General features: G+C 45.6%; 5 protein-coding genes, 1 long non-coding RNA gene and 6 pseudogenes across 6 annotated transcripts; 1 reads left to right on the top strand and 11 right to left on the bottom strand.

The window, feature by feature from the left end:
- Window positions 1–26,400: 26,400 nt before the first annotated feature.
- LOC109760255 (uncharacterized acetyltransferase At3g50280-like) lies at window positions 26,401–237,225 on the top strand (annotated as a pseudogene).
- Window positions 30,667–32,553, bottom strand: LOC120975977 (uncharacterized). Its single transcript, XM_073510956.1, has 2 exons — window positions 30,954–32,553; window positions 30,667–30,869 (listed from the first exon to the last, which is right to left on the bottom strand). Exon 1 carries the CDS (start codon window positions 32,422–32,424, stop codon window positions 31,150–31,152), a length of 1,275 nt encoding a protein of 424 aa, XP_073367057.1. The 5' UTR covers window positions 32,425–32,553; the 3' UTR covers window positions 30,667–30,869; window positions 30,954–31,149.
- Window positions 35,679–36,460, bottom strand: LOC109769259 (probably inactive leucine-rich repeat receptor-like protein kinase At5g48380; annotated as a pseudogene).
- On the bottom strand, window positions 92,827–93,633 carry LOC109760253 (probably inactive leucine-rich repeat receptor-like protein kinase At5g48380). The gene has a single exon (XM_020319085.1). It carries the CDS (start codon window positions 93,631–93,633, stop codon window positions 92,827–92,829), a length of 807 nt encoding a protein of 268 aa, XP_020174674.1.
- LOC109760261 (probably inactive leucine-rich repeat receptor-like protein kinase At5g48380) lies at window positions 144,694–145,554 on the bottom strand (annotated as a pseudogene).
- Window positions 165,704–166,465, bottom strand: LOC109760262 (uncharacterized; annotated as a pseudogene).
- LOC141042486 (uncharacterized) lies at window positions 210,967–213,284 on the bottom strand. Its single transcript, XR_012205506.1, has 2 exons — window positions 211,149–213,284; window positions 210,967–211,076 (listed from the first exon to the last, which is right to left on the bottom strand). It is a non-coding gene; the product is annotated as an uncharacterized lncRNA (long non-coding RNA).
- LOC109760259 (probably inactive leucine-rich repeat receptor-like protein kinase At5g48380) lies at window positions 213,340–218,103 on the bottom strand. The gene is made up of 2 exons (XM_073510957.1): window positions 217,460–218,103; window positions 213,340–213,715 (listed from the first exon to the last, which is right to left on the bottom strand). Exons 1-2 carry the CDS (start codon window positions 218,008–218,010, stop codon window positions 213,418–213,420), a joined length of 849 nt encoding a protein of 282 aa, XP_073367058.1. The 5' UTR covers window positions 218,011–218,103; the 3' UTR covers window positions 213,340–213,417.
- Window positions 222,069–223,037, bottom strand: LOC109760258 (probably inactive leucine-rich repeat receptor-like protein kinase At5g48380; annotated as a pseudogene).
- On the bottom strand, window positions 224,066–226,211 carry LOC109760251 (probably inactive leucine-rich repeat receptor-like protein kinase At5g48380; annotated as a pseudogene).
- On the bottom strand, window positions 233,403–234,209 carry LOC109760257 (probably inactive leucine-rich repeat receptor-like protein kinase At5g48380). Its single transcript, XM_020319088.1, has one exon. The coding sequence runs from the start codon at window positions 234,207–234,209 to the stop codon at window positions 233,403–233,405; it is 807 nt and encodes a 268-aa protein (XP_020174677.1).
- Window positions 237,226–279,456: 42,231 nt separating the features above from the next.
- On the bottom strand, window positions 279,457–280,348 carry LOC109743026 (uncharacterized). Its single transcript, XM_020302105.2, has one exon. The coding sequence runs from the start codon at window positions 280,300–280,302 to the stop codon at window positions 279,457–279,459; it is 846 nt and encodes a 281-aa protein (XP_020157694.2). The 5' UTR covers window positions 280,303–280,348.
- Between the last annotated feature and the right edge of the window lie 8,010 nt (window positions 280,349–288,358).

Here is a 288,358-nt window from a genome sequence, read left to right on the forward strand (position 1 = left end):
CGTCTCTACCCAGCGGCTGGAAGTCAATAGTTGTCCAGTCGATTCCAGTTAACGCTTGGAACACAGATTCGTCGCTTATAAGGGTGGACGGTTCAATATCAGGGGCATAAGTGTGCTTACAGATTGGAGGGATCAGATTTTGCGCTTCCGGAATTGGTGCAGCAACCCGTCTGTTCTTGTCATCATAACTTGCCTGATAATATGAGAGATCAGCTTCTTCAGCCAATTGACAAGCAAGTGGACGTACTTCCCGGTTTATGGCGCGGAGATCCTCCTGGCCAAATTCTGATCCGTCCTCTTTTAAGCTTGGGAAGCCTTTAGCCACGTCCACCGGATCAAGATCAGGCACCCACGCCTTTGCCCGGGTTAGAGCGGTCAGAGCTCCGGCCCTTGCTGCAGCTTTCTTTAGTTCTTCAACCTGGGCAGGCAGCATGGATAGCCTTTCTAAGGTGTCCTTGATCAATGTTGGAGGAGGTTTATTGTGTGAAGCGGTGCAGATGATCCGCTGCGCACCGGTATACAGTTGCTCTATCAGAGTGTAGGCAGCTTTCAACTTCTTCTGTACATCAGAGCCCAGATGGCTAATGCGAGTTCCTGCACCATTGTACACATTAGTAAACCGACAACACATGGGAGAGATATGTTGAAAGTATTAAGGAAAAGAGTTTTACCGAACACAGCAGCAGTCATGGCATGAATCTGCCGCTTTACGCCGGTCAGTTCATCAACCACCGGTTTAAGAGCGGCTTCTGCTTTTTCAGCCCTTTTTATCAAAGCGCATTTTTCAGTCTCCCAGTCCGCCCGCTCTTTGTTGAAGCCTTCTTTCAGTTTCTCCCTAGCGCCTAGAGCGCCGGTCAATCCTTCCTTCGCTTTGGAGGTTTCAGCTTGCTGGGATTTGAGGTTCTCTTGCAGATCAGCTGTTTGGCTTTCCTTCTTGCTCAGTTCAGCCTATAAAGAGACAGATATATAATGAGTTGACAGTACATATTTGAAGTACCAAGCACATAACAAGTTATGCCCTTAGTACTTGGGGGCTAATGCATATTTGCTCTTTATCAGAAATTTTTACAAGTCCCAAGCACAATACAAGTATTAAGCTTGGCACTTGGGGGCTAATGTGTATTTGCTCATAAAATGCTGATATGGGAATTCTTCTACAAAGTCCCGGTTCATCTTCATAAAGTTAAACCGGCCCTTGGGGGCTACATCAGTGAAGTTAAGATGCATTGTTGCAAACATGAAATTGTTACTAAGTCCCGGTTTAAATTAGTATCTTAAACCGTCACTTGGGGGCTACTTGAGTTGATAAGCTGCAATTAAATATAAGAGAGAAACACTTATGAAGTTACCTCATATCGCTCTTTCATCATGTTTACCAAACCGACTTCATAGTCACGGCTGGTGTATAGACGGTTCAAGAAGCCGGAGTGAAGGTCTTGAGCATTCAGATGGGCATAATTGGACAAATCGGCGTTCCATTTGCCTTTGCCAATTGCAGAGAGCTCATCTTTGGCAGTATGCTTTGACAAAGCGACTGGATTGCCAGGAGTGGTATGGCCAATGCCAGTAATCATAATATCATCATCTTTGTCATTAGCAGCCGTTACTGGGGATGGCGGTTTGTCAGTATTTTTCACTGGACTGACCAGTTTGTCATTAGTCCGAACAGGGTTGGTTGGCTGATCAGCATGGCTTGTGGTGTCAATTTCTGCCTGCTCAGCAACGAAGTTATGATCTTGAGGCGGTGGGTCATTCGGCATGGCATCAATGTTGGTCTCTTCAGGATCTGGAGTTTTCTCCGGTTCAATAGCCACGTCTTCATCAGCCGGTTTATTCAACCGAGCTTTCTTGCTGGGTCTGGGCTTGGCGCTGAGAAAAATAAACATGAGGATCAGTACAGTTTATCAAAATAGCAACATCAAGGATAACAACAAGTGTATAGCTCACCCAAGAACCGTTTTGAGGGGTGGAAGTTTTGTGGCCGACGACTCGCCAAAAGATGAGTGAGAAGTACCCTGATAATTTGAATCAGACGGGTTAAGAGACTGGCGGAAACAACCTGCTTTGGGGCATGAAATATCAATGGGATAAGAGACCTCTGATCGGCGTTTCCGAACCAGACTGTTCGGTAAACTGGCGGAGATAACTACCTGGCCACTGTGTCGGGTTGTGCGGCGAGCCTCGTGCTGATGCGTCTTCAAAAGAAAGTTTGGGTCCAAGTAAGCAAGGGGGTGAGAAAAGTTTACTTTCCGGTTTGCTTGACGGATTTTTGATGTTGGCAGAGGATCTGAATCGGAGGAAAGAATGGTTACCTCTATGTCATCAGCATGACTGCCTTCAGCGTCGTCCTGATAATAATCATTGTCAATGAGATGTACGAAAAATGAACCAAGAGAGTCAAGTTCTACCTCTGATTCCGGATTACCCACATCGTCATCAGTTGGTAGCTCGGAGGATGCAGTGGTCCTTTTCTTGGCAGGTTTTTTGATAACCCTGGTTTTTGGACGAACTGGCTTGACCGATTTATCTTGCGGCTTGACTGGTTTGTCTTGTGGTGGTTTCTTGTTCCAGAATGGATCATCACCCTGTCAGAAAATAATCACACTTTCAGAGAATATTTGGACAAAAGCAACTATAGATAAAAAGGTTATATGATTCTTACAGCTGGCGGTTTGTTGAAAGCGCAGAAAGGGAGTAGTCCGGTTTGGGCACAGACAGCCTCCGGTTCGTTCAGCATTTTCTTTACAGCCTCAGTGACTTCTCCATCTGTAAGCTGAATGTCAATGTGCCGCTGAGCATCCTTCAAACTCCCCGTATACTCACACATCAAACCGGAGCGCCGGCTTAAGGGCAGAATACTCCAGCTTATCCAGCAACGAGCAAGATCAACTCCTGTCAAACAGTTTGCCATGAAGGCTCTAAGCTTTGATAATTGAGGAGCATAGTTGGCCCTTTCTTTTGCAGTCAACCTCTGAGGAAAAGGATGTGTGTTGCTCAGGCGTTCAGGGCGGTAACCCGGCAGGGGGTTTTCATCAGGTGGAGATGTATCCTTGCAATAAAACCAGGACTGGTTCCATCCTTTGGGGTGACTGTGGAGCTTGGGGTGAGGGAAAGTGGTTTCCTTCCTTTTTTGAATCGCCATTCCGCCCAGTTCCGTATTGGGTCCATCCGAGAACTCTGTGCGACGGTTTAAGTGAAAGAAATCCCTAAACAGTTCGACTGTAGGTTCCTCTTGCAGATAAGCCTCACAGAAGACTTGGAAGTGGCAGATGTTGGTCACAGAATTGGGACCGATGTCTTGAGGGCGCAGTTGAAAACTGGCCAGTACATGCCGGAAATTTTTTGAACCGGGAGGGCTAAAACCTCGTCCGAGATGATCAGCAAACATGACTACCTCTCCGTCCTTGGGTGTGGGAGGACTTTCCGGGCCAGGGACCCTCCAGTGGATGACATCTTTTTTGGCTAAAGCGCACGTTTAACAAGATTGTTTAACTGTTCTTTGGTTACTCGAGAAGGAGCCCAGTTGCATTCATAGACTTGCTTGGCCATGGCAATGAAAGATCTGAAACATGATTATTGCCGGTTTAAGATTTACAGTGGACAATTATACAGCGGTATAAGGATAAAAGCATATTGATAAACCGGATTTGGTTATTCGTAAACCAGAGTCTGACAATGGAAACAGTGTAATGCATTGGCGGTTCAACAGGGGACTAATGGTATCTACTGGGTCATCATTTTTTCTGTGAAGTTAAACCGCCTAATCTGGCATTATAGGTATAAGTATAAAGATGTATAAGTAAGGGGAAAAACAAGTTTCACAGTTTCGCATGGGAATTTCAGATCTGCCGTGCGTTGGATAATCAAAATATAATCTGGTCTAATATCAAGCGCTCAAAAAGTTTAGTAAGTTCAGATGAGTTGGATATCAAGCAGGTGCCTTAACAAGAAGAAAGGATTCTAAATTACAAAAGGTGCTAAAATAGTCAGATCTAACCAGCCATTGGTGCTACCGAAGGAAGAATAGCTTCAAGCTATGAAGAACATCGAACCCTAATGGTGGATCTAGGGCGAGAAGAAGAGGGACTTACCGGTCCAGGAGGAACCAGCAGAGGATCAGCGCTTTTCTCTAATACAATTAGGTTGATGCAGCGGCCTTTGTCGAAGCAGAGGTGAAGGACGACGGCGACGGCAGAGCTTGAGGGTCGGTCGGCGCGAGGAAGACGATGACGCGAAGAGGCACGAGGGGGAAAATGGAAAGACCCCCTGGCCCTATTTATAAGGGCAGAAAGATAAGCGTCAAGCATGAAAATCGAGGAGCCTAAATTTTGGATATGAGGCGGAGTTGTTGCCTCGATTGTCGGAGGCTCATTAATGAAGGTGGATTATACACAGTTTTAAATAACAGGTGATGTCACGACGGTTTACCATGGTCCTAGAAGATGATGTCATGGTGGTTTACAAGATTATGTGAAGATGTTGAAGAAGAAATTTTCTTAAGTATTGAGGATTGACATGAACCAGTTCAAATCAATCTGGGGCCTAATGTTGGGGATATTACCACTGGGCGTAAACCGGCCAGGAGAGGCCGGGTTAACTCCATAAGTAGTTCATTCGTATCTGAAGTCCATGAAGACAGACGGTGACGCTTTATGAAGGCCCAAGGCCCAAAGCCGGTTTAAGGCGTGTAGACATAAACCGGCATTGATATGTAAACTTGTGTTGTAAGATAGAAGTAGCAGAGACCGAGCCGGACAGGATTATGAGCCGGCCTCGGGATTCTATAAACCGACGGGCATCAACCCATGTATATAAGGGGATGACCCGGCGGCGGTTCAAGGACGACAGACAACAACTCGAGACTCAGGCAAAGCGTATTCGCTCCCTGGTCATCGAAACCCCAGCAATTCCATCACAACTAGACGTAGGCTTTTACCTTCATCGTAAGGGGCCGAACTAGTATAAAACTCTCTTGCGTCCCTTGTCCGCTTTAACCCCTTTAAGTTAACCCGTAGCGATGGCTCCACGACTAAGTCCTTTCTCTAGGACATCTGCCGTGACAAAACCATGACAGTTTGGTTTAAGCGCGGATGGCATTAATCCTTTCGGGGAGCATAGCAGCAATCACAACACCTGGCCCGTGACTCTATGTATGTATAACCTTCCTCCTTGGATGTGCATGAAGCGAAAGTTCATTATGATGCCAGTTCTCATCCAAGGCCCTAAGCAACCCGGCAACAACATTGATGTGTACTTAAGGCCATTAGTTGAAGAACTTTTGCAGATGTGGAATGAAAAAGGTGTACGTGTGTGGGATGAGAACAAATAGGAGGAATTTGACATGCATGCATTGCTGTTTGTAACCATCAATGATTGGCTTGCTCTCAGTAACCTTTCAGGACAGGCAAACAAGGGATACCACGCATGCACGCACTGTTTAGCTGACACCGAAAGTATATACCTGGACAAATGCAGGAAGAATGTGTACCTGGGCCATCGTGGATTTCTTCCGACCAACTATCAATGTTGAAAGAAAGGCAAGCATTTCAAAGGTGAGGCAGATCACCGGAAGAAGCCTGCCATGCGTACCGGTGATCACGTACTTGCTATGTTCAGTGATTTACACGTAATATTTGGAAAGGGTCCCGGCGGACTATCTGTTCTGAATGACGCTGAGGGACGCGCACCCATGTGGAAGAAGAAATCTATATTTTGGGACCTACCCTACTGGAAAGACCTAGAGGTCCGCTCTTCAATCGACGTGATGCACGTGATGAAGAACCTTTGCGTGAACCTGCTAGGCTTCTTGGGTGTGTATGGGAAGACAAAAGATACACCGGAGGCACGGGAGGACCTGCAATGTTTGCACGAAAAAGACGGCATGCCTACAAAGCAGTATGAAGATCCTGCCAGCTACGCTCTTACCAAAGAAGAGAAGGAAATCTTCTTTGAATGCCTGCTCAGTATGAAGGTCCCATCTGGCTTCTTGTCGAATATAAAGGGAATAATAAATATGCCAGAGAAAAAGTTCCAGAACCTAAAGTCTAATGACTGCCACGTGATTATGACGCAACTGCTTCCGGTTGCATTGAGGGGGCTTCTACCGGAAAACGTCCGATTAGCCATTGTGAAGCTATGTGCATTCCTCAATGCAATCTCTCACAAGGTGATCGATCCAGAAATCATACCAAGGATAAGGAGTGATGTGGCGCAATGTCTTGTCAGTTTCGAGCTGGTGTTCCCACCATCCTTCTTCAATATCATGACGCATGTCCTAGTTCATCTAGTCGACGAGATTGTCGTTCTGGGTCCCGTATTTCTACACAATATGTTCCCCTTTGAGAGGTTCATGGGAGTCCTAAAGAAATATGTCCGTAACCGCGCTAGGCTAGAAGGAAGCATCTCCATGGGCCATCAAACAGAGGATGTCATTGGGTTTTGTGTTGACTTCATTCCTGGCCTTAAGAAGATTGGTCTCCCTAAATCGCGGTATGAGGGGTGACTGACTGGAAAAGGCACGCTAGGAGGGGACTCAATAATATGCAGGGATGGGCATTCTTGGTCTCAAGCACACTACACAGTTCTACAGAACAATACCTTGGTGACCCCGTATGTCGATGAACACAAGAACAGTATGCGCTCCAAACACCCGGAGCAGTGTGACGACTGGATTACTTGTGAACACATCAGGACTTTCGGCAGTTGGTTAGAAACACGTCTCAGAGGTGACAACACTGTTTCTAATGAGCTGTACTCATTGTCCAGGGGACCATCTTCGACTGTATTGACTTACAAGGAATACGAGATAAATGGGAATACATTCTACATGACCGCCCAAGATCAGAAGAGCACCAACTAAAACAGCGGTGTCCTCTTTGATGCAGCAACCAAGAGGGGAAATGACACATATTATGGTTACATAGTGGACATATGGGAACTTGACTACGGACATGATTTTAAGGTCCCTTTGTTTAAGTGAAAATGGGTCAATCTGTCAAGAGGCGGGGTACAGGTAGACCCATAGTACGGAATGACAACAGTGGATCTGAAAAATCTTGGGTACACAAACGAACCATTCGTCCTAGCCAATGATGTGGTGCAGGTTTTCTATGTGAAGGACATGTCTACCAAACCGAGAAAAAGAAAAGATAAGGAAGCGAACACATCATACGATGAGCCAAAGCGCCACATAGTTCGTTCAGGAAAAAGAGACATCGTGGGAGTGGAGGGCAAGACAGACATGTCTGAAAGATTATGAAAAGTTTCATGAAATTTCTCACTTCAAAGTCAAGGCTGACCCAAGCACCCTGTTAAACGATGAAGATTATCCATGGTTATGGCGCAATAAGCAAAGGACACAAGCGAAGAAAAGGTGAATACTTTCTCTCGACAACTATTATGATGATGCCTTTGATCTAGAATATCACTACAGTTACATGTGAAGAAATGAAATGTCTTTTGTAACAGACGAGTTTCCGTATGAAACCCTGATACTTCGAAAGAGATTGTTCGTTTTGTACACGAAGTGCATCCAGTTTTTACCGTAACCCTCTTAACTTTTTAGCACATGCTATGTGGGTGAAATGATGATATCATGCCAACTTTCAACCTTTAGAGTTCATTTGAAGTGCCTTTGAATTTCAGGGTCATATAGCTCAAAAAAATTTAGTAAGTGCATGAAAAATAACAAATGAAGTCAGAAAGGGTTGAAAATTGGTGATGTGGCTTTGAATGGTGCATTTTGAACACACAAAAAGTCTGGAGTTCAAATAAGTTCAAAATAATGAAATCCCTTTGTAACAGATGAGTTTTCGTCCGAAACCCTGATATTTCGAAAGAGATTGTCCATTTTGTACACGAAATGCATCCAATTTTTGCCGTAACCCTCTCAACTTTTTAGCACATGCTATGTGGGTGAAATGATGATACCATGCCAACTTTCAACCTTTTCAGAGTTCGTTTGAAGTGCTTTTGATTTTCAGGGTCATATAGCTCAAAAAATCAATAAATGCATGAAAAACAACAAATGAAGTCAGAAAGGGTTGAAAATTGATGATGTGGCTTTGAATGGTGCATTTTGAACACACAAAAAGTCTGGAGTTCAAATAAGTTCAAAATAATGAAATCCCTTTCTAACAGATGAGTTTTCGTCTGAAACCTACTTCGAAAGAGATTGTCCATTTTGTACACGAAGTGCATCCAGTTTTTGCCGTAACCCTCTCAACTTTTTAGCACATGCTATGTGGGTGAAATGATGATACCATGCCAAGTTTCAACCTTTCCAGAGTTCATTTGAAGTGCTTTTCAATTTCAGGGTCATATAGCTCAAAAATAATCAGTAAATGCATGAAAAATAACAAATGAAGTCAGAAAGGGTTGAAAATTGATGATGTGGCTTTGAATGGTGCATTTTGAACACACAAAAAGTCTGGAGTTCAAATAAGTTCAAAATAACGAAATCCCTTTGTAACAGATGAGTTTTCATCCGAAACCCTCATACTTCGAAAGAGATTGTCCATATAAAAAAGAATGAACTAGAAAACTTTTATGAAACTCTAATAGCAAAAATAATAAACTAAAATTTATGCAACTAAAATTATCAAAGTATTTTCTGTTCAAAACATTAAAAGCAAAAAGAATTTTAATAATAAATTTTTGTTAGAAACTTTAATAGCAAAAAGAATAATCATAAAGATTTTTTTAGAAACTAAAATAACAAAAACTGTTTTTGAATATAATGATAAAACACAGTAATATTAAATAGCAGGAAAAAGAATCACTCCAAAATCTATTTTATAGTAAAGTTAATCACAAACTAGTGATTCACACAAATTTCAAATAATTCAAATTTAAACTATTCAAATTTGAAAACTAATGGCACTAACAGAAAGTTTATATTTTTTCTGACCTAAAAGCAAAATGAATTAAAAATAAAGCAAAAAACAAAAGAAAATAAATAATGCAAAAACAAAAAAAACTGGAAACTTTTTTAAAAAAACTGCCACCTATTGGGCCACCACGGCCTGAATACGACTAGAAACCCAACCATGGGCCAGGATTCAGGCCCGCAGAAGGCCCAGTAGGCCCACAGGCAGCATAGCATGAGATTAGGCCCGTAAGCCTGCATTTGAGAGGAGCTCGAGAGGGTAGCCGCAGTGGGGCTTATAAACCACTCCGAGCCCCTCTCAACTAGCGGGTGGGACTAAACTTTTGGCCGTGGGCAGCGCAAGGCCTTTGGTCTCGGTTGGTGGCAGCAACCAGGACTAAAGGGGGGCATTGGTCCCGGTTGGTGCCACGAACCGGGACGAATGCTCTATCTATATAAGCCAGCACTTGTGAAATTTTTGTTGCAGTTCTTCTTCGCCCCGACGACGCCACCAGGCTGCCCCTCTACCCCGACGACGTCGCACCCCTGCCTCCGACGCCCTCATCGCCGCGCGCGCCCCTACCCTGATGCCGTCGCCGCGCGCCGCCCCTGCCCTGACACCATCGCCGCGCGCCGCCCCTGCCCCGACGTCGTCGCCGCGCTGTCACCACCCCGGTCCGCGCCGCCCCGCGCTACGGTCCGGCCGGACCTCCTCCATTCATATATATATATGCATTTTTTCATATATATGTTGATGATGATATGATGATGTTGATGATATGAGATGATGTCGATGATATGATGATGTTTTTTTCATATATGCATTTTTTTCATATATGTATTAATTGTTTTATTTAAGTTGTTAGTAGATATCGATTTTAGGTTAGTGCATTTTAGGTTACTTGATTTAGTGCATTTTAGGTTTGTTGTACTGTTAGTGCATTTTAGGTTAGTACATTTTAGGTTAGTGGAGAGTAAAAAGTAAAATAATAAAAAGGAAGAAAAGAGGAAGAAGGAAGAAGGAAGAAGAAGAAAAAGAAGGACAGGAAAAAGGAAATAAGAAGAGGAAGAAGGAGAAGAAGAGGAGAGGAATTCCTCTCCTCTTCTTCTCCTTTTCCTTCTCCTTCTTCCTCTTCTTCGAAGAAGAGGAGAAATAAATAAGAAGAGGAAGAACAAGAAAAAAAAACAGGAGAAGACGAAGGAATAGAGGAGAACAAGAAAAAATAGATTTTTCTTCTTCTCCTCTATTCCTTCTTCCCCTTATTTTTTTCTTCTTCCTCCTCTTCTTAATTTTTATCGGGAATGAGGGTGTCGAGAATCGCCCAGCGGTCGAGGTTCGGGAACTAGGGTAGAGGGTCGAGGGTCACCGAGGTGTCGAGAATCACCGAGGGTTCGAGCGGTCGAGGGTCGGGAACTAGGTAGAGGGTCGAGGGTCACCGAGGGGTCGAGGGTCGCCGAGGGTTCGAGGGGCGAGGGTCGTTGAGGGTTCGAGGAACGCCGAGGGGTCGAGGGTCACCGAGGGTTCGAGGGTCGAGGGTCGTCGAGGGGTCGAGGGTCGAGGATCGCCGAGGGGTCCAGTGGTTGCCTTGTGTCAAAGTATTGAAGAAATCCATGGCTTCATCATTAGCCGGAAGTAACCGGGGCATGATGGTACGAAGTTCTCCAAAGTTATTTTGGAACGAAGTCCAGGATAGCATAATTCGCCTTCTGGAACGAATTTCAGCAAAGGCCTTCCAAATAGCGATATTCGAAAGGCTCTTGCTGAACTTTAATTGTACCAAAAAGCGAATTATCCTATCTGGGACTCCGTTCCAAAATAACCTTGGAGAGCTTTGTACCATCATGCGCCTGTTACCTTCGCCTAATGACGAAGACATGGTTTTGTTGAATCCTTTGGCACTAGACAAACGTGACATGAGGGGGTCGAGCGTTAGGAACTAGGGTAGAGGGTCGTGGATCACCGAGCGGTCGAGGGTCGTGAACTAGGGTAGAGGGTCGAGGTTCGCCGAGGGGTCGAGGTTCGTTCAGGGGTCGAGGGTCCAGATTTATCAAGAATGCCCCCATTATGGATGTGCACAAGTTGATCCAATTTTTTTCTAATCTCATCTATATATATATATATATTCTTCTATATGTCACGTTGTCTGTCAAAGTATTGAAGAAAACCATGACTTCATCATTAGCCGGAAGTAACAGGCGTATGATGCTATGAAGCTCTTCAAAGTTGTTTTGGAACGGAGTTCCTGATAGAATAATTCGCCTTTTGGTATGAATTTCAGCAAAGGCCTTCCAAATAGTGATATTCGGAAGGCTCTTGTTGAACTTTGTACCAAAATGCGAATTATTCTATCGGGAACTCTGTTCCAAAACAACTTTGAAGAGCTTCGTACCATTATGCGCCTGTCATTTCCGGCTAATGATGAAGTCATGGTTTTCTTGAATTCTTTGACACTAGACAAAGTGACATATAGAAGGGTAGATGAGATCAGGAAAAATATGGACCATTTTTTGCACATACAGAATGGCGCCATTTTATTAAATCCCTTGTCGGTCCGGACGTCGGACATTCATGAGAGAGGCGGTCCGGCCCAAACCCTAGAAGCGCTGCCAAGGCCACCCAAATTTACCAAGTTAAAAGAGCGTTGTCGTCGAGGCCACCCCAAACCTTAGAAGCGTTGCCGAGGCCACCCCAAACCATAGAAGCATCGAGGCCACTAATATGATTCCTTGTTGTGATTAGCTAGCTAGGTCTACGTTTGCCACTAATATATCCATCTGTCATGTTTGTATATTAATTGCCATGTTGTAATATTTGCAGAAACTATGGAGCACCGAGACTTGGAAGAAGAACAGGTGTTGGGGGACATAATCCTCGCCGGAGGTGATGTCTTGTCGTATCTCAACGACACTGATGGTCTGGAAGGAGAGAGTGAAGCAGGCTACGGTGATCGAACAATGGAGGAGGAAGGACATGATTATGATGGCTCCGGTGACCGAATGCCGGTGGAAGAAGGAGACCGTCATGACGGCTCCGGTGACCGAACGGAGTCCGGACAGGTATATATATTAATTAAGCCTGTGCTGACTAGCTAATTGATGCATTAATTGTTTTGGTGTGTACACATATTAACTCTCTTCTTTCTTCTTTTCTAGCCCTCCGGATCGAGCAAAACTTCGGTAACGAGACGAGGCCCGAAGAAAAAGTTGCGCCAGGATGAAAGGTTCACGATCACAACAATCGCACGTGATGGCCAACCGATTGAACCCATCAGGACCAAGAAAGCATTTTCTGCTCAGTGTGGGGTTCTTGTTAGGGACATGATCCCGATCAGCATCCACCAATGGTATCAGCCTAAGAACGAAGACCCTCAAGTGTCTTATGTCAACGATAGGAAGAAAGATGATCTTTGGACCACGCTGAAGGCAAATTTCACCATACCGCCAGAGGAGGATCCGGAGAAGCCAGCTATAGAGCCATTGGTCAAGGCTCATGCTCTTAAGAAGATGGCAGATCTATTCAGGAGGTGGAAGAATGAGTTGAAAACAACGTTTGTCGACAAAGACAAGACTCCAGAATTCACCGGCCGATTTGAGAAGATAAGAGATCACTGGGATGCATTTGTGGCCCACAAGACATCGAGAAGAGTAAGAAGACGTCAGCGACAAACAAGAAAAATGCTGCAAAGAAGGAGCTTCACCATCGCACGGGGTCAGGTGGCTACCTCAAAGCCCGGCCGTTGTGGGACAAGGCTGAGAATGACCTGCTTGATAAAGGGGTCGAACCGGAGACATTGCACTGGCCAGACCGTTCAAGGACTTGGTTCTTCGGGGTTGGGGAACGTTGGACCCTGAAACACGGAAGTGCGTTTGGACGAACCAGCAACTGGAAATACCCATCACGAAGCTTCAGGAGTATATCGCCGCAGCGCAGCAAGGGACGTTCGTTCCCGACAGAGAGAACGACGAGCTCACACAGGCCCTCGGGAATCCTGAGCACCCTGGACGGACACGAGGCACGCCAGGCTCCGTTTCGTGGAAGGCTGGGTTTCCCGACGTAGGCTGTTACAAAACCTGGGAGAGGAGGAGGAAAGTGGAGCAGACCCAACTGCAGAAGCTGCATGCAAGGGTACAAGCGCTAGAGGAACAAGCAGTTCACAGCAAGCAACCTGTCGAAGCTACCCAGAAGCTACCCCGCCATCTCAGCAGAAAAGCAGCGTGGCTTCCACCGAGCTGCTTCAGGAGACTGTCTTCACGGCTCTTTCTAGCTACCTCGTGGATGCTATCACGGAGGCTCAAGATTGCCACCTTATGATGCAATGGCAGAACTTCAAAGTGAAGGCGGTTGTCGGCTCTGTTCCACCTCTTGAACCCGGCGCAACTTTTCACTGTCGTCCGATTCCAGAAGGATATGTTGTTGTAATGGTGGATGAAATAACGGAGGGATTTGAGGAGCTCGAGCTTGACCACCCTACCGATGAAGGGGAGACTCGGCTGGGTCTTGCTCTGAAGACTCCATGTCTATGGCGGAAGGAGCTCATCAACATTCCGAACTGGACGCCTCTGCCTCCTCCTCCTCCTCTGGCGAGTCAGGGCACTCCGCCTCCTCCTCCGCCTCCTCCTCCGGCGAGTGATCAGGGCACTTCGCCTCCTTCTCTGCCTGCTCTGGCGCGTGGCGGCACTCCGCCTCCTTGTCCGCCTGCGCCGGCGTGTCCGAGCAGCCCGCCACCTCTTTTGCCTCATCAGCAAGGGCGGAAGAGAGCCGCCGCTGCTCCGGCTGCTCCGCCTTCTTCTCCGCCTCGTAAGCAATGAAAGAAGACAGCCGCAGCCGCTCCGGCTACTCTGGCGTCTAGCAGAACAGCCAGAGGCGGGAGGCAATACAGATTCGGTCCATCTCTCAAGCCTCTAGAGAAGTTACCATACGAGATGACCGAACAGGAAAATGCGGAGATCTGTAAAGCCTATGTGAAGGATTTTTTGCAAAGAAACCTCCACCTCCGGAGGAGAAGATAGATAAGGTGAAAGTTCGGCGCACTTTGGATGCCCTGAAGCGACCACCACCGCCTCCGCCGGATGACAACCATGTCCGTGCTCTTAAAAAGGCAGTGGAAGAAGCACGCCAGTCGGGAACTACTTCAAGTGACAAAAGGTTACAAGAACGAAGAAGTGGGAAAAAATTCCCCAGCTCGGCGAACAGGCGAACCAATCGTGCCCCCCGCTGAAGGTGTCTAGCGATATCGTCGTAAATCTTCTGGGGATGCTGCCCGGTACCAATCCTGGTGATTACCTGCCCGACGATGCACATTTTGAATCAATGGAGGTGGACGAACACAAATACCGGTACGGGAAGCCTCTCATCAAACCTGGTCATCCTCCTCTAACAACGATGATGCGAAGATTCCATAAGTGGTACATTGACACCTGCAAGTCTGGGAAGGATATTTTGACGCTGAGAGTTAAGGAGGAGCACAACCTCGTTGGAATTGATCTGTTGTCTGTTTCATTTGAGGAGTTCTTCCATTTTTTCAATCAAAAGGCCCTCGATAAAATAATCGTCACTTGCTACTATCTGTAAGTACTACTTCTATAATTAAGTCTCTATATATAGCTCAGCTCTTTCATTGCATGTATATATAATTATCCTCACTATATTATGCAGATTGAAGATCGTCGAATGCAGAAAAGCACAAATCTATGATATTGGGTTCATTAACACAAATCTCATAGATGAATGGACGGTTAAATTTGATGCCAAAGAAGACGAGGCCAACTTGCTAAAATCGTTGCTTCAAAATCAAAACAAAGATAAAATACTCTTTCCTTACAACTTCAAGTGAGTGTTACTGTCTTGTGCATATTCGGTTTCCCTCTTATTACTCGAGGTTATAGTAATGTAATTGATGAGTTATGCATGCGTGCACAGCTTCCACTTTATTCTCCTAGAGATTAAGCTTGAGCAGGGACTAGTAACCGTCTTAGACTCAAGACGAAAAGATCCCAAGGAGTATGCGGCCATGACTGAAATGCTCCAGAAGTAAGTTCAATCGATCATTATCGCACCATATCGGCAACTTTGTTCATTTCCTGATATCAAGTAATTATTTTCTTTGTCTCGCAGGGTTTGGAAAGTGTTCACCGCAGAAGCTCCGGGACTGTCGGGGGAGCTGCGATTTACACACCCGAAAGTAAGTACTACTAGCTAGTTACGCGCATCTCCCATTGATTCTAGCTAGTTTCATCAATACCATTTATAATGCTTGATTGTCAGTTTGATTGACCTCTATTTCTCTTAAAGTGTTTGTGGCAGGACGGCGGGAATAATTTTTGTGGATACTACATTTGCGAGTACATCTACAACACGACGACCTCTAAGCGGGGCCACTCTAAAGAAGATTATGAAGTGCGTAAGCAATAATATTCACAATTTTATTTTATTACCATCATTTGTGTTGAGTTTCATTCATATATATGTATTGACCCCCTTCTTCAAATTAGCTTTGGCAGCTGCGGGATGAACTCCTACCACAAGATCGCATAAAAACAATTCAAGAGGAATTGGCGGGATTCTTTCTTGACCACGTCATAGATAAAGACAGAGAATACCATGTGGAACTTGACATCAGATGTTAGGGATTGTAAGAGAGCATATATTATATATATGTAGCTAGTAGCGTCGGATAGATATACGAAAACTAGTTGTTCGACCAATCTCTCGGAGAAAGAGAGGTCGATCACTTCTCTTTGTATATGTTCATGACGATCTTGTGTACTTAATGGTTTCCTTCATTTTCTTACTAGCTAGCGTGTCGAGTCCTCTCTATACGTATAGTACGTAGCGTCGACCAAGCATGGAGATAAGAGAGGACAATTCTCTCTATTAGCTAGCTAACACAATATATGAAACCCCTAAATTAACCCTACAAAACCCTTAAAACCCCCAACCCCCCCCCCCCCTTAAAAAAAACCCAGCCCCTGAACTAATGACGCGTGGATGTCTTTTAGTCCCGGTTGGTGCTACCAACCGGGACAAAAGGTCCTCCTGCCTGGGCAAGCCGCGCCGGCCACGTGGAGCCCCATCTGTCCCGGTTCAGGAACCGGGACAAATGGGCCTTTTTCTACTAGTGTTGTCAGCTTAGACTGCCGTGGCTACTTATGAAGACCCAGTAAGGGTGAAAGCAGTGTCTCTCTTCTTCCTGAGAAACTATTCAATTAGGTTATAAATTAACTCATCGCCACTATTAAATTAATACTACTATACTATATTTATATGTCTATTGTTTGCCAGCCCGCCCTGCTTGCATTCCTATCACCCAGCCAAAGTCACTGATCAATTGGTCTTGGAGGTTGGCCCAGTTTTGATCCGTGTTTGAGAGGTTCATCAAGAAATTGTTGTTTGAGAGGTTCGATGATGCTAGATGAAGCAAGCAAATGCTGTGAAATGTTGCATGCCTTGTCACTGCAACACGAACAGTAATTGGAGGCGTTTTTGTAAGGGCGTTTTCTAATACGCCTTAGATTAGCTTACTTAGAGGCGTTCTTAAAAAATGCCTTCAAAAGTCCCATGCTAGCAAGGCACTTACGAAGAATGCCTCCAAACAGTAGAATCTGGGGCGTTCTACAAAGCGCCAATACATATTTAAAGGCATTTTTCCAAAACGCTGGAATATGTTGAACATAGAGGGCGTTTCTGAAAACCGCCGCCACGATCTGAAGGTGTTCCGCAACAAAACGCCTCGTAATCTCAGTCAAAATCGCTAGGCACAGCCTTCCGCACTTGCAACTCACTTAGGTAAATATAAAAATATATTCAGCCAGCTTATGAAACAACGGAACAGAGTGGCGGATTGGTTGGTGAAGTGTGTTGTCGCTGAGATACCAACTTCGTTGTTCGAATCACGGCCGAGGCTATTTAATTTTTTGCCTATTCAGAAATGCTAGTGTCAACTTATTTAGTCCCATACCGATTAGGGAGCTCAAATTTGTTCTGTTTAAAAGGGGAGCCACTTAATACCTGACAAGAATTAAAGGAAGGCTGTCTAATTTGTGCAGGGCCGTACCTTTAAAATTCGGGGCCCCGTGCAAAATGAAAATTGTACCAAACAAGAAAATAATAATGAAGTATCAGAAAGAACAAATATTACAGAGTAGAACCTAGTTAGAGGGGTGAAAGGCTGGAGACAATAAATGGCAGCACATGCAGGGAGGGAGAGAGAGAGATGAGGCTGGCCTTGAAGGGTTTCAGATGTAGTCCTTGGATTTTAGGGTTGCTCTTAAAGGCCCATTAGTACCTAATCTCTTGGCTAGCAGTAATACTAATCTCTGATTTTGGGGCCCCTGGAATTTGGAGGCCCTGTGCAACCGCTCCGGCTGCACATACCAAGATACGGGCCTGAATTTGTGGGTAGATGAAAGTTTGTTCATGCGGGCCTGACGGGTCAAGTTGGCCCAGCAGTACGATTGGCAGCAATTGGACCTTGTGTTTTTCGGCCTTGTTTTCCAAATTCCTGCCAGTCCAGCCTCTGGAGGCATTTTTGAGAAGCGCCTTGAAAGGTCTGAGCATCGAAGGCGTTTTTCAGAAATGCCTTCTTAGACTTTCAAAGGCGTTGTTTCAGCATTCAAAGGCATTTATTAATGCCTCCTAATTACTACCGTAGTGTGTTGTGCTCGCGGTCGCCCTCATTAGCAATCCCAAGCCGGTGATCTCACTACTAGGAAATGGCCTGCTAGTGGCGCACCTGTTTTGCCTATTAATGGCGCACTACAGGTGCGCCACTAGCATCACGCCATTAGAATTTTTACTAATGCCGCATCACAGGTGCGCCATTAGTATCTGGTATACTAATGGCGCACCAGGCAGTGCGCCATTAATACATCACACGGTGCGCTATTACTATCTGACTTAGTAATGGCGTATCACATAGAAGTGTGCCATTAGTAACTTTTTTTCAAAAAAAATTCAGAAATATTTTTTCAATTTTTTTTCGTAATCTTGGGTCACTATGGCTTAATCTCGGGTCAGTATGTTTAATCTCAAGTCAAATCGCACTCCGTGGTCAAACTTCCCAAAAGGTCACCCATCCTCACATTACTCCAACCCAAGCACGCTTAACTTTAGAGTTCTATCCAACCCCAGCACCAGCTCACTTAACAAGCACTTGTTGATATATCTAGCATATCAATCCTATTAAACCTTGTTGATGTCTAGGACTTTGTTCATGTTCATGAGTGTGATAAAATTTTAAAAAAATATTTCAAACTTCCCGGTCATAACCTATCATATTTTGAAAAAAAATTCCAAAAAAACAGTTTTTTTGAAACCAAATTTTTTTCTCTTACTAGTGGCGCACCTAGTAAAATGGTGCGCCACTAGTAAGTTTGAATTTTTTTCATTTTCCCCCCTCTAGATCTTAAAAGCCCCGTATCTTTCGTTCTGTTAGGTTTTTGGGGATTTTGACTTTTCGAGTAGATGATTTTTCATATAAAATTTTTTTTAATCCGAGTTCGTATGCAAAAGTTATGCCCATTTTACAAATTCCAGAGAGATTTTGCAAATAAAGTCAAAATTCATATTTGTAAATTTTCCCAACAACTAGAACACATATCACATGGGAAACTTATTTTTTTGACATTTCCATCATTTTCTTTTATTTTTTCTAAAACTGAAAAGACGATCCACGGGGGGGGGGGGGTGCATTCGGTTGAATTTTTGGGCAAAGTTAGTAATGGCGCACTGTGGGTGTAGTGCGCAATTACTAGTTAGGGTGTGGTGCGCAATTACTAGTTTAACTAGTAATGGCGCACCACACCCACGGTGCGCCATTACTAACTTTGAAAAAAAAATAAAAAAATGTGTTACTAGTGGCGCACCAAGGATGTGGTGCGCCATTACGGTGCGCCATTACTAGTTTTGACAAAAAAATAAAAAAAAATTGTTAGTAGTGGCGCACCGAGGGTGTGGTGCGCCATTACTAGTTAAACTAGTAATGGCGCACTATCCCCTGGTGCGCCATTACTAGTATATAGTAGTAGCGCACCACATATGTGATGCGTCATTAGTGTCCATATTATCTATAGCCCTTTTTCTAGTAGTGTCTCGTTGAACCAGGCATCTGGCACATCGAAGGACTCTTGCGTTTCAACAGTAGGAGTCGTTTTTTCTGTCATTAACACCAAGATAGGGATTATTCGGCCCTACATTCAACATTGCATTGTCTGTGTTACGTTGATGGACACTTGGTTTCGTTAACCAACGAAGGGGCGGGGCGGGGGGGCATGGATCCCCCTAACCCACCTCACGGCACGACATCACATTATATGCCATACTTGTCTGGCACCTGCTTCATAGTTCAGGGCATCACTTAGAGTTGCCAAGGGGTGCGTTTGCTAAAAATTTCTATCCCATCAGCTAATCCCATGCCATTCTGTTGTCTTTTCGCTGTGTTTGCATGACAAGGTGTGTGTAAATGTGTGTTCTTATTGTGCGCACGTCTTTCTGACGTGTGTGGGTTGTATGTTTGTGTGTGTGCATGCCTAAAGTTTGTGTTCATTTCATCTTATAATATTATTTTTTTGGTTTTATTTTTTATTATGACATTGTTTATTGATGCTTAGTCATTTTTAGTCGTATGTTTTTCTGCTATATTTGTGCATGCGACTACGCATTCGATGTTGCAGTGTGATGTTGCTTAATTTTCTGTTAAGAACTTAAAATGAAATTCCTTTTTGTAATTGATATAACTAAATCAATAAAAAAATGTTGTGTCTTTGTACACCCGTGCATAGTCGATTATTTTGGCCGTTGGGGTTTTCCCCTATATATGTGCACGTGATAACCTCTTGATATTGTAATTGTGTGATACTGCTTGATTTTTTTGCTAGAAACCAAAAATGGATGTTTTTCTTCTTTTGATCTATTCGGAGTCATTATTATTATTAAATTTGCACTAGTTTACACTTGCTCTTGCACAATACTGAATTGTGCAAGTTTTGCATATTTTTTGTGCAACTTTTTAATACACTATGATTCCTCTTTATAAGAAAAAGTCTGACAACTAGTCTTTACTATTGTCCATGGTACACATATTTGCATAATACTCCTTTGTTTTCTTTCTACTACCCATGCATTTTGTCTGAAGTCAAACATTTTGAAACTATATCGAACGTATATAAAAGAATATTGACATTCACAATACCAAGTTTTTCTTCCATTTTATTTCTTATTTAGGGTAATACCAATGCACCTAATTCATTCTTCCTTAGAACTTTTTGTTATTGCTAATTTTTTGTAGTTTGTTTAACTAGCAACAAATTTTTTTTAACTAGGTCATTGTGTTCATCTTAATTCCACACCTTAAAGCCCATGGCGTAAGAATATTGTATAAATCTGATATGACCAATGTAATTTATTGTGAGATTTTAATTAAAAATATAGCATAATGGTTGCTGAAATAAAAGACTAGAATCGGTGTTTTAATTCCCAGTATTGTGTGCAAGTTTACACTTGTTCCTGCACTAATTTACACTTGTTCTTGCACAATACCGAGTTGTGCAAGTTTTGCATATTTTGTGTGCAAGTTTGTAATATATTTTGATCCCTCTTTATAAGAAAAATGTTCAACCAGAAGTTTTATGATTGTCCATGTTAGGCATATTTGCATAATGGCACTTCCTTTTCTTTTGACTACTTATATTATTTTTGTCTTAAGTAAAAAAACATCAAGCATATAGAAAAGAATATCGACATTTCGGATGCCAAGTTTTTTTTCTTTCTTCTTTAGGGTAACACCAATGCCCCTAATTCATTCTAACTTAGAAAATTTCAGTTTTTTTATGTAGTTATTTTATATTTTTCTGAGTTTAATTTTTTTATTGCATCGGACTTTGTTTAACTAGGTCGTTGTGTTGATCTTAACTCCACACCTTAAATCCCGTCATATAAGAATATTATGGAAATCCGATATGACCAATATAATTTATTGTGTGTTTTTATTAAAAAATTAGCATAATGTTTGCTACAATAAAAAAACTAGAACCAATGTTTTAATCCCCTCTTTTCTCCTCTCATTAATTTATACAATGTACGTGTGGGCAAGCAAATATAATTGTTAAGAAAATTTATGTACATGACGAATGGTTATACAGGGATACATGCATAGTAAGTTACATACTAGTACGGACTCCCTACAGCCACCGCCTCTTCCTCCTCCTAAAAAAAGGAGCTAGGGTTTCTGCCTCTCGCCGGCTCCGACGCAGGTCCGCCTCGTCTTCGGTGGCCCTAAGGCCATGGAGGCGCGGTGGATCCTGCCAAGGGCCGGCAGGAGGGCTTCGTTTTTAGTCGTTTCTTTCAATTTTGTTAGGGTTTGTGTTCTGCTCAGGAAGATGAAACAGCGGCGGCTTTCTGAAGATGGAATAAAGGTCTCCCCACCTAGCCCCCGTTCCAGTGGTGCGTCTAGCATCGTTGGTGGGCGTGTGGAGGTGTGTCTCCGGCAGATCTATCTTTGGTGGATTTGCTCGGATCTCGTTGGTGTCCGTCTACGTTCGTGTGTATTCGGATTGGATCCTTCCGATCTATATTATTCCTCATCTGCGGCGATTGTTGTTCTGGTGCGCTGGTCCTATGGGGCCTTAGCACGACGACTTCCCGACTGTCTACTACAACAAGTTGTGCCCGACTCCGACGATGGAAGGGCGATGACGGCGGCGCGCCTTCGGCTCACTTCAGTGCTTGTAGTCGTCGCTAGGTGGTCTACGGATCTAGATGTAATTTTTATTATTTTTGGTATTCGTTGTACTGTCATGATTGAAGATGAATAGCTCGGAAGATTTCCCGCAAAAAAAAGATACATGCATAGTGTGTGCGCGCATGCATAAAGGACAAATTTCAGCAAGTTGATTGACAATATATAGTATTAGTTGTATCGGGCCATCGGCTGCTACGTCATGCATAAAACCGTCTGGAAGTAAAAGTACCATTCAGTCAACCCAGCAATTTTGTTTTTCATCCTTTAGATACAAATCCAACGGACAGGGGACAATTTGACTGAAACCAGAAATATTTTCAGGCACCTGTCACATAGGTGCTCTCGAGATATAATGGTCGTTCAGGCCTATTATACCTGGTTTGCACCAGGGCCTTTGAAATGTCAGCCAGGCATATGCCTGAATCACAATGAAATGTTTCCATGTGTGCAGCAAATAGAACAAAGAGGAAGAGGGCATATTGGGGGCTGAGGGTGAAGGTTGATTTGGTATGGGCTGAATTTCAGGGGTGTCAGATAGCCTCGACATATGGGCTCGGTTTGGAGGGTCTGGTTGGGTTGCTTTTTGCCTCGTCGTCGAGGTTAAGCATCGTGAGAGCACCGAGCTATGGTCACCGATAGTTCAACCATGTAATGTTTTAGATCCATATATCCCCATCCGCAAAAAAGGAAATTGTTGTTTGAGAGGTTTAAATATGTTTAACTGCCAGCCAATGTTTGCAGGTTATTGCATGACATGTAGCCTAAATTTCAGCAAGTTTGCAAGAGCACATCCAATAATTTATCAGTTTTGCTAAAGCACATCTAGATGTGCGATAAGTATTGCACATCTAAGTTCTATATCGTTGATTTTACATAGAGATTCATGCGGAGATTTTCTTTTGTCTTTTTTCTTTTCCTTCCTAGTTTCATTGAGCCACTTAGATGTGCAATAACTAGAGCACATCTAGATGTGCTCTAGATAGACCGTCCCTTTTTATCCATTCCACATCATCTATAGATAGTTAGTAAAGAAATACAACTCTTAAAAGTTCGTACATATACAACAAGGTAACTAGGAGAGTGAGAGTGTCGATGTAATAAACAATTAAAAGTTGAGCTCAATAGCTAGCCCACCGGTATATCCACGCGCGGAGAGAACACAAAGTCAGAAACCAATGTATTTCATGGGATAAAGTTTGCAGAACCAAAGATCATGGAGGACTAGGGATACAGGACCTACAATCTCATAACAAAGCATTGCTCATCAAGTTCCTCCACAAGGTTTTCAATAAGACTGATACTCCTTGGGTGAAAATTATTTGGGAAAAGCACTACCAAGACAGATTACCTGGGGATCAAAAGGTGGGATCATTCTGGTGGAGAGCAATACTAAAACTGCTACCAATATTCAAGCAACATGTTGTGTGTAAAGCAGGGAGAGGTGACTCGATTAACTTCTGGTCTGATAACTGGCAGGGATTACCACTCAATGTCAAATATCCAGAGCTGCACTCATTTGCAATTAATCCAGATATTTCTATGCTCAAAGTTTTGTAACACAATGATATCAGTCAGCGATTTCATAGACCACTATCACAGCAGGCATTTGACCAATTCACTACAGTGCAAGACTTCAACAACAGAGCTATTACAATAGAGAATGACACCTGGACTTATACATGGTCAGCCCCCAAGTGTTCATCCATGAAAATGTAAAAGGCCATTAAAGGGGAAAGCACAGCACACAATATCTTCAGACTCCTATTGAAAACTGCATGCAGGCTCAAACATAAGATCTTCTTTGGCTGTTAATCAGTGACATAATAAGCACAAGGAACGTAATTCAAAGGAAAAATATGTATCTAGAGGATTACAACTGCGCACTGTGTTCAGATGCCACTGAGAAAACTGTAACTCACCTCTTTTGGGATTGCCAATTCGCCTTGATGTGCTGGTATTCCATCATTCCTAGTAAACAAAGAGGCATTTCAGTATATGATGAAATTCACCTGACCTTGACCAAACTCCCATCGGCAATTGCTATGGATATTGTAATAATGTGATGCTGGAGCATATGGATGAGTAGAAATGATAAGATCTTCAGAATGGCAACACCAACAGTGGACACATGGAAGCATTATCTCAAAGAGGGACTCCAAGCTACTGAAACAAGAACTAAAGCAACCAAGGCTGAAAAGATCAATTCCAGGATAGAACGGAATCTCTAATTTAATTATGTTGATCCCTAGATCAGGCATTGGTTGATTCAAACTTTTTTTTCCTTTTTAGCTTTGTAGTTGTCCATTTGTTATATAATGAAAATATACCGTAGAACAATTGTTCTACGGTTTCGGTTAAAAAAAGAGAAACCAATGTATAAGAAAACATACTTATTCTTCCATGCAGCCGCTCCCGCGAGCGGCCCGGGCGGAACCCTAGTTCGCCGCCGGCGCTCCCCTTTATCGCCTTCCCTCTCCCTCGCCGCCGCCAGGGGACGTCGCCGGGCAAAGCCTGCGCGTGCGTCGGCGGCGGCGGGGCTCCCTCCCCCCTCGCGAGGCTTCTGGGCGGCGCGGGACGGCCGGCCCTCGCGGCGGCGCTCGGCTCGGCGGCAGGTCGGCCGCCGGCGGATCTGGGCGGGGCTCCCCTGCTTGGTGGCGCTGCAGCGCTGGCGGCGGCGTGATCTGCGCGGGGCGACGAGGCGTGGGCTCCTCCTCCCAATCTGATGGCGTCGCGGTGGCGCCGGCGCTCGGGCGTGCGGCGGGGTTCGCGAGGGTGGCGGCGCGCGACATCTTCCTCCCCGATCTGATGGCTCCACGGTGGCGCCAGTGCTCGGGCGGCGGATGGCTTCGGCAAGCGGTGGCGGGCGCTGGGCTCTCAGCGGCGCTCCGGTGTGTGCAGGCGGCGGTGGTCCCTGTGCGCGGTCGGCGGCTCCGTCTCTGACCCGGACGGCGCAGGGGATGGCGGCGGCCCGGCATGGCCGGCGATCTGGATGCGGTGGTGCCGGCGGCTCGCTGATCTGGTGGTACTCCAGGGTCTGCCTGGTGGTGCTGGTGGTGACGGCGGCCCGTGCACGAGAGTTGGATCCCTTCGAACTGATCTAGGTGAAAACTTGCCTTCGGCTTCTGCTAAGGCCGGCGGTGGCAGCGCTATCTGCGTCGTTCCCTTCTTGAAGGCATCGCCGTGGAGAAGTTCAAGGCCACTCTCTACTACCTTCGGGGAAAACCCTAGATCGGATGATCGGATGACGGCGGCGCTCTGGTGTCGTTCCTCCCTTGGGGGCGTCATTCTTAGAGGTACACACATGATCGAGGGACCAGAGGATGGATTCTTTGGTGGAGCGGTGCTTCATCCTACACACTGATGGCGGCGGATCTTGACGGCGTGACGCAGTGCAGATTCGGAGTTCGCTGTGGGAGGATGGACTCGCGCAGGAGGACGACGATGTCGGGTGTCGTGGTGGCGTCGATGGCAGAGAGACCTGGCACGGTACATGCAACAGTACAGCTCTGAAGATGGATTGGTGGCAGGTGGCTGCGGCGGCATCATACCCGGCGGGCGTCCTGGTTGAGGAGTGCGCCGGACTGGTAGGTGCCCCATACCCGGCAGGCGTCCTGGTTGGGACCTCAGGTCTTAGATGTTTAGGTTTGGCTGCAATGTCTGTTTGGTATTAAGCTCAGACTATCTGCGCCCCTTCATCAATTGGATAGGTGTAGCGACAGTTGTTGCTTAGACAGTGGCTTTAGTCTTGCTGTTGTATGGCTTTGTAAGGTCTTGCGAGAATAATTAATAAAGTGGCCGTATCCATCGCCCAGATGCAGAGGCCTGGGGTCATCCTCCTTTTTAAAAAAAAAAATCTCCCACATGAAAATACTGTTGAGAATTTCAGCACGTTAAGCTCAGTGATATTAAGAGTTTCAGCACGATACATCATTCCTGCACTCAAGCATCGTCTTCTTTTGCTGCCATGTCATCAAGGTGATCCCCTTGCTCCTGACGTAATTCATCCTTCTAACTACTAGTACTTGGTACTAATCATGGTCGTTTATTCCTTTCGCTGAAAGTTCAAAGAGTTTTGCATCAGGTAGTTTGCAGCTAGCTGCGGTGTTTAGGCTGTGATGAACTGATGAAGCGGAGCTCCTAGCATTACGGATTTTCATGTGAGGGAAAAAGAGAAGAATGAAGCTAGCCCCCCTTCTAAAAAAAGTATGCAGCTGGCAAGGGACGAGGCCATGAGCTCAGAACATGCGACGCTGCAAGGCCAAGCAGTGTGGTCTGCATTCGATTTATCCGGGGCCATCTCAGTAGCAGTATTTGTTGGTGCTTGAACACCACAATGTGCATGTGCTGCCATCTGGCCTGTTGTAATATATACTCCCTCCGTTCCTAAATAAGTATTTGTCTTTTTAGAGATTTCAAATGAACAACCACATACAGATGTATATAGACATATTTTAGAGTGTAGATTCACTCATTTTGCTTCGTATATAGTCATTTGTTGAAATGTCTAGAAAGACAAATATTTAGAAACGAAGGGAGTATAATATAAGAGGCAAATAACATCACAATGTGCATGTCCATTTTTTTAAGTTAAACAAAATCAACCAAATCGTGACTTTCATTTTTCTGTAAAATGTAACAGATCAACAGCCAATATACAACCACCTCCAATCCAAGCCAGCAACCGCATGGCAAATGTGGTGATGAGCAACCTAAAAACAAAGAATGTCTAGTCTAGATAAAATGAGTGGAAGCATTAGCATCGAACATATGGAAGCGAGCGCGGTTCGGCAAAGAAATATGGAAGCGAGCTCGGCTGACACCGTCCGGATCGTGTCCCGGCGCATGGTCCGGCCGTCGCACGGTGCCATGCCGGTGCAGCCGTCGGAGGACATCCACCTCACGCCGTGGGACCTCTGCTGCATCGGCATGGAGTATATCCAGAGGGGGGTACTCCTGTCCAAGCCTACCGCCGGAGGTGAGATGAGCTGCCTCGTCGACACACTCGCGTCCTCCCTTGCGCGCGCCCTGGGACGGTACTACCACCTCGCCGGCCGGCTCGCCGTCGAGGAGCACGGCGACAGGACAATCATCGTCCCGCTGCGCTGCACCGGGGAAGGCGCCGAGCTCGTCCACGCGGCGGCGCCCGGCGTGGCCGTCGCAGACATCGTCGGCTCGGTGTACACCCCGTCGCCGGTGGTCTGGGGATTTTTCCCGTTGAACGGGCTCCGTGGCGCGGACGCGGCCATCGTGTCGCTCCCCGTGCTGTGGGCGCAGGTCACCGAGCTCGCCGACGACATCTTTATCGGCATGTCGATGAATCACTCTGTCGGTGATGGCACCTCCTTCTGGGAGTTGTTCAACGCATGGTCGGCGATCAACCGAGGCGACAAACGCATGGTGAGATGGTCTCCACGCCGGCGCGGGTGCACCGAAGGTGGTTCGTCGACACGAGCCCCGTGCCGATACCCTTTCCGTTCAGCAAGCTGCAGGACGTCGTCCAGCGGTTCGAGCTCCCGCCGGTGCGAGAAGGCTTCTTCTCCTTCTCCGCGGCGAGCGTCAAGAAGCTCAAGGCGAGGGCGAACGACGAGATGGCCGCCGGCGCCGCCATCTCCTCGCTCCAGGCCCTGCTCGCGCACCTCTGGCGGGCAGTATCCCGCGCCCGGCGCCTCCCGCCGGTGCAGGAGACGTTATGCGCCGTGACCGTCGGGTGCCGGGGGCGCATGCGCGGCATCCCGGCGGACTACCTGGGAAACGCCATAGAGATCCGCGTAGCCGGCTGCACCGTCGGCGAGATCCTGGACAACGGACTGGGCTGGACGGCGTGGCAGCTGAACAGCGTCGTGGGGTCGTCCGACGAGGCGGGCGTGCAGGAGTTGAAGTAAGTAATTCAGGAGTACTTTCCAACTCATTTCGTGTGAAATTGGCGAAGGATAAGCATCGGTTTGCAGTTTTAAAGATGAATGCATGTGGTGCATTTTAACCAGGTCCAAACCTTCAGAGTTTCAGAGTGTCGCACAAAACTCTACAGCCACGAGCAGGTTACATTACTCACAAATATTAGTTTATGTATCAGTCACCAGTTCACCACCTTTATCCATAAATGCATCACTGGTAAATTTTCACAGGCACCAATCAAACAGCCCCATATAGTGCAAGAACAGCAGCAAGAGAATTTCTTTTGTATCTGCTTCCAAGAAGTTTAATCTATTGCGCACTTCATGTTCCTTATGTTAGTTGTTTCATGAAGCTCATACCACACCAGTAACTAATACTATCTATTAAATCCAGCACAGTACATACAATAGATCTTGAGCAAGCAAGAGGTAACATTACTTGCAGACATGTTTAATTTGATCGTAAATTGGAATTGGGACCAATAAGACATTTGGCTTTGCCTCTATCTCTTGATAGGACCAAAGCTGCAGATTCATGAATGATCACTAAAGATATGATATGACAGATAAAGTTGTATACAAGGCTCTGACAAAAAGAGGCGTGCGTCACACTGATAGTAAACAATGTACTTGCAATATCAGGAATACACTTGGTCTTTTTTTAATCTCCTTTGTGCTTAGGGGTCTTATAGAATCCAGCAATGTGTATAGGATCGTAAATTCCAGTGATTTGGGAGTGCTTCTTCTATTGTTCAGAGTCACACTTGGTACAGGTCAAACAAAAAGGGAAATAACATGTGTGAATGATATAGCACCAATTTGTACAGAATCATAAAATAAGGTCCAAGAGATTGTGGTGCCACATGGACACAGTTGCTGCAACTTTCTTTCTTTAGATTTTGATGCTGAAGTTTCGGAATCACTTTTTTTAAGGCACATTCAGATGTAGTAGTTTAGCATTGAGTTGTTCTGTTTTAGAATTTTCGATTATTTTCTTACACTAACTAGCCCTATAACTTCCAGAACTTGGTTTTTCGTTTGTGGAGTTGGGTTTTCGAAGCATGAACTACTGTAAACTTGGATACGGTACCTGGTTTCATTAATGATAATGTAAAGCAGGGAGGAGGGGGCTTTGGTCTCCTGTTCATGTAAAAAAACATACATGACTTTTTCACTAATGACTCAAAAATAAACCAGCGAATGGATTAGTATATAAAAAAAACAGATTTTGAACAAAAAAGCCCAGTGCTAATGTATAGCACGTGCCAACCCAGGGGATGCAATTGCGCTATTTTTTTACGGTTGTGCCCTCATAGGGGATCTTTTTGCTGCATTATTTTGGTCCGTGCGCATTTATCGGTGCTGGGTCACGGGTTGGGCTCCGTGGCCTCTTTTATTTATTCTCTTTGGCATCTTTCGCAGCTGACAACCGTGCATGATCCCTGTGTTGGCACTGCAGTAGGCGAAGTCTGCTTAATAAACCGGTCACGCTTCAATTAAACTTCCAGTATGGTACTAACGACGCGCGCCGCGAACGGAAACCAGCGCCATCTTTCTCTCTCGCGTGGACACGAAAATAAGCCAGCCCATGCGGCCCAATGTCGGCCGCAAATTCTATAAAAAAAAGAAGCTATTCGGCCGCTTCCCCTCAGAGAAAAAAAAACTATTCGGTCGCTCGCTCTCGCCTCGCTGTAGGGCTCACTCCGCCGCCGGGGAAGAGCAGCCGCTGCTCCGCCGTCAGGGCGCGATACGCCTAGCCGCACCCCGGATCCGAGGAGCAAGATTCGTCGATGTGGCCGAGCTGTCGAGGCCATGTAGCCCACGCGGCTGTCTCCGTCGGGCCGCGACGCGCCTAGCCGTGGAGTCGACGAGCCGGCCGCTGCCCCGCGACGGCCCAGAGCAAGCGTTAACGACGCCGCCGAGGTGTCGACGCCACGAAGCCAACGCCGCCGTCTGCTCAGTTGATTGAATTGCATTGCTCGGTACTGGGGAGATTGGACAATTTGCCCCACTTTACTCGGGCATTAGATGATTTGCCCCAGTTTACATGGGATTAGATCATTTGCCCCACTTTTCATTTTTCTTTTGATGATTTGCCCTTTTTAATTACTGAAATCAGTTTTGAATTTCTATCCCTTTTTTCCCATGCGAAAAGACACAATTGCCCCTGTAGCTAATTTACAATTCTTCTATAATCTTCTCTGCTTTTGGACTGGTCCTAGTTCCATCGACGAGTTCACTATTCTCGGGACCCCACTATTCTCTAGTTCAACGCCTTTCCTCTGTTCTTCATTCCCCAATAATCATACCACAGGAAGCTAATGGAGGAAGCCGACGACGGCACCTTGACCCCCATCTTGGCAGCAGCGGCCCCGCGCAGCAGCTCCCGCTGCAGATCGTCGGCCCGGTGCACGGTGGCTCCAGCAGCAGCTCCTCGGCCCGGCGAGGCGGCTCCCGCTGCAGCTCGGCAGCTCGGCGGCCCGGCGCGGCAGCTCCCACTGCAGGTCGTCGGCCCGGAGCGGCGGCTCCCGCTGCAGCTCCTCGGCCCTGGGAGGCGGCTCCCGTTGCAGCTCGGCGGTCCACCGCGGTGAATCCCGCTGCAGCTCGGCGGACCGGCGGGTACCCGGGGCTCCCGCTGCAACTCGGAGCTGCAGAAGGTGCACTCGTTGCTGGTAAAAACTAAGTTCTTCTAGTGATTCATGGATTTACAATTTTTTTTGTGTCTGAGCTCATTGCGTTGCCGGTAATAGCCATGGTTGGACGACAGTGTTGATAGTACTAATTACCCTAGCAGCTGGTACTACTTCAATCATGGAGCTGGGTACTTTGTATAAAATACTTCGTTCAGTTATCTCCTCCAGATGCTTTAGACTTTAATTGTATCACACTGAAAACATATGCTTCATCTATTGTTGGATCTCCTTTAGTCACAGGTGAGAGATCTATATATATGCTGTGCATCCTGGCATATGCACTTTGTTGGAAATTGGCAGCATATAACAGCTTCATAGATAAAACAAAATAGACCGACAACATATGTTCACTTAGCACATGGAATTGAGAGAATAGATCACCCCGAAATCACAAACTGATGCCACAAAAAGGTTGCTCGGTTCAAATGAAATGATCCGAGTTTACATGAAGCAAAAAATATCTTTGAAATTTGTCTGAAATTGACAAATTTCAACACATCTCAGAATTTAAAATAGCAATTCAATGCACTAAGATTAGAGCTTCTTCCTCTTTGGGGTCAACTTTTTCTTGCATGTTGTAGAGCGTGAAGGGAAGTGAGAAGTAGGTGATGCTACAGAATCAATAGTTGTCCCACATGGTTGTGATGCATCGTCTCCAGCTATGGCCATAGCAAGCCTCCTGCATGTTTACACACCAATGTTATAAAAGTAAGATTTTTCTTTTGCATGAATCAAATGTTCATATGACAGATATAATAGTTACCTCCTTGTGATAGGCCCAGGGCTGTTATGAAGGCTGGGAGGCAGTGTTATTGTTGTTGTGCGTGTAGGTGTCGCAACAACAACTGGAGCGAGCTCATGCGCAGACACGTCACTAGAAAGTTCAATCACACCGGATGTTACCAATGGTATAATATTTCTAATTTGATACTAATATAGACGAGATACTAGTGCATGGGTTACCTCTTTTTAGCTTCATTTTGTTTGCAAGTTGCTTTCATGTGCCCCAATATCCCACAATCTTTGCACCTATTTTTACTGCCAAATCTCTTCTTTTCTTTTTCCTTCTCTTTCTCACCTCCTTCTTGGCTATTTGTTTTGCCATTATCATCTTTTTTCTTCCGTTTGCTGCCACCACCACCACCTTCTTCAAGGCAACTTTTGATTCTCTGCTTCCTCCGTCTCCCAACAGATCTCTTTAAAACCGGTGGCACCATTTCGAAATCTATATTAACATGAGGCCATTGAGACTTGTCTGTGATTGGTTCAATCTCTCCAGCATAGGCAGCCCGGAACCTACTCACGGAGTAGTACTCATGTACATATGGATGAAAATTTACATCTGCCGTCTCTATAAGGAATGCAAGTGCATGCTCACAGGGCTTTCCAGTGTGTTGCCATTCTAGGCAAGTGCACTCACGGCTGCCTATCTTCACAACATGCCTAAGATTATTTTTGCTAGTGTCCTTCACCTCACAACTTTCTCCCGTTGATCTTCCAACAACCAAATGGTCAAGTTGCCTAGTTCTATTATTTATTTGTTGAATGATGGCAGGCAATATCTCTCCCTGAAGCATTTCCCCAATCCTTCTCCTTCTATAAACAAGTATCATAATTTTCTCTCTTATTGCATCGGCTAGCTCATCCATGGGCAGCTCTTTTGTTCCTTTGATCCAGCTATTGAAGCACTCGGCTAGATTATTGTGAATGTAATCACATTTTATTTTTGTGTTGAAGTCGCATCTCATCCACTTTAAGTTATGATAGGTACACAAGTAGACACTCACTGCAGGTTCAGCTTCAAATATCTTGGCCATATGATAGTTAAATGTTTCCAGACGATAAGCCTTGGCTGCTGGCCACATGCGACCAAAAACATCTCCATGAAACTTTTTTTTGAAGTTTGCCATTAGATGCCTAAAGCATTCCCTTTGCTCAGCTTGAGGAAACACAATTTTAACTGCATTCTCTAACCCTTTGCATGCATCAGTACAAATAGCTAGAGTTTGAAGATGTCCTATTGCCCTATGCAGTTGTTGCATAAACCAAATCCAGTTATCCTCGGTCTCCGTAGCAAAGAAACCAAATGCTAAAGGAAACATCCAATTTTGTCCATCTAGTGCTGTACATGCTGCTAATTGACCATTCCACTTTCCAGTCAAAAATGTGGAGTCTACACTGACATATGGTCTACAACCAGCCAAGAAGCCATCAATGCACGGCTTAAGTGCCATAAAAAATCTGCGGAAATGCACTTCACCTCTTTCCCTCTTGACATCAACCTCGACAATGCTACCGGGAGATCTTTTATCAATCTTAGCTTTGAAGTTCAATAACGACTGAAAGCTTTTTCCCCAGGTCCCATATAAACTATTCTTGGCCCTTTCTTTTCCCTTGTTAACAGTATGATACCCAATAGTACATTTGTGCTTGTAGCTTTATTCGGAGCTCGCTGGCACCAATGTTTGGTTCAGTTTGAATATACCCCATTGCCTTTTCTGCCACCCATGCTTGGTCTGCCATGCTTGTTGTCACTGCAGCGGTTGATGAACACTTATGAGGCTTTACTATCTTGTTAACCTGCAGAAAACACAATACAAACCATCAGTTGCAAGTAATTTATAAAAGATATTTTCAACATAAAAAACTATTCATGTTAGATAAGTTTGTACCCTGACTATTTTTCCATCTTCTATTGTCCTAGCAGTTATTCTCCAAGGACATGCATTTCCTTTACAGTGACCCAAAAATCTAGTAGTGTCACTATCCTTGATCTTGATGTCAAACTTGCCTCTAATAGCAAATGTTCTGATGAGCATCCTAAACTCGTTCATTGAACGAAACAAAGATCCTTCCTGTATCACAGGATGTTCCTTATCATACCAAAAGTGATCCTCTTCAGGCATATGGTCAGGCACAGGAAGAGCCGCATCAACAAGTAAATCCTCATCAATATCAGCCACACATGCATCAACATCTGCAATGGAGGCTTTCATGGCTGCTTCAGATACAATTTTCCGATGCTCAGGTTCGTCATTGATGCCAAGCACCGAGCACATGTTCTCTTCTGTTATAGGAACATCAATTTCGTCATCATTCATTGGTGCTATCTCAATCTGGGACCAATCAACACTTCCTACCATAGTTGATACATATGAATCATTACTAGCCACCCGCCGAGACCTACTTGGAAAATAAATAAAGTTTTTTAGTTATGAAGGGGACATAAGGGCATCATCTAATTAGTTACCAACTATTAAAAGTATGCTACATGTATGCAACGCAGGAAGCTAAGGATAAGGAAGTCTATCAAAGTCTGCAATCAGTAAAAAAAGGTCGCTGACATCCTGACTTCCATTCTGTTATGTTAGGAAACAAGTAAGAAATGGTTTAACTTTTCATTTTCCAGTAGAACTAAGATCCTCCTAGAGGTATTCATCCACATGGTTTAAAGATTTGGATAATTTCAGAAGTTTATACTCCTGAATCCTGATAATCATATGTCCATCATTGTCTTGCAGTTGCAGGGGTTACTACAAGTGTAGCAGCGTTAGGGGCTGCCTAGCGAGGACGCATGCCAAGAGGTTCTAACCCTGCTTGTGGCACTGTGTGTGTTTGGGGTGGGGTGGGAGGGAGGGGAAATCATATACTGACCAATCTGGAGTAGATCGTGGTGATCCATGGATGCAAGAGTCGCCTCCCTGTTCGGCAGTAGGTGGAATCGTCTCAGCGGCCATCTGTGTGAAGCTTCGCTGTCCGGGGGTCATTGGAGTTGATGGCTTCGTGGCCGGCGGTGGATCCGCCTCTCCACTAGCCATGAACCATGAACCTGACGTCACAAGCAACAGAATCAATCTATGATTTGTGAGTAGCTGGTTCCGTTGGGTAGAGCCATGTAAAGAAAGTAGATACGATTTGTTCCCTGTTAATTAGTTGCTTCGGTTGGACGTGGCCTTGTAAAGAGAAAAGATCTGTACAGTACCAAATTGTAAATTAGCCACAGGGGCAACTGTGTCTTTTCGCATGGGGAAAAAAGGGATAGAAATTCGAAAATGATTTCAGTAATTGAAAAGGGCAAATCATCAAAAGAAAAATGAAAAGTGGGGCAAATGATCTAATCCCATGTAAACTGGGGCAAATCATCTAATGCCCAAGTAAAGTGGGGCAAATCATCTCGGTACTGTCACTGGATGTTCCCGACTACTTGTCTTGCCTTGCACTACTTGTCTCACTGGATGTTTCAGTTGGAACCAGGAGAGAAGCGACGGCAGAAAAGAAGGAAAATGCCATCTTGAGATGTAATTGATGTGAATCAAGAGTAAAATACAGTGAATGGTGTGACTGAATTTGAGTTTCAGATTGTAATGTGATTTGAGAGTGGAGTTGAGTGAATAGTTTGACTGAATGCAAAATTCAGGGTTGTACACTGATGGAAATTGGGATTGCTAAAAAATATTGAATGTGACCTTGCATACATAACCTGTAGGTGCATTGAACAAAAGCCATGCCAAACCGGACAGTATATCTCTGGAAGGAATGTCAAGAGATTGAGCATTTTTAATTGCTACTCAGAATTGAAGCATAATTGGACTAAACTAAGTGGCAAAAACCTTCAGAGTTTGGTAGAGGAGGAAGTCTACAGTTACTAAAACATAAACTGTTGCCTGCTAGTACTTGCTAGACCAGTAGCTGTATACCAACAAGAATACCCATGGTCCAGATTTCTCGTGCATATGCAAGGTTCTCAGTGTCAATGGAAAGATGATCGGTATGCATCTTTTCATAATTGAAATATGCACTACAGGCAAACCAAAGCGCTGGCACTTGCGACTGGCTAGGTATACATATTTGTTACTTCAATATGTTCCGGAATTGAAATAAACTGAGGTTACTGTTCAGAACAAGTGAATCATCTTTTCCAGAGAAAAAACACATATGCGAACAACGAAGGCAGGGAGCCTCTTGGAGCAGACCAAGGAGTGTAGGATCCAATACTGTAATGATCGTTGATCGTGTGGCATTTACGCGATGGTGTACCGCAACAAAGCCCCCAGTTACCAACAAAGTTCATAGGCGAAACTTCTGTAGCAAAACAGGAATAGTCCCTGATAACATGTTGCCCGCAATACTGAATGTAGTTAACCGATCTAGCTTATCGAATCGCAGAAACGGCTAGTAAATCGTTCTATAAGTTGGTTATGCTGAAGGTTGAAATAATCATTCTAGAAGAGTTTTTTTCCCTAAAGATACAGTTGATGGCTGGCATATATAGATCATAAGCAGGGAGCAGGCGGGGAACAACAAAGTTCTAGAAGAGTTGAAATACACATTACAACCAAAGCAGCCACACTTGCTAAGTTAAATATCTGGTGAACAAAAGCTAAGTAAGTTGTTCATGCAGAAATAGAAACCAACCTAAACTTGTAGTTCAAAGTGCTAATTTGGCCCATGGTTGTTCGTGACAGACAAAAGTTCCAGAACAGGTGGATCATGTGCGGAAGACATAAGGAAGGAGCCTCTCACAGCAGTACAAGTGGAAGTAGAAGGCCACCACGAACCCTAGGACGAACCCGACAGCTGCTCCGATACTGGACTCGCCGTTGATCCTGCGCAGCGTCCATCTTTGACTCCTGGGGCACTCGTCCAATGGTGCACCACAAAGGTCCTGGTTACCAGCAAAGTATAAAGGTGAGAAGACATGTGCAAAAGTAGGAATAGGCCCCGACAAGAAGTTATCTGCGACACTGAACGTGGTTAACCGACTGAGCATGCTGAACCGCTCTGGAATTTGACCGCTGAGTTGGTTATGTTGAAGTTTCAATACATTCAGGTATGCTAAATTTGTGATACTTTGTGGGATTTCACCTGAAAATCTATTGTTCGAGAGAGCCAGATACGTCAGATATGGCATGTGCTTTGCGATGTCATAGGGAATCGGTCCTGAAAATTTGTTATTCGACAGGTCCAGACCACTCATGCTTGTGCAATCTTGAAGACCTTCAGAAAATGGGCCTGTAGTCCTAGATTGCCGAGTCGCAGAGAGAGAACTTTGTTCTCGTCGGGATGCCAGCATTCCACACCAGTAAATCGGCATATGTACCCATCATAGCTAGATCTGTCAAAATCCCAAGAGGAATTGAGTACACCATCGAAATCAATCACTGACTGTTTTATAGACCTCAGGCACTGGATATCAAGCTCAGAACCAAAACACAATGATGAGCTTCTCAAGAGGAGAAACAAAAGGAGGAACTTGGTATCATCAGCCATCACAAACGGGGAATGAAACAAACAGTTGCTCCGCCGAAAGTTGCAGCTTGTCAAATCCAGCTTCACTTGATCAAGACATGTGCAAGAACGCTTAAAAACTCCGATTCAATCAAATAAGAAAATAAGACATGAAGACACTACAAAGCAGACTTCAAAAAGGCAATAGGACATTTTCACTTTCTTCGCTGATCTCATGGACAAGATGAGGTGTTTCAGAAAAACTCACCCGGCGGCCGGCGGCCGGCGCTCGGCCAAAACTTGCAGCTTGCCAAAGCAAAAGCCACCACGTGCAATTATTCAACGGGCGCTTTCGAAACGAAGAATCCCTCCAATAGAGCACATCACATTTTTCCTGTTAATTTATCAAGTCTTGTAGACGGAACATTGCACCAAGGCAACCGAAACGCGGTCGCGGCCGGCCGGCCGGCCAACAGCCGGCAAGACGGTCATGGTCAGTGTTGGGATATCCTCCTCATGTGGGCTGTGAGCAGATGACCATTTGAGGCCTTTTAGGCAGCCCAAAGTGGTGCAGAAGCCCACTACCCATTAGGGTTATGACCTAGGGTCATTTTGGACTTTGCACATCAGTGGATGGGGATGCTTTACCCTTCATCCAGCAGCCACCACCAAGTGTGACGAAAATCAGTTCATCCTCCAAGAGAGAAGAAGAGAGAAAACCAAGAGAGCAAGGGAAGAAGAGGAAGATTGAAGGAAGAAGAAAAGGGAGCTCCTCCCCAAGGTTGTGATGGTCCAGATCCACTACCTTGTCTCCTTCAAGCTTCGGTTCCACCATCTTCGGTGAGATTGTTCCAATCCCTAGTTCTTGAGTCCCAAATCTTGTTGTGTTCATCCAAGATTCAGAAATCTTGATGTATGAGATCCTCTAGTGCTGTCTAGAGAAGAACTTGTTGTATCCCACATTTGATAATAGTGGAAGAGGATTTGGGTGGCTTCGGCCCGTGGTTTTTTCCCTCAAGTTGAGGGGTTTTCCACATAAAAATCTGGTGTCTCTTTGTTGATGCTTGGTGCTGTCCAAAAACTTACTCCTACCACAAGACACTAGGTTGAGGAGTGTCTTGCCTGCTGAGTAACATTTTCTGCCTCCATATATGCTGCTGCATATGTTTCCTTCCGTGCTAAGCAACGATCCTTGAGTTAGTACATGATGTGGTGCTAAGATTACTTGTTTCCGCTACAGTTTCAGTTAACCACAAGTACAATTGTGTGCTAATTTCCCAACAGAGTGGCATCAGAGCCTTGGTTGCTTAGAAGGTTGCAAATCCCAGTTGCTTGATTGTTGCTGGAAGTGCTGCTCACAATGGCTTTGGAAGAAAGCGCTACTACAGTGGCATGATAAAACTTGATTCTTCCAATTACTCGTTATGGAAGCCCATGATGGAAGACATCCTTTATTGCAAGGATTTGTATGAGCCAATTGTGAAAGACAAGATACCCACAGGTGTCACGGAAGTAGAATGGAGAGTGTTGCACAGAAAGGCAGTAGGTATGATTCGGTTGTATATCAACCACAATATTTTCCACCATGTTGCAAATGACACAAATGCTTATGAGATGTGGCAGAAGTTGGAGTCTATGTATGAGAGGAAGACATCAATGAACAAGGCCTCGGTGATAAAAAGACTTGCAAAGCTTGAGTACCGAGATGGCACAAGTGTGATTGAGCACTTGAATGTCTTCCAATGCCATATAAATCAACTTTCAACCATGAAGATCAACTTTGAGGATGAGGTGCAAGCATTGTTGCTGCTGAGTTCCATGCCTGATAGTTGGAACACGCTTGTTGTGTCACTTAGCAATTCAGCTCCGGATGGGAAGCTGACTTTGGAGGTGGTGAAGAACAGTATGCTGAATGAAGAAGCCAGAAAGAAGGAAAAGGGTGATGCCTCTTCTTCTGATACGTATGTGGCCGAAACCCATGGGAAGAATGAAAACCGTGGACATAGCAATACAAGATTTCAACAAGGCAAAAATAAATCCAAGGGGAGATCAAAGTCAAAACAGAGAAAAAATATTACTTGCTTTCATTGTGGCAATCCGGGACACATAAAGAGCGAGTGCAGGAAGTACAAAAGAGAGCTTGCAGAGGGAAAACTCACCAAGAAAACCGAGCAAAAGGCTGAGACCAGTTCAGCCATGACTGCAACAGATGAGGACTATCTAGTCATTGAAGATGAAGATTGCTATAGTGCTGTTCGTGATGAGGCCATGAGTTGGGTTGTGGATTCATGTGCGTCCTTCCACATCACATCACACAAGGAGTATTTCACATCTTACACTAGTGGTGTTACTGGCCAAGTGAGGATGGGAAATAGTGGTTCGTCAGCAATTGTTGGCAAGGGCTCTATATGCATTGAAACAAACACAGGTTGCAGATTGGTGCTCGATGATGTGAGGCATGTTCCCGACATAAGGCTGAATTTGTTTTCAGTGGGCAAGCTTGATGATATCAAACATCCTAGTTATTTTGGTGAAGGAAAATGGAAGCTCACCAAAGGATCTTTGATTGTGGCTCGAGGAAGTAAGCAAGGTAATCTCTATGTGACTAAAACCAAGTTGTGCAATGAGGTGTTGAACATTGCTGAAAAAGACACTTCGGTTGAATTGTGGCACAAGAGGCTTGGGCATATGAGTGAGAAGAGCATGCATGCTCTTGCTCGCATGGAGTACCTCCCTGAGTTGAAAGGTATATCCTTGAAACCCTGTGCACATTGTTTTGCTGGAAAACAACGTAGGGCTGCATTTCGTACACTCCCTCCACATCGTGCAGAAAATGTTCTTGATATTGTGCACACTGATGTTTGCTCCATGACTGAAAAATCTCATGGTGGAGCATTATACTTTGTGACTTTTATTGATGACCATTCCAGAAAGGTTTTTGTGTATGTGCTGAAACACAAATTTCAGACGCTTGAAGCCTTCAAGGAGTTCCATGCCAAAGTTGAAAGAGAAACTGGCAGGAAATTGAAGTGCGTGAGATCAGACAATGGTGGTGAATACAGAGGTCCTTTTGAAAGGTATTGCAGAAAATTTGGTATCAGGCTTGAGAAGAGTCCACCAAAGACACCCCAGCTCAATGGTCTTGTAGAGAGAATGAACAGGACACTCACAGAGAGGGTCACAGCTATGCTCTCTCATGCTCATTTACCTAATTCATTTTGGGCTGAAGCATTGATGAATGCTATGTTGTTGTTAACCTATCTCCTTCAGTTCCTCTTGCAGGTGATATTCCTCAGAGAGTTTGGTCAGGAAAGGAGGTATCATACAAGAACTTGAAGGTCTTTGGTTGCAGGGCATTTGTACATGTTCCAAGGGACGAGAGATCCAAGCTTGATAGCAAGACAAATCAGTGCATCTACCTCAGCCAACCAAGTGAAGAGTTTTTCTACATGTTGTGGGATCCAGTAAATAGGAAGATTGTGAGAAGCCGAGATGTGGTGTTCATTGAAGATGAAACAATAAAAGATATTGGGAAACCAGAGAAGCCAATGACCAACACACCTCAGGTTGATATGGATCCAATCCGTCCTCCTCTCGTGCATGACAATCATGGGGGAGATGATGACACTGAAGACAGTGGAGATGCAACTGATCAAGGCAGTACAAGTCAAAGTGGCGAGCAACCATCAAGTGATGATGATGATGAAGCTGGTAATGATGATACCAACGAAAATCCACCTGATTCACCACCAGTGCAGCAGCAAAGAAGAAGTGAAAGAGGTCACATTCCTTCTTCTAAATATCCACCACATCAATATGTGTTGATGACAGATGCAGGTGAGCGCTCATGCTATGAGGAGGCAATGTCTGATGAGAACTAGGAAGAATGGTCAGAAGCCATGCAGGATGAGATGAATTCCCTGTATGAGAATGATACCTTTGAGTTGGTGAAACTGCCAAAGGTCAAGAAAGCACTCAAGAACAAGTGGGTGTACAGAGTGAAGACTGAAGAAAACACCTCACATCCAAGGTACAAGGCCAGATTGGTTGTGAAAGGATTCAGTCAGAAAAAGGGCATTGATTATGGTGAGATATTCTCTCAAGTGGTCAAGATGTCTTTGATCCGAGTTGTGCTTGGCATGGCTGCCACCATGGACTTGGAAATTGAACAACTTGATGTGAAGACATCATTCTTACATGGTGACCTAGAGGAGGAGATATACATGGAGCAGCCAGAGGGATTCATGGTTGCAGGCAAGGAGCACTTAGTTTGCAAATTGAAGAAGAGCTTGTATGGCTTGAAGCAAGCTCCTCGGCAGTGGTACAAGAAGTTTGAGTCTTTTATGACTGGGCTTGGTTACCATAAAGCACAACCTGATCATTGTGTCTTTATGAAGAGGTACGCCGAGGGTGACTTCATTATTCTCTTGTTGTATGTTGATGATATGCTGATTGTTGGAAATGGCAGAAAGAGGATTGCTCTCCTCAAGAAGGCATTGAGTAAATCATTTGCCATGAAGGATTTAGGACCAGCTAAGCAAATACTTGGCATGAAGATCTCCCGTGATAGATCAAAGAAGCTGCTTTGGCTCTCACAGGAAAGATACATTGAGAAGGTACTTGAAAGGTTCAATATGAAAGATGCAAAATCTGTTATCTCTCCGCTTGCAGGCCATCACAAACTGAATTCTAAACAATGTCCTACAAGCAAGAAGGAGAAAGAAGAAATGAGGAAAGTACCTTACCAATCTGCTGTGGGCAGTTTGATGTATGCCATGGTATGCACTAGGCCTGACATTGCCTATGCAGTTGGAGTTTTTAGCCGGTTCATGAAAAATCCAGGTAAAGCTCACTGGGAAGCAGTGAAGTGGGTTCTCAGGTATCTCAAGGGTACTTCTACATCTTGTCTATGCTTTGGAAATGGTGATCCTATATTGCAGGGCTATACAGATGCAGATTATGCAGGTGACAAGGATCATAGGAAGTCCACATCCGGATACCTGATGACTTATGCGGGGGAGTAGTGTCATGGCAATCAAGATTGCAGAAATGTGTCTCTACATCAACTACAGAAGCTGAGTATATTGCAGCAGTTGATGCTGGCAAGGAGGTTTTGTGGATGAAGAACTTCTTGCAAGAGCTCGGCATGAAGCAAGAGAAGTATGTTCTGTTTTGTGACAGTCAGAGTGCTATTCATCTTGCCAAGAATTCAAGCTATCACTCTTGAACCAAGCACGTTGATGTGAGGTACCATTGGATTTGAGATGTTGTGAGTTCCAAGTTGCTGAAACTTGAGAAGATCCATACCGACGATGCGGACATGATGACCAAGATATTGCCAAATGAGAAGCTACAAGTATGTTGCAAGGTAGCGGGCATGGCGGTGCCCCCCTCATGAGTCGGAGGGGGAGATTTGTTGGGATATCCTCCTCATGCGGGCTGTGAGGAGATGACCATTTGAGGCCTTTTAGGCAGCCCAAAGTGGTGCAGAAACCCACTACCCATTAGGGTTATGACTTAGGGTCATTTTGGACTTTGCACATGAGTGGATGGGGATGCTTTACCCTTCATCCGGCAGCCACCACCAAGTGTGACAAAAATCAGTTCATCCTCCAAGAGAGAAGAAGAGAGAAAACCAAGAGAGTAAGGGAAGAAGAGGAAGATTGAAGGAAGAAGAAAACGGAGCTCCTCCCCAAGGTTGTGATGGTCCAGATCCACTACCTTGTCTCCTTCAAGCTTCGGTTCCACCATCTTTGGTGAGATTGTTCCAATCCCTAGTTCTTGAGCCCCAAATCTTGTATTGTTCATCCAAGATTCAGAAATCTTGATGTATGAGATCCTCTAGTGCTGTCTAGAGAAGAACTTGTTGTATCCCACATTTGATAATAGTGGAAGAGGATTTGGGTGGCTTCGGCCCGTGGTTTTTCCCCTCAAGTTGAGGGGTTTTCCACGTAAAAATCTGGTGTCTCTTTGTTGATGCTTGGTGATGTCCAGAAACTTACTCCTACCACAAGACACTAGGCTGAGGAGTGTCTTGCCTGCTGAGTAACATTTTCTGCCTCCATATATGCTGCTGCATATGTTTCCTTCCGTGCTAAGGAACGATCCTTGAGTTAGTACATGATGTGGTGCTGAGATTACTTGTTTCCGCTGCAGTTTTAGTTAACCACAAGTGTAATTGTGTGCTAATTTCCCAACAGTCAGCATGTAACGTACCAAGGAAAATAGTACTCTATTGCCCAAGAAAGTCAGGTTTATGTTAGGAGTTCCATCATATGGTGTAAGGTGATTTCTGGAAACATTAAAAATGAGGGAAAGCGTCTTTTTGTTTAGGAGTACAATGTAGACACACACACTCATGCAACGCCTACTAAAGTTCAGAATTACGGAGCTTCAGATGAAAAGTCACCATATGCGTCTCGTTGTCGATGGGAACGTCACTCTCGCTAAAACACTATTCTGTCTTAATGAGACATAAAGGTTTTCAAATATGGGGTTTTATTCCTGGTGGGTCGGGGGTAACCTCCTAATCATCCAATCACATGCTGATTCTCAAAAGTTGAGGTATTCTAGAAGAACATAAAAAAATTGGAATCCCTACAAAATGAATTTAGAAGGGAGAATATCATACGAAAACCAACGTTCAAAGAAAACTTCATGGAAAGCATGTTTGAAAGTTTCAAAAAATTCTTAAAAGAATTATCGGATGTTAAGAGGATGATGTTCTATTGTCATGTCAAATTTCAAGATAAAACACATTACGAGATGCGAGCTATGAAAAAGATAAATTCCGCAATGAATAGTGACGTTTCAGTTCGGCACTATTCTGTGTTGATTTTGTTCTTTTCATAGCTCATATCTCGTAATGTGGTTGAACTTGAAATTTCGCAAGGCAATAGAACATCACTCTCTTAACATCCAATGCTTTTTTAGATCTTTTTTGAAACTTCAAAACATCATTTTCGTGTGGTTTTCACCGGTTTCTATCGAATGTTGGTTTCATATGATATTTTCCCATGAATTTATTAGAAGATAAAGAAAGGAAAATGTAGAAATATTTTGGAGGAAGACATAAAGTTTGAGACAACTCACGAAATATTGAGGAATAATCATGGAAATTCAAGAATATGGTGATTTGCGTGAATGGTCATGAATTTTTATCAGTTTTCTTGATTATCCTTTTAGGAGAATGCTTCTGTATTTTTGTATGTTCTAGACTTCTAGTAGACTTCCTAATTTATTTGTTCATATTTCAAATTCCAAGTTGTTTTTGTAAATTTTCTAGGACATTTCTAATGTTTTCTTCATGTCTTTTGTTTTCTCAGACGTCTCCCTAATTTTTCTATAATTGCTTTTGTTTCCGTGATTTGTTAATTTTAAATGATTAATGTGTCAGGCCTTTTTTATTGCGAGAAGGATCAGATCTATTATAAAGATTCATCGGAAGTACAAAACACCTTAACATAATAAAAATTATACCGAGGTCCATGGACCACCGAACGACCACTGCCATCGCCAGAATGAGCCGCCGACGCCGCTGTCGCGGCTCCTATACCGTAGCCGGCTTGACCTTGTCGATGAAAGGACCAGCGCCCTGGAGCCGCAGTCATCGCCGTTGAATCCTTACATCGATCTGAAGAACCTGACACCAAATATCGCTGCTCCATACGCACAACGAGAAACCTTAACCTCGCCTCCCCGAGGAGCTGGCAGGAATCCACGTCGGAGCTTTGTCTAATCCGTCCCAACGGACAAACTTGAGAAGGATCGGAGCCCAGACTGACTCAAAGAAGAAGCGCCGCCATTCGACCAAACGCCGCTCCTGCCAGGATTAAAACCCTACCTATCTACTAGCCGGATCCGAGGCACCAGAAATCCGCTCCCTGCCACCGGCCACCGGAGCGGCGGGCAGAGGGGAGGCTGAAGGAAATATGCCCTAGAGGCAATAATAAAGTTATTATTTATTTCCTTATTTCATGATAAATATTTATTATTCATGCTAGAATTGTATTAACCGAAAACTTAGTACATGTGTGAATACATAGACAAACAGAGTGTCACTAGTATGCCTCTACTTGACTAGCTCATTGAATCAAAGATGGTTAAGTTTCCTAGCCATAGACATGAGTTGTCATTTGGTTAACGGGATCACATCATTAGAGAATGATGTGATTGACATGACCCATTCCGTTGGCTTAGCACTTGATCGTTAGTATGTTGCTATTGCTTTCTTCATGACTTATACATGTTCCTATGACTATGAGATTATGCAACTCCCGAATACCGGAGGAACACTTTGTGTGCTACCAAACGTCACAACGTAACTGGGTGATTATAAAGGTGCTCTACAGGTGTCTCCGATGCTGTTTGTTGAGTTGGCATAGATCGAGATTAGGATTTGCCACTCCGATTGTCGGAGAGGTATCTCTGGGCCCTCTCGGTAATGCACATCACTATAAGCCTTGCAAGCAATGTGACTAATGAGTTAGTTGCGGGATGATGCATTACGGTACGAGTAAAGAGACTTGCCGGTAACGAGATTGAACTAGGTATTGAGATACCGACGATCGAACCTCGGGCAAGTAACATACCGATGACAAAGGGAACAACGTATGTTGTTATGCGGTTTGACCGATAAAGATCTTCGTAGAATATGTGGGAGCCAATATGAGCATCTAGGTTCCACTATTGGTTATTGACCGGAGACGTGTCTCGGTCATATCTACATAGTTCTCGAACCCGTAGGGTCCGCACGCTTAAAGTTCGATGACGATCGGTATTATGAGTTTTTGTGTTTTTGATGTACCGAAGGTAGTTCAGAGTCCCGGATATGATCACGGACATGACGAGGAGTCTCGAAATGGTTGAGACGTAATGATCAGTATATTGGACGACTATGTTTGGACACCGGAAGTGTTTCGGGAGATTTCGGACATATACCGGAGTACCGGGGGGTTACCGGAACCCCCCCGGGGAGTTTATTGGGCCTATTGGGCTTTAGTGGAGAAGACGAGGGGCAGCCAAGGCAGGCCGCGCGCCCCCTCCCCCTCTAGTCCGAATTGGACAAGGAGGGGGGGCGGCGCCCCCCTTTCCTTCCTCCTCTCTCCTTCCCTTCCCCCTTCTCCTACTCCTACTAGGAAAGGAGGAGTCCTACTCCCGGTGGGAGTAGGACTCCCCCCTTGGCGCGCCCTCCTTCTTGGCCGGCCGCCTCCCCCCTAGCTCCTTTATATACGGGGGCAGGGGGCACCCCATAGACACAACAAGTTGATCATTGATCTCTCTTAGCCGTGTGCGGTGCCCCCCTCCACCATAATCCACCTCGGTCATATCGTAGCGGTGCTTAGGCGAAGCCCTGCATAGGTAACTTCATCAACACTGTCATCACTCCGTCGTGCTGACGAAGCTCTCCCTCGAAGCTCTACTGGATCGTGAGTTCGTGGGACGTTGCCGAGCTGAACGTGTGCTGAACACGGAGGTGCCGTACGTTTGGTACTGAGGATCGGTCGGTCGTGAAGACTTACAACTACATCAACCGCGTTGTCATAACGCGTCCGCTTACGGTCTACGAGGGTACGTGGACAACACTCTCCCCTCTCGTTGCTACGCATCACCATGATGTTGCGTGTGGGTAGGATTTTTTTAAAATTACTACGTTCCCCAACAGTGGCATCCGAGCCAGGTTTATGCGTAGATGTTATATGCACGAGTAGAACACAAGTGAGTTCTGGGCGATACAAGTCATACTGCTTACCAGCATGTCATACTTTGGTTCGGTGGTTGTTGGATGAAGCGGCCCGGACCGACATTACGCGTACGCTTACGCGAGACTGGTTCTAACGACGTGCTTTGCACACAGGTGGCTGGCGGGTGTCAGTTTCTCCAACTTTAGTTGAACCGAGTGTGACTACGCCCGGTCCTTGAGAAGGTTAAAACATCATTAACTTGACGAAATATCGTTGTGGTTTTGATGCGTAGGTAAGAACGGTTCTTGCTCAGCCCGTAGCAGCCACGTAAAACTTGCAACAACAAAGTAGAGGATGTCTAACTTGTTTTTGCAGGGCATGTTGTGATGTGATATGGTCAAGACATGATGCTATATTTTATTGTATGAGATGATCATGTTTTGTAACAAAGTTATCGGCAACTGGCAGGAGCCATATGGTTGTCGCTTTATTGTATGCAATGCAATCGCCCTGTAATTGCTTTACTTTATCACTAGGCAGTAGCGATAGTCGTAGAAGCAATAGTTGGCGAGACGACAACGATACCGATACGTCTCCGTCGTATCTATAATTTTTGATTGTTCCATGCCAATATTATTCAACTTTCATATACTTTTGGCAACTTCTTATATTATTTTTGGGACTAACATATTGATCCAGTGCCCAGTGCCAGTTCCTGTTTGTTGCATGTTTTATGTTTCGCAGAAACCCCATATCAAACGGAATCCAAACGGGATAAAAACGGACGGAGAATTATTTTGGAATATTTATGATTTTTGGGAAGTAAAATCAACGCGAGATGGTGCCCGAGGGGGCCACGAGGCAGGGGGCGCGCCCCAGGGGGCAGGCGCACCCTAGACCCTCGTGGGCACCCCGTAAGGCAGTTGACGCTCTTCTTTCGCCGCAAGAAAGCTAATTTTATGAGAAAGATCTGGGCGAAAGATTCACCCCAATCGGAGTTACGGATCTCCGGATATAAAAGAAACGGTGAAAGGGCAGCCAAGGGAGAACGCAGAAACAGAGAGATAGAGAGACAGATCCAATCTCGGAGGGGCTCTCGCCCCTCCCACGCCATGGGAGCCAAGTACCAGAGGGGAAACCCTTCTCCCATCTAGGGAGGAGGTCAAGGAAGAATAAGAAGAAGGGGGGCCCTCTCCCCCTTGCTTCCGGTGGCGCCGGAACGCTGCCGGGGGCCATCATCATCACCGCAATCTTCACCAACAACTTCACCGCCATCATCACCAACTATTCCCCCCTCTATGCAGTGGTGTAACCTCTCTCTTACCCGCTGTAATCTCTACTTAAACATGGTGCTCAACGCTATATATTATTTCCCAATGATGTATGGCTATCCTATGATGTTTGAGTAGATCCGTTTTGTCCTATGGGCTATTTGATGATCAAGATTGGTTTGAGTTGCATGTTTTATTATTGGTGCTATCCTATGGTGCTCTCCGTGTCGCGCAAGCGTGAGGGATTCCCGCTGTAGGGTTGGCAATATGTTCATGATTTGCTTATGGTGGGTGGCGTGAGTGACAGAAGACACAGACCCGAGTAAGTAGGTTGTTTGCGTATGGGATAAAGGGGACTTGATACTTTAATGCTATGGTTGGGTTTTACCTTAATGATCTTTAGTAGTTGCGGATGCTTGCTAGAGTTCCAATAATAAGTGCATATGATCCAAGTAGAGAAAGTATGTTAGCTTATGCCTCTCCCTCAAATAAAATTGCAATAATGATTACCGGTCTAGTTATCGATTGCCTAGGGACAAATAACTTTCTCATAACAAAAAGCTCTTTACTAATTTAGTTGTGTCTTTATCTAAACAGCCCCTAGCTTTTATTTTCGTGCTCTTTAATTTCTTGCAAACCTATCCAAAAACACCTACAAAGTACTTCTAGTTTCATACTTGTTTCCGGTAAAGCGAACGTCAAGTGTGCGTAGAGTTGTATCGGTGGTCAATAGAACTTGAGGGAATATTTGTTCTACCTTTAGATCCTCGTTGGGTTCGACACTCTTACTTATCGAAAGAGGCTACAATTTATCCCCTATAGTTGTGGGTTATCATGACCTTTTTCTGGCGCCGTTGCCGGGGAGCAATAGCGTGGGGTGAATATTCTCGTGTGTGCTTGTTTGCTTTATCACTAAGTAATTTTTATTTGCTGTTCTTAGTTGTTCTCTATCTTTAGTTATGGATATAGAACACGAAATACCAAAAAAATTAGGTGTACTTGCTGCCCATGGAGATGAGGAACCTCCTGAAACCCTCGATGCTCAATATGTGAAAAAATATTATGTACCACTTTGATAATCCTGAGAAAACCTCATTCAATTTGGTAATGGGAGTAACGTTGGATCAACGTGAATACTTTAGGGATTATCGCTTGACACAAAAAGGGAAACTATTATGGGATCAAATTTATATATTGAAGTGGTATGCTCGGCAAGTATGCTTGAGTTACGATTATACTTGTTGCTCTAGGATGAAGGCTCCAAACCTTCCCTTTTCATGCAAATTTAATGATAATGAAACCTTAGCTTCTTATGCTAATGGTATATATGATTACTATGATGTGGAACAAATAGAAGAATTTGTTGCTTTTAAGGGTGCTTATGAAATTGAATCTTTGTTTGAAAAGTATGAAGCTTTTGATGATGATGTTTATAGGCCTGAAAATTTAGCTATCGTAAAATATTGCTATGATAATTATGAATATAATTCCTATATTAATGCAATTACTAAGAAAGTCTCCACTGTCCAAGAAGAGACTAATATTTTGCAGGAGTCTATGGAAGAAGAAATTACTAAAACTGTGAGCTCATTGGATGAAAAAGATGATGAGGAGAGCGAAGAACAAAAGGAGGAAGAGCGGATTAGCTACCCGTGCCCACCTTCTAATGAGAGTAACTCTTCAACTCATACATTGTTTAATTTCCCTTCGTGCTTACCGAAGGATGATTGCTATGATGACTATTATGATCCCGTTGATTCTCTTGAAATATACCTTTTTGATGATGCTTATTATGCTTGTGGCCAAGATGCCAATATGAATTATGCATATGGAAATGAACTTGCTATAGTTCCTTATGTTAAACATGAAATAGTTGCTATTGCACCCACGCATGATAGTCCTATTATCTTTTTAAATTCTCCAAACTACACTATATCGGAGAAGTTTGTGCTTATTAAGGATTATATTGATGGGTTGCCTTTTACCATTACACATGATGATTTTGATGAGTATAATATGCATGTGCTTGCTGCTCCTACTTGCAATTATTATGAGAGAGGAACTATATCTTCACCCCTCTATGTTTCCAACACAATAAAATTGCAAGAAACTGCTTATACTATGCATTGGCCTTTACTATGTGTGCATGAATTGTTCTTTTATGACATGTAGATGCATAGGAAGAGAGTTAGACTTCGTCATTACATGATTTATGTTACTTTGTGCTCACTACTAAATTACAAATCATTGCTAATTAAAATTGGCTTTGATATACCTTGGGATCCGGGTGGATTCACTACTTGAGCACTATATGCCTAGCTTAATGGCTTTAAAGAAATCGCTGCCAGGGAGACACCCGGAAGTTTTAGAGAGTCATTTATTTTTGTTGAGTGCTTTTATATAGTTTAAAAACAACAAAAATAAAGAGGGGAACCCAAAACTTTTCAAAAAGGAAAGTGAAAGTGAGAAAGACACGCATTGTTGAAGTGGGAGAGCTCCTTGAACTTTGTTCATGCTCACGGCAACTTTGTGAATCTTAATTATAGAAAATTTTCAACAAAAATAATTATCCCCTTGTACAATTCCATTGTATTATAAAAATAATGTGCCAAGGTTTGCCTTTAGGATGTTTACAATACTTGTTGGTTTGTACGGTGCAGGACAAAAACTTTGGCTGTAGTGCGTGATTTTTAATTTTTTACTGGAACATCAAATGGTTCTGATTCTTTTTGCACTGTCTTTCCATACAAATTGTTTATTTTTCCTAATTTTGGCAGAAGTTTTGAAGTATCAGAAGTATGGTGAATGTTCAGATTATTACAGACTGTTTTGTTATAGACAGATTCTATTTTTGATGCATAGTTTGCTTGTTTTGATGAAACTACCAATTTATATCAGTGGATTAAGCCATGAAAAAGTTATATTACAGTAGACACAATGCAAAAACAAAATATGAATTGGTTTGCAACAGTACTTAGTGTAGCGACCAGACCTCAAACAGTCCAGTCTCTGTGCATCAGTGTCATCCCTGGATCGGTAATGCTGACACGCACAGTACTTGAAGGATTTATAACAGAGTAGCAATCACACACTTATTACATCGAATAGTCTCAAAAGAGAACTTAATACAATAAATATGGCTTAAGGCCATCTAAATAAGATAACATCGGAAGGCTTGGAAGATAAAGTGAGTCCATCAACTCCAACGGCATCACTGAGTATAAGACCACGACCTAAGGCACCTTACTCGTCGTCTGAAAAGTCTGCAACATGAACGTTGCAGCCCGAAAACGGGTCAGCACATGGAATATGCTGGCAAAGTAACACATAGAGAGTAATGAACATAATAATGCTATGACTACATGCATATTTGGCTGGTGGAAAGCTCTATGGTTAAGTTTTGCGAAAAGCCAATTTTTCCGTACAACAAAGGAATAAATTTTATTTAATTATCATGGTGGTTGTTAAACATTGAGAAGGTACCTCCAACTCAATCCCAATTAAGAACATGATTAACCCAATCAAATTAAATTAAGTAACATGATGATGAGATTCACATGATAATCCAAGAACTAGATACTCAAGATGTCCATAACCGGGGACACGGCTAACCATGATTAGATTGTACACTCTGCAGAGGTTTGCGCACTTTTCCCCACAAGACTCGATCGCCTCTGCTTGATTTCTCGCACTACATGGTGTTTGAGAAACGGATGACCGGGTGGACAGTTACACCTACTTTCCCCTACATCTGCTAGACCACCTCTTCAAGAGGTCATGTAACCTACTCAACTATGCTAGAGCCCATAATAGCTTGTGGCTGCACACGGAAGTTTCTAGCATGAATAATCTCATGATCCCTTTGAGCCTGGGTGGCGGTCCATAGGACGATCACACGGGTACTCCGGGATATCCAAAAATACAGGCAACACTGGGTTCTCCAGGTGCCTCAATCCACCCAGTTGTTTATTTAAGTAGCCACCTTAAGTTGAACCATTAATTAACAATCTCACATCTGTCATGGAAAAATTCACTCAAACCCAATCCACGTCTACGAGCATAGCATAGCAATATAAGCAAACGTAGAAGTAACTCCCAAAGGTTTGATAATAAACAGGGCAATAGGTACTACCTCATCTACTTCCCAAAACCCACATATTAATCAGATCCTAATCATGCAATTGTTTGAGGATTGATCTAATGCATTAAAACTGGGTGGTAAAGAGGTATGCTCAAAGTGTTACTTGCCTTGCTGATGATCCGTGAAACCTAGAGACTCGTAGTAGCACGCTTCGCACTCCGGGTACTCTAATGCAAACAAACAATTCATACATAAGCAATCAAGCAAGGGTGCATGGGTAAAACTCTAAATAAGAGATCCAACCAGAAAGTTCAACTTAAGAACTCCGGTTTGCAAAAAGAATCAAATCGAACGAAGCAACAAAACTCAAACGGCGAAAAAAACAAGCTTCATTTACTAATATGGACCTAAGTCAAATTTTACAGTAGCAAAAACTTGTTTAGGTTGGTTAAACAGAAAGAGGGTTTCGAGATGAAACTCTAGGCGCTTGAATCGCCTAATTCCGATAAACGAGCGAAAAGTTATACTAAAACGAAAATCAGATCAGAAATCGCGATCGAAAATAATCGTGGAAAAATTCGAGAAAAAAAAACTGACGAACAGGCTAACGAACGAACGTTCGCTGTCTGTGGTTAAATGACGAAAACCGTTCGTTAAAACGAACGTACGGACGAACGTCCGCAAAATAAATAAACCGAAAAATAAAACCGATCTATTTAATAAAACGAAAACTAGGGTTTTCTGAAAAGAAAACCAAATTGGTTTTCTCTCAAAAACCGGCGGCAGCGGGGCGTCTACCTCGGCGAGGCTCCGGCGAGATCCGGCGGCTCCGGCGGGGTCCGGTGGGGCGACGGGGTGCTCGGGCGGCGGCAATGGCAGGCGGCGGCACTAGGCGGCGGGGTTTGGCTGGGCGGCTCGGGCGGTGGTGGTGGGGGTCGGTGGCGGCGATATTTAAGAGGAGGGGGGCGGCGGCTGGCTTGGGGGAGGGGCCGTCTGGGGAGGCGTGCTCCTCCCGGACTCGGGCGGCGGCGGCGGCTTCGCTCGGGACTCCGGTCCCGAGCCGGTGCGGGAGACGGCGGCGGCGCGGGCTTGGCTGGGCCTTCGGCCCAGTCGGGCGCGCGAACAGTTTTTTTTTAAATAACGTTCCGCCGAAACTTAAGTAAATCCTAAAAAAATAAATAAAAATCTAAAAATGCCAAAACAAATTTTCTATGTCTAAATAAAATATTTAGAACAAGATGAACATTTATTTGGGCCTAAAATGCTATTGTGAAAAACGCATATTTTTTCCTAATTCAAATAAAATCAAATAAAATCCAAATAAAATCAAATATTTGTTTTTAATATTTTTCCTCCGATATTTCATTATTTTTTAAGAAGTCATATTATCCCCTCTCATATATTTTTGATATGAAATATTTTCGGAGAGAAAAATAATTAAAACAAATGATCCTATTTTCAAAATTTGAGAAAACCCAAATATGAAAATAACGAAATCCCAACTCTCTCCGTGGGTCCTTGAGTTGCGTAGAATTTCTAGGATCACAAGACAAAATGCAATAAAATATGTTATGTATGATGATCTAATGTACAACATTCCAAATTGAAAATTTGGGATGTTACAAACCTACCCCCCTTAAGATGAATCTCACCCTCGAGATTCGGGTTGGCTAGAAAATAGGTGAGAGTGGTCCTTCCGTAGATCTTCCTCTCGCTCCCAGGTGGCTTCATCCTCGGTATGGTGACTCCACTGAACTTTGAAAAACTTGATAACCTTGCTGCGGGTGACTCGGCTGGCATATTCGAGAATCTTGACTGGTTTCTCCTCATATATAGGTCAAATCACTATCCAGTTGAATCGCTTCCAATGGCACTGTATCTCTCAGTGGTATCTCAGCCATCTCTGCGTGGCACTTCTTCAGCTGAGAAACATGGAACACATCGTGAACTCCTGACAATCCTTCAGGCAATTCCAACTTGTAAGCAACTTCTCCCATACGCTCCAAAACTTTGTATGGTCCTACAAAACGTGGCGCTAACTTTCCCTTAACTCCAAAGCGCTTCACTCCTCGAAGTGGTGATACTCGTAGATACACTCTGTCTCCGACTTCGTAAACTGTCTCCTTGCGTTTAGAATCCGCATAACTCTTCTGCCTGGACTGGGCTACCTTGAGCCTATCGCGAATCAACTTCACCTTCTGTTCAGACTCTTCAATCAAATCTGGTCCAAACAACTGGCGGTCTCCAACTTCATCCCACAACAAAGGTGTCCTGCATCTCCTTCCGTACAGAGCTTCGAAAGGGGCCATCTTCAAACTGGATTGATAACTGTTGTTGTAAAAGAACTCTGCATATGGCAAATTGTCGTCCCAACTAGATCCATAATCTAGCGCACAAGCTCTCAGCATGTCCTCCAGAATCTGATTGACTCTCTCGGTCTGTCCGTCTGTCTGTGGATGAAAGGCCGTACTGAACTCTAGCCTGGTACCCAAAGTTTCGTGCAACTGATTCCAAAACTTTGAAGTAAACTGGGTTCCTCTATCTGATACAATGGTCCTCGGAACTCCATGCAGACATACGATCCTGGTCATGTATATCTTTGCCAACTTAGCACTTGTATAAGTGGTCTTTACTGGGATGAAATGAGCTACCTTCGTCAAACGATTGACTACAACCCATATCGAGTCATAGCCTGAACGAGTCCTGGGCAATCCTGTGATAAAAATCCATGCCTAGCTTATCCCACTTCCATTCGGGTATCGACAATGGTTGTAGCAATCCTGCTGGCTTCTGATGCTCTGCCTTCACTCTCTGACATACATCACAAACTGCTACATACTCCGCAATATCCTTCTTCATTCCGGCCCACCAGAAACTGTCCTTTAAATCCAGGTACATCTTGGTATTTCCTGGGTGAATCGAATATGGTGAATCATGGGCCTCTTGCAAAAGCAACTTCCTGATCTCCGGATCATTGGGCACATAAACGCGGTCCTCAAACCATAAGGTATCGTGTTCATCCTCACGAAATCCCTTGGCTTTTCCTTTGCTCATCCTTTCCTTTATCTCAGCAATCTCCTTATCTGTCTTCTGAGCTTCTCTGATCTTATCCATCAAAGTAGACTGAATCTCCAATGCTGCTACAAAGCCTCTTGGAACTATTTCCAAACATAGTTCGCGAAGATCCTCTGCTAACTCCTTGGGTAACTCTCCGGTCATGAGTGTGTTGACATGGCTCTTGCGGCTCAACGCATCAGCTACTACGTTAGCCTTCCCTGGGTGACAATGCAATCTCATATCATAATCCTTAATGAGCTCCAACCATCTCCTTTGCCTGAGATTCAACTCCTTCTGCGTGAAAATGTACTTCAAACTCTTGTGATCCGTGTACACCTCACAATGGTTTCCAATGAGAAAATGTCTCCACGTCTTCAATGCATGCACTACGGCTGCTAACTCCAAATCATGTGTAGCATAATTCAACTCATGGGGTTTAAGCTGTCGTGAGGCATATGAAACAACTCTTCCCTCCTGCATACGTACGGCTCCAAGTCCTCGACGAGAAGCGTTGCAATATACTTCATAATCCTTGCGTTGATCTGGCGGAATCAACACTGGCGCTGTAACTAAATGTTTCTTCCGCTCCTGGAAACTAGCCTCACATTCCTCCGTCCAATTGAACTTGGTGTCTTTCTTCAACAACTCCGTCATTGGCTTTGCAATCTTTGAGAAATTCTCAATGAATCTCCGGTAGTATCCTGCGAGTCCAAGAAAACTCCGGATTTCTCCAACTGTCATGGGTGACTCCCAATTTGTCACAGTGTTAACCTTGGTGGGATCTACTGCTATTCCTTCTTCGGATATAACATGTCCAAGGAATCCAACTTCCTTTAACCAAAACTCGCACTTGCTGAATTTGGCATATAACTGATGTTCTCTGAGCTTTCCAAGTACCAAACGCAAATGTTCCTTATGCTCTTCTTCATTCTTCGAATAGACCAGAATATCATTAATGAACACTACGACGAACATATCCAAAAACTCCATAAACACTTTGTTCATCATGTTCATGAAATAGGCAGGTGCGTTAGTCAGGCCAAATGACATAACGGTGTACTCATATAGCGCATACCTTGTGGTAAAAGCTGTCTTGGGTATATCCTGCTCTCGAATCTTCAACTGGTGGTATCCTGATCGCAAATCAATCTTGGAAAATACTTTAGCTCCTTGTAGTCGGTCAAACAGATCATTGATCATCGGCAGTGGGTACTTGTTCTTGATTGTTACTTCATTCAATCCACGATAATCAACAACCATCCTCAACGATCCATCTTTCATCTCCACTAGAAGTACTGGTGATCCCCAAGGTGACGAACTTGGGCGAATATATCCTTTATCCAATAACTCCTTAATCTGCTTCTTAATTTCTTCCAAATCCTTAGCGGGCATCCTGTACGGTCTCTTAGATATTGGCCCTGTGCCTGGCAAAAGCTCAATCAAAAACTCAATGTCTCTATCTGGTGGCATGCATGGCAACTCCTCTGGAAATACGTCAGGGAAATCCTTCACCACTGGCACTTCCTCCTGTACAACTCCTGATAAGGAATTCACTTGAGTCCTCTTCGAAACATGCAGGGATACATACTTAATCCTTCTTCCTTCTGGGGTAGTAAGCAAGATCGTCTTACTGGCGCAATCGATGTTTCCTCCATACATCGATAGCCAATCCATTCCCAAAATCATATCCAAACCTTGCGACTCCAAAACTATTAGGTCTGAGGGGAAAACATGCCTACCTATGGCCAATGGCATCTGAAAACATCCTTGGCTTGCCATATACTCTGCTCCTGGCGAGGTTACTAACATAGGTGTTCTAAGAACTTTGGTGGGCAACTTAAACTTATCCACAAATCCCCTTGATATGTATGAATGTGATGCACCAGTATCAAAAAGAACGATTGCAGTAAATGACTTAACCAAAAACTTACCTATTACTGCATCAGGCTGGGCTTCTACCTCCTCCACGTTAACGTGGTTCACTTGTCCTCTATTGAAAGGGTTCGGCTTCTTCCCCGAGCTTCCATTGCCATTTCCATTCTTTGCTTCCGGACAATCAGTGGCATAATGTCCAGTCTTCTGGCACTTGAAACAAGTAACGTGGCTTAGATCCCTCTTGGCTGGGGTTGATGGGTTGGTACGATTCTGTCTGTTGCTTCCTCCGTTCCCATTTCCATTTTTGGGGCCACTATGATTGTGCGAGCTCCCTCCATTGTGATTGTGACCTCCATGGTTATGCTGAAGGTGTCCTCCCGAGTTCGGGGTAAAACGAGGCTTCTGATGAGCTCCTGTACTGTACTTTCCTTGTCCATACTTCCTCTTACGGCTCTCAATCTGCTACTGCTTCCCTTCAATCATGAGAGCTCTGTCTACCAACTCCTGGTAGTTGTTAAAGGTTGCCACCATCAACTACATGCTCAACTCATCATTCAGTCCTTCCAGAAACTTCTCCTGCTTAGCTGCATCCGTAGCAACGTCATCTGGGGCATAACGTGCTAACTTACTGAAATCCTCCACGTACTGGCCTACGGCACGTCCTCCTTGGCGTAAGTTGCGAAACTCACGCTTCTTCATGGCCATAACTCCTGCTGAAACATGGGCAGTACGGAAAGCTTGCTGAAACTGGTCCCATGTGACAGTGTCAATGGGGTGAGTGGTTGTGTAATTCTCCCACCATGATGCTGCGGGTCCATCAAGCTGATGTGCGGCAAAACGCACTCTCTCCGCATCTGTGCATCCTGCAGTGGTCAGCTCCCTTCCAACCTTGCGGAGCCAATCATCTGCCACAATCGGCTCGGTGCTACTAGCACCAGCGGATTCAGCCTAAGAAAACGGGCTAAGTGATCAACAGGTGGTGGTGGTGGTGGGTTGTTGTTGTTGTTGCCTTGGTTCTGAACTAGCGCTTGCTTCAGGGTATTCTGCTGCTGAATCAACTGAGTGATCTCCGGTGGGAAAACAAATCTGGTGTCGCGTCTCGGAGGCATCTGATGGGTTTAGAAAAGTTGAGAAATAGGATAGAATGAGATCTAGAGGGAAAACACTACCCATATGCACATGAGACAAACACAATCATATCACTCCAATCAATTCAAACAAGGCATACAATCGATCTAACTATCGTTACAAAGTGCTTGCACTATACTATAAACATGGTGGAATACTACTACTAATTTGGTGGTCTACTAAAAAAATGATCGGTCGAAGACTCCATGATATCTGCTCCGGCTTTATCCTCCCAATCATCATCACTGGGGTCCGAGTCGATGTCGTCGATGATGATGTAGTTCTCCGGGCAAGTAGAATCGTCATCTTCTCCTCCTGGTGCAGGGTCTCCCATGAATACTCCTAGCTTCTGTGTCAGGTCACCATTCTTCTCCACTAGTGCGAAGATTTCCTCCATATAATCCTCGCGTGTAGCCTTGAGTTCTTCCTCCAGCTCCGTGATCCTAGTCTTTGCCTTCTTCAGATCTATCATGTCTGCGCACATCTGATTCTCCTGGCGTCGAATGTGCTGGTTTAACTCCTGAATGAAGGCCGCAATAGATCTATCCTTCCTGGTGCTGATCATCTCCCATTGCTCGTCTCAGCGCCCACAAATCTGATAGATAGTATCCTTGAGATCCTTGTGGTACACTTCTCCAATGCGTCCCATGGTGATGTGGGCTGCCATGCTCTTTCCTAGACTCCAGGTTGGTGCATCAAAGGAAAACTCTATGGGCTCAGTGACTGGCACGAACGTCCTTCCTGGAACTTGAACTTGAATCATCCAGCGCTCCTCTTCTGGTAGTGTGGCGTTGTAGGTCCCGGTGAAGCTTGGTATTTCGATGTTCAGGTACTTAGTAACTTCTTTCAAGTGTCGTCCAAAAGGTGTATCCTCATCCGGTTGCGCGAACTTGTTCCTTGCATCCGCCATCCTAAAAGAGTGGAAGAAAGGAGAGGAGTTAGAAATGAGAAGAGAGTAGTGATCTAGGGCTTTAGCTTAGTGGTCGTGTCCTACAGTCAGCGTGTGCTCTGATACCATCTTTGTAGCGACCAGACCTCAAACAGTCCAGTCTCTGTGCATCAGTGTCATCCCTGGATCGGTAATGCTGACACACATAGTACTTGAAGGATTTATAACAGAGTAGCAATCACAATCTTATTACATCGAATAGTCTCAAAAGAGAACTTAATACAATAAATATGGCTTAAGGCCATCTAAATACGATAACAACGGAAGGCTTGGAAGATAAAGTGAGTCCATCAACTCCAACGGCATCACTGAGTATAAGACCACGACCTAAGGCACCTTACTCGTCGATTGAAAAGTCTGCAACATGAACGTTGCAGCCCGAAAATGGGTCAGCACATGGAATATGCTGACAAAATAACACATAGAGAGTAATGAACAAAATAATGCTATGGCTACATGCATATTTGGCTGGTGGAAAGCTCTATGGTTACAGTTTTGCGAAACGCCAATTTTTCCCTACAACAAAGGAATAAATTTTATTTAACTATCATGGTGGTTGTTAAACAATGAGAAGGTACCTCCAACTCAATCCCAATTAAGAACGTGATTAACCCAATCAAATTAAATTAAGTAACATGATGATGAGATTCACATGATAATCCAAGAACTAGATACTCAAGATGTCCATAACCGGGGACACGGCTAACCATGATTAGATTGTACACTCTGCAGAGGTTTGCGCACTTTTCCCCACAAGACTCGATCGCCTCCACTTGATTTCTCGCACTACATGGTGTTTGAGAAACGGATGACCGAGACACAGTCTTTCAGAAACAATACTCTTTACTCCGGGTGGACAGTTACACCTACTTTCCCCTACATCTGCTAGCCCACCTCTTCAAGAGGTCATGTAACCTACTCAACTATGCTAGAGCCCATAATAGCTTGTGGCTGCACACGGAAGTTTCTAGCATGAATAATCTCATGATCCCTTTGAGCCTGGGTGGCGGTCCATAGGATGATCACATGGGTACTCCGGGATATCCAAAAATACAGGCAACACTGGGTTCTCCAGGTGCCTCAATCCACCCAGTTGTTTATTTAAGTAGCCACCTTAAGTTGAACCATTAATTAACAATCTCACATCTGTCATGGAAAAATTCACTCAAACCCAATCCACGTCTACGAGCATAGCATAGCAATATAAGCAAACGTAGAAGTAACTCCCAAAGGTTTGATAATAAACAGGGCAATAGGTACTACCTCATCTACTTCCCAAAACCCACATATTAATCAGATCCTAATCATGCAATTGTTTGAGGATTGATCTAATGCATTAAAACTGGGTGGTAAAGAGGTATGATCAAAGTGTTACATGCCTTGCTGATGATCCGTGAAACCTAGAGACTCTTAGTAGCACGCTTCGCACTCCGGGTACTCTATCGCAAACAAACAATTCATACATAAGCAATCAAGCAAGGGTGCACGGGTAAAACTCGAAATAAGAGATCCAACCAGAAAGTTCAACTTAAGAACTCCGGTTTGCAAAAAGAATCAAATCGAACGAAGCAACGAAACTCAAACGGCGAAAGAAACAAGCTTCGTTTACTAATCTGGACCTAAGTTAAATTTTACAGTAGCAAAAACTTGTTTAGGTTGGTTAAACAGAAAGAGTTTCGAGATGAAACTCTAGGTGCTTGAATCGCCTGATTCCGATAAACGAGCGAAAAGTTATACTAAAATGAAAACCGGATCAGAAATCGCGATCGAAAATAATCGCGGAATAATCCGAGGAAAAGAAAAACTGACGAACAGGCTAACGAACGAACGTTCGCTGTCTGCGGTTAAACGACGAAAACCGTTCGTTAAAACGAACGTACGGGCGAACGTCCGCAAAATAAATAAACCGAAAAAACCGATCTATTTAAAAAAACGAAAACTAGGGTTTTCTGAAAAAAAACCAAATCGGTTTTCTCTCAAAAACCGGCGGCGGCGGGGCGTCTACCTCGGCGGGGCTCCGGCGAGATCCGGCGGCTCCGGCGGGGTCCGGTGGGGCGGCGGGGTGCTCGGGCGGCGGCGGGGCCGCAACGGCAGGCGGCAGCGGCAGCGGTGGCGGCGCTAGGCGGCGGGGTTTGGCGGGGCGGCTCGGGCGGTGGTGGTGGGGGTCAGTGGCTGCGGTATTTAAGAGGAGGGGGGCGGCGGCTGTCTTGGGGGAGGGGCCGTCTCGGGAGGCGTGCTCCTCCCGGACTCGGGCGGCGGCGGCGGCTTCGCTCGCGGGCTTGGCCCGGCTCGGCTTGGCCTTCGGCCCAGTCGAGCGCGCGAACAGTTTTTTTTAAATAACGTTCCGCCAAAACTTAAATAAATCCTAAATAAATAAATAAAAATCTAAAAATGCGAAACCAAATTTTCTCTGTCTAAATAAAATATTTAGAACAAGATGAACATTTATTTGGGCCTAAAATGCTATTTCGAAAAACACATATTTTTCCTAATTCAAATAAAATCCAAATAAAATCAAATATTTGTTTTTAACATTTTTAGTCCGATATTTCATTATTTTTGGAGAAGTCATATTATCCCCTCTCATATATTTTGATATGAAATATTTTTTGAGAGAAAAATAATTAAAACAAATGATCCTATTTTCAAAATTTGAGAAAACCCAAATATGAAAATAACGAAATCCCCAACTCTCTCCGTGGGTCCTTGAGTTGCGTAGAATTTCTGGGATCGCAAGACAAAATGCAATAAAATATGTTATGCATGATAATCTAATGTATAACATTCCAAATTGAAAATTTGGGATGTTACACTTAGAGTAGTGATTTGCTTTATTATACTAACGGATCTTACCGAGTTTTCTGTTGAAGTTTTGTGTGGATGAAGTGTTCGATGATCGAGAAGGTCTCGATGTGAGAAGAAGGAAGAGAGGCAAGAGCTCAAGCTTGGGGATGCCCGAGGCACCCCAAGTAAATATTCAAGGAGACTCAAGCATCTAAGCTTGGGGATGCCTCGGAAGGCATCCCCTCTTTCTTCAACAAGTATCGGTATGTTTTCGGATTCGTTTCATTCATGTGATATGTGCAAATCTTGGAGTGTCTTTTGCATTTAGTTTTCACTTTTCTTTTATGCACCATGCTGGTATGAGATGGTCCTTGGTTGATTTATAGAATGCTCTTTGCACTTCACTTATATCTTTTGAGTATGGCTTTATAGAATGCTTCGTGTGCTTCACTTATATCATTTGAAGTTTGGATTGCCTGTTTCTCTTCACTTAGACAACCGCCATTTGTAGAATGCTCTTTTGCTTCACTTATATTTGCTAGAGTGTGGGCATATCTTTTTTAGAAAGAATTAAACTCTCTTGCTTCACTTATATCTATTTAGAGAGATGACAGGGATTGGTCATTCACATGGTTAGTCATAAAATCCTACATAAAACTTGTAGATCACTGATGATATGTTTGATTCCTTGCAATAGTTTTGCAATATAAAGATGGTGATATTAGAGTCATGCTAGTGGGTGGTTGTGGATTGTAGAAATACTTGTGTTGAGGTTTGTGATTCCCGTAGCATGCACGTATGGTGAACCATTATGTAACGAAGTTGGAGCATGAGGTATTTATTGATTGTCTTCCTTATGAGTGGCGGTCGGGGACGAGCGATGGTCTTTTCCTACCAATCTATCCCCCTAGGAGCATGCGCGTAGTACTTTGTTTCGACAACTAATAGATTTTTGCAATAAGTATGTGAGTTCTTTATGACTAATGTTGAGTCCACGGATTATATGCACTCTCACCCTTCCACCATTGCTAGCCTCTCTAAGTACCGCACAACTTTCGCCGGTACCATAAACCCACCATATAACTCCCTCAAAACAGCCACCATACCTACCTATCATGGCATTTCCATAGCCATTCCGAGATATATCGCCATGCAACTTCCATCATCATCATATACATGACTTGAGCATTTATTGTCATATTGCTTTGCATGATCGTAAGATAGGTAGCATGATGTTTTCATGGCTTGTCCGTTTTTTGATGTCATTGCTACGCTAGATCATTGCACATCCCGGTACACCGCCAGAGGCATTCATATAGAGTCATATCTTTGTTCTAGTATCGAGTTGTAATATCGAGTTGTAAGTAAATAAAAGTGTGATGATCATCATTATTAGAGCATTGGCCCAGTGAGCAAAGGATGATGGAGACTATGATTCCCCCACAAGTCGGGATGAGACTCCGGACGAAAAAAAAAGAGAAAGGCCAAAAAAAGAGAAGGCCCCCAAAAAAAGAAAACAAAAAAAATGATGAGAGAAAAAGAGAGAAGGGGCAATGTTACTATCCTTTTACCACACTTGTGCTTCAAAGTAGCACCATGTTCTTCATATAGAGTCTCTTGAGTTATCACTTGCATATACTAGTGGGAATTTTCATTATAGAACTTGGCTTGTATATTCCAACGATGGGCTTCCTCAAATGCCCTAGGTCTTCATGAGCAAGCAAGTTGGATGCACACCCACTTAATTTTAGTTTGAGCTTTCATACACTTATAGCTCTTAGTGCATCTGTTGCATGGCAATCCCTACTCACTCACATTGATATCTATTGATGGGCATCTCCATAGCCCGTTGATACGCCTAGTTGATGTGAGACTATCTTCTCCTTTTTGTCTTCTCCACATAACCCACATCGTCATATTCTATTCCACCTATAGTGCTATGTCCATGGCTCACGCTTACGTATTGCGTGAAAGTTGAAAAGGTTTGAGAACGTCAAAAGTATGAAACAATTGCTTGGCTTGTCATCGGGGTTGTGCATGATGTGAACATTTTGTGTGGTGAAGATGGAGCATAGCCAGACTATATGATTTTGTAGGGATAACATTCTTTGGCCATGTTATTTTGAAAAGACATGATTGCTTTATTAGTAGGCTTGAAGTATTATTGTTTTTATGTCAAATGATAGACTATTGCTTTGAATCACTCGTGTCTTAATATTCATGCCATGATTAGATACATGATCAAGATTATGCTAGGTAGCATTCCACATGAAAAATTATCTTTTTATCATTTACCTACTCGAGGACGAGAAGGAATTATGCTTGGGGATGCTGATATGTCTCCATTGTATCTATAATTTTTGATTGTTCCATGCCAATATTATTCAACTTTCATATACTTTTGGCAACTTCTTATATTATTTTTGGGACTAACATATTGATCCAGTGCCCAGTGCCAGTTCCTGTTTGTTGCATGTTTTATGTTTCGCAGAAACCCCATATCAAACGGAGTCCAAACGGGATAAAAACGGACGGAGAATTATTTTGGAATATTTATGATTTTTGGGAAGTAAAATCAACGCGAGACGGTGCCCGAGGGCGCCACGAGGCAGGGGGCGCGCCCCAGGGGGCAGGCGCGCCCTGGACCCTTGTGGGCACCTCGTAAGGCGGTTGACGCTCTTCTTTCGCCGCAAGAAAGCTAATTTTATGAGAAAGATCTGGGTGAAAGATTCACCCCAATCGGAGTTTCGGATCTCCGGATATAAAAGAAACGGTGAAAGGGCAGCCAAGGGAGGACGCAGAAACAGAGAGAGACAGAGAGACAGATCCAATCTCGGAGGGGCTCTCGCCCCTCCCACGCCATGGGAGCCAAGGACCAGAGGGGAAACCCTTCTCCCATCTAGGGAGGAGGTCAAGGAAGAAGAAGAAGAAGAAGAAGGGGGGCCCTCTCCCCCTTGCTTCCGGCGGCGCCGGAACGCTGCCGGGGGCCATCATCATCACCGCAATCTTCACCAACAACTTCACCAACATCATCACCAACTCTTCCCCCCTCTATGCAGTGGTGTAACCTCTCTCTTACCTGCTGTAATCTCTACTTAAACATGGTGCTCAACACTATATATTATTTCCCAATGATGTATGGCTATCCTATGATGTTTGAGTAGATCTGTTTTGTACTATGGGCTATTTGATGATAAAGATTGGTTTGAGTTGCATGTTTTATTATTGGTGCTGTCCTATGGTGCTCTCTGTGTCGCGCAAGCGTGAGGGATTCCCGCTGTACGGTTGGCAATATGTTCATGATTTGCTTATGGTGGGTGGCATGAGTGACAGAAGACACAGACCGGAGTAAGTAGGTTGTTTGCTTATGGGATAAAGGGGACTTCATACTTTAATGCTATGGTTGGGTTTTACCTTAATGATCTTTAGTAGTTGCAGATGCTTGCTAGAGTTCCAATCATAAGTGCATATGATCCAAGTAGATAAAGTATGTTAGCTTATGCCTCTCCCTCAAATAAAATTGCAATAATGATTACCGGTCTAGTTATCGATTTCCTAGGGACAAATAACTTTCTCATAACAAAAAGCTCTTTACTAATTTAGTTGTGTCTTTATCTAAACAGCCCCTAGCTTTTATTTTCATGCTCTTTACTTTCTTGCAAACCTATCCAAAAACACCTACAAAGTACTTCTAGTTTCATACTTGTTTCCGGTAAAGCGAACGTCAAGTGTGCGTAGAGTTGTATCGGTGGTCGATAGAACTTGAGGGAATATTTGTTCTACCTTTAGCTCCATGTTGTGTTCGACACTCTTACTTATCGAAAGAGGCTACAATTGATCCCCTATACTTGTGGGTTATCAGATACTACGATGGAGATGAAGGTGTCACGATGGTGATGGTGGTGATCATGACGATGCTTTGGAGATGGTGATCAAAGGCACAAGATGATGATGGCCATATCATATCACTTATATTGATTGCATGTGATGTTTATCCTTTGTGCATCTTATTCTGCTTTGATTGACGGTAGCATTATAAGATGATCTCCCACTAAAAATTTCAAGGTACAAGTATTCTCCATCTCATGTGATGATCGGACATGGTTTAGTTGATTTGGATCACGTGATCATTTAGATGACTAGAGGGATGTCTATCTAAAAGGGAGTTCTTAAGTAATATGATTAATTGAACTTTAATTTTTCATGAACTTAGTCCTGATAGTATTAGCATATCTATGTTGTAGATCAATAGCTCGCGTTGTTGCTCGTCGTTTATGTTTTGATATGTTCCTAGAGAAAACTAAGTTGAAAGATGTTAGTAGCAATGATGCGGATTGGATCCGTGATCTGAGGATTATCCTCATTGCTGCACAAAAGAATTATGTCCTTAATGCACCTCTAGGTGACAAACCAATTGCAGGAGCAGATGCAGACGTTATGAACGTTTGGCAAGCTCGATATGATGACTACTTGATAGTTTAGTGCACCATGCTTTACGGCTTAGAATTGGGCTTCAAAAACGTTTTGAACGCCACGGAGCATATGAGATATTCCAAGAGTAGAAATTAGTATTTTAGACTCATGCCCATGTCGAAAGGTATGAGACCTTTGACAAGCACTTTTCCTACAAGATGGAGGAGAATTGCTCAGCTAGTGAGCATGTGCTCAGAATGTCTGAGTACTACAATCACTTGAATCAAGTGGGAGTTAATCTTCCAGATAAGATAGTGATTGACAGAGTTCTCTAGTCACTATCACCAAGTTACTAGAACTTCGTGATGAACTATAATATGCAAGGGATAACGGAAACGATTCCCAAGCTCTTCATGATGCTGAAATCGACGAAGGTAGAAATCAAGAAAAGCATCAAGTGTTGATGGTTGACAAGACCACTAGTTTCAAGAAAACGGAAAATGGAAGAAGGGGAACTTCAAGAAGAACGGCAAGCAAGTTGCTGCTCAAATGAAGAAGCCCAAGTCTGGATCTAGGCCTGAGACTAAAGTGCTTCTACTGCAAAGGGACTAGTCACTGGAAGTGGAACTGCCCCTAGATACTTGGCGGATAAGAAGGATGGCAAAGTGAATAAAGGTATACTGGATATACATGTTATTGATGTGTACTTTACTAGTGTCTATAGCAACCCCTCGGCATTTGATACTAGTTCAGTTGCTAAGATTAGTAACTCGAAACGGGAGTTGCAGAATGAACAGAGATTAGTTAAGGGTGAAGTGACGATGTGAGTTGGAAGTGGTTAAAAGATTGATGTGATCATCATCACACACTCCCTATACTTTCGGGATTAGTGTTGAACCTAAATAAGTGTTATTTAGTGTTTGTGTTGAGCATGAATATGATTTGATCATGTTTATTACAATACGGTTATTCATTTAAGTTAGAGAATAATAGTTGTTCTGTTTACATGAATAAAACCTTCTATGGTTATACACCCAATGAAAATGGTTCATTGGATCTCGATCATAGTGATACACATATTCATCATATTGAAGCCAAAAGATGCAGAGTTGATAATGATAGTGCAACTTATTTGTGGCACTGCCGTTTGGGTCATATTGGTGTAAAGCGCATGAAGAAACTCCATACTGATGGAGTTTTGGAATCACTTGATTATGAATCACTTGGTACTTGCGAACCATGCCTCATGGGCAAGATGACTAAAACGCCGTTCTCTGGAACAATGGAGCGAGCAACAGATTTATTGGAAATCATACATACTGATGTATGTGGTCCAATGAATATTGAGGCTCGCGGCGGGTATCATTATTTTCTCACCTTCACAGATGATTTGAGCAGATATGGGTATGTCTACTTAATGAAACATAAGTCTAAAACATTTGAAAAGTTCAAAGAATTTCAGAGTGAAGTGGAAAATCATCGTAACAAGAAAATAAAGTTTCTACGATCTGATCGTGTAGGAGAATATTTGAGTTACGAGTTTGGTCTTCATTTGAAACAATGCGGAATAGTTTCGCTACTCACGCCACCCGGAACACCACAGCGTAATGGTGTGTCCGAACGTCGTAATCGTACTTTACTAGATATGGTGCGATCTATGATGTCTCTTACTGATTTACCGCTATCGTTTTGGGGTTATGCTTTAGAGACGGCTGCATTCATGTTAAATAGGGCACCATCGAAATCCGTTGAGACGACGCCTTATGAACTGTGGTTTGGCAAGAAACCAAAGTTGTCATTTCTTAAATTTTGGGGTTGTGATGCTTACATGAAAAAGTTTCATCCTGATAAGCTCAAACCCAAATCGGAGAATTGTGTCTTCATAGGATACCCAAAGGAAACTATTGGGTACACCTTCTATCACAGATCTGAAGGCAAGATATTTGTTGCTAAGAATGGATCCTTTCTAGAGAAGGAGTTTCTCTTGAAAGAAGTGAGTAGGAGGAAAGTAGAACTTGATGAGGTAACTATACCTGCTCCCTTATTGGAAAGTAGTTCATCACAGAAACCGATTCATGTGACACCTACACCAATTAGTGAGGAAGCTAGTGATAATGATCGTGAAACTTCAGATCAAGTTACTACCGAACCTCGTAGGTCAACCAGAGTAAGATCCGCACCAGAATGGTATGGTAATCCTGTTCTGGAGGTCATGTTACTTGACCATGACGAACCTACGAACTATGAGGAAGTGATGATGAGCCCGGATTCCACGAAATGGCTTAAGGCCATGAAATCTGAGATGGGATCCATGTATGAGAACAAAGTGTGGAATTTTGTTGACTTGCCCGATGATCGGCAAGCCATAGAAAATAAATGGATCTTCAAGAGGAAGACGGACGCTGATAGTAGTGTTACTATCTACAAAGCTAGACTTGTCGAAAAAGGTTTTGACAAAGTTCAAGGTGTTGACTACGATGAGATTTTCTCACTCATAGCGATGCTTAAGTCTGTCCGAATCATGTTAGCAAATTGCCACATTTTATGAAATCTGGCAAATGGATGTCAAAACAACATTCCTTAATGGATTTCTTAAAGAAGAGTTGTATATGATGCAACCAGAAGGTTTTGTCGATCCTAAAGGTGATAACAAAATGTGCAAGCTCCACTGATCCATCTATGGACTGGTGCAAGCATCTCGGAGTTGGAATATATGCTTTGATGAGTTGATCAAAGCATATAGTTTTATATAGACTTGCGGTGAAGCCTGTATTTACAAGAAAGTGAGTAGGAGCACTACATCATTTCTGATAAGTATATGTGAATGACATATTGTTGATCGGAAATAATGTAGAATTTTCTGGAAAGCATAAAGGAGTATTTGAAAGGAGTTTTTTCAAAGAAAGACCTCGGTGAAGATGCTTACATATTGAGCATCAAGATCTATAGAGATAGATCAAGACGCTTGATAAGTGTTTTCAATGAGTACATACCTTGACAAGATTTTGAAGTAGTTCAAAATGGAATAGTCAAAGAAAGAGTTCTTGCCTGTGTTACAAGGTGTGAAATTGAGTAAGACTCAAAGCCCGACCACGGCAGAAGATAGAAAGAGAATGAAAGTCATTCCCTATGCCTTAGCCATAGGTTCTATAAAGTATGCCATGTTGTGTACCAGATCTATTGTATACCCTACACTGAGTTTGGCAAGGGAGTACAATAGTGATCTAGGAGTAGATCACTGAACAGCGGTCAAAATTATCCTTAGTGGAATAAGGATATGTTTCTTGATTATGGAAGTGACAAAAGGTTCGTCGTAAAGGGTTACGTTGATGCAAGTTTTGACACTGATCCAGATGAATCTGCGTCTCAATCTGGATACATATTAAAAGTAGGAGCAATTAGCTAGAGTAGCTCCGTGCAGACCGTTGTAGACATAGAAATTTGCAAAATGCTTACGGATCTGAATGTGACAGACCCGTTGACTAAAATTATCTCACAAGCAAACATGATCACACATAGTACTCTTTGGGTGTTAATCACATAGCGACATGAACTAGATTACTAACTCTAGTAAACCCTTTGGGTGTTGGTCACATGACGATGTGAACTATGGGTGTTAATCACATGGTGATGTGAACTTTCGATGTTAAATCACATGGCGATGTGAACTAGATTATTGACTCTAGTGCAAGTGGGAGACTGAAGGAAATATGCCCTAGAGGCAATAATAAAGTTATTATTTATTTCCTTATTTCATGATAAATATTTATTATTCATGCTAGAATTGTATTAACCGAAAACTTAGTACATGTGTGAATAAATAGACAAACAGAGTGTCACTAGTATGCCTCTACTTGACTAGCTCGTTGAATCAAAGATGGTTAAGTTTCCTAGCCATAGACATGAGTTGTCATTTGATTAACCGGATCACATCATTAGGGAATGATGTGATTGACATGACCCATTCCGTTAGATGAGCACTTGATCGTTTAGTATGTTGCTATTGCTTTCTCCATGACTTATACATGTTCCTACGACTATGAGATTATGCAACTCCCGAATACCGGAGGAACACTTTTTGTGCTACCAAACGTCACAACGTAACTGGGTGATTATAAAGGTGCTCTACAGGTGTCTCTGATGCTGCTTGTTGAGTTGGCATAGATCAAGATTAGGATTTGTCACTCCGATTGTCGGAGACGTATCTCTGGGCCCTCTCGGTAATGCACATCACTATAAGCCTTGCAAGCAATGTGTCTAATGTGTTAGTTGCGGGATGATGCATTACGGTACGAGTAAAGAGACTTGCCGGTAACAAGATTTAACTAGGTATTGAGATACCGACAATCAAATCTCGGGCAAGTAACATACCGATGACAAAGGGAACGACGTATGTTGTTATGCGGTTTGACCGATAAAGATCTTCGTAGAATATGTGGGAGCCAATATGAGCATCCAGGTTCCGCTATTGGTTATTGACCGGAGACGTGTCTCGGTCATGTCTACATAGTTCTCGAACCCGTAGGGTCCGCACGCTTAAAGTTCGGTGACGATCGGTATTATGAGTTTTTGTATTTTTGATGTATCGGAGGTAGTTCGGAGTCCCGGATATGATCACGGACATGACGAGGAGTCTCGAAATGGTCGAGATGAAAAGATCGATATATTGGACCACTATGTTTGTATACCGGAAATGTTTCGGGAGGTTTTGGACATATACCAGAGTACCGGGGGGTTACCGGAACCCCCCGGGGAGTTTATTGGGCCTATTGGGCTTTAGTGGAGAAGAGGAGGGGCAACCAGGGCAGGCTGCGCGCCCCCTCCCCCTCTAGTCCGAATTGCACAAGGAGGGGGGGGCGGCGCCCCCTTTCCTTCCTCCTCTCTCCTTCCCTCACCCTTCTCCTACTCCTACTAGGAAAGGAGGAGTCCTACTCGCGGTGGGAGTAGGACTCCGTCGGTGTCAAAACCGGCGGATCTCGGGTAGGGGGTCCCGAACTGTGCGTCTAAGGCGGATGGTAACAGGAGGCGGGGGAGACAATGTTTACCCAGGTTCGGGCCCTCTCGATGGAGGTAGTACCCTACTTCCTGCTTGATTGATCTTGATGATATGAGTATTACAAGAGTTGATCTACCATGAGATCGTAGAGGCTAAACCCTAGAAGCTAGCCTATGATTATGATTGTTCTTGTCCTACGGACTAAACCCTCCGGTTTATATAGACACCGGAGGGGGCTAGGGTTACACAGAGTCGGTTACAAGGGAGGAGATCTACATATCCGTATTGCCAAGCTTGCCTTCCACACAAAGGAGAGTCCCATTCGGACACGGGACGAAGTCTTGAGTCTTGTATCTTCATAGTCCAACAGTCCGGCAGAAGTATATAGTCCGGCTGTCCGAGGACCCCCTAATCCAGGACTCCCTCAGTAGCCCCTGAACCAGGCTTCAATGACGATGAGTCCGGTGCGCAGATTGTCTTCGGCATTGCAAGGCGGGTTCCTCCTCCGAATACTTCATAGAAGATTTTGAACACAAGGATCGTGTCCGGCTCTGTAAAATAAATTCCACATACCACCGTAGAGAGTATAATATTTTCACAAATCTAATCTGCTGACAAGTTTCATAGCGTGACATCACGCCACGGCCCAGTCATTATTTGAACCGTTTCTCCTAACCAACTACTGCACATATTGCGACGCGGTTTTCTTGGCACGTCTTGTCGAAGCAGAGATCGTGTCCCCCTATCACGAGATTCTCATCAATACGGGTGTGGGTAACCCAACCGCGCCATCAATTACGGCGCTTGTGGAATAAGCGGGTTTACCAGGCAAGTGGGGAGGCGCAGAATCCCTGCTGCCTTTATAAGGGGATAAGGACTCCCTTTCGCACCCACGCTTTCTTGTTCCCGATCCATTCCCCTTTGCTCGAGCTCCAGCGCCCAAGCGTTCATCTTCTCTTCCCACAAAGGCCTTCCGAAAATGTCCAGATCCGGAGCAGGAGGCAAGTGGATGGCCTCTACCGTCCGGGAGAAGGATATCAAAAAGCTTCGGGAGGCCGGGTATCTGGCCAAGAAAATCAGCCACCGTCTCCCGACGGTGGGACAGATCGTCCCTACTCCGAAACTGCAAGAGAGAGTTGTATTCCTCCCTCACTTCATCCGCGGGCTAGGGTTTCCCCTCCACTCGTTCGTTCACGGCATCATGTATTATTATGGGATCGATCTTCACGATCTGTCCCCTAATTCCTTCCTCAGCATCTCGACATTCATTGTCGTGTGCGAGGCTTTTCTTCCCATCTCGCCACACTTCGGCTTATGGCTGAGGATTTTTAATGTGAAGCCCAAGGTAGTGGGCGGCGAGCACGCCGAGTGCGGGGGCGCTATGGTGAGCAAGATGCCCAACGTCACATGGCCAACCGGCACCTTTAACGATTCCGTCAAGGAGTGGCAACAGCAGTGGTTTTACATCACCGAGCCGCGCGGCACGGAATAGGCCGCTACTCCCGAGTTTCGATCCGGAGCCCCTCTGCGGCTTACATCCTGGGTCAAGAAGGGCCTGAACTGGTATTCGTCCGATGAATTGTCGGTGCTCCAGACGCGCGTTAAAGATATGGGAGACAAGTGTTGGGGAACGTAGTAATTTCAAAAAAATTCCTACGCACACGGAAGATCATGGTGATGCATAGCAATGAGAGGGGAGAGTGTGTCCACGTACCCTCGTAGACCGAAAGCGGAAGCGTTATATCGACGCAGTTGATGTAGTCGTATGTCTTCACGATCCGACCGATCCAAGTACCGAAAGCACGGCACCTCCGAGTTTTGCACACGTTCGGCTCGGTGACGTCCTCGCCTTCTCGATCCAGCAAGAGGGGCGATGTAGTAGATGAGTTCCGGCAGCACGACGGCGTGGTGATGGTGTTGGTGAAGAACAATCTTCGCAGGGCTTCGCCTAAGCACTACGAAAACTATGATGGAGGATAAACTAGAGGAGACGGGGTTGCCGGCACACGGCTTGGTGTTTCTTGATGTCTTGGGTGCTAGCCCTACCCCTCTATTTATATGTTGAGCCTTGGGGTCGAAACTTGGAGTAAAAGCCTCCACAAAGTCGGTTTCACCCGAAAGGCAAGAGTCCTTCTCGGACTCCAGGGCCAGACGCCAGGGTTCCCGGCGTCTGGACCCAGACGCCAGGGACCCTGGCGTCTGGCCCCTGGACTCCGCAAAACTTCCTTTTGCGGTTTCCAAAAACCTCGTGGGCTTTCTCCTTTGGCCTAGACAAAGTGTTCTTGTGCCCAAACATTTCGGGAAACATACGGAACCCCTTCCGATGGATTCCAGAACCTTTTCGGAGATCAAACACTACTATCCAGATATCAATCTTTACTTCCGGACCATTCCGGAGTTCCTCGTCATATCCGTGATCTCATCCAAAACTCCGAACAACATTCGGTCACCAACATACATAACTCATAGTACTATATCGTCAACGAACGTTAAGCGTGCGGACCCTACGGGTTCGAGAACTATGTAGACATGACCGAGACATCTCTCTGGTCAATAACCAATAGCGGGACCTAGATGCCCATATTGGCTCCTACATATTCTATGAAGATCTTTATCGGTCAGACCGCATAACAACATACGTTGTTCCCTTTGTCATCGGTATGTTACTTGCCCGAGATTCGATCGTCGGTATCTCAATACCTAGTTCAATCTCGTTACCGGCAAGTCTCTTTACTCGTTCTGTAATACATCATCCCGCAACTAACTCATTAGTTGCAATGCTTGAAAGGCTTATAGTGATGTGCATTACCGAGTGGGCCTAGAGATACCTCTCCGACAATCGGAGTGACAAATCCAAATCTCGAAATACGCCAACCCAACAAGTACCTTCGGAGACACCTGTAGAGCACCTTTATAATCACCCAGTTACGTTGTGACGTTTGGTAGCACACAAAGTGTTCCTCCGGTAAACGGGAGTTGCATAATCTCATAGTCATATGAACATGTATAAGTCATGAAGAAAGCAATAGCAACATCCGAAGCGATCAAGTGCTAAGCTAACGGAATGGGTCAAGTCAATCACATCATTCTCCTAATGATGTGATCCCGTTAATCAAATGACAACTCATGTCTATGGTTAGGAAACTTAACCATCTTTGATTAACGAGCTAGTCAAGTAGAGGCATACTAGTGACACTATGTTTGTCTATTTATTCACACATGTATTATGTTTCCGGTTAATACAATTCTAGCATGAATAATAAACATTTATCATGAAATAAGGAAATAAATAATAACTTTATTATTGCCTCTAGGGCATATTTCCTTCAGTATCCCACTTGCACTAGAGTCAATAATCTAGTTCACATTGCCATGTGATTTTAACATCAATAGTTCACATCTTTATGTGGTTAACACCCATAGTTCACATCGATATGTGATCAACACCCAAAGGGTTTACTAGAGTCAGTAATCTAGTTCACATCGCTATGTGATTAACACCCAAAGAGTACTAAGGTGTGATCATGTTTTGCTTGTGAGATAATTTTAGTCAACGGGTCTATCACATTCAGATCCGTAAGTATTTTGCAAATTTCTATGTCTACAATGCTCTGCACGGAGCTACTCTAGCTAATAGCTCCCACTTTCAATATGTATCCAGATTGAGACTTAGAGTCATCTGGATCAGTGTCAAAACTTGCATCGACATAACCCTTTACGACGAACCTTTTTGTCACCTCCATAATCGAGAAACATATCCTTGTTCCACTAAGGATAATTTTGACCGATGTCCAGTGATCTACTCCTAGATCACTATTGTACTCCCTTGCTAAACTCAGTGTAGGGTATACAATAGATCTGGTACACAGCATGGCATACTTTATAGAACCTATGGCTGAGGCATAGGGAATGACTTTCATTCTCTTTCTATCTTCTGCCGTTGTCGGGTTTTGAGTCTTACTCAATTTCACACCTTGGAACACAGGCAAGAACTCTTTCTTTGACTGTTCCATTTTGAACTACTTCAAAATCTTGTCAAGGTATGTACTCATTGAAAAAACTTAACAAGCGTCTTGATCTATCTCTATAGATCTTGATGCTCAATACGTAAGCAGCTTCACCGAGGTCTTTCTTTGAAAAAACTCCTTTCAAATACTCCTTTATGCTTTCCAGAAAATTCTACATTATTTCCGATCAACAATATGTCATTCACATATACTTATCAGAAATGCTGTAGTGCTCCCACTCACTTTCTTGTAAATACAGGCTTCACCGCAAGTCTGTATAAAACTATATGCTTTGATCAACTCATGAAAGCGTATATTCCAACTCCGAGATGCTTGCACCAGTCCATAGATGGATCGTTGGAGCTTGCACATTTTGTTAGCACCTTTAGGATTGACAAAACCTTCTGGTTGCATCATATACAACTCTTCTTTAATAAGTCCATTAAGGAATGCCGTTTTATTTATCTATTTGCCAGATTTCATAAAATGTGGCAATTTCTAACATGATTCGGACAGACTTAAGCATCGCTACGAGTGAGAAAATCTCATCGTAGTCAACACCTTGAACTTGTCGAAAACCTTTTTGCGAAAATTTGAGCTTTGTAGATAATAACACTACTATCAGCGTCCGTCTTCCACTTGAAAATCCATTTATAATCAATGGCTTGCCGATCATCGGGCAAGTCAACCAAAGTCCACACTTTGTTCTCATATATGGATCCCATCTCAGATTTCATGGGCTTAAGCCATTTTGCGGAATCTGGGCTCACCATCGCTTCTTCATAGTTCGTAGGTTCGTCATGGTCTAGTAACATAACCTCTAGAACAGGATTATCGTACCACTCTGGTGCGGATCTTACTCTGGTTGACCTACGAGGTTCGGTAGTAACTTGATCTGAAGTTACATGATCATCATCATTCGCTTCCTCACTAATTGGTGTAGTAGTCACAGGAATAGATTTCTGCGATGAACTACTTTCCAATAAGGGAGCAGGTAGAGTTACCTCATCAAGTTCTACTTTCCTCCCACTCACTTCTTTCGAGAGAAACTCCTTCTCTAGAAAGGATCCATTCTTAGCAACGAATGTCTTGCCTTCGGATCTGTGATAGAAGGTGTACCCAACTGTCTCCTTTGGGTATCCTATGAAGACACACTTCTCCGATTTGGGTTTGAGCTTATCAAGATGAAAATTTTCACATAAGCATCGCAACTCCAAACTTTAAGAAACGAATGCTTAGGTTTCTTGCCAAACCATAGTTCATACGGTGTCGTCTCAACGGATTTAGATCGTGCCCTATTTAACGTGAATGCAGATGTCTCTAATGCATAACCCCAAAACGATAGTGGTAGATCGGTAAGAGACATCATAGATCGCACCATATCTAATAAAGTACGGTTATGACGTTCGGACACACCATTACACTGTGGTGTTCCAGGTGGCGTGAGTAGTGAAACTATTTCACATTGTTTTAACTGAAGGCCAAACTCGTAACTCAAATATTTCACCTCTGCGATCATATCGTAGAAACTTTTATTTTCTTGTTACGATGATTCTCCACTTCACTCTGAAATTCTTTGAACTTTTCAAAATTTTCAGACTTGTGTTTCATCAAGTAGATATACCCATATCTTCTCAAATCATCTGTGAAGGTCAGAAAATAACGATACTTGCCGTGAGCCTTAACACTCATCGGACCGCATACATCAGTATGTATTATTTCCAATAAGTCAGTTGCTCGCTCCATTGTTCCGGAGAACGGAGTCTTAGTCATCTTGCACATGAGGCATGGTTCGCAAGCATCAAGTGATTCCAAAAGTCCATCAGCATGGAGTTTCTTCATGCGCTTTACACCAATATGACCTAAACGGTAGTGCCACAAATAAGTTGCACTATCATTATTAACTTTGCATTTTTTGGCTTCAATATTATGAAAATGTGTATCATCATGATCGAGATCCAACAAACCATTTTCATTGGGTGTATGACCATAGAAGGTCTTATTCATGTAAACAGAACAACAATTATTCTCTAACTTACATGAATAACCGTATTGCAATAAACATGATCCAATCATATTCATGCTCAACGCAAACACTAAATAACATTTATTTTAGGTTCAACACTAATCCCAAAAGTATAGGGAGTGTGCGATGATGATCATATCAATCTTGGAACCACTTCCAACACACATCGTCACCTCGCCCTTAACTAGTTTCTGTTCATTCTGCAACTCCCGTTTCGAGTTACTACTCTTAGCAACTGAACCAGTATCAAATACCGAGGGGTTGCCATAAACACTAGTAAAGTACACATCAATAACATGTATATCAAATATAGCTTTGTTCACTTTGCCATCCTTCTTATCCACCAAATACTAGGGGCAGTTCCACTTCCAGTGACCAGTCCCTTTGTAGTAGAAGCTCTCAGTCTCAGGCTTAGGTCCAGACTTGGGCTTCTTCACTTGAGCAGCAACTTGCTTGCCGTTCTTCTTGAAGTTCCCCTTCTTACCTTTGCCCTTTTCTTGAAACTAGTGGTCTTGTCAACCATCAACACTTGATGTTTTGCTTGATTTCTACCTTCGTCGATTCCAGCATCACGAAGAGCTTGGGAATCATTTTCCTTATCCCTTGCATATTATAGTTCATCACGAAGTTCTAGTAACTTGGTGATAGTGACTAGAGAACTCTGTCAATCACTATCTTATCTGGAAGATTAACGCCCACTTGATTCAAGCGATTGTAGTACCCAGACAATCTGAGCACATGCTCACTGCTTGAGCTATTCTCCTCCATCTTTTAGCTATAGAACTTCTTGGAGACTTCATATCTCTCAACTCGGGTATTTGCTTGAAATATTAACTTCAACTCCTGGAACATCTCATATGGTCCATGATGTTCAAAACATCTTTGAAGTCCCGATTCTAAGCCGTTAAGCATGGTGCACTAAACTATCAAGTAGTCATCATATTGAGCTAGCCAAACGTTCATAACGTCTGCATCTGCTCCTGCAATAGGTCTGTCACCTAGCGGTGCATCAAGGACATAATTCTTCTGTGCAACAATGAGAATAAACCTCAGATCACGGATCCAATCCGCATCATTGCTACTAACATCTTTCAACTTAGTTTTCTCTAGGAATGTATCATCCCAAAATTCTAAATTTTGGAATGTTATAATAAACAGATAGATTGGATTGATTGTTTGATTGATTGACTGAAAGTGAGTGGAATTCGAAATCTTTTGAAAGTTAAAGGAGAGGGAATAAAAGGACTTTCCCAAACTTTCATTTTTCTTTTATGATCTCCATGAATTCAAATTCTTTTCACCACAAAACCCTGGAGAGAAGATGACATGACTTCTTCCATTTATTTAAATGAAAAGGGGTGTTGAAAATATTTGAATTTCATTTGAGAATATTTCCAATTCTAAAACTTTATGCAACTCAGTGATTTTCACGAGCGAAGATAAAATGACTTCTTCAAAACATATGAAATATGAGTTGGGAGTTTCAAAGGATATATTCAAAGTCCCATTGAAATTATTTTTCAATATTGGAGTTATTTGAGTTTTATTCAAATTATTTTTCTCCAAAAATAAAATATACAGAAATTAGGGTAAAATGATTCCCTACATCAGAAAATTGGAGAAAAATAAATTTGAAATCATTTTGGTATTTTAAAATGATTTTTATTGGATTTTATTAAGGCAGTAGCACTGTTTGATTTATTAAAATTTGCGTGGATTTTATTTGACTTTCAAAAATGTCCATGTTGTTGGAAATCTTTTTCTGAAAATTTTGATATATTATATGCCTATATAATATTTTCATTTTCTTTTGTTTTTATTATTTCTTTCTCTGTTTAAAAAAAAACCCCTCCGCCGAACTGGGCCGGCCCAGCACCCAGCCAGGCCACGGCCCAGCCCGACGACCGCGCGTCCCCGACCTCCCGGGCGGGACTCCGCCACCCGCACGCCGCCGCGCCGCCATGGCCGCCGTCCCCGCCTCGGACTCCTCGCGCCGCCTCCTCCTACCCCTCCTCCACGCCACCTCCTCGCCCCCCTCTTAAATAGCTCCGCCCCGACCCCCCTCTCTCTGCTCCCGCCGCCGCCCGCTCCCGCGTAGCCGCCGCCGCCGGCGAGATCTATCGCCGCCGCCGCGCTCCGTTCCGACTCCCCGAGCGCCGCCGACCCCCACCAACCTCACCGCCTCGCCACGCCGCCCCTTCCCCGCTACTCCGCAGTCGCCGCCGACGCCCGGAGCCGTCGCCCCGTTCATCGCCGAGCCGCCGCCGTCGTCTTCTCCGGCGACGTCGACGCCCACCGCCGCGGTAAGCCACCGGCCGCCCTCGTCCGTTCGATCTAGGATGGACGGCTAGGATTAGATCTAGTCGGTTTTATTTTTTATTTGCGAACCGGTATAAACCGTGAACCGCCCCGGTTTTTTTATTCGTTTTGGTTTTATTAAGAAAACCTAGATCTGTTTTTTTTAGGTTTTACTAAACTGCGAACGTCCACTGTTTAGATCCTATAAACGAACGTTCACTATTTAGTTTTTTTCTTTTTCTGTTATTTTCGGCCAGGGACCTACTAGCAATTTGTTTTTTTACATAATAGCCCCTGGTTTTCAAACACTCATAACTTTTTACTCGTTTGTCCAAATCCAACGAAACCAACGCCCACGTCTTCGTTATGATCCCCTCTATCTAGTAAAATAACTTAAACATGTTTTTGAAAGTTTTAAAATTTGGATTCAAACAGATTTGTATTCAAACTTCTTTTGTTCATAACTTAAGTTCCGTAACTCCAATTTGAGTTGATTCTTTTTGCAAACCAAAGCTCTTGACCTAAACTCTCTGATAAGGCCAAATTCACATAATTTTGGTACTGTTAGAAATTGTTTTATGTTGCAAGAGTTATTTGCTTGGTTTTGATGTTTTCCGAAGTGTCTTCTTCGTTCTTCTCGATCTTTTGAGTGATTGCATATGTGTGGTTGCTATTGCTTACTTACGATAGATTGACCGGAGTGTGACGAGTAGATCTATCAAGAGTTTTGAGTGCGAATCATCTTCATCATCATTGCAGGCAAGTTCACACTTTGATCATATCTCTTTCATACCCAGTTTTTATTGCATTAGATCAATCCTCAAACATTGCATGATTAGGATCTAATTAAATTGTGGGAACTGGGAAGTAGATGAGGTAGTACCTATTACCTGTTTTAATTATCAAACCCTTGGGAGTTACTTCTACGTTGCTATTACATTGCCATGCTATGCTCGTAGACGTGGATTGGGTTTGAAGTGATATTCATGACAGATGTGAGATTGATAGTAATGGTTTACTTAAGGTGGCAACTAAAACTCACATCTGGGTGGATTGAGGCACCTGGAGAACCCAGTGTTGCTTGTTTGTATAAGGACCGCCACCCAGGCTCAAAGGGATCATAAGATTATTCATGCTAGAAACTTCCGTGTGCAGCCGCAAGCTATTATGGGCTCTAGCATAGTTGAGTAAGTTGTGGGAAACCTTTCCATGATGGGCTAGCAGATGTAGGGGATTGTAGGTGTACCGGCCTATCTATCGGTTAAGGGGTCCTCTTCGGAAAGACTGTGTCTCGGTCATCCGTTTCTCAAACATCATGCAGTGCGAGAAATCCAACGGAGGAGATCGAGTCTTGTGGGAAAAGTGCACAAACCTCTGCAGAGTGTACAAACTAATCATGATTAGCCGTGTCCCCGGTTATGGACATCTTGAGTATCTAGTTCTTGGATTATCCCGTTGATCTCATCATGTTACTTTAATTAATATTGTTGGGTTAATGATGATACTTAATTGGGATTGAGATGCTGTCAACCATCTCAATGTTTCACAACCACCATGATAGTTAAATAAAATTTATTCCTTTGTAGTAGGGAAAAATTGGCTTTTCGCAAAAACATTATAACCATAGAGCTTTTCCACCAGCCATATATGCATGTAGTGATAGCCTTTGTTCATTATTTCTCTATGGTGTGAATTTGCCAGCATATTCCATGTGCTGACCCGTTTTCGGGCTGCAAGGTTTCATGTTGCAGGATTCTTACGACGAGTAAGAGATACGTTAGGGTTACGATTTCTACACTCAACTTTGCCGTTGGTGTTGATGGGAATCCACAACCTTGTTACTTCCGCTATTTGGATTGAGGTAATAGTATTTATGTTACTTTATACATGTGATTTACCTCTGTTATAAATCCTCGAGTACTGTGTGTGTCAGCATACCGATCCAGGGATGACACTTAAGCACAGAGACTTGATCCATTCGGGTCGGGTCGCTACAAGGAACATATATAAAACATAGGGAAGCAACAACACGAGCTATTGATCTACAACATAGATATACTAATACTACCAAGACTAAGTTCATGATAAATTAAAGTTCAATTAATCATATTACTTAAGAACTCCCACTTAGGTAGACATCCCTCTAATCCTCTAAGTGATCACGTGATCCAAATCAACTAAACCATAACCGATCATCACGTGAAATGGAGTAGCTTTCAATGGTGAACATCATTATGTTGATCATATCTACTATATGATTCACGCTCGACCTTTCGGTCTCAGTGTTCCGAGGCCATATTTGCATATGCTAGGCTCGTCAAGTTTAACCTGAGTATTCTGCGTGTGCAAAACTGGCTTGCACCCGTTGTAGATGGACGTAGAGCTTATCACACCCGATCATCACGTGGTGTCTGGGCATGACGAACTTTGGCAACGGTGCATACTCAGGGAGAACACTTTTATCTTGAAATTTAGTGAAAGATCATCTTATAATGCTATCGTCAATCAAAGCAAGATAAGATGCATAAAAGATAATGATCACATGCAATCAATATAAGTGAGATGATATGGCCATCATCATCTTGTGCTTGTGATCTCCATCTCCGAAGCACCGTCATGATCACCATCGTCACTGGCGTGACACCTCAACCTCCATCGTAGCATCGTTGTCGTCTTGCCAAACTTATGCTTCTACGACTATCGCTACCGCTTAGTTATAAAGTAAAGCATTACAGGGCGATTGTATTGCATACAATAAAGCGACAACCATATGGCTCCTGCCAGTTGCCGATAACTCGGTTACAAAACATGATCATCTCATACAATAAAATATAGCATCATGCCTTGACCATATCACATCACAACATGCCCTGCAAAAACAAGTTAGACGTCCTCTACTTTGATGTTGCAAGTTTTACGTGGCTGGTACGGGCTGAGCAAGAACCGTTCTTACCTACGCATCAAAACCACAACGATAGTTCGTCAACTTAGTGTTGTTTTAACCTTCTCAAGGACCGGGCGTAGCCGCACTCGGTTCAACTAAAGTTGGAGAAACTGACACCCGCCAGCCACCTGTGTGCAAAGCACGTCGGTAGAACCAGTCTCGCGTAAGTGTACGCGTAATGTCGGTCCGGGCCGCTTCATCCAACAATACCGCCGAACCAAAGTATGACATGCTGGTAAGCAGTATGACTTGTATCGCCCACAACTCACTTGTGTTCTACTCGTGCATAGAACATCTACGCATAAAACCAGGCTCGGATGCCACTGTTGGGGAACGTAGTAATTTCAAAAAAATTCCTACGCACACGCAAAATCATGGTGATGCATAGCAACGAGAGGGGAGAGTGTGTCCACGTACCCTCGTAGACCGAAAGCGGAAGCGTTATATCAACGCGGTTGATGTAGTCGTACGTCTTCACGATCCGGCCGATCCAAGTACCGAAAGCACGACACCTCCGAGTTCTGCACACGTTCGGCTCGGTGACGTCCTCGCCTTCTCGATCCAGCAAGAGGGGCGAAGTAGTAGATGAGTTCCGGCAGCACGACGGCGTGGTGACGGTGTTGGTGAAGAACAATCTTCGCAGGGCTTCGCCTAAGCACTACGAAAACTATGATGGAGGATAAACTAGAGGAGACAGGGTTGCCGGCACACGGCTTGGTGTTTCTTGATGTCTTGGGTGCTAGCCCTACCCCTGTATTAATATGTTGAGCCTGGGGGTCGAAACTTGGAGTAAAAGCCTCCACAAAGTCGGTTTCACCCGAAAGGCAAGAGTCCTTCTCGGACTCCAGGGCGAGATGCCAGGGTTCCCGGCGTCTGGACCCAGACGCCAGGCACCCTGGCGTCTGGCCCCTGGACTCCGCAAAACTTCCTTTTGCGCTTTCCAAAAACCTCGTGGGCTTTCCCCTTTGGCCCAGATAAAGTGCTCTTGTGCCCAAACATTTCGGGAAACATCCGTAACCCCTTCCGATGGATTCCGGAACCTTTCCGGAGATCAAACACTACTATCCACATATCAATCTTTACTTCCGAACCATTCCGGAGTTCCTCGTCATATCCGTGATCTCATCCAAAACTCCGAACAACATTCGGTCACCAACATACATAACTCATAGTACTATATTGTCAATGAACGTTAAGCGTGCGGACCCTACGGGTTCGAGAACTATGTAGACATGACCGAGACATCTCTCTGGTCAATAACCAAAAGCGGGACCTGGATGCCCATATTGGCTCCTACATATTCTACGAAGATCTTTATCGCTCAGACCGCATAACAACATACGTTGTTCCCTTTGTCACGGTATGTTACTTGCCCGAGATTCGATCGTCGGTATCTCAATACCTAGTTCAATATTGTTACCGGCAAGTCTCTTTACTCGTTCGATAATACATCATCCCTCAACTAACTCATTAGTTGCAATGCTTGCAAGGCTTATAGTGATGTGCATTACCGAGTGGGCCCAGAGATACCTCTCCGACAATCGGAGTGACAAATCCTAATCTCGAAATACGCCAACCCAACAAGTACCTTAGGAGACACCTATAGAGCACCTTTATAATCACCCAGTTACGTTGTGACGTTTGGTAGCACACAAAGTGTTCCTCCGGTAAACGGGAGTTGCATAATCTCATAGTCATAGGAACATGTATAAGTCATGAAGAAAGCAATAGCAACATACTAAACGATCAAGTGCTAAGCTAACGGAATGGGTCAAGTCAATCACATCATTATCCTAATGATGTGATCCCGTTATTCAAATGAAAACTCATGTCTATGGTTAGGAAACTTAACCATCTTTGATTAACGAGCTAGTCAAGTAGAGGCATACTAGTGACACTATGTTTGTCTATGTATTCACACATGTATTATGTTTCCAGTTAATACAATTCTAGCATGAATAATAAACATTTATCATGAAATAAGGAAATAAATAATAACTTTATTATTGCCTCTAGGGCATATTTCCTTCAACAAGAACATTGAACTTGTCAATGTAGTCCAGGTGATGTTAGTTCACCGGATCCTGCCTTGTCAACACCGGACTTGCAATCTATGGGAAGTCGATCCGACCAAGCACCAAACCCTGCGAGAGCTTTTCGGCTCCTCGCACAAAGACATCTGGAAGGTGCTTTTCAAGTCCAGCAAATCATGGCCGGACTCCGCCGAAGACCACGGGTACCAACTGTCCCGCCCTGCAAGTTCGGTAAGTCATCATACTTTTTATCCGCATAACCCAAAGGAAGCGCTTAATGTGTTTTCTACAACTCTCCTTGGGCTGGACGAAGAAGGCGGAGCGGATCCATTGTCCGGCCCCGCTGCCCGAAGAACCAGCCGTCCCACTTCTGACGAAGATGCTGGTCCCGGCGCCTTACAAGGTGCCGAAGAAGACGGCCGAGAAGGATGCCAAAAAGACACGGGGCGGCCTTCGTCGCCGCGGCACTTCGGACACAATATCCGAAGGCTCTGATGCCCGTTCCACCTCCGAAGAGGACGTGGAGGAGGAGGAAGATGAATCCCCTGTGGGGGAAAGAAAGAAGAGGACGGCCTCCGCACACTTGGAGGCCGAGTCGCCTAAAGGGGGAAAAGCTCCTCTTTCGGAGGAGTCTACTGTCGCCGCCGACAGCGGCCCGACATGGGATCCCAGGGCCCAGCCCCTGGTGAATTCGTGAGTATATTGAATCCGAGTATGTTATGCGTCCAGCCTCATCATGGCATAATATTTTAACCTGAGCCATATTTTTTGTAGTCCGGCGAGGTCCCATACCAAACAATCCTCATCAGAGGATTCGCTGAGCTCGGATGCTATGGAGAGTGGGACGCCCCCGAAGGCCCCTTCCTCCAAACAGGTGAATAACACCGAGGCTTCGTCCCAGAGGGACCCCGGCCAAGGAGGAGAGGGAAAGACCATGAAGGCGGCGCCTGGAGGTCAAACTTCAGGGGCCGGACACATGGGGGAGAAAATTCCCATGGGAGCTGACGGCGGGGGCCATCTTGAATTTGGCTCCCAGCCGGATGCAATTACGAAGACCAATACGGCTCCAGAATCAAGCAGGCAGCCTCTCTCAGCTGGAGGGGGCAGGCCTGTTCCACCGGCCATCTCTGTCCAACCAGAGGTGTCGGGTGCTTTGTTGGTGGCGCTGAAGAGCGCCTCCATCGTCGATGAACACCGTGCCCTTATGGGTGTGGTGATTGAGAAGATTCAGTCAGCTGAGAGTGGACTGAATGAAGCCTGTATCGGCCTTATAAAAGGTTTTGAGGTATGTTTTATGAGGTTTCGAAGAGTGTCATGGTATGGATAGTAGCCCCTGATACACTGTTCGGTGAAAGAAAGAACCGGACAGAGGATCAAATTTATGTTCATAGGAAGACTCATTGGATGACATCTATTTCTCTTCTGTTATAAGCAGGCGTCGGTAGCGGCTGCTGCCTCTCATACTGCGGAGGTCTCCGGACTGAATCAAAGTCTGGAGCGGGCCAAAGAAGAACTTGGCCAGTTGAAAATGCAGTTGGGAGATAAACAAGGTATGCGCAAGTCTTGTTCGCGTTTATTGCGAATGAATTTTCAGTATGATAAAATATGTTTCATGATTTGTGCTAGGGATGATGACCGAAGTCGAGGCTCTTAAGAAGGCTGTGGCCGAGGCCGAGAAAAAGGCAACCACAGAGCTGGCTCTTCGTGAGAAGCACGAGGCCAGGGTTATTGAAGTTGAGCAGGAGTTGCAAGAGGCCGTGAAGAAATGCGAGACCTTGGAGCAGAGTTTAACGGAGAAAGAATCCGAACTCACCAAGGCGCATCAGGCCACGAGCGATGCCCGGGGGGAAACCCAAAGCGCCCTGCAGGGGATCCAAGAGGCGAGCAAGATCGCGGCGGGTAAGGCTTTTTCCATGTAAAGCAAGTATTTGAGGAGAAAATCATGTTTCTAATTTTGAATTCGGATTTCTCAGGGGTATTTGCCGAGCTGCCCGGCAGCATATCGGATGCCGCCCAATTCTACCGAGCTGAAGAAAGGAACACTGCGGAGAAGCTCTTCTGGTTGCAGTATTTGGCACCGAATTATCCGGTGCCTTTTGTCGATCAACTGAAACAGCTGATCGAACTGCATAAGGCGGCGGAGCTAGCCATGAAGGATCTGATTATCTGGCTATGGCCCGCCGAGCCGATTCCAAGCAGCTACTTCGGGCTCGTGAAGCGGCTTGTAAGTGCCTGCACTCGACTTGATGTCATCAAGCGGTCGGTCTGTATAGAGGGTGCGCGAATGGCCTTCGCCCGCGCAAAGGTGCACTGGGGGAAGATGGATGCTGAAAAGCTGATGACCGAAGGACCGCCAGAGGGGAAGGAGCACCGCAAGCCCGAATTCTATTATGATAATGTACTGAAAGGATCCTACCTTGCAGCGGAGCTATGTACCAAGGACATTATATTTCCATGAATGCAAATCGTGTTGTCCTTTGTAATGTTTGAACAAGGTCATTTATACTATTTATTGCCAGTTATATAAAAGTTTATCCTCTTGCGCGGCCGTTTTATATATTAATCCTGAGAGTTCACCAGTCGTCGGCTTCTGCCCCCACCTAAGAAGTACGGGGGTGTTCGGGATAGACCTGATCACTCTTTATCCCAGTTTTGGGTCCTTCGAAGGAGGTGTTCCGCACAACGAACCAGACAATCAGACTATAGGGCTGTATTGCTCTCACTTAGCCATAGGAGCTTTAGGAAGGTAGGCGCAGCCCCTGGTGTTCGGAAGACCGCACGAGGGGCTCTATAAGCACCTGATCGGAAGAAAAAACTGATCCATTGCACGCTGCATTGGTTATGGCATTATGCGGGAGAAATCCTTAAAGATTTTACAACCTCTCGAACAGCTGACCAGCTCTTGCCGTATCATGACAGTCAGTTTTCAGCTTTCTCTACTGAGGTGCTCGTCCGGAAGAACCGGGACACAATCACAGTAGTTCTCCCAGTGCTACCTTAGCCGATATAGCGGAACGTAAGGTACCAAAACGTGGGAGCCGGGCAAACCCAACTATTGACCCAAGACATGATTCGGAGCTGATGCATATAATGCTATAGGTTCGGGGTGCCGAACTTCCGTGAAGGTGTTCGGACTTTATTGCCGTATTATGGGTAAAACGAAGCCCCTGGCATATTTGAAGGCATATCGTGGTGTACGGATGCCACTTGACAAAAGAATTTTAATAAGAAATAACAGCAGATAAGCGTCATATGAATCCATATGTTGTATTTGAATAGTACATCGATGCGTATAAGTACAGCTAATATGATCAAAAGGAAATATGACTGTGGAACCTGCTGAGACCAGGGGAAGAAGCTGTGTGCGGATCCGAAGTATAGTCGGATAGTCATCGCGGGGAATATCTACAGATTCCCTTGCGCGTTCGAGCTGCCTCCATATCGCCCATCCTGGTCAGCGCAAAGGTGAACCTGCGAAGGAAATGTAAGAAATGTTTGCGTGCCGGAGAGCGGTTGAGCCGCTGAGTGCGGCCTGCCCTGGCCTTCGCCGGAGTGTTTAATTGAGCTCTGGACGAGCCGGGCTATCCTGTCGCGAAGTAGTTCGGAGTCCTTTGACAGTGTCCGGGAGCCTGGCCGTCGACTCGGGGTTCGGCTGCAAGGTGCTGCTCGTTGCTTCTGCTGTTAAGGCAGTGGTGTACTTGTTGGTGCTGAAGTAATGTTCGTCCTTGCCATTAACCGTGATGACGCCGCGTGGACCGGGCATTTTGAGCTTACGGTAGGCATTGTGGCACCGCGTTGAATCGAGCGAACGCGGTTCGTCCGAGCAGTGCCTGATAATCACTACGGTAATTGTCTGGTGATCCGAAGACTACCTCAAGGGCGATGGAGCCTGTACAGCTGGCTTCCACACCTGGTATAATGCCTCTAAAAGTGGCTTTAGTGGGTTTGATCACCGAATGATCGATGCCCATCTTGCGCACTCTGTCCCGGTAAAGCAGGTTTAGACTACTGCCTCCGTCCATAAGGACTCGTGTGAGGTGGAACCCGTCAATTATTGGGTCGAGGACTAGTGCGACTGGATTGCCCTGATTGGCGTTAACCGGACGATCCGTGCGGTTGAAGGTGACCGGCCCTAGTTTATATTGTGGGACGACTAGTTCCGTTAAGTCGTCATCCCTAAGGGTGCGTATCCGGTCCAGGTTGGGAATTTGGGTGGTGTTTACCACGTTCACCGTTTGGATTTGCGAGGGAAATTTCTTTTGCCCTCCTGTGTTCGGTGATCTGGGCTCTTCGTCGCCGTCATCGCTTTGAGACCCCCCTTCTCTGTTTTTGGCGCCTGCCCTGCCGGCTTGTTTGAAGACCCAGCATTCTCTGTTGGTATGGGTGGCTGGCGTTTCTGGGGTGCCATGAATTTGGCATTGGCGATCGAGTATGCAGTCCAGACTGGATGGACCCGAATTGTTATTTTTGAGTGGCCCTTTCCACTGACCGGACTTTGAGCCACAAAACTCGGCATTAACTGTCGTATCTTCGGCGTTTTCACCATATTTTCGGCGCTTGTGTTTGTTGCATCGTGGTTTGCCGTTGCTATCCCTGGCCTCTGATGTGCCAGGTTTGCTTGCTGTGTTGTTGCTACGAGCCAACCAGCTATCTTCGCCCGCGCAAAAGCGGGTCATAAGTTTCGTGAGGGCTGCCATGGATTTTGGCTTCTCTTGGCCGAGATGTCGGGCGAGCCACTCGTCACGTATGTTATGTTTAAAGGCTGCTAGGGCTTCGGCATCCGGACAGTCGACAATTTGGTTCTTTTTAGTTAGGAAACGAGTCCAGAATTTCCTGGCTGACTCTCTCGGCTGTTGTGTTATGTGACTTAAATCGTCAGCATCCGGTGGTCGCACATAAGTGCCCTGGGAATTGTCCAGGAATGCGTCTGCCAGGTTCTCCCAACTTCCAATGGAGTTTGCTAGCAAGCTATTCAGCCAATGCCGAGCTGGCCCTTTGAGTTTTAGCGGGAGATACTTGATGGCGTGTAGATCATCCCCGCGGGCCATGTGAATGTGGAGGAAGAAGTCTTTTATCCATACCGCAGGGTCTGTAGTACCATCATATGATTCAATGCATATGATTCAATGTTTACGGGTTTAAACCCTTCTGGGAATTCGTGATTCATTACTTCATCAGTGAAGCATAGGGGGTGTGCGACACCTCTGTGTCGGGCTATGTCGCGACGCAGTTCATACGAGTCTTGTCTGCTGTATTCGGCCTGGCCGGATTTGCTTTTAGTGTATCCTGCATGACGATCATCGTCACGCGTTGGGGCGTGCCCCCGTGATCCGTAGATCGATCTTGTATGTTCTGCTTTGTTTTCCAATACGTCTCGCAGGTCCTGCGTGTTGCCCCGGGCCTTGCTGTTTTTGTTTGTCTGGCAACGGGGTGCGGGCTGGACTTTGGGCTGATATGCCCCTCTGTCTCGGCCATGAGGTGGCCAATCAGCCGCATCATACGCTGGTAATGCAGGTTTTAATGCTTCCTCCTCGAGTTGGGGTAGCAACCTGCGCTTTGGGTAACTCTTGGTTGGGCGCTCGAGTTCGTATTCCTCGGCCACCAGGACCTCAGTCCATCTATCTGCTAGCAGATCTTGATCAGCTCGAAGCTGTTGTTGCTTTTTCTTCAGGCTATTTGCTGTGGCTATAAGCCGGCGCTTGAAGCGCTCCTTCTCGATGGGATCCTCAGGCATGATAAATTCTTCGTCGCCGAGGCTCACCTCGTCTTCGGAGAGAGGCATGTAATTGTCATCCTCTGATTCTCCGTCTGCTGCCTGTTCCTGAGGGCTAGCTTGTTCATCCTCCTACTCGAGGCCTGGCTGGAGGGGATTGTCTTCGTCTTCGGCACTATCCGGAGCGTTATTGTCTCTTGTGCCGGTATCGCTGCTTTTGCTATGGCGGGACTTAGAGCAGCGCCGCTGACGCCGGTGCTTGGATTGCTTCTTGGAGGGATTATCCTCCGTTGCCTTATCGCCATCGCCTTCATTGGGGGTGTCCACCATGTATATATCATATGATGAGGTGGCAGTCCAGCGCCCTGTGAGTAGTGGTTCCTGTTCGTCTCCTGCATCGTCGTCCATACCGTCGATGTCTTCGGAGCCGAAATCGAGCATGCCGGTTAAATCGTCGACAGTGGCTACTACATGGGTGGTGGGTGGGGAGCGAATTTCTTCGTCGTCCGCATCCCATTCTAGCCGGACATAGTTCGACCAAGGGTCTCCTGACAAGGAGAGAGACCTTAATGAGTTTAGCACGTCGCCCAGTGGTGAGTGCTGAAAGATATCCGCGGAGGAAAACTCCATGATCGGTTCCCAATCAGATTCGATTGGCACGGACACTGGCGGTTCGGAGCCCGTGGCCGGGGACGAATCCAAGTGTCCGGCAACACGGGTCTCATAAGAGGTGAAGTCAGTATTCGGCTCTATCGCCGCTGCGTGCGCGGCCTCCGTGGCGGGGTCTATCCACCCGTCCTCGGACGGCATGATCTGCTCCGGATTGAGGGCCAGAGTAGTTGCAGGTGTGATCTCTCGAACACTATTCGACGGCAGAGCTAAGTCATGCTCGTCGTGATTGTGCGGCGCACCTGACATGGGCTCGAATCCGTCGAAGATCAAGTATCCGCGGGTGTTGGCAGTATAGTTCAAGTTTCCAAACCTGACCTGATGGCCAGGAGTTGGCCCGCAGTATGAAGCCGCAAAAAACGAAGATCTGTCCGGGGAGGAAAGCCTCGCCCTGGATCGCATCGTTGTCGATGATCGAAGGAGTCGTCAAGCCTTTATCGCGGAGGCACAATGGAACTCTCAATGAAAGCACCAATGTCGGTGTCAAAATCGGTGGATCTCGGGTAGGGGGTCCCGAACTGTGCGTCTAAGGCAGATGGTAACATGAGGCGGGGGCCACAATGTTTACCAAGGTTCGGGCCTTCTCGATGGAGGTAATACCCTACTTCCTGCTTGATTGATCTTGATGATATGAGTATTACAAGAGTTGATCTACCACGAGATCGTAGAGGCTAAACCCTAGAAGCTAGCCTATGATTATGATTGTTCTTGTCCTACGGACTAAACCCTCCGGTTTATATAGACACCGGAGGGGGCTAGGGTTACACAGAGTCGGTTACAAGGGAGGATATCTACATATCCGTATTGCCAAGCTTGCCTTCCACGCAAAGGAGAGTCCCATCCGGACACGGGACAAAGTCTTGAGTCTTGTATCTTCATAGTCCAACAGTCTGGCAGAAGTATATAGTCCGGCTGTCCGAGGACCCCCTAATCCAGGACTCCCTCAGACTCCCCCCTTGGCGCGCCCTCCTCCTTGGCCGGCCACCTCCCCCCTACCTCCTTTATATATGGGGCAGGGGCACCCCATAGACACAACAAGTTGATCATTGATCTCTCTTAGCCGTGTGCGGTGCCCCCTCCACCATAATCCACCTCGGTCATATCGTAGCGGTGCTTAGGCGAAGCCCTGCGTCGGTAACTTCATCAACACCGTCATCACGCCGTCGTGCTGACGAAGCTCTCCCTCGAAGCTCTACTGGATCGTGAGTTCGCGGGACGTCGCCGAGCTGAACGTGTGCTGAACACGGAGGTGCCGTACGTTCGGTACTAAGGATCGGTCGATCATGAAGACATATGACTATATCAACCGCGTTGTCATAACGCTTCCGCTTATGGTCTACAAGGGTACGTGGACAACACTCTCCCCTCTCGTTGCTATGCATCACCATGATCTTGCGTGTCTGTAGGAAGTTTTTTAAATTACTACGTTCCCCAACAGAGGCAAATCCACGGGCTCGTCGGTGAAGATCGAGGGGAGGAAGGTTTTCCCTAGTTGCCTTGCGAGAGGGGAAAGAATAGTTTCCTAAAGTGTCACGCGTTCACGAGTGCAGAACCACTGCCACATCATCAACCATACCACTTTTTGTCAGGTTGGAAGTAAATCTGCTGTCACAAAGTTATGGTTCAAATTTATTTGTTTTGAAAATTAAGGACTAAAACAAAGCTTAATCAATAGTTGAGTAACCAAATTGATCAAAACAGATAGGATTTTCAGCATCCGGGTGCCCCTACACCCTCTATGAACAGTAAATTCAAAACAAAATCAAAAAAAATCTAAAACTTTGGGACATCAAACATCATGAAACTTTTGATGATCTTGCAAAGTTTTAGCTAAAAATAACATTCGAAGAGCACTCAAATAAAAAAACAAAATCATTGTTCAAAGTTTATGTACATTTTTGACCACCCAATGATGAACAGACCAACAAAGGCAGCGGCTGCATTCTCCTGCCAGTTCATTCTGAACATCCTCTTTTTTCGTGGGGCGTTTTACACATCCTTGGCACCCCTGGCTGACAAGAAATATAAATGGACACCTTACACAAAAACCAATCTGCTCTGTTCTTCAATAAACACGGCAAAGAGAGCCTCTGGTCTCTGTAGAATTTTCACTGGAACACGCGAAGGTATCCAGACATCCAGCTAGTACAAAGACGACCGGTATGCATGCTTTCAAGAAGGGCAAAGCATGAAAATGGGGAGAAAAATACTACTGAAGTGCAGAGTTTTATAGGCAGAGCTGCCTTGTTGTGATGCCTTGTTTGTACATAAATAATCACGGTCAGTTGATGCCTTGCATCTTTCTTGAAAGGTTGAACTTGAAATATGCATTAACAAGCACCGGCAGTTGCTAGTTACCGGGCATACATATGTCAATTTAGGCAATCGTTCCTGCAAGGAACATACTAAGATTATACTGCCGGAAGTGCTCATTTGACCTCCGGAAGCTATGCCAGACAAAGTTTCAGAACAACAAGTGAATCATATGTGGACGATGTAGGCTCGGATCCTCTCGGAGCAGACGAAGCAGTGCGGGAAGTAGAAGGCCACCATGAACCCCACGACAAATCCGACGGCCGCTCCGATGCTCGACTGGTCGTTGAGCCTGTACAGCCTAATTCGTACCGGTCTCCATCTCCTCCTCGATGGAGGACAATCATCCAAGGGTGAATCACAAAGCCCTTGGTTACCAGCAAAGTTCGAAGCCGAAAACCTTACTGCTAGCAAAGAAGGAATAGGCCCTGATAACAAGTTCTCCGCGACATTGAATTCAGATAACAGAGTAAGAAGATTGAATTGCCGTAGAATTTCACCTCTGAATTGGTTATGCTGGAGGGAGAGGACATTCAGATATGTCATATTTGAGATATTCTGTGGGATTGAACCCGAAAAGCTATTGTACGAAAGATCAAGATATGTCAGATACGGCACCTCCCGTGAAATGTTGGCAGGGATTGGTCCTTCAAAATTGTCATTTGACAGGTCCAGGTTCATCATGCTCGTACAATATTGAAGGCCACGAGGAAATGGGCCTTCAAGTCCTAGGTTCCCGAGACGTAGAGAGAGAACTCTGTCCTCGTCAGGGTGCCAGCATTCCACACCAGTAAACCGGCATATGAAAGCAACGGTGTTATTTTCAAAGTTCCAAGAGGATTTGAGTACACCGTTGGGATCAGTCACTGATTGTTGCATAGACTTCAGGCACTGGATATCTTGTTCTATACTAAAACATAATGTTGAGCTATTCAAGAGGAGAAACAAAAGGAGGAACTTGGTATCATCATCCATCGCAAGCGTGGAGTGAAACAAACAGCTGCTCGGCTGGAAGCTGCGGATTGTCTATTCCAGCGTCACCTGACCAAAACTTGTGTAAGAATAAGGCTCTACTTGAAAAAAGGAGAATGAATTTTCTCAGACATGGAGACACCACAGAACAGCCTCCAGAAGTGCAAATAACAAGTGAGAAAACCCTTGTTTTGTTCGTTTCATGTGATACTTCATAGAGAAAATGAGGTGCTTGAGAAAACTCACCGGTTGATCAAGCCAAATCTAAAGCCACCATCTGTGCAATACATGAGCGGGTGCAGCCCTTTAAAAACAGGGAATTCCTCCACTGGAGCATAGACTCATCTTCTGCCAAATCCTGAAGTCTTATTGATTTGGAAGTATTTGCCACAAGTATGTAAGGAAGAAAGACTCGCCAGCCACCAGTCCCCACTGAGAGAAGAAATAGGTGTATAAACTTGTGGAACTGATGCCATCAAATCATCTAGGATTAGTATTTATGAAGACGTATGTGATAGGCAGGTAAAACTTCGTCAAAAGTAAAGATAATGCTTCTCCCACTCCTAACTACATAGTAGGCATTTGGATTAAATTATGATAAAGCATGCCTTTGTGCTTATAAATTACTTTTTCACTTGACATTAGGCAAAAACATTAGAATTGATGTGATGCTACTCCAGGGTGTATCTTGTACAGAAGTTTGTAAAGCACCCGACGAGTCCTAGTCTGAATCATGGTTACTCTAGCCCTATATGACGGCTCCGGCAGGCACATGTCAGGAAGACCGACCCGACGTCGTCGCGAGTCTCCAGTCTCGGTATAATTAGTTGTCACGGAGGAACGTGTGTCGAGAGTTTACATGGTTGCCTAGCAGAATAGAATTTTGAGCCCTCTTACCAGAACTCTGATCTCACGGTCTCACTGGGTGAATTTGCAGTATCTTTTTACTCCAAAATATATGGTCACCCGTCTGCTATCTAGAAATCCAAGGCCTCATTGAGGACCTGAGAGCCTGGCGGGCGGCTGGTTGCTTCCCCACCGCCACCAGCCACCACCATAGCCTTTTAGTTAGCCCGCAGGCGAAACCTGCCTAGGCCAGGCAGGTTGTTGCCTTGGCCGGAGCCGTGCTTGCACTTGTCAGGTAACCTGAGGCCTTGTACTGGCTATGCCTGCTTGTACATGTAAAATCTCTTTCCCTATCTTAATAAAGATTGTCTTTGGCCTTTGGATCGGAAATATTATTTGTCCTCTGAAAACACAAACATGTAACAATTTTTACTTATTATTATCAAATAAAAATATACCATTTTTACTGTTTCACGAATAGATACCCTTATTATAACGCTACCTAAATTGGGCAAAAATACGGCCATGTGTCTCCTGTTTCAAAAATATGAGTTAATTGCATGTTAGTACCACACTTGCGCACCTACTCACGAATTGGTACCACTACTCAAAAGTTTTGCAATTCAGTACCAACTCAGGGCCTAAGTGGTGCAATACGGTCAGGGGTGCGTATAAACGCGTATTGACAGTAATGTCGACAGGCTGGGCCCACATGTCAGGCGACATGCTGGCCGAATTGGCCCGCGCCGCCCGCTAACTAGGATGAACCCGACCGAGCCGCTCTCTCTCGCCCGCTCACTCTCACCCGCTCATTTTGCCTCGCCCCCCTTTGTCTCCGCCGTCGGCTGCCGCGCGTTTCTCCTCCGCTACCGCATCACCATGGTCTTCGAGGACGAAAGCAGTGACTCTCAGTCCAGCCTTGTGTACATCGACTCCACCTCCTTCGATGGAATGTAGTACCAGGTGCGTTGTTCGAGTTATGGTTAGGGTTAGGGTTTGTTTTGTGATTGTTGGGGGATTGTGGATTTGACTAGGTTATCTTTGTTCATCTTGCTCCTTAGATCCCTGCTAGCATTGAAGACCTAGACTACATGGGCATTGAGACAGCACCCCCAGTCCTGTGCGAGAACCACCGTCTGCCAGCTGAGAGGAGGGTTGCATTCGAGGCATTTCACACTGGCAGGAGGTTCTTAGCCTATTCAAAGAAGGTAACAATGATTGTAGTAGTCATTGCAGTAGTCTAATTGTTGAAATAGTTATTAGTGCAGATAGTTATTGCTGAGAGGAGGATTGCAGTAGTTATTGCTGTAGTATAATTGCAGTAGCCGCTGCAGTCATTGTTTATTGTTTCTGATGCTCATTAGCAAGCTAGTAATTAGTGCTTGTTACAATCATTGCAGTAGGCTGTCAGTACTTAATTGTTTAGTTGTGCATTGTTTAGTCTGGTCACTCCTTTCTGTGTATCATCAGTACTTAATTGACAGAGAGCTTTGTCAGGAGTGCATTGTTTAGTCTGATCTTTCTTTAATTGGGCAATGTTAGTTGATCAAAGTGTCACTTGATTGATTTAATTGTGCATTGTTTATACTATTTTTAAATGCCTAGGGATTTGTAGTGCATCTGGTATGCTATTCTTTAGTATATATAGTGTGAGTGGAGGCTGCCAATAGGTCAAATTCTGTTGTATAAGTGGTATATTATGAGAAAGAAAGTGACAAATGATGTTGTTGATGTTGCAGGGAAATGAGAACTGTGGTTTTGTTCAATGGGTTGACCCAGAGTGGCCTCCTACAATGCAGAATGCTCTGTTGAAGCTATGGGAGTTGTATTCAGATAGCAGGAATGATAGGAGGAAGGATAACCTGGATAATATTCACTGACTATTCACCATCTGACAAAAGAGAAAAACAACCTGGAGGCCAACTATGACAAATTGGTTGAAGATGTGCATCAACTTTTCAATGCTCAAGAGGATTGGATGATGGATTTCAGCTACTTGCAGTCCAAGATGAAGACTGAGGTTAGCAGCTCAATTGTCTCTGATATGAGGAGAGAGATTGAGAAGAAAGATGCAGAGATCTTCAAGCTGCAAGAGAAGAATGAAGTGCTTATGAACATCACAAAGGCTCAAGGCACTGTCATCCAGAACCTGAAGCTCAACCATTTGAAAGAGAAGGAAAAGCTAATCCAGGAGCATCACAATGATGCCATGAAGATGTTGCAGGTTAGGGTTGATGAACTCACTAAGTCTAATGAGAAGCTAATCCAAGAGAATCACTAGATTGAGCTTCACATGGGTGATCTCAAGAAGGGTCATCAGAAGCTCTTTGTAGGCAGAGATCAGCTCAAACTTCAGACTGCTGATTTGCTCAAGGCAGAGGAGAAGAATAAGCAGAAGCTGAAAGGGATCCAGGCCATCTTGGCTGACTGAACAATATGAAGATCAAGATCTAGATGAAGATGAAGAAGGGCATAAGTAGTTCACCTTTTGTGAAGCTAATCCAAGAGAATCACTAGATTGAGCTTCACATGGGTGATCTCAAGAAGGGTCATCAGAAGCTCTTTGCAGGCACAGATCAGCTCAAACTTCAGATTGCTGATTTGCTCAAGGCAGAGGAGAAGAATAAGCAGAAGCTGAAGGGGATCCAGGCCATCTTGGCTGACTGAACAATATGAAGATCAAGATCTAGATGAAGATGAAGAAGGGCATAAGTAGTTCACCTTTTGTAATGTATGGTGTTGTTTAGTTAACTAAGTTGGACTCTAGTATGTTGTGTAAGAACATATTTATTATGTTTAGTTGTGAACTAGGTTGAACTCCACTATGTTATGTAAGAATCTTTTAATTATGGTGCTTCAAGCTCTCTATGATGATCTATGGTGCTTCAAGCTCTCTATGATTTGGTGCATCAAGCTATTTATGATGATCTATGGTGCTTTCATAGTTGATTTTTATAAGTTATATGATGATCTATGATGGTATTTGGTACATCAAGTTATATTATAAGTGATATGTGTTATAAGTTATATGATAAGTCACTAGTGCAGGATGCTGCTAACGCGACACTACGATTAGAGACCCTTCGAGAAACTGTGTGCGATGCCATAATCGCAAATGGTGCCGTATGAAAACCGTCAGAATTGTGTAAAACGTTTGCGATGACGGATGCATCAAACACGGTTCAGGTTTTAGTTGCGTGTGCGATGAAGGGCATACGGTTCAGTTCAATGAACTGTTTGCGATGATGAGGAACAAAAGAAACGGGCAGCCAGATGGAGGCGTGTGCAATACACAGCATACGGTTCACTTGGATGAACTGTTTGTGATTAGGCAACACAAAAGAAACGGCCAGCCAGATCAAAGGTGTGTGCGATGTACAGCATACGGTTCACTCGGATGAACTGTTTGTGATTAGGCAAGAGAACAGAAACGGTTCAATTTAACAAGATGTGTGTGATACGCGGCAAACGGGTCTGTAAGCAGAAATGTGTGCGAAGACCAATAATAACGCAGACGATTGTTTCTAATAAGACGTATGTTATATGCTCTGTCTACACAACATCTATTGGCCATTGTGGGACGGTCGGTCATCCGGATATGCCATAAGGATGTGAAGAGGCATTCCTATCAGCAAGGACTAGCTGTTCCACCAGTAACTTATGTAAGAAAACTATCAAGTTAAGTGTGCTCAGGCTGGAGCAGCCATCGGATGGGTGACTGGATGGGAAGTTGTGTCAATGTTAAATTAGGTGATGGGATCGGTCATTTCGGTCAAATGACCGAAATGCCCCATTTCCTCAGCTAATTTAAACTTGAGGACCTTGTTTTTTTAACACATGTTAAGGAAGATCTACCACATTACTTTTTGACAATGTGCGATACGTGGCATACTGTTGATCCATCCGACCTATTTGTGATGGAATAGGCCGTGTGTGTTGTGGGCAAACGCTTGCTAGCATTCAACCGTTCGGGATTGATGAATTCATTACCGACGGGATCCCTAGTGTGGTCCATGTTCATCTGATCATCATCTACTTCTTGTGCTAGCTCGATGCTAAGTTTCCATTAATTGATGGCGTTTTATGAACACGCCACCGTTTCCCGCCATTTCCTCACCTGTTTCCCGCCACCCTGATATATTGCGCATAGGGGGCGTGCGATGCACGGAGGCGACAAGCGCAGCCTGTAGCACATCCACCTTTTTGAAGCATGCCAACCCACCAAAGCGTCGCCTCTACCATCAACCTCGTCGACGAGGAAAACGAGCAGGCGCCACGGCCCGTCCCATGCGATCGACGACACTGTGATGCGCGTCATCGCCAGGGTTGAGCAGACCTTTGGCGCATGGCGCTTGAGCGCCGCAGATCAAAATAGGCATGTCAGCGCCAACAGGCTGCAGCTCGCCGCACAACATGATCGATGGCACGCCGCAGAGCAAGCTAGGCGTGTCTGCGTCGATAGGCTACGGCTCGCTGCACGGCGAGACTGTTGGAGCGCCGCAGAGCGAGAGCGGATCCATCGGTGCTTGCCTGCTGTCGACATGGCGTCGCAGCTGGGTACACGTCCCGTCAGTACCCCCATTCCTCACCAGGAGTGGGCAGAGGCCCTTAGCGCCCTACTTGCACCAGATGCCGGCCACGCCGTACTTGCACCGGACGCCCGCTGCGCCGTTCGCATGGGTGCCGCCGTTCGCCTTGTCCGCGGCCTGCTGGATGCCAACGTGCTGGTCCGTAGGCTCGACCGCCTCCTTGGCCCAAGTGTCCACCTGGGCACAATAGAGGAACATGGTCGTCGCATCCTCGAGCTAGTGATCTCCGAGGAAATAGCCAACTTGGAGCTCGAGATCGCGCTCCAGATGTACTGCGAGAGTGAGGACTGCTTGGAAGAATGCCTGCATGAGTTCAGGCAGAGCCAAGAGCTACCCTAGGCAAGGGCTGCTGGTCATGGTCTCATGGACGCGTTTTATTTTGAAAAGTTGTTTCGACATGGATAGCTTTGTATTCACAGCAATCATAGTATGGCTCTGTTTCAATGTGTGTACTCTGTTTTCCATTCTTATATGTTCTGTTTCAATGTGTGTATATACGCTTTCCATTCTGTATATGTGGATGATAACAACTAGATTCAAATTAGTATACAAAAACAGATAGAAAATGGAATTCATAATATATATATATTAATTGTTCATTAGATCATCATAGAATATATATATATATATATAATATCATCACATATACGTGATGATACTTAACTACTAGGTACAATGCATAAAATTAAAAACGAACAATACTAAAACTAATTATCCCTCCTGGGGCGAGTATTCCAGCAGCCCCTCGCCAGCAGCTCCCTGGTGCGCGGCGTCTTCCCAGTGCGGAGGCAGTACTCTGACTCCCCGCCTCGCAGCGCTTGACATACCGATCTGCCTCTTGCTGGTGAACGCGCGTGGCCGATCTTGCCATTTTGTTGGGCGCCCACCGGAGCTCCTCGTCGGTGGCACGCTGGAGCTTATCGGCCCACCTCCACGCAGCGACGAGGCACCCATCACCTATGACCTTCCTCGCGAAGTACCCGTCTTCGTACACCTCCTCGGCATGACGACTCACCCGCCCCCAAAGCTCCGCCGCCTCCCTTTTCCAGGCGGCATCACGGGGTTCACAGGCCGCCTGGTACCTGGCTTCCTCCTCCGCCATCTCCTTCTTGAATGCCACTTGCCTGGCTTTCTTAGCCGGCGGCAGCGACTTCCACAGACAAAGATTGTACTGGCCCCAAAACCAATCCAAAGTTGGGGGGTCCGGCGCAACCTCGTCAATCGGCGCGTAGGGCTCCTCGTCGCTGCTAATCGAGTGAGCATCCTCGGGGGGCGGCAACTCCTCGTCGGCGCGTGGGCAGACCGGCGGCGCCATGGCAGAGATTTGAGAGAGAGAGAGAGAGAGAGGGCGAGCGAGGAGAGGATGTAGATGAGAATGCAGGCAGGATGACGTGAGCAAGGTAGTATTTATTGGTGGCCAGAATCTAGATCGACGGGGACAGTACATGCTACCTCTTGAGCAAGCGTTGGTTTTCCCTTGAAGAGGAAAGGGTGATGCAGCAAAGTAGCATAAGTATTTCCCTCAGTTTTTAAGAACCAAGGTATCAATCCAGTAGGAGACTACACGCAAATCCCTCGTACCTGCACAAACAAATAAGAACCTTGCAACCAACGCGATAAAGGGGTTGTCAATCCCTTCAGGGCCACTTGCAAAAGTGAGATCTGATAGAGATAATAAGATAAATATTTTTGGTATTTTTGTCATATAGATTGAAAGTAAAGATTGCAAAATAAACGGCGCCAGAAATAGCTAGTTGACGGGAGATTAATATGATGGAAAATAGACCCAGGGGCCATAGGTTTCACTAGTGGCTTCTCTCAAGATAGCATAAGTATTACGGTGGGTGAACAAATTACTGTCGAGCAATTGATAGAAAAGTGCATAGTTATGAGAATATCTAGGGATGATCATGTATATAGGCATCACGTCCGCGACAAGTAGACCGAAACGATTCTGCATCTACTACTATTACTCCACACATCGACCGCTATCCAGCATGCATCTAGAGTATTAAGTTCATAAGAACAGAGTAACGCATTAGGCAAGATGACATGATGTAGAGGGATAAACTCAAGCAATATGATATAAACCCCATCTTTTTATCCTCGATGGCAACAATAAAATACGTGTCGTTTCCCTTTCTGTCACTGGGATCGAGCAACGCAAGATTGAACCCAAAGCTAAGCACTTCTCCCATTGCAAGAAAGATCAATCTAGTAGGCCAAACAAAACTGATAATTCGAAGAGACTTGCAAAGATATTAAATCAAACATAAATGAATTCAGAGGAGATTCAAATATTGTTCATAGATAATCTTGATCATAAACCCACAATTCATCGGATCTCGACAAACACACCGCAAAAAGAATTACATCGAATAGATCTCCAAGAAGATCGAGGAGAACTTTGTATTGAGATCCAAAGAGAGAGAGAAGAAGCCATCTAGCTAATAACTATGGCCCCGAAGGTCTGTTGTAAACTACTCACACATCATCGAAGAGGCCATGGTGTTGATGTAGAAGCCCTCCGTGATCGATTCCCCCTCCGGCGGAGCGCCGGAAAAGGCCCCAAGATGGGATCTCATGGGTACAGAAGGTTGCGCCAGTGGAAATAGTGTTTCGTGGTGCTCCTGGATGTTTTCGGTATATATAGGAGGAAGAAGTAGGTCGGTGGAGCTGTGAGGGGCCCACGAGGGTGGGGGCGCGCCCAGGGGGGTAGGCGCGCCTCCCTGCCTCGTAGCCTCCTCGCTTCTTTCTTGATGTCCACTCCAAGTCCCCTAGATCACGTTTGTTCCAAAAATAACTGTCCCGAAGGTTTCATTCCGTTTGGACTCCGTTTGATATTCCTTTTCTGCAAAACACTGAAATAGGCAAAAAAACAGCAATTTGCACTGGGCCTTTGGTTAGTGGGTTAGTCCCAAAAATAAGATAAACATGCTTAGTAAAGCCCATTAAACATCCAAAATAGATAATATAATAGCATGGAACAATAAAAAATTATAGATACGTTGGAGACGTATCAAGCATCCCCAAGCTTAATTCCTGCTCGTCCTCGTGTAGGTAAATGATAAAAACAGAATTTTTGATGTGGAATGCTACCTAGCATACTTCTCAATGTAATTTTCTTTATTGTGGCATGAATGTTCAGATCCGAAAGATTCAAGACAAAAGTTTAATATTGACATAAAAATAATAATACTTCAAGCATACTAACAAAGCAATCACGTCTTCTCAAAATAACATGGCCAAAGAAAGTTATCCCTACAAAATCATATAGTCTGGCTATGCTCTATCTTCATCACACGAAGTATTTAATCATGCACAACCCCGATGACAAGCCAAGCAATTGTTTCATACTTTTGATGTTCTCAAACTTTTTCAATCTTCACGGAATATATGAGCGTGAGCCATGGACATAGCATTATATGTGGAATAGAATTGTGGTTGTGGAAAAGAGAAAAAAGGAGAAGATAGTCTCACATCAACTAGGTGTATTAACGGGTTATGGAGATGCCCATCAATAGATATCAATGTGAGTGAGTAGGGATTGCCATGCAACGGATGCACTAGAGCTATAAGTGTATGAAAGCTCAACAAAAGAAACTAAGTGGGTGTGCATCCAACTCGCTTGCTCGCGAAGACCTAGCGCATTTTAAGGAAGCCCATCATTGGAATATACAAGCCAAGTTCTATCATGTAAAATTCCCACTAGTATATGAAAGTGACAACATAGGAGCCTCTCTATCATGAAGATCATGGTGCTACTTTGAAGCACAAGTGTGGAAAAAGGATAGTAACATTGTCCCTTCTCTCTTTTTCTCTCATTTTTTTATTTGGGCCTTTTTCTCTCTCTTTTTGTGGCCTCTTTTTTTCTTCTTTTTTTCTTTTCGTGCGAAGTCCCATCCCGACTTGCGGGGAATCATAGCCTCCATCATCCTTTCCTCACTTGGGACAATGCTCTAATAATGATGATCATCACACTTTTATTTACTTACAACTCAAGAATTACAACTCAATACTTGGAACAAAATATGACTCTATGTGAGCCTCCGGCGGTGTACCGGGATATGCAATGAATCAAGAGTGACATGTATGAAAGAATTATAAAGGTGGCTTTGCCACAAATACGATGTCAACTACATGATCATGCAAAGCAATATGACAATGATGGAAAGTATCACAATAAATGGAACAGTGGTAAGTTGCATGGCAATATATCTCGGAATGGCTATGGAAATGCCATAATAGGTAGGTATGGTGGCTGTTTTGAGGAAGGTATATGGTGGGTGTATGATACCGGCGAAAGGTGCGCGGTATTAGAGAGGCTAGCAATGGTGGAAGGGTGAGAGTGTGTATAATCCATGGACTCGACATTAGTCATAAAGAACTCGCATACTTATTGCAAAAATCTATTAGTTATCGAAACGAAGTATTACGCGCATGCTCCTAGAGGGATAGATTGGTAGGAAAACACCATCGCTCGTCCCCGACCGCCACTCATAAGGAAGACAATCAACAAATAAATCATGCTCCGACTTCATCACATAACGGTTCACCATACGTGCATGCTACGGGAATCACAAACTTTAGAACAAGTATTTCTCAAATCCACAACTACTCAACTAGCATGACTCTAATATCACCATCTTCATATCTCAAAACAATTATCAAGTATCAAACTTCTCATAGTATTCGATGCACTTTATATGATAGTTTTTATTATACCTATCTTGGATGTTCATCATATTAGGACTAATTTTATAGCCAAAGCAAACTACCATGCTGTTCTAAAAGACTCTCAAAATGATAGAAGTGAAGCATGAGAGATCAATAATTTCTATAAAATAAAACCACCACCGCGCTCTAAAAGATACAAGTGAAGCACTAGAGCAAAATTATCTAGCTCAAAAGATATAAGTGAAGCACATAGAGTATTCTAATAAATTCCGATTCATGTGTGTCTCTCCCAAAAGGTGTGTACACCAAGGATTATTGTGGCAAACTAAAAAGCAAAGACTCAAATCATAGAAGACGCTCCAATCAAAACACATATCATGTGGTGAATAAAAAATAGCATCAAGTAAAGTTACCGATAGACGAAGACGAAAGAGGGGATGCCTTCCGGGGCATCCCCAAGCTTAGGATTTTGGTTGTCCTTGAATTTTACCTTGGGGTGCCTTGGGCATCCCCAAGCTTAGGCTCTTGCCACTCCTTATTCCATAATCCATCAAATCTTTACCCAAAACTTGAAAACTTCACAACACAAAACTCAACAGAAAATCTCATGAGCTCCGTTAGCGAAAGAAAGCAAACCACCACTCAAAGGTACTGTAATGAACTCATTATTTATTTATATTGGTGTTAAACCTACTGTATTCCAAGTTTTCTATGGTTCATACCTTCCGATACTAGCCATAGATTCATCAAAATAAGCAAACAACACACGAAAAACAGAATCTGTCAAAAGCAGAATAGTCTGTAGTAATCTGTATCTAACGCAAACTTCTGTAACTCAGAAAAATCTACCAAAATAGGAAGGCCCAGATAATTTGTTTATTTATCTACTGCAATTGTAATCAGTATTTTATCACGTTCTGGTGACTTTTAACAATTGTTTTCGTGAGCAGAAAGTTTCTGACTTTTTCAGCAAGATCAAATAACTATCATCCAAGAAGATCCTATAGGTTTTACTTGGCACAAACACTAATTAAAACATAAAACCACGTCTAACCAGAGGCTAGATCAAATATTTATTACTAAACAGAACCAAAAAGCAAGAAACAAAAATAAAATTGGGTTGCCTCCCAACAAGCACTATCGTTTAACGCCCCTAGCTAGGTGTAACATCCCAAATTTTCAATTTGAATGTTATACATTAGATCATCATGCATATCATACTTTATTGCATTTTTATTTGCGATCCTAGAAATCCCACGCAACTCAAGGATCCACGGAGAGAGTTGGGGATTTCGTTATTTTCATATTTGGGTTTTCTCAAATTTTGAAAATAGGATCATTTGTTTTTATTATTTTTTCTCTCCAAAAATATTTCATATGAAAATATATGAGAGGGGATAAAATGACTTCTCCACAAATAATGGAATATTGAAGGAAAAATATTGAAAATGAATATTTGATTTTATTTGAACTAGGAAAAATATGCGTTTTTCAAAATTGCATTTAGGCCCCAAATAAATGTTCATCTTGTCCGGCTTCATTTTAGAAGTTGGGGAAAATTTATTTCGGGATTTTTGGAGTTTGTTTAGTATTTCTTTTATTTGTTTTTCTGCGCTAATTTAAAAAAAAAATCACGAAACCGACTTTGGGCCGTGTTCGGCCAGGACTCCGCCTGGCCAGGCCTTTATAAGGCGCCGCCCCCGGCCCCGATAGCCCAAGCCGCCCGAGCCGCCGAAACCCTAACCCTAAGCCGCCGCCGTCGCGTGCCGCTGCCGCCGCCCGATGCCGTCGCCCGATCCGCCGCCGCCGCCGACCACGCCGCCCGACGTCGGAGTTCCGCCGCCCGACCCCGCCCCCGCAGACCCCGCCGCCTCGCCGGAGCCGCCACGCCGCCCCTCGCCGGAGGTAGCCGCCGCCCCGCCGCTGGCGGTTTTCCTCGAGAAAACCGTTCGGTTTTCCCGTCCGGTTTTTCGTTCGGTTATATATATATATATATAACCCTAGATCTGTTTTTTTCGGTTTAGTTTATTTAGCAAACACTCGTTCGTTCGTTGGTTTAAACGAACGGTTTTCATTTTTTTCGCAGACAGCGAACGTTCATTCGTTAGCCTGTTCGGCAGTTTTCTTTTTTTCGGATTTTCCGCGATTATTTCTGATCGCGATTTCCGATCTGTTTTTCGTTTTAGTATAACTTTTCGCTCGCTTATCGGAATCAGGCGATTCAAGCGCCTAGAGTTTCGTCTCGAAACCATCTTTCCGTTTAACCTACTCAAACAAGTTTTTGCTACTGTAAAATTTAACTTAAGTCCAGATTAGTAAACGAAGCTTGTTTTTTTCGCCGTTTGAGTTTCGTTGCTTCGTTCGATTTGTTTCTTTTTGCAAACCGGAGTTCTTAAGTTGAACTTTCTGGTTAGATCTCTTATTTTGAGTTTTACTCGTGCACCCTTGCTTGATTGCTTATGTATGTATTGTTTGTTTGCGATAGAGTACCCGGAGTGCGAAGCGTGCTACTACGAGTCTCTAGGTTTCACGGATCATCAGCAAGGCAAGTAACACTTTGATCATACCCCTTTACCACCCAGTTTTCTTGCATTAGTTCAATCCTCAAACAATTGCATGATTAGGATCTGATTAATATGTGGGTTTTGGGAAGTAAATGAGGTAGTACCTATTGCCATGTTTATTATCAAACCCTTGGGAGTTACTTCTATGTTTGCTTATATTGCTATGTTATGCTCGTAGATGTGGATTGGGTTTGAGTGAATTTTTCCATGACAGATGTGAGATTGTTAATTAATGGTTCAAGTTAAGGTGGCTACTTAAATAAACATCTGGGTGGATTGAGGCACCTGGAGAATCCAGTGTTGCCTGTATTTTTTTGGATATCCCGGAGTACCTGTGTGATCATCCTATGGACCGCCACCCAGGCTCAAAGGGATCATGAGATTATTCATGCTAGAAACTTCCGTGTGCAGACACAAGCTATTATGGGCTCTAGCATAGTTGAGTAGGTTACATGACCTCTTGAAGAGGTGGGCTAGCAGATGTAGGGGAAAGTAGGTGTAACTGTCCACCCGGAGTAAAGAGTAGTGTTTCTGAAAGACTGTGTCTTAGTCATCCATTTCTCAAACACCTTGTAGTGTGAGAAATCAAGCGGAGGCAATCGAGTCTTGTGGGGAAAAGTGCAGAAACCTTTGCAGAGTGTACAAACTAATCATGATTAGCCGTGTCCCCGGTTATGGACATTTTGAGTATCTAGTTCTTGGATTATCTTGTGAATCTCATCATCATGTTACTTAATTTAATTTGATTAGGTTAATCATGTTCTTAATTGGGATTGAGTTGGAGGTATCTTCTCAATGTTTAACAACCACCATGATAGTTAAATAAAATCTATTAATTTGTGGTAGGGAAAAAATGGCTTTTCGCAAAACTGTAACCATAGAGCTTTCCACCATCCAAATATGCATGTAGTGATAGCATTATTCTGTTCATTACTCTCTATGTGTTACATTGCCAGCATATTCCATGTGCTGACCCGTTTTTGGGCTGCAACGTATAATGTTGCAGACTTTTCAGACGACGAGTAAGGAGCCTTAGGTCGTGGTCTTATACTTAGTGATGCCGTTGGAGTTGATGGACTCACTTTATCTTCCAAGCCTTCCGCTGTTATTGTATTCGGATGGCCGTAAGCCATATTTATTTGTATTGAGTTCTCTTGAACTATTCGATGTAATAAGTGTGTGATTGCTACTCTGTTATAAATCTTTCAAAGTACTATGTGTGTGTCAGCATTACCGATCCAGGGATGACACTGATGCACGGAGACTAGACTGTTTGAGGTCTGGTCGCTACATAGATGGTATCAGAGCACACGCTGACTGTAGGACACGACCACTAAGCTAAAGCCCTCGATCACTACTCTCTTCTCATTTCTGACTCCTCTCCTTTATTCCACTCTTTTAGGATGGCGGATGCAAGGAACAAGTTCGCGCAACCAGATGAGGATACACCTTTTGGACGACACTTGAAGGAAGTTACTAAGTACCTGAACATAGGAATACCAAGCTTCACCGGGACCTACAACACCACACTACCAGAAGAGGAGCGCTGGATGATTCAAGTTCAAGTTCTAGGAAGGACGTTCACGTCAGTCACTAAGCCCATAGAGTTTTCCTTTGATGCACCAACCAGGAGTCTAGGAAAGAGCATGCCAGCCCACATCACCTTGGGACGCATTGGAGAAGTGTACCACAATAATCTCAAGGATACTATCTATTAGATTTGTGGGCACCGAGACGAGCAATGGGAGATGATCAGTACCAGGAAGGATAGATCTATTGCAGCTTTCATCCAGGAGTTAAACTAGCACATTCATCGCCAGGAGAACCAGATGTGCGCAGACATGATAGATCTGAAGAAGGCAAAGACTAGGATCATGGAACTGGAGGAAGAACTCAAGGCTACACGCGAGGATTATATGGAGGAAATCGTCGCACTAGTAGAGAAGAATGGCGACCTGACAAAGAAGCTAGAAGTTTTTATGGGAGACCCAGCACCAGGAGGAGATGACGACGATTCTACTTGCCCGGAGAATTACATCATCATCGACGACACTGACTCGGACCCCAGTGATGATGATTTGGAGGATGAAGCCGGAGCAGATATCATGGAGTCTTCGACTGGGCAATTTTTCTAGTAGACCACCAAATTAGTAGTAGTATTCCACCATATATATAGTATAGTCCAAGCACTTTGTAATGATAGTTAGAACGATTGTATGCCTTGTGTGAATTGATTGAAGTGATATGATTGTGTTTGTCTCTTGTGCATATGGGTAGTTTTTCCCTCTAGACCTCATTCTATTCTATTTTCTCATCTTTTCTAAACCCATCAGTCTCCTCCCGGCATGTGCCGAAGAGGACTCAAGTAAATTCCTTATCAGGAGTTGTACAGGAGGAAGTACCAGTGATGAAGGATTTCCCTGACGTATTTTCAGAGGAGTTGCCAGGCATGCCACCGGATAGAGACATTGAGTTTTTGATTGAGCTTTTGCCAGGCACAGGGCCAACATCTAAGAGACCGTACAGGATGCCCGCTAAGGATTTGGAAGAAATTAAGAAGCAGATTAAGGAGTTACTGGATAAAGGATATATTCGCCCAAGTTCGTCACCTTGGGGATCACCCATACTTCTAGTGGAGAAGAAAGATGGATCGTTGAGGATGGTTGTTGATTATCGTGGATTGAATGAAGTAACAACCAAGAACAAGTACCCACTGCCAATAATCAATGATCTGTTTGACCGACTACAAGGAGCTAAAGTATTTTCCAAGATTGATTTGCGGTCAAGATACCACCAGTTGAAGATTCGAGAGCAGAATATACCCAAGACAGATTTTACCACAAGGTATGGGCTATATGAGTACACCGTTATGTCATTTGGCCTGACTAACGCACCTGCCTATTTCATGAACATATGAACAAAGTGTTTATGGAGTTTTTGGATAAGTTCGTCGTAGTGTTCATTGATGATATTCTGGTCCATTCGAAGAATGAAGAAGAGCATAAGGAGCATTTGCGTTTAGTACTTGGAAAGCTCAGAGAACATCAGTTATATGCCAAGTTTAGCAAGTGCGAGTTTTGGTTAAAGGAAGTTGGATTCCTTGGACATGTTATATCTGGAGAAGGAATAGCAGTAGATCCCACCAAGGTTAACACAGTGACAAATTGGGAAGCACCCACGACAGTTGGAGAGATCCGGAGTTTTCTTGGACTCGCAGGATACTACCGGAGATTCATTGAGAATTTCTCAAAGATTGCAAAACCGATGACCGAGTTGTTGAAGAAGGACACCAAATTCAATTGGACTGAGGAATGTGAGGCTAGTTTCCAGGAGTTGAAGAAACGTTTTGTTACATCGGCAGTGTTGATTTTGCCAGATCAACGCAAGGATTATGAAGTATATTGCGACGCTTCTCGTCGAGGACTTGGAGCAGTGCTAATGTAGGAGGGAAGGGTTGTTTCGTATGCCTCCCGACAACTTAAACCCCATGAGTTGAATTATGCTACACATGATTTGGAGTTAGCAGCCATAGTGCATGCGTTGAAGACATGGAGACATTTTCTCATCGGAAACCATTGTGAGGTGTACACGGATCACAAGAGTTTGAAGTACATTTTCATGCAGAAGGAGTTGAGCCTCAGGCAGAGGAGATGGTTGGAGCTCATTAAGGATTATGATATGAGATTGCATTATCACCCAGGAAAGGCTAACGTAGTAGCTGATGCGTTGAGCCGCAAGAGCCATGTCAACACGCTCATGACCGGAGAGTTACCCAAGGAGTTAGCCGAGAGTCTTCGTGAACTATGTTTGGAAATAGTTACAAGAGGCTTTGTAGCAGCATTGGAGATTCAGTCTACTTTGATGGATAAAATCAGAGAAGCTCAGAAGACAGACAAGGAGATTGCTGAGATAAAGGAAAGGTTGGGTAAAGGAAAAGCCAAGGGATTTCGTGAGGAAGAGCACGACACCTTATGGTTTGAGGACCGTGTTTATGTGCCCAATGATCCGGAGATCAGGAAGTTGATTCTGCAAGAGGCCCATGATTCACCATATTCGATTCACCCAGGAAATACCAAGATGTACCTGGATTTAAAGGACAGTTTCTGGTGGACCGAAATGAAGAAGGATATTGCGGAGTATGTGGCTGTTTGTGATGTATGTCAGAGAGTGAAGGCAGAGCATTAGAAGCCAGCAGGATTGCTACACCCATTTCCGATACCCGAATGGAAGTGGGATAAACTAGGAATGGATTTTATCACGGGATTGCCCAGGACTCGTTCAGGCTATGACTCGATATGTGTTGTAGTCGATCGTTTGACGAAAGTAGCACATTTCATCCCAGTAAAGACCACTTATACCAGTGCTAAGTTGGCAAAGATATACATGACCAGGATCGTATGTATGCATGGAGTTCCGAGGACCATTGTATTAGATAGAGGAACCCAGTTTACATCAAAGTTTTGGAATCAGTTGCACGAAACTTTGGGCACCAGGCTAGAGTTCGGTACAGCTTTTCATCCACAGACAAACGGACAGCCCGAGAGAGTAAATCAGATTTTGGAGGACATGCTGAGAGCTTGTGCGCTAGATTATGGATCCAGTTGGGATGATAACCAACCATATGCAGAGTTTTCTTACAACAATAGCTATCAATCCAGTTTGAAGATGGCCCCTTTCGAAGCTCTGTACGGAAGGAGGTGCAGGACACCGTTGTTGTGGGACGAAGTTGGAGACCGCCAGTTGTTTGGACCAGATTTGATTAAAGAGTCTGAACAGAAGGTGAAGTTGATTCACGATAGGCTCAAGGTAGCCCAGTCCAGGGAGAAGAGTTATGCGGATTCTAAATGCAAGGAGATAGTTTACGAAGTCGGAGACAGAGTTTATCTTCGAGTATCACCACTTCGAGGAGTGAAGCGCTTTGGAGTTAAGGGAAAGTTAGCGCCACGTTTTGTAGGACCATACAAAGTTTTGGAGCATATGGGAGAAGTTGCTTACAAGTTGGAATTGCCCGAAGGATTGTCATGAGTTCACGATGTGTTCCACGTATCCTAGTTGAAGAAGTGCCACACGGAGATGGCTGAGATACCACTGAGAGATACAGTGCCACTGGAAGTGATTCAGTTGGATAGTGATTTGACCTACGAGGAGAAACCAGTTAAGATTCTTGAGTTTGCTAGCCGGGTCACCCGCAGCAAGGTTATCAAGTTTTCCAAAGTTCAGTGGAGTCACCATACCGAGGAGGAAGCCACCTGGGAGCGAGAGGAAGATCTACGGAAGGACCACTCTCACCTATTTTCTAGCCAACCCGAATCTCGAGGGCGAGATTCATCTTAAGGGGGGTAGGTTTGTAACATCCCAAATTTTCAATTTGGAATGTTATACATTAGATCATCATGCATATCATACTTTATTGCATTTTGATTTGTGATCCTAGAAATTCCAGGCAACTCAAGGACCCATGGAGAGAGTTGGGGATTTCGTTATTTTCATATTTGGGTTTTCTCAAATTTTGAAAATAGGATCATTTGTTTTTATTATTTTTTCTCTCAGAAAATATTTCATATCAAAATATATGAGAGGGGATAAAATGAATTCTCCACAAATAATGAAATATTGCAGGAAAAATATTAAAAATAAATATTTGATTTTATTTGAACTAGGAAAAATACGCGTTTTTCAAAATTGCATATAGGCCCCAAATAAATGTTCATCTTATCCGGCTTGATTTTAGAAGTCGGGGAAAATTTATTTTGGGATTTTTGAAGTCAGTTTAGTATTTCTTTTATTCTTTTCCTGCGCGAATTTGTTTTTAAAAAAAATCGCGAAACCGACTTTGGGCCGTGTTCAGCCAGGACTCCGCCTGGCTAGGCCTTTATAAGGCGCCGCCCCCGGCCCCGATAGCCGAAGCCGCCCGAGCCGCCGAAACCCTAACCCTAAGCCGCCGCCGCCGCCCCACGCCGTCGCCCGATCCGCCGCCGCCGCCGCCCGACGCCGGAGTTCCGCCGCCTGACCCCGCCGCCCGCCGACCCAGCCACCTCGCCAGAGCTACCCCGCCGCCCCGCCACCGGCGGTTTTCCTTGAGAGAACCGTTCGGTTTTCCCGTCCGGTTTTTCGTTCGGTTTTATATATAACCCTAGATCTGTTTTTTCGGTTTAGTTTATTTAGCGAACACTCATTCGTTCGTTCGTTTTAACGAACGGTTTTCGTTTTTTTCGCAGACAGCGAACGTTCGTTCGTTAGCCTGTTTGTCAGTTTTCTTTTTCTCGGATTTTCCGCGATTATTTCTGATCGCGATTTCCGATCTGTTTTTCGTTTTAGTATAACATTTCGCTCGCTTATCGGAATCAGGCGATTCAAGCGCCTAGAGTTTCGTCTCGAAACCCTCTTTCCATTTAACCTACTCAAACAAGCTTTTGCTACTGTAAAATTTGACTTAAGTCCAGATTAGTAAACGAAGCTTGTTTTTTTCGACGTTTGAGTTTCGTTGCTTCGTTCGATTTGTTTCTTTTTCCAAACCGGAGTTCTTAAGTTGAACTTTCTGGTTGGATCTCTTATTTTGAGTTTTACTCGTGCACCCTTGCTTGATTGCTTATGTATGTATTGTTTGTTTGCGATAGAGTACCCGGAGTGCGAAGCGTGCTACTACGAGTCTCTAGGTTTCACAGATCATCAGCAAGGCAAGTAACACTTTGATCATACCCCTTTACCACCCAGTTTTATTGCATTAGATCAATCCTCAAACAATTGCATGATTAGGATCTGATTAATATGTGGGTTTTGGGAAGTAGATGAGGTAGTACCTGTTGCCATGTTTGTTATCAAACCCTTGGGAGTTACTTCTACATTAGCTTATATAGCTATGCTAGGCTCGTAGACGTGGATTGGGTTTGAGTGAATTTTTCCATGACAGATGTGAGATTGTTAATTAATGGTTCAACTTAAGGTGGCTACTTAAATAAACATCTAGGTGGATTGAGTCACCTGGAGAATCCAGTGTTGCCTGTATTTTTTTGGATATCCCGGAGTACCCGTGTGATCATCCTATGGACCGCCACCCAGGCTCAAAGGGATCATGAGATTATTCATGCTAGAAACTTCCGTGTGCAGCCACAAGCTATTATGGGCTCTAGCATAGTTGAGTAGGTTACATGACCTCTTGAAGAGGTGGGCTAGCAGATGTAGGGGAAAGTAGGTGTAACTGTCCACCCGGAGTAAAGAGTAGTGTTTCTGAAAGACTGTGTCTCGGTCATCCGTTTTTCAAACACCTTGTAGTGAGAGAAATCAAGCGGAGGCGATCGAGTCTTGTGGGGAAAAGTGCACAAACCTCTGCAGAGTGTACAAACTAATCATGATTAGCCGTGTCCCCGGTTATGGACATCTTGAGTATCTAGTTCTTGGATTATCATGTGAATCTCATCATCATGGTACTTAATTTAATTTGATTGGGTTAATCATGTTCTTAATTGGGATTGAGTTGGAGGTACCTTCTCAATGTTTAACAACCACCATGATAGTTAAATAAAATTTATTCCTTTGTGGTAGGGAAAAATTGGCTTTTCGCAAAACTGTAACCATAGAGCTTTCCACCAGCCAAATATGCATGTAGTGATAGCATTATTCTGTTCATTACTCTCTATGTGTTACATTGCCAACATATTCCATGTGCTGACCCGTTTTCGGGCTGCAACGTATCATGTTGCAGACTTTTCAGATGACGAGTAAGGAGCCTTAGGTCGTGGTCTTATACTCAGTGATGCCGTTGGAGTTGATGGACTCACTTTATCTTCCAAGCCTTCCGCTGTTATCGTATTTAGATGGCCTTAAGCCATATTCATTTGTATTGAGTTCTCTTGAACTATTCGATGTAATAAGTGTGTGATTGCTACTCTGTTATAAATCCTTCAAAGTACTGTGCGTGTCAGCATAACCGATCCAGGGATGACACTGATGCACGGAGACTAGACTGTTTGAGGTCTGGTCGCTACACTAGGCATAAAGGCAAGAATAGATCTAGGTATTGCCCTCTTTGGTGTTGGGAAAGAAAAGAGAAAATTTCTTATCTATAGCATTTATCTTTCTATTTTGAGAAAGCACGTGGCCATTAATGCAGGAAGAAAGATTAAGCACGCTGCGGAAATTTGCATCTAAGCTAGCCTTCATCTCTTTGATAATTTCATTTTGGTAAAAGCACAAAAGAGAGGTGGATTCAACCCTCTCACTCATGGGGTGCCCAAATATAGTTTTCATCTTTTCATAGGTATCTATGGGATCCCCTTCAAGAAAACCTTCTTCAAAAATAGAATCTAAAACTTGCTTGAACGAAGAGGGCAAGCCAACATAAAAGCTTTTTAAGTATATCTCAATTTGATATAGGGGCACATAGCTAGCTCGGATCCATAATAGCCTATCCCAAGCATCTTTCAAAGACTCGTCAAGTAAATAACGAAAAATTCCGGGATCATCTTCATCGAAATTATTCAAACTCTCATTGATAACCCCGGTAGGTCTTTCCATAGCAACATTATTTATGAGTTTAGAGAGGACAGAGGGGCTATCCAAAGTATTAAAACCCTGGAGAGAACCCTTAGACATTTTTGATTCGGCCATGGCGCAAAAGAACAATAGGAAAGTGGCGAATAAAACGGCAAGGGTGAAGTGGGGGAGAGGAAAACGAGAGGCAAATGGCAAATAATGTAATGCGGGGGATAAGAGTTTGTGATGGGTACTTGGTGTGTCTTGACTTGTGCGTAGACTCCCCGGCAATGGCGCCAGAAATCCTTCTTGCTACCTCTTGAGCATGTGTTGGTTTTCCCTTGAAGAGGAAAGGGTGATGCAGCAAAGTAGCATAAGTATTTCCCTCAGTTTTTGAGAACCAAGGTATCAATCCAGTAGGAGACTACACGCAAATCCCTCGTACCTACACAAACAAAAAAGAACCTTGCAACCAACACGATAAAGGGGTTGTCAATCCCTTCACGGCCACTTGCAAAAGTGAGATCTGATAGAGATAATAAGATAAATATTTTTGGTATTTTTGTTATATAGATTGAAAGTAAAGATTGCAAAATAAACGGCGCCAGAAATAGCTAGTTGACGGGAGATTAATATGATGGAAAATAGACCCCGGGGCCATAGGTTTCGCTAGTGGCTTCTCTCAAGATAGCATAAGTATTACGGTGGGTGAACAAATTACTGTCGAGCAATTGTTAGAAAAGTGCATAGTTATGAGAATATCTAGGCATGATCATGTATATAGGCATCACGTCCGCGACAAGTAGACCGAAACGATTCTGCATCCACTACTATTACTCCACACACCGGCCGCTATCTAGCATGCATCTAGAGTATTAAGTTCATAAGCATAGAGTAACGCATTAGGCAAGATGACATGATGTAGAGGGATAAACTCAAGCAATATGATATAAACCCCATCTTTTTATCCTCGATGGCAACAATACAATACGTGTCGTTTCCCTTTCTGTCACTGGGATCGAGAACGCAAGATTGAACCCAAAGCTAAGCACTTCTCCCATTGCAAGAAAGATCAATCTAGTAGGCCAAACCCAAACTGATAATTCGAAGAGACTTGCAAAGATAACCAATCATACATAAAAGAATTCAGAGAAGATTCAAATATTGTTCATAGATAATCTTGATCATAAACCCACAATTCATCGGATCTCGACAAACACACCGCAAAAAGAATTACATCGAATAGATCTCTAAGAAGATCGAGGAGAACTTTGTATTGAGGTCCAAAGAGAGAGAAGAAGCCATCTAGCTAATAACTATGGACCCGAAGGTCTGTGGTAAACTACTCACACATCATCGGAGAGGCCATGGTGTTGATGTAGAAGCCCTCCGTGATCGATTCCCCCTCCGGCGGAGCACCGAAAAAGGCCCCAAGATGGGATCTCATGGGTATAGAAGGTTGCGCCGGTGGAAATAGGGTTTCGTGGTGCTCCTGGATGTTTTTGGGGTATATGGATATATATAGGAGGAAGAAGTAGGTCGGTGGAGCTGCGAGGGGCCCACGACGGTGGGGGTGCACCCAGGGGGCAGGCGCGCCTCCCTGCCTCGTGGCCTCCTCGCTTCTTTCTTGACGTCCACTCCAAGTCCCCTGGATCATGTTTGTTCCAAAAGTAACTCTCCCGAAGGTTTCATTCTGTTTGGACTCCGTTTGATATTCCTTTTCTGCGAAACACTGAAATAGGCAAAAAACAGCAATTTGCACTGGGCCTTTGATTAGTAGGTTAGTCCCAAAAATAATATAAAAGTGCTTAGTAAAGCCCATTAAACATCCAAAACAGATAATATAATAGCATGGAACAATCAAAAATTATAGATACGTTGGAGATGTATCAGTACACACGCCGGTCGTCGGAATTTTTGAGTACTGTAGTTTGACTAACACACAATTCCCGCAGCAAATCCGTGTGTGAACATAATAGCTGACGGTTTCCAATACAGAACCGTGTCTAATTAATGACCCCCGCCAATCACCTACCAAACCTCGAGCCGCGAGATAAGAGTGCCAATCATGTGGGGGCCGGTTGTCTTGCCAGATCTTTACATTTTATTTTTTGAATACCAGATATTTACATCGTCTGATGATTTTTTTTAACTCGCACACAAGTGCACAAAAATATGATTTTTCAAACCATTTTGGTTAGGTGTTGCATGTAGATGTAGTTCAAATTTGAATTACGGTCATTAAATGGTTCAAAAATCACTTAAATGTCTTTAAAAGGTCAAATGACCCCTAGAATTTTCCAAAATTTTACATTACAGTTGTAGTAGTGCACGTTAGACATTGAAAAAATTTCAAGGCCGTAAGAGGAAGCTATCTCCCGTTCGTCATCAAACAAGCATTGTTCCCTCTCAAAACCATGAACCTTCTAGCGAGTTGCTCCGGTTTGTGAGGGGTGTGTGTCCAGACTTTAGTCAAACATGCCAATTTCTTTACCACATCATCTTGGTGGCATGACATTAAATCAAGCAAGGTTTCATGTTTTTCTGATCATTTTTTATTTTTTTGGAATTAAAATGTCATGGCATGCACTCCATGCATGTGCCCATTCCTTGACACCAATATGTTTGAAAATTCCTTCAATTTACTGCACACGGAATTAACTCGCACATAAGTACACAAAAATATGATTTTTCAAACCGTTATGGTTAGGCGTTGCATGTAGATGTAATTCAAATTTGAGTTACGGTCATTAAATAGTTAGAAAATCACTTAAATGTCTTTAAAAGGTCAAATGACCCCTGAAATTTACCAAATTTTCACATGACAGTTGTATTAGTGCACGTTAAACGTATCGGAAAAAATTTGAAGGCCGTAAGAGGAAGTTATCTCCCGTTCGTCATTAAACATGCATTGTTCCCTCTCGGAACCACGAACCTTCTAGCGAGTTGCTCCGGTTTGTGAGGGGTGCGTGTCCAAACATTTGTCAAACATGCCAATTTATTTACCACATCATCTTGGTGGCATGACATTACATCAACCAAGGTTTCATGTGTTTCTCATCATTTTTCTATTTTTTGAATTAAAATGCCATGTCACTCCATGCATACATATGCATGTGTCCATGTCGTGAGACCAATATGTTTGAAAATTCCTTCTAATTTACTGCACATGGAATTAACTCGCACACAAGTACACATATATGATTTTTCAAAACATTTTGGTTAGGCGTTGCATGTAGATGTAGTTCAAATTTGAATTACGGTCATTAAATGGTTAGAAAATCACTTAAATGTATTAAAAGGCCAAATGACCCCTAGAATTTTCCAAAATTTCACATTACAGTTGTAGTAGTGCACGTTAGACGTAGAAAAGATTTGAAGGCCGTAAGAGGAAACTATCTCCCGTTCGTCATCAAACATGCATTGTTCCTCTCGGAACCACGAACCTTCTAGCGAGTTGCTCCGGTTGTGAGGGATGTGTGTCCAAACTTTCATCAAACATGCCAATTTCTTTACCACATCATCTTGGTGGCATGACATTACATCAACCAAGGTTTCATGTGTTTCTGATTTTTTTTGGAATTAAAATGCCATGCCACTCCATGCATACGTATTCATGCATATGTGTCCATGTCGTGATACAAATATGTTTGAAAATTCCTTCTAGTTTACTGCACATGGAATTAACTCGCACACAAGTACACAAATATGATTTTCAAACCGTTTCGGTTACGCGTTGCATGTAGATGTAGTTCAAATTTGAATTACGGTCATTAAATGGCTAGAAAATCACTTAAATGTCTTCAAAAGGTCAAATGACCCCTAGAATTTTCAAAAAATTCACATTACAGTTGTAGTAGTGCACGTTAGACGTAGAAAAAAATTTGAAGGCCATAAGAGGAAGCTATCTCCCGTTCGTCATCAAACATGCATTGTTCCCTCTCGAAAACACGAGCCTTCTAGTGAGTTGCTCCGGTTTGTGAGGGGTGTGTGTCCAAAATTTTGTCAAACATGCCAATTTTTTTACCACATCATCTTGGTGGCATGACATTACATCAACCAAGGTTTCATGTGTTTCTGATTTTTTTTTTAATTTTTTGGAATTAAAATGTCATGTCACTCCATGCTTAATTATGTCATAGCCGTTAGACCAATATGCTTGAAAATTCCTTCCAATTTACTGCACATCGAATTAAATCGCACACAAGTACACGAAATATGAGTTTTCAAACCGTTATGGTTAGCTGTTGCATGTACATGTAGTTCAAATTTCAATTACGGTCATTAAATGGCTAGAAAATCACTTAAATGTCTTAGAAGGTCAAATGACCCCTGAAATTTTCCAAAATTTGACATGACAGTTGTATTAGTACTACATAATTTCTGTTCGTTTAAAACACCATCCGTTGCCACTTTATTCCAAATTCGTCTTTCACAGCTAATAAAAATATCTACAACATCACACACAATTGTCTGCCACCTTAAGCTTCGTCGGCTCATTTGCTCCAGTGCCGGCAACCGCCGAATCCACGAATCCCGATCCCCATTCCTGCACCCCCTTCTTGCAAAGATGAGTCCGTGGAAATGCTTCATGAAGGCCCGTACGATGGCCGCGTCCCCCTCCCACCCCTCCGAGCACCGCTGCCTGCGCCGAGAGCGCGGCCGCCTACGCCGAGAGTGTCGCCGCATCCGCATTGAGCATGGCCGCTTCCGCCGAGAGGGCGTCTGCGGCAGCCGACAGGGCAGCTGTAGTAGCCGAGATGGCTGCAGCTGCTGCTGCGATGGCGGCTGCAAACGCTGAGAGCGCTCGAGCTGCCGTCCATGCCGCTGATGTCGCCCTGGCCCGGGTTGAGGCCATCCACGCCAAGATCGAAGATGCACACGCCAAGATATTCCAGGCCACCTCGGACTCCAGCATGCAACCCACTTTTGAAAAGGTGGCGGTGGCCATGGAGCACCTGCTTCCTCATGAGGTCGCCGAGCGAGAGCTGGAGATGGAGGAGGCGGCGGAGATCGAGGAGCGCCGGGAGGAGGAGTTGCGCGTGGCCGAGGTCGAGGTAGAGAAGAGTCTGTCCATCGAGGAATCGGCGGTGGCATACCAACGCGAGCTGTGGCGCAGCCACTACTACGAGTACTACAACCTTGAGGGCGGCGCCGAGGACGAGGACGCGGTCGACTTCATCAGGGGGGACGCGGAGTCCCCCAATGGCGGCATGTCACCAGGACAAGTCATCGACGTCTCATCTCACACCGACGATGCATAGGCCGGCGCGGCGGCGGATTTTAAATTATGCGTACTTAGGCTTTGTTTTTAATGCTAGTCTTTTGTTAGAGCAATGTTTAGGTCAACTGGCTCTGTGTAATTACTAAAATTGCTCGATTCAGTAAGTGTGGTCTGTCTGCTATACGCTCTTTTGTGTGCCCAGATTAGCAAGCGATGTTAAATTATGCAATGACGTACCCAGGGAAATTTCCACCAAAATTTGAATTATCAAACTCATCCCATGCGCGTAAAGTAGAAGAATCGTTTGCGATGCACACAATCTTTCAAAGTGAATGGTCCGGCGCCACCACGCGCGTTCAAAGTGAATGTGCCCATGCCTTGAGACCAAAATTTGAATTATCAAACTCATCCCATGCGCGTAAAGCAGAAGAATCGTTTGCGATGCACACAATCGTTCAAAGTGAATGGTCCGGCGGCACCGCGCGCAAAGTTTCCCTCCACATTTCCAAAATTTTGGCCTACCGCCAAAATATCTACCCCCGCCCCCCTTCCTCCTTCCCCACCCCCTTTTGTCCCTGACCACAAGTTACATTTCCCCTGTTTCCTCCTTCCTTCCTTGCTAAGCTATAGCCGCTTCCTCGCAATCGCCGTCTCGCATCCTACTGTCGGGGTCGCCATGGTCTTCTTCCAAGACATCTCCAGCGGTTCCTCCACCGGCGACTACTACATCACCACCCGGGTATGCCTCTCTTCTCTCTCTCGGGCTATGACTTGGAATGAAGGATTTTTACCCGGAGGTCGATTTGAGTCGTTTCTTCCTCTTGTAGCTCCCTAAGACCATCAGTGGCAACAAATGGAGTGGGGTGGCTGAAGATCTATCTGCTCGTTGTCACCATCAATCTCCATGCATGAAGCTACTTGTGTTTGATTCTGTGGACACTGGGAGGAAGTTTCTGGCATATGCAGAGAAGGTTAGACCCTCTTCCGTTGTTACAAATCATTTGTTAGATGTGATTCAGACACTGTCACGGTCCAAACCCATTCATACCACACCTTCAACCGAACGCATCCTAAGACAGTGTCACAGTTTGTACCTAGTATCTTAAATTGTTGCCATCTCATCAGCGGTGCCATTAGAAAATTATTTGGCATCGCTTTAGCAGTTTGTGCAGCCAACTTTGGTCCACACATCCGAGCAGCCACAGTAAAATACTAAATCTTTATGGCATGAAGGAACTGGGCATCGGAGCAACTACGTGCTCCAGAGTCCGGGTCCCTACTTTTCTTCCACTGCATCGGCTCGCCAGTTCAGGGCACCGGTGCGAGATGTAGCAACAGTTGTCTTTACACCAGTTTTGGCATACATAGTGGACGGCCTTAGTGCTATTTGTTCTATGTTACTAAATTTGTGCATGTACACACCTGTTAGTATCAATTTGCTGTCATCCAAACACTGTCGCTATGCTGTTGCAGTTATATTTATCTTCCTCATAAAATGTTCAATTTGTATTTATTGTACATGAGTAAGAACTTGTAGCGTCGTTGTAGTTAATTATAGCTTCTGATGTTTCGGAATTTGGTTGTTGTCTCAGTACCAATTATTTCATTTGCACATTGATCTTTTTGAGAATATATGTCATAATTAACATGTTTCTTCAGTTTTTCAAAATAAGCAATGGTGATTTTCTATGTTGCTATAAACCCATTTCCCTACAATTGTTACTGATCTAGTTTTAAATATTATAGGATGAACGGAAGCGTTCTTACATGGAGTGGGTTGATCAAGAGTGGCCACCGTCTTTGAAGATGTGCCTAACGAAGCTCTAGAGCATGTATGAGGAAGTGAACACAGGTAGGCTTAGAGAAAGTCTTGTCAACGCTGAAGCATATTTCAAGATGCGGGATAAAAAGTTGAAGGTGGAGAATGAGCTCAGATTTTAAAAAGAAGACTTTGCTAAGATGGTGTTGGGGAAGGAGGAGGCACTTTCGCAGTTGGCCCGTGCAAAACGGGTTCTTACTGAATTGAAAGCAGAGGTGGATAAGACGAGCCTGGATGATCTCGATTAGGGAAATGAATATATTGTTCTTATGAAGTTGAACTAGCTATGTGTTGTATTGTGCTATTTTCATGTAGCTACCGTACTGTGATGTTATAATATATTTATGTTCCTGATATGAAATTGGCAAACAGTTGTCCGATATGAAATGTGAATTTGCGTAATACTGGAATTATTAATTGTAAACTAATAAACCTGCTAAATGTGTCATGGACCTTTGCAAACGGTTCTAGCAGTAAAAGCGGTTGCAATGGATAGCCCAATGCCATACAGTTTTCTTCATCAAATCGTGTGTGATATAGTTGATAAAAGCAAGAAGTTAACCAAGGAAGACCGTGTGTGATAGTTACACCTTTCATACACGAGCCTACACATAAAGCTGTGTGGGATGTACGTCCGAACGGAAACATTTTCCTTGAATTGACTATGTGTGATATACATACGAACGGAATGTTTTTCTGGATTCACCATGTGGGATGTACATACCTACGGAAATGATTTTCTCGGATTACCGTGTGGGATGTACATACCTACGGAAATGATTTCTGGGATTCACCGTGTGGGATGTACATACCTAAGAAAATGATTTCTGCGATTCACCGTGTGGGATGTACATACCTACGGAACTGATTGGGTTTCGATGCCTCGCCCGATTGCACACGGCCCCATCCTGGGTCCCAGGAGGGCCTATCCCTGACAATTTCTGGGTCATGTGGGAAGGACACCCTATCGCACACACTTACTTGGCGACGGTTCCAAATGTCATCGCGGAACGGGGTAAAAACCGTTTGTTTATGACCGACGCGCACCAGTGAGTGATATGTGTTATAAGATATATTGGCTCCGTCGATGCCGAGAACCCCTAGGCTCAAATTGGCTCCGTCGACGCCAAGAACCCCTACAACCTAACCCTAGGCTAAAATTGGCTCTGTCGATGCCGAGAACCCCTAGAACCTACCCTAGGCTAAAATTGGCTCTGTCGATGCCGAGAACCCCTAGAACCTAACCTAGGCTAAAATTGGCTCTGTTGACGCCGAGAACCCCTAGAACCTAACCCTAGGCTAAAAGTGTCTCTGTCGACGCCGAGAACCCCTAGAACCTAACCCTAGGCTAAAATTGGCTCTGTCGACGCCGAGAACACCTAGAACCTAACCCTAGGCTAAAATTGGCTCCATCGACGCCGAGAACCCCTAGCACCTAACCTAGGCTAAAATTAGTTCTATCGACGCCGAGAACCCCTAGAACCTAACCCTAGGCTAAAATTGGCTTCGTCGACACCGAGAACCCCTAGAACCTAACCTAGGCTCGAATTGGCTCCGTCGATGCCGAGGACCCCTAGAACCTAACCCTAGGCTACAATTGGCTCTGTCGATGCTGAGAACCCCTAGAACCTAACCCTACAACATTAATCATGAAACCTAATCATCAAACAGTAACATTGCCAATAAAACTAATCATCAAACATTAACATTGCCAATAAAACTAATCACCAAATCTCATCATGAAACATTAACATTGCCAATAACACTAATCATCAAACATTAACATTGCCAAGAACACTAATCATCAAATCTCATCATTAAACATTAACATTGCCAATAACACTAATCATCAAATCTCATCATCAAACAATAACATTGCCAACAAAAGTAATCATCAAATCTCATCATCAAACATTAAGGTTGCCAAATTGATAGCATAACATTGCCAATAACATTAAACATTAACTTAGGTAAGATAGTTGATAGCAGTTCAGTACACTCAAACATAATCATCCAACCAATTTGACTTGTTGGTTCAGTACAGTTAAACCTAAGCATCCAACCATTGTTCTGGACACAAAACATTGATCAGTACATTGTTTTGAGAAATAACAACTCATGACACTCATTTGTTACCACACTGGCAGAAAACCAGCCAATCCAACCAGTGTGACTTGTTGGTTCAGAAGATGTAGAAGGAGTTGCATATCTTGGGGCAGTGAATGGCCTTGCACCACTAGTTGATGGTTGTGATCTTGCACCAGATCTTGCAGGTGGAGGCTGTGATCTTGCTGGTGGAGGCTGTGATCTTGCAGGTGGAGGCTGCTGCTGTGATCTTATAGGTGGGGGCTGTGATCTTGTAGGTGTAGGTTTCTGTTGTGATCTTGCAGGTGTCTTGCAAAAATAAGTGAAATTGGTATTAGTAGTCAACATAAAAAATATTAACAAATGCACTAGTCAACTAATAACAAAGAAGTGAGATTGGTATTACCACATGCTTGTTTTTCCTCATAGCCAAATCTGGTTTCAATTGTTTCAGGCAGTTGGTGTATCTATGGCCTTGGAGACCACAGTTAGAGCATGTTATTGTGGCCATTATACTTTCGTCCTTTGGCTTTGGCACTTCAAACTTGCCCTTGATCCTCTTCTCTTTCTTTCTTCCTCTCCTAACATGAAATTCTGGTGGCTCTATGTCTGCTCCAGGTGTCCTTATCCAGTCATATTCACCGGGAATAGGAAAGATCATAGCTTCATATGCTGCCAGATAAAATGGTTTTTTGAAGAATTTACAAACAAAGTCTTCTGGAAACCTTTTGGCCTTGTTAATTGCTGAAATTTCAAGGTTGCATGGTATGCCACTCAGGTCCCATTTTCTGCAACCACATGTATAATTATCCAAGTTCACAGGGTGTGTTTGCTGCCCACTGGTCACTTGCCATAAATTAACACCAGCTTGAATGGGTTTGCAGTATCTGGCCCTCTCCTTTTCCAGCTCTAACTTCTCAGCATAATGTGGTGTGATCTCCCAGAAAGTTGCCTTTCCTCTCTCTATTCCTATGCCACCTCACCATTTGCTTGTCCTTAATACCATCAACCATAGTCCTAATAGGCTTTTTCCTAAAATCAAGGATATACTTGTTGAACACCTTAGATAGGTTGTTAACAACCAAATATGTCTTGCAGTTAGTGTCAAAAGCATGCCTAGCCCATGTTTTCTTAGGAATTCCATTAAGCCAGATCCAAGAATCCTCACACTCATTTCTCAAATCATTCATAGCAATATTAAACTTATGTTCATTGTAAGCATAACTGCCATCATCCATGCATTTCTTTAGATCTTCCCCCCTAAAACCAGCATTCTGGAAATTTGCATACAAGTGTCTAAGACAATATCTCTGGTTGCAGTTTGGAAATACTCTATTCACTGCATTTAGTAGCCCCTGTTGAAATTACACAGCAAACTAAGCTACTGACTACATAGGAACCTCAACACCATACTTCTCCTAGCAGGCATCAATCAGAGTTTGTGTGCTAGTGGTTGGATCAGACCTGAACAATGACCCATATGTCTTTGCAAGCCACTTTGCACTAACCCTTGATGACTCTATAGTGGTAGGGCAAGTGTGCTCCAGGTTCATTTCTTTATAGCAAAAGTATTTTCACCTTTGATCACAGCAGCAACAATGTAGAACTGACAGTGCTCATTTTTGCAACATGCAATGATCCTTTGGTCAGAGTTTCTATGATATCTGAAATCTCTTGACTGTGAAATGTGCAAGCTCAATAGAGCATCTCTGAATTGCTGCTGATTTGTGAAGTACATGTACTTACATAATTGCTGGTGTGGGTGCTCCATTTTGTCATTGAACCATATCCTAGGTTTTCTTTTCTGTGCCCTACACTTCTTGCATTTCTTTAGGACAAATTGCAGTGGCTCATGCCCATCATCTTCACTATCCAGCAGCCAACCAGTTTCTTCTTCATCTAATGAAGGAGTGAAATCTGGCTTCACCTCCTATAAAACACTAGAATGTGTTCTAGTGGTGGGGCACCTCCTAATTGGCAGCTTCTGCCTCTTCTTTGGAGGTTCTACCTGCAACTGTTGAGCTACCTCCACATTCACACTCTCCTCCCTCTATTCATCCCCCCTCTCTTCCTCCTCCCTCTCATCCATCTCAAACAGATCCTCAACCTCAGTGTCACCCTCATAATGCAGTTGTTCCTCCTCTTCTAACTCATCATCTGAATATTCATCTTCATCATCTGCTAGTTGTTCCTCATTTGCTTGTCTCTTTCCATCTATTATCTATGTGTCCTAAGAAATCCTGTACTTATCCATGTAGTTGTCACTGTCATATGCCCCTTCTAAATTATCACTACTGTAATATCCCTCCTCCAACAAAACTTCATCCTCCATCACAGCTTTCAGCTTTTGTTTACCTAGGTTTTTGCTTTCTTGTGTGCAAAAACCACTAGCTTCAACATTGGTACTGCTGCTGCACTGACTATGAAAAACAACCCCTTGGTCATCAACAGCAAGCACATCTGGCTCACTGAGATCATACACAACTGGTGGTGCATAAATAATGGTTTGTAGTTCAGCATTTCTCTGACTTGCAGCATTGTCAGTGGTTGTTGCTCTAACTAACAGGTTCAGAACTAAAGTATGCCCATGCTGCTTCTTAAGTTGCGGCCATTTGATGTTTGTTTCAATCAAGTCTAGGCAATGCTCTCTCTGCTCTCCTATGCATGTGTTCTCCATGTGATACAATTCATCAGAGAATGTAAATCCTTGTGTATGCAATATTGCATATAGATTCAGAAAAGTGACATCAAAACTACATATCTTCCTATCCAAATTATGTAGGGCATCAAAGTGAATCCTAACATCCCAGATAGCATCATCCACACTACAAGTGGTGGCAAATTTGGACATTTTCAGTAACACTAACCCTAGCCCCCAAATTGGAAGAAAGAAGAGAGGAGAGGGAGGAGGACTTACAGCACTCCACCACATCCATCCGCAGGCCCAAATCCAGTGATGGCTCGGGAAAGGGTTGGCGACCCAAATCTCTGCCATCCGCAGGCACTGCTCCATGGTCAGCTGGGCCTCCTCCATTTCTTCCTCGCCGCTCGAGTAGTACGACGAACTGTCACCGTCGCCCTTGGCCAATCCTGGGTACGCATCAGCCCCGAGGCTAGGAAGATCTTCGTACCCGCCCAAACCGCCGCCGCACCTCGAGCCGCCGCCTACACCGCCGCCGCCCGGATTCGCCGTTGATACGTCTCCAACGTATCTATAATTTTTGATTGCTCCATGCTATATTATCTCCTGTTTTGGCCATTATTGGGCTTTATTATACACTTTTACATTATTTTTGGGACTAACCTATTAACCGGAGGCCCAGCCCAGAATTGTTGTTTTTTTGCCTATTTCAGAGTTTCGCAGAAAAAGAATATCAAACGGAGTCCAAACGGAATGAAACCTTAGGGAACGTGATTTTCGGAACGAACACGATCTAGAGGACTTGGACCCTACGTCAAGAAAGCTACCAGGAAGCCACGAGGTAGGGGGCGCGCCTACCCCCCTGGGCGCGCCCTCCACCCTCGTGGGCCCCACGTTGCTCCACCGACGTACTCCTTCCTCCTATATATACCTACGTACCCCCAAACTACCAGAAATGGAGCCAAAAACCTAATTCCACCGCCGCAACCTTCTGTACCTGTGAGATCCCATCTTGGGGCCTGTTCCGGAGCTCCGCCGGAGGGGGCATCGATCACGGAGGGCTTCTACATCAACACCATAGCCTCTCCGGTGACGTGTGAGTAGTTTACCTCAGACCTTTGGGTCCATAGTTATTAGCTAGATGGCTTCCTCTCTCTTTTTGGATCTCAATACAATGTTCTCCCTCTCTCTTGTGGAGATCTATTCGATGTAATCTTCTTTTGCGGTGTGTTTGTTGAGACCGATGAATTGTGGGTTTATGATCAAGTTTATCTATGAACAATATTTGAATCTTCTGAATTCTTTTATGTATGATTGGTTATCTTTGCAAGTCTCTTCGAATTATCAGTTTGGTTTGGCCTACTAGATTGATCTTTCTTGCAATGGGAGAAGTGCTTAGCTTTGGGTTCAATCTTGCGGTGTCCTTTCCCAGTGACAGTAGGGGCAGCAAGGCACGTATTGTATTGTTGCCATCGAGGATAACAAGACAGGGTTTATATCATATTGCATGAATTTATCCCTCTACATCATGTCATCTTGCTTAAAGCGTTACTCTGTTCTTATGAACTTAATACTCTAGATGCATGCTGGATAGCGGTCGATGTGTGGAGTAATAGTAGTAGATGCAGGCAGGAGTCGGTCTACTTGTCTCGGACGTGATGCCTATATACATGATCATACCTAGATATTCTCATAACTATGCTCAATTCTATCAATTGCTCAACAGTAATTTGTTCACCCACCGTAAATACTTATGCTCTTGAGAGAAGCCACTAGTGGAACATATGGCCCCCGGGTCAATTTTCCATCATATTAATTTCCCGACAACAAGCTATTTCTGGCGCCGTTTTTATTTTACTTTCTTTACTTTACATCTTTATCATAAAAATACCAAAAATATTATCTTATCATATCTATCAGATCTCACTCTCGTAAGTGACCGTGTAGGGATTGACAACCCCTTATCGCGTTGGTTGCGAGGATTTATTTGTTTGTGTAGGTGCGAGGGACTCATGCGTGGCCTCCTACTGGATTGATACCTTGGTTCTCAAAAACTGAGGGAAATACTTACGCTACTTTGCTGCATCACCCTTTCCTCTTCAAGGGAAAACCAACGCAGTGCTCAAGAGGTAGCAAGAAGGATTTCTGGCGCCGTTGCCGGGGAGGTCTATGCAAAAGTCAACATACCAAGTACCCATCACAAACCCTTATCTCCCGCATTACATTATTTGCCATTTGCCTCTCGTTTTCCTCTCCCCCACTTCACCCTTGCCGCTTTATTCGCCCTCTCTTTTCGGTTCGCCTCTTTTTAGCTTACTTCTTGTTTGCTCATGTGCTGGATTGCTTGCTTCTCACGATGGCTCTGCCTAAATTTCGTGATCTTCACCTTAAAAGGTTGTAAGAGATTGAAGGCAATGTCAGGAGTTTTATGGTCTTACAATTTGAGCATAATAATTTCTTTAGAAACGAGCTTAAGGAACAAAAAAGCTTTATGAGTTATATGAACAAAGAGCTCGATGATATGTCTAAAGAATTTGATGGTTTGAGATCCCAAATTGCTCATCTTGAGAAGTTAATAGCTGAAATATCGGATAAGCAGGCTACCTTAGTTAATAAGATGGCCGCTAAGCCGGAAAACTTTGAAAATAAAGATGAAGATCTAAAAGTTATTGATGTGTCCCCTATTAAATCTTTGTTTTGCAATATGAATCTTGATAATGAGGGGACTGAATATGAACCACCTTTACCTAGAAGGCGTTCCAAAAATTCGGAGTTTTTAGATCTTGATGCTAAAATTGATAAAAGTGGGATTGAAGAGATCAAAACGTTAGATATTAATGAACCCACTATTTTGGATTTCAAGGAATTTAATTATGATAATTTCTCTTTGATAGATTGTATTTCCTTGTTGCAATCCGTGCTAAATTCTCCTCATGCTTATAGTTAAAATAAAGCCTTTACCAAACATATCGTTGATGCTTTGATGCAATCTTATGAAGAAAAACTTGAGTTGGAAGTTTCTATCCCTAGAAAACTTTATGATGAGTGGGAACCTAATATTAAAATTAAGATTAAAGATCATGAATGCTATGCTTTGTGTGATTTGGGTGCTAGTGTTTCCACGATTCCAAAAACTTTGTGTGATTTGCTAGGTTTTCGTGATTTTGATGATTGCTCTTTAAACTTGCACCTTGCGGATTCCACTATTAAGAAACCTATGGGAAGAATTAATGATGTTCTTATTGTAGCAAATAGGAACTATGTGCCCGTAGATTTTATCTTTCTTGACATAGATTGCAATCCTTCATGTCCTATTATTCTTGGTAGACCTTTCCTTAGAACGATTGGTGCAATTATTGATATGAAGGAAGGGAATATTAGATTCCAATTTCCATTAAAGAAAGGCATAGAACACTTCCCTAGGAAGAAAATAAAATTAACATATGAATCTATTATGAGAGCCACTTATGGATTGCCTACCAAAGATGGCAATACCTAGATCTATCCTTGCTTCTATGCCTAGCCAGGGGCGTTAAACAATAGCGCTTGTTGGGAGGCAACCCAATTTTATTTTTTAGTTTTTTTGCCTTTTGCTTCTGTTTAGGAATAAATATTTGTTCTAGCCTCTGGTTAGATGTGTTTTTATGTTTTAATTAGTGTTTGTGCCAAGTTAAACCTATAGGATCTTCTTGGATGATAGTTATTTGATCTTGCAGAAAATTCCAGAAACTTTCTGTTCACGAAAATAATTGTTAAAAATCACCAGAACGTGATAAAATATTGATTCCAATTGCTGCTGATCAATAAACAAATTTTCTAGGTCTTCAAATTTTGGCTGATGTTTTGGAGTTCCAGAAGTTTGCGTTAGTTACAGATTACTACAGACTGTTCTGTTTTTGACAAATTCTGTTTTTCGTGTGTTGTTTGCTTATTTTGATGAATCTATGGCTAGTAAAATAGTTTATAAACCATAGAGAAGTTGGAATACAGTAGGTTTAACACCAATATAAATAAAGAATGAATTCATTACAGTACCTTGAAGTGGTCTTTTGTTTTCTTTCGCTAACGGAGCTCACGAGATTTTCTGCTGAGTTTTGTGTTGTGAAGTTTTCAAGTTTTGGGTGAAAGATTTGATGGATTATGGAACAAGGAGTGGCAAGAGCCTCAGCTTGGGGTTCCCATGGCACCCCAAGATAATCTAAGGACACCAAAAAGCCAAAGCTTGGGGATTCCCCGGAAGGCATCCCCTCTTTCGTCTACTTCCATCGGTAACTTTACTTGGAGCTATATTTTTATTCACCACATGATATGTGTTTTGCTTGGAGCGTCTTGTATGATTTGAGTCTTTGCTTTTTAGTTTACCACAATCATATTTGCTGTACACACCTTTTGAGAGAGACACACATGATTCAGAAATTATTAGAATAATTTATGTGCTTCACTTATATCTTTTGAGTTATATAGCTTTTGCTCTAGTACTTCACTTATATCTTTTAGAGCATGGTGGTGGATTTGTTTTATAGAAACTATTGATCTCTCATGCTTCACTTAGATTATTTTGAGAGTCTTAAATAGCATCATAATTTGCTTAAATAATCCTAATATGCTAGGTATTCAAGATTAGTAAAAACTTTCTTATGAGTGTTTTGAATACTAAGAGAAGTTTGATGCTTGATGATTGTTTTGAGACATGGAGGTAGTGATATTAAAGTTGTGCTAGTTGAGTAGTTGTGAATTTGAGAAATACTTGTGTTGAAGTTTGCAAGTCCCGTAGCATGCACGTATGGTAAACGTTATGTAACAAATTTGAAACATGAGGTGTTCTTTGATTGTCCTCCTTATGAGTGGTGGTCGGGGATGAGCGATGGTCTTTTCCTACCAATCTATCCCCCTAGGAGCATGCGCGTAGTGCTTGGTTTTTGATGACTTGTAGATTTTTGCAATAAGTATGTGAGTTCTTTATGACTAATGTTGAGTCCATGGATTATACGCACTCTCACCGTTCCATCATTGCTAGCCTCTTCGGTACCGTGCATTGCCCTTTCTCACATTGAGAGTTGGTGCAAACTTCGCCGGTGCATCCAAACCCCGTGATATGAGACGCTCTTTCACACATAAACCTCCTTATATCTTCCTCAAAACAGCCACCATACCTACCTATTATGGCATTTCCATAGCCATTCCGAGATATATTGCCATGCAACTTTCCACCATTCCGTTTATCATGACACGTTCATCAATGTCATATTGCTTTGCATGATCATGCAGTTGACATAGTATTTGTGGCAAAGCCACCATTCATAATTCTTTCATACATGTAACTCTTGGTTCATTGCATATCCCGATACACCGCCGGAGGCATTCATATAGAGTCATACTCTGTTCTAGTATCGAGTTGTAATCATTGAGTTGTAAATAAATAGAAGTGTGATGATCATCATTTTCTAGAGCATTGTCCCAAGTGAGGAATAAAAAAAGAGAGAAAGGCCATAAAAAAGAGAAGGCCCAAAAAAATGAGAGAAAAAGAGAGAAGGGACAATGTTACTATCCTTTTACCACACTTGTGCTTCAAAGTAGCACCATAATCTTCATGATAGAGAGTCTCTTGTTTTGTCACTTTCATATACTAGTGGGAATTTTTCATTATAGAACTTGGCTTGTATATTCCAACAATGGGCCTCCTCAAGTGCCCTAGGTCTTCGTGAGCAAGCAAGTTGGATGCACACCCACTTAGTTTCTTTTGTTGAGCTTTCATATATTTATAGCTCTAGTGCATCCGTTGCATGGCAATCCCCACTCCTTGCATTAACATCAATCGATGGGCATCTCCATAGCTCATTGATTAGCCTCGTTGATGTGAGACTTTCTCCTTTTTTTGTCTTATCCACATAACCCCCATGATCATATTCTATTCCACCCATAGTGCTATATCCATGGCTCACGCTCATGTATTGCGTGAAGGTTGAAAAAGTTTGAGATTACTAAAGTATGAAACAATTGCTTGGCTTGTCATCGGGGTTGTGCATGATGAGAGCATTCTTGTGTGACGAAAATGGAACATGAATAAACTATATGATTTTGTAGGGATGAAATTTCTTTGGCCATGTTATTTTGAGAGGACATAATTGCTTAGTTAGTATGCTTGAAGTATTATTATTTCTATGTCAATATTGAACTTTTATCTTGAATCTTTCGGATCTGAATATTCATACCACAATTAAGAAGAATTACATTGAAATTATGCCAAGTAGCATTCCACATCAAAAATTCTATTTTTATCATTTACCTACTCGAGGACGAGCAGGAATTAAGCTTGGGGATGCTTGATACGTCTCCAACGTATCTATAATTTTTGATTGCTCCATGCTATATTATCTTCTGTTTTGGACATTATTGGGCATTATTATACACATTTATATTATTTTCGGGACTAACCTATTAACCGGAGGCCCAACCCAGAATTGCTGTTTTTTGCCTATTTCAGAGTTTCGCAGAAAAAGAATATCAAACGGAGTCCAAACGGAATGAAACCTTCGGGAACGTGATTTTCGGAACAAACATGATCCAGAGGACTTGGACCCTATGTCAAGAAAGCTACCAGGAAGCCACGAGGTAGGGGGCACGCCTACCCCCGTAGGCGCGCCCTCCACCCTCGTGGGCCCCACGTTGCTCCACCGACGTATTCCTTCCTCCTATATATACCTACGTACCCCCAAACTACCAGAAACGGAGCCAAAAACCTAATTCCACCGCCGCAACCTTCTGTACCCGTGAGATCCCATCTTGGGGCCTGTTCCGGAGCTCCGCCGGAGGGGGCATCGATCACGGAGGGCTTCTACATCAACACCATAGCCTCTCCGATGATGTGTGAGTATTTTACCTCAGACCTGTGGGTCCATAGTTATTAGCTAGATGGCTTCCTCTCTCTTTTTGGATCTCAATACAATGTTCTCTCCCTCTCTTGTGGAGATCTATTCGATGTAATCTTCTTTTGCGGTGTGTTTGTTGAGACCGATGAATTGTGGCTTTATGATCAAGTTTATCTATGAAATATATTTGATTCTTCTCGGAATTCTTTTATGTATGATTGGTTATCTTTGCAAGTCTCTTCGAATTATCAGTTTGGTTTGGCCTACTAGATTGATCTTTCTTGCAATGGGAGAAGTGCTTAGCTTTGGGTTCAATCTTGCGGTGTCCTTTCCCAGTGACAGTAGGGGCGGCAAGGCACGTATTGTATTGTTGCCGTCGAGGATAACAAGATGGAGTTTATATCATATTGCATGAGTTTATCCCTCTATATCATGTCATCTTGCTTAAAGCGTTACTCTGTTCTTATGAACTTAATACTCTAGATGCATGCTGGATAGCAGTCGATGTGTGGAGTAATAGTAGTAGATGCAGGCAGGAGTCGGTCTACTTGTCTCGGACGTGATGCCTATATAGATGATCATACCTAGATATTCTCATAACTATGCTCAATTCTGTCAATTGCTCAACAGTAATTTGTTCACCCACTGTAATACTTATGCTCTTGAGAGAAGCCACTAGTGAAACCTATGGCCCCCGGGTCTATTTTCCATCATATTAATCTCCCGACAACAAGCTATTTCAGGCGCCGTTTTTATTTTACTTTCTTTACTTTGCATCTTTATCATAAAAAATACGAAAAATATTATCTTATCATATCTATCAGATCTCACTCTCGTAAGTGACCGTGAAGGGACTGACAACCCCTTTATTGCGTTGGTTGCGAGGATTTATTTGTTTGTGTAGGTGCTAGGGACTCGTGCGTGGCCTCCTACTGGATTGATACCTTGGTTCTAAAAAACTGAGGGAAATACTTACGCTACTTTGCTGCATCACCCTTTCCTCTTAAAGGGAAAACCAACGCAGTGCTCAAGAGGTAGCAAGAAGGATTTCTGGCACCGTTGCCGGGGAGTCTACGCAAAAATCAACATACCAAGTACCCATCACAAACCCTTATCTCCCGCATTACATCATTTGCCATTTGCCTCTCGTTTTCCTCTCCCCCACTTCACCCTTGCCATTTTACTCGCCCTCTCTTTTCCGTTCGCCTTTTTCGCTTGCTTCTTGTTTGCTCATGTGTTGGATTGCTTGCTTGTCATTATGGCTAGTCCCTTATCTTCTTCGTTGTCTCCCGAGAATGAAGTTCTTAACTTTAAGCAAAGGGATGGAGAAAATCTAAAAGACGCTTGGTATAGAATTTGCAATACTCAAAATAGATCTACCAGGAAGCAATCTACTTCCGTTCTTCTCCGCAATTTTTATGTAGGCGCTACTCCTTGGTACAGATATATCCTTGATACCATTACCGGAGGGAATTTCTTGGGTAGCCATACTTTTGATTCTTATAATGCTATGATAGATTTGTTTGGCTCACCACCTCTTTTGGTTAATGGAACTATATTAACCATTGTTCGTGAATTCGGTAACTGGTAACTGCTCGGTCGACTACTGATTAGCGATAAATCGATTAATTGGCCATTTAACTGAATTAATCGGTCGATCATTAATCGGCTGCACATGAGAATATATTGGCAACATGTAACTAGTTTTTCACGTATTGTACCACATAATCCAATGCTCACAACTATGTATTATACATTTATACTAAAATATAATGTCATGGGCATATAAAAAGCATGGACAAGAGGTACAATTGTTACCTGGATGGTTTGGTCATGATGCTTCCAAACCGGAGGTTACGGTGCCAAATAATGGCCTAGATTGCCGCTTCGGTTATCCCCCTTTTTTATGGATGCCGCTTCAGTTACCTGACCCATCACCGATTAATCGGTTTGACAATTAGTTAATCGTCTGACAACCGATTAAATGCTAGTTAATCGGCTTGACCATTTAATGAACCGAGTATGTGGTATTCGCCTCAGTTAGGCACTGAGTAGCGACTAAATGGGCATTTAAATGATAACTCGGCCGAGTTCTTGAACAATGATATTAACTTTGGAGCATGTAATGCAAAGACTTGAAATTATTGAAAATAAAGTTGCTACCGTAGAGTTAATTGAAAATTTGGATAAAAAGATCCACAACCAAATTACCCAATATGGATCTAAAGTAGGAGTCACTTTGAAAAATATTAATGAGAAGGAACCCATAGTTAATGAAAGAATAAATCAGGATTCCACTAGAATCGATAAACTTGAGGGTATCATTACCAACTTGGGAACCGCTTTTTCTTCTGTAAAGAATACTCCAAGTCCTCCAACTAAAATTGCCAAGCTTATGTATGTTCCTAAAAATAAGGGTGAATCCTCTAGTAAGGAAACTGCGGATCTCAAATCTATAAGTATTCATCCCAATATTTTTGCTATCATTAAGGAACCATTTGCTACAAATGAATTTTTCGGTTATGTGCCTAGAAGTTTGATATTTAATAAAAAGAAAGAAACTTCTAAGGATGATAGATGTCTCATTGAAGAATTGCCTACCAAAGATGGCAATACCTAGATCTATCATTGCTTTTATGCCTAGCTAGGGGCGTTAAACGATAGCGCTTGTTGGGAGGCAACCCAATTTTATTTTTAGTTTTTTGCTTTTTGCTTCTGTTTAGGAATAAATATTTGATATAGCCTCTGGTTAGATGTCTTTTTATGTTTTAATTAGTGTTTGTGCCAAGTTTAACCTATAGGATCTTCTTGGATGATAGTTATTTGATCTTGCTGTAAATTCCAGAAACTTTCTGTTCATGAAAATAATTGTTAAAAATCACCAGAACGTGATAAAATATTGATTCCAATTGCTGCTGATCAATAAACAAAATTTCTAGGTTTTCCTATTTTTTCTGAATTTTTGGAGTTCCAGAAGTTTGCGTTAGTTACAGATTACTACAGACTGTTCTGTTTTTGACAGATTCTGTTTTTCGTGTGTTGTTTGCTTATTTTGATGAATCTATGGCTAGTAAAATAGTTTATAAACCTTAGAGAAGTTGGAATACAGTAGGTTTAACACCAATATAAATAAAGAATTAGTTCATTACAGTACCTTGAAGTGGTCTTTTGTTTTCTTTCGCTAACGGAGCTCACGAGATTTTCTGCTGAGTTTTGTGTTGTGAAGTTTTCAAGTTTTGGGTGAAAGATTTGATGGATTATGGAACAAGGAGTGGCAAGATCCTAAGCTTGGGGATGCCCATGGCACCCCAAGATAATCTAAGGACACCAAAAAGCCAAAGCTTGGGGATGCCCCGGAAGGCATCCCCTCTTTCGTCTACTTCCATCGGTAACTTTACTTGGAACTATATTTTTATTCACCACATGATATGTGTTTTGCTTGGAGCGTCTTGTATTATTTGAGTCTTTATTTGTTAGTTTACCACAATCATCCTTGCTGTACACACCTTTTGAGAGAGTCACACTTGATTCGGAATTTATTAGAATACTCTATGTGCTTCACTTATATCTTTTGAGCTATATAGTTTTGCTCTAGTGCTTCACTTATATCTTTTAGAGCACGGTGGTGCATTTGTTTTATAGAAACTATTGATCTCTCATGCTTCACTTATATTATTTTGAGAGTCTTAAAATAGCATTGCAATTTGCTTTAATCATAATATCATGAGAAATTTTATGCTTGATAATTGTTTTGAGATATAAAGGTGGTAATATCATAGTTGTGCTAGTTGAGTAATTGTGAACTGAAAAATACATGTGTTGGAGTTTGTGATTACCGTAGCATGCACGTATGGTGAACCGTTATGTAACAAAGTCGGAGAATGAAGTATTTGTTGATTGTCTTCCTTTGTGTGGCGGTCGGGATCGTGCGATGGTTAACTCCTACCAACCCTTCCCCTAGGAGCATGCGTAGTAGTACTTTGCTTCGAGGGCTAATATATTTTTGCAATAAGTATATGAGTTCTTTATGACTAATGTGAGTCCATGGATTATACGCACACTTACCTTTCCGCAATTTTCTAGCCTCTTCGGTACCGCGCATTGCCCTTTCTCACCTTGAGAGTTGGTGCAAACTTCGCCGGTGCATCCAAACCCCGTGATATGATGCGCTCTATCACACATAAACCTCCTTATATCTTCCTCAAAACAGTCACCATACCTACCTATCATGGCATTTCCATAGCCATTCCGAGATATATTGCCATGCAACTTTCCACCGTTTTATTTATCATGACACACTCCATTATTGTCATATTGCTTTGCATGATCATGTAGTTGACATTGTATTTGTGGCAAAGCCACCGTTCATAATTCTTTCATACATGTCGCTCTTGATTCATTGCATATCCCGGTACACCGCCGGAGGCATTCATATAGAGTCATATTTTGTTCTAAGTATTGAGTTGTAATTCATGAGTTGTAAGAAAATAAAAGTGTGATGATCATCATTATTAGAGCATTGTCCCAAGTGAGGAAAGGATGATGGAGACTATGATTCCCCCACAAGTCGGGATGAGACTCTGGACTAAATAAAAGAAGAGAAAAAAAGAGGCCATAAAAAAAGAAAATGCTCAAATAAAAAAATGAGAGAAAAAGGGAGAAGGGACAATGTTACTATCCTTTTACCACACTTGTGCTTCAAAGTAGCACCGTGATCTTCATAATAGAGAGTCTCTCATTTTGTCACTTTCATATACTAGTGGGAAATTTCATTATAGAACTTAGCTTGTATATTCCAATGATGGGCTTCCTCAAATGCCTGAGGTCTTCGTGACCAAGCAAGTTGGATGCACACCCACTTAGTTTCTTTTTGAGCTTTCATACACTTATAGCTCTAGTGCATCCGTTGCATGGCAATCCCTACTCCTCGCATTAACAGCTCCATAGCCCGTTGATTAGCCTCGTTGATGTGAGACTTTCTCCTTTTTTTGTCTTCCCACATAACCCCTACCATTATACCTTATTCCACCATAGTGCTATATCCATGGCTTGCGCTCATGTATTGCGTAAGAGTTGAAAAGGCCGAAGCGCGTTAAAAGTATGAACCAATTGCTTGGCTAAAACCGGGGTCGTACATGATATGAAAATTTTGTGTGGGGAAGATGGAGCATAGCCAGACTATATGATTTTGTAGGGATAACTTGCTTTGGCTATGTTATTTTGATAAGACATAATTGCTTAGTTAGGATGCTTGAAGTATTATTGTTTTTATATCAACATTAAACTTTTATATTCAATCGTATCAAATCTAAACATTAATGCCACAATAAGAAGAATTATATTGAAATTATGCCAAGTAGCGTTCCACATCAAAAATTCCGTTTTTATCATTTACCTACTCGAGGACGAGCAGGAATTAAGCTTGGGGATGCTTGATACGTCTCCAACGTATCTATAATTTTTGATTGGTCCATGCTATATTATATTCTGTTTTGGACATTATTGGGCTTTATTATACACTTTTATATTATTTTTGGGACTAACCTATTGACCGATGGCCCGGCCCAGAATTGTTGTTTTTGCCTATTTCAGAGTTTCGCAGAAAAAGAATATCAAACGGAGTCCAAACGGAATGAAACCTTCGCGAACCTGATTTTCGGAACGAACGTGATCCAGAGGACTTGGACCCTACATCAAGAAAGCAATCAGGAAGGCACGAGGTAGGGGGCGCGCCTACCCCACCAGGGCGCACCCTCCACCCTCGTGGGCCCCACGTTGCTCCACCGACGTACTTCTTCCTCCTATATATACCTACGTACCCCAAACTACCAGATACGGAGCCAAAAACCTAATTCCACCGCCGCAACCTTCTGTACCCGTGAGATCCCATCTTGGGGCCTGTTCCGGAGCTCCGCCGTAGGGGGCATCGATCACGGACTTCTACATCAACACCATAGCCTCTCTGATGATGTGTGAGTAGTTTACTTCAGACCTTCGGGTCCATAGTTATTAGCTAGATGGCTTCTTCTCTCTTTTTGGATCTCAATACAATGTTCTCCCCCTCTCTCGTGGTGATCTATTCGATGTAATCTTCTTTTGCGGTGTGTTTGTTGAGACCGATGAATTGTGGGTTTATGATCAAGTTTATCTATGCAATATTTGATTCTTCTCTGAATTCTTTTATGTATGATTGGTTATCTTTGCAAGTCTCTTCAAATTATCAGTTTGGTTTGGCCTACTAGATTGATCTTTCTTGCAATGGGAGAAGTGCCTAGCTTTGGGTTCAATCTTGCGGTGTCCTTTCCCAGTGACAGTAGGGGCAGCAAGGCACATATTGTATTGTTGCCATCGAGGATAACAAGATGGGGTTTATATCATATTGCATGAGTTTATCCCTCTACATCATGGCATCTTGCTTAAAGCGTTACTCTGTTCTTATGAACATAATACTCTAGATGCATGCTGGATAGCGGTCGATGTGTGGAGTAATGGTAGTAGATGCAGGCAGGAGTCGGTCTACTTGTCTCGGACGTGATGCCTATATACATGATCATACCTCATAACTATGCTCAATTCCGTCAATTGCTCAACAGTAATTTGTTCACCCACCGTAATACTTATGCTCTTGAGAGAAGCCACTAGTGAAACCTATGGCCCCCGGGTCTATTTTCCATCATAATAATCTCCCGACAACAAGCTATTTCAGGCGCCGTTTTTATTTTACTTTCTTTACTTTGCATCTTTATCATAAAAAATACCAAAAATATTATCTTATCATATCTATCAGATCTCACTCTCGTAAGTGACCGTGAAGGGATTGACAACCCCTTTATTGCGTTGGTTGCGAGGATTTATTTGTTTGTGTAGGTGCGAGGGACTCGTGCATGGCCTCCTACTGGATTGATACCTTGGTTCTCAAAAACTGAGGGAAATACTTACGCTACTTTGCTGCATCACCCTTTCCTCTTCAAGGGAAAACCAACGCAGTGCTCAAGAGGTAGCAGTGGACTTGCCGAAGCGGATGCGGATTGGGTGTGTCAGGAGCTTGGATGAAGACCTTGTCTCGGCCTTGGGCCTGTGACCGGCGATGGTGGCGGCTGCAGGTGTTTTAGACCTTCTTGGAGGCATCGCTGCTTTGCTGCCACACCCCTACTGCATGGATCCGGCTCCGGGGAAAACCCTAACTCTTGTCTGATTGGATGTTGTCGGCCATGGCGTAGTTTCCCCTCTCGAGGGCTTCGTCTTTGGAGCTAGGCATCGGCAAGTGGGACTAGTGAAAGGTGTCGGTGTTGGCGTTGAGGCTTCTGTGGCAACGATGGTGGAGGCGGGGAAGTCGGAGGCATGGCAATGGTTGAGTTAGTCGGCTCTTCTTCGACGTGTTCGTGGGATTATGTTGGGTTGTACGGTAATCAAACCTCCATGAGTGAAGAACCGTCAAAAACACCAACATCAAAAACACAATAGAGGATGACCACAAGCTCCAAAACTCACAGGGAGAAAAGCTAAACAAGAAGCTAGAAAGATGATACCAACAATGCAATGGTTTGAGCTCTTTATGAACGATATGATCAAGCTACTCACTCGAGGGCCCACCTTGATAGTACGGTAATCAAATCTATAACCTGGCCTCCAAACTAACACCATGAGACCGGTAAAATAGAAACCCCATTAAGGTCAAACCTTTAACTTGCACGTAGTCCACTTGAGCTAGAAGAAGATGATCTTGTCCTATCAAATTGGACCACATTTCTTGATTGAGCTGGCTCGATGAAGACTAGTAGATTGCTCCCCATAGTCCACTATGGGTGAGCCTCTCTTCGGCACATTTTCACATGTCCATTGTCACAAGAATAGACGGAAACCTTCAAGCATATGATTCCTTCATGATCCTCCTCTCGAACTTGCACAACACCATTGCCGCGGTGGTTGTCATCGCCGTCGTCGCATTTGCCATACCGGCCGCAACATCTGGGGTAACGGAGGGTTGGACCCGAGCGAGACCCTCGTAGGGGAGTCTGAATCTCCACCCCGGCCAAAGCCGATGTGCCTGCACCCATAGACCCCATCCGGTCGCCGCCGCCAAAGAACTGCTAGGCATTGTAGGCACAGGAACGAACACGGAGGGTGGTCGATGGCTGCAGATTTAGCACCGACACCGTGGTCGGCTGGAGAAGGGGGTTGGATCCACACCAGTAAAGCGGCATATGAAACCGTCGGTTTCATTTTCAAAGTTCCAAGAGGATTTGAGCACACTGTTGGGATCAATCACTGATTATTGCACAGACTTGAGGCACTGGATATCTTGTTCAGAACCAAAACACAACGATGAGCTGCTCAAGAGGAGAAACAAACGGAGGAACTTGGTATCCTCATCCATCGCTCTACCGGGCCAAAGGTAGCAACTTGTCAATTCCAATGCCAGCGCCACCGTACCTGACCAAAACATCTGTAAGAAAACTTATAAACTCGGATTCAAATAAACAAGACCAGTTGATGCACCCAAAGCAACCTTCAGAAAGGCAAATAATAAGACATGGAGAGTGGTTTTTCTACACTTTAGCTCGGTGCACCCACGCAAGAAAATATAGCAAAATATTTCAAAAAAATCTGAAACTTTGTGAGCCTGATTATCAACAAATATTTATGGGCGCTTGCAAAGTTTTGTGGTCAAATAACATTCGATGAGCTCTATAAGACAAAATCAATAAAAAATTAGTCAAAACCATGGCACTATGAATAACAAACAACGTACGGGTAAATCATAACCCGGACGAGGGCCGACGGGGATGGATATCAAAACCATGGCACTATGAATAACAAACAACGTACGGGTAACATAATTATACAAGTAACTATATATCTAAATCACACAAACATGATTTTTTATATAAAAAAGATAAGAACAAGAGGCTCACCCCACAAGGTGGTGCTGGCGACAGGACGGTGCGGACGATCGACGGTGGTTAGGACGGAGACGGGAAGGCACTAAGTAAACCACACCTACATATGCAAACTAAGAGTTATTTTGAGCTCAAATTGCATATAAATCAAATAAACTACCACATATAATTCCACCCAAATTACTAAAACGCATAAATTAATCACTATATAAAGCATTGCAAGAGCTAATCTAGCAATGAGAGATGAAAAGACAAAGTTGCTTACCTTTGTGATCACTTGAATGGATGGGGGCCTTCAAATCTTGACAAAATTTGGGCAAAATGTGTGATGAGCTCGAGGTAGAGGGGAAGAACAGAGAGGAGAGGGGAAAGGGGATAAACAGAGCGAGCTCGATCGCGGATGGACGAAGGGTTTATATAGGGCGACCTTTAGTACCGGTTCGTGGCACGAACCGGTACTAAAGGTGCTGGAGGGGCCCCAGACTGACAACATCCTGCCACCACTCTCTTTAGCACCGGTTCGTGGCACGAACCGGTGCTGCAAGTTCGGCACGAGCCGGTACTAATGAGAGCGGCCCGCCTAGCCGTTGGAACCGGCACTAATGGTCACATTAGTGCCGGCTCAAATACAAACCGGGACTAATGAGCTGAACATTAGGCCCTGTTTCTATTAGTGAGAACACCTACATCTCTGACCAGATGGGCATGGCACGACGACAAGAGCTTTATCCCGAAGATCGTGCGCGCACTTATCGGTGCTGGATCACGGATGGGCTCGGAGGCCTTCTTTTCGTCCGTGTGCACTTTTTAGTGCTGGGTCACAGGTTGGGCTCAGTGGCCTCTTTTATTTATGCTCTTTGGCATCTTTCGTAGCTAACAGCCGTGCATGATACCCATGTTGGCGATGTAGTAGACAGAGTCCGTCTAATAAACCCGTCACGTGTCAGTTAGACTTCCGGTACGGTACTAAAGTAGCGATTCCCTTCGGGCGTCCCTGAAAAACTCGAATATGGCCCAACTTAGCCCGTTTCAGGCCGCCAAGGCCCGTTCGGCCGTTCCCCTTCCACTCTCAATCTCTCGTCTCGCCGCCGCAAGTTCCTCTTCTGGATGAAAAGAAGGCCGTGGTCCGTCCAGGGCTGCGCCGCTGCGGGTCTCCGTCGCCGTCGGCAGTTGCAGCGTCAGTCCGCCAGCCGCCAGGCTAGAAGGAGATGCCATCCAATTCATCCGTCGCCGTCGGCAGTTGAATCCTGGCCGTCTCGTCGGGGACCTGCGCTGCGCGACCGCTGACAAGTGCTCCAACAGGTCGGCGTCCCAAGTATCCCGTCCGGGTCGCGACCGCTGAGTGTTATCTATGGCATCGCAGGGGCAGTGCAGTACGAGCACCTACCAGTCCGGGAGAAGCACGATTTCAGTCTCTGGCAGCGAAGAACGCGAATTCCGGCCGGTGGCCGCCGTGGCGGACGCAGTACTACCGCGGACGGCGAAGAGTCTGGCGTGCAGCCGACGCGGCCGGACGAACTGCAGCGCGCACGGACGCGGCGAGCAGCCCCGCGGGGTCGGCGTGTCTTGAGATCTTGGTCCATTATTTATATATAGTTCTAGCATTAACCGGTCTGGAGGTGCGCCGTGCGCCCTGGGCTAGTAAACTCGGACGCAGCCGGACGAGAATGGTGCCAGTGCTGCTCGTGCTTTGGAGGTTGATGAGACCTCCATGCCAGAGCCAGCAGCTACCGTTGTAGGAGTACGCGGCGCAGAAGCAGTCACCGAGACACGAGCGCTCGCCGCGGCTACGACACCCCGCACGTCGCTCGGGAGCCACACGTTGGGCTTGGGCATGGCATACAAACCGTCGACGCTCTGGGTGCCGCCGCCGCCGCGCGTGCACTGCTGCAGCGTTCTCGACGCACGCTGCGCCTTGGGCTGCGAGGATCCACTGGCCGGCTGACGTCAGGAGCTTGATCTGACCCGTCACGTCCTTTCAGGGTACTCCCTGGGGACATCCTCCCAGTACAAGACGATCGGTACGCAATATGCATGCGTTCAAGAAGGGCAAAGCATGAAAATGGGGAGAAAAACACTGCTGAAGCGCAGAGTTATACTATAGGCTAGCCGGAGCTGCCTTGTTTGTGTTCCGTTAGAAATGCCGGCAGGGTACATAACTAATCACGGCCAGTTGATGCCTCGCATCTTTCTAGAAGAGTTGAACTTGACATACTGTATGTATTTACAAACACCGGCAGCGTGGCTAGTTGCCGGGCATACATATCATGTGAATTAAGACAACCGTTGCTGCAAGGAACGTACTAAGATTATTGTCAGAAGTGCTCAGTTGGCCTCCCGAAGCTATGGCAGAAGAATTTTCAGAACAACAAGTGAATCATATCCGAACGACGTAGGCATGGAACTTCTCGGAGCAGACAAAGCAGTGTGGGAAGTAGAAGGCCACCACGAACCCCACGACGAATCCGATGGCCGCTCCAATGCTGGACTGGTCGTTGAGCCTGTGCAGCCTGATTCGTACTGGTCTCCATCTTCTCCTTGAGGGGGTGGGGGGGGGTGCGCAATCATCCAAGGGTGAACCACAAAGCCCTTGGTTACCAACAAAGTTCGAAGCCCCAAACTTCTTCTCTAGCAAATAAGGATGAGTCCGCAACATTGAATATGACTAACCGATCAAGCAAATCGAATTGCGATGGAATTTCACCGCTGAGTTGGTTATGCTGGAGGTTGAGGACATTCAGATATGTCATGTTTGAGATATTCTGTAGGATCGGACCCGAAAAACTATTGTAGGAAAGGTCCAGATATGTCAGATACGGCATCTCCCGTGAAATGTCCTGAGGGATTGGTCCTGAAAAATTGTTATTTGACAGGTCCAGGTCGGTCACGCTTGAACAGTTCTGTAGACCACGAGGAAATGCAGCTTGAAGTCCAAGGTTGCCGAGACGCAGAGAGAAAATCATATTCTCGTCGGGGTGCCAACATTCCACACCAGTAAAGAGGCAGATGTAACCTTCGGTGGCATTTTTAAAGATCCATGAGGATTTGAGTACACCGTTGGGATCATTCACTGATTGTTGCACGGACTTCAGGCATTGGATATCAGCTTCAGAACCAAAACACAACGATGAGCAGCTCAAGAGTAAAACCAAAAGGAGGAACTTGGTATCATCAGCCATCACAAGCATGGAGTGAAACAAAGAGCAGCTCTGCTCGGCCAAAACCTGCAGCTTGTAAATTCCGATGTCACCTGATCAAAGCTTGTGTAAGAACACTTGAACACGCTACTGGAAAAAATAAGAAATAATTTGCCGAGATATGATGACACCACAAAGTAGACTCCAAGACCAAGAGCGCCAATAAAAAAGTCTGGAAACACTTGTTTTGTTAATTTCATGTAATTCTTCCCAGGCAATATGAGGTGCCTCAGAAAACTCACCAGTTGATCCAGGCAAATCAGAAGCCACATCTGCAGTAGATGAACGGGTGCAGCCCCTTTAAAACAGAGAATGCCTCCATGCGAGCATGGACTTTTCTTCTGCCAAACCCTGAAGTCTTATTGACATGGAAGGATTTTTTTTAGAAATGGAGGAGGACCCCCGGCCTCTGCATCTGGACGATGCATACAACCATTTTATAAATTATTCACAAAAACCTTACAAAGTAGTACATTAGGTAGTCTGAAGCCACCATCTTAGCAACAACGGTCGCTACTCCTATCCACCTGATGAAGGGGAGCCGATAGTCCGAGCCTAATACCAAACAAACATCGCACAAATGCTTAACATCTAAAGACAGAGGCCCCAACCAAGCCACATACCGGGTTTGGGGCACAAACTGGTCCGACGCACTCTCTGTGTCGTCTCCGCCATCTTCCACCAAGCCTCTTTAGAGCAGAAACTAATGCACCGACCTTGCCAGGCCTCTCTGCCATCGACGCCACCAAGACGTCAGACAGCATCCTCCTCCCCCGCGAGTGCATGTCCGCGCATCGGACTCCGATTCTCCACAGCACCAAGCCGCCGAGATCCGCCGCCATCAATGTGCAAGATGAAGCACCGCTCCACCAAAGAAGCCGTCCTCTGTTCCCTCGAGCCTGTGTGTACCTCCATGAATGACGTCCCCAAGGGGGAACGAGACTAGAGCGCCGCCGTCATCCGATCTACTGATTTAGGGTTTCCCCCGGAGGTAGTAGAGAGTGGCCTTGAACTTCTCCACAGCGATGCCTTCAAGAAGGGAACGGCGCAGAGAGCGCCGCCACCGCCGGCCTTTGCAGTAGCCGAAAGCAAGTTTTCACCCAGATCTGTTCGAAGAAACTCCATCTCTCGTGCATAGACCGCCGCGTCCTGCAACGTCCCCAGGAGCTGGATCCCAAGATCCGCCGCCACCGGCGCCGCCACAAGTGTTGGAATTTTGCTAGTAGGCCTTTGGCCCAAAGCCCAACTAAAATTCTGAAATTCTCTTGGCCATTCATGCACACATGTGAGTGGAGTGAGTGAGGCTAAAGTTTAGTCCCACCTCATAAGTTGAGAGAGAGTTGCACCTCTTTATAAGGTGAGCTCTTCTACCACTTGTATGAGCATGACAAGAGGAGACCTACACGCGCGCTCCTCCTCCTCGCTCGCCTCGCCACGCCACGCCTCGTCACGACGCGACGCGGGTTGCGGGATTGAGCCGAGCCGAGGACAGAGCTATGCACGTTGTCTATATTTTTGCTACTCGGGAAAAATTAATGAGTCATTAATTAGTAATTAACGGACGCGTTAATTACTGAACCGTTTCCGATTCTTTTGGATCGTGACGACTCGGATGTGGAGTTTACCCCCACGACCAGCCCGGCCCGCACTATATAGTCAGGCAGACGTCTACCCTAGCCGCCGCCGCTTCGTATGGTTTCTCACCACCGTTCCAGATCATTGCGCCGCCAAGCAAGTCTTCTCCATCCCTCCTTTCGGCATGCACCGGCAGAAGGGACAGCAGGCCTCCGAAACCCCGCCTCTCGTGATCCTGTACGGGAGAGGGGCGATCAGGTTTTTGGGGAGCGCACTCGCGCGACTGCTGGCAGCGACGACTTCGCGAACGACGACTTTTTCCCCGACCTCGGCAACCTCATCCTCGACGACATGGGCGACAACGTTAACGCCGGCGGTGCTGCTCCCGCTGCACCGTATGTGATTCTATCCTTCCTGTTCGAGATCGTGGTAGAATTCATGTTTCTAGTATGTGCCCTAGATGTGATCTGTGTTAACGGACGCGTTAATTACTGAACCGTTTCCGATTCTTTTGGATCGTGACGACTCGGACGTGGAGTTTACTCCCACGACCTGCCCGGCCCGCACTATATAGTCAGGCACACGTCTACCCTAGCCGCCGCCGCTTTGTATGGTTTCTCACCATCGTTCCAGATCATTGCGCCGCCAAGCAAGTCTTCTCCATCCCTCCTTTCGGCGTGCACCGGCAGAAGGGACAGCAGGCCTCCGGAACCCCGCCTCTCGTGATCCTGTACGGGAGAGGGGCGATCAGGTTTTTGGGGAGCGCACTCGCGCGACTGCTGGCAGCGACGACTTCGCGAACGACGACTTTTTCCCCGACCTCGGCAACCTCATCCTCGACGACATGGGCGACAACGTCAACGCCGGCGGTGCTGCTCCCGCTGCACCGTATGTGATTCTATCCTTCCTGTTCGAGATCGTGGTAGAATTCATGTTTCTGTGCCCTAAATGTGATCTGTTCATCTGTTATGCTTGTTCACATGATTAGTTTAATCTCTGCTGCTGTAGTCATGATTTATCTTCTGTTTATTCGGATTAAATCTCGTAGTAATTTGCTCATATTTCCAACAATCCAAAAACCTGATCATAGGCAATTTACTCCGAGTGGTTTTGCTGCGCATCTGAAGCTGCCTGCCTTTAAGGGGGCGCAATATAAGAGGTGGCGCACGAGAGCAGTCTACTGGTTTCAGACCATGGGCTGATATGACGCCACCAAGGGCAAGCCTGAGGGCGATCTTAATCCAGCACAGCTGGAAGCTTTTGAGAAGATTGATACTCTCTTTAAAGGCGCTCTTCTGAGTGTTCTGGATGACTCCATTGTGGATTCGTATATGTCGTTTGACGACGGCAAGGACATGTGGGCTGCACTCGAGGCCAAGTTTGGTGCCTCGGACGCCGGCAGCGAGTTGTACGTCACGGAGCAATTCTATGACTACAAGATGACTGATGAGCGCCCTATTGTACAGCAGGCTCATGAGATACAGTCGCTCGCAAAAGAAATGAGTACTTCAAGTGTGTGTTGCCGCACAAATTTGTTGCCAGAGGCATCATTGCCAAGCTTCCACCTCCGTGGAACAATTTTGCTACTTCTCTGAAACACAAGAGACAGGAGTTTTCCGTTGCGGATGTCATTGGTACTCTTGATGTTGAAGAGAAGGCGAGAGCAAAGGACACACGTGCTCGAGTTGCTGAGGGAGGTTCTAGTGCCCACATGGTACAGAAGAAGAACTTCCAGCCCAACAAGTTCAAAAACAACAAGAACAAAACTCAGGGCAAAGGCAAGTTTGATACAAAGAACAAGCCATCACGTTCTACCAACTTCAAGAAGAATTCTCATAAGAAGGGGAAGAGACTTTGCCATGTCTGCGGTGATGCTAATCACTGGGCTCCGAAGTGTCCTAACCGCTTTGAGGAGCGCGAACATGAGAAGAGCGGCAAGTCCGCTAATGTTGTCATCGGTGATACTGATATGAAGGAATCAGGGTACGGTATTTTTCCTACCATCCTTTCAGTATTCCAATCCCCTGATTGGTTAATTGACACCGGTGCCAATGTACATGTTTGTGCTGACGCCTCCATGTTTTCTTCTTACCAGGCAACAGGTACTTCTCCCGTGCTGATGGGGAACGGGTCACATGCCATCGTTCGAGGTGTTGGTACGGTCGATCTGAAGTTTACTTCGGGGAAGACTGTGCGTCTGAAGAACGTTCATCATGTGCCGTCCATCAATAAAAATCTCGTTAGCGGTTCCCGTTTATGTCGAGATGGTTTTAATTTGGTTTTCGAATCCAATAAAGTTGTAATTTCTAAGTATGGACAATTTGTTGGAAAAGGCTATGAGAGCGGAGGCTTGTTCCGCCTGTCTTTGTCAGATATTTGCACTAAAGTTATTAATAATGTTTGCCACAATAATGAGTCTGATATTTGGCATTCACGACTTTGTCACATTAACTTTGGTTGCATGACGCGGCTGGCCAATATGAATTTAATTTCAAAAATCTCTATTGTCAAAGGCTCTAAGTGCCAAGTATGTGTGCAAGCTAAGCAACCTCGCAAGTCCCATAGGACTGCAGAGGCAAGAGACTTGGCGCCACTAGAGATTATACATTCTGATCTTTGTGAGATGAATGGCGTGTTGACAAAAGGTGGAAATAGATACTTCATGACGTTGATTGATGACTCCACTAGATATTGTTATGTGTATCTTCTGAAATCAAAAGATGAGGCTTTAACTTTCTTCAAAAACTATAAAGCTGAGGCAGATAACCAACTTGATCGAAAAATTAAACGGTTTAGGTCCGATCGTGGTGGAGAGTATTTTTTCCAATGAATTTGACCTATTTTGTGCGGAACATGGTATAATCCATGAGAGGACGCCTCCCTACTCACCTTAGTCAAATGGGGTAGCCGAAAGAAAGAACCGAACTCTAACTGATATGGTTAACACCATGTTAGACACATCGGGTCTTTCCAAGGAATGGTGGGGGGAGGCGCTAATGACTGCGTGTCATGTCCTAAACCGAGTTCCCACAAAGCATAAGACCATGACTCCATTTGAGGAATGGGAAAGGAAAAGATTGAAACTCTCTTACCTACGTACTTGGGGTTGTTTGGCGAAGGTCAATATACCAATTTCCAAGAAGCGCAAGCTTGGACCAAAAACCCTGGATTGTGTTCTTCTGGGCTATGCTTTTCATAGCGTCGGCTATAGATTTTTGATAATAAAATCTGAGGTATCCGACATGCATGTTGGTACGATTATGGAGTCGAATGATGCAACTTTCTTTGAGGACATATTTCCTATGAAGGATATGTCGAGTTCATCAAATTAGGAGATACCTACTCCATCTAGTGAGGAATTCGCTGTAATTCCTGAACCCACCATTGCGATGGAACACGTTGAGAATCCTGTTGAGGGTGACAATGGAACTCCTATGAGGAGTAAGAGACAGAGGACTGCAAAGTCTTTTGGTGATGATTTCATTGTGTACCTTGTGGATGACACACCCAGGACTATTTCAGAAGCCTATGCATCTCCTGATGCTGACTACTGGAAGGAAGCTGTTCGTAGCGAGATGGATTCCATCTTAGCTAACGGTACCTGGGAGATCACTGACCGTCCTTATGGGTGCAAACCTGTAGGATGTAAGTGGGTGTTCAAGAAGAAGCTTAGACCTGATGGTACGATTGAAAAGTACAAGGCACAGCTTATGGCCAAGGGTTATACCCAGAAAGAAGGTGAAGACTTCTTTGATACTTACTCACCCGTGGCTAGACTGACCACAATTCGGGTGCTACTATCACTGGCTGCCTCACATGGTCTTCTCGTTCATCAAATAGACATTAAGACGGCTTTCCTCACTGGAGAATTGAAGGAGGAAATTTACATGGATCAGCCAGATGGTTTTGTAGTACCTGGTCAGGAAGGAAAGGTGTGCAAGTTATTAAAGTCTTTATATGGCCTTAAACAAGCTCCTAAGTGTTGGAAATATGCCCTAGAGGCAATAATAAATTGGTTATTATTATATTTCCTTGTTCATGATAATCGTTTATTATCCATGCTAAAATTGTATTGATAGGAAACTCAGATACATGTGTGGATACATAGACAACACCATATCCCTAGTAAGCCTCTAGTTGACTAGCTCGTTGATCAATAGATGGTTAAGGTTTCCTGACCATGGACATTCGATGTCGTTGATAACGGGATCACATCATTAGGAGAATGATGTGATGGACAAGACCCAATCCTAAGCCTAGCACAAGATCGTGTAGTTCGTTTGCTAAGAGCTTTTCTAATGTCAAGTATCATTTCCTTAGACCATGAGATTGTGCAACTCCCGGATACCATAGGAATGCTTTAGGTGTACCAAACGTCACAACGAACTGGGTGGCTATAAAGGTGCACTACAGGTATCTCCGAAAGTGTCTGTTGGATTGGCACGAATCGAGACTGGGATTTGTCACTCCGTGTAAACGGAGAGGTATCTCTGGGCCCACTCGGTAGGACATCATCATAATGTGCACAATGTGACCAAGGAGTTGATCACGGGATGATGTGAGTTACGGAACAAGTAAAGAGACTTGCCGGCAACGAGATTGAACAAGATATCGGGATACCGACGATCGAATCTCGGGCAAGTACTATACCGGGAGACAAAGGGAATTGGGTACGGGATTGATTGAATCCTCAACATCGTGGTTCATCCGATGAGATCATCGAGGAGCATGTGGGAGCCAACATGGGTATCCAGATCCCGCTGTTGGTTATTGACCGGAGAGTCGTCTCGGTCATGTCTGCATGTCTCCCGAACCCGTAGGGTCTACACACTTAAGGTTCGGTGACGCTAGGGTTATAGAGATATTACTATGCGGTAACCCGAAAGTTGTTCGGAGTCCCGGATGAGATCCTGGACGTCATGAGGAGTTCCGGAATGGTCCGGAGGTAAAGATTTATATATGGGAAGTCTTATTTTGGTCGCCGGAAAAGTTTCGCACTTTATCGGTATTGTACCGGGAGTGCCGAAAGGGGTCCGGGGGTCCACCAAAGGGGTCCACCAGCCCCCGGGGGGCCACATGGGCTGTAGGGGGTGCGCCTTGGCCTATGTGGGCCAAGGGCACCAGCCCCAAGAGGCCCATGCGCCAAGAGATAAGGAAAAGGGAGAGTCCTAAAGGGGGAAGGCACCTCCGAGGTGCCTTGGGGGGGAAGGCCTCCTCCCTGGCCGCACCCTTCCTTGGAGGAAGGGCCAAGGCTGCGCCCCCCCTCTCCCTTGGCCCTATATATAGTGGGGGGAAGGGAGGGCAGCAATACCTAAGCCCTGGCGCCTCCCTCTCCCTCCCGTGACACATCTCCCTCCTCCCGCAGCGCTTGGCGAAGCCCTGTTGGAATCCCGCTACTTCCACCACCACGCCGTCGTGCTGCTGGATCTCCATCAACCTCTCCTCCCCCCCTTGCTGGATCAAGAAGGAGGAGACGTCGCTGCTCCGTACGTGTGTTGAACACGGAGGTGTCGTCCGTTCGGCGCTAGGATCATCGGTGATTTGGATCACAACGAGTACGACTCCATCAACCCCGTTCTCTTGAACGCTTCCGCTCGCGATCTACAAGGGTATGTAGATGCACTCCTTCCCTCTCGTTGCTAGTAAACTCCATAGATTGATCTTGGTGATGCGTAGAAAATTTTGAATTTCTGCTACGTTCCCCTACAGTGGCATCATGAGCTAGGTCTATGCGTAGTTTCTATGCACGAGTAGAACACAAAGTAGTTGTGGGCGTCGATTTTGTCAATTTACTTGCCGTTACTAGTCTTATCTTGATTCGGCGGCATCGTGGGATGAAGCGGCCCGGACCGACCTTACACGTACTCTTACGTGAGACAGGTTCCACCGACTGACATGCACTAGTTGCATAAGGTGGCTAGCGGGTGTCTGTCTCTCCCACTTTAGTCGGATCGGATTCGATGAAAAGGGTCCTTATGAAGGGTAAATAGAAATTGGCATATCATGTTGTGGCTTTTGCGTAGGTAAGAAACGTTCTCGCTAGAATCCCATAGCAGCCACGTAAAACATGCAACAACAATTAGAGGACGTCTAACTTGTTTTTGCAGGGTATGCTATGTGATGTGATATGGCCAAAAGGATGTGATGAATGATATATGTGATGTATGAGATTGATCATGTTCTTGTAATAGGAATCACGACTTACATGTCGATGAGTATGACAACCGGCAGGAGCCATAGGAGTTGTCTTGATTTATTGTATGACCTGCGTGTCAATGAAAACGCCATGTAATTACTTTACTTTATTGCTAACCGTTAGCCATAGTAGTAGAAGTAATAGTTGGCGAGACAACTTCATGAAGACACGATGATGGAGATCATGATGATGTAGATCATGGTGTCATGCCGGTGACGAAGGTGATCATGCCGCGCCTCGAAGATGGAGATCAAAAGGCGCAAGATGATATTGGCCATATCACGTCACTTTATGATTTGCATGTGATGTTTATCATGTTTACATCTTATTTGCTTAGAACGACGGTAGCATAAATAAGATGATCCCTCACTAAAATTTCAAGAGACGTGTTCCCCCTAACTGTGCACCGTTGCGAAGGTTCGTTGTTTCGAAGCACCACGTGATGATCGGGTGTGATAGATTCTAATGTTCGAATACAACGGGTGTTGACGAGCCTAGCATGTACAGACATGGCCTCGGAACACATGCGAAACACTTAGGTTGACTTGACGAGCCTAGCATGTATAGACATGGCCTCGGAACACAAGAGATCGAAAGGTCGAACATGAGTCGTATAGTAGATGCGATCAACATGGAGATGTTCACCGATGATGACTAGTCCGTCTCACGTGATGATCGGACACGGCCTAGTTTGACTCGGATCATGTATCACTTAGATGACTAGAGGGATGTCTATCTGAGTGGGAGTTCATTCAATAATCAGATGAACTTCATTATCATGAACATAGTCAAAAGGTCTTTGCAAATTATGTCATACGCTTTAGTTCTACTGTTTAAGATATGTTCCTAGAGAAAAAAATTAGTTGAAAGTTGGTAGTAGCAATTATGCGGACTGGGTCCATAAACTGAGGATTGTCCTCACTGCTGCACAGAAGGCTTATGTCCTTAATGCACCGCTCGGTGTGCTGAACCTCAGCGTCATCTGTAGATGTTGCGGAACATCTGACATACACGTTTTGATAACTACGTGATAGTTCAGTGCGTAATGCTAACGGTTTAGAATTGTGGCACCAAAGACGGTTTTTGAAACGTCGTAGAACATATGAGATGTTCTGAAGACTGAAATTGGGATTTCAGACTAGTGCCCACGTCAAGAGGTATGAGACCTCTGACAAGTTTCTTAAGCCTGCACACTAAGGGAGAAAAGCTCAATCGTTGAGCATGTGCTCAGATTGTCTGAGTGCCACAATCGCTTGAATCGAGTGGGAGTTAATCTTCCAGATGAGATAGTGATGGTTCTCCATAGTCACTGCCACCAAGCTATTAGAGCTTCATGATGAACTATAACATATCAAGGATAGCTGATGATCCTTGAGCTATTCGCGATGTTTGACACCGCGAGAGTAGAAATCAAGAAGGAGCATCAATTGTTGATGGTTAGTAAAACCACTAGTTTAAGAAGGGCAAGGGCAAAAGGGATACTTCATGAAACAACAAGTCATTTGCTGCTCTAGTGAAGAATCCCAAGGTTGAACCCAAACCCGAAACTAAGTGCTTCTGTAATGAGGGAACGGTCACTAAAGCGGAACTACCCTAGATACTTGGTAGATGAGAAGGCAGGCAAGGTCGACAGAAGTATATTGGATATACATTATATGAATGTGTACTTTACTAGTACTCCTAGCAGCACCAGGGTATTAGATACCGGTTAGGTTGCTAAGTGTTAGTAACACGAAATAAAAGTTGCGGAATAAATGGAGACTAGCTAAAGGTGAGATGACGATGTGTGTTGAAAGTGTTTCAAGGTTGATGTGATCAAGCATCGCATGCTCCCTCTACCATCGAGATTTGGTGTTTGCGTTGATCATGATTGGATTATGTTTATCGCAATACGGTTATTCATTTAAGGAGAATAATGGTTACTCTGTTTATTTGTATAATACCTTCAATCGTCTTGCACCTAAAATGAATCTCGATCGTAGTGATACACATGTTCGTGCCAAAAGATATAAAATAGTAATGATAGTTCCACATACTTGTGGCACTGCCATTTGAGTCATATTGGTATAGAACGCATGGAGAAGCTCCATGTAGATGGATCTTTGGACTCACTCATTTTTGAAAAGATTGAGACATGCGAACCATGTCTATTGGTATATATGCATGAAGAAACTCCATGCAGATGGATCGTTTGGACTCACTTGATTTTGAATCACTTGAGACATGCAAATCATACCACATGGGGAAGATGACTGAAAGGCCTCGTTTTCAGTAAGATGGAACAAGAAGAGCAACTTGTTGGAAGTAATACATTTGATGTGTGCAGTCCAATGAGTGCTGTGGCACGCAGTGGATATCGATATGTTCTTACTTCACAAATGATTTGAGTAGATGCTGAGAGTATTTACTTAATGAAACACAAGTCTGAATTATTGAAAGGTTCAAGTAATTTCAGAGTGAAGTTGAAGATCGTCGTGACAAGAGGATAAAATGTCTGTGATATGATCATAGAGATGAGTATCTGAGTTACGAGTTTGGCACACAATTAAGACATTGTGGAAAGTGTTTCACAATTAATACCGCCTGGAACACCATAGTGTGATGGTGTGTCCGAACATCATAACTGCACCCTATTGGATATGGTGCATACCATGATGTCTCTTATCGAATTACAACTATCGTTTATGGGTTAGGCATTAGAGACAACCACATTCACTTTAAAAGGGGCACCACGCAATTCCGTTGAGACGACACCGTTTAGAGAAACCTAAGTTGTCGTTTCTTAAAAGTTTGGGGCTGCGATGCTTATGTGAAAAAGTTTCAAGCTGATAAGCTCGAACCCAAAGCGGATAAATGCATCTTCATAGAATACCCAAAAACAGTTAGGTATACCTCCTATTTCAGATCTGAAGCAAAAGTAATTGCTTCTAGAAACGGGTCCTTTCTCGAGGAAAAGTTTCTCTCGAAAGAATTGAGTGGGAGGATGGTGGAGACTTGATGAGGTTATTGAACCGTCACGTCAACTAGTGTGTAGCAGGGCACAGGAAGTTGTTCCTGTGGCACCTATACCAATTGAAGTGGAAGCTTATGATAGTGATCATGAAACTTCGGATCAAGTCACTACCAAACCTCGTAGGTCGACAAGGATGCGTACTACTTCAGAATGGTACGTAATCCTGTCTTGGAAGTCATGTTGCTAGACAACAATGAACCTACGAGCTATGGAGAAGCGATGGTGGGCCCGGATTCCGACGAATGGCTCGAGGCCATGAAATCCGAGATAGGATCCATGTATCAGAACAAAGCATGGACTTTGGTGAACTTGCCCGATGATCAGCAAGCCATTGAGATAAATGGATCTTTAAGAAGAAGACGGACGTGGACGGTAATGGTACCGTCTATGAAGCTCGACTTGTGGCAAAGAATATTTCCACAAGTTCAAGGAGTTGACTACGATGAGATTTTCTCATCCGTAGCGATGCTTAAGTCCGTCGGAATCATGTTAGCATTAGCTGCATTTATGAAATCTGGCAGATGGATGTCAAAAACAAGTTTCCTTACCAGTTTTCGTAAGGAAAGGTTGTATGTGATACAATCAGAAAGGTTTTGTCGATCCTAAGGATGCTAAAAGGTATGCTAGCTCCAGTGATCCTTCCATGGACTAGAGCAAGCATCTCGGAGTCAGAATATACGCTTTGATGGAGTGATCAAAGTTTTTGGGTTTATACAAAGTTTGTTAGAAACTTGTATTTACAATAAAGTGAGTGGGAGCGCTACAACATTTCTGATAAATATATGTGAATGACATATTGTTGATCCGAAATGATGTAAAATTTCTGGAAAGCATAAAGGGTTGTTTGAAAGGAGTTTTTCAAAGGAAGACCTGGATAAAAGCTGCTTACATATTGGGCATCAAGATCTATAGAGATAGATCAAGACGCCTGATGATACTTTCAAAGAACGCACACCTTCACATGATTTTGAAAGAGTTCAAAATAGATCAGCAAAGAAGGAGTTCTTGGCTGTGTTACAAGGTGTGAGTATTGAGTAAGACTCAAGACCTGACCACAGCAGAAGAGAGAGAAAGGACGAAGGTCGTCCCCTATGCTTTAGACATAGGCTCTACAGTATGCTATGCTGTGTACCGCACATGAAGTGTGCCTTGCCATGAGTTGGTCAAGGGGTACAATAGTGATCCGGGAATGGATCACATGACAGCGGTCGAACTTATCCTTAGTATCTAGTGGACTAAGGAATTTTCTCGATTATGGAGGTGAAAAGGAGTTCGTCGTAAAGGGTTACGTCGATGCGAACTTTGACACTAATCCGGATGACTCTGGGTAGAAAACCGGATTCGTATAGTAGAGCAGTTATTTGAAATGGCTCCAAGTAGTGCGTGGTAGCATCCACAAGATGACATAGATATTCGTAAAGCACACACGGATCTGAAAGGTTCAGACCCGTTGACTAATAACCTCTCTCACAAGCATAACATGATCAAACCAGAACTCATTGAGTGTTAATCACATAGTGATGTGAACTAGATTGTTGACTCTAGTAAACTCTTTGGATGTTGGTCACATGGTGATGTGACCTGTGAGTGTTAATCACATGGTGATGTGAACTAGATTATTGACTCTAGTGCAAGTGGGAGACTGTTGGAAATATGCCCTAGAGGCAATAATAAATTGGTTATTATTATATTTCCTTGTTCATGATAATCGTTTATTATCCATGCTAAAATTGTATTGATAGGAAACTCAGATACATGTGTGGATACATAGACAACACCATGTCCCTAGTAAGCCTCTAGTTGACTAGCTCGTTGATCAATAGATGGTTACGGTTTCCTGACCATGGACATTGGATGTCGTTGATAACGGGATCACATCATTAGGAGAATGATGTGATGGACAAGACCCAATCCTAAGCCTAGCACAAGATCGTGTAGTTCGTTTGCTAAGAGCTTTTCTAATGTCAAGTATCATTTCCTTAGACCATGAGATGTGCAACTCCCGGATACCGTAGGAATGCTTTGGGTGTACCAAACGTCACAACGTAACTGGGTGGCTATAAAGGTGCACTACAGGTATCTCCGAAAGTGTCTGTTGGGTTGGCACGAATCGAGACTGGGATTTGTCACTCCGTGTAAACGGAGAGGTATCTCTGGGCCCACTCGGTAGGACATCATCATAATGTGCACAATGTGACCAAGGAGTTGATCACGGGATGATGTGAGTTACGGTACGAGTAAAGAGACTTGCCGGCAACGAGATTGAACAAGGTATCGGGATACCGACGATCGAATCTCGGGCAAGTACTATACCGGTAGACAAAGGGAATTGGGTACGGGATTAATTGAATCCTCAACATCGTGGTTCATCCGATGAGATCATCGAGGAGCATGTGGGAGCCAACATGGGTATCCAGATCCCGCTGTTGGTTATTGACCGGAGAGTCATCTCGGTCATGTCTGCATGTCTCCCGAACCCGTAGGGTCTACACACTTAAGGTTCGGTGACGCTAGGGTTATAGAGATATTACTATGCGGTAACCCGAAAGTTGTTCGGAGTCCCGGATGAGATCCCGGACGTCACGAGGAGTTCCGGAATGGTCCGGAGGTAAAGATTTATATATGGGAAGTCTTATTTTGGTCGCCGGAAAAGTTTCGCACTTTATCGGTATTGTACCGGGAGTGCCGAAAGGGGTTCGGGGGTCCACCAAAGGGGTCCACCAGCCCCGGGGGGGCCACATGGGCTGTAGGGGGTGCGCCTTGGCCTATGTGGGCCAAGGGCACCAGCCCCAAGAGGCCCATGCGCCAAGAGATAAGGAAAAGGGAGAGTCCTAAAGGGGGAAGGCACCTCCGAGGTGCCTTGGGGGGGAAGGACTCCTCCCTGGCCGCACCCTTCCTTGGAGGAAGGGCCAAGGCTGCGCCCCCTCTCCCTTGGCCCTATATATAGTGGGGGGAAGGGAGGGCAGCAATACCTAAGCCCTGGCGCCTCCCTCTCCCTCCCGTGACACATCTCCCTCCTCCCGCAGCGCTTGGCGAAGCCCTGTTGGAATCCCGCTACTTCCACCACCACGCCGTCGTGCTGCTGGATCTCCATCAACCTCTCCTCCCCCCTTGCTGGATCAAGAAGGACGAGACGTCGCTGCTCCATACGTGTGTTGAACGCGAAGGTGCCGTCTGTTCGGCGCTAGGATCATCGGTGATTTGGATCACAACGAGTACGACTCCATCAACCTCGTTCTCTTGAACGCTTCCGCTCGCGATCTACAAGGGTATGTAGATGCACTGCTTCCCTCTCGTTGCTAGTAAACTCCATAGATTGATCTTGGTGATGCGTAGAAAATTTTGAATTTCTGCTACGTTCCCCTACACTAAGGAGTGGCATGAGAAGTTCGAAAGAACATTAACTGTTGCCGGCTTTGTAGTAAACGATGGTGACAAGTGTGTGTACTGTCGCTATGGTGGGGGTGAAGGAGTTATTCTTTGTCTGTATGTCGACGACATATTGATCTTTGGAACCAAACTTGATTTAATCAAGGAGGTTATGGATTTCTTATCTCCCTATTTTGAGATGAAGGATCTAGGAGTAGCTGATGTTATCTTAAACATCAAGCTGTTGAGAGATGAGAATGGTGGGATCACACTGCTTCAGTCTCACTATGTGGAAAAGGTCTTGAGTCGTTTTGGGTATAGCGACTGCACACCTTCTCCAACTCCATATGATGCTAGTGTGTTGCTTCGAAAGAATCGACGAATTGCTAGAGATCAACTGAGGTATTCTCAGATTATTGGCTCGCTTATGTATTTGGCGAGTGCCACGAGGCCTGACATCTCTTTTGCTGTGAGCAAGCTGAGTCGGTTTGTGTCAAAACCGGGAGATGATCATTGGCATGCGCTTGAGAGAGTTATGCGCTATTTGAAAGGCACCGCGAGCTATGGGATTCACTACACCGGGTATCCAAGGGTACTGGCGGGTTACAGTGACTCAAACTGGATTTCTGATGCTGATGAGATAAAGGCCACAAGTGGTTATGTTTTTACACTTGGTGGTGGCGCTGTTTCCTGGAAGTCTTGCAAGCAGACCATCTTAACGAGGTCAACTATGGAAGCAGAACTCACAGCATTGCACACTGCCACTGTTGAAGCAGAGTGGCTTCATGAACTCTTGATGGACTTACCTATGGTTGAAAAACCAATAACCCCTATCCTGATGAACTGTGGTAATCAAACTGTGTTCGTCAAGATAAACAGTTCAAAGGACAATATGAAGTCCTCAAGACATGTGAAGAGGAGACTAAAATCTGTCAGAAAATTGAGGAACTCCGGAGTTATTACGTTGGATTATATCCAAACGTCGAAAAACTTGGCAGATCCCTTCACAAAGGGTCTATCACGTAATGTGATAGATAATGCATCGATGGAGATGGGTTTGAGACGCATGAGTTGTCCATAGTGGTAACTCACTCTATGTGATCGGAGATCCCGTGAAGTAGAAGTGGGAGACAAGCTGTTGGTCAGCTGGGAGGAGAGTATCCCTATATTAACTATCCCACTCTGTGAAGATGCAATACTCTCCTGATCTGCATGGCAGGTTGATACTTATTTTAATGTGTTCCAAGTGGCTTATTTGGGTAAGCAAAGATGTTGTCCTGCAGAACATCTTCTCAGGAACAACCTATATGAATTTGACTGTTAACGTCGCAGTCTGTGAGAATTGGGTGTTCTCTAATAAATTCATGAAAAGGCCCTGGAGTACGACGTATATGCTCCACCCGCGGGGAAGCCTTGCGGCAGCCCAGTATCGGTCAAGAATTTGTGTGAAACTAGTTTCACAGAAAACTTGTAGTTCAAGGCATAGTCCACTATTCAAGTTGTGATCTAGTGTAGCATAAATCTCTAAGTGGAAATTCAACTTGACAGTCTCCACTAAGCACCGATATATAAACAATGTTTTGGAACTAAATGATGAGATGTGCCAATGAGACTTTGTGGGGGATTGTTGGAATTTTGCTAGTAGGCCTTTGGCCCAAAGCCCAACTAAAATTCTGAAATTCTCTTGGCCCATTCATGCACACATGTGAGTGGAGTGAGTGAGGCTAAAGTTTAGTCCCACCTCATAAGTTGAGAGAGAGTTGCACCTCTTTATAAGGTGAGCTCTTCTACCACTTGTATGAGCATGACAAGAGGAGACCTACACGCGCGCTCCTCCTCCTCGCTCGCCTCATCACGACGCGCCGCGCCGCGGGTTGCGGGATTGAGCCGAGCCGAGGACAGAGCTATGCACGTTGTCTATATTTTTGCTACTCGGGAAAAATTAATGAGTCATTAATTAGTAATTAACGGACGCGTTAATTACTGAACCGTTTCCGATTCTTTTGGATCGTGACGACTCGGACATGGAGTTTACTCCCACGACCTGCCCGGCCCGCACTATATAGTCAGGCAGACGTCTACCCTAGCCGCCGCCGCTTCGTATGGTTTCTCACCACCGTTCCAGATCATTGCGCCGCCAAGCAAGTCTTCTCCATCCCTCCTCTCGGCGTGCACTGGCAGAAGGGACAGCAGGCCTCCGGAACCCCGCCTCTCATGATCCTGTACGGGAGAGGGGCGATCAGGTTTTTGGGGAGCGCACTCGCGCGACTGCTGGCAGTGACGACTTCGCGAACGACGACTTTTTCCCCGACCTCGGCAACCTCATCCTCGACGACATGGGCGACAACGTCAACGCCGGCGGTGCTGCTCCTGCTGCACCGTATGTGATTCTATCCTTCCTGTTCGAGATCGTGGTAGAATTCATGTTTCTAGTATGTGCCCTAGATGTGATCTGTTCATCTGTTATGCTAGTTCACATGATTTGTTTAATCTTTGCTGCTGTAGCCATGATTTATCTTCTGTTTATTCGGATTAAATCTCGTAGTAATTTGCTCATATTTCCAACAACAAGTACCCACCACCTGGCCGTCATCCCTTACTAAAGATATCATATGACAGATAAATCTGTATACAAGGCTCTGACAAAGAGAGGTGTGCGTCGTACTGATAGTAAACAATGTATTTGCAATATCAGGGGCACGCTTCGTCTTTTTAATCTCCTTTGTGGTTAGGGGCCTTATAGAATCCAGCAATGTGTATAGGATCATAAATTCCAGTGATTTGGGAGTGCTTGTTCTATTGTTTAGAGTCACACTTGGTACAAGTCAAACAGAAAGGATAATAACATGTGTGAATGATATAACACCAATTTGTACAGAATCATAAAATAAGGGTCCATCAGATTGTGGTGGTGCCACATGGGTACAGTTGCTGCAACTTTCTTTGTTTAGATTTTGATGTTTCCTTTCCTGATTCATAAGGTAAGCATATCTTTCAGCGGCAAGCAATTGAAGTTTTGGAATCAATTTGCAGGACTTGGTATTTTGTTTTTGGAGTTGAGTTTTCGGAGCATGAACTACTGTAAACTTGGATGTGGTATCTGGTTTCATTAATGATAATGTAACGCGGGGAGGAGGGGGCTTTAGTCTCCTGTTCATCTAAAAGAACATACATGACTTCTTCACTGATGTCTCAAAATTAAGCCTTAATTTCGAGGATCTCGTTGACATTGTATGCGACCCCACAGGGTGGATTGCACATGTGATAAGCTTCGTGTCATAAGCGATGCTGGAGGTTTAGCCAAGGACAGCGGTAGAACAGCCAAGAACACCTACATCTCTGGACCTGATGGGCATGGCACGACGACAAGAGCTTTTTATCCCCAAGATCAGAATGCAGGTCAGAGGCTAGCCTATCTCGTGGAATCATGACCTTCGCTGGTGAGCGTGTTCGTCTTTCTCTCGGCGCTTGATGCGTGCGTGTAACGAGAGGAGTGTTCTGCTGGTAAAAAATAAAACGAAATTTGAACAAAAAGCCAAGTGCTAATGTATAGCACGTGCCAACCCAGGGGATGCAGTTGCGCTATTTTTCTTACGACTGTGCCCTCATAGGGGATCTTTTTGCTGCATTATTTTGGTCCGTGCGCACTTATCGGTGCTGGGTCACGGATGGGCTCGGAGGCCTTCTTTTCGTCCATGTGCACTTTTTGGTGCTGGGTCACGGGTTGGGCTCAGTGGCCTCTTTTATTTGTGCTCTTTGGCATCTTTCGCAGCTGACAGCCGTGCATGATCCCCGTGTTGGCGATGTAGTAGACAGAGTCCGTCTAATAAACTCGTCACGTGTCAATTAGACTTCCGGTACGGTACTAAAATTGCGATTCGCTTCGGGCGTCCCTGGAAAACTCGAATATGGCCCAACTTAGCCCGTTTCAGGCCGCCAAGGCCCGTTCGGCCGTTCCCCTTCCACTCTCAATCTCGTCTCGCCGCCGCAAGTTCCTCTTCTGGATGAAAAGAAGGCCGTGGTCCGACCAGGGCTGCGCCGCTGCGGGTCTCCGTCGCCGTCGGCAGTTGCAGCGTCAGTCCGCCAGCTGCTAGGCTAGAAGGAGATGCCATCCAATTCATCCGTCGCCGTCGGCAGTTGAAGCCTGGCCAAGGAGATCGGAGGGGCGGCGGTCATCTCGTCGGGGACCTGCGCTGCGCGACCGCTGACAAGTGCTCCAACAGGTCGGTGTCCCAAGTATCCCGTCCGCCTTGGCGTAAGACATCTCGTGACGCTTCTTGTCTGCCGTCCACTCCACCTCAGAATCTTCGATGACCGGACGCCATGATGGGCGGCAGTACTGACCTTCGACGACGAGGTCGGGGAGGAGATCACGAGCATGGCATAGAAACCGTCGACGAGGTCGCGTCGCTCGGGAGCCTCACGTTGGGCATGGCATAGAAACCGTCGACGTTCTTCGCCTCCCGCGTGGCGGTCTGGGTGCCGCCGCCTCCGAGCGTGCACTGCTGCAGCGTGGTGTTCCGGACGCAGCCCTCAGCGTGATCGCCTTGCAGCCATGCCAGCGGCCGCCGGCACGACGGCAGCTCGTTGTCGGCGCACGGCGGCGAAGGCCCCGCAGAGGGCCTAGACGTCGCGCTGCGCCTTCGGCTGCGGCCGGCTGACGCCAGGAGCTTGATCTGACCCATCACGTCCTGTCGTCGACACACTCGCGTCCTCCTTTGCGCATGCCCTGGGACAGTACTACCACCTCGCCGGCCGGCTCGCCGCCGAGGAGCACAGCGATAGGACAATCACCGTCCCGCTGCGCTGCACGGGGGAAGGCGCCGAGCTCGTCCACGCCGAGGCGCCCAGCGTGGCCGTTGCAGACATCGTCGGCTCGGTGTACACACAGTCGTCGGTGGTCTCGGGATTTTTCCCGTTGAACGCGGCCATCGATCGCTACCCGTGCTGTGGGCAACGTACGGAAACGCAATCGTGGCCGGCCGGCCGGCCGGCAGGCAACGACATCAAGATCAAGGTCAGCAGGTTACTACTCGTTGACAACGAGGTCAAGGTCAGCAGGCAGCTGAGGTCTAAAAACTAAGGCTAATCAACAGTTGAGGGATCAAATTGACAAAAAAAACTGTGCATTACTATTTCCCGTTGATATACCGGGCTTAGTAAAGCATGAACAAGATCACATAAAACCTCATCAGTTCCCTCAAGCCCTGGAGCCATTACAGGTTTCACAACAACAAAAAATCTTGTTTGAATCCAGGAGACATTTGTAATGCACACCAGAATGTACACAAGCTCGTCCTTTTGGACACACACATTCTACACATCCTCTGTTACCAACAAAGGCAGCAGGTGCATTCTCCTGCCACTTCATTCTACACATCCTCTGTGTTTTGGTGTGACATTCTACACATCCTTGACATCCCTGGCTGACAAGCTGTCGACATAGATAGATCATAGGCACGGGACACAAACCAGTCAGGAAGTATAGATGGCCACCACGAACCCCATCCATGCACCAGGCTCTCCGAATAAATGAAAACGAAACCGAAAGAAGCGAGCTTACACAAAAACCAATCAGCTCTGTTGATGGCACACGACAGAGACACCAACCCCGGCATCAAGAGCTTCGGGTCTCCGTAGAACGTATCCAGCTTGGTCGGCAAAGCCTTTCAGGGTACTCCCTTGGGACATCCTGCCAGTACAAAGACGACCGGTATGCATGTGTTCAAGAAGGGCAAAAGCATGGAAATGGGGTGAAAAGCACGGCACAAGTGCAGAGTTTTATTATTTTATAGGCTAGCCGGAGCTACCTTGTTCTGTTCCTTTAGAAATGCCGGCAGGGTACATAACTAATCACGGCCAGTTTATGCCTCGCATCTTTGTAGAAGAGTTGAAATATGTATTAACAAGCACCGGCGGTTGCTAGTTGCCAGGCATGCATATCACGTGAATTAAGATAATCGTTACTGCAGGTAACAAGCTAAAAAAGGTTGCTGTCGGAAGTGCTCATTTGGCCTCCGGAAGCTATTTTTTCAGACAAAGTTTCAGAACAAGTAGTGAATCATATCCGGACGACGTAGGCTCGGAACCTCTTGGAGCAGACGAAGCAGCGTGGGAAGTAGAAGGCCGCCACGAACCCCACGACAAATCCGACGGCCGCTCCGATACTGGACTGGTCGTTGAGCCTGTGCAGCCTGATTCGTAACGCTCTCCATCTCTTTCTCGAGCGGGGGCAGTCATTCATCGGTGAAGCACAAAGCTTTGGGTTGTCAGTAAAATTGAACGTGGTTAACCGAGTAAGCAAATCGAATTGTGGTGGAATTTGACCGCTGAGTTAGTTATGCTGGAGGTTGAGGACATTCAGATATTCCAAATTTACGATACTCTCTGGGATTTCACCTGAAAAGTTATTGTACGAGAGATCCAGATATGTCAGGTATGGATTCAGCCATGAAATATCGGGAATTGGTCCTGAAAAATTGTTATTTGACAAGTCCAGGTGGGTCATGCTGGAACAATGTTGTAGGCCCTGAGGGAATGTGCCTTGAAGTCCTAGGTTGTGGAGATGCACAGAGAGAACCCTGTTCTCGTTGGGGTGCCAGCATTCCACACCAATAAAGGGGCATATGTAACCCTCTCTGGGATATTCAAAGATCCATGAGGATTTGAGTACACTGTTGGGATCAATCACTGATTGTTGCAAAGACCTCAGGCACAGGATATCAGATTCAGAACCAAAACACAAGGATGAGCTGCTCAAGAGGAGAAACAAAATAAGGGACTTGGTATCGTCAGCCATCTCAAGCGTGGAGTGCAAACAACTGCTCGGCTAGAAGCTGCGGCTTGTGAATTCCAGCGTCACCTGACCAAAACTTGTGTAAGAATACTTGAGCGCACTACTTGAAAAAAGAAGAGATAATTTCTCAGACATGAAGACACCACAGAACAGCCTCCAGAAGTGCAAAAAACAAGTCAGAAAACCCTTGTTCTTGTTAATTTCATACTATGATACTTCCTAGAGAATATGAGGTGCTTGAGAAAACTCACCGGTTGATCAAGCCAAATCTAAAGCCACCATTGTGCAATACATGAGCGGGTGCAGCCCTTTAAAAAAGGAATCCCTCCACTGGAGCATAGACTCCTCTTCTGCCAAATCCTGAAGTCTTATTGACCTGAAAGTATTTGCCACAAGTTTGCAAGGAAGAAAGACATACCATGTGCCCACTGCCAATAGTCCCCATTCCAAGGAATCTCCGGAGACTCACCGGTCACCAGTCTCCACTGAGAGAAAAAATAGGTGTATAACTTGTGGAACTGATGCCATCAAGTCATCTAGGAGTAGTATTTACGAGGACGTATGTGACAGGCAGGTAAAACTTCGTCGAGAGTAAAGGTACTAGTGCTTCTCCCACTCCTAACTACTAATAGGCATTTGGATTAAATTATGATAAAGCATGCCTTGGTGCTTATAAATTACTTTTTCACTTGACATTGGGCAAAAACATTAGAAGTGATGTGATGCTACTCCGGGGTGTATCTTGTACAGAAGTTTGTAAAGCACCCGACGAGTCCTAGTCTGAATCATGGTTGCTCTAGCCCTATATGACGGCTCCGGCAGGCACATGTCAGGAAGACCGACCCGGCGTCGTCGCGAGTCTCCAGTCTCGGCATAATTAGTTGTCACGGAGGAACGTGTGTCGGGAGTTTGCATGGTTGCCTGGCAGAATAGAATTTTGAGCCCTCTTGCCAGAACTCTGATCTCACGGTCACACCGGGTGAATTTGCAGTATCTTTTTACTCCAAAATATATGGCCGCGCGTCTGCTATCTGGAAATCCAAGGCCTCATTGAGGACCTGAGAGCCTGGCGGGCGGCTGGTTGCTTCCCCACCGCCACCGGCCACCACCATGGCCTTTTAGTTAGCCTGCAGGCGAAACCTGCCTAGGCCAGGCAGGTTGTTGCCTTGGCCGGAGCCGTGCTTGCACTTGTCAGGTAACCTGAGGCCTTGTACTGGCTATGCCTGCTTGTACATGTAAAATCTCTTTCCCTATCTTAATAAAGATCGGCTTTGGCCTTTGGATCGGAAATATTATTGGTCCTCTGAAAACACAAACATGTAACAATTTTTACTTATTATTATCAAATAAAAAATATACCATTTTTACTGTTTCATGAATAGATACCCTTATTATAACGCTACCTAAATTGGGCAAAAATACGGCCATGTGTCTCCTGTTTCAAAAATATGAGTTAGTTGCATGTTAGTACCACACTTGCGCACCTACTCACGGATTGGTACCACTACTCAAAAGTTTTGCAATTCAGTACCAACTCAGGGCCTAAGTGGTGCAATACGGTCAGGGGTGCGTATAAACGCGTATTGACAGTAATTCCGACAGGCTAGGCCCACATGTCAGGCGACACGCTGGCCGAATCGGCCCGCGCCGCCCGCTGACTAGGATGAACCCGACCGAGCCGCTCTCTCTCGCCCACTCACTCTCACCCGCTCGTTTTGCCTCGCCCCCCTCTGTCTCCGCCGCCGCAGCGCCATGGTCTTCGAGGATGAAAGCAGTGACTCTCAGTCCAGCCTTGTGTACGTCTACTCCTCCTCCTCCGATGGAATGTAGTACCAGGTGCGTTGTTCGAGCTATGGTTAGGGTTAGGGTTTGTTCTGTGATTGTTGGGGGATTGGGGATTTGACTAGGTTATCTTTGTTCATCTTGCTCCTTAGATCCCTTCTAGCATTGAAGACCTAGACTACATGGGCATTGAGACAGCACCCCCAGTCCTGTGCGAGCACCACCGTCTGCCAGCTGAGAGGAGGGTTGCAATCGAGGCATTTCACACTGGCAGGAGGTTCTTAGCCTGCTCAAAGAAGGTAACAATGATTGCAGTAGTCATTGCAGTAGTCTAATTGTTGAAATAGTTATTAGTGCAGATAGATATTGCTGAGAGGAGGATTGCAGTAGTTATTGCAGTAGTCTAATTGCAGTAGTCGCTGCAGTCATTGTTTATTGTTTCTGATGCTCATTAGCAAGCTAGTAATTAGTGCTAGTTACAATCATTGCAGTAGGCTGTCAGTACTTAATTGTTTAGTAGTGCATTGTTTAGTCTGGTCACTCCTTTCTGTGTATCATCAGTACTTAATTGACAGAGAGCTTTGTGAGCAGTGCATTGTTTAGTCTGGTCTTTCTTTAATTGGGCAATATCAGTTGATCAAAGTGTCACTTGATAGATTTAATTGTGCATTGTTTATACTATTTTTAAATGCCTAGGGATTTGCAGTGCATCTGGTATGTTGTTCTTTAGTATATATAGTGTGAGTGGAGGCTGCCAGTAGGTCAAATTCTGTTGTATAAGTGGTATATTATGAGAAAGAAAGTGACAAATGATGTTGTTGATGTTGCAAGGAAATGAGAACTGTGGTGTTGTTCAATGGGTTGACCCAGAGTGGCCTCCTACAATGCAGAATGCTCTGTTGAAGCTATGGGAGTTGTATTCAAACATCAGGAGTGATAGGAGGAAGGATAACCTGGATAATATTCACTGACTATTCACCATCTGACAGAAGAGAAAAACAACCTGGAGGCCAACTATGACAAATTGGTTGAAGATGTGCATCAACTTTTCAATGCTCAAGAGGATAGGATGATGGATTTCAGCTACTTGCAGTCCAAGATGAACAACACTGAGGTTAGCAACTCAGTTGTCTCTGATATGAGGACAGAGATTGAGAAGAAAGATGCAGAGATCTTCAAGCTGCAAGAGAAGTATGAAGTGCTTATGAACATCACAAAGGCTCAAGGCACTGTCATCCAGAACCTGAAGCTCAACCATTTGAAAGAGAAGGAAAAGCTAATCTAGGAGCATCACAATGATGCGATGAAGATGTTGCAGCTTAGGGTTGATGAACTCACTAAGTCTAATGAGAAGCTAATCCAAGAGAATCACCAGATTGAGCTTCACATGGGTGATCTCAAGAAGTGTCATCAGAAGCTCTTTGCAGGCAGAGATCAGCTCAAACTTCATATTGCTGATTTTCTCAAGGCAGAGGAGAAGAATAAGCAGAAGCTGAAGGGGATCCAGGCCATCTTGGCTGACTAAACAATATGAAGATCAAGATCTAGATGAAGATGAAGAAGGGCATAAGTAGTTCACCTTTTGTGATGTATGGTGTTGTTTAGTTAACTAAGTTGAACTCTAGTATGTTGTGTAAGAACATATTTATTATGTTTAGTTGTGAACTAGGTTGAGCTCCACTATGTTATGTCAGAATCTTTTAATTATGGTGCTTCAAGCTCTCTATGATGATCTATGGTGCTTCAAGCTCTCTATGATTTGGTGCATCAAGCTATTTATGATGATCTATGGTGCTTTCATAGTTGGTTTTTATAAGTTATATGATGATCTATGATGGTATTTGGTACATCAAGTTATATTATAAGTGATATGTGTTATAAGTTATATGATAACTGATATGTGTTATAAGATATATTGGCTCCGTCGATGCCGAGAACCCCTAGGCTCAAATTGGCTCCGTCGACGCCGAGAACCCCTAGAACCTAACCCTAGGCTAAAATTGGCTCTGTCGATGCTGAGAACCCCTAGAACCTAACCTAGGCTAAAATTGGCTCTGTCGATGCCGAGAACCCTAGAACCTAACCTAGGCTAAAATTGGCTCTGTCGACACCGAGAACCCCTAGAACCTAACCTAGGCTAAAATTGGCTCTGTCGACACCGAGAACCCCTAGAACCTAACCCTAGGCTAAAATTGGCTTCATCGACGCCGAGAACCCCTAGAACCTAACCCTAGGCTAAAATTGGCTCTGTCGACGCCGAGAACCCCTAGAACCTAACCCTAGGCTAAAATTGGCTCCGTCGACACCGAGAACCCCTAGAACCTAACCCTAGGCTAAACTTGGCTCTGTCGACGCCGAGAACCCCTAGAACCTAACCTAGGCTCAAATTGGCTCCGTCGACGCCGAGAACCCCTAGAACCTAACCCTAGGCTACAATTGGCTCTGTCGATGTCGAGAACCCCTAGAACCTAACCCTACAACATTAATCATCAAACATTAACATTGCCAATAAAACTAATCATCAAACCTAATCATCAAACATTAACATTGTCAATAAAACTAATCACCAAATCTCATCATGAAACATTAACATTGACAATAACACTAATCATCAAATCTTATCATCAAACATTAACATTTCCAAGAACACTAATCATCAAATCTCATCATCAAACATTAACATTGCCAATAACACTAATCATCAAATCTCATCATCAAACATTAACATTGCCAACAAAACTAATCATCAAATCTCATCATCAAACATTAACGTTGCCAAATTGATAGCATAACATCACCAATAACATTAAACATTGACTCAGGTAAGATAGGTGATAGCAATTCAGTACACTCAAACATAATCATCCAACCAGTTTGACTTGTTGGTTCAGTACAGTCAAACCTAAGCATTCAACCATTGTTCGGGACACAAAATATTGATCAGTACATTGTTTTGAGAAACAACAACTCATGATACTCATTTGTTACCACTGGCAGAAAACCAGGCCATCCAACCAGAGTGACTTGTTGGTTCAGAAGATGTAGAAGGAGTTGCATATCTTGGGGCAGTGAATGGCCTTGCACCACTAGTTGATGGTTGTGATCTTGCACCAGATCTTGCACCAGATCTTGCACCAGACCTTGCTCCAGACCTTGCACCAGACCTTGTACCAGATCTTGCAGGTCGAGGCTGTGATCTTGCAGGTGGAGGCTGTGATCTTGCAGGTGGAGGCTGCTGCTGTGATCTTGTAGGTGGGGGATGTGATCTTGTAGGTGTAGGTTGCTGTTGTGATCTTGCAGGTGTCTTGCAAAAAGAAGTGAGATTGGTATTAGCAGTCAACATAAAAAATATTAACAAATGCACTAGTCAACTAATACAAAAGAAGTTAGATTGGTATTACCACATGCTTGTTTTTCCTCATAGCCAAATCTGGTTTCAATTGTTTCAGGCAGTTGGTGTATCTATGGCCTTGGAGACCACAGTTAGAGCATGTTATTGTGGCCATACTACTTCTGTCCTTTGGCTTTGGCACTTCATACTTGCCCTTGATCCTATTCTCTTTCTTTCTTCCTCTCCTAACATGAAATTCTGGTGGCTCTATGTCTTGTCGACGTGTCCTTATCCAGTTATGTTCACCAGGAATAGGAAAGATCATAGGTTCATATGCTGCCAGATAAAATGGTTTTTTCAAGAATTTAGAAACAAAGTCCTCTGGAAACCTTTTGGCCTTGTTAATTGCTGAAATTGCATGGTTGTATGGTATGCCACTCAGGTCCCATTTTCTGCAACCACATGTATAATTATCCAAGTTCATAAGGTGTCTTTGCTGCCCACTGGTCACTTGCCATAAATTAACACCAGCTTGAATGGGTTTGCAGTATCTGGCCCTCTCCTTTTCCAGCTCTAGCTTCTCAGCATAATGTGGTGTGATCTCCCAGAAAGCTGCCTTTTCTCTCTCTCTATTCCTATGCCACCTCACCATTTTCTTGTCCTTAATACCATCAACCATAGTCCTAATAGGCTTTTTTCCTAAAATCAAGGATATACTTGTTTAACACCTCAGATAGGTTGTTAACAACCAAATCTATCTTGCAGTTAGTGTCAAAAGCATGCCTAGCCCATGTTTTCTTAGGAATTCTGTCGTGGAATTGTCACGGCAGATGTCCTAGTGTCAGGACTTAGTCGCGAGGCCAACGCATCTATGTGGTAGCTTGAGAGGGGTTGAGCGGAATCGAGAGACGCAACACAAGACAAGGATTTAGACAGCTTCGGACCCCGGGAAACATCATCCGGTAATAACCCTACATGCTGTTTGAGGCTAGGTCTCATTATCATCACGGGAGAGTCGCCGGCTCCGGCTCTCGGTGTTTAGCCCTAGAGATTATTTCTTGTTCCCTGTCCCTCTTTGGGGTGCCCTGCCCCTCCTTATATAAGTTAGAGGGGCGGGTTACATGTGGAGTCCTTGTAGGACTAGGACTAGTCTATCTTCTCTTACAAGTTAATTACAAGTCCGGGTCTTGCTTCCTCGTAAAGGAAATATTCGTCATCCCTTTCTTCTTAAGCCGGCCCATCATAAACGTGACCCGGCCTTCTGGGCCTTGGTCCTTGTCTTCTATCTGACCCGCCATCGGGGCCATCCATGAGTCGTCTGGTTCATGAGCTGTCTGACCAATGAGCCGCCAGACCCATGAGTCGCTAGTCCTCCGCCGGGTCATCAGCGAAATGCCAAGTGCGGCCGGGTCATACCGCGGGGTATATCCCCGACATTAGCCCCCAGTTTAATTTGGATTTATCCATGTTAAACTGATCCTGCAATATAAACACAAGAACAAATTTGACAGGTTGTGCTCCGGGTTAAATATTCTTGTAAACCGGCACATGATCATCCTTGAGTCCTTGACATTTTCTCCTGGAATATCCGGGTCAATAGGCCAGATTCATAACCCATTTGCTGATATTGGCTCTTGTAAATAAAGAATCCATTTGAATTAGCCTTCAATGCTCTGACTTGACAAAAATATTAGTCTCTGAAATATTCAACTGATATCCAGCCGGCTTGAAGATGTAAAACTTGCCGGTTTATGATTACCACCATTGTCGGGTTATAAAAGCTGATAATTCCGGGTCATGATTGTTGCCAACGCCGGTTCATGATTATTGATGACGCCGGGTTGTAGACACAGGGTCATAATGATTGGTGACGCCGGGTCAATCTGGTTTGCTCAAAACAAAGAATTTGAAAATATTTCTTCGATAATAACATAATACCTGTAGCCCCCAAGTCTTGAGTAGAACAAAGTGATGGCTTAAGACTTGCTTCAATATAAATGCTGCCACTTTGAAGAAATCCATATTGTTCATCTCAGTCACTAGTAAAAACTGAATACTCCATATTATGTAGCCCCCAAGTGCCGGGTTGTCATGCTTGCAGCAACCTGGGACTTGTAATTGCCTTATGCTCATATAAACTTCGACCAGCATAGCCCCCAAGGGCCGGGTCATTATGCAATAATGAGCAGGGACTTTGTAAATATGATCATGTAAACTTGACCAGCAACGTGTAGCCCCCAAGGGCCGGGTCAGTAAGATATTACCGAGTTGGGACTTTGTATATGATTCATTGATAATAACAGTATATGATGTAATCTCCACCATGGGGCTTGAACCCACGTCCACAAGGTTAAGAGCTTTGTACTCTACCAACTGAATAGTGGATCTTTCAATATAATGGATTAAGGCTTGTGTACCTTGAATTTTCGACAGGAGCAATTGGTAGCCCCTAAGGGCCGGCTCATTTAGAATGTGATGAGTCGGGTCTTCAATAAGTTGAGCAAAAAATGACTTTGCATTAGCCCCCCAAGTGCCATGGTGCATGCTGGCAATGACATGGGACTTGCATATTTGATGTAATCTCAATTTGAATAATGTAGCCCCCAAGTGCCGGGTTATAAGCCTGCAGCGACTCGGGACTATTCCTATCATTGTAGAATAAATCATATCCATTGATAAAATAATAGCAATTGCGCTGAAGCGACTTTGAAAACCTCAATCATAATATTAGTTTCTGATGACCATAACAAAAATCCAGCCATGTTGGCTATTAAAGATTTGAATAATATAATCCGGTATGAAAACCTCAATCATTCAATATCATTATGAAAATCCAGCCAGTTAAAGATTTGAATACCTCATCGGTTGACAAGTAAATCCGGAGTTTAAATACCCGGCGGCTCTTGGCCGATGGCGATTTAATACGCCTCCATTGTAAGTATAGCCTTTTGAGAAAATCAAGAATTGGTAACCCTTTTGAGACACCAATGTCAATCTTTCGATGACGGGCTTGGACTTAAACATTTATGTAAGTCATAGTTCTGCAAATCCTGCACAGAGCTTAAACAACATATGCCCTGACGACTTAACGTCAAAAGCCAGGGCGGGTAACCACCCAAATGTAGTCTTATCCTGCACACAAGTAGATCACAAGACACCTTGGCGGTTTACCGCAGTGCGGGTCATAATATCTTACATATGACCACGGATGTGTAAAAAAGAAGTCACAGATAAGCCTATTATGAATCATAACTTTAAAACATAATAATAATATCATACTTGTGATATTGAATTTGCATTTGTCGGTTTATATGACCTGCACAATAAGGGTGATAACCCAATCTTTGATACGCGCATGATTCCAATGGCGCAATTCAAAACATACCGGCGGCTTAAAGTCCATAGCCAGGGCCGGTTTAAACATAATCATGTATAAACAATATCATACCTATGATATTGAATTGTACTGCCGGCTTATGATACATGTGCAGTAAGTGTGATAACCCAATCCTTAGAAGCCAATGCTTCCACATAGATGATGATTGTCATAAGCCGGCGACTTATCATCGAAAATCAAGCCGGGTTTAAATAGAAACCACTCATATACACTTTAGATGTGTTCAAAAGAGCTTCAAATAAAATCCCAAAAATTATTTGCAAAAAGAAACTTCAAAAAATCTTGAGGCTTCTGATTCGAATACGATCAGAAAACCGTCCCAAAGGGGTTAAGCTAAGATTCGAACACGATCATATAGCCCCCAGTGGCTTGGGCGTTGCCGATCAAGAGGGTACCGACAGCTATGTTCTCTTTGGTTCGAATACGACCTATGTTTGAACAGGAAGCCCCCAAATGACCTTGAGAGTTGTTTAACGACGCTGATTCGAATGCGATCCACGTCGGTTCCCAAAGGGGGTTGAGCTATGGTTCAAATATGACCAAGAAACTTCCCAATGAGCTCGGCAGTGTGCCGATCAAAAGGGTATCGACAACTATGTTCTCTTTGGTTCGAATACGACCTATGTTTGAACAGGAAGCCCCCTAGTGATCATGAGAATATTTAACGACTCCGATTCGAATACGATCAGGGTCACATCAAAAGGGTTAAGCTAAATTCGAATACGATCAGCTCCCGATGGTCATTAAAGCAGGGTACCTATATTTGAGTTGTGCTTTGTAACAGACTCTCTTTGGTCCCTTTAATTTTTCCTGAGAACTCGAACTTTGCGAGAGACAACCTCTTTTAGAACCGGAAATTTGTAAACCGGATATTGAGAGCTTCAAAGCTTTATAAGATATAAATTTACCTTGAGCCGGATGTTTGAACCGGATTTGAAAGCTTCAAAACTTTGCGGGAGAGAGATATCTCTTGAACCGGATTTTAAACCGGAATCTTTATTTTGAACCAGCAATTTTCTGACGGCCTTTAAATTTTCATCAATATGGTAGCAGCCTCCGGAACCGGGTTATTTTTCCCTCCAATGATCCGGAGCTCTTGAATGCATTGAAACCAACCAATGCTGCCGAGTCATATCATTGTAGCCCCCGAGTCTCAAGTCGACTCGAGGAGTTGGCTTTGAGATTCTCCAGATTGATCATAGCATAAGGTGTATATCATTGGTACTGATAGCGCGATGTGAATCCACAGAAGGTTGAAGTGACTGCGGCGGGTTATAAAGGATCCCATATGAGCCGTGTCAGCAACTCGGCCAATGGTTCCTTCCAACTGGATGTTTTGAAGTTAACCAAACCGTAGTGACGGCGACTTGTGCGCCTGCCCATCGAGCCCTCCAGGTGCAGACGGCGGTTGATAGTATATGATAATTTGCTTCCATTTTGTTGAAAGAAAACCGGGCTACCCAAGCTGTGACTTGCTCATACTCAATAAACAGCTCATGCAGACGGGTGCGGCCCGGTGTGTTGATGTAGACCAGGCCGCGAGAGATGGATGGAAAAGACAACCGCCGCGTCAGAGGCAGCTCAAACAGATGATCCGGCCATGGCATTGTAAGCCGGCGCGGATGAGCGAGTTAACCACATCGTTTTGACGTAGTGAACAATTGTCCTGCATCAACACTACTGATGTTTCAGGCCGGAAATAATCCACCATGAAATTAATGATTGCTAGGTGAAGTTGAAGTCGCTCACGGGTGAACCGGCCGTGGCGTGGTAAACCGGTGCAGACGGGTGAGTCGACCATGGCGTTGTAAGCCGGCGCGGATGCCGGTGCATGATGATGCTAACGCATATTTCATATGCATAGCATGGCACCACCTTTATAATGAATCATTGTCCTGCATATAAAAATATGCAAACCAACATAATTGTTCTTTGATGACAACAATATGTATCAAAAATAGTCAAAAAAGAGAGCACCTGGTATTTTTTGTCGGATGAACATGGATACTGGATCAAAAACATATCAAACGTATGATGTGGCCCTTGCACCGTATCCCCTTTTCTGAGTAATGACTGCTTTTGAATGCTTCGAAATCCATGTTGATGCGCTGAATGCACATCAAGTATTCATTACTACTTGGTGCATGTAAACAGTATTGCTACCAGCGCTGCTGAATAATGTTTTTCCTTGGTCAGTGTATCAGACTAGTCATTGATGTCCGGGCGCACCAATTAAAATATATCCAGTGTCTGCTTCATCACGGGATGCCTTGATATGTGTGGTGTAATGAGTGATCCGGAGGGAGTACTTTAAACGAGAATACCCCATATCCCTTGGTTTGTCTTGTCCCCACATGCTCAGCTCAATATTGATGAAACGAATCCAGTGCGTCAGAGAAGCAGTACATAGCGCGCGTGTACGTCAAGCGGGTCATTGGGCATAAGGGCGGCTCAGTAGTGCCAGCGGGTTAGAAGCGAGATGCAGGGAGGCCGCGTGGCCAGAGCGGCGACTGCTGTGGAGGCCCCCGGCGACTCGGAGCGAGGCGGCGGCTCGAGGCCGTGCCGGTCGGTCGACGAGGCGGAGGCAGGCAGACGCAGCAGTTTTGCGACGGCTCGATGGTTTAAAGGCAGATTGATATGAGACCGGCACGGGAGGAAACGGGGCCAACTCACAGAGAGGAGCAACCCCAGCGAGGCAGAGTTTCTTTGAATCAAGCGACGTCTGCGGCGACTTATGGCGGAGGCGGTTTAATGCGAAGGCAAGCCTGACCCGGCTCAGGCGGCTCGAGACGGCTATTGAGACAGCCAGGCCGTCCTGCGGCAGCTCGAGGCGCGGCTAGCCCGGAGCAGAAAACGGTCCTCCGCGGTGGCTCGACGCAGGGAGACCCAGAGGCGCGGGGTGGCTCTCCGGCGGCTTGCTCAAGGCAGGCTATGACGGGGAACCTCGGCAACTGTACCTGCTCACAGCATGGGCAATACGGCGGCTTTTTGAAGCGGAAAACAAGGCCGCGGGTGGCGGCTCAGACGTGTGGCCGGCTTAGGGCGTAGTATGATGGTGGCACAGCCACGGCAGCTCCTACAGCAGGTCTGCGGCGGCGATGGCTACTTAAGGCAGACGCAGCAGTTTGGGGGCGGCTCAACAAGACCGCGGTGGTAACGGACTCGGGGATTTAAAACTGAGGGTGTCCAGAACATTAATGCGACTCGTGAGGCGGCCAGCATCTTGAGGTCTCGGTCGTGATTGGAGCAGCGCCCGAGCGACCGACGGCCGGGGTGGTACGGCGAATCCAGTGAAGGTGGTCCACAAACGATTCAGGGTGGCTCTCGGCGCCCAAGGCGGAGGCGGAGTCCGGCGGGTCAAATCCGTGGTGAAGGCGAACCGGGGCGGCTTGGATCCATGCTGGCTGCGGCTCGAAACAGACGCGAGGCCGGGACAGTCTGGCGACCGCGGCTGAGGAGGAACGAGGCGACGAAAACCAGGTGCGACGGAGACGGCGGCGGTGCGTAACGATAAGGCCGGCTCAATGGGACAGGCAGTCTTCGAAGCACGGACAACAGAGGAGTATGTGGAGCGGTGCTTTGATCCATGTCACATATAGCTAATCATCAATTTCTTTACTAATCTTTCCAAACAATATCCGATCCATAGTCTGGCTCGATTGGGACTTTGGCTTTTTGCGTTTTGGCGACTTGCTTCCATCAGATTCGTCACATCAACGTTTACACAAGGCGGCGACTCTAACCGTGTTGGTTCTTTTGCGAGTTACAGATCAAGACTTGACCCGGAAAGTTGCGAACATCTTGATCCCTGAGAGAAATCCCTCCATGAACTCATCACCACCGTGCGCCGAGCCCCACGGTGGGCGCCAACTGTCGTGGAATTGTCACGGCAGATGTCCTAGTGTCAGGACTTAGTCGCGAGGCCAACGCATCTATGTGGTAGCTTGAGAGGGGTTGAGCGGAATCGAGAGACGCAACACAAGACAAGGATTTAGATAGCTTCGGGCCCCGGGAAACATCATCCGGTAATAACCCTACATGCTGTTTGAGGCTAGGTCTCATTATCATCACGGGAGAGTCGCCGGCTCCGGCTCTCGGTGTTTAGCCCTAGAGATTATTTCTTGTTCCCTGTCCCTCTTTGGGGTGCCCTACCCCTCCTTATATAAGTTAGAGGGGCGGGTTACATGTGGAGTCCTAGTAGGACTAGGACTAGTCTATCTTCTCTTACAAGTTAATTACAAGTCCGGGTCTTGCTTCCTCGTAAAGGAAATATTCGTCATCCCTTTCTTCTTAAGCCGGTCCATCTAAACGTGACCCGGCCTTCTGGGCCTTGGGCCTTGTCTTCTATCTGACCCGCCATCGGGGCCATCCATGAGTCGTCTGGTTCATGAGTTGTCTGACCAATGAGCCGCCAGACCCATGAGTCGCTAGTCCTCCGCCGGGTCATCAGCGAAATGCCAAGTCCGGCCGGGTCATACTTCCGGCCGGGTCATACCGCGGGGTATATCCCCGACAAATTCCATTAAGCCAGATCCAAGCATCCTCACACTCATTTCTCAAATCATTCATAGCAATATTAAACTTATGTTCATTGTAAGCATAACTGGCATTATCCATGCATTTCTTTAGATCTTCCCCCCTAAAACCAGCATTCTGGAAATTTGCATACAAGTGTCTAAGACAATGTCTCTAGTTGCAGTTTGGAAATACTCTATTCACTGCATTTAGTAACCCCTGTTGAAATTACACAGCAAACTAAGCTACTGACTACATAGGAACCTCAACACCATACTTATCCTGGTAGGCATCAATCAGAGTTTGTATAGCAAAAGTCTTTTCACCTTTGATCACAACAGCAACAATGTAGAACTGACAGTGCTCATTTTTGCAACATGCAATGATCCTTTGGTCAGAGTTTCTATGATATCTGAAATCTCTTGACTGTGAAATGTGCAAGCTCAATAGAGCATCTCTGAATTGCTGCTGATTTGTGAAGCACATGTACTTACATAATTGCTGGTGTGGGTGCTCCATTTTGTCATTGAACCATATCCTAGGTTTTCTTTTCTGTGCCCTACTCTTCTTGCATTTCTTTAGGACAAATTGCAGTGGCTCATGCCCATCATCTTCACTATCCAGCAGCCAACTAGTTTCTTCTTCATCTGATGAAGGAGTGAAATCTGGCTTCACCTCCTATAAAACACTAGAATGTGTTCTAGTGGTGGGGCACCTCCTAATTGCAGCTTATGCCTCTTCTTTGGAGGTTCTACCTGCAACTGTTGAGCTACCTCCACATTCACACTCTCCTCCCTCTCTTCATCCCCCTCTCTTCCTCCTCCCTCTCATCCATCTCAAACAGATCCTCAACCTCAGTGCCACCCTCATAATGCAGTTGTTCCTCCTCTTCTAACTCAGCATCTGAATATTCATCTTCATCACCTGCTAGTTGTTCCTCGTCTGCTTGTCTCTTTCCATCTATTATCTCTGTGTCTTGAGAAATCCTGTACATCTCCATGTAGTTGTCACTGTCATATGCCCCTTCTGAATTATCACTAATGTAATATCCCTCCTCCAACAAAACTTCATCCTCCATCACAGCTTTCAGCTTTTGTTTACCTAGGTTTTTGCTCTCATGTGTGCAAAAACCACTAGCTTCAACATTGGTACTGTTGCTGCACTGACTATGAGAAACAACCCCTTGGTCATCAACAGCAAGCACTGAGATCATACACAACTGGTGGTGCATAAATATAGCATTTCTCTGACTTGCAGCACTGTCAGTGGTTGTTGCTCTAACTAACAGGTTCAGAACTAAAGTATGCTCATGCTGCTTCTTAAGTTGCTGCAATTTAATGCTTGTTTCAATCAAGTCTAGGCCATGCTCTCTCTGCTCTCCTATGCATGTGTTCTCCATGTGATACAATTCATTAGAGAATGTAAATCCTTGTGTATGCAATAGTGCATACAGATTCAGAAAAGTGACATCAAAACTGCATGTCTTCCTATCCAAATTATGTAGGGCATAAAAGTGAATCCTAACATCCCAGATAGCATCATCCACACTACAAGTGGCAGCAAATTTGGACATTTTCAGTAACACTAACCCTAGCCCCAAATTGGAAGAAAGAAGAGAGGAGAGGGAGGAGGACTTAAAGCACTCCACCACATCCATGGGTCCAGTGATGGCTCGTGAAAGGGTTGGCGACCCAAATCTCTGCCATCCGCAGGTGCTGCTCCATGGTCAGCGGGGCCTCCTCCATTTCTTCCTCGCCGCTCGAGTAGTACGACGAACTGTCAACGTCGCCCTCGGCCAATCCTGGGTACGCATCGGCCCCGAGGCCAGGAAGATCTCTTTACCCGCCCACACCGCCACCGCAGCTCGAGCCGCCGCCTACATCGCCGCCGTCCGGATTCGCCGTCGGCATTGCTAGAGAGGAGCACGGGGAGGAGAGGGAGAGGGGAACGAGAGTTAGGGTTCGAACCGGCGTCTCGGTTCGACCTAGCCCGTTAGGTCGGACTCGTCCGAGTCACCGACCCGTCCACGCGCCGATTCGGCTAGCGTGTCGCCTGCCATGTGGGCCCGACCTGTCGGATACGCGGTCAATATGCATTTATACGCTCCTTAGCCCGTTATGCACCACTTAGGCCCTGAGTTGGTACTGAATTGTGAAACTTTTGAGTAGTGGTACCAATCCGTGAGTAGGTGCGGAAGTGTGTTACCAACATGCAATTAACTCCAAAAATACGGTTGCGGCGGCGAGGCAAGGGCGGCGGCTTGGCCGCAAGGGGCGCATGCGGATGCGTGTGTGGATGTTGTGCGGAGCTGGCCTGGCGAGGACGTCTCCAATGGACGTGGCGCCGATCTGGCATCATGTCGAGTCCTGGTGTGTTGCTGAAGTGCGGCCTTGTCGTGCGGGGTTGTTGGATCTGATTTCAACGAACGTGGTAGCACCACGTCTGGTGTAGAGCCATGACCGGGAACCATGGTGGTTCGCGGCCTCGGGCGGCGCACCTCCGTTCCTTGTCGACATGGTGCTCGACAGGATGTGGTAGTCGTGTTGCGGCCGGTGTCTCTCCTCTTGGTCGTTAATGGATCCGGCAGTTTGTGCTGGTGATTGCCCATTGGTGTTCCCTGCGAGGTGCGGTTGACTGTGGCGGTGACATCAACGATCTGTTCGTCAGCGGGTAGGTTCGTTGGTGGTGGTGGTGGCGTGCTTGGTGGACTTGCCGACGCGGATACGGATTGGGTGTGTCGGGAGCTTGGATGAAGACCTTGTCTCGGCCTTGGGCCTGTGACCGGCGATGGTGGCGGCTGCAGGCGTTGTAGACCTTCTTCGAGGCATCGCTGCTTTGCTGCCACACCCTTACCGCGTGGATCCGGCTCCGGGGAAAACCCTAACTCTTGTGTGATCGGATGTTGTCGGCGCTATGGCGTCGTTTCCCCTCTCGAGGGCTTCATCTTTGGAGCTGAGCATCGGCAAGTGGGACTAGTGAAAGGCGTCGGTGTTGGGGTTGAGGCTTCTGTGGCAACGATGGTGGAGGCGGGGAAGTCGGAGGCATGGCAATGGTTGAGGTAGTCGGCTCTTCTCCGACGTGTTCGTGGGATTATGTTGGGTTGTACGGTAATCAAACATCCATGAGTGAAGAACCGTAAAAAACACCAACATCAAAAACACAATCGATGATGCATACGAAATCCGTTATCGATGAACTTGAGCTTGTAATGAGGATGACCACAAGCTCCAAAACTCACAGGGAGAAAAGCCAAACAAGAAGCTAGAAAGATGATACAAACGATGCAATGGTTTGAGCTCTCTATGACTGATATGATCAAGCTACTCACTCGAGGGACCCCCTTGATAGTATGGTAATCAAATATATAACCTGGCTTCCAAACTAACACCATGAGACCGGTAAAATAGAAAACCTATTAAGGTCAAACCTTTAACTTCCACGTAGTCCACTTGAGCTAGAAGAAGATGATCTTGTCCTACTCAAATTGGACCACATTTCTTGATTGAGCTGGCTCGATGAAGACTAGTATATTGCTCCCCATAGTCCACTATGGGTGAGCCTCTCTTCGGCACATCTTCACAAGTCCATTGTCACAAGAATAGACGGAAACCTTCAAGCATATGATTTCTTCATGATCCTCCTCTCGAACTTGCACAACACCATTACCGCGGTGGTTGTCATCGCCGTCGTCGCATTTGCCATACCAGCCGTAACATCTGGGGTACCAGAGGATTGGACCCGAGCGAGACCCTCGTAGGGGAGTGAGAATCCCCACCTAGGCCAAAGCCGATGTGCCTGCACCCGTAGACCCCATCCGGTCGCCGCCGCCATAGAACTGCTAGGCATTGCAGGCATAGGAACGAACACGGAGGGTGGTCGATGTCTGCAGATTTAGCACCGACACCATGGTCGGGTGGAGAAGGGGGTTGGATTCCACACCAGTAAAGCGGCATATGAAACCGTCGGTTTCATTTTCAAAGTTCCAAGAGGATTTGAGCACACTGTTGGGATCAATCACTGATTGTTGCCCAGACTCTTAAGGCACTGGATATCTTGTTCAGAACCAAAACACAACGATGAGCTGCTCAAGAGGAGAAACAAAAGGAGGAACCAGGTACCCTCAGCCATCGCTCTGCCGGGCCAAAAGCAGCAACTTGACAATTCCAACGCCAGCGCCACCGTACCCGACCAAAACAACTGTAAGAAAACTTATAAACTCGGATTCAAATAAACAAGACCAGTTGATGCAGCCAAAGCAACCTTCGGAAAGGCAAATAATAAGACATGGAGAGTGGTTTTTCTACACCTTAGCTCGGTGCACCCACGCAAGAAAACATAGCAAAATATTTCAAAAAATTCTGAAACTTTGTGAGCCTGATTATCAACAAATATTTATGGGTGCTTGCAAAGTTTTGTGGTCAAATAACATTCGATGAGCTCTATAAGACAAAATCAATGAAAATTAGTCAAAAGCACGGCACTATGAATAACAAACAACGTACGGGTAAATCATAACCCGGACAAGGGCCGACGGGGACGGATATCAAAACCATGGCACTATGAATAACAAACAATGTACGGGTAAGATAAATATACAAGTAACTATATATCTAAATCACAAAAACATGATTTTTTATATAAAAAAGATAAGAACAAGAGGCTCACCCCACAAGGTGGTGCCGGCGACAGGATGGTGCGGACGATCGACAGTGGTTAGGACGGAGACGGAAAGGCACTAAGTAAACCACACCTACATATGCAAACTAAGAGTTATTTTGAGCTCAAATTGCATATAAATCAAATAAACTACCACATATAATTCCTCCCAAATTACTAAAACCCACAAATTAATCACTATATAAAGCATTGCAAGAGCTAATCTAGCAATGAGAGATGAAAGGACAAAGTTGCTTACCTTTGTGATCACTTGAATGGATGGGGGCCTTCAAATCTTGACAAAATTTGGGCAAAATGTGTGATGAGCTCGAGGTAGAGGGGAAGAACAGAGAGGAGAGAGGAAAGGGGAAAAACAAAGCGAGCTCGATCGCGGGTGGACGAAGGGTTTATATAGGACGACCTTTAGTACCGGTTCGTGGTACTAAAGGTGCTGGAGGGGCCCCAGACTGACAACATCCTGTCACCACTCTCTTTAGCACCGGTTCGTGGCACGAACCGCTGCTAAAAGTTTGGCACGAACTGATACTAATGAGAGTGGCCCGCCTAGCCGTTGGAACCGGCACTAATGGTCACACTAGTGCCAGCTCAAATACAAACCGGGACTAATGAGCTGAACATTAGGCCCTTTTTCTACTAGTGAGAACACCTACATCTCTGACGTGATGGGCATGTCACGACGACAAGAGCTTTATCCCGAAGATCGGAATGCAGGTCAGAGGCTAGCCTATCTCGCTCATGACCTTCGCTGGTGAGCGTGTTCGTCTTTCTCTCGGTGCTCGATGCGTGCGTGTAATGAGAGGAGTGTTGTGCTGGTAAAAAATAAAACAAAAGTTGAACAAAAAGCCCAGTGCTAATGTATAGCACGTGCCAACCCGGGGGATGCAATTGCGGTATTTCTCTTACGACTGTGCCCTCATAGGGGATCTTTTATCTGCATTGTTTTGGTCCGTGCGCACTTATTGGTGCTGGGTCACGGATGGGCTCGGAGGCCTTCTTTTCGTCTGTGTGCATTTTTTGGTGTTGGGTCACGGGTTGGGCTCAGTGGCCTCTTTTATTTGTGCTCTTTGGCATCTTTCGTAGCTGACAGCCGTGCATAATCCCCATGTTGGCGATGTAGTAGATAGAGTCCGTCTAATAAACCCGTCACGTGTCAATTAGACTTCCGGTACAGTACTAAAAGTAGCGATTCCATTCGGGCGTCCCTAAAAAACTCGAATATGGCCCAACTTAGCCCGTTTTAGGCCGCCAAGGCCCGTTCGGCCGTTCCCCTTCCACTCTCAATCTCATCTCGCCGCCGCAAGTTCCTCTTCTGCATGAAAAGAAGGCCGTGGTCCGTCCAGGGCTGCGCCGCTGCGGGTCTCCGTCACCGTCGGCAGTTGCAGCGTCAGTCCGCCAGCCGCCAGGCTGAAGGCGATGCCATCCAATTCATCCGTCGCCATCGGCAGTTGAAGCCTGGCCAAGGAGATCGGAGGGGCGGCGGTCATCTCGTCGGGGACCGTTGACAAGTGCTCCAACAGGTCGGTGTCCTAAGTATCCCGTCCGCCTTGGCGTAAGACATCTCGTGACGCTTAAAGCCATAAGGCAAGTAGCAACCACATAACAATTCGCAACACAACACCAACCAGACCCCAACCACGGGTCAAACAAAAGGAAGACAGTCGGGTAGATGGCTCCCACGCCAGTACACGACACGCAGGCCGGATAAGAAAAGCCCAAACTAAACTAGTCTGCCGAACCCAAAAAAACATCTAAGCTTCCTGCTCTTGTCTGCATAAATGAGAAGCCGAAGCCCGAACTTTGGAGATCAACACAGAGAGCGCTTCCTGGTCGTCGACCTTAGTCAATGATTTCCACTGCTGCAAGAGAGCACACGATTTAAATAAGCAATTAGCAGGTTTAGCCGGAAAAAATATGCTCAATAGTGAATTTGTTCCTAGTCGTCCAGAGGGACCAGCACAGAGCGCCCAAGCCCACCCAAAAGATACGCCTGGACACGCCAGACAAGTTACTTGCCAAGCTACGCAGCTCAGCAAAGGAGGCAGGGGCCCAAGGAACGAGAAGCCATTCTCTCACGCAACTCCAAATGAGCTTAGCCAGGACACAGCGGAAGAAAATATGCTCCGCATCCTCCAAGGCACCACACAAAGCACACAATTGGGAACCCGACCCATTTCTCTTACGAATCTGATCAGCCGAAGGCAACCGGCCTCTAAAGGCTTGCCATGAGAAAATCTTAATCTTAGGAGGAATCCGGGCCTTCCAAATCTGGGAGAAACGATTAGTACGAGTGCCACCAACAAGCTTAGAATACAACGACTTAACAAAAAAGCGTCCAGAGGCAGAAAGCGGCCAAATCACCGAATCCGTGTTCGTCGAGAGCGTGGGGAAGAAGGCAGTAAGGCGTTGCCAGTCTTCAAACTCTTCAGGCGACAAAGATCGATGAAAGGCCAAGTTCCACCCATGGGAAGCCAACTCCGCAATAGAAATATTCGGGTCCGGGCAATAGGAAAATAAGGTGGGGAAGGTCACAGAGAGGGGTGAGTCTCCACACCACCAGTCAAGCCAAAACTTAATTGAGGAACCATCCCCAACTACAAACTTAACAAAAGATTGGAATATAGGTCTAAGTTTAACCAAGGATTTCCAAAACTGAGAACCACCATGAGAGTTAGCAAACATCGAGCTAGAGGAGGGGAAATATTTAGCCTTAAGAATAGACAGCCAAAGGGGCTGGTCCTCAGCACTCATAATCTTCCACCACAATTTGATCAGCAAACATTGGTTCATGATGGAAGTATTAATAATCCCCAAACCCCCAAGGTTTTTGGGCCTACACATCAGCTTCCATTTAACAAAACGATATTTGCGACGGTCATCAGCAGCATTCCAGTAGAACGCCCCATGGTGTTTGTCAAAACCAGCATGTGTCCCACCCGAAAGTAGGTAGAAGCCCGTCAAGAACATGGGAAGGGAAGACAGACAAGCATTGATCAAAGCCACTTTTCCCGCATTGGTATTATACCTCCCACGCCAAGGAAGGACCCTGTTTCTCACCTTGGTTACCACCGGGGCAAATTCTTTCGCATGAAGCACGTCCGGGGATATGGGAAGGCCCAAATATTTGAACGGAAAAGATCCTAACTTACAGTTAAGAAGATGTGCCACTTGCAAAGCTTCAGACTCGTCCACACCAGTAACGATAACTTTGCTCTTAGCAAAGTTGATCTTAAGGCCCGACATTGCTTTGAAACAGTGGAGAATGAATTTGAGATTGGCGAGGCAGGAATCATTCAGCTCAACCATAATGATGGTGTCATCTGCATATTGAAGGTGGGTCACCCCTTCGGGGATAAGATTAGAACTGACCGGAGTGATGGGCCCATGAGAGGCTGCCCTAGAAAGCAAACGGGACAAGTCATCCGCTACGAAGTTGAACAAAATGGGCGAGGCAGGATCACCTTGCCGTAGGCCCCTACCATTGGCAAAAAACTTACTAACCTGACCATTAACAGAGATGGCAGTATGGCCTCCCGAGACTAGCTGCATGATTCTATGAACAAAGTGCCCCTCAAACCCTTTAGCCAACAAAACCCTTCGCAAAAAAGGCCAGCTCACCGAGTCATAAGCTTTCTCAAAATCGAGCTTAAGAATCACGACTTTAGACTTACGAATCTTAAGGTCATGCACAGTTTCATGTAAGCACAGAACCCCATCCAAGATGAAACGACCTTTAATAAAGGCTGATTGGAAAGGACTAATGGTACGATGAGCAATGGGAGAGAGGCGCGTGGCAAGCCCTTTGGCAGGAAATTTGGCGAAATTATTGATGAGGGCAATAGGTCTAAACTGCGAGATCAAGTCAGCTCCTTTGACTTTAGGAATGAGAGAAATGATAGCGTAATTAAGTCGAGAAATATCCACCGTCCCCAACCAGAAACCTTGGATGATCTTACAGACGAGAGCCCGCAACTGCGGCCAGAATTTCTTAAAAAAGGGAATCGAAAAGCCATCTGGCCCAGAGGCAGCGTTCGGATTAGCCGAACTGATCACCTTCCAAATCTCCTCGTCTGATAAAGGAACCATCAATTCCATGTTTTCATCAGGAAAATTCTTACTACCCGCGTCCCAGAAGTTAGAGGAGAAGGAAAGCCCAGGATCCGGCTTGGAGCCGAGGAGGTTGGAGTAGAACCCCACAATGTGATTCAAAATGAGAGACTAGTCCGAGGTCCTGACGCCATCAATAATAAGACTATCAATAAAACATCTCCGGCGTCTACCCTTGGCGATCGCAAAAAAATAAGCCGTCATAGCATCACCCTTCAAGGTCCAGTTAAGGGATTCGCGTTGATGCCAATAGACTTCCGACTGCTGATGCAACAGCATCAATGCGTCTTCCACGGAGTAGCGGGTGGCCCATTGAGAAGCAGAGAGCCCAGAGAGGTCCGCAGAGTGGTCCAGATCCCAGAGTTGGGATTCGAGGGCCTTTTTCTCCCTACGCTGATCGGCGGTCCTGTTGCGAGACCATCCCCTTAAGAATTTACGTAACTCATAAGACACCTTATGCCAGTCATCCCCTTAAGAAAGCTCTTTTCTGCCACCACAGACAGCTCAAAAGGGAAAAAGATTCCTTGAACGTTTCAACAAGCCCTAAAATGTCAATGTGCTCGCCACACACCAAATCATGAATCTGGTTCGACGCCCCCTAGCGCCGAAACCTCTTACATTCCAGAAAAGAGCTTTCATTTATAGGAAAGGTTCTTAATACGGAGGCTCGATCTGCACGGGGCCAAACAAGGTTTAGAACGCTTGGACTGACCTCTCTTCCCTTGAGTGGGAGGTGGAGGCGACTGGCCACAACCATTTGTCACTCCAGCCTCCCCAGACTGCCCCTTGGCCTCAGCAGGCCCCGCAACGGCCGGGACCTCCATGGCCTTGGCAATAGCTGCCTGGGCAACCTCATTTGCCCTAATGACCAAAAGAAGACGAGAGGGAGAGCCCATCCCCGGTTCAACAGACACCCCAACGTCGGACATAATATGAAGCAGATGATCATCCGAAAGCGCAGGCAAAACCAGGCAAATAGGGGAAGCAGGGAGAGGGGAATGGACAAGTTTACCTGAAGCCGGAAGATCCCTGGCCGCAGCGCGCCTCTCAGCCCTCACCGCCACCGACACGCCAGAGTCACGCACGCGCCGGCCCTTGCGCGCCATGGACGCGGGAGAGCGCAGCACCGGAGAGCACCGCACAGGCGATGCCGGACCCAGACTAGATCCCGAAGCAGACACCATGTCCTTGTGCAGACGACGAGCCAGACCCGCCATGATACGTCTCCAACGTATCTATAATTTTTGATTGCTTCATGCTATATTATATTCCATCTTGGATGTTTAATGGGCTTTACTATGCACTTTTATATTATTTTTCGGACTAACTTATTAACCCAGAGCCCAGTGCCAGTTTCTGTTTTTTCCCTTGTTTCAGTGTTCCGCAGAAAAGGAATATCAAACGGAGTCCAAACGGAATGAAACCTTCGGGAAAGTTATTTTTGGAACGGAAGCAATCCAGGGGACTTGGAGTGCATGTCAGGGAATCAACGAGGAAGGCACGAGGCAGGGGGGCGCGCCCACCCCCCCGGGCACGCCCTCCACCCTCGTGGGCCCCTCGTGGCTCCCCTGACGTATTTCTTCCTCCTATATATACCAATATACCCTAAAACCTTCGGGGAACAGAATAGATCGGGAGTTCCGCCGCCGCAAGCCTCTGTAGCCACCAAAAACCAATCAGGACCCTATTCCGGCACCCTGCCGGAGGGAGGGGTCCCTCACCGGTGGCCATCTTCATCATCCCGGCGCTCTCCATGACAAGGAGGGAGTAGTTCACCCTCGGGGCTGAGGGTATGTACCAGTAGTTATGTGTTTGATCTCTCTCTTGTGTTCTTGATTCGGCACGATCTTGATGTATCGCGAGCTTTGTTGTTATAGTTGGACCTTATGATGTTTCTCCCCCTCTACTCTCTTGTAATGGATTGAGTTTTCCCTTTGAAGTTATCTTATCGGATTGAGTCTTTAATGATTTGAGAACACTTGATGTATGTCTTGCGTGGGAAAACCGTGGTGACAATGGGTTATTCTATTGATTCACTTGATGTATGTTTTGGTGATCAACTTGCGGGTTCCGCCCATGAACCTATGCATAGGGGTTGGCACACGTTTTCATCTTGACTCTCCGGTAGAAACTTTGGGGCACTCTTTGAGGCTCTATGTGTTGGTTGAATAGATGAATCTGAGATTGTGTGATGCATATCATATAATCATACCCACGGATACTTGAGGTGACATTGGAGTATCTAGGTGACATTAGGGTTTTGGTTGATGTGTGTCTTAAGGTGTTATTTTACTACGAACTATAGGGCTGTTTGTGACACTTATAGGAATAGCCCAATGGATTGATCGGAAAGAATAACTTTGAGGTGGTTTCGTACCCTACCATAATCTCTTCGTTTGTTCTCCGCTATTAGTGACTTTGGAGTGACTCTTTGTTGCATGTTGAGGGATAGTTATATGATCCAATTATGTTATTATTGTTGAGAGAACTTGCACTAGTGAAAGTATGAACCCTAGGCCTTGTTTCCTAGCATTGCAATACCGTTTGTGCTCACTTTTATCATTAGTTACCTTGTTGTTTTTATATTTTTAGATTACGAAAACCTATATCTACCATCCATATTGCACTTGTATCACCATCTCTTCGCCGAACTAGTGCACCTATACAATTTACCATTGTATTGGGTGTGTTGGGGAAACAAGAGACTCTTTGTTATTTGGTTGCAGGGTTGCTTGAGAGAGACCATCTTCATCCTACGCCTCCCACGGATTGATAAACCTTAGGTCATCCACTTGAGGGAAATTTGCTACTGTCCTACAAACCTCTGCACTTGGAGGCCCAACAACATCTACAAGAAGAAGGTTGCGTAGTAGACATCACGCCACAGATTGCTTGGAGCCAGAAGATGCCCTACTCTTAGCAGAGAATTTCCGAACCGATGACTTCTTCTTAGATGTGGGACCAGTGGATCGCGGGGGAGGAGGCAGGAAGATCTTCAATCCCAGAGAAGGAAGGAGACTGCGGACGAGCAGGCACGTTGGAGCAAACACCAGAGAAGGGCATACCCTTGCTAGCAACATTCACACGAGGAGCCACATAATCCTTCTGAGGATTATCAACCGGTGCATTGGCCTTGTACAACTCCTGTTCCTCCAGATCCATTCCATCCCATTCAGACTGCGTAAAACGAGGGTCTATGCCACCACTCGGGTTGTGCCCACCAGCCAAACCATCACCCTGCTTGTCATCCTGATCAGACGGCTTGGAAGGAGGAGGCGGAGGAGGAGCATGGAAATCCGCACCTTCGACCCGAACTCGTAAGCGCACACCTTCAGGGGATGGGAAAACATCCACAGCACCATGAACACAGACGGGGTCAATGCACCACACATTGAGACGAACCGGAGCAACCTTGCCCAGCGACTCGGCATCCACTTCAACGGGCATGCCAATGAGATTACCAAATGCCATCATGAACTCAACAGATCGTAAGCCAACTGGCACGTCATCAACTACCACCCATATCTTGGACAGAGGGCCAACCGCCTTTGCACCACAAGTAGCCGCCTTGACTGACACAACCAATTGGTTTAGAGGTAGAGTGAAGCTAGTACAAGAGGAGATCATCCTTAAACACTCCTTGGAGGGAAAGACCACTGCAAAGTCAAACTCGAACTCTGAAAGCTGGTGCACCTGCCAGTCCCAACCCCCCCTCGTCCCAAATCTTCAGGCCATCCAAGAGAGTCTGCGGGGAAATCTTCAGGCCACAAACAGTAATGATGGCCGTGTTGGAGAGAGAGGGCACCGCCATCACCACAGGAACATCAGAGTCCAAGGCGAAGAAAGAGCAGCCTGGCAAACCCTTCCCAAACTAAATGAAGGAAGGACTCTTGGAGCGATTGCGGCAATCCACCGTCAGATGCCCATCCGAGCGAAAAATGAGGCAAACGGGAGGATTGGTGCATCTGGACTGGAAGTGGCCCGGGCGGTGGCAGGCGACGCAGGTCAGGGACGGAGAGGGGCTTGAAGCAGCAGGGTGCTGGCGGGGAGGGGGAGGCGGAGGCGGGGGCGGGGGCAGAATACCATCACCAAGGCCAGCAGAGGAGGCGCCCGGAGCAGAAGAAGGACCACGACGATCTCTGGCCAGCGCAGGAGAGGATCCAGGGCCGAAGCGCTGGCCCGGGCGAGAGGCAGGTGTAGGATCGAAAGTATGTCTAGAGGGGTGTGATTAGACTACTTGACCAAATAAAAATCTAGCCTTTTCCCAATTTTAGTTCTTGGCAGATTTTAAGAACTTAGCACAAGTCAAGCAATCAACCTACACATGCAATTCTAAGAGTATAGCAGCGGAATGTAAAACAATTGCGTATGAAGGTAAAGAGATGAGATTGAGGGAGCAAACGCAATGTTGACACGGAGATTTTTTATCCGTGGTTCCGATAGGTGGTGCTATCGTACATCCACGTTGATGGAGACTTCAACCCACGAAGGGTAACGGTTGCGCGAGTCCACGAAGGGCTCCACCCACGAAGGGTCCACGAAGAAGCAACCTTGTCTATCCCACCATGGTCGTCGCCTACGAAGGACTTGCCTCACTAGGGTAGATCTTCACGAAGTAGGCGATCTCCTTGCCCTTACAAACTCCTTGGTTCAACTCCACAATCTTGACGGAGGCTCCCAAGTGACACCTAGCCAATCTAGGAGACGCCACTCTCCAAAAAGTAACAAATGGTGTGTTGATGATGAACTCCTTGCTCTTGTGCTTCAAATGATAGTCTCCCCAACACTCAACTCTCTCTCATAGGATTGGATTTGGTGGAAAGAAGATTTGAGTGGAAAGCAACTTGGGGAAGGCTAGAGATCAAAATTTATGTGGTTGGAATGGAATATCTTGACCTCAACACAAGTGTAGGTGGTTCTCTCTCAGAAAATATGTATTGGAAGTGTAGGCATGTTCTGATGGCTCTCTCCACGAATGAAGAGTGGGTGGAGGGGTATATATAGCCTCCACACAAAATCTAACCGTTACACACAAATCACCAAACTCGGTGGGATCGAATCAGAGAACTCGGTCAGACCGAATTGGTTCATAATGTGACCGTTAGGTGTTTCGGTGGGACCGATATCATTAGGGTTAGGGCATAACGTAATCTCGGTGAGACAGATTACACAAACTCGGTGGGACCAATTTTGGTAATAGTCAAACAGAGAGTTGGTGAGGCAAACTCGGTGGGACCGATTCGCTCATCTCGGTTGGACCGAAACGTTAAAGGGAAACAGAGTGTTTGCATTGCAATCTCGGTGGGACCGATCGCTCATCTCGGTTTGACCGAAATGTTACGAAGGGAAACGGAGAGATTACAATCCCATCTCGGTGAGACCGAGATCCCTATCAATGAGACCGAAAAGACTAGGGTTTCTGGCAGTGGCTATGTCAACTGAACTCGTAGGCGCCGGATAGAAAGAATCGGTGGGGCCGAGTTGGACTTTTGGTTTGGGACATATGTGGATATGAGAAAGTAGTGGAGGGTTTTGGAGCATATCACTAAGCATTTTGAGCAAGCACCTCATTAAGCAACACCTCATCCCTTCTTAATAGTATTGGCTTTTTCCTATAGACTCAATGTGATCTTGGATCACTAAAATAGAAAATGTAGAGTCTTGTGCTTTGAGCTTAAGCCAATCTTTTGTCCTTAGCATTTTGAAGGGTCCACTTTCTAATCCATGCCATGCCAATCATTGAGCTTTCCTGAAATATCTATCTTGAAATAGCATTAGCTCAATTTGCTATATGTTGTTAGGAATTACCAAAACCACCCAGGGATAGTTGCACTTTCAATCTCCCCTTTTTGGTAATTGATGACAACATATAGATCAAAGCTTCGACAAATGATAAATAGTATTGAAAAACATCGTCGCTTTGAGAAGTATGTGATAAGTAAGAGCTCCCCCTAAATTTGTGCATTATTTAAAATTTGCTTTTGAATGCAAATGCACAATCGATTAGGATCATGGGTTACTCTTCCATGTCACATACATCTTGGTGGAGCGCTCAAAATGATAGAAGTTAAAGCATGCACTCATCACCAAAACAAGTGAATGATCATCTAGGATATAAGAGATAATATCATCCAATCAAGCATTAAGGGTAGCATATGATCAAACACAAGATCAAACAAGTATCTCACAAGTAGCTCACAGAAGCATGCAATAAAGTTTCAAATCAAACCAAATAAGTGCAAAGAGAGGAAAAAAACCAACACACTCTCTCTCTCTCTCTCGAAGCCTATGATCTATACATTTTTCTCCCCCTTTGGCAACAAGTTACCAAAAAGTTTGAAAATGCATAGTGCTAAACGACTCTCAGGCTTGATCTTCGGGAGGTGGTGTTGAGAGAACTCCAAGGACGAAGGCTTCTGATGAAGTAGCTGGAGCTGGTGGAGTAGCTGCTGGAGGTGGAACTGGAGTTGTAGCTGCTGGTGCTGATGTTGTGGCTCTAGTGTCTGTCACTGGCACTGCAGCAGATCTCTGTCCTATGGGCACTCTGGCAAAAGCATCTGTGGTAGACTTGCCCTTCTTCTCCTCTGCCTCCTCCTGAAGTTGCTCAACTGCAGTTTGGATTTCTGTTACCTTGACATCAAGGTCATAAAATTTTGTCTCAGTAATCCTTTCCAAACTCTCCTGGTTCTTGGTCAGGGTGGCCAAGCCCTTCTCAATCCTCAGGGTGGATTGGATCAGATATTCAACCTGGTCTTGCTTGCTCTTCAAGAATACCTGAGATGTCTCTTCCACAGTTGGCATCTTTGCAGCCTTCTCTGCCTTAGCCTTCTCTCTCTTTTCATGTGCTTGAGCAGAAGATGGTTCATTCTCATTCATCACAACAGTGTTGTCTTCAAATTCAGGATAGATGGGCAGGTGCTCCTTATCCAAGATGTACTTGCCTTTTCCCATCTTTGAGTTGATTAGCTCCTGAATGTGTGGGGCATACCCACAACTTCTCTTCTGATCAGTGGCAGTCCTCTTGATTGTTTCCACAATCAGGCTCATAACTTTGAACTTCTGTGGGACATCAAATATGTGCAGCAAGTTGATAGCATGTCCTCTGATCATCCTGTGATCACCTGACTTGGGTAGCAGTGTGTGCCTTAAGATCCAGTTGATTGTTGGCAAACCAGACAACAGGTAATGGACAGATCCAAACTTATGTGTATCCAAAGCAGCATCTGGGATCTCCTTGTACATGTTGGCCATACTGTTGTGGCCTTTCTTCTTCTCTGCATAAATGTCCAAGTCATCCTCATGTTCCTCAGGAGCATTTATGAGCTTGGCCCACTCATCAACTGTAGATTGGTACCTAGTACCCTCAGACATCCATACAATCCTTCCATCTGGATAGAAGTGGGCAGTGGAGTAAAATTGCATGATGAGCTCATCGTTCCACTTGGTGAGCTTCTGGGCAACAAAAGTGTCCACTCCACATGCCTTAAAGCTATCAAGCACTCCAGGGAAGTGATCCTCATTCTCCTTGATGAACTCCCAGTCAACACATCTCATATCACACACAATGGGCTTCTTGTCGAGCAAAACAGTCTCATAGAAGTCCTGTTGTTCCTTAGTGTGGAATCTGTAGTCTATAGCAGTCCTTCTCCTGATAGCATAGGGACCAGACTCTCTCCATAGTCTCAATCCTGCATCCTTCCTGATTTTCATATTCTCTGCAACTGGGTGTGCATCAGTGTGGTTAGGGATCTTGGGCTTTAGCTTCCTCAACACAACAGAATCATCTTCTTCTTCTTCTTCAGCAGCTTGAGGCACTTGGGCCTTGATCTTCTCTTCAGCAGGTATGTTCCTAGTGCTCCTTTTGGGTTTTGGCTTTGGAGCTGGAGCAGCAGCCTTGGGAGCAGTTTTGGGCTTTGATGGAGCAGCCCCTGCTTTGATTGCATCTCCCATAAGCTTTTGAGCTTTGGGTGCTGGTGCAACATCCTCTTCCTCTTCTTCAGAATCTCTCATCATTGATGACTTCCCAATAACTCTGGCAATGTCTTCTTGACCCTTTCTTTTCTCTTCTTGCCATCTCCAGTTTCCTTGGGTTCAAGAGTGAACTCCATTGTTTCTCCTGTGGCAACTTTTCTTGGCTTAGACATGGGTTGTCTTCTTACTGGCATCTTTGTTTTCAGACCTGGCTTAGTTGCAGCAGCTGAGCCATACTCTTTCTTCAGCACTTTCTTCTTTGAAGTGGCTTCATCTTCAACAGCCACATAATCTTCATCTTCAGAGTCAGAATTCCTCTTCTTCCTTGTCCTTGTGGCAGCCTTTGGCAGATTGCTTGGTGTGCTCCTGCTGCCTTCATCATAGCTGCTAAAGGGACTAGTGCCCTCACTCAACTGAACCTGCTCTTCTGACTTGTTCTGGCTGTCACTTTGGTCAGACATCTCTGCAAATAGTCTGACAACAGACCCTGTGAATAGGTTATAGATGAGGTAGAGTAGATGAGCATCACAAAGTACAGGAGTTTTGCAAAATGGATGACTTAAAAACTTAGTTTTAGTTCTTCATAGAAAGCATTTCGGATCAACCGATTTGTAAACTCGGTGATACCGAAGCAGCTTTTGGAACCTAAACTAGTGAACCCGGTCGGACCGAGTCACAGTTCGGTGGTACCGAGACTGCTAGGGTTTCACAAAGAATCGAACTCGGTCACACCGATTTGTAATTTTCGGTCGGACCGAAAATGCGTGTGCTTTGGCCTATGCCAAAATCGGTGAGACCGATTTCTACAATTCGGTCGGTCCAAGATGAATTCGGCGGAGACCTAACCCTAAATTTTCAAATCAAAACTAATCTACAGGACGTTTTCGCTGGACAGGATGATTTCAATCGTGGCAAGAATCATGGCAAAGCAATGCGCTAAGAATCGGAGTTAGGGATTAGCACAATGATCAAGTTCGTACCCTAGTTCGGCGACGAACTTGCTACGGCGGCAACGGTGGTGAAGATTTCCGTTGACGGTGGCGGAGACCAGCGGCGGGAGGTCGCTGGCGGCGAGAGGACGATCTGGAGACCCGAAGAGGCAGAGCAGGTTATGCGCGGGCGAGAGGGTTCGGAAAAATTTCCAAAATTTGGCCCGTCGGTATATATAACCTGACCCTGTCGGTGTGACCGAGTGGAACGACTCGGTGGCACCGAGATGCAAAACTGCAAGCAGTTATTGCAACTCGGTGTGACCGAAAGGTTCTAATCGGTTGCACCGATATTGAAAACCCTAGATCAACTTAGTGACTTGGTAGGACCGAAAAGGATGAATCGGTCAGACCGAGATGCACAAAGAGGTTTTGGAGGTTTAAGTCTATGACGAATCGGGAACTCCGAGTGCTCCTCACACAGAGTGGTTCGAATCTGACTTGATCAAACTTTGTGATGTAGCATGAATATAGTTTGAGATGAGGAAAGCATAGATAGCTAGAGGGAGTTCTTAGGCATTCTTGTCCATCCATTTGGCAAAAGAGAAAGAGCCAAACAATCAAAACAACAAATGGATGTCCTCGAATGAGTAAAACATGCAACCAACATGCTCACACAATAAAATGGCAAATGAAATATGTGACAAAGCATGCACAAACACTCTAGCATCTATCAAGCAATTTGGCAATGACTAGGTCATCTATATATGAGTATATTGACATAGGAGTCAAATGAAAACATTTGATCATAGGTTATACTCATCGTTTAAGCACAAGTGGGGTTACCACTTTTACATAAAGCATTGTTGTGTTCACACCATTAGAGTTTCTTTAGCTCAAGTGATTAGAGTAAAACCCCCCCTAGATGTGATATCCCCCTTAGAGGGATGAACTAACCTTGGGTTTTGTCGATGATGACTTCATGTAGGTGTTGAAGATGTAGATGCTCAATGTTGATGTAGATCATTTGGAGCAATCCTATGGAGTGAGTTGCACTTTCAATACCTACACGGGTTAGTCCCACAAGGAACAAACAAGGATATCCATAGACATAGAGTGATGCATACACAAGATGATGTCCATGAAAGCATTGGGTTACCTTGTCCCTTGTCTTACCACCAAGAGGGTTTGTGACTCCTTGAACTAGTGCAAGATATGGAAGTTGTTTGCACTTGTTCTCGCCAAAATGATAAGAGTGAAGTGTGTTGGCGGAGTCACCCTCAAGACCTCTCTAGTTCTTCTTCTTCTAGATCCACACCATCTTGATGGGAATCCTCGGAGTTGTAGTTGTACTTGATTAAGTAGTACTTGATGTAGTCTTGGGAACCCACTTGACCAAGGCCTTAGGTGCTTCTTCAAATGCATCAATTTCCTCTTGAAGCTTGTCCTTGCCTTTTTGCTTGTGGTCTTGTGGTGGAAGATCATCTTGAGCTTGTGTCCCCTTGAAGGAAGTAGGATCATACTTCTCTTGTTGAGGAACAAACTTCGTCTTGGGGTATTGATCTTCTTCCCACTCAACTCCATTGGCATTGAACTTTCGTTCAAAACCAACACCTTGATTCTTCCGGTGTCTTCCTTGCTTGCGTACAATTTCCTCAAATTTCTTACTTCCGGCAAGGCTCTTGTAAACACCTTTCTCTATAATTCCCTTCAATAAGCTATTTTCTTGCTCAAGTGTAACTTGGCTAAGAGAATCATTAGTGGAATCAAGAGAACTACTAGAAGCAACAACATTGGATTTAGCATGATTGTTGTTACTACTAGATGAAGCATCTTTCTTGTACTTGTTGCTAGATTTAACTTGTGGCATATAAGTAGACAAGAGTAAACGCTTGGCAATGTAAGAAGAACTTTTCTTGCGAAGATCATCATTGATTGCCTTTAAAAACTCATGCTCTTGCTCAAGGTTGAGCTTTTCAACGCGTAGCTTATCATGAGTCTTTAAAAGTTCTTGATGATTTTCCAAGGTAGTTCCATGAGCTAACTTAAGAGTGTTTAGTTCTTTAGTTAGACGCTCAATCTCCTTCTCATCATCATCATTCTTTTTATCTTGATTAGCATGATTAATTAACGTTTCATCATAGTTTTCATCACTAGAGTTGTCAACAAGTAAATCATCATCACCTAACAAATCATCTTCATCACTATTGAAATCAACATACTCGGGATGTGTTACCATTGGACCTTTGGCCATGAAGCATCTTCCAATTCCTTCATTTGGTGAGTCAAATATGTCGTAGGAGTTGGTTGACACAAGTGCTAGACCGGCAACACCTTCATCTTGAGTATATTCGGAGTCGGAGTGATAACTTCTTTCGGAGTGATTGTCGGAGTCGGAGCCGGATACCCATTCACCAACATGAGCTTGATGTCTTCTTTTTGTGTAGCTCCTTGATGACTTTTCCTTCTTTCTGAGTCCTTGCTTCTCCGAGAGGGTCTTCGTTCATAACGATCATCTCTACTCCTCCTTTCTCTTGGTGGTGATTCTTCTCTTCTACTTCTTCTTTTGGGAGAATCTTCTCTTCCTTTGTAGGGAGCCGTACACTCATTTGAGTAGTGTCCAGGTCTTCCACAATTGTAGCAATTACGCTCACGACTAGAAGATCTTTTGTCATTGTAGGACCTTGACTTGGAACTTCTTTCTTTCCTTCTACTCTTGTAGAACTTGTTGAAGTTCTTGACCATTAGGCTCAATTCTTCATTAAAGGTTTGTTTCTCACTTGATGATGTGGGAGCATCACACGAGGCTTTGTAAGCACCACTAGACTTGTTGTGAAGCTCTTCCTTATCCTTGAGTGACATTTCATGAGCAACAATTCTTCCAATGACTTCCGTTGGCTTGAGATCTTTGTAATTGGGCATCATTTGGATCCATGTGCACACGGTATCATATTTTCCATCCAAGGCTCTTAGGATCTTCTTGATGATGAATTTGTCGGTCATCTCTTCACTTCCCAAGCCGGCAATCTCATTTGTGATGAGAGCAAGCCTAGAGTACATTTCGGCGACACCTTCACCATCCTTCATTTTGAACTTGTCAAGTTGACTTTGAAGCACATCCAATTTGGATTCCTTAACGGAGTCGGTACCTTCGTGCATATCAATCAAAGTATCCCAAATTTCCTTTGCATTCTCAAGACAGCTGATTTTGTTGAATTCTTCGGGGCACAATCCATTGAAGAGAATATCACAAGCTTGAGCATTGTATTGTAACATCTTCAACTCTTCCGCGGTAGCTTCACGGTTTCGTTCTCTCCCACCAAAGAATTCACCTTGCAAGCCAATACACACAATAGCCCAAACGGCGGGGTTATGTCCAAGAATATGCATTTTCATCTTATGCTTCCAACTAGCAAAATTTGTACCATCAAAGTAAGGACCTCTACGGTGGTAATTTCCCTCGCTAGACGCCATACTCTCCTAGGTTGTGAAACCAACGCTATGACCACCAAAAGCTATGGAAATCAAAGCAAATGGAGACCAAAGCTCTGGTACCACTTGTAGGATCGAAAGTATGTCTAGAGGGGGGTGATTAGACTACTTGACCAAATAAAAATCTAGCCTTTTCCCAATTTTAGTTCTTGGAAGATTTTAACAACTTAGCACAAGTCAAGCAATCAACCTACACATGCAATTCTAAGAGTATAGTAGCGAAATGTAAAACAATTGCATATGAAGGTAAAGAGATGATATTGAGGGAGCAAACGCAATGTTGACACGGAGATTTTTTATCCGTGGTTCCGATAGGTGGTGCTATCGTACATCCACATTGATGGTGACTTCAACCCACAAAGGGTAACGGTTGCGCGAGTCCACGAAGGGCTCCACCCACGAAGGGTCCACGAAGAAGCAACATTGTCTATCCCACCATGGCCGTTGCCCACGAAGGACTTGCCTCACTAGGGTAGATCTTCACGAAGTAGGCGATCTCCTTGCCCTTACAAACTCCTTGGTTCAACTCCACAATCTTGACGGAGGCTCCCAAGTGACACCTAACCAATCTAAGAGACACCACTCTCCAAGAAGTAACAAATGGTGTGTTGATGATGAACTCCTTGCTCTTGTGCTTCAAATGATAGTCTCCCCAACACTCAACTCTCTCTCATAGGATTGGATTTGGTGGAAAGAAGATTTGAGTGGAAAGCAACTTGGGGAAGGCTAGAGATCAAGATTTATGTGGTTGGAATGGAATATCTTGACCTCAACACAAGTGTAGGTGGTTCTCTCTCAGAAAATATGTATTGGAAGTGTAGGCATGTTCTGATGGCTCTCTCCACGAATGAAGAGTGGGTGGAGGGGTATATATAGCCTCCACACAAAATCTAACCGTTACACACAAATCACCAAACTCAGTGGGACCGAATCAGAGAACTCGGTCAGACCGAATTGGTTCATAATATGACCGTTAGGTGTTTCGGTGGGACCAACATGTCAACTCGGTGGGACCGATATCATTAGGGTTAGGGCATAACGTAATCTCGGTGAGACCGATTTTGGTAATAGTCAAATAGAGAGTTGGTCAGGCAAACTCGGTGGGACCGATTCGCTCATCTCGGTTGGACCGAAACGTTACGAAAGGGAAACAGAGTGTTTGCATTGCAATCTCGATGGGACCGATCGCTCATCTCGGTTTGACCGAAACGTTACGAAGGGAAACAGAGAGATTACAATCCCATCTCAGTGAGACCGAGATCCCTATCAGTGAGACCGAAAAGACTAGGGTTTCTGGCAGTGGCTATGTCAACTGAACTCGGTGGCGCCAGATAGAAAGAATCGGTGGGGCCGAGTTGGACTTTTGGTTTGGGACATATGTGGATATGAGAAAGTAGTGGAGGGTTTTGGAGCACCTCATTAAGCAACACCTCACCCCTTCTTAATAGTATTGGCTTTTCCTATAAACTCAATGTGATCTTGGATCACTAAAATAGAAAATGTAGAGTCCTGTGCTTTGAGCTTAAGCCAATCTTTTGTCCTTAGCATTTTGAAGGGTCCACTTTCTAATCCATGCCATGCCAATCATTGAGCTTTCCTAAAATATCTATCTTGAAACAGCATTAGCTCAATGAGCTATATGTTGTTAGGAATTACCAAAACCACCCAGGGATAGTGGCACTTTCAGCAGCACCAGCCGCTAAGGAGCGATGAGGCGGCCGAGGCGGGGGCACTGGACCCCTGGCCGAAGCCGGACGCGGCGCCAACGAGGAAGAGCCACCACCAGCCGAAGCGGCAGCAGCCTCCCACGGGTCCGGCCCCGACGCCGCCGCGCCACCAAATCCAGGCAGCGCGACCCAGATCTGGCAGCCGAGCGCTCCTGCTCGTCGCGCTGGAGCCACTCCGGCCCAGCCGCCCAAGCCTTGCGCTCGCGCGAGACCTCGCGCGCCACACGCTCAGCCTCGAGCTTAGACCGCAACTCAGCTTCATACGCCAGATCCACACCATTGCCCGTCGAATCTTCACGAGCCCGCTTGCTACCCGAGAGGGCCTCGGAGGAAGACCCCCTGGACTTGTCCATGGCGAGCACTTCCACGAAGGAGAGGCGAAGAGGAAGGGGAGAGTAGTTGGATCTGAGAAAGTGACGGATAGGACGACGCGCTCTGCGAATATCAGCGGCGGAGGCCGGAAACCCTAGGAGAGGGGGAAGGGAACCGCGTCGCACCCATAAGTAGCCAAGGCTGGCCAGGCCAGACTGGGCCAGGGGGGAGTTGGGCCGAGGGAGGAGAGACACGTGGGGCAGAAGCCACAACCAACTGCCCCGAGGCCACAAACAGAAGAGGGGAAAGTAGCAAAAGAAGACAAGACCGGAGGCCCAGGCGGCCCATCCCGGGCCGGCCTAGAAACCTCCAGGCCCACCGGACCAAGGGGAGCCATCCCCACCACAGGATGCGCCCGATCTAGGGTTTGGCCGACAGCCGCCCCCGCATCCGCCGGCGCAGCCGCCGCCAACGGCAACAGCCCCAGCCGGAGAGGAGAAGAGGGAGTAGCACCAGCGACCGAAGACCCCAGGTCACACGCAGCCACACCATCAAAGGAGGGAGAATGGCCGAGGAGACCGCGATCAGGGGACGGAGCCGGGCCCTTGCCCGCCTTGCGCCGGCGACGACCAACACGCAACCACCTCGACGGCCCAGAAGGCACCGCCAGGGCCGGTCCTGAGAATTCAGGGGCCCGGGGCGAAACTATAACGTGGGGCCCCTTTAATGTAGACATCAAAATCATATTTAACATATGTATAGGCAAAATGTTACCAATAAACACTAAAAATGCAGAGGTCGGGGTACACCCGCTTTGTGCAAAAAAAAAACACTAAAAATGCATCCCCACCTAAATAAGTATATAAATTACTATGAAATTTTCTCCTAAATGGGACGCAACCCCAAAACCTCGTAGATAATAGTTTTGCAGCATCAAAGCAATGACATTGATCATCAAGTTAAACAAAAAGTTTATAAAGAATTCGATGCAATTTACTGGTTAATCCTGCTTCAGTATACATTGTCCAATAATTAATCATGGAACACAACTACATAAACTCCTCACCTTCATTCAGATTTAGTAGGCGTTTTATCCTCGACAACATTTATTTCATGTACTGATTTTGGGAATTTCTGAAATACAAGATGTCCATTATGATCTATTACTCGGAATCAAAATGTGCTTCTGACATATTTTGTGCTGCTAACATTTGCTTAATTATGTAAGTGTCAACCATAGCAAGTTAAGAAAAAACATTGTGCGTCCTGACTTGCGTAACACATCGTGTTGACTAGTTCGTATCTGATTTGCTACTAGAGTCAACAGTGCTGCCGGTAAATAATTCTTAATCAAACAATAATATCACGGCTCCTTGTTTTGATTACCAAGGGAAAATCCTGCTCACGGTGACAACAATTACTTTTGCCGTGAGTAAGAAGGGGAGAAATCTCAAAATCGATACAATGATACAACCTCACAAGATTAGATCGAAAAGGAGCGAAGCATTCCTTACCGGAGCCTGATGACAATCCCTACTTGCGTGCTCCTTCGTCGGCCGCAGTACGTCGGTCGGCGGCGATTGCCGAGCTAGGATTAGGGATTGAAGTTTGATGTGAGCGATGGGCGTTGGCGGCGGAAAAAAACAAGACATGGGTGTTTCCTACCTGGACTCCTGGAGGGCTTCATCTCTTGCTGCCCGTGCGCTGGGCCAGGCTCAGTATAACGTGGATGCGCTGCTGCTTTTTCTTTTGAGCCGTGGCCTCGTGGGCTACCTTGCGTAGTGTACCTTGTGGGAGGGGGCCCCTTGGATGTTGGGGGCCTGGGGCGGCCGCCCCTGCTGCCCCCCCCCCCTCAGGGCCGGCCCTAGGCACCGCCACCGGCCGGCCCCGGCCCCCCGGGGCACACTTCCGGGCATGGCCCGCCGCAGGGACGGATAGCACCAATGCCACCACGGCGGATGAAACGCAATCCTCCGAATCAGAGGCCGAATCCTCCGCATCACCCAACGCCCAACAACGAGATCCAGGCAAGCAGGGGCGGATCCAGAACAAAAATGTCCCGGTGTCCACGTGCACATCATATATATAAGGATGGACACCAATCAATAATATAAAATAATACATCCAACAACACTAATTACATGGCAACGAGATTTCTTACCAACATAATTTGTTCACTTCCATTTGAAATACTAGTTGATTATGTAAATTTGAACAATTAAGCATAAGAACTCCAAACAATGAACGAGTTACATTATTTAAGAAAACTTTCCATAAATTCTCCTGTGATTAATTATTATTGTGTTATAAAAAATGTACGAGTTACATTATTTGTGTTTGCATATGCAAGAATATAAACAATAAACAAAATTCATCGATTGAATGATACAATTAGGGACTTAAACTTACTCGACATTCTGCCTCGCCGCTGCAGAAATAATCCTCCCCTGAATCATAGCGAATTGTTTCCAATTGTAATAGCTTTAAATTTTAAGAGCCTAGCCATACAACTAGAAAAACAGAAATTTTAAAAAAATTGAAATTCCTACACAATTGAGAGCCTAGCCATACAATTAGAAAAACAGAAATTTTAAGAGCCTAGCCACACAATTGAGATTTCAGATTTGAAAGAGATCGGCAATTACCAAGTGCTGAGTTGAGAGTTGAGACGTACCTCAAATTTTCAACAATCCCTGACTGGGCGAGGCTAGAGGTGGCTGGCTAGCGATGCTTGAACAACGGCGATTGGGCGGACCGGCGGCTGCCGGCTAGCCGCGCGACGGAGGGCCGAGGACGGGCGACGCTGTGAGGGTTGAGGCGCAGAAGCCAAGCGGACAGCAACCGAACAGGCGCAATAAGGTACAGCCGTATTAGAGGGGTCTGATTAATCAGATCGATAGCTTTTTTTCAACACGCGCACGTACAGGGATGAAGGGACGATTTTTTTTTTTTTTTTGAGAAAAATGCCCAAGCTTTATTCATCTAGTTGGACATTAAGAGGGATACATAAGGGGTCATGGGGGTGAATCAGCCACAGGTGGCGACCCCGATCAAGTGCTAATGAATCTGTTGCAAGTTTATGTGCATCTAAGTTCGATGCTCTCCCTTCAAAAATAAAATTACAGCTATTAAAAAGAGAACTACGGATGAATATTTCCTTGATGACTGACATATACGTTCCTCCCTTTCCTTTCTGAATGTCATCAACTACTGTTTTGCAATCGCATGCCACAACGAAATTCTGAAGTGAAAGGTCCTGTGCAAGCGAGAGTGCTTCACGGCAAGCTATAGCTTCTACTACTGCTGGATCAGTAGCTCCTTGAATCACTAGAGCCGACGAGCCCAAATACAAGCCTGTGCTGTCTCGGCAAACTGCTGCTGCCGCTCCTAGACCCGTGTCAGACAGTGCTGCATCAACATTGATTTTCATGAATCCATTTGGCGGTGGAATCCATTTCGTACGTTGTTGCACAGCAGCCCGAACTGCTGGTCTCTGTAGCGTCCTCTGGGACAACGTACTGATGGTCTCCAACCGAAGGAACGATTAATTGATCGTTTCAAGAGTGGGCATTACGTAGATGGGCTGCACTGCCTCGCTTGTATTTGTCTATCGCTGGGCTGGCCGGTGTCCAGGTCCAAAAGTTACCGGTGTCCAGCCCAAAAATCTTGACTATGTATAAGATAAACACGTATTTTACCCGGTGCCAGTGACACCGGTGTCCATAACGTGCCTCCGCCCAGGCAAGGCCGGCGAACCAAGCGAGACCACCGAACGGACCGCCGCGCCCGCAGAGCAAGGGGAGCCACCCCGAGCTCCATGCGGCGAGGGGGTTGACGGGAGAGAGGGGGAGGGCGCGCGCTGCGGGGAGGGGCCATGAACGGAGGCGAGATCTGGGCGGGAGGGAAGCAAGGGGCGGGGAGGAGAGGGGAGAGAGGGGGAAGGGGAGGAAGGAGGAGCCATCTTTTCCTCGTCCCGTGACGCTTCTTGTCTGCCCTCCACTCCACCTCAGAATCTTCGATGACCGGCCGCCATGGTGGCAGGCAGTACTAACCTTCGAGGCTTCGACGACGAGGTCGGGAAGGAGATCACGATCGAGCCGCAGAGCGCGGACCCACCACTGCCTGCCTGCAGGAGTACGCACGGTGCCCAAACGCCGGCAGCTTCCCCGCGCGCACCGACGACTTCCCTCGGTGTTTTCTGTGGCATCCCGGGGGCCCGGGGCAGTGCAGTACGAGCACCTACCAGTCCGGGAGAAGCACGGTTCCAGTCTCTGGCAGCGAAGAGCACGAATTCCGGCCGGTGGCCTCCGTGGCGGACACAGTACTACCGCGGACGGCGAAGAGGCTGGCGTGCAGCCGACGCGGCCGGACGAGCTGCAGCGCGCACGGACGCGGCAAGCAGCCCCGCGGGGTCGAGGCGGCTGAAGCAGAGGACCGCTGCGAACGACAGGGTGACGCTAGGCCGGCAGGCTGCTTATTGCCGGCGCTGATGCATGGTCAGTAATGGATATACCGACGACATGTGTCCCTGGTGTAAGGCGCTTGAAAATGTCAGCGGTGCCGTCCCTGTCCCGCGTCATGGTTCGCAGCTCGTCGAAGTTGAGCGGCTAGCCGAGCCTGGTCATGGAGCACGCTAGTGGTGACATGCTCGTCTTCGCCAAGAGAATCAACCTGCGACCTCCAATATCCGGTGCGTATGCTACCGACGTGGCAAGCAAGGAGAGATAAAATGAAAGCAAAACCACCTTCAATTCTCTTCAATACCATGTAATTAATCGATATAGCTTATCGAATTGCATAAACAGCTAGTACGCATTACAAGCAAAGCACTCACACTTGCTAAGTTACATATCTGGTGAAAAAGCTAGCAAGTTGTTCATGCAGAAACAGAAGGTAACCTAAACTTGTACTCCCTCTGTGGAAAAATATAAGAACATTTAGAGCAACTCCAAAGGGCCGACCCATTTCGTCCGGCTACGTCCGTTTGGTTCGGCGCGGACAAAAGGGGCGGCCCAACGCGCCGACCCAAACCCAAATCACATCCGCGTCGCGTCCGCGCCGACGCATTTGCGGCCCAAATTTGCGCCCCAAATGCGGCGCGGATGCCGAATGTACGCTTCGCGCGCCTTCTCGCTATCCGCCGCGTCCCCACATGGCGGCCGTCCAATTACCCGTTGCCCACGCGGTCAGCTTAATTTATGACGACAGGCCCACGTGTCAGCGACGGCGCTCGTCCTTTTTTAAGCCGACCGTGCGGCGGGGCCGTCCTCATCCAAACTCGCCGTCCACATCTACCATCCTTTGCTCCCTCGTCGCCGGCACACCCTAGCCACCACAACCACAGCGAGATGGGCCTCTTCTCCGGCGCCAGCGGCAGCAAGGCCAAGGGCAAGTCCCCCGCCACCCCTTTTCCCTCAGAGTTCCTCCCACCTCCGCTGGCGCCGGTGCCTCGCCAGCAGAGGCAGCGCGTGAACATGCCAGTGCACCAGGCGGAGTGGCACTGGCAGCACCGCCAGCCTCTGCCGTATCCCGACGTGACGCTGCCGCACGACTGGCATCTGGATCCAGATAGGATCCCAGTGCCGGCGGTGCCGCGGACGGCTCGTGCTCACGCGGAGGAGGTGCGGCGCCGGCGGCGCTGCTGACGCCGGAGCAGCGCCGCGACCAGGCCTACGCAACGGACTCGCCCAACTGGGCGAGGTGGTTCCCCTTCGAGCACGAGGAGGCGAGGCGACGGGGCGTGCGCGAGGTCGACCGGAGGTCGCCGCCACCGGCGCTCGTCGTCCGCGAGGAGGACCAGGCGGCGGAGGACGCCTACCAGGCGGCCCTTGCGGCCGTCTACGGGAGAGCGAGGAGGACGAGCGGAGGCGGCGGAGGCGGAAGAGGAGGCTCGGTACAAGGCGGCAATGGCAGAGGCCCTTGCCCTCTCCGCGGCGGGCGACAGCGTGGTGCCGCCGGTGTTGGGGAACGTAGTAATTTCAAAAAAATTCCTACGCACACGCAAGATCATGGTGATGCATAGCAACGAGAGGGGAGAGTGTTGTCCACGTACCCTTGTAGACCGACAGCGGAAGCGTTATCACAACGCGGTTGATGTAGTCGTACGTCTTCACGATCCGACCGATCAAGTACCGAACGTACGGCACCTCCGAGTTCTACACACGTTCAGCTCGATGACGTCCCTCGAACTCCGATCCAGCCGAGTGTTGAGGGAGAGTTTCGTCAGCACGACGGCGTGGTGACGATGATGATGTTCCACCGACGCAGGGCTTCGCCTAAGCTCCGCAACGGTATTCTCGAGGTGTAATATGGTGGAGGGGGGCACCGCACACGGCTAAGAGATCTCAAGGATCAATTTGTTGTCTCTGGGGTGCCCCCCTGCCCCCGTATATAAAGGAGCAAGGGGGAGGCAGCCGGCCAAGGGGAGAGGCGCGCCATAGGGGGGAGTCCTACTCCCACCGGGAGTAGGACTCCTCGTTTCCTTGTGGGAGTAGGAGAAGGGAAGGGGGAAGGAGAAAGAAGGGTGCGCCCCCCTTCCCTAGTCCAATTCGGACCAGACCATGGGGAGGGGTGCGGCCACCTTTTGAGGCCTTTCTCTCCTTTCCCGTATGGCCCATTAAGGCCCAATACGAATTCCCGTAACTCTCCGGTACTCCGAAAAATACCCGAATCACTCGGAACCTTTCCGAAGTCTGAATATAGTCGTCCAATATATCGATTTTTACGTCTCGACCATTTCGAGACTCCTCGTCATATCCCCGATCTCATCTGGGACTCCGAACTCCTTCGGTACATCAAAACTCAATAAAACTATCATCGTAACGTTAAGCGTGCGGACCCTACGGGTTCGAGACCTATGTAGACATGACCGAGACACGTCTCCGGTCAATAACCAATAGCGGGACCTGGATGCCCATATTGGCTCCCACATATTCTACTAAGATCTTTTCGGTCAGACCGCATAACAACATACGTTGTTCCCTTTGTCACCGGTATGTTACTTGCCCGAGATTTAATCGTCGGTATCTCGATACCTAGTTCAATCTCGTTACCGGCAAGTCTCTTTACTCGTTCCGTAACACATCATCCCGCAACTAACTCATTAGTCACAATGCTTGCAAGGCTTATAGTGATGTGCATTACCGAGTGGGCCCAGAGATACCTCTCCGACAATTGGAGTGACAAATCCTAATCTCGAAATACGCCAATCCAACAAGTACCTTTGGAGACACCTGTAGAGCACCTTTATAATCACCCATTTACGTTGTGACGTTTGGTAGCACACAAAGTGTTCCTCCGGTAAACGGGAGTTGCATAATCTCATAGTCATAGGAACATGTATAAGTCATGAAGAAAGCAATAGCAACATACTAAACGATCGAGTGCTAAGCTAACGGAATGGGTCAAGTCAATCACGTCATTCTCCTAATGAGGTGATCTCGTTAATCAAATGACAACTTATGTCTATGACTAGGAAACATAACCATCTTTGATTAACGACCTAGTCAAGTAGAGGCATACTAGTGACACTCTGTTTGTCTATATATTCACACATGTATTATGTTTCCGGTTAATACAATTCTAGCATGAATAATAAACATTTATCATGATACAAGGAAATAAATAATACTTTGTTTTATTGCCTCTAGGGCATATTTCCTTCAGCCGGTGGCCCAGCCGTCCCCCATCAAGCCGGAGCCGAAGCCCGAGCCCATCGCGCGCTTCTCCTGGACGGGAGTGGTACGCAAGTGGGTGTCCGCTCCACCGGTTTGGATGGGGGCGACGCCGGCGCAGGAGCAGGCGTACCTCGAGATGTGGCGCCAGCGCCGGCTGGCAGAGGAGCGTCGTCGCAGCGTGACCTTGAGGAGGAGCAACGCGAGGCCGAGGAGGAGGCGCGCCAGGCCGTGGCTGCACAGGCGGCCGCACCCCCCCCCCCCCACCCCCCGCCCCGGCACTGCCTGCGCCGGCACAGCCCGACATGACGGCGCTCTGGAACACGGCGTTCGCCTGGGCCGGGGCGGCGCCGACGCTCATCGACCTCACGGACCCCGAGGACGACGACGACGCCGCCTAGGGCAGCGCGCCGCCTCGTAATTTAGGTTGTTTTCTTTAAATGCAAATGTGGACGCGTTGACTCTCGCCGGCCTTCGTGGCCGGCTTTAATGTTTAATTAATTATGTTTCCTTTTTTTAATATGCATGCATTCTTTTTTTTTTGCGTCGTCAAAATGGGTTCAGGCTAGCGTTGGGCACACGCGCCGACCCAAATGCGGAAGCGGGCATCCGTGTCCGTCTAGCCGACCCAAACGGACGGCCACACCTTAGTTCATTTGTAATTTTGCGAAAAAAAACCCTTCCACCTTTTAAACTGTTACTCCCTCCGTTCCGATTTACTCGTCGTGGTTTTAGTTCAAATTTGAACTAAAACTAAATCAGAACGGAGGGAGTACTAATCAGCCCCCACTGCTTCTTCCTCCTTCCTCCGTCACCCGCCCGCACCGTGGTCGCCCCAGCCACCGCCGGCACCAGCCGTCGGGCCCAGAGCTCGACGACGGCCAACCTGCGCCGGCCACACCGGAGGCTGCTCAAGCTCCTGCTGCTCCGTGTTCATCGGGAAGAACTGGAGCGAGGCCCTGGCCCCCGATCCGGCCCCCGCCAGCGAGGCCCTGGCCGCGCTCTCCCTCCGTGCCGCTTACCTGCCCGCGGAGTTCGCCGCCGCCGGACACGAGATCGCCGCGGAGGACGAGGACGAGGGGTAAGTGACGGCCGCGTCCAGAGGCGGGAGCAGCACGGCCGCGTCCCGGAGGAGGGAGGAGTTCCAGGGGCTCGAGGAGGAGGACGGCTACGGCGACGCCGGTCCGCCCAGCCTCAGTAGCAGCGGCTACGCCAGCGAGCGGGGGGAACAGTGTCACGTCCAGCGCCAGCGCCGCCTGCGGCATCGAGGAGCCCGACCCCGCCCCGCCCCTCGCCCCCGGCGCCGAGGACTGGGCGCGCAGCAAGAAGCACGCCGACGAGGTCCTGCTCCTTGTGCTGCCGCCAGAGCCCATAGCTCGTGTTCCTCAGGAAGAAGAAGAAGGTAAAATTCAGTTAAAATTTCAGGTTTCAGTAAATTTCAGGTTTCAGGGTTCAGTTAATTTGCTAGTGCCCCAAACTCTGAATTTACTGTGACTGCTCTTTCAAGTGCTGATGAACCTAGATAATTGCTGAAGATAATTTGTAAACTTGTTGCAGACTGTGACTTGGGGAGGTTGATGCATCCAGAATCATTTCAAATTTGGAAAGAAGCATCCATTTGAAAAATGCTGCTCCAGTCTCCAATAGCAACACAAAATATAGGGAATTCTAGCTTTACCAAAAAATTGAGCATGGCATCTACAGGTTACAAAAAAATGAGCATCTTCTCTGCATTTATAAATTATTAGGATAGTGAAAGTATTACTCACTTTGATGGAATTCTAGCTTGTGATGATCTGACAGTGACAAATGTTGCAAATTGATTGAAAGCACTGTAATTCAACCAAAAATCTACTCTGAACAGTGCTTGCAAATTCAGTAACTTAAACTGAGATACAAAAATTTGAGTGAATACTCCACTGTTTTCAGTGAGCAGTACTCCACTATTCAGTTTGATCTGGTATTAATCTCAGCTTGATCTTTTCATTATCTCTGAATTTCAAAATAGTCTACATACTGCAAAATTTGGCACTACATCCAGTTTGGCACTACATAAACCTCTAAATTCAGAGCACTACATCATCCAGTTTGGCACTACACGCAGCTCTAAATTCAGACTAAATCAAATCTGACATACTGGACTACATCAACTGCAGGATTCCACTCTAAATTCAGACTACATCAACAGCAACTACTTGACCAGGATTTGGAGTAGTGCATTGCAAATCGAACTTGTGCTGCTGCTCCAACGTCGGTTCAGTACAGAAATATGTTGTGTTAGATTGAAGATTGTCAATCTTCCTTGTTTTATTCCTCAAGCCACAGAATAAGACTAGTCCACACATACACAAATTTGATAAAATTCAGAGCGCATCAGCATTGCACTGCACTATCAAGAAGATGAAGAAGAAATTCCAAGAGAACGAAGGGAGGAGAAGGGGGAAAAAGGAGACCTTTTCTCCTGCGAACTCCTTAGTGAGCTCCTCCACCCTGGAGGCGGCACCCAGGATACCTTGAGCATCCATGGCTCCTCCACCCTGGAGGCGGCATCCATTGCGCCTGCATACCAGCTCCGGCTCGCCGCCCTCGGGGATAAACGCCTAGTTGGCCGCCGCGCCGTCGGACAGCAGATCGACTAAAAAAATCCAAGCTTCATGGTGGGGAACGAGGAGGCGGCAGCCCGGCATGGGGGAAGCAAGGCGGCGGCGGCGTGGGGCGGGAGGGGCGAAGAGGAGGTGGCGTGCGGCGGGAGGGGGAGCAGGCGGCGGGGGATGGGAGGGGTGGTGGTGGAGAGGAGCGGCATGGGGCGGCGTTCGGTCGGGAGAGAACGAGGAAGAGAGCGAGGAAGAAGGTGGACCTCGGGTTTGGTCGGCGAAACGCTAAGGACTAAACTGCAAAAAATCCATGGGGACAACTATTCTCGAACGGAGGGAGTACTTTATAGTAATCTAAACACTCTTATGTTTCTTTTACAGAGGGGGTAGTTCAAAGTGCTCATTTGGCCACTGGTAGTTGGTGACAGACAAAAGTTTCAGAATAAATGGATCATATGCGGAAGACACATGGAAGGAGCCTCTCAGAACGGAACAAATGGAAGTAGAAGGCCACCACGAGCCCTAGGACGAACCCGACAGCCGCTCCGATACTGGACTGGTCATTGATCCTGCGCAGCCTGATTGGTTTCAGCCTCCATCTTCGACTCCTGGGGCACTCGTCTAATGGTGCGCCGCAAAGGTCCCGGTTCCCGGCAAAGTATAAAGGCGAGAAGTCCTGCGCAAAAGTGGGGATAGGCCCTAAGAGCAAATTGTCTGCAACATTGAACGAGGTTAACTGACCAAGCACACTGAAACGCTCTGGAATTTGACCTCTGAGTTGGTTATGCTGAAGGTTGAACGTGTTTAGGTATGCCAAATTTGCCATACTCTCTGGGATTTCACCTGAAAAGTTATTGTATGAAAGATCCAGAGATGTCACAAACGGTATCTGCTGTCAGCTACTCCATTTTGAGGTGGTGTACCCGGACAAGATGTTTGGTGCAATATACCTTGACTTGATAGGAATGTGCCAAACTCCTTATTCACACACTCGATCCCATTATCTGTCTTGATCATCTGTATCCGTGTATTGAACTGATTTTTCACATAAGCATAGAAGTACTCAAAGCATTTGAAAACCTCATCCTTATGCTTCATAAGATACACCCATGTCATACGAGTATAGCAATCAATGAATGTAACAAAGTACTTCATTCCACTCAGAGAGATAACAAGACATGTCCACACATTTGAATGAATGAGCATAAAAGGGGAAATACTCCTAAGACCCTTACTCACATAAGATGTCTTTGTGTGTTTAGCAAACTCACATGCATCACACACAAGCTTGTTCTTATCCACACCACACATTACATTGGGAAAGTCTTTACTCATCTTCTCAAAAGACATATGTCCCATTCTACAGTGATGAAGCATTGCCCTTGTTTCCTTTTCTCCCATCATTATTGCTAACATCACAGACACCGTACTGTTTGGCACCTCTTGATCCATGTACCATAGCCCATTACGCCTGGTTCCAGTCCCAAGCCTCTTCCCCGTTTGCCTCTCCTGAATTAGACATAAATAGTGGTCAACTATTACTCGACAATCCAAATCGTCAACCAAAGCACTAATTGACAGAAGATTGACTGGAAAGGCAGGAACATGCAAAAACAGATGAAAGTTTAATAAATGGTGTGCATTGTATTGTGCCAATGCCTTTAATTGGCTGTGAGGTGCCATCAGCAGTTTGTATAGTCTCCTTATGTGTGGATGGATATGGAATATATGACTCAAATTCCATTGATGTGCCGGCAACATGCTTTGATGCCCCTGAATCTAATATCCAATCAGTATGTGATCTTTGTGAGAGAATAGATGCATGAGCACAATTACCTTCATCTGTATATGCAAAGTGAGCAAAGTTGCCGTAACTATAATCCTCATGACCCTTATCACCCGTGCTTTCAGTTCTTTTCTTTGATTCTTATTGGGGTGCGCGTGAGGATCCTTCTTCTGGGACAGCCACATTTGCCCTTTGACCACCAGAGTATCCCCGGCCTCGGCCTCCCCTTAATCCACCTCGGTTATATCCTCTCCCCCTTCCAGGCATGTCCCTACGTGGAGCCGTGCAAGAACGAATCAAATGGCCCTTCTCTCTGCAATTGAAGCACTCTCTGCTCTTATAGTCAGTTGCTATGAAGGCTGGATGAGATGGAGTCATTGTATTGTTCTTCATCAACTTTAATCGGACATCCTCCTATGCCATTGCTACTATGGCATCCTCTAAGGTAGGAAGAGTAGGTTGATGAAACAAAGTAGCACATCTCGCCTCAAATGCAGAGCTCAAGCCTTTGAGAAACTGCATCAGTCGCCTCCGTTCAGTCCATTTTCTAGCAGCTGCTATGCAATCTGCATGTGGCAAATCCAGGGGATCATAGTGATCTAAATCAGCCCACAAACGTTGCAGTTCAGCAACATACTCCATCACAGAATTTTCTCCTTGTCTGAGTTCACCAACTCTCTCCTCTGTTTCAGCTATTAACATCACATTCCCTTCGCCTGAGTACAGTTTTGAGATAGTTTTCCATACCTCAGTAGCAGTTGAGATAGTCTCAACAGTTGCAACAATGTTTGGAGACAAGGAGTTCAACAACCATGCCATTATCACAGAGTTTGTACTGCTCCATGTCCTCCATTATTTCAGTTTTCTTGTCTCCTGGCTCCTCTGCCTCACCATTGACAAAGCCCTCAAACCCTTTAGTCCTAAAGATGAGTAGTGCCCTTCTTGACCAGCTCAAATAATTCTTGACACCTTCCAGCTTAATTTCATTTGGCATCAAGTCAATTTTCTGAATTGGCTCAATGTGAGGAACAATTGCATTATTTGGAGGCGTTGCAGCTCCTACCTTGGCTGTGAGGAGCTCAGCCAATTTTCAATTGCCTTCTCGAGTCCCTGATTTTCGCCCATGTCTTGCCTCAAATCACGGCAGGCAAGACCTTTCCTTCTCCCTCAGTACACTATCTAGTAGCCCCTCACACAGTATACATCTGTCTTGTCAACATTGAGAATTCTTTCAGAATTTTCTGTAGCACGTAAATTTGAATTTTGTGACATGGTATCATCGGATGTTTCCCCGTCAATAGTGCGTGCAAGAAATGTAGAGACCTTAACCGGCCACTCAAATTTATCAGTCTGTAAAAATATATATAATAAAGAGACTTATTAGAAAGGAAGTGGATAAACTGAGCTCGAGCCCATATGAGCCTGGGTGAACAGTAAAATCAGAAGAAGAAAAATCAAAAAATTATGGGTTTTTTTGTGGCAACATTTGACAAATGTTTTAAATGCTTGCAAAATTTCATCGTAAAATGACATTCATGTAAATCGTGGCAAAAAATGTGATGCTCCAAAAAAGCTATTGTAGAATGTTGGTTTTGTTTTATTTTTGCCACAACCTCCACGGATGTTATTTCGTGATGAAAACTTGCCAACATTGAAAACATTTGTCAAATGTTCAAATGTTGCCGCAAAAAAAAATCAGAATTTTTTGAATTTGTTTTCTGATTTTACTGTTCACTCGAGCTCATATGAGCTCGAGTTGAGAAGGGCACTTTCGTTGTACTAGTATTTTTCTGGGAACGTTCTCTGACTGGCCATTCAACGAACAAACTGACCCGACATCTTGAGATTCAGAGTAAATCCAGGATAAAAACCGCCTGGATTTCATTTCGGTAGGCCGATGCCAAGCGCACCGCACGTGGAAATATGCCGCCGCTGAAGGAGGAAGGTTAGCAATATGTATGGAATCCGTTGGCAGGGAGCGATGACCAAGGAACAGCCAAGCAAGTACCGGCCAGCGGATCCCAGAGCTTCCTTCCCGGCGATCCAATCGGCTGCGTACTCAGAGAGATCCACTTGGAATAAGACAATACTCAGAGAGATCTGCTGCACTGACACCCTGGGTGCCCGAAGTTCGACCCCACGCTGCCGATTCACCGCCGGCGACCTACAGAACCCAGCATCGCCACCCGCCTATGCTCTGATACCATGAAGTGTGGTGGATTTGGGAAATTTCTGGATAACTCTATTCCTCTCTAGTCTGTACAATACATATACTAGTTTACATGGGCCAAGTGGGCCAGACTTACTCACACATATACAACCCAACAACACTAAGATTATACTGTCGGAAGTGCTCATTTGGCCTCCGGAAGCTATGCTAAACAAAGTTTCAGAACAAGCGAATCATATGCGGACGACATAGGCACGGAGCCTCTCGGAGCAGACAAAGCAGTGCGGGAAGTAGAAGGCCACCACAAACCCCACAACGAATCCGATGGCCGCTCCCATGCTCGACTCGTCGTTGAGCCTATGCAGCTTGATTCGTACCGGTCTCCATCTCCTCCTGGAGCGGGGACAATGGTGCACCGCAAAGCCCTTGGTTACCATCAAAGTTCGAAGCTGGAAAAATTAGTAGCGAAGGAGGAATAGGAGCGAAGGAGGAATAGGCCCGGATAAACAGTTCTCTGCAACATTGAACATCGATAACCGAGTAAGCAAATCGAATTGCGGTGGAATTTGACCGTTGAGTTGGTTATGTTGGAGGTTGAGGAGATTCAGATATGTCATATTTGAGATATTCTGTGGGATTGATCGCGAAAAGCTATTGTATGAAAGATCCAAAGATGTCAGATACGGCACCTGCCGTGAGAAGTCGGGTGGGTTTGGTCCTGAAAAGCTGTTATTCGACAGGCCCATGCCGGTCATGCTTGCACAATCTTGAAGACCTTGAGGAAATGCACCTTGAAGTCCGAGGTTGCCGAGACGCAGAGAGAGAACCATGTTCTCATCGGCGAACCAGCATTCCACAGCAGTAAAGCAGCATATGAAACCGTCGGTTTCATTTTCAAAGTTCCAAGAGGATTTGAGTACACTGTTGGGATCAATCACCGACTGTTGCACAGTCTTCAGGCACTGGATATCTTGTTCAGTACAAAAACACAATGTTGAGATGTTCAGGAGGAGAAACAATAGGAGGAACTTGGCACCATCAGCCATGTCAAACATGGAGTGACACAAACAACTTGTCAGCCAAATCATGCAACTTATAACTTCCAGCGTCACGTGATCAAAACTTGCGTAAGAATACTTGATCACTCTACTTGAAAAAAGAAGAAATAATTTACTCAAAAAACTCACCAGTTGATCGATCCAAAGCAGAAGCGGTTTCCCTACAACACATGAAACCTAATTGCTTGCTTTACAATATCGAATTGAATCTAGCACATTGACAGAAAACAAATATAGCGGTGAATCTCTACCATTCAAATATTATAACTCTCGAGTATTAAATCTTTACAGTTCATTTTCTATCGTTTTAATAATATAATAGATAGATAGATTGATAGATAGATAGATAGATAGATAGATGCATGTGGTGCATTTTAACTAGGTCCAAACCTTCAGAGTTTCAGAGTGTCGCACAACACTCTACAGCCACGAGCAGGTTACACTACTCACAAATATCAGTTTATGTATCAGTCACCAGTTCACCACATTTATCCATAAATGTATCACTGATAAATTTTCACAGGCACGGTGCTCAGGGCACCAACCAAACAGCCCAACATAGTGCAAGAACAACAGCAAGAGACTTTCTTTTGTATCTGCTTCCAAGAAGTTTAGTCTATTGCGCACTTCATGTTTCTTATGTTAGTTGTTATCTAGATACATGTTAATTCACGTCTTCACAAGATGCTCCATCAAGGTCAGCGTCGGCATCCTGAGGCCTGACTGGCTCGCCCCTAGCGCCGCCTATCACGGCCACGCCCCCACCGGCAGGTTCGGCTGCCACATCTAGAGCAAGGCCAACTTCGTCACCTAATACGAGGACATGCCAACCGGGCGCCACGTCAAATAGGTCTTCTACACCGGTAATTATCAATCAATGAACCCTCCCCGTCCTGCTGCTTGTCGTGATGAAGGCCACGAATGGTGAAATTAGCCAGTAATATGTGATTCCATTGAGGGTAAATTAGCCAATGATTTGTGATTCCATTGAGGATCTAGGTCATGCTACAATTACAACAGGGAAAATTGGGGATATATTCGGTTTTTTCTTAAGTCAAACTGAGAGATAAGAACAATGTGTTAAGGATGAGATCAGTTTGTATAGAATCATAAAGAACTTATGACATCTCGCTAAGGCACACATATAGACAGTTGTTGCAACTTGCGTTGTTACAAAGGAACATCTTCTAGCCTAAGTGAAGCTCATACCACACCAGTAACTAGTACTATCTATTAAATCCAACACAGTACATACAGTAGATCTTGAACAAGAAGGAGGTAACATTACTTGCAGACATGTTTAATTTGGCCGTAAATTAGAATTGGGACCAGTAAGACATTTGGCTTTGCCTCTATCTGTTGATAGGACCAAAGCTGCAGATTCATGAATGATCACTACAGATATGATATGACAGATAAATCTGTATACAAGGCTCTGACAAAGAGAGGTGTGCGTCACACCGATAGTAAACAATGTACTTGCAATATCAGGGGTACACTTGGTCTTTTTTAATCTCCTTTGTGCTTAGGGGTCTTATAGAATCCAGCAATGTGTATAGGATCTTAAATTCCAGTGATTTGGGAGGGCTTCTTCTATTGTTCAGAGTCACACTTGGTACATGTCAAACAGAAAGGAAAATAACATGTGTGAATGATAGAGCACCAATTTGTACAAAATCCAAAAATATGGTCCAACAGATTGTAGTGGTGCCACATGGACAGAGTTGCTGCAACTTTCTTTGTTTAGATTCTGATGTTTCATTTCCTAATTCACAAGGTAAGCTTACCTTTCAGCAGCAAGCAACCAAAGTTTCAGAATCACTAGAATTTATGATTCATAAATTCCAATGATTTGGGAATGCGTCTTCTATTGTTCGGAGTCACACTTGGTACAGGTCAAACAAAAAGGGAAATAACATGTGTGAATGATATAGCACCAATTTGTACATAATCATAAAATAAGGTCCAAGAGATTGTGGTGGTGTCACATGGACACAGTTGCTGCAACTTTCTTTCTTTAGATTTTGATGTTTCATTTCCTGATTCATACTGTAAGCTTACTTTTAGCTGACTTTTTCACTAATGACTCGAAAATAAACCAGCGAATGGATTAGTATATAAAAAAACAGATTTTGAACAAAAAAGCCCAGTGCTAATGTATAGCACGTGCCAACCCAGGGGATGCAATTGCGCTATTTCTTTTACGGTTGTGCCCTCATAGGGGATCTTTTTGCTGCATTATTTTGGTCCGTGCGCACTTATTGGTGCTGGGTCACGGATGGGCTCGGAGGCCTTCTTTTCGTCCGTGTGCACTTGTTGGTGCTGGGTCACGGGTTGGGCTCAGTGACCTCTTTTATTTGTGCTCTTTGGCATCTTTCGCAGCTGACAACCGTGCATGATCCCCGTGTTGGCAATGCAGTAGGCAAAGTCCGTTTAATAAACCGGTCACGCTTCAATTAAACTTCCAGTATGGTACTAACGACGCGCGCCGCGAACGGAAACCAGCGCCATCTTTCTCTCTCGCGTGGACACGAAAACAAGCCAACCCATGCGGCCCAATGTCGGCCGCAAATTCTCAAAAAAAAAGAGAAGCTATTCGGCCGCTTCCCCTCAGAGAAAAAAAACTATTCGGTCGCTCGCTCTCGCTTCGCTGTAGGGCTCACTCCGCCGCCGGGGAAGAGCAGTCGCTGCTCCGCCGTCAGGGCGTGATACGCCTAGCCGCGCCCTGAATCCGAGGAGAGAGATTCGTCGATGTGGCTGAGCTATCGAGGCCATGAAGCCCACGCGGCTGTCTCCGTCGGGGCGCGACGCGCCTAGCCGTGGAGTCAACGGAGCCGGCCGCTGCCCCGCGACGGCCCAGAGCAAGCGTTAACGACGCCGCCGAGGTGTCGACGCCACGAAGCCAACGCCGTCGTCTGCTCAGTTGATTGACTTGCATTGCTCGGTACTGTCACTGGATTTTCCCGACTACTTGTCTTGCCTTGCACTACTTGTCTCACTGGATGTTTCAATTGGAACCTGGAGAGAAACGACGGCAGAAAAGAAGGAAAATGCCATCTTGAGATGTAATTGATGTGAATCAAGAGTAAAATACAGTGAATGGTGTGACTGAATTTGAGTTTCAGATTGTAATGTGATTTGAGAGTGGAGTTGAGTGAATAGTTTGACTGAATGCAAAATTCAGGGTTGTACACTGATGGAAATTGGGATTGCTAAAAAAATATTGAATGTGACCTTGCATACATAACCTGTAGGTGCATTGAACAAAAGCCATGCCAAACCGGACAGTATATCTCTGGAAGGAATGTCAAGAGATTGAGCATTTTTAGTTGCTACTCAGAATTGAAGCATAATTGGACTGAACTAAGTGGCAAAAACCTTCAGAGTTTGGTAGAGGAGGAAGTCTACAGTTACTAAAACATAAACTGTTGCCTGCTAGTACTTGCTAGACCAGTAGCTGTATACCAACAAGAATACCCATGGTCCAGATTTCTCATGCATATGCAAGGTTCTCAGTAGAAAGATGATGATCGTTATGCATCTTTTCAGAATTGAAATATGCACTACAGGCAAACCAAAGCGCTGGCACTTCAATATGTTCCAGAATTGAAATAAACTGAGGTTACTGTTCAGAACAAGTGAATCATCTTTTCGAAAGAAAAAAACACACAAGTGAATCGTATGCAACAACAAAGGCACGGAGCCTCTTGGAGCAGACGAAGGAATGCAGGATCCAATACTGTAATGATCGTTAATCGTGTGGCATTTATGCAATGGTGTACCGCAACAAAGCCCCCAGTTACCAACAAAGTTCATAGGCCAAACTTCCTGTGGCAAAACAGGAATAGCCCCCGATAACAAGTTGCCCCCAGTTAACATTGAATGTAGTTAACCGATCTAGCTTATCGAATCGTAGAAACGGCTAGTAAATCGTTCTATAAGTTGGTTAAGCTGAAGGTTGAAATAATCATTTTAGAAGAGTTGAAATGCGCATTACAAGCAATGCACACACACTTGCTAAGTTACATATCATGAGGTGACAAAGCTACTAGTAAGTTGTTCATGCAGAAACAGAAACCAACCTAAACTTGTGGTTCAAAGTGCTCATTTGGCCCCTGGTAGTTCATGACAGACAAAAGTTTCAGAACAAGTGGATCATGTGCGGAAGACACAAGGAAGGAGCCTCTCACAGCATAACAAGTGGAAGTAGAAGGCCACCACGAACCCTAGGACAAACCCGACAGCCACTCCGATACTGGACTCTTCGTTGATTTTGTGCAGCCTGATTGGTATCAGCCTCCATCTTCGACTCCGGGGGCACTCGTCCAATGGTGCACCACAAAGTTCCCGGTTACCAGCAAAGTATAAAGGCGAGAAGTAATGTGCAAAAGTAGGAATAGGCCCCGACAAGAAGTTATCTGCAACAATGAACGTGGTTAACCGATTGAGCATGCTGAACCACTCTGGAATTTGACCGCTGAGTTCGTTATGTTGAAGTTTCAATACATTTAGGTATGCCAAATTTGCGATACTCTCTGGGATTTCACCTGAAAAGTTATTGTATGAGAGATTCAGAGATGTCACATACGATATCTGATGTGCAATACCGGAGGGAATGGGTCCTGAAAAGTTGTTATACGACAGGTCCAAGATGTTCAAGCTTGTGCAATTTTGAAGACCCTGAGGAAATGGGCCTTCAAGTCCTAGGTTGCTGAGTCGCAGAGAGAGAACCCTGTTCTCGCCGCCGTTCTAGCATTCCACACCAGCAAAATAGCATATGTAACCGTCGGTGGCATATCCGAAGTTCCAAGAGGATTTGAGTACGCCCAAGGGATCAATCACTGATTGTTGCACAGACCTCATGCACTGGATATCTTGTTCAGAACCAAAACATAACGATGAGCTGCTCAAGAGGAGAAACAAAAGGAGGAACTTGGTATCCTCGGCCATCACTCTGCCCGGCCAAAACTCGCAACTTCTCAATTCCAACGCCAGCGCCACCTGACCAAAACATGTGTAAGAACACTTATAAACTCGGATTCAAATAAACCAGACCAAGACATGGAGACACTACAAAGCAGCCTTCAGAAAGGCAAATAAAAATACATGTTTACTTGCTTTGTTGATTTCATGTACAAATAGTTCTTGGACAAGATGATGTATTTCGGAAAACTCACCAGTTGATGCAGCCAAAGCAGAGACCACCGCCTGCAAAGATTGAACGGGAGCAATGCTTTTAAAACGGAGAATCCCTCCATTAGAGGACATAATATTTTTCCTGTTAAATTCTAAAGTCTTGTTGACGCTAGCACATTGCACCAAGGCAACAGAATTCAGTCGGCCGGCCGGCCGGCCGGCAGGTAACGTAACAAGGAAATTAGTGCTGTGTTGGCTTAGAGAAAGTTTAGGTTTAGGGAGTTAACTATGTTAGGAGTTCAATCATATGGTGTAAGGTGATGTCCAGAAAACATTCTAAAAAATGGGGGGACTGCATTTTAGAAACATGGAGGACACTCATGGAGCGCCTACTCAAGACCAGAATGACGGAGCTTCAAGATTGATGAAAAGTCAGCAGATGTGTCCTGTTGTCGACGGAAAACGTCGACTCCTGCTGAAATAATATTCCGTCTTAGGCTGCATTTGGATTCGCTGTAACTAATTAATTACGGGGGTGTTTATTTTACACTTGTATCTTACCGGCCGCTCAGCAATTTTCCGCTGGAAACCAGACGATGAGCCGAGACCTGTATTTTTTACAGATGTATTCAAAGGCAACATGACAATCCAATCAGGGCCTTAATGGGACATACATGTGTTTCAAATGTGAGATTTTATTCCTGGTGGACTGGAGGTAGCCTCTTAATCATCCAATATGTTGATTCTCGAAAGCAGAGATATGCTATAAGAACATAGAAAATAATTGGAATTCCTACGGAAGGAATTTATTACAAGATAAAGAAAATGATAATATAGATATATTTTGGAGGAAGACATGAAATTTGAGACAACTCATGAAATATTGAGGAACAAACATGGAAATTCAAGAATATGGTGACTTGCGTGAATGATCATGATTTTTTATGAGTTTTTTTATTATCCTTTTATGAGAATGCTTCTGAATTTTGTAAGTTCTAGTAGACTTCCTAATTTATTCGTTCCTATTTCAAATTCTGAGATGTTATTGTAACTTTTCTAGAACATTTCTGAGGTTTTCTTCATATGTTTTCTCTTACTCCACCCTAACTTTTCTATAACTGTTTTTAATTCCATTATTTGTTCATTTAAATTGATTAAAGTGTCACGAGTGTGTAACCACTGCCACATGATTAGCCATACCACTCTTTGTAAGTTTGGGAGTAAATCTGCTATCACAAGTTATGGTTCAAATTTATTTGTTTTGAAAACTGGAGACCAAATTTACAAAGCTTAATCAATAGTGGAGGGACCAAATTGACCCAAAAAAATTGTACATTACCATTTCCCATTGATACCGGGCTTAGTAAAGCATGAACAAGATCACATAAATCCTCATCAGTTCCCTCAAGCCCAGGCGGCCAGGCACAAAAGTTTTGTTTGAATCAAGGAGACATTTTCAATACACACCAGAATGTACACAAGCTCATCCTTTTGGACACGCATATGAGTTGTTTTCCGGCAGTGTTACCACCCAATGATGAACAGACCAACACAAGCAGCACGCAGCAGGTGCATTCTCCTGCTAGTTCATTCTGCACATCCTGTTTTTTTTGCGAGACATTCTGCACACCCTTGGCATCCCTGGGTGACAAGCCGTCGACCTCTGTCCGAAAAAGCTTGTCCCTCAAATGAATGTATCTAACACCAAGTTAGTGCTAGAAACATCCATTTGAAGAACAAGCATGGGACAAGCTTTTCCGGACGGAGGGAGTAGATGCATGGATCATGGCCATCAGCCCATCACGAACCCCATCCATGCATCAGGCTCTCCACAATAACAGAAAACGAAACTGAAAGAAGGGAGCTTCCACAGAAACCATTCTGCTCTGTTGATGGCACACAGCCTCGGGTCTCCCTAGAAATTTCACCGGAACATGCGAAGGTGTCCTCTTCATGAGCAAAGCCTTTCAGGAGGAACTGGAAATGGGGAGAAAAACACTGCAGAAGTGTAGAGTTTCATAGGCTAGCCGGAGCTGCCTTGTTTTTGTTCCTTTAGAAATGTGGACAGGGTACAAATAAGCATGGTCAGTTGATGCCTCGCCTCTCTCTAGAAGAGTTGAAATATGCACTAACAAGCACCGGCAGTTGCTAGTTGCCAGGCATACATATCATGTGAATTAAGATAATCGTTACTGCAGGGAACAAGCTAAGAAAGACTACTGTCTGAAGTGCTCATTTGGCCTCCGGAAGCTATGCCAGACAAAAGTTTCAGAATAACAAGTGAATCATATGCGGACGACGTAGGCTCGGAGCCTCTCGGAGCAGACGAAGCAGTGCGGGAAGTAGAAGGCCACCACGAACCCCACGACAAATCCGACGGCTGCTCCGATGCTCGACTGGTCGTTGAGCCTGGGCAGCCTGATTCGTACCGGTCTCCATCTCCTCTTCGAGGGGGGACAATCATCCAATGGTGCACCACAAAGCCCTTGGTTACCAGCAAAGTTTGAAGCCGAGAAGTTCTGTAGCAAAGAAGGAATAGGCCCTGATAACAAGTTCTCCGCAACTTTGAATGCGGTTAACCGAGTAAGAAAATTGAATTGCGGTGGAATTTGACCGCTGAGTTGGTTATGCTGAAGGTTGAGGATATTCAGATATGTCATATTTGAGATATTCTGTGGGATTGAACCCGTAAAACTATTGTATGAAAGGTCCAGAGATGTCAGGTACGGCACCTGCCGTGAAATGTCCTAAGGGATTGGTCCTGAAAAATTGTTGTTTGACAGATCCAGGCCGGTCACGCTTGAACAATTCTCTAGACCTTGAGGAAATGGGCCTTCAAGTCCTAGGTTGCCAAGACGTAAACTGAGAACCCTGTTCTCGTCAGGGTACCAAAATTCCACACCAGTAAAGCGGCATATGTAAGCATTATTGGGATAGGGATTTTCAAAGTACCACAAGGATTTGAGTACGCCGTTGGGATCAATCACCGATTGTTGTACAGATTTCAGGCACTGGATATCAGCTTCAGAACCAAAACACAACGATGAGCAGCTCAAGAGTAAAGCCAAAAGGAGGAACTTGGTATCATCAGCCATCGCAAACATGGAGTGAAACAAACAGCAGCTATGCTCGGCCCAAACCTGCGGCTTGTAAATTCCGACGCCACCTGACCAAAACATGTGAAAGAGCACTTATAATATCGGATTGAAATACCAAGACATGGAGACACTACAAAAAGCAGCCTTCAGAAAGGCAAATAATAAGACATGTTTACTTGCTTTGTTGATTTCATGTACAATAGTTCTTGGACAAGATGAGGTGCTCCTCCTGAAAACTCACGAGTTGATGCAGCCAAAGCAGAAGCCACCGCCTGCAATGATTGAACGGGCGCAACGCTTTAAAACAGAGAATCGCTCTAATAGAGCATATAGTAATTTTCCTGTTAGTTTCTGAAGTCTTGTAGACGCCAGCACATTGTACCAAGGCAACGGAAATGCAGTCGCGGCCGGCCGGCAGGCAGGTCAAGGTCAGCAGGTTTACGTACGAATGAAATTAGTGCTGTGGGCCTTGTCAAAGAGAAACTCAGGGAGCACAAAAAAGCCCTCCCCTCCTATCCTCTCCCGCGACCACACCGCCCCCGCGGGCGGCCGGCCGCACCCAGCCCTCTCCCCCGCGCGCCTCTCCCTCCCCCTTCCTGTCTGCCGCCGTCGCCGGCGCCCGCTGCGGGCCTGGCCCGGGCGACGCTAGTGGCGGCGGCCCCCTGGCTTTTCCCCTCTCGGGTGTCCGCCGGCGCGGGACGGGGCGACCCCGGGCGGTGCTTCTAGGCGGCGGCGGCGGGGGCTCTCGGCGCGAGCGGGGGCGGACTTCTGGACGGCGGCGTCGCTGTTGGCGGCGGGGTGACGCGGCGGCGCGGCCTGGCGGCGCCCGCTCGGCCCAGATCTGGGCCCTTCGGGCCCCATCTGGGCCTGGGCGGGCCGGCGGCGGGGCGGGTCTGCTTCGTGGCTTCCGGGAGGCGGGGGAGAAACGATGAGCGGCAGGGTGCTGGCGGCGCCATCGCCGGCTTGCTGCAGTGTGGCGGCGGGGCTTAGCGGGCCCGTTTCGGGCCTGGCCGGGCCAGGGGTGGCCTGGCATGCCCTGCTGCCGCGTCCGGACGGCTACCGCGACGGTGCCGGAGGTCCTGGCCTCCCGCACGACGGCGGTGGAGGTGGTTCCCTCCCGTTCGGCTTCGGTGCTGCTTCTCCCTCCGCGGGGCGCTTCTCCCCGGTCCTCTTGGCCTCGTGTTGGTGTTCGCAGTGAGGCGGCGTGGGTGACGGCGCAACCGCGATGGCGCATGGTGGTGGGCGGCGGTCTGGCTGGTTGGCTCTGGTCCGTGGGGCGGTGGGGATTGGAGTACGGGAGAAATCCTTGCCGGTCTTCGACCCCGATGCGGTGACACTTGCGGGTGCCACCATTCCTTCCTGGAGGGTGTCGGTGATATCCATCCCCCACCTCCCTCCGCGTGCCAGAGAAACCCTAGGACATGTCCAGGCAGCAGCGTCGTCGGCGTCGCTTTCCTTCTTGGAGGTGCTGTTTTGTACGCGGTGGTCCGGAGCCTCGGGTTGTAGTGGTTTGTGTCTGGTGGGCGTAGCGGTGGCGGGTCATCCGCGCTCTATCGAGCTGCCGTTGTTGGCATTTGCTTCTTCTTCTTTTTCTTTTGGGCTTGTTGTGTTGTTCACCCCAGCGATCCTGTATCGGCGTTGGTTGCTTTGGAATACAAAGCGGGGGGAAACCCTTTTTTGGTAAATTAGTGTTGTATTGTCTTAGAAAGTCAGGTTTAGGGAGTTAACTATGTTAGGAGTTCGATCATATGGTGTAAGGTGATTTCTAAAAAACATTATAGAAAATGAGTGGGAGCATTTTTTTTAGAAACACAAAGTACAACATAACGCATACACACGGAGCACACACTCATGCAGCGCCTACTGAAGACCAGAATCATGGAGCTTCATTGACGAAAAGTCACCACATGCGTCTTGTTGTTGATGGGAACATCGACTCCCGCTAAAACAATATTCCATCTTAATGAGACATACTTCCTCCGTTCCCAAATATTTGTTCATTTTTAAATGATTAACGTGTCATGCGTTCACGAGTGCAGAACCACTACCACATCATCAGCCATACCACTCTTTGTAAGTTTTGGAGTAAATCTGCTATCACAAGTTATGGTTCAAACTTATTTGTTTCATAAACTGGGGACTAAAACAAAGCTTAATCAATAGTGGAGGGACCAAATTTACAAAAAGAACTGTACATTACCATTTCCCATTGATACCGGGCTTAGTAAAGCATGAACAAGATCACATAAATCCTCATCAGTTCCCTCAAGCCCAGGCACAAAAGTTTTCTTGTTTGAATTCAGGAGACATTTTCAGTACACACCAGAATGTACACAAGCTCATCCTTTTGGACACGCATATGAGTTGTTTTCCGACACTGTTGCCACCCAATGATGAACAGCAACAAAGGCAGCAGGTGCATTCTCCTGCTAGTTCATTCTGCACATCCTTTTTTTTGCGAGACATTCTGCACATCCTTGGCATCCTTGGCTGACAATGGATCAGCCCATCACGAACCCCATCCATGCATCAGGCTCTCCACAATAACAGAAAACGAAACTGAAAGAAGGGAGCTTCCACAGAAACCAATCTGCTCTGTTGATGGCACACGACAGAGATGTCGGGACCCCGATTCCAAAGCTGTCGGGACCCCGATTCCAAATCACATCGATCTAGCCGGTAACACCTCATATCACTTTGCGGCCTCACGCACGGTATTCCCACGGGTGTCGCCTTACCATGGCCCGGGACCGTTTGCGCCTTTTGGCTCACGTATATGATAGTGTCGCTAGCATCCATATGACAGAGGACCCGGGCCGACATGGCTAGTCGTGAACCCAAAGCGGCACTAACGTATGGGGACAGGCATACATGAATCAACATCGAACGTGTCGGTCAGCAGCGTGCGAATCCGGGCTGTAGCACTGGGCTAACAGGACTCCGGGAACCCGGGCTGTAGCAGGCTAGGCAGGACTCCGGATGTGACCGCGTGACATTTCCCCGAAGGGACAGACACAGGAACGATATGAAACACATGCCGGCCAGTCAAGTGTCCAGAGCAGTAGTGCTGGGCTAGCAGGACTCCGGTGAACCGGGCTGTAGCGGACTACTATGGCTCATGGAAGCACAAAACTACATTTCCCCATAAGAGAGGCTACCAAGGATAAACAACTAGGTTGTCGGATCCCACACATACCAAGCATTTCAATCATACACACAATATGCTCGATATGTGCAAATACAACATGGCATCACAACAAGACTCTACGACTCAGAGTATTTATTCATTAGGCTCCGAAGAGCCAGATATTACAAACATGGGTCTCATGACCCAACATTCAGAGCATACAAGTCAAAGCACATGCGGAAGCTTAACATGTCTGAGTACAGACATCTACAAATGGAAAAGGCTGAGAAGCCTGACTATTTACTAGATCCTGCCGAGGGCACAAGATCGTAGCTGAGGTATCAAGCTAAACGTCGAAGTCCACACGGAACTACTAGAGAGACTGACGTCTCTCTGCAAAACATAAAATAGGCAAACGTGAGTACAAATGTACCCAGCAAGACTTACATCAGAACTATCTACATATGCATCGGTATCAACAAAGGGGGGTGGTGGAGTTTAACTGCAGCAAGCCAGCTTTGACTCGGTGGCTATCCTAAACTATGACTGCAAGTAACTCTTTTGAGGTGGCGCACACGAGTCCACATATTCACCATATCAATACACCACTATGGATCTGCTCCCGTCTCCCTACGAGAACACCATCCATAGCACTCACGCTTATCTTGCGCATTTTAGAGTATCCACTTTCACTTGTCTATGAACTGTTATAGGCAACCCAGAAGTCCTTTACCGCGGACACGGCTATTCGAATAGATCATATTAACCCTGCAGGGGTGTACTTCGTCACACACGCTCTCGCCACTTACCACCATGTACACCTCGTGTACCTCGGCAACCTTCAAGCGGAAGCCTGGCGAGGGAGTCGGCCACGACCTGACTAACCACACAAGTCTCTCGTCCAGGTTTATCGCCTATTCGGGTTCCATCCGCAAGGAGATCCGGCCGGGGTGTCGCTCACGGCCCCAAACGATGTGAACAGGGTTCCCAAGCCCACCTCGACGGATGGATCTACGCTTGGTACACCGTGCCACGGTGCCTAGTCTGTCCCAAGCCCACCTGTACCGGGTACCACTTGGTAGACTACTAACACAACCTACAAACACCAGAAACTAGTTGCAACTCCTGGACAGAGATCAAGTTGATTAATAAGTCGAGAGGGGTCGAGTTACCGGAACCCAATGTGTGGTAGTAACTGTTCATGGATCACAAACACAGAACTCAGTTCCTGAGGACGGTTTCAATGAGACAACCCACCATGTACTCCTACATGGCCTCTCACCGCTACCTTTACCAAATCGTGTTCACACACTTAGCTCTCACACAGTAGGACATGTTCACAACTTTCCAATTCATTCCCGATGAATCAGACCTGACACAACTCTAAGCAATAGCAGGCATGACAAACAAGCATGAATGAGTAGGCACATCAGGGCTCAAACAACTCCTACTCATGCTAGTGGGTTTCATCTATTTACTGTGGTAATGACAGGTCATGCAGAGGATAAGGGGTTCAACTACCGCAGCAAGTAACAGATGAATCGTTGTTGTCCTAATGCAGTAAAAGAGAGCAGGAGCGAGAGAGTGGGATTGTATCGGAATGAACAAGGGGGTTTTGCTTGCCTGGCACTTCTGAAGATAGCATTGAGTCTTCATTAGTGTCAACGATCACAACGCCGGAACATCGTCTACCGAGAGGGGACAAATACCGGCAACAAGGAAGAACACAATCAATGCAATGCACAATATGATGCATGCTATGACATGGCAATATGAATGTGTTTTGGGCTAATGCCAGCTAGAACAGAATGGTTTGAGTTGATTTGAACCAAAGATTCAAATTCAAATTCAAACTATGAATTCAAATAGTGCATTATCATGTTTTCACCTATACAGAAGGTATAACTTAGTTTGACATGCATGAAAATGATACAGATGGATAGATTGCATTTTTCTGATAATTTTTCATATATAAATTATTTCATTTGGAGTTACGGTTGATTTTCTATGATTTTTAGAAGTTTATAGGATTTTCTGGAATTTTCTGTATAAGAATAAATCCAGAAAATGATTTATAGCGTCAGCATTACGTCATAGCGATGTCAGCAGGTCAACTGGGCGGTCCAGGTCAAACCTGGACGGTGGGGTCCACACGTCAGTGTCACTGTTAATTAACTAACCAATTTAGAGTTAATTAAAGGTAAACCCAGGTTAATTATCAGGCGGCCCCACTTGTCATTGACTCAGGGGAGGGGGTCAGCCTGGTCAAACGAGGTCAACTCACCGGCGTTTAGCCGCCGGCGAGGCCAGACGCGGCGGCGAGCCGCGGGTTTGCCCTACGGGGCGCCGTTTGGCGCGCGGAGCACAGCTACGGGATGAGGGCGGAGTTGCGCATCCAACGGTGGCGGTTGCGGGCGCTGGGGTGGCCGGGAGCAGCGCCGGCGACGAGGTTTGCGGCGGCCGGAGTTCGGGTCTCGGCGGTTTCGGTGTGGCGAAGCACGGCAGGAGCAGTGGGTGAGTGCTAGGGACTCCTGACGGCGTGCTGAGCACGGTGACACGCTCAGTTGCGGCTATAGGTGACGGTGGCCACGGCGGCGACATGGCCGGCGGCGAAGAGCTCTCGGCTCCGACGGGCATCGATGTTAGAGGAAGAAAACGAGCAAGGGGACAGGGGGAAACGACACAGAAGCTCACAGCGGGTGCAGCGGTGGCCTCGGCGAGCTCGGGGAGGCACCGGAGCAAGCAGAGCATCGAGGGGGATCTCCGGCGGCCGGCGGTGGAAACGAAGACGGTGGCGTCGTTTCAGGCGTCCCGCGGGTGCGTCCTTCGGCTTGGTGAAGCGGTGATCGATGGCGGACCAGTGGGACACGGCAACGGGGCTCGGCGAGGGCAGTAGCTACGGCGACGGCGAGCGGCGTTCGGGCGGTGCAGGGGAGAGAATCAGAGAGGGGATGGGGACGAGGCAGTGAGCGAGGGGGGGTTCCAAGGGGTGCGGGGTGACGAGGAGGAGCTCATCCACGCGTCCAGCGGCTCGGCGGCAAGCAGGTGACGGCGTGGCTCCTCGCGCGCGCGTGCGCTGTCTCCCTCCTCTGCCTACTGGCAGAGGTAGGCGATGACTGGCACCAGGCCAGTGGGCTGGGCTGGCCAGGTAAGTGGCCCAGGTAACTCTCTTCCTCTCTTTTCTCTAATTTAGTTTCTGTTTTCTATTTTATTATTTTGTTCTGGGCTTTGTTAAAAATGCCAGGGCATTTCCAAAAATCATGAAACTAATCATGGCTATTGTTTAGAATATATCCAACAGTAGACATTTTAGTTTATGATTATTTGAGCATTTAAAATATTTAATAGCATTTAAATGCCCAAATGCAAATACTATATGATTTAATTCAGAGCCCAAATATGTCATGGAAAAATGTGCAACACGTCTGGTTATTGCTTCCAGCATTTCCCAGAAATGATGAACATTTTTGAAAGCCATTTGGAGTCACTGAGAATATTTTAGTTGAACCTAGTGAATTCCTTTAATGCTAGGGTTTAGGCAATCCCCATTTCAAATTCATTTGAAACTTAAACATGATGCACACCTGACTAGCTAGCCTAGAGCAAACCAGAACTAGGGATGTGACAAGAGAGACCAACCCGGTATCAGGAGCATCCGATCTCCGTAGAATTTTCACCGGAACACGCAAAGGTGTCCTCTTCGTGAGAGAAGCCTTTCAGGAGTCAGGAGGAACTGGATCCGTACTCTCTGCCATTACAAAGACGATCGGTACGCATGGAAATGGGGAGAAAAACACTGCAGAAGTGCAGATTTTCATAGGCTAGCCAGACCTGCCTTGTATGCATTCGTTCAGAAATGTGGACAGGGTACATAAATAATCACGGCCAGTTGATGCCTCGCATATTTCTAGAAGAGTTGAAATATGCATTAACAAGCACCGATAGTTGCTAATTAAGATAATCATTACTGCATGGAACAAAGCTAAAAAAGATTTACTGCCGGCAGTGCTCATTTGGCCTCCGGAAGCTATGCCAGACAAAGGTTCAGAGTAGCAAGTGAATCATATGCGGACGACGTAGGCTCGGAGCCTCTCGGAGCATACGAAGCAGTGCGGGAAGTAGAAGGCCGCCACGAACCCCACGACGAATCCGACGGCTGCTCCGATGCTCGACTGGTTGTTGAGCTTGTGCAGCCTGATTCTTACCGGTCTCCATCTCCTCTTCGAGGGGGGACAATCATCCAACGGTGAACCACAAAGCCCTTGGTTACCAGCAAAGTTCGAAGCCGAAAACCTTACTGCTAGCAAAGAAGGAATAGGCCCTGATAACAAGTTCTCCGCGACATTGAATTCAGATAACCGAGTAAGAAGATTGAATTTTCGTGGAATTTCACCTATGAATTGGTTATGCTGGAGGGAGAGGACATTCAGATATGTCATATTTGAGATATTCTGTGGGATTGAACCCGAAAAGCTATTGTACGAAAGATCCAGAGATGTCAGATACGGCACCTCCCGTGAAATGTTGGCAGGGATTGGTCCTTCAAAATTGTTATTTGACAGGTCCAGGTTCATCATGCTCGTACAATATTGAAGACCACGAGGAAATGGGCCTTCAAGTCCTAGGTTCCCGAGTCGTAGAGAGAGAACTCTGTCCTCGTCAGGGTGCCAGCATTCCACACCAGTAAACCGGCATATGAAAGCAACGGTGTTATTTTCAAAGTTCCAAGAGGATTTGAGTACACCGTTGGGATCAGTCACTGATTGTTGCACAGACTTCAGGCACTGGATATCTTGTTCTGTACTAAAACATAATGTTGAGCTATTCAAGAGGAGAAACAAAAGGAGGAACTTGGTATCATCAGCCATCGTAAGCGTGGAGTGAAACAAACAGCTACTCGGTTGGAAGCTGCGTCTTGTCTATTCCAGCGTCACCTGACCAAAAGAAGAGAGAAATTTCTCAGACATGAAGATACCACAGAACAGCCTCTAGAAGTGAAAATAACAAGTCAGAAAACCCTTACTTTTTGCGACCAAGACAGAAAACCCTTGTTCTTGTTAATTTCATACTATGACACTTCCTAGAGAATATGAGGTGCTTGAGAAAACTCACCGGTTGATCAAGCCAAATCTAAACCCACCATCTGTGCAATACATGAGCGGGTGCCGGGTGCAGCCCTTTAAAAACAGGGAATCCCTCCACTGGAGCATAGACTCCTCTTCTGCCAAATCCGGAAGTCTTATTGACTTGGAAGTATTTGCCACAAGTATGTAAGGAAGAAAGACTCGCCAGCCATCAATCCCCACTGAGAGAAGAAATGGGTGTATAAACTTGTGGAACTGATGCCATCAAATCATCTAGGAGTAGTATTTATGAAGAAGTATGTGATAGGCAGGTAAAACTTCGTCAAAAGTAAAGGTACTGCTTCTCCCACTCCTAACTAGTAGGCATTTGGATTAAATTATGATAAAGCATGTCTTGGTGCTTATAAACACTTTTTCACTACATTTGGATTAAATTATGATAAAGCATGCCTTGGTGCTTATAAACACTTTTTCACTTGACATTGGGCAAAAACTTTAGAATTGATGTGATGCTACTCTGGGGTGTATCTTGCACAGAAGTTTGTAAAGCACCCGACGAGTTCTAGTCTGAATCATGGTTGCTCTAGCCCGATATGACGGCTCCGGCAGGCACATGTCAGGAAGACCGACCCGGCGTCGTCGCGAGTCTCCAGTCTCAGTATAATCAGTTGTCACGGAGGAACGGGTGTTGGGGGTTTACATCGTTGCCTGGCAGAACAGAATTTTGAGCCCTCTTGCTAGAACTCTGATCTCATGGTCTCACAGGGTGAATTTACAGTTTCTTTTACTCCAAAATATTATGGTTGCGCGTCTCGGATAAGTTGTTCGTGTGGCTCGCGGTCCATGGCCGCTGCCTGACCATTGACAATCTTTTTTTCAAGAAAACTTCCAATCTATTCATCAACTGTCAAGATAGTACAATGAACATTAGAAGTAAAAAATACATCTAGGTCCGTAGACCACCTAGCGACGACTACAAGCAGTAGAACGAGCCGAAGGTGCGCTGCCATCATCGCCCTTCCCCGGAAGCCCACAATTTTTCCCACCGGAACTCGTCGTTTTCATCTGGTGGCGGGGCGATGTCGATCTCGAGCTCACCGCGGTTCAACGTGTTAGGGAACAACTTCGGGTGGGGGAAGCCGGTGGGCGTGCGGAGGGGCTCTGGGACAAAATGAAGGGGAATGTGACGGTGTTCGAGGGGCTAGAGCAGGAAGGGAGCATGTCGCTGGAGGTGTGCTTGGCGCCGGAAGCGCTGGAGAGGCTTGCCACCAATCACGAGTTCATGGACGCCGTGCCCGTGCCCGTGCCGCCGGCGTGATCAGCTTGTACGTCCAGCACAAGAAGGCCCCGCAGTTCCGAATTTACCTTTTCACCGCGGTCCGTGGATGTCGTGCTACTTGGTTCAGGCTGTGTTAATTCAGAATTTAGAGCAGAGCATGTTTCATGCATGAATTCAGGTTATGTTAAAGTTGAAGTAAGTAATTCAGAAGTACTTCCACCTCATTTCTTTCTTTCTTTTCCGTGGGGAGTTTCCACCTCATTTCGTGTGAAATTATGGTAAGATAGACATATTTCGTGTTGCATTTGCAAAGATGAATCAATGCATGCGGTGCATTTTAATTTTTAACCAGGTCCAAACCTTGAGAGTGTTAGAGTGTCGCAAAACAGAAAAGATGGTGGCAGGTCAAAATCTACAGCCACGAGCAGGTTACATTACTCCTAAATTTCACGAGGAAATGGGGAGAAGAACACCGCACAAGTGCAGAATTTTAGGCCTGTAAGGCCTTGAATCTTTCTAGAAGAGTTGAAGTGTGCATTACAGGCAAACCAAAGCACCGGCACTTTTAAGTTGCCAGGTATACATTACATATCAGGTGAACTAAGATGATCGTTGCTGCAAATCTAAAAAAAAAGATGATCGTTGCTGCAGGGAACATACTAAAAGAGTTGAAGTGCTCATTTGGCCTCCGGACGCTGTGACAGACACAGTTTCAGAACAAGCGAATCATATGCGAACTACGTAGTCACGGAGCCTCTCAGAGCGCACGAAGTTGTGCAGGAAGCAGAAGGCCACCACGAACCCCACGACGAATCGGGCAGCCGCTCCGATGATGGACTGGCGGTTGTTGATCATGTGGCACTTAGCCAACCATATATCGCAAAGCCCCTGGTTACCAACAAATTTTGAAGCCGAAAACTTCTGTAGCCAACTAGGAATATACCTTGCTAACAAGTTGTCTGCAACATTGAATGTAGTTATCGAATTGCACAAACAGCTAGTAAATCGTTCTAGAGGTTGGCTATGCCGCAGGTTGAAATCATGATTCTTGAAGAGTTGAAATACGCATTATAAGCAAGGCACCAATAGTTGCGAAGTTACATATCAGGTGAAAAAGCTAGCAGATCGTTCATGTGGAAGAGTTTAAAGTTCTCATTTCGCCCTGGTAGTTGATGACAGAGAAAAGTTTCAGAACAAGTGGATCATATGCGGAAGACGCAAGGAAGGAGCCTCTCATAGCAGAACAAGTGGAAGTAGAAGGCCACCACGAACCCTAGGACGAACCCGACAGCCACTCCGATACTGGACTCGTCGTTGATCCTGCGCAGCCTGATTGGTATCAGCCTCCATCTTCGACTCCGGAGGCACTCGTCCAATGGTGCACCACAAAGGTCCCGGTTACCAGCAAAGTATAAAGGCGAGAAGTCATGTGCAAAAGTAGGAATAGGCCCCGACAAGAAGTTATCTGCAACATTGAACGTGGTTAACCGACTGAGCATGCTCAACCGCTCTGGAATTTGACCGCTGAGTTGGTTATGTTGAAGTTTCAATACATTCAGGTATGCCAAATTTGTGATACTTTGTGGGATTTCACCTGAAAATCTATTGTTCGAGAGATCCAGATATGTCAGATATGGCATCTGCTGTGCGATGTCATAGGGAATCGGTCCTGAATTTTTTTTATTCGACAGGTCCAGACCGCTCATGCTTGTGCAATCTTTAAGACCTTCAGGAAATGGGACTTCAAGTCCTAGGTTGCCGAGATGCAAAGAGAGAACCCTGTTATCGTCGGGATGCCAGCAGTCCACACCATTAAATCGGCATATGTACCCATCGAAGCTAGATCTGCCAGAATTTTCAAAATCCCAAGAGGAATTGAGTACACCGTTGGAATCTATCACTGATTGTTTTACAGACCTCAGGCACTGGATATCAAGCTCAAAACCAAAACACAAAGATGAGCTGCTCAAGAGGAGAAACAAAAGGAGGAACTTGGTATCATCAGCCATCACAAACGGGGAATGAAGCAAACAGTTGCTCTGCCAAAACTTGCAGCTTGTCAAATCCAGCTTCACCTGATCAAGACATGTGCAAGAACGCTTAAAAACTCCGATTCAATCAAATAAGAAAATAAGACATGAAGACACTACCAAGCAGGCTTCAAAAAGGCAACATGACATGTTTATTTTCTTCGCTGATTTCATGGACAAGATGAGGTGTTTCAGAAAAACTCACCCGACGCTCGGCCAAAACTTGCAGCATGCCAAAGCAGAAGCCACCACCTGCAACTATTCAACGGGCGCAACGCTTTCAAAACGAAGAATCCCTCCAATAGAGCACATCACATTTTTCCTGTTAATTTCTGAAGTCCTGTAGACGGCACGTTGCACCAAGGCAACCGAAACGCGGTAGCGGCCGGCCGGCCAGCTAGCCAGCAGTCGGCAAGACGGTCATGGTCAGCAGGTTACGTAGCAAGGAAAATAGTACTCTTTAGGGACTTAACTATGTTAGGAGTTCGATCATATGGTGTAAGGTGATTTTTGAAAACATTAAAAAAATGAGGGCAAGCGTTTTTTTTGAAACATGGAGTACAATGTAGACGCACACACTCATGCAATGCCCACTGAAGATCAGAATCACGGAGCTTCAGACGAAAAGTCAGCACGTGCGTCTCGTTGTCAACGGGAACGTCGACTCTCGCTGAAACAATTTTCTGTTTTAGTGAGACATAAAGGTTTTCAAATTTGGGGTTTTATTCCTGATGGGTCGGGGGTAACCTCCTAATCGTCCAACCACATGCCGATTCTCAAAATCTGAGATATTCTAGAGGATCATAGAAAATAATTGGAATCCCTACAAAATGAATTTATTAAAAGATAAAGAAAAGGAAAATATAGATTTTTTTTGGAGGAAGACATGAAATTTGGGACAACACGAAATATTGAGGAACAGTCATGGAAATTCAAGAAGGGCAAAGCATGAAAATGGGGAGTTTTATAGGCTGAGCTGCCTTGTTTGTTTTCCTCTAGAAATGTCGATGCCTTGTTTGTACATAAATAATCAGGGTCAGTTGATGCCTCGCATCTTTCTTGAAGAGTTGAACTTGAAATATGCATTAACAAGCACCGGCAGTTGCTAGTTGCCAGGCATACATATGTGAATTTAGACAATCGTTGCTGCAAGGAACTGAAGTGTGGTGGATTTGGGAAACTTCTGGATAACTCTATTCTTCTCTAGTCTGTACAATACATATACTAGTTTACATGGGCCAAGTGGGCCAGACTTACTCACACATATACAGCCCAACACTCCCCCTCAAGATGGATGATAGATATCTATCATTCCCATCTTGTCACACGCAAAATTACACTCCTTGACACCTAAACCCTTAGTTAAACAATCAGCCACTTGTTCTCTAGAGCTCACATAACTTATCCTGATTATGCCATCATCTAACTTCTCCTTGATGAAGAAGCGGTCTACCTCGACATGCTTGGTTCTGTCATGCTGAACTGGATGATTAGCAATGCTGACAGCTGATTTATTATCACACCATAACCTTAGGGGATCCTTCCTTATTAATTTTAACTCAGAGAGAAGATTTCTTACCCATAACATCTCACTCAAACCTTGTGACATAGCTCTATATTCAGCTTCAGCTGTTGATTTGGACACCACTGGCTGCTTTTTACTTCGCCATGACACCAAGTTTCCCCCAACAAACACACAATAACCAGAAGTTGATCTTCTGTCATCCAAACAACTTCCCCAGTCTGCATCACAATACCCATCTATATTAAGATGCCCATTCTTCTTAAACCATAGTCCCCTTCCTGGATTACCCTTCAGATATCGAAGGATCCGATAGACAGCCTCTAAGTGTCCACTCCTAGGATCATGCATGTATCTGCTCACTACACTCACTGCATATGAGATATCGGGTCGTGTATGACATAGGTAGATGAGCCTTCCAACAAGTCTCTGGTACTTCTCCTTATCCACTGGTTCGCCAGATTCAGCACATAACTTATGATTCTGGTCAATAGGTGTTGAGGAAGGCCTACACCCAAGCATACCTGTATCATTAAGCAAGTTGAGAGCATACTTCCGTTGTGACAGAACAATTCCTTTAGGGGATCTAGCAATTTCTATACCAAGAAAGTACTTCAGTTGGCCTAAATCCTTTACCTCAAACTCCTTGCTCAGGCTCTTCTTCAGTCGTGATATTTCCACATCATCATCTCCAGTGATTATGATATCATCCACATTCACCGCAAGGATTGTAATCTCACACTTTGTGTGCCGGTAGAATACTGTATGATCCCCGTTGCATTGCTTATATCCCATATTGCACACAACACGTCTGAATCTGTCAAACCATGCTCGTGGAGACTGTTTGAGGCCATACAAAGACTTCCTTAACTTGCATACCTTTCCTGATGTCTCGGGGTTTGAGAAACCAGGTGGAATATCCATGTAAACTTCCTCATGTAAATCACCATGCAGGAATGCATTTTTTACATCTAACTGATGCAAAGCCCAACCAAAGTTAGTGGCACAAGAAATTAAGGTTCTCACTGTGCCCATCTTTGTGACAGGTACGAAAGTCTCATCATAATCGATCCCATATGTCTGACTATAGACCCTAGCCACTAACCGTGCCATGTATCTTTCTACCCTTCCTTCAGGAGTCTGCTTCACAGTGTACACCCATTTGCAGCTAACCGGTCGTTTTCCTGCTGGAAGAGGTACAATGCCCCATGTCTTATTCTTTTCAAGTGCTCTCATTTCCTCCAACATTGCCTCATACCACACTACAAAAAAATACACTTCCGTGATGATACGTGTTTGTCACAGTAGGTCGCATTTTCTGTCATGCATGTACATCCATGACGATTTTATGACAGAATCAAGAGAGTCATACATGTGCTGTCGTAGAAGTGTTCCATGACATTACCAAAATTATCATCACGGAAGTGTCCACTTCCATGACGATAAATCCCGCGTCACAGAAGTGCTTTCGTCAAGGGTGACTGACACGTGGCATCCACCGTAACGGAACGCCGTTAAGCTATCGGGTCGGGTTTTGGATCCGATAACCCGTTAACAGCTCCGACCAATGGGGATTTTCCAAGTGTAAAATCATTATTGGCTGGAGGAAACACATGTCGGCTTATCGTTGAGACAGATGTCATCCACTCATTAGACAGAAGGCGCCTATGATACGTCGACACGTGGCACGGCCCAACAGAGGCCCATTCCTGTGAAAAGGCCGGCCCGTTTGACTTGGTCAAAAGGTGGCGGGCCGACCCATGTAAAGCATGTTAACGGCTTGTTCGCATATAGCCCATTTACAGCCCGCTAACCCAAGGCCCGTTACGCCCTATCCGAATTAGGCCCAGTAGCGTCATCTGGGCCACCCAATATGATTCCAGCCTGTTTTCACTTCTGGCCCATGTATGGCCCATGACGTCTTTCGGCCCATATGAGGCCCTATGTAACTCTTGGCCTATTAACGGCCCGTGGTGAAACTGGCCCGTAATGAACAGTGTATCACTTTACACCCATTAATGAGCCGTGGTGAAACTGGCCCGTAATGAACAGTGTATCACTTTATACCCATTAAAGACCCGTTATTCCGTTGGGCCGTTTCCAGCCCATGTTATCTTTCGGCCTTCTCAGAGCCCATTTATTCTTGGGCTCATTTCCAGCATTCGTTTACTTATGGCCCGTTACTGTCATTTTCTGCTTGTGGGCCAAATTCAGCCCGTGGTTACAGTCGGCCCGTTTGTGGTCCGTTAATACGTTGGGCCATTTTCATAGCGTCATCAAATACGGCCTATTAACGATGGTCCGTTATGGTCGGCCCATGAACGGACGATTCCAACTCTAGCCCGTTTACGGCCATAATGCGGCCTGTTATTGGCCCATGTTTGGCCAATCGATCATACTGCCCGTATAAGGCCCATTGATGATACGGCCCGTAGAAGGCCCATTGTTTCTAGGGCCCGTAGAAGGCCCACTGTTTCTACGGCCCATAGAAGGCCCACTGTTTCTACGGCCCGTAGGAGGCCCAGTGTCACTACAGTAAATATTAGCCCATGGTTATTGTGGCCTAGTTTTAAAAAATAGGTTATTGCAGCCACTAGAAAACCGCGGAAAAAGAACTGCAATGACTACAAGCAAACAAATAAACAAGACAACAAGGAAATAAATAAGCAAGCAACTTACGCTAGGCTATCACGGCTATCACACATATTACATCCACTGGGCATCAAAGTTCGCCACCAGTGCAAATAAACGCGCCGACAAAAGAATATACAAAACTGAGAGCACTTCAGAAGGCACTAGGCCTGGCCACGTCGGGCCCCCCAAACAGCTGAAGAAGTTGAGTAGACCTCAGTTGTGTCAACGATAGATGCATCAACACTAGATTTAAGGCATGATGATGCGCACGGCAGTCCTTTGACATCTTCATTGCATCTTTGACTTCAAGTCGGAGCTGAGCTGAAGCAAGCCTTTCCGCTTTAAGTTGAGACTGAAGAAGTCGAACTGATTGAGGCAGCGACTGCACAGAGGTTGTCTCACACCTGCTGGTGAGTAGCTTCAACTCACTGTCTTCATCAAGACAGGACCTTGGGGTCATCTCGCTGTCCTCAAGATGGTTTGGCTCACTATCTTCCCTAAAGTTCTGCCTGGCATAAGCGATACGAGTCTGAAAGAGAAACAAGGAGACACGTAACAGGTTTCACAATTATATAAGCAAATAAATGGATCTATTCTGCATAAGGAACATGTTTTTACAACTACAATTTGAAACTGGTAGTTGTTGCAAACAACCAATCAGATGTAAACAGCAAAGCAAACAGCAGTGGAGGAAATGATGCCTATCCAAATCTATACTAGAACAAAGTTTGAAGGCTTGAGAAGGATGAACTTACATTACATGTTAACACGGGCTGGACAAAGCCCTTCTCCATGTTGATGGAAGGATAATTCAATAAATTCCCCAAAGAAAATTCTTTATAAGCGTTGCCATTATTCTACATTTTGCAAAGAGTAAATATAGATCAAATAATATTGGAAGAAATAGAGGATAATGAAGCTCAGGTGCAGACTGATGATACATAATCAAATAGCAATTAATTAAGTACAGTGTTACAAGGCAAAAGGGAGAGAGGCACTGACAAGAGCAATGCAGAGCCCATTATTGTTTTGAGATTGTATGATCCTTTGAGCAAGGAGATTCATCTGAAATTAGTTTTCATACAAGAGAGAAGGTAAGGCACAAGCAGAAATTTAGGAGTTCAAATTTTGAATTCATATCATAGACAGTACCTGACGCTGGGCTCCCAGCAGTTCTAATAGGGGTTTGGCCACTGGAGTAGGGGTAAAGTGTGGTACAGTTGGGCCTGTGTTTTCTGTGGCTGCTGATCTATCTGATTTAACAGGTATCACTACCTTTTCCAAATACCTAGTTTGTACTCCTTGAGGATCTGCACTCACCCTCTTCCTTTTGGACATCTATTACGAAAGAACAACATTTGACTGGAAAAACATAGTGTCACGACACATGGAATAGGTACAGAAAATGGATAGGTATGGCATATACTCATATATGATGCTTAAACTAAGCAGATGATGTAACAAAGTAGAAGTAATGCAAGAGGTCAGATGCAAAATATGTGCGACCAATACAACTTTGCAAAGTTAGAGCAAGCACCTTGATGGGTGAATAAGATAGGCCATCCTCCACCATTCCAAGTTTGTTAGCCAGTGGATCGTTCCGCAATATTCCTCTCGTGCGCCCATTCTCATATTCATTTTGATAATGTTCAATATCTGACATGCATGAAAACATAAAAACAAGTGAGATTTTCTTTGTAATGCAGAAGTGATTCTAATCCAATACTGCCTCCCTGTAAACCCCTTTGTGCTATCTCTGCAATTCTTTTAAAAGATGCCATGCATGCTGTAATTTGTTGTGTGCATTAATATAATGTGGCCTACTACTCAAAATATGAGAGCTCTAGAAGTGATGACACTTCGCAGATAATAGCTTCAACATATAGTAAAGAAGAACAAGTCGAACTGACCTGACAGATTCAAAATATACTAAGGGAGAACAACTCGACCTGACCAGTCGACCGCAAGAGAAGAGTATCATCTTAAAGAAGAGCAGAAGAGCAAGCAGATTGAAGATATTACAAGTCTTTCAATACAATGTCGGTTGGCCACCCATGATGAACCAGAGCGCACAGAGAAATACTATTCTTTCCGGTCTCTCCATATGTGGCTCACATGCATTTCGAAACTAAAGTAGGAACATTTAGCTAACCAATTAAACATCTCTCAGTTTTACTAATATCAGCAATAATATCATATATGAATTTGTACAACTAAGCTTGTTTAGCTCGATGGGTGGAACAGTGCTATTACGACACGAACCACGTAGGCTGATTGTGGTCATCATAAAATGGGGAAAACATAAGCATGATGAGTATAGTGTTGACCGTGGCAGTGGGATGGCAGATCTGAAGCTGCAAACCGCGCAAAGGGTAGTTAGCAACCGATGTTTGCTTTGAAATAACAACTAAGATTTGGTATGGACAAGAAAGTACGGTCAACAAGTGACAAAGAAATGCAATTATGCTGTCTCTCTATATGTCGCAACATGCATTTGGAAACTCAAGTGGGACCTTTAGCTAACCAATTAAATGTGTCGGTTAACTAATATCAGTATCATATCACAATCATATTTGAACAACTAAGCTTTCGAATTCTGAGTGTTGTGTTGTTTAGCTTGAAGGGTGGAGTAATGCTAGTACGACAGAAAGCACCTACGCAGATCATAGTAGAGTAGATAAAAGGGGAAAACCCTAAGCATCAAGAGAAAAATCAGGAAAGTGGAACTAGCTGGACCAGTGGGTGGCGCACATGCTTTTCGAAACGAATATAGGAACATTAGGTGACCAATTAAACGTTCTCTGTTTTAGTGATATGAGCATCATATCAGATTCGTATTTCAACACGTAAGCTTTGGGTTGAGGTCTTGAGGAGCAGTGCTAGCACAACACGAAGCACCTACGATGATGGTAGTGAATATAAAGGGGGGAAACCATAAGCTTTACGAGTATAGTGCCCGTGCCATGGCGGATCTGAAGGTGCATACCAGACAAAGCTACTTCGCAACAATGTTTGCTTTCAACTAGCCACTACGATTTGGTACGGACAAGAAAAGTACATTAAACAAATTAGAATCTATTTTCCGGGTGAGATCAATAACTTAAGCACATATGGAAGAGTACCACCTCTCTTGCGACGCCGTGTAGGCCTATGCTGATACGTTGAGGATGCTGCGGGTGCGATGGCTGTCGGCGGCGGGGAAGAAGACTTTATACGGCAGACGGCCGGGTCGGGGGATATATCCTGTTGCCGTGGACGAGGCGGTCGTAGGAGCGGCAACGGCAAGGTGGACGACGGCGCCGATGAAGCGAGAGGAGGCGATGAAAGGATCCTGGTCCAGCGCCGTGGATGAGAGACGTCCATCTCTTGCAGTGGACGACGGGGTAGGGGTAGAGGCTCCGGCAAGGTGGAGGATGGGGTGGCGGACGGAGGAGGCTGGCCGCAGTGCGAAGGTTGTCATGCCGCCGACGGTGTATGAATGGGCAAATGGAGGGGAGGGGGGTATCTCAAACTTTGGGACGCGCTTCTCTGAAATGGGGGAAAGTTACGAACTTATCCCCCGTTTAAAATTTCGGACATCGCGTCGGTTGGGGATAGGACGGTAATCTCGCATCTCCCAAATATTTGCCGGTAACTATTTTGGGCGAGGTGAGGGTGTTTTGCCGCCCATGGTTGGCGCCCACGGTGTATGAACGGGGCTGACAGGTAGGGCGGTTGTGTCACGTCTGATGGAAGTTACACATCTGCCCCTATTTAAAATATTAGCCTACATCGATTTCGGACGAGGAGAGTTTGTTTTGCCGCCCACCGTGTATGAATGGGGAAATGGAGGAAGAGTCACATGTCTTTCGGACGAGCTTGAATCAAATGTGTTTTGCCGCCCACGTTTGGCGCCCACCGTGTCTGAATGGGCTCAGAGGCCGTCGTGTCACGTCTGATTGAAGTTACTAGTCTACCCCTATCGACAGCAGTGTAAATCCGGTCGATAAGGATGTCAAGTGTCAGGGGTAGACAGTAATTTCCATCTCTCAAACACTTGCTTCGGGCAGCCCACAAATTATAGTGGGTGTTTAGCCACTTCGTTCAAAACTTGGGAGAATTAGCATTCACGTTTGCCCTGGGACCTGGCAAACTAAATTCAAATCCAATTTGTATTCGATTACGAATATCCACAGATAATTATACATTTTGTTATTTATTTCTTCAAAACCACAACAAAGATTTATTCCACCTTTATATATGATTATGATTTAGAAATGCCGTGATCTTAGAATTCAGTAGGTTGGATACACTCTGAGTCAAACAGTTATTTCATCCAATACAATATGCTCACACGAAAAACAATTCACCTTATGTCAATCATACAAGTATTGAGGATTACCTCGCCTAAAAAATTCGGATCATTACAACACATGGACAACATAGGGGGTCTTGCAACATAATCCATTCAGAGACATGACACAACATGCAAGTACAATAATCTAATGACAATTTCAACTGGTATCTAAAGAAGAACCGGGATTACCTTGGGCTTCAGATAGCAGAAACAGCATGATCTCCTCCGTCTTCAAATGCAACAACCTTACTTCCTCCGATTCTTGGGTTGCTTGCATAATGCGTGCCGCTAATTTCGTAATTTTCAGCCTCAAGATAAAGATTACCTCATTCATGGCAGCCACACCATCTCTTTCTGCCTCTAGTAGAGCCTCAAGCACTATAATATCTGTGCTCAGACTGCTCTCCGGCGGTGTTGCCTCTGAACTGCTACCATCTGGTAACATGGATGGCGCACTGCTTCCACAAATAGATTCTGGGGTTGTACATTGTGTCCTAGTGTGAACGGCAGCCTGAAAGGTTTCCGCTGGACATCAGTAAGAGATAGTTATCGTATGATCCAGGCAGTAAGCTTACATGGTAAACGACGGACGAATTATTGCCGAGCATGGAAAACTATATTTATATGGTTCGAAGCAGCATCAGCCGAAAAGAAATTAAAATGGTAAGATGAATTTAGGGATGTAAGTGGCAAATAAACGACATCCGCCAGTCCCATCTAGTTAGTTTTTGCTACCTCCCTAGTTCATTTTCCTCAAAAAACAAAAACTCTTTTGAACTATCATACCACTAGTGGACTTTAATCGGGATTAAACGGGACCCAGTTGACATCCCTAGTTGAAAGGGAGTGTACAACCGCTATATTTAAGTTGCCAAGGCATCTAAGCAGTTGAAATAATCTGAGAAAGCACTTAACAGTGTGGCCTCATATAAACTACGAAGACAGTCTTGTGATGAAGTTGAGAGGAAAAGTTAAGGACTCAAATGAAATAGGCATGCATTTCTTTACGATAGTACAACAGGCACTGCTGACATATTGGCCAACTCAGGTATAGCGTAACAACAAATAAGCATTCGAATCAAGCAATACAGCAAAGCAGACAACTGAACTATTTGTAATTCGGTAGGATTAGACGTTGAGGGCACAAGCCAAGAAAGCAGCCCACTCGCATTACATTTCACATGTACTAAAACACACTGGCTTACCATATGTTGATGTGAAGCCTAGCTGCTGTTGCAATGTTCTTTGAAGATATCGTCAGCATCCCATGGTTACAAATTTAGTTGTTGTAGTTTATTCTGCACCATCTATTTAGGTAAAATTAATTTTAATCGCATGCACTGGTCCGAATTGATCATCAATGGTTCATCTAAACTAATGAAAGAAGGGTGTGTGCATACACGACAATATATCTGCTTCCCTCTATTTTTATGCTTGTTCGAGGTGCCAGCCCCAAAAGAACAAATATTTTGCTTGATGGGGTTGGCAGCTCCATAATTAATAGAAGCATCAAATTAGTCATGCAACCTGGGAAGATCAAGAACACACAAACAAGTAATGAATAGAGGCTCGGAGCAGTGATGTAATAGCTAGCATCAGAAAATGTAGGGTAAAACGAACAAAAAGCAGCGGAACCACATGCTAGTTTGCTGATGTGTAATTAAGCATAGAGAACATTAACTAGTCTGATGGAACCAACAGGTGGCATCAAAACAAAACTAAAGCATATTAACTATATGTGCACTGGTATGTAATTTAGCACATGTAACATGTTCATGCCAGAAGTATGGCCCTACAGGTGCAAGCAGAATAACGCGTCTCATGAAAAACTAATGATGCCCTGAAGAAATTCAAAGGTGCGGTGCTTATGCTAGGAAAGTAAACGTAGGCGCCGGCCGTTGGATAATAGTACCTGATTCTCGGCGGCGTATGGGTATCGTTGTCATACTTGATAGCTAAGGATCGTCGATGGTGCTCGTGTTGCGGTTGAGTTTGGCCTGGCTGTCGCCGTCGCTGAAGCGGCTCTGGTGCTACGGTTGCGGCGCCTGTCGACATACAAGAAAGCTCATCTGTGGTAAGTGAACAGTTGCACGATAAAGAGAAAAACCGAAGGAGTACAAATCAAAATAACCTGATGAGGCTGCGGCGTCGGTAAAGCAGGGCCGGTGGGGTTGAATATGGCGTCCGTGGAGCGGGTCCGGTGCAGTGGACGAAGGCTTCGGCGGGCGCGTTGTACAGTGCTTTCGGTGAGGTGGATCTGTTGCAGCGGATGAGGGCTTGTATGAAGGGCCAGCGAAGGGGCGGACGAGGGAGTCAGTGAAGGGCCTACGCTGTGGTGGACGAGGGCGCCGGTTAAGCAGATCCGGTGCGGTGGACCATGATGGCGGTCAAGGAGATCTGGAGCGGTGGACAAGCCAGTCGCTGAAGCAGCTCCGGTGAAGTAGTGAGTTGGCAGTTGGGGGTTCCAAGGTGCGGAAGGTAGATCCGGCGGGGTGTGAGGTCCACCGCTGCGGCGGAGGACTAGATTCGGCGGCTTGCCGTGGTTGGGGGGGTCGGGGAGGGGAAGGGGAGGGGCTTTGGGGAAGAATGTTGGGGGCAAAGAGGGGAAAACAATGGAGTTACCAAAGCAGCCCTTTTCCGTTCATGTGGCAGGGGTAAAACAGGAATATCGCAAGGCTAAACTTTTGGGCGCGTGATATTTCGATGTGAGCGGGAAGTTTGAAAGCTTTTGGCGCCTAAAATTATAACTATTCTGCTCTCGTACGACCGACTATGATATCATGGCCGACAATTTGTTTGTTTTGCACGCAAAAAAAAGTGCAAGTTTTGAAAATCAATGTCTCCAACTCGAAACTTAGATTGTCCATTCAATTCAAATATGGATCATTGAGCTACTACAAGCAAATACCATCATACGGTCCAATTCAAATGAAATTCCAAATGTGTTTATCCTAAATATGATGACAAAAGCAAAAATGTGTATGTGTATGAATAAAGTGGATGATTATAAAGTTTGAACATGCCCGTATGTGTATATCTCTAGGTTTGATATATGAATTTGAAATCACGAAATCCCGGCTTAAAAAATGTACCTCCGTTTAAATGAATTACAAAAGCTAATGATGGAGTCGAATTCCAAAATCCCAATCTTAGGTTTGTAATTCTGGTACATCAAGGTATATCACGCATGTTCAAAATTATCGTTATCTCATAGTACAAACTGTGAAACAAATCGATCAACCATGAGTGCACAATATCTCAATTACGCTAAAGTCCCTCAAATATAGACACCTCACTCTTTATCTGAAGTCAACCCCCCCCCACCACCACCACACACACACACATAGAGAAGTCATTCTCTCCCCCAAACACTAACACACGAGCACATTAACACCCCTCTCTCTTGTAAAGTCCGGACCCCAACATAGGTCTCTATCACTTTGTCTCTCGGGCATGCACACATCTCTTCCCTCACTCTCTAGGTCTCCCGCTATCTCTCTTACCCAAGCACACGCACTATGTAGAGTGTATATTTCCCATACACACAAAACGTCGCCCCCAAACGTCTATCTCCCTAGTTATGTGGTGCTCGCGCACTCACCTCACACACCACCCCCACTGCAAACAAGCACACTTTGTCTCCTTGTGCACCACTCTCCTCTTTCTATCTCTCCCACATGCGGACCCGCCCCAGCTCCTTCCTTGTATACATATATGTCGTGACTCTTTGCATAGCTCCCTAATGTATAATCGTTCTCGATTTCGCACATTGTTCTCTACACCATCTATTCTAGATCTCTCATGAAGTCCCTATCACACACACGATGACTGCTTCCCTTGCGTCTCCGTTCATAGGCCAATTTCGGACAACATCAACATTGTCTCCCTATCTATACGCCATTTATGGACACAAACGACCCCTCTCGCCCCCTCTCTTCCTCTCTCTCTCTCTCTCCGTCGCTAGCTCTCTCTTTCTCTCGCTCTCACACCCCTCTCCCACACACACACTCGATGTCTCTTCCAAATAGTCTGCTCCCCCCGCCCGCACCCGTGCTATCTTGCTACTACACATGTCACACCATTCCCCCTTCCCTTATACTAGGTTTACATCATCAGTGGTCTCTCTACTCCACATACACTCTCTCCCTCTCACACACAAACGCGTGCACAAACACACACAGACACGCACAAACACCCATTTATCTGGATCCTCATCTCTCCTCATGTCCGCATGTGTATCTCACACACTCACTCTCTAATTATGTATATGTGTCTCCACGTTACACAACACAAAGCCCCATGTACATGTCTCTCTCTATCCTCCACACACATAGACACAAAGAATCTGTTATCATTGCCTCAGTCTCTAACATATCACACACGCATACTGTCTCTCTCTCTCTCTCTCTCTCTCTCTCTCTCTCTCTCTCTCGCAAACACGCTCAACAAGGGTTTCCCGTGAATAACTTACCGTCTATTCATCAACAGTCGTGGCAGTACGGCGAACACGAAACGTGAAAAAGAATAAATCTACACGTGCTTAGACCACCTAGTATGACTACTAGGACTAGAGCAAGCCAAAAAGTGTGACGCCGTCACCCCCTCCTTGTCGGCGACGGGAAAATCTTTGTTTTACACAGTCGAGAAGTCATTGTGCTAAGGCCCCACATGCCGAGGCTTTGAATAGAATGTAGATGCTAGTTTACGGAAGCAAGTATCGATAATACGTTTGTATCTCCATACTTATATTTCTTCTCTTATAAAAAACCGAGTTGGTGATGATGGTACGTGTGCCATCTTGCAATATAGACCGTCCGATCTATATCTGACGGATGGAAATTAAACTAAAAGATACCCGCACCCCTCTCCACATTTGCAGACAAGGCCTTCCCTCATTCATCCTTATCTCCAACAAACCTCATTGTTGAGCAATTAAGAAAGGAAGCCTCTGGAACAAACTGGCCTGGTGGCCGCTGCCGGCGTCGACAATCCCCATGCCTCCGCTCAGTCCGACCACCAACCACCACCACACCCCACTCCTCTTCACCTTATCTCATATTTCTCGAGATATCATTAGTTTTTACACATGGGATTACTCCCGCAAGGGTCAATCACAACAAGTGTTTTATAAAAAAATGCATCTTGATGTTCCGTGCAATGCACGGATCTTGCTAGTACTCCTACACAAGACTAAGTTGGTGATGCTGGTGTGTCTGCCATCCGTCGTTTCTGACCATTAGATCTACATCTAACGATTGTGAGGTAAGTTGTTGCCTTTTCTCACCAACATCCCACTTGTCTACCAATTTGCAGAAAAACCCATAATTAGTATCTTAAAACCAACCACATCCCTCCCTGACCTCACCAAAACAGCCCAAGGAATATATTCTAATTGAAACATAATATATCTCTAGTGACATATGTATATCAAAATTAGAGTGTTTTGTACCAAGTTTGTGAATAAGTATTATTCTAATTATGATTCGTTGCAACAGACATGAACATTGCTAGTATTTCCAACCATGCATTTTTTCCCTAGTATTCCATAGTTTCGAGTTTTCCATCAAGATATTAGTCACTCATGGTTGATATTTACTTTCAATCATGTACACATATGCACTATGTAACTAGCCTTGCTTATTGGCTTCCAAAGCTTAACTTTCACTCCTACTTAGAATATGTGGAGTATTTAACAAAAAACTAGCACTTTCAACCAGCCCTAGGAAGAATCTATTGTACAAAAAATAGCAAAAACATACCCAAAATTTCTTAATCCACGCCAAAACTACCTAGTACTCCTACCGATTAGGTTCGTTTAAACCCATTTATGACAGGGTTGGCCCACACGTTCGTGCTGACGAGGCAGCTTAAACCAACACATTTTGTTTGACCGTTGACACGAGGGACCCACATCTGACCTTTTATCCTGTTATTCCCCCTCAAATCATTATGTTTCCTGAACATTACTTCAAACAATACTGATACGTGTTCGTCGGTGGCGCCGATGATGAGCGAGTTGGCCGCCGCTCCGTCGGACGGGCCGGACGCCGCGCTGGCCTCCGCACGGGTTGGCAGGCTGGCCTGAGCGTGACTCACGAGCGAGCAAGCCGCCGCGCTGGCCTTCGCTCGAGCCAGATGGCTGGCCTTAGCGCGGCGCGCGCGAGCAAGCCGCCGCGCTGCCGTGCCAATCTAGCTAGCAAACCTTGCAGAAGCAGCTGGATGGAGCTATCTTGGCTAGCTAACGGCCGCGAGCGCCGGACGGAGCTGGCATCCGGGCTGTCGCAACATGGGCTGCGCACCGCCGGCGGTTTTGACCTCGCCTTCTGCCGGCGGCGGTAGCTGCGTCCCATGGCCGAGGATGACTAGGTGGACGGGCCGGAGGTAGGAGGTCACTCGAGGATTTTTGTTGGTAAGAGTATGTACAATGGTTGATAAGGTAGTCTTATCTTAAGTCTGCCATGTATGCAAGTGGTAGTATTTTCTTGGCATTTTAGTGGTTTCTTGCATTATTAGAGCAAGTACAATAGAGCTGAGTCAGTGGGCTATAAGAAATAAACTAGTATATTTCTGCTTAGTTGGAGGAAAGAGAAGAGGAGAGAGAAGGTAAGCGGGCTCTTCGTGAAGAGCCAGCTCTAGCACGTGCTCCTAGGCACTTTGTGAGAATGAGAAGTGGGCCACATAATAAAAAAGTAGTACACTCTTTTGATCTATTATTGTACATGTTGGCTATAAGATGGGCTGTACATGACATGGCACTGGCTTATAGCTAGCAGCTGGCTATACTATTAACCATGCTCTTAGGGGTTTCTTGTAAGGAACAATGTACGTACTACTAGCGACAAAAGGCGATTCTAGGTTGCGTTGTACTCCAACGGATACTACTAGTGGTCGCGGGAGTGTATACCTCGTTTTGTGGGTTCGATCCCGGCCGAACGCACGGCGGCCTTTTAAAAAAAATAGTACTACTACACTTCGCTGCGAGCCAATATTTTACATGGGTAGTTTGAGTTTTGAAGTCAAACGGACGTGCGGCCCCACAATCTGGGTGCACTTGACAGCCTAGCCACATGAACGGGTTTTCCTTCCCAGCATCCTGTGGCTCGCGTGCTCGCCCTAGCCGCACCTCGCTTGCAGCTTCCAGCTAGTAGCATATTTAAACTAGCGCCTCCCAATTAAGCCCGAGGAGCCGGAAAAGCCTGGCGGGGCATTGGGAACTGTGCAATATGGCTCTGTACGTAAAGTGCTCTACTACTACTCTGTAGCTTGTGGCGTTGCACGCATGGACTTCACTCCATTATCGGCTCTACTATAAAAGAAATTCCTCTTGACGTGTTTCTTTTTAAACGGAGGCAAAAGCTTTGCTTCATCTCATTCATAAAGAAGGAACTACTAACAAAGTTCGACGAGATCCATTACACCTCCACAAATGGAAGCGAAAAGCCTAGTCTCGCTGTATCAAATAACTCAAATGTTCTGCCCCCGCAGTAACCATCGCTGATAAACATGCTGCTAGTGTGTGCATGAGAGGAGCGGCTGGGTAGGCCAGCTATGTGAGAGGAGCGGCTGAATAGAGCACCGAGAGTACCCACTAGGCCACTACGCAGGTGTACTTCCCCTGCATTGATAGTACAGCGATGGTTCTAGAGAACAGTAGTACCCTCCACTTCCAACTGTAGCTCCTTGGCCCTGAGATTCAAGAGTTCAAAACTGGTGCACTATACTAGACTAGACTAGAAGTACAGTACATCGCACTACTAGTTGAGAAAAGTAGTACTAGTACTGCTACAGTACGAGTACGTACTCCTCTGTCACATAATGTAAGACATTTTTTGACACTAGTTGGCGTGTACAAAAAATGGCAAAAACATACCCAAAATTTCTTAATCCACGCCAAAAACTACTACCTAGTGCCAAAAATTTCTTACTAGTGCTATTATTTACAGTATAATGCAATCCCATAACGTTCCATAATGCTAGTACTAGTAGTAAATAATAGCCTCACCCCTTCGCTGAGGAACGATCTACAGTTGGAAGGGACGAGGCCCTGCGGTTACTACGCTCTTATCTCCTCCTCGCCAGTTCCCCTCCCCCCGAAGAGAAGGCAGTTCGTCGCTGCTCCCATGGATTCGCCAGGCAGTTCTCCTCCTCGTCGGGGCTGGGAGACCTTGGACGACGATCCTCTGGGAGAAATCGCACGCCGCTCCGACGTCCTCACCGCCGCAAGACTCGGTGCTTCCTGCACCAACTTTTTCAAGACGCTGCTTAAACAGGCTTGGGAAAAGGCCATGCTTGTTGGTCTTCCATGCGTCCTCGAGGAGAAGGTTCTTCTATGGGACAATCCTTCGAACAGTCCACCGCTCCTTGGCAATGGTTGCACGTTGACTCCGCTAGAGTTGCCGACGTTGAGAGGTAGTCGGATTTTGTCTGATGAGCAGGTCAGTAATGGAGTTTGATCATGTAGTACTTAGTTATTCCATTTCCATCCCGTAATTTCTCCGCTGCCCACCGTCTTATATATAGGTCTGGGTTGGTGCCAACGAAGATTGGCTTGCATACCTCCGGCCAGATACCACCATCATTTTGCACAACATCCACAGCAGTGCGGCCGTTCCGGTAGACCCCTTCTCCACCATTGGGATCGGCCTTCCGGACTGGCTGGGCTTGAATACGTATGATGATGCCTACATGAGATTGAAGAAGATAGCAATTGCGGACCCGCTGACAAAGCGACGCGGCTACGACGATTACTATCTCATCGCGGTGTTCGACATAAGGATTGCCATCAATACAAGAGGCAGTAACGGCAGAGGCTGGCGCATGTTGGCGGTGGCAGATTTGTACCCCTACACGTTCGAAGACGCCGTGCGCCATCTAGGCCGCATCTTCGCGGTGACAAGCCAGGGGACTTGTTTCATCTGGTTGCCATCCTACGGTACGGGAGATTACAAACGGAATGCACAAACCATCATTTGCATCCCTAACGGTACTCCATTATTTTGCAGGGACCAGTCATCCCCCGATCAAAATAAGATCGCCGATCCTGGATGTGCATTTGCATCCGCGATTCGGTCTAACCTGGAACCTTGTAGCTGACTTTGGCATATTGGGATCAACTATCTTAGCAGTCGTTACCCATGGTACCACTGATGTGCAACATGGTCACACAATCTACCACGATCGGACCGTCACCATCTACCCAGGTATTCCATTTTTTAACCCTCTCGCCTTCTCTTTCATTGTTGTACTAGTAGTATACTTTGTAGTACTAGTAGGAGTACTTTTTACCTTGGAGGACGCGTATAGCTAGCTAGGCCCTTGAAGACTTGAACCCACTAGCTGCCACCATTTTTGTTTTTCCATGTCTTACTATCTCATCCATGTAGCCAAGACTGGCTATATATAATAAGCCGGTTATTTTACTTCCTCTATACCGGAGTAGTACTATTTGCTGCACAGTATTACTGACCGCCATATTTGAGCACAACATTATTATGCATGGACCTTGACTATGTACGTCACCATGTGTCCAGATCTGGGATGCCGCGTGTACCAGATGAGCGGCGCCGAGTTTGACCCCCGTGATGCTACGTGGGTGCCGAGGAACACTCTTGGAGAGTACTCGCTTTTCATCGGGGACAGCTACCCCATTGTGAAGCGGATGCTACCTTCCGTGCACGACACGGAAGGCCTGCCGTTCATGAAGCATGGTTGTGTCTTCAGTGCGCACCGCCGGATGAACAACATGCTGGGACACACTATCCCTGATTTATGCCGCTTCAGCTTGGATGAGTCTCCATCGTGTGGAACCGGACTAGAAAGCTGCGACAATGATTCCCGTTGCCCACCGCTATGGATCGTGCCATCCATGAAGAACACCTGGGACTGGAACCTGGAGGAGGACATGTAGCCCATCTATAACGTGTAAGTGGAGTACGGTAATTGTGAACGGTAGCGCTGTGAATATATGTAGACTAGTCGTGCACAAATTTATCACATGAATTGGAGATGAACTTGTGTGGCATACTGGCATTTGTCCTTTAGAATTTATTACTAGTAAATGTGCTATGTGTACGTGCAACTTGTGTGGTTGTTGCACGGGCTCCAACACGCTCTTTGAGAAAAAAAGGTGGCACAGCTTTGGATATACGTGACGTGGCGGCATCATACAGTAGCATCGTTCGCTATAGTTGTAGTACACTCCTACTAGGACGACAACTCCTATAAAACCTTGCGCTTGGCTCTTTGCCTCTTCGGGAGGTTCAACAGTTCGTACTCGTGTGAACCTTGCACTTGGCTCTTCGCCTCTTTGGAAGGTCCAACAATGATGATACTACAGTACAATATGCTTCTGGCAATCTGACACCGATTGAACTGCTGCACGTCCACCGCGAGGGCGAGGGCGAGGGAGAGGGAGAGGGAGAGGGTGCTGTAGTCAAAACCCTCTCCTCGTCCTGCGAACCACCGCGCGCGTGGGCGAGGGAGAGGCGTAGTAAGCAAGCTTCTCCTCGTTCGGCGAGTTGACAAGACACATCAAAGCAGTACTAGTACTAGTAGTAGTAGTCCATACTGCGTCCTTTCCGATTAATATGGCTTAATTTGAAACGAGAAAAATACACTGGCGGTCAACGTATGTAATAATACGCTCTTTACGGTCACTATATATAGTTTTGCGGCGATTATACGATCACTAGCTCATCGTAGAGCACCGTATTGCACCCTACTGACCGGCCACATAGTCAACGTGGCACTTTGTTGACTGGTTAAATTGTCACCTGGTTTCTGGGTCCCACCTGTTAGTTGGCAGAGCAAAGAAATCATTTAAACAAAACTTTACGCAGGCGCGACACGAGTCCAACCCTTGCGCGCGAACCGCGCTGGCTGTGTATGTGAGTGCATGCACGTGTCCTCCCTCGGTCTTCCAACAAAGAGTGTACATGATGTACATCTACACTTCCAATGCATTTAGCCTTTAATCTAAATCGATATTGATTGACTAATGCACCAACTTGTGCTGTAGGTATAGGCTACATGTCTATCCTTAATTACAGCATGCAACGGCCTTCATTTAATCTTCTTATCTCAATGGTCGCATGCACACATAAGTCTGCTACTTTTGGGCGTTAATTATGCCCTGGTCAATGTGTAAATCTCTAAATGTACATTCTTTCACAGACGCAGGGAGTAGGTTGAGCACTTGAGCGTGAGCGTGTGTGTTGCGTCGTGTGTTGTGTGCCGCATGGTGCGTGAGTGTTGCGTGCGTCCATGTGTACGTGTGAGTGTTGCATGTTGCATGCATGCATGCATGGGGCTTACTCCCTCCCATTGACATGTTCATATTTCAAGCTTCCTCTGTTCCCTCCATATGGTGATACTCCCTCTGTTCCCAAATAGTACGAAGTAAAAGCTTCCCTCGGTTCCCAAATACGGAGTATTTGTCTTTCTACAGATTTCAACAAGTGACTAGGTATGGACCAAAATGAGTGAAGTGAGCATAGAGGCATAGGGATACTGTAGAAAGGAAGTCCTCGCGATCCATTATTCCCCATCTCGGTCAGAGAGAACTATTCAACTAGTCTTCCCAGTGAAGTGACAATACACGCTGCAGTAGATGGGCCACGTAATTAATAAGCTGAACCATCGTGTTGGTGTTACTAAATCAGCCTTACCCAGTACTGCCATCATGTTTGCCAGTAGAGCACGCTTCCGCAAATACGCCTACGCACCTCTGTCCTCCATTAACTGACATATGGGCCCTGTTGTGGTAGACCCACATGTCATCGGTGTAACTATTTACACTCCGAAGGACGGTATATCCTGGTAGTAGTACTAGTAGAATTGAGATTGAATGCACTTTCTTCCCCGTCTTCCACTCTTCTTCCTCCTCTCTTCTTCTTCCTCCTGTCTTCCCCATCGTCGGCCGCACACCATTTACCCCCGCTCACTGCTCGCCCGCCCGCGCCATCTTCCTTGGTAGTTCGCGCGTACCATATCCACCCGCTCACTGCTCGGCCACACGAGGAGAAGCTTCTTCGCTCGCCCGCCCGAATCCACTTCCTCGCTGGCTCGCAGGCACCGAAAACCCCAATGGCAGAACCGACTGACACGCAGAGCCGTTATTGGAATTCCCTCCCCGATGTTCTCTTGGAGCAGATCTGTAGTCGCATGGACCTACTCAGCACTGTCCGTCTGGCCGCATGCTCGGTGTCTTTGTACCGTCTACTCGTCTGCAACCGGCCGGCTCTTTTCAAGACACCCTGCTTACTGATGCCCGATCCTCGCAAGTGGCCCAGACACCGACTTGACGATCCTACGGAGGTTGCCGTGGTGCCCCTCGACATGCTACCACTACCCGTCCACCTGTCCTTCATGCGCGGCCACTACTGGGCGGGCATGAAGGCCAACTGGATCGTCCTCATCCACCACACCGGTAGTCCGTGGCATCTCGTGGATATCTACACCCAGCGAGAGATCACCCTTCCATCGTTGGATACCGCCGCCATCGAGCCTCGCGGCCCGCTGGACACTCCTGCCTACTATGCACGAGACGCATCAAGCTTTTGTCTCGACCTCTGTTTGCAGAAAGTTGTAATCTGCGAAGTGCCCACACCATCAGAAGACTACATGGATTACAAGCTCATTGCCTTGTTCAACATGGGATTAGTCTATATGGAATCCGGTCGCCATACATGGTTATGGCTCATCATCAATCCTGTTGAGGCAACATTTCTGTCTGATGCTATAGTGCACGATGGCATCGTTTACGCGGTTGACGCACAGATTGGCTGCCTATACTGGTGGAATCTATCGTCGTGTAATTGTTCTATCTCATCTCATCTTTACCTTATGAATACAACTGCCTGTTCATTTGTTACAAATTTAGAATGAATAGCATGTCTATAACCACATCATTGCTATATGTTCCTCTCATTTCCTAGATTTTTATGACCACACATGTTATTGTTGATATGAGAACAATTTGTTGGGGAACGTAGTAATTTCAAAAAAATTCCTACGCACACGCAAGATCATGGTAGTGCATAGCAACGAGAGGGGAGAGTGTTGTCCACGTACCCTCGTAGACCGAAAGCGGAAGCGTTATCACGACGCGGTTGATGTAGTCGTACGTCTTCACGATCCGACCGATCAAGTACCGAACGCACGGCACCTCCGAGTTCAGCACACGTTCAGCTCGATGACGTCCCTCGAACTCCGATCCAGCCGAGTGTTGAGGGAGAGTTTCATCAGCGCGACGGCGTGGTGACGATGATGATGGTCTACCGACGCAGGGCTTCGCCTAGGCTCCGCAATAATATTATCGAGGTGTAGTATGGTGGAGGGGGGCACCGCACACGGCTAAAATATCATATATCAATTGTGTGTCCATGGGGTGCCCCCCTACCCCCGAATATAAAGGAGCAAGGGGGAGGCCGCCGGCCTAGGGAGGAGAGGCGCGCCAGGAGGGGGAGTCCTACTCCCACCGGGAGTAGGACTCCTCCTTTCCTTGTTGGAATAGGAGAAGGGAAGGGAGAAGGAGAAAGAAGGAAGGGGGCGCCCCCCCCTCCCTAGTCCTATTCGGACTAGTCCATGGGGAGGGGTGCGGCCACCCTTTGGGGTCTTTCTCTCCTTTCCCGTATGGCCCATTAAGGCCCAATACGAATTCCCGTAACTCTCCGGTACTCCGAAAAATACCCGAATCACTCGGAACATTTCCGAAGTCCGAATATAGTCGTCCAATATATCGATCTTTACGTCTCGGCCATTTCAAGACTCCTCGTCATGTCCCCGATCTCATCCGGGACTCCAAACTCCTTCGGTACATCAACATACATAAACTCATAATAAAACTGTCATCGTAACGTTAAGCGTGCGGACCCTACGGGTTCGAGAACTATGTAGACATGACCGAGACACCTCTCCGGTCAATAACCAATAGCGGAACCTGGATGCTCATATTGGTTCCCACATATTCTACGAAGATCTTTATCGGTCAGACCGCATAACAACATACATTGTTCCCTTTGTCATCGGTGTGTTACTTGCCCGAGATTCGATCGTCGGTATCTCGATACCTAGTTCAATCTCGTTACCGGCAAGTCTCTTTACTCGTTCCGTAATACTTTATCCCGCAACTAACTCATTAGTCACAATGCTTGCAAGGCTTATAGTGATGTGCATTACCGAGTGGGCCCAGAGATACCTCTTCGACAATCGGAGTGACAAATCCTAATCTCGAAATACGCCAACCCAACAAGTACCTTTGGAGACACCTGTAGAGCACCTTTATAATCACCCAGTTACGTTGTGACGTTTGGTAGCACACAAAGTGTTCCTCCGGTAAACGGGAGTTGCATAATCTCATAGTCATAGGAACATGTATAAGTCATGAAGAAAGCAATAGCAACATACTAAACGATCGAGTGCTAAGCTAACGGAATGGGTCAAGTCAATCACGTCATTCTCCTAATGAGGTGACCCCGTTAATCAAATGACAACTCATGTCTATGGCTAGGAAACATAACCATCTTTTATTAACGAGCTAGTCAAGTAGAGGCATACTAGTGACACTCTGTTTGTCTATGTATTCACACATGTATTATGTTTCCGGTTAATACAATTCTAGCATGAATAATAAACATTTATCATGATATAAGGAAATAAATAATACTTTATTATTGCCTCTAGGGCATATTTCCTTCAGTCTCCCACTTGCACTAGAGTCAATAATCTAGTTCACATCGCCATGTGATTTAACATCAATAGTTCACATCACCATGTGATTAACACCCATAGTTCACATCGTCATGTGACCAACACCCAAAGGGTTTACTAGAGTCAGTAATCTAGTTCACGTCGCTATGTGATTAACACCCAAAGAGTACTAAGGTGTGATCATGTTTTGATTGTGAGATAATTTTAGTCAACGGGTCTGTCACATTCAGATCCGTAAGTATTTTGCAAATTTCTATGTCTACAATGCTCTGCACGGAGCTACTCTAGCTAATTGCTCCCACTTTCAATATGTATCTAGACCGAGACTTAGAGTCATCTAGATTAGTGTCAAAACTTGCATCGACGTAACCCTTTACGACGAACCTTTTGTCACTTCCATAATCGAGAAACATATCCTTATTCCACTAAGGATAATTTTGACCGCTGTCTAGTGATCTACTCCTAGATCACTATTGTACTCCCTTGTCAAAATCAGTGTAGGGTATACAATAGATCTGGTACACAGCATGGCATACTTTATAGAACCTATGGCCAAGGCATAGGGAATGACTTTCATTCTCTTTCTATCTTCTGCCGTGGTCGGGTTTTGAGTCTTACTCAATTTCACACCTTGTAACACAGGCAAGAACTCTTTCTTTGACTGTTCTATTTTGAACTACTTCAAAATCTTGTTAAGGTATGTACTCACTGAAAAAACTTATCAAGCGTCTTGATCTATCTCTATAGATCTTGATGCTCAATATGTAAGCAGCTTCACCGAGGTCTTTCTTTGAAAAACTCCCTTATGCTTTGCAGAATAATTCTACATTATTTCCGATCAACAATATGTCATTCACATATACTTATCAGAAATGTTGTAGTGCTCCCACTCACTTTCTTGTAAATATAGGCTTCACCGCAAGTCTGTATAAAACTATATCCTTTGATCAACTTATCAAAGCGTATATTCCAACTCCGAGATGCTTGCACCAGTCCATAGATGGATCGCTGGAGCTTGCATATTTTGTTAGCACTTTTAGGATTGACAAAACCTCCTGGTTGCATCATATACAACTCTTCTTTAATAAATCCATTAAGGAATGCAGTTTTGTTTATCCATTTGCCATATTTCATAAAATGCGGCAATTGCTAACATGATTCAGACAGACTTAAGCATAGATACGAGTGAGAAACTCTCATCGTAGTCAACACCTTAAACTTGTCGAAAACCTTTTGCGACAATTCTAGCTTTGTAGATAGTAACACTACTATCAGCGTCCGTCTTCCTCTTGAAGATCATTTAATCTCAATGGCTCGCCGATCATTGGGCAAGTCAATCAAAGTCCATACTATGTTCTCATACATGGATCTCATCTCAGATTTCATGGCTTCAAGCCATTTTGCAGAATCTGGGCTCACCATCGCTTCTTCATAGCTCGTAGGTTCGTCATGGTCTAGGAACATAACCTCCAAAACAGGATTACCGTACCACTCTGGTGCGGATCTTGATCTAGTTGACCTACGAGGTTCAGTAATAACTTGATCTGAAGTTTCATGATCATTATCATTAACTTCCTCACTAATTTGTGTAGGAGTCACGGGAACAGATTTCTGTGGTGAACTACTTTCCAATAAGGGAGCAGGTACAGTTACCTCATCAAGTTCTACTTTCCTCCCACTCACTTCTTTCGAGAGAAACTCCTTCTCTAGAAAGGATCCATTCTTAGCAACGAATGTCTTGCCTTCAGACCTATGATAGAAGGTGTACCCAACTGTCTCCTTTGGGTATCCTATGAAGACACATTTCTCCGATTTGGGTTTGAGCTTATCAGGATGAAACTTTTTCACATAAGCATCGCAACCCCAAACTTTAAGAAACGACAACTTTGGTTTCTTGCCAAACCACAGTTCATAAGATGTCGTCTCAACGGATTTAGATGGTACCCTATTTAACGTGAATGCAGTTGTCTCTAATGCATAATCCCAAAACGATAGTGGTAGATCGGTAAGAGACATCATATTTCGCACCATATATAATAAAGTACGGTTACGATGTTCGGACACACCATTACACCGTGGTGTTCCAGGTGGCGTGAGTAGTGAAACTATTTCACATTGTTTTAACTGAAGGCCAAACTCGTAACTCAAATACTCTTCTCCACGATCAGATCATAGAAACTTTATTTTCTTGTTACGATGATTTTCCGCTTCACTCTGAAATTATATGAACTTTTCAAATGTTTCAGACTCTTGTTTCATTAAGTAGATATACCCATATCTGCTCAAATCATCTGTGAAGGTCAGAAAATAATGATACCTGCTACGAGCCTCAATATTCATCGGACCACATACATCTGTATGTATGATTTCCAACAAATCTGTTGCTCTCTCCATAGTTCCGGAGAACGGCGTTTTAGTCATCTTGCCCATGAGGCACGGTTCGCAAGCATCAAGTGATTCATAATGAAGTGATTCCAAAATCCCATCAGTATGGAGTTTCTTCATGCGCTTTACACCAATATGACCTAAACGGCAGTGCCACAAAGAAGTTGCACTATCATTATTAACTTTGCGTCTTTTGGCTTCAATATTATGAATATGTGTATCACTACGATCGAGATCCAACAAACCATTTTCGTTGGTGTGTATGACCATAGAAGGTTTTTATTCATGTAAACAGAACAACAATTGTTCTCTAACTTAAATGAATAACCGTATTGCAATAAACATGATCAAATCATATTCATGCTCAACGCAAACACCAAATAACACTTTATTTAGTTTCAACACTAATCCCGAAAGTATAGGGAGTGTGCGATGATGATCATATCAATCTTGGAACTACTTCCAACACACATCGTCACCTCGCCTTTTACTAGTCTCTGTTTATTCTGCAACTCCCGTTTCGAGTTACTACTCTTTAGCAACTGAACCAGTATCAAATGCCGAGGGGTTGCTATAAACACTAGTAAAGTACACATCAATAACATGTATATCCAATATACCTTTGTTCACTTTGCCATCCTTCTTATCCACCAAATAGTTGGGGTAGTCCCGCTTCCAGTGACCAGTCCCTTTGTAGTAGAAGCACTTAGTCTCAGGCTTAGGACCAGACTTAGGCTTCTTCACTTGAGCAGCAACTTGCTTGCCGTTCTTTTTGAAGTTCCCCTTCTTCCCTTTGCCCTTTTCTTGAAACTAGTGGTCTCGTCAACCATCAACACTTGATGTTTTTCTTGATTTCTACCTTCGTCGATTTCAGCATCATGAAGAGCTCGGGAATTACTTTTGTCATCCCTTGCATACTATAGTTCATCACGAAGTTCTACTAACTTGGTGATGGTGACTAGAGAATTCTGTCAATCACTATTTTATCTGGAAGATTAACCCCCACTTGATTCAAGCGATTGTAGTACCCAGACAATCTGAGCACATGCTCACTAGTTGAGCGATTCTCCTCCATCTTTTAGCTATAGAACTTGTTGGAGACTTCATATCTCTCAACTTGGGTATTTGCTTGAAATATTAACATCAATTCCTGGAACATCTCATATGGTCCATGACGTTCAAAACGTCTTTGAAGTCCCGATTCTGAGCCGTTAAGCATGGTGCACTTAAACTGTCAAGTAGTCATCATATTGAGCTAGCCAAACGTTCATAACGTCTACATCTGCTCCTGCAATAGGTCTGTCACCTAGCGGTGTATCAAGGACATAATTCTTCTGTGCAGCAATGAGGATAATCCTCAGATCACGGATCCAATCCGCATCTTTGCTACTAACATCTTTCAACATAATTTTTCTCTAGGAACATATCAAAAATAAACACAGGGAAGCAACAACGCGAGCTATTGATCTACAACATAATTTGCAAAATACTATTAGGACTAAGTTCATGATAAATTTAAGTTCAATTAATCATATTACTTAAGAACTCCCACTTAGATAGACATCCCTCTAATCCTCTAAGTGATCACGTGATCCATATCAACTAAACCATGTCCGATCATCACGTGAGATGGAGTAGTTTCAATGGTGAACATCACTATGTTGATCATATCTACCATATGATTCACGCTCGACCTTTCGGTCTCCGTGTTCCGAGGCCATATCTGCATATGCTAGGCTCGTCAAGTTTAACCTGAGTATTCCGCGTGTGCAACTGTTTTGCACCCGTTGTATTTGAACGTAGAGCCTATCACACCCGATCATCACGTGGTGTCTCAGCACGAAGAACTTTTGCAACGGTGCATACTCAGGGAGAACACTTTTATCTTGAAATTTTAGTGAGAGATCATCTTATAATGCTACCGTCAATCAAAGCAAGATAAGATGCATAAAAGATTAACATCACATGCAATCAATATAAGTGATATGATATGGCCATCATCATCTTGTGCTTGTGATCTCCATCTCCGAAGCACCGTCATGATCACCATCGTCACCGGCACGACACCTTGATCTCCATCGTAGTATCGTTGTCGTCTCGCCAACTTATTGCTTTTACGACTATCGCTACCGCTTAGTGATAAAGTAAAACAATTACATGGCGATTGCATTGCATACAATAAAGCGACAACCATATGGCTCCTGCCAGTTGCCGATAACTCGGTTACAAAACATGATCATCTCATACAATAAAATATAGCATCATGTCTTGACCATATCACATCACAACATGCCCTGCAAAAACAAGTTTGACGTCCTCTACTTTGTTGTTGCAAGTTTTACGTGGCTGCTACGGGCTTAGCAAGAACCGTTCTTACCTACGCATCAAAACCACAACGATAGTTTGTCAAGTTGGTGCTGTTTTAACCTTCGCAAGGACCGGGCGTAGCCACACTCGGTTCAACTAAAGTGAGAGAGACAGACACCCGCCAGTCACCTTTAAGCAACGAGTGCTCGCAACGGTGAAACCAGTCTCGCGTAAGCGTACGCGTAATGTCGGTCCGGGCCGCTTCATCTCACAATACCGCCGAACCAAAGTATGACATGCTGTTAAGCAGTATGACTTATATCGCCCACAACTCACTTGTGTTCTACTCGTGCATAGCATCAACGCATAAAACCTGGCTCTGATACCACTGTTCGGGAACGTAGTAATTTAAAAAAAAATCCTACGCACACGCAAGATCATGGTGATGCATAGCAACGAGAGGGGAGAGGGTTATCCACGTACCCTCGTAGACCGAAAGCGGAAGCGTTATCACGACGCGGTTGATGTAGTCGTACGTCTTCACGATCCGACCGATCAAGTACCGAACGCACGGCACCTCCGATTTCAGCACACGTTCAGCTCGATGACGTCCCTCGAACTCCGATCCAGCCGAGTGTTGAGGGAGAGTTTCGTCAGCACGACGGCGTGGTGACAATGATGATGTTCTACCGACGCAGGGCTTCGCCTAGGCTCCGCAATGATATTATCGAGGTATAGTATGGTGGAGGGGGCACCGCACACGGCTAAAATATCATATATCAATTGTGTGTCCATGGGGTGCCCCCCTGCCCCCGTATATAAAGGAGCAAGGGGGAGGCCGCCGGCCTAGGGAGGAGAGGCGCGCCAGGAGGGGGAGTCCTACTCCCACCGGGAGTAGGACTCCTCCTTTCCTTGTTGGAATAGGAGAAGGGAAGGGAGAAGGAGAAAGAAGGAAGGGGGCGCCCCCCTCCCTAGTCCAATTCGGACTAGTCCATGGGGAGGGGTGCGGCCACCCTTTGGGGTCTTTCTCTCCTTTCCCGTATGGCCCATTAAGGCCCAATACGAATTCCCGTAACTCTCCGGTACTCCGAAAAATACCCGAATCACTCGGAACCTTTCCGAAGTCCGAATATAGTCGTCCAATATATCGATCTTTACGTCTCGGCCATTTTGAGACTCCTCGTCATGTCCCCGATCTCATCCGGGACTCCGAACTCCTTCGGTACATCAACATACATAAACTCATAATAAAACTGTCATCGTAACGTTAAGCGTGCGGACCCTACGGGTTCGAGAACTATGTAGACATGACCGAGACACCTCTCCGGTCAATAACCAATAGCGGAACCTGGATGCTCATATTGGTTCCCACATATTCTACGAAGATCTTTATCGGTCAGACCGCATAACAACATACGTTGTTCCCTTTGTCATCGGTATGTTACTTGCCCGAGATTCGATCGTCGGTATCTCGATACCTAGTTCAATCTCGTTACCGGCAAGTCTCTTTACTCGTTCCGTAATACATCATCCCGCAACTAACTCATTAGTCACAATGCTTGCAAGGCTTATAGTGATGTGCATTACCGAGTGGGCCCAGAGATACCTCTCCGACAATCGGAGTGACAAATCCTAATCTCGAAATACGCCAACCCAACAAGTACCTTTGGAGACACCTGTAGAGCACCTTTATAATCACCCAGTTACGTTGTGACGTTTGGTAGCACACAAAGTGTTCCTCCGGTAAACGGGAGTTGCATAATCTCATAGTCATAGGAACATGTATAAGTCATGAAGAAAGCAATAGCAACATACTAAACGATCGAGTGCTAAGCTAACGGAATGGGTCAAGTCAATCACGTCATTCTCCTAATGAGGTGATCCCGTTAATCAAATGACAACTCATGTCTATGGCTAGGAAACATAACCATCTTTGATTAACGAGCTAGTCAAGTAGAGGCATACTAGTGACACTCTGTTTGTCTATGTATTCACACATGTATTATGTTTCCGGTTAATACAATTTTAGCATGAATAATAAACATTTATCATGATATAAGGAAATAAATAATACTTTATTATTGCGTCTAGGGCATATTTCCTTCACAATTGGCATCTAATGATTGTTAGAATACATATTATGAGCATAACATCATGATTGCTATACGTTACTCTCGTTTACAAGATTTTTATAACAACGCATGTTATTGCTTAGAGTTGATATGAGAACAGTAGTAGTAAGTGCTATGGTAGAATATGAGTAGGCGCTGTCATAGCTGTTTTCCTCTCATTGTTACATGATGTTTGAACCATGACATATTGCTAAAATATGAAAGCCATTGGCTTATTTTTTAACTTGGGGTATGATTATGACCACGGCATTGCAATTCTCTGTCTATGATATGTGTCACTGTTATAATAATCTTAATTCCACACATACTCTAAACATGATTGTTTATTTTTGTCCTTTTGGTCTCCAATTTGAATTGCTACAGCAGACGCAAATGCGCTGGCCTTCATGATTCCAGGACCTGGAATCATACCAGCCGATGGGTGGTGGTTTAACGCTCGTTCAGCTGACGGCGGTCATTTGATGCTCATTCGCACGTACCAAATTGACCAAACCATTACATCAAACCACATGCAGTACAATGCGTGGGGCGTTCGTGACATTGATGGCTATGGTTGCTTCGTGTTCGAGAAAGATCCCAGCTCCGTTGGGCCAAGCGTATTCAACTGGAGGCGGGTTTACAGCCTCGGCAACCACTCCTTGTTCCTCATGCTCAATTATCCGATCATCGAACCAATCATCGATCATATCACCGGCCATGATTACTGTGCTATGCAACTTCCATTCGCGAGGGGGGCTGTGTTTACACATCGTACCATGGGTTTCATGAATCACCATATCCAGAGATTCGTCGACACAGCTTGTTGCCTGATAATCTTTAGTGTGTGAAAGGCATCAAGCTTCCATGCGATGGATGGCTTTTGCAAACCCGACATGCGGCGATGTGGTTCATGCCAACAGAAAATATGCACAACTTGATTCGTGTGATATCTAGACTGAGCCATGTATTCTGCTGCTGTAGCACGACCCTCTTTTTTTGGATATTATGCACTGTTGTTAGTTTGAAGCACTCCTCTGGTTTGAAGGGTAGATACCTTCCTGGGATCAAGTGCATCCTAACTCACCTGCGTAGGATGTACTGATAATGATGATGGAGATGTTGTGCAGAAGCCATATATATATATATATCAGTTAGGCTTCAAGTGCGTACTTGTTAGTGAAACCTATGTGTAAATTGTGACACTAAATACGACTAGTAAGTAGTACAGTAGCAGTACTAGTATACGCCGGTCAAATTATTCATCATGTCCACACATTGAATTGACGTGACAACACGCTGCGCATGAGGTGACACAAGAATCCCGGCGGCGTGTTTGGGTATTCTGGACTTCAGATTTGGAGTACCACTTATCTGTCAAAATCTTTCATCATTCACTTAAAACAGTCAATTGATCATACATTGAGTACCATATAACTGGAATTACCGATGCAAGTCGAAGAAGGATTGGCCGGTGCTGCCGGCTGGCGTCAAGTTCGATCCCATGGATCAGGAGCTGATCGAGCACCTTGAGGCCAAAGTGAGTGCTGACAGCGCGAGATTTCAGTCTCTCATCGATTTGTTCATACCAACCATCGACAGCGAGCACGGCATATGCTACACCCAAACTGAGAAACTTCCAGGTAAGACACCGATCGGCCATCTACTTGCACAAACATATTCCTTTGTTTATAGCTCTATTTTTCTTTTTAGACGCAGACCTGGTGAAGCAATTACAATTTGATAGTTAATAAAAAGTGAAACAAGTGACTGCAACATGCCAAAGATGTTATGAAAATGCCAACTAGGTACACTAAAACCTGTATTCCACAATACTGCAGGTATCACACTGAGTGGCCTAAGGAAGCATTTCTTCCAGCGCAATTCCAGGGCATTCAAAAGGGGCACGTGGACGCGTCGCAAGATACAGTCGGAGTGCGGCATGCACGCGATGTGGCACAAGACCGGCAATACCTTGCCGGTGATGGTCAATAGCCGGCAGACAGGCAGCAAAAAAGGTTCTGGTGCTGCACACCAACAAGAACTTCCACCAGCAGAGGACCAACTGGGTGATGCACCAGTACCACCTCGGGGACCTGAATCAAGAGAAGGAGCGGGAGCTGGTCCTCTGCAAGATTTTCTACCAGACGAACACTAGGGCCAGGAGTAAAAAGATTATAAGTTAGTTTGGTATTGGTAGTTGTACTACCTTGTCGTCCGCAAGTTGGTATTGTTGTTAACGATCTTTTGATATGAACTTGCATTTGCTTCCAACCATCATGCCGAGGGTCGACGTGCATATAAAGCTGAATCATTTGTTTCGAAACGAATTTTCAGGCACCTGATTTTTATTTGATGGGTAGCATAAGCACCCGCCGTTCGAATTCCCAGTTCTCCAATTTTTTCGAAACAAGTGCATGCACTTATTATCACGATAAAAAATAATATCCGTGTTGCATCCCAGTTATCAGTCTGTACTTGCAGATTTCTCTCGTTTATTGAGCACGTATATTGTTTTTTCAGGTCGAGCAAGTTTCAACTGGGCTGTTGACTGCCCAGGGTTGGTTTTGTTTTTAACAGGCCCAACCCATGACGACAACGGGGCACAAAGATCCAGCAGGTATCTACTGGCCTCTGGCCCGCCAGCTCTAGTTATATTTTGTCTTACAACATCCGCAGGCAGTTTTTTTACTGAATCAAACACACAGCCCAGTTCTATTTTCCTCTTGAAACGCATGTCCTGCATCCGTTTTCTAATCTCTACCTATAGTTTTACTAGTTCATATACACGTATCATTATATTGAAAACACATAAAATTCCCTTTTCATATTTACATCCTTATTTTGTTGTTTTTTCCCACCCAGCACTGATTTTTTTACCACAGGTTTTCCCTTAAACCAACTCAATTGTCCCACGTCTTATTTGCTTAGAAAAACAAAACGATTTTTTTGGCAAATCAATAAGTTCTTAAACAAATGTTTATCATTTCGGGATTACAACAGTTCGGACTCCACCGAAATATGCAAAATAAGGTTGAACTTTTTGACCGTGGTCCTGGGCAGAAAATGGGCTGTAATAAATTACTTAAGAATTAGCAAATGGGCTGCAAATTATAAAAAATAGCAAATGGGCTTTATGTTGTCTGCCACAGATTTGGAGGTTGACTTGTGGGCCTACTAAGTTCATGCGTACACAAGGTTTCTCAAAAAAGAAACTTAGTCAACAATCGACTGTACCAGCGTCAGACCGTTAGATGTCAATCTAACGGCAATCGTGCTTCTTCGGTCTCTGATCTTCCTGCCCCAGCCGCCCAAACCAGCGCCGTCGGAACCGCCTGCTCCCGCCTCCCATGGCCGGCAGTGCTGCCGAGCAGGCCTCACGACCCCATCATACTCGCATCCCTGGCCTGTCTATCCCTCTACTCACCCACACCTCCTGTTATTTTTCGGCGACGGCAGCCGAACCAGTCAACCCTCGTACTCTCCACCGCGTGGGCAGCCACTGCCGTGTCTTCCCCGGCCCCGTGTCGTTCCCTTCATAGGCCTTGTCGTCGTCCACCGCCCTGGTGCTCTCGGCGCGGCGTGGTCAACGATGTCCATCCAACGGCCGTAGTGCTTCTTCAACCTCTGGTCTTCTTGCCCCAGCCGCCCAAAGCAGCGCCGGTCGTGCCGCATGCTCCTGCCTCCCGTGGCCGGTTGTGCTGCCGCGGAGGCCTCACCGTCCCCATTCCCATCGCTGGCCAGGCCATCCCTCCACTCACCCACTCCCCCTGTTATTCTGCGGCAACGGCAGCCTCACACCGCAGCCGAACCAGTGAACCCTCGTACTCCTCTCCGCGTGGGCATCCACTTCCGCGTCTTCCCCGGCTCCGCGTCGTCCCCTTCCTAAGCCTCGCCGTCGTCCACCGCCGTGGTGCTCTCGGCATGGCGTGGTCAATGTGGTCAACGACCGACTTCCATCGGAAGAGTACTGTACGTGGAGAGGCTGATAGCTGGGTCCATGGCAGCCGCAAGGAAGTGCCTCCTTATTACGCGCAAAATAATTATTCCTCCACCTGACAGCAGGGACCCACCGGACGGGCCACCAGTATTTCATGGAAAAAACATTTCCCCCTGACTGCTGGGACCCACCGGACGGGCCACCGTATTTCACGAAAAAAATGTTTGCCCCTGACTGCTGGGACCCACCGGACGGACCACCGTATTTCGTGAAAAAAACGTTCCCCCCGCTGGCAGCTCGGACCCACCGGAAGTGCCTCCTTATTACGCACAGAAAAATGAATACTCCCCCTGCTAGCTGGGACCCACCATGGTGGGAGGCTGACTTATGGGCCTACTAAGTTGACGGGGATGGAGGGCTTTGTCAACTTAGTCAATATGAACGATTCTAGCTCCAGTGACCGTACGATGTCCATCCAACGGCCGTCGTGCTTCTTCAATCTCTGCTCTTCCTGCTCCAGCCGCTCAAACAAGCGCCGGCGGGACTGCCTGCTCCCTCCTCCCCGCGGCTGGCTCTGCTGCCGCGCAGGCCTCACCGCCCCACAGTACTCCCATCGCTGGCCTAGCCATCCCTCTACTCACCCACACCTGCTGTTATTCTCCGGCGATTGCAGACGAACCAGTAATCCCTCGTATAGTCATACTCCCCTCCGCGTGGAAAACAACTGCCGAGTCTTCCCTGCCTCCGTGTCGTTCCCTTCCTAGGCCTCGCCGTCGTCCACCGCCCTGGTGCTCTCGGCGCGGCCTGGTCAATGTGGTCAACGATCGACATGCATCTAAAGTGGACTGTACGTGGAGAGGCCGACAGTTGGGTCCACGGCCGCACGCAAGGAAATGCCTCCTTATTACGCGCAAAATAATGATTCCTCCACCTGACATCAGGGACCCACCGAAAGGGCCTCTGTATTTCGCGAAAAAAACGTTACCGCCGCTGACAGCTCGGACCCACCAGCTATATCTTCGCACGCAAGGAAGTGCCTCCTTATTACGCACACAAAAAATGAATACTCCCCCTGTTAGCTGGGACCCAGTATAGTGGCAGGCTGACTTGTGGGCCTACTAAGTTGACAGGGACGGAGGGCTTTGTCAACTTAGTCAATATGCACGATTCTAGCTCTACTGACCGTACGATGTCCATCCAACGGTCGTAGTGCTTCTTCAACCTCTGGTCTTCTTGCTCCAGCCGCCCAAACCAGCGCTGGTCGTGCCTTGTGCTCCTGCCTCCCGTGGCCGGCTGCGGTGCGGCGGAGGCCTCACCGCCCCCTACTACTCCCACCGTTGGCCAGGCCATCCCTCTACTCACCCACACCCCCTGTTATTCTGCGGCGACGACAGCCTCACACTGCAGCGAACTAGTGAACCCTCGTACTCCTCTACGCGTGGGCATCCACTGCCGCGTCTTCCCCGGCTCCGTGTCGTCCCCTTCCTAGGCCTCGCCGTCGTCCACCACCCTGGTGCTCTCGGCGCGGCGTGGTCAACGTGGTCAAGGAACGGCTTCCATCGGACGTGGACTGTACGTGGAGAGGCTGATAGCTGGGTCCACGGCCGGAGCAAGGAAGTGCCTCCTTATTACGTGCAAAATAATTATTCCTCCACCTGACAGCGGGGACCCACCGGACGGGCCACCGTATTTCATGAAAAAACGTTTCCCCCCTGACTGCTGGGACCCACCAGCTACACCTTCGCACGCAAGGAAGTGCGTCCGGGCAAAAAAACAAAACGATTCGCCCCCATGAGTGCTGGGACGCACCAGCTACATCTTCGCACGGAAGGAAGTGCCTGACAGTCGGGACCCACCTGGTCGAAGCGTATGTAGCGTTGTCATTCTGGTCACGAACGTGTACGTACATATATACTGGTGGATGTAGAGGCGCGCACGTGTCGTAGTAGAGGCGTGTACGTGTCGTAGTAGAGGCGCGCACGTAGCATGTACACGTACGTACAGCGGCCAGGGTGCAAGAAAGAAAATATGGCCATGTATGTGTACATACGGGCGGGGTCTCGAACGCCTACTCGCGCATACGTACGGCCAGGGCTCGTGTACATGGCTGGGTCGGAACGGAGAAACAACGTCATCGTGTTCATGGGGAGGCAACGGAATGCGTCGTGTTCATGGGGAGGCAACGGAATGCGTCGTGTTCATCGGGAGGCAACGGAACGCGTGGGAGCCAACCGGCTGGGTCGGAATGGAATGCGTGGTCGTGTTCATCGGGAGGGCTTGGACGGAACAGGCGATGGAAACGAGGCCTGGCGTACCGCAGAACGGAGGAAACGGACCTCCTACGGTCGAAACGGGGGTCCTGTTGATCGGGAGGGGTGTGGCGTACAGCAAAACGGAGGAAACGGACCTCCTACGGTCGAAACGGGGGCCTTGTTGATCGGGAGGGGTGTGGCGTACCGCAAAACGGATGAAACAGACCTCCTACGGTCGAAACGGGGGTCCTGTTCATCGGGAGGGGTGTGGCGTACCGCAAAACGGGACTCCACGGGATATTGTTCATCTCCACCGTCGTCCTCCTCCCGCCTCCACGGGCTACCGTCGACCTCCTCCAGCCTCCACGGGCTCCTGCTCATCCAGCCTCCACCGCGCGCTACTCCACCGGCTACTGTTCAACCACCCCTCCACGGGCACCCCTCCACCGTCTACTGTTCATCCAGCCCCCCACACCACGGGGTCCTGTTCAACCACCCCTCCACGGGCACCCCTCCATCATCTACTGCTCATCCAGCCCTCCACACCACGGGGTCCTGTTCAACCACCCCTCCACGGGCACCCCTCCATCGTCTACTGTTCATCTAGCCCTCCACCACACCACGGGGTCCTGTTCATCCAGAGGCAACGCCACCGCTCACTATTCATCCAACCCCCCCGGCAACGCTCACTGTTCATGCCAGAGGCAGCATCGATCGGCTTCAGTTAGCAGCAGTAGCGAAGGAATCGCTCGATCGGGTTCAGTTAACAGCCATCGATCGATCGATCGGGTTCAGTAACGCGTAGCCTGCAGTGCAATCGCTCGGGTTCAATTAGAGCCCAACGCCTCGCTCGGGTTCAGTTAGAGCCAACGCCTCGCACACACGCGCGTACATGTACGAGAGAAACGCGCATCGCTCGGCCCCCAACCTCCCACCGTAACCGGGAACTCCCCGAAATTTTCCTCGCCCTCGCTTCTACCACGGTTTTTTCCGTCATGGACGGCCCAAAGAATGTCATGCAGCTGCGACTCCGGCCCGCCCAGGACGAAAAGCCCATTTTCTGTCATGATTTTTTGTCATAGAAGTAGGAGCCCACCACATCTATGATGATACCGGGATTTGTCACAATTATCGTCATAGAAGTGTCATATGTATGACAGAAAAAAATTCGTTCGGCCCAAAATGTCACGGATGTGTCTTTTTTTAACTAGTGCCACTTTGGATCCTGCTTTGCCATTTTCCAATCTCTTGGAGTCACCACAGATTGCAATGATGTAATGAATGCTTTGTATCTCGGAGACAGAGATGTATATGATACATAATTAGCTATGTCATGCTCAAAACCATACCTCTCTTGAGGTTTTCCAGCTCCAACTCGGGTTCCTTTCCTCCAGGCAAGGCAGGTCATCGAATCGTCTGCATTAGATGGAGTTGGAGTGGCACATGTCTCACCGTCAGACAATTCAACAATTTCAACACTTGTTGGAGCCTGATGCTCCCCCTGCACATGTGTGTCACTTGCTATTGGAGATTCTTGTTGTTCCTGCTCATCTTGTAGTTACCTCCTAGTATAGACCCTTAAATTTTCTTCCTCATTTGGCTTTCTCCATTTCTCTTCAGTCATAGGTTGCCTCCTGGTATACACCCTTAGATTTTCTTCCTCATTTGGCTTTCTCCATCTCTCTTCCTCATTTGGTTTTCTCCATCTCTCTTCCCTAGCGGGACATTGAATTGAACCAACCACAACTCTCGGTGGTTCATCTCCCTTTGTCCTTGGTGGTTCACTCCCCCCCTCTCGACTAGCACCACTCATGCTAGGAGAGTCGAAGTCAAATAACGAGCTGAGATCCGTTTTCTCTCCATAAAACGGCTTAGACTCCCTGAATGTCACATCCATGCTCATAAATGTTCTCCGCTCGCTGGGACTCCAACACTTGTAGCCCTTCTGTCCCGGTGGGTAACCTATGAAGATGCACTTCACTGCTCGTGGATCCAATTTTCCCACTGAGGGTCTATGATCCCGGACAAAGCAGGTGCATCCAAAGACCTTAGGAGGAACTAAGAATTTATCCTCACCTAGTAACATCTCACATGGCGACTTCATTCCAATCACCCTTGACGGCATCCGGTTGATGAGGAATGTAGCTGTCATTACAGCCTCACTCCACAAGAATTTTGGCACATTCATTGTATACATTAGTGACCGAGCAACCTCCAAACTATGGCGATTCTTCCTCTCAGCTACTCCATTTTGAGGTGGTGTACCCGGACAAGATGTTTGGTGCAATATACCTTGACTTGATAGGAATGTGCCAAACTCCTTATTCACACACTCGGTCCCATTATCTGTCTTGATCATCTCTATCTGTGTATCGAACTGATTTTTCACATAAGCATAGAAGTACTGAAAGCATTTGAAAACCTCATCCTTATGCTTCATAAGATACACCCATGTCATACGAGTATAGCAATCAATGAATGTAACAAAGTACTTCATTCCACTCAGAGAGATAACAAGACATGTCCACACATTTGAATGAATGAGCATAAAAGGGGAAATACTCCTAAGACCCTTACTCACATAAGATGTCCTTGTGTGTTTAGCAAACTCACATGCATCACACACAAGCTTGTTCTTATCCACACCACACATTACATTGGGAAAGACTTTACTCATCTTCTCAAAAGACATATGTCCCATTCTACAGTGATGAAGCATTGCCCTTGTTTCCTTTTCTCCCATCATTATTGCTAACATCAAAGACACCGTACAGTTTGGCACCTCTTGATCCATGTACCATAGCCCATTACGCCTGGTTCCAGTCCCAAGCCTCTTCCCCGTTTGCCTCTCCTGAATTAGACATAAATAGTGGTCAACTATTACTCGACAATCCAAATCGTCAACCAAAGCACTAATTGACAGAAGATTGACTGGAAAGGCAGGAACATGCAAAAACAGATGAAAGTTTAATAAATGGTGTGCATTGTATTGTGCCAATGCCTTTAATTGGCTGTGAGGTGCCATCAGCAGTTTGGATAGTCTCCTTATGTGTGGGTGGATATGGAATATATGACTCAAATTCCATTGATGTGCCGGCAACATGCTTTGATGCCCCTGAATCTAATATCCAATCAGTATGTGATCTTTGTGAGAGAATAGATGCATGAGCACAATTACCTTCATCTGTATATGCAAAGTGAGCAAAGCTGCCGTAAATATAATCCTCATGACCCTTATCACCCGTGCTTTCAGTTCTTTTCTTTGATTCTTATTGGGGTGCGCATGAGGATCCTTCTTCTGGGACTGCCACATTTGCCCTTTGACCACCAGAGTATCCCCGGCCTCGGCCTCCTCTTAATCCACCTCGGTTATATCCTCTCCCCCTTCCAGGCATGTCCCTACGTGGAGCCGTGCAAGAACGAATCAAATGGCCCTTCTCTCCGCAATTGAAGCACTCTCTGCTCTTATAGTCAGTTGCTATGAAGGCTGGATGAGATGGAGTCATTGTATTGTTCTTCATCAACTTTAATCGGACATCCTCCTATGCCATTGCTACTATGGCATCCTCTAAGGTAGGAAGAGTAGGTTGATGAAACAAAGTAGCACATCTCGCCTCAAATGCAGAGCTCAAGCCTTTGAGAAACTGCATCAGTCGCCTCCGTTCAGTCCATTTTCTAGCAGCTGCTATGCAATCTGCATGTGGCAAATCCAGGGGATCATAGTGATCTAAATCAGCCCACAAACGCTGCAGTTCAGCAACATACTCCATCACAGAATTTTCTCCTTGTCTGAGTTCACCAACTCTCTCCTCTGTTTCAGCTATTAACATCACATTCCCTTCGCCTGAGTACAGTTTTGAGATAGTTTTCCATACCTCAGTAGCAGTTGAGATAGTCTCAACAGTTGCAGCAATGTTTGGAGACAAGGAGTTCAACAACCATGCCATTATCAAAGAGTTGGTACTGCTCCATGTCCTCCATTATGCAGTTTTCTTGTCTCCTGGCTCCTCTGCCTCACCATTGACAAATCCCTCAAACCCTTTAGTCCTAAAGATGAGTAGTGCCCTTCTTGACCAGCTCAAATAATTCTTGACACCTTCCAGCTTAATTTCATTTGGCATCAAGTCAATTTTCTGAGTTGGCTCAATGTGAGGAACAATTGCATTATTTGGAGGCGTTGCAGCTCCTACCTTGGCTGTGAGGAGCTCAGCCAATTTTCAATTGCCTTCTCGAGTCCCTGATTTTCGCCCATGTCTTGCCTCAAATCACGGCAGGCAAGACCTTTCCTTCTCCCTCAGTACACTATCTAGCAGCCCCTCACACAGTATACATCTGTCTTGTCAACATTGAGAATTCTTTCAGAATTTTCTGTAGCACGTAAATTTGAATTTTGTGACATGGTATCATCGGATGTTTCCCCGTCAATAGTGCGTGCAAGAAATGTAGAGACCTTAACCGGCCACTCAAATTTATCAGTCTGTAAAATATATATAATAAAGAGACTTATTAGAAAGGAAGTGGATAAACTGAGCTCGAGCCCGTATGAGCCTGGGTGAACAGTAAAATCAGAAGAAGAAAAATCAAAAAATTATGGGTTTTTTTGTGGCAACATTTGACAAATGTTTTAAATGCTTGCAAAATTTCATCGTAAAATGACATTCATGTAAATCGTGGCAAAAAAAAGTGATGCTCCAAAAAAGCTATTGTAGAATGTTGGTTTTGTTTTATTTTTGCCACAACCTCCACGGATGTTATTTCGTGATGAAAACTTGCCAACATTGAAAACATTTGTCAAATATTCAAATGTTGCCGCAAAAAAAATCAGATTTTTTTAAATTTGTTTTCTGATTTTACTGTTCACTCGAGCTCATATGAGCTCGAGTTGAGAAGGGCACTTTCGTTGTACTAGTATTTCTCTAGGAACGTTCTCTGACTGACCATTCAACGAACAAACTGACCCGACATCTTGAGATTCAGAGTAAATCCAGGATAAAAACCGCCTGGATTTCATTTCGGTAGGCCGATGCCAAGCGCACCGCACGTGGAAATATGCCGCCGCTGAAGGAGGAAGGTTAGCAATATGTATGGAATCCGTTGGCAGGGAGCGATGACCAAGGAACAGCCAAGCAAGTACCGGCCAGCGGATCCCAGAGCTTCCTTCCCGGCGATCCAATCGGCTGCGTACTCAAAGAGATCCACTTGGAATAAGACAATACTCAGAGAGATCTGCTGCACTGACACCCTGGGTGCCCGAAGCTCCACCCCACGCTACCGATTCACCGCCGGCGACCTACAGAACCCAGCATCGCCACCCGCCTGTGCTTTGATACCATGAAGTGTGGTGGATTTGGGAAATTTTTGGATAACTCTATTCCTCTCTAGTCTGTACAATACATATACTAGTTTACATGGGCCAAGTGGGCCAGACTTACTCACACATATACAACCCAACAACACTAAGATTATACTGTCGGAAGTGCTCATTTGGCCTCCGGAAGCTATGCTAAACAAAGTTTCAGAACAAGCGAATCATATGCGGACGACATAGGCACGGAGCCTCTCGGAGCAGACAAAGCAGTGCGAGAAGTAGAAGGCCACCACAAACCCCACAACGAATCCGACGGCCGCTCCCATGCTCGACTCGTCGTTGAGCCTATGCAGCTTGATTCGTACCGGTCTCCATCTCCTCCTGGAGCGGGGACAATCATCCGACGGTGCACCGCAAAGCCCTTGGTTACCATCAAAGTTCGAAGCTGGAAAAATTAGTAGCGAAGGAGGAATAGGCCCGGATAAACAGTTCTCCGCAACATTGAACGTCGATAACCGAGTAAGCAAATCGAATTGTGGTGGAATTTGACCGTTGAGTTGGTTATGTTGGAGGTTGAGGAGATTCAGATATGTCATATTTGAGATATTCTGTGGGATTGATCGCGAAAAGCTATTGTATGAAAGATCCAAAGATGTCAGATACGGCACCTGCCGTGAGAAGTCGGGTGGGTTTGGTCCTGAAAAGCTGTTATTCGACAGGCCCATGCCGGTCATGCTTGCACAATCTTGAAGACCTTGAGGAAATGCACCTTGAAGTCCGAGGTTGCCGAGATGCAGAGAGAGAACCATGTTCTCATCGGCGAACCAGCATTCCACAGCAGTAAAGCAGCATATGAAACCGTCGATTTCATTTTCAAAGTTCCAAGAGGATTTGAGTACACTGTTGGGATCAATCACCGACTGTTGCACAGTCTTCAGGCACTGGATATCTTGTTCAGTACAAAAACACAATGTTGAGATGTTCAGGAGGAGAAACAATAGGAGGAACTTGGCACCATCAGCCATGTCAAACATGGAGTGACACAAACAACTTGTCAGCCAAATCATGCAACTTATAACTTCCAACGTCACGTGATCAAAACTTGCGTAAGAATACTTGATCACTCTACTTGAAAAAAGAAGAAACAATTTACTCAAAAAACTCACCAGTTGATCGATCCAAAGCAGAAGCGGTTTCCCTACAACACATGAAACCTAATTGCTTGCTTTACAATATCGAATTGAATCTAGCACATTGACAGAAACAAATATAGTGGTGAATCTCTACCGTTCAAATATTATAACTCTCGAGTATTAAATCTTTACAGTTCATTTTCTATCGTTTTAATAATATAATAGATAGATAGATAGATAGATAGATAGATAGATGCATGTGGTGCATTTTAACTAGGTCCAAACCTTCAGAGTTTCAGAGTGTCGCACAACACTCTACAGCCACGAGCAGGTTACACTACTCACAAATATCAGTTTATGTATCAGTCACCAGTTCACCACATTTATCCATAAATGTATCACTGATAAATTTTCACAGGCATGGTGCTCAGGGCACCAACCAAACAGCCCAACATAGTGCAAGAACAACAGCAAGAGACTTTCTTTTGTATCTGCTTCCAAGAAGTTTAGTCTATTGCGCACTTCATGTTTCTTATGTTAGTTGTTATCTAGATACATGTTAATTCACGTCTTCACAAGATGCTCCATCAAGGTCGGCGTCGGCATCCTGAGGCCTGACTGGCTCGCCCCTAGCGCCGCCTATCATGGCCACGCCCCCACCGGCGGGTTCGGCTGCCACATCTAGAGCAAGGCCAACTTCGTCACCTAATACGAGGACATGCCAACCGGGCGCCACATCAAATAGGTCTTCTACACCGGTAATTATCAATCAATGAACCCTCCCCGTCTGCTGCTTGTCGTGATGAAGGCCACAAATGGTGAAATTAGCCAGTAATATGTGATTCCATTGAGGGTAAATTAGCCAATGATTTGTGATTCCATTGAGGATCTAGGTCATGCTACAATTACAACAGGGAAAATTGGGGATATATTCGGTTTTTTCTTAAGTCAAACTGAGAGATAAGAACAATGTGTTAAGGATGAGATCAGTTTGTATAGAATCATAAAGAACTTATGACATCTCGCTAAGGCACACATATAGACAGTTGTTGCAACTTGCGTTGTTACAAAGGAACATCTTCTAGCCTAAGTGAAGCTCATACCACACCTGTAACTAGTACTATCTATTAAATCCAACACAGTACATACAGTAGATCTTGAATAAGAAGGAGGTAACATTACTTGCAGACATGTTTAATTTGGCCGTAAATTAGAATTGGGACCAGTAAGACATTTGGCTTTGCCTCTATCTGTTGATAGGACCAAAGCTGCAGATTCATGAATGATCACTACAGATATGATATGACAGATAAATCTGTATACAAGGCTCTGACAAAGAGAGGTGTGCGTCACACCGATAGTAAACAATGTACTTGCAATATCAGGGGTACACTTGGTCTTTTTTAATCTCCTTTGTGCTTAGGGGTCTTATAGAATCTAGCAATGTGTATAGGATCTTAAATTCCAGTGATTTGGGAGGGCTTCTTCTATTGTTCAGAGTCACACTTGGTACATGTCAAACAGAAAGGAAAATAACATGTGTGAATGATAGAGCACCAATTTGTACAAAATCCAAAAATATGGTCCAACAGATTGTAGTGGTGCCACATGGACAGAGTTGCTGCAACTTTCTTTGTTTAGATTCTGATGTTTCATTTCCTAATTCACAAGGTAAGCTTACCTTTCAGCAGCAAGCAACCAAAGTTTCAGAATCACTAGAATTTATGATTCATAAATTCCAATGATTTGGGAATGCGTCTTCTATTGTTCGGAGTCACACTTGGTACAGGTCAAACAAAAAGGGAAATAACATGTGTGAATGATATAGCACCAATTTGTACATAATCATAAAATAAGGTCCAAGAGATTGTGGTGGTGTCACATGGACACAGTTGCTGCAACTTTCTTTCTTTAGATTTTGATGTTTCATTTCCTGATTCATACTGTAAGCTTACTTTTAGCTGACTTTTTCACTAATGACTCGAAAATAAACCAGCGAATGGATTAGTATATAAAAAACAGATTTTGAACAAAAAAGCCCAGTGCTAATGTATAGCACGTGCCAACCCGGGGATGCAATTGCGTTATTTCTTTTACGGTTGTGCCCTCATAGGGGATCTTTTTGCTGCATTATTTTGGTCCGTGCGCACTTATCGGTGCTGGGTCACGGATGGGCTCGGAGGCCTTCTTTTCGTCCGTGTGCACTTGTTGGTGCTGGGTCACGGGTTGGGCTCAGTGACCTCTTTTATTTGTGCTCTTTGGCATCTTTCGCAGCTGACAACCGTGCATGATCCCCATGTTGGCAATGCAGTAGGCAAAGTCCGTTTAATAAACCGGTCACGCTTCAATTAAACTTCCAGTATGGTACTAACGACGCGCGCCGCGAACGGAAACCAGCGCCATCTTTCTCTCTCGCGTGGACACGAAAACAAGCCAACCCATGCGGCCCAATGTCGGCCGCAAATTCTCAAAAAAAAGAGAAGCTATTCGGCCGCTTCCCCTCAGAGAAAAAAAACTATTCGGTCGCTCGCTCTCGCCTCGCTTTAGGGCTCACTCCGCCGCCGGGGAAGAGCAGCCGCTGCTCCGCCGTCAGGGCGTGATACGCCTAGCCGCGCCCCGAATCCGAGGAGCGAGATTCGTCGATGCGGCTGAGCTGTCGAGGCCATGAAGCCCACGCGACTGTCTCCGTCGGGGCGCGACGCGCCTAGCCGTGGAGTCAACGGAGCCGGCCGCTGCCCCGCGACGGCTCGGAGCAAGCGTTAACGACGCCGCCGAGGTGTCGACGCCACGAAGCCAACGCCGCCGTCTGCTTAGTTGATTGACTTGCATTGCTTGGTACTGTCACTGGATTTTCCCGACTACTTGTCTTGCCTTGCACTACTTGTCTCACTGGATGTTTCAGTTGGAACCTGGAGAGAAACGATGGCAGAAAAGAAGGAAAATGCCATCTTGAGATGTAATTGATGTGAATCAAGAGTAAAATACAGTGAATGGTGTGACTGAATTTGAGTTTCAGATTGTAATGTGATTTGAGAGTGGAGTTGAGTGAATAGTTTGACTGAATGCAAAATTCAGGGTTGTACACTGATGGAAATTGGGATTGCTAAAAAAATATTGAATGTGACCTTGCATACATAACCTGTAGGTGCATTGAACAAAAGCCATGCCAAACCGGACAGTATATCTCTGGAAGGAATGTCAAGAGATTGAGCATTTTTAGTTGCTACTCAGAATTGAAGCATAATTGGACTGAACTAAGTGGCAAAAACCTTCAGAGTTTGGTAGAGGAGGAAGTCTACAGTTACTAAAACATAAACTGTTGCCTGCTAGTACTTGCTAGACCAGTAGCTGTATACCAACAAGAATACCCATGGTCCAGATTTCTCATGCATATGCAAGGTTCTCAGTAGAAAGATGATGATCGTTATGCATCTTTTCAGAATTGAAATATGCACTACAGGCAAACCAAAGCGCTGGCACTTCAATATGTTCCGGAATTGAAATAAACTGAGGTTACTGTTCAGAACAAGTGAATCATCTTTTCGAAAGAAAAAAACACACAAGTGAATCGTATGCAACAACAAAGGCACGGAGCCTCTTGGAGCAGACGAAGGAATGCAGGATCCAATACTGTAATGATCGTTAATCGTGTGGCATTTATGCAATGGTGTACCGCAACAAAGCCCCCAGTTACCAACAAAGTTCATAGGCCAAACTTCTTGTGGCAAAACCGGAATAGCCCCCGATAACAAGTTGCCCCCAGTTAACATTGAATGTAGTTAACCGATCTAGCTTATCGAATCGTAGAAACGGCTAGTAAATTGTTCTATAAGTTGGTTAAGCTGAAGGTTGAAATAATCATTTTAGAAGAGTTGAAATGCGCATTACAAGCAAAGCACACACACTTGCTAAGTTACATATCATGAGGTGACAAAGCTACTAGTAAGTTGTTCATGCAGAAACAGAAGCCAACCTAAACTTGTGGTTCAAAGTGCTCATTTGGCCCCTGGTAGTTCATGACAGACAAAAGTTTCAGAACAAGTGGATCATGTGCGGAAGACACAAGGAAGGAGCCTCTCACAGCATAACAAGTGGAAGTAGAAGGCCACCACGAACCCTAGGACAAACCCGATAGCCACTCCGATACTGGACTCTTCGTTGATTTTGTGCAGCCTGATTGGTATCAGCCTCCATCTTCGACTCCGGGGGCACTCGTCCAATGGTGCACCACAAAGTTCCCGGTTACCAGCAAAGTATAAAGGCGAGAAGTAATGTGCAAAAGTAGGAATAGGCCCCGACAAGAAGTTATCTGCAACAATGAACGTGGTTAACCGATTGAGCATGCTGAACCGCTCTGGAATTTGACCGCTGAGTTCGTTATGTTGAAGTTTCAATACATTTAGGTATGCCAAATTTGCGATACTCTCTGGGATTTCACCTGAAAAGTTATTGTATGAGAGATTCAGAGATGTCACATACGGTATCTGATGTGCAATACTGGAGGGAATGGGTCCTGAAAAGTTGTTATACGACAGGTCCAAGATGTTCAAGCTCGTGCAATTTTGAAGACCCTGAGGAAATGGGCCTTCAAGTCCTAGGTTGCTGAGTCGCAGAGAGAGAACCCTGTTCTCGCCGCCGTTCCAGCATTCCACACCAGCAAAATAGCATATGTAACCGTCGGTGGCATATCCGAAGTTCCAAGAGGATTTGAGTACGCCCAAGGGATCAATCACTGATTGTTGCACAGACCTCAGGCACTAGATATCTTGTTCATGTTAGATGTGTATAGTCTCTGTTAGGTATATCTCCATTGTATAAGAGGTTTCCTGCACTTTGTCACACATGTATATGTAATGGCCTCTGGTCCTCAGTAAAGTTAGTTGCTCACTTCTCTAACATGGTATCAGATGCTAGGTTAGCCTCGCTCTCTCGCAAGACGCAACTCCGTGCGCCCCTCTTCTAGCTTACCTCGATTCCTGCCGTCCCAGCCCATCTCCGGCTGCTCTAGTCCGTCGCTGGCCGGCTGCTGGCCGGAGCTCTCCTTCTCCGGCCGGCTGACCCCGTCTCTGGATCCGGTTCTCCTCTACGCCCCTGGCCCGCCTGGCCGGCGGCGCTCTCGTCCTGACTGGTTGCCGCTGCGCTCGGCTGCCGGCGTCAGGTCGCCTGCCCGCGCGCCCCTACTTCCGATCCAGTGCGGCAGCCCGCGCGCCCCTGCTTCTGATCGAGCGCGGCCGCCCGCGCGCCCCTTCAGATCGAGTGGAGCCAGGCCGCCTGCCCGCCCCTACTTCAGATCGAGCGGGGCCAGGCTGCCCGCCCCAGCGCCCCTCCTTCAGATCGAGTGAGCCTACCTCGCTCGTCCTCCAGCCCGATCCGGATCGGCTGTCTTCCGTGCGTTGACCAAAAAAAGGAGACTGAACTGAGAAAGCAAAAGAAGACCTCGTTATGTCTTCTTCGGGCTATGTCGTTGTTCCTAGGTGTTTGGTGATGTTTGATGGCACCAACTATGCTGAGTTTGTGGGCTTCATGCGCATTCATATGCGTGGCCTTCTTCTGTGGGGTGTTTTTTCTGGCGAGGTCCCCTGTCCGCCATGCCCTGTTGCGCCAGTGGCCCCAATCCCACCGGTGCCGCCGGTCCTTGCTGCTGATGCTTCTCAGGCTGGCCGGGATGCAGCCAAGGCTCTCGATGATGCTGCCGTCGACGCCTATGACCAGCAGGTACCAGCTTATTCAGATGCTCTTTCTGTGTATCGCGATGATCTGTCTGCTTACACTCAGTGGTGCAATGATGATGCTCGAGCTGCTACTGTTCTCACTGCGAGCGTCCTCCCTCAGTTTGCTTCAGAGTTCATGGGACTTGGCACAGTTGCAGCGATGTGGTCTTATCTCTGTCAGCGCTATCAGCCCTCTGCTGATGCTCTCTACCTATCTGTGGTGCGTCAGGAGCACGCACTCTAGCAAGGTGATTCCTCTGTTGATGAGTTCTATTCACAGTGCTCTGCCATCTGCCGTCAGCTTGACTCTCTTCGGATAGTTGTTTGTGGAACTTGCCGTTGCTGTCAGACTACACGGTCCGATTTGGAGTTTCAGCGGGTTCATGAGTTCTTATCTCGTCTTCGCTCCGAGTTCGAGCCTCGACGTGCCCACCTGCTTGCTCGTGGTCGTGTTCCTATCTCGGAGGTGCTTGCTGAATTTCGTGCTGAGGAGACCCGCCTTCGCTCTGCTAGGTTACTTGTGGTTCCATCAGTGTTGGCCTCACGAGCTCCTGTGCCGTCTGCTCGCCTCACTGCTCCGCCGCTCCTGCCTACTCCTCCAGGGGGGGTGAGTCACCCTCCTTATGCTGAGAAGGGCACGTCGCGTCGTGACACCTTCTGCGGTTATTACTCCCGGTCCGGTCACCCAGAGTCTGATTGTCGTCAGAAGAAGCGAGACCAGAGGCGCTCCCCTTCCAGCGGGACTCCTGTGTCTTCCTCGACCCCGTCACTCACTGATCAGGACATTGTACGCCTACTGGTTCTGCTGCTGCTGTGACTGCATCATCTTCATCACCATCGCAGCCACCTCCACAGTCAGGTACATCTTCGTGGGTTCTTGATTCTGGAGCCTCTTTTCATATGTCTTCTGATTCTTCCGCGCTGTCTTCTCTCCGACCTCTTGATTCGCCTGTTAATGTTCTTACCGCCGATGGCACACCTCTTCCTGTTGCCAGTCGTGGTATTCTTTCCACTCCATCTTTCTCTGTTCCGAGTGTTTCCCATGTCCCTCGTCTTACCATGAATCTTTTTTCCGCTGCCCAACTCACTAATTCTGGTTGTCGTGTCATTCTTGATACTGACTCTTGCTCTATTCAGGATCGTCGCACCAAGGTTTTGGTTGGTGCTGGCCCCCGGCGCCGTGAGTCAGAGGGTCTTTGGGAGGTTGATTGGCTTTGTGTTCCTTCCGCTGCCACCACTTCTGCCAGCTCCCATGCTCTTGCTGCCTCTTCGTCTGCGTCTTTCCAGCAGTGGCATCATTGCCTTGGTCACATATGTTGCTCTCGCTTGTCTTCTTTAGTTCATCAGGGCCTCTTAGGGTCTGTATCTGGAGATGTTTCTTTACATTGTAATGGTTGCAGACTTGGCAAACAGACACAATTACCTTATCCCACAAGTGAGTCGGTATCTTAGCGTCCTTTTGACTTAGTTCATTCTGATGTCTGGGGTCCTGCTCCCTTTGATTCAAAAGGTGGTCACCGCTACTATGTTCTGTTTATTGATGATTTCTCTCGCTACACTTGGCTCTACTTCATGAAATCTCGTGGCGAGGTTCTCTCTATATACAAACGATTTGCTGCCATGATTCACGCCCAGTTTTCCACGCCCATTCGTACTTTTCGTGGTGACTCCGCTGGAGAATTTATCTCCCAGCTGTTGCGTGGTTTTCTCACGGAACAGGGTACTCTGGCCCAGTTCTCTTGTCCTGGTGCTCATGCTCAGAATGGCATTGCCGAACGTAAGCATCGTCATCCGCTTGAAACGGCTCGTGCCCTGATGATTGCCGCTTCTCTTCCACCCCACTTTTGGACTGAGGCCGTTTCTGCCTCCACCTATCTCATCAACATTCAGCCATCGACTGCTTTGCAGGGTGGTATTCCTATGGAGTGTCTCACTGGTCATTCTCCTGACTACTCAGCTCTTCGTATGTTCGGATGTGTGTGCTATGTCCTTCTTGCCCCCCGAGAACGCACCAAACTGACTGCTCAGTCGGTTGAGTGTGTTTTTCTTGGCTACAGTGATGAGCACAATGGCTATCGTTGTTGGGATCCTGCTGGTCGTCGCTTGCGCATCTCGCGTGATGTGACGTTTGACGAGTCTCGTTCCTACTATCCGCGTCCTTCTTCCTAGAGCTTCTCTATGGACGACATTTCTTTTCTTCTTCTTCCCGAGACACCCTGCTATGTGCCTCCTGTTTCACCTCTTCCTCCTGCACCTCTTATTCACCCTCATTCACCATC

The sequence above is a fragment of the Aegilops tauschii genome, chromosome 3 (assembly GCF_002575655.3).
Source record: "Aegilops tauschii subsp. strangulata cultivar AL8/78 chromosome 3, Aet v6.0, whole genome shotgun sequence".
Classification (NCBI taxonomy): Eukaryota; Viridiplantae; Streptophyta; class Magnoliopsida; order Poales; family Poaceae; genus Aegilops; species Aegilops tauschii.

What these genes read in the sequence shown, in the direction of transcription:
- LOC120975977 (XM_073510956.1), bottom strand. Translation starts at nt 32,424, where the DNA reads ATGGCACTTAAGCCGTGCATTGATGGCTTCTTGGCTGGTTGTAGACCA.
- LOC109760253 (XM_020319085.1), bottom strand. Translation starts at nt 93,633, where the DNA reads ATGGATGATGATACCAAGTTCCTCCTTTTGTTTCTCCTCTTGAATAGC.
- LOC109760259 (XM_073510957.1), bottom strand. Translation starts at nt 218,010, where the DNA reads ATGATTTGGCTGACAAGTTGTTTGTGTCACTCCATGTTTGACATGGCT. An exon ending in CAATTCGATTTGCTTACTCG is followed by an intron (nt 213,716 to 217,459) that starts GTTATCGATGTT and finishes AGAGCGTTTCAG; the next exon opens with TGTGCTTGGTCAGTTAACCT.
- LOC109760257 (XM_020319088.1), bottom strand. Translation starts at nt 234,209, where the DNA reads ATGGCTGATGATACCAAGTTCCTCCTTTTGTTTCTCCTCTTGAATAGC.
- LOC109743026 (XM_020302105.2), bottom strand. Translation starts at nt 280,302, where the DNA reads ATGATTTGGCTGACAAGTTGTTTGTGTCACTCCATGTTTGACATGGCT.